Genomic DNA, 288,358 nt, shown 5'->3' with positions numbered 1-288,358 from the left:
TGTTGCTTGAGACATTGAGCCTCAGCTGTGGTAGCGTGGGCAGCGGAGGCATCCTTGGTACATGTGTGAATCCTTGTTATGTAGGTTGTGGAGGAGACTCGGGAGTTTCAGGTTGTTTTGGAACACTCTGATCACTGTGGCTGCTTGGGCTATTTCTGCTGTTGCTATGTGGAGTTAATGGTCACCATGGCAAGGATGGAGCCAGGATGTTTGGGCTCTAACAGCATGTGTTGCCCTGTGATGTGGTTAAGCCTACGGCTTCCTGGCTGCTTGTGTGGTTCCAGCTCAGGAACTGCTGTGGTTGCACAAAAGAAATAAACTTCTTATGTGCTTCTTCAACTGCCCCTCAAACCTTGGTGCAAAAAGGCTTAGGTCCTAATCGAGCTGTTAGTCATAGCAGGTTTCCCAAGCCTTGGGGCTTGCCTGTGCCGGGGGCTAATCTCTGCGGAGTGTAAGCCAGGCGTGCTGCTGGGGGCTCTGCTCTGCTCCAGGCAGCACATGTGAAGGCTTGCCTGGGAAAGCAGGCGCTTCAGGGGGCAGATCTTTCCTTTCTGGGAGGGAACGGTGGGGAGGAACTGAAGCAACCAGGCTACCTCTCCATCAGTGTGTTTGAGCAATGAAAAATCTCTTTGAATGCTCGCTAGGGAACCCACCAGGGTTTCATAAGAAAATATTTGTGCTCCGCAGGCTGATGCGGTGACAGCTTCCAGCAGAGATGAGCTGGCTGGCTAGACAGGAGGCTGCGCACCAAAAAGAGAGGGCAAAAGGTGCTGCCTGCCAAAGCAGCAGCTGGGAGAAGGCGACTGGACTGCACAGCGTCAGCGCACACATGGTCGGTGGGGAAGCGCGAGCCCAGCTTCAATCCTTGTCAATGGCACCTCGTTGACTTTTAACGCTTCCTTATCGTGTCTGCCCTCACCTCGTAGCAGCGCTGATAAAATGCCATCGCTGGTGTAATCTCCTGAGCGGCTCTGTGGAAAACCTTGCAGAGCATGGGAGGCTGGATCGCCTGCAGCCAGCAGCCAGCGTGGGACTGCGGTCCGGAGCAAGGTAACAAAGAAATGGCCCTAACCTGAGACAAGGCGAGGGCACGATAATCTCCTAGGCTTATGGAGCACCAGGTGTGCCGGTACGACTCGCGTGGCAGCACATGAATTTTGTGTTAGAATAGGGGTTTGCAGAAGTTGGGACAGCTGTTACTTTTCAGTACCTAGCGGAGTTGGAAATGTAAGCCATCTGACGTGATTGTAGCGTGTTAGTACCCAGGGCTATAAACAACGGAGTGTGATAATGGGAAGGAATGCCCGGGGGGGTGTGTTGTTGTCTTTCTTTTTTTCCCAGAAATAACTTATTTCTCTCTCTTGGGGTATTAAGCACCTAAGTAGTTCTTCTACAAATCTTAATCATCGCTAAAAGAGGATATTATTTTTCAACATGTAACTGCTACCTGTAGGCCTATGGCAATTTTTAAAGCTCTTTTTAATTTATTATTTTTTTTACAGGTGAGCAACTTAAAGTGGTACACTTGGGAGAGCCCTTTTTATGGTTTTGAATTAAGGACCCCTTACTATAAAACGATAAGCAACAACTGAGCAGGTATGTCACTTTTGGAACCTGTAACTGGTGCCAAACTGCTGTACAGTATCTTGCCACTACAGGAGATCAATGAAAACTCGCAAGGAACTGTCTGGAAAGAAGAATTTTCCTTCTGAGTGAGAAATTTGGATGTTTAAGATTGCTTTTTCCCCCCCTTTCTTTTAATTTTTTTCTTTTTTCAAATGGATCCTAGACTTAGTGTCCTTCTTCCTGAATTGGAGAGAAAAGTCATGACGCTAAAATTCCTTGCTGGAGGAAAAGCTTCTGAAGATTTTATCAAAGACCTTACGATCAAGATCCTCCACTTTTTTTGTGGCTGGAGGTTTGATTTCAGCTTCATGGGTCCAACTATTTTAAATGACAAAAGGTGAAACAATGGACTTCTTTAGAGGAAGTAATTGTCATTAACAACAGAAACTTCCAGTGAAATCAATGAAAAGTTTCAATTTGACTTGCTGTTTTCCTCTTCCACCTTATTCAGAAAATAGGCTTATGAAGCTCTCAGCATAATTTTTAGTTCTTTGGCTACAGCTGTACTCTGTGCAATGTTATCCATTGGATGTTACTATCCTGTATCCCTTATATAGCACTTGTAACCATCCCTGTAATCGCTTCCACATGCTGCGAACTTGCAGAATGGAGCAAACTCCTTCTGCATTCCTGTATTCACATGGTCTTTGCCAAGTTCTTCATCTCCAATACTTGCTTGGATACCTTGAAGTTTATTTTCAATATCATAATCCAAAGGTTGTTATCACAGGAATATCTAGTGGTGCCCCAATCACCTTTAGAAGTGTTTTATTTTTTTCCCACCAGCTTTGATCTTCCCTGCGCTTTTGAACTGTTCTTCCCCTCTGCTCTTTTTCTCTTGTTTCTGTCCAACATCTTGTACTAGCACCTCTTTGTTCCAGCATCTTCCCATTTCTCCAGTCTTCCATCATCCCCTACCAACATCTGGAACTCTGTGTGGGAAGTCTGGGCCTTTTCCCAGGACCACCTCTCTTCATCACCCCCAGCACTTCCACTGTTCTCCCTGACAGTGACATCCGTATTACTGCACATCTTGCTGTGTCCAAGCTCTGTCTTGCATATGGACCTGTCAAATCTCACCAGTCTTTCCTGTAAAACCTGACTTTTTGCCTGCACTGTGTGAAAAGCTCGGCTGTCCTCAGTTACACAGTACTGCTTGCAGTCCCCAGCCTCCTGCCTCCCAGGTGCTGCTGCTTTACTCTTGTCATCCTTCAGCTTCATATTCCTTCTGTGGCTTCTCCACCAGGTTTCAGCCTCTCCACCTGGACTCTGTCCCCATTTCATGGCTGTCTGCTATCTCCTCACACTTGCCGTTTTCCTGAGTGGTGTTTAACCACTCACTGACTCTTTCTGCAGAGCTTGCTCACCTTTATACCTCTTTGAAGCCTTCAGAAGTTCTTTTCCTGTGTTTCAACTTTTTTTTTTTTTTCTTGCTAGGAAATCTTTATGCTAGGCAGGATCAGGAGCACGCCACCTTGAAGACACTAAACACCTAATTCCCCTTGAAATGAACACTGATTATCTGCCCACCTAGGAGTTAGGCAGCTGAATATTATTAAGGTATTTGTGTACCAGTATGCCACCTGGCACCCGCTGTTAGCTCTTGAGACCAGTATCTGTGTTCCCTACACTGCTGATGCCACCTCACCTTAGAAGTCTGTGGTATCTGTCAGTAATGTCCCCCCAGTCTGCATTTGGTAATAGCCTAAGGAACTTCGTATCTAGTCCTCGCTTCAGTCCACCGGGGTCTGTAAGGAAGCTGTCCCTCTGTCTGTCTCTCTGGCAGGACCTGATCTCATACAGGTTTTCAGGGAGGGCATGCCAGATCAAGTGGGCACGACGCAGGGTGGGTGGAGAAGGTAAGTGTTGTGGCCAGTGTCAAAGACCAGAAGGTAAATAACCAGATTTAACATCTTTTCTTGGAGGATGGGAAGTAGCACCTAGCCTCCTCATGCTGAAATCCGCTGTTTGCAGGGGTGGAGGCAGCTATGACATTGAAGTTTGCTCAGTGGATCAGCAGAGCGTATGAAATGAAGTGTACGTATTGTTAGGCCAAGCTGTCAGGGTGGCAAAAAGTGGAATGGTGCTTCCTCACGTCTGACTTATATTCACACTTTATCTAGCTGTCTCGCTATCATTTTTTGAAATTTTAAGGAACTTCCTTGTCAGATTAAAGTGAATTTCATCCTAAAATGTGCTCCAGCCTGAAGGGCAGAGCCATTTGCCCAAGGCACTTGAGGTCAAATGGAGAGTGTTGAACATTACTTCTTTCTCCCCCCCTCCCCAACACTCTAGTAAAATGTCCTGACTAGTGGCCTGCTGGGCCATGTCACCACTAGTCTGGCTTATTTTCTTTTTTTTTTCTTTTTTTTTTTTTTTCCCCTGGAGCACTCTTTGACACCTGCCCCCTGCATTATGTACTTAGATCAGGAAAGACAGCAAGGTAGTGTGTCCCGGTTTGAGATGGGTACCCTGCTACAGATAGGTGTGAGATATCCATGCCTTCCTGAAGCCATGCCTTCGGTCAGTGTTTTCCCATGGACATCCTATGTGATGTCCCTTAAGGGTGCTGGTATCTGCTGGTGCCTTTCTGAGGCACCCAGCACCAGCCAGCCCCACTCTTTGTCCAGAGTGGGGCAGTGAGGGGATATGAGCTGCTAGCTGAGGTGCTCCTGCACCCAGCGCTGAGCAGCTCACGTCTGCTGTGGACCCAGTGTGACAGTTCACCGTGCCAGCAAAAAAGAAAGGAGGAGAAGAAAAAGGGAATAGAGAAAATAAAAAGCGGGACATGGAGATAATGAAAGTGGGGGAGTATTTCTGATATTATAACTCTACCAGATTTAGATTTCTTTAGCTCCTGCTGTGCTTTGCTAAAAATGAGGCTAGTTAGCAGCAGCAGATGTGAAAGTAACACCTGACAGGGGAATGAGAGAAGCTATGAGAAATCCATGAGTTTAGTAGATTCTCTTGCAACTTTTTTGCGGAGGGCTTAGAAGTAGCAATTTTCAAACTGTGGCCTCCTGGTTGTTCATGTCGAGTGATTGGGATGCTGTGGACGGTGAGAGAAGGGTGTAGTAAGCAAGATGCATGATTTATCTTCAATTGGGAAGAAGAGAACACTTGGGGAATGGGTTAGCAGAACTGCTGAGGGATGATGGTGTAGCTGAGAGGAAAGATGTAGCTTAGGAGTAGATGCTAACGTTGCAGCGATGGGGATGGGGATTCGTGTAGCTAAGAATAAATGGGTGTATGGAAAGGATACTGGTGGTTATTTGGTAACCAGAAGCTTACATGATCAAAGAGTTTAGTAAGCCCTTCCGACCTTGCCTTGCCCTTCCAAAAATATATCATGGCTGCGTGGAAGGTCACCTCCCATCCGGTCTTAGACATTAATCACCCCCTTCAATATAGGTGGCCGATCAGGTTGCATAGGCTGGGTAAACACTGAGATATGTGATAGTACATTTGCTGAGCTACAAGATCTAAAGGTAAGGTCGATATTTGGAATGGCAAGACATTTGTGAGGGGAGGCAGGATTCCTGGTCTCTTCAGCTGCTTGCCCTCAAAATGGAAGGAGAAAGTGTTTCAAATTCCAGAAGTCTTTGCAGGCTCCAGGCTATAAACAGGTTTTTCCCGTACGACGTTATAAGGATCTAACAGTAATCAGGAGATATCTGCTTTCCCATACACAGGCCTAATACTACTGGGATATGGTTTTGTGAGGGGCGTGAAGCCCGTCAGTCGGGGGGGCAGGAGTGCCCAGTGCTACTGGTGTGGATCGTCCAAGAAGATGGTATTGAAGACAGAGTCATGGGGTAAAGAAGAAATGAAAGCCCAGTCAAGCTGAAGCTGAGGGAGGCAGAAAGGGGAAGGACTCAAAACCAAAAAGGAAGATGGAAAGAGGAAGAAAATTATTAGACAAAGGTGGGAGAAGTATTGGCAGTGTTTTGTACAATTGAAAAATATACCAACCATTGAATACACTCCATAAATACTGTATTTTTTCAGCTAGTTAGGCTAAGGGCCTCTGTGGGGGCAAGTACACAAATTATGGGTCCCCACGTTCTGCTGCACTCTCTCAACTCAATGAGATCAGAATTTATCCCCTAGATAACTATCCTGAATTCATCTGGGGGGCAGGGGGCTGTGGCTCTAGCGTGGTCAGATCCTCTGTATCAGATCTCTGAGTAACTCCGTATTCCCAAATGTAATGTGAAGGAAGATATGACCAAAGGATGTGTTTGCTAATTTACTTTGTGGATCACAAGGCAAGTGCTGTATGCAGTAGTCGTGGATGTTCTGTTTATCCCCACCTTTCTTGCAAGCTTGAACTGCAATGGTACTGCAGCTTGGGTCTCTGAAGCCACTCCTGGCATGCAGGCTCTTAAAAATAAAGTTAAAAATCTTCATGGGTCTGTCACCACAGGCCGCAGCTGTACCCTGGGGTGCAGAGCATGCAGTGTGTTGATGCTTGGAAGTGCTTGTAAGACACTGCTCAGTATTTCCTGGTCCTAGTTGAGAGACTAAAGCAAAGGTTACTAGATGTTTGATACCCAGTAGCATGTTGCAAGAGCTGGTGTTTCCTGACAGCAATGTCTTCTGTTTCACCCTGTAACCACACCTCTGCTCCCAGTCAGAAACCCCAGACCTGAGCAGGCAGGAGCATGCTAGCTTCCTCCTTGGGCTGACACAGGCGAGCAAACCGTTTGGATGATGCAGGAAACCTTCTAGGAAGGTTTCTAGTGAAATTGTCTTGGAGGTAGGTTTTTCTCACGTTAGTCAGCTATGACAGTGGGGCAAAGTGCCTCTCCAGGAAGCATGCATCACTTGGACCCTTTGTTTACACTGAGCAAAGCCATTGGATTTCATACCTTCTCGTACAGTGATCCTACAATAAAACATGAAAGGTCAGATGTTCCTGGAGATGCAGACTACTGGGACTCTGTTGCAGATGGGAAATCTGCACAGTAAGACGCCAGACCCACGAGCCCTTCTCCTGCCTGGAATGGAATAACGCATCTTTTTTTTAATCACGAATCTCACGAGCCAAGGGTGTTGTCTCACATCATTCATTAGCCAGCCAGTGTTGGTGTAATTAGGGGTTAAGCAGCTAATCTTCAAAACTCCCTTGGAAGTCAAGGAATCTGTATATTTGCTTATTTGTAATTTGTGTACTGCTCCTGAGGCAACCAGCCATGGGAATGCAGTCCCATATTTGTGTATTTAAAAACCTGAAAAGAAGATGTGAGAAGAGGCTTGTATTTACAACAGTATAAAGAAAAGCTCTGACTGTCTAATCTCCTGTTTCTCCTTCCCTGTTGCATGCTATGCATCTTCCCGGTGCCCAGTCCTGCAAAAACAAAGTCTGCATTTCAGTATGCATTGAGCCTAGCTCCTCTGACACGGTGAGGTTAAGCATGTGTGTAAGCTTGCTTTCATCCCAGCCGGAGAGGAAGACTGCTGCTGCTTTATTAGGCCCCCACTTGTAATAGGTCCTACGGAAACATGTATCAAACAGTAACTTTACCTTAAAGCACTTACAATGAAATTACACGAGGTAGATTCAGCCAGGAATAAATAGTGCTGGTATAGCGCTTTTAGAGATTTTTGTTGCTGTTTCTTGCAACGCAGACATTAGAACCTTACAGGAAATGTGTTGGTCCTCCAAATGGATGGAGACGTGTAATTGTAAGGGGGAATAAGCATCGCAAAGTTGGTCATTTGTGGCTGTATGCTATTGAGCTCTCCTATCAATGATCTGAAAGACAGCAAAATAGTCATTGATCAGTAGGAATGACTCAAAAATCAGTAAGCTAGCAAAAAAACCCCATTACTGTAATAGTCGGGATTGCTCAGAAAGATGGGGCCAAGCATAACATTAGCTGCTGTAAGTCACATGTCGAAGAATAAGGAATACAGGCTATGCTTATCGGCTGGCAAGTTTGTCTTGGGAAGCAGTGACAGAGAAGAAGTGGGGGTGGTGCAGCTCACTGGCTGACGACAAAATTCCAGGATGATGCTGTATCTGGGGGAACTCACGCAGCTTTCGGTAAGTGACTTCAAGATGAATAGCTCTAGAAGTTGAGTGCATGTGTCATTTCGCGCTAGCACAGTCACTTCCCATGTACTCTGTTTGGTGCTTTTGTTGGTGGTTCCTGCACGGGAGAGGTTTCAGGGACAATGTCCAAGGGTGCTGGGAGTTGGAAGTGTGCCTTCCAGTGAAAGAGGTCAAAGAGTTGAAGGGGAAAGGGAAAGCTGAAGGCTAACTTTTTTCAGTGTCTCTCTCTATATGTTTACATGAGGAACAAACTTTTTATGGCCTAGCAGAGTGAAGGTTAGTAAGATCCAAAGACTGGAATTTGAAACTGGGGGGGGAAAAATGTCATATGAGAAAAAGCACAGTTTTTTAACACTGTCTGTAATTAACCACTAGAAAAACTCCCCGAGGGTTGTTGGGGGCTCCTCCACAGGTGGCTTTTAAATTGTGCTTGGATTCTTGTCAGAAAGTGGACCCTTGCAGAGATGGGAAGGATTTCTTCCAAGTCTTCGCCCTCCAGTTTTTGAAGGTGTGGGTCTAGATGATCACAGCCGCTCTTTCTGGCGTTGCAGTTGGAAGCTGGCTCGCTGTTAGCAGCTGTGGGGCTGAGAGCTGGGGCCTCAGGGCAAGAGCAGGAGGCATCCCCTCTCAACCCGAGGCATCACGCCTTTTCACCCTGCCCTGTGCACGCAGCCAAACTGCATCACTCTCCTTCTTTAAGTTTTGAATGCTATTGCTCCAGCAAGCAGCATTGCTCCCCCTTCATTTCTGTGTCTCATACAACCGTGTACCCTGTTCCCACTCCGTGACATCGACAGCCACCTCCGCCACTCAAAGACCACTGAGGATGGTGGAGGTGAGCACCAACATTTCAAACAGGAGTTGCCACTACCTGCACCCTGCCACCAGCCCCTCATCCCAGAGCCCTGTTCCACTGCCTGCGGTGGCACCCGTGGGCCTGGCTCTCTGCTCGTGCAGGGTGGGAGAAGTCAGAGTGCCCAGCAGGAGCAACCAGCCACCATCTTCAGTGGGAGAAGAGGGCATGGGCTGGATGCGGGCCTCTCACCTGAACTCAGGACTGTTTGGTTCACCTTTTTATTGGATTATGCTGCAGTGATATCCCAGAGTAAATGAGGCTTCATTAGTGCCCGCTGAGGTACTCGGTGATAAGAGGTATTGATTGTCACTTATCAGTGTTGCTTTAATTCTGCTCTGGCCAAGCCAAGCCATTCCTTTGCATACTATCATCTATGGCTTTGTCATATATTTCAAACCTTAAGCCTTGAACACTATAAAACAAAACCATAGAATCATTTAGGTTGGAAAAGACCTCTGAGATCATCAAGTCCAGCCATTAACGCAGGACCGCCCTGGACTAAACCATGCCTCTAGGCACCACATCTGCATGTTTTTTAAACACCTCCAGGGATGGCGATTCCACTACCTCCCTGGGCAGCCTCTTCCAATGCTTGACCACCCTTTCCATGAAGAAATTTCCCCAACATCCAGCTTGACCTCCCCTGGCATAACCTGAGGCTGTTTCCTCTTGTCCTGTCCCTTGTTACCTGGGAGAAGAGACCGACCCCCCCTGCCTACAGCCCCTGTCAGGCAGCTGCAGAGAGCGATAAGGTCCCCCCTGAGCCTGCTCCTCTCCAGGCTGAGCACCCCCAGCTCCCTCAGCCGCTCCTCATCAGCCTTGTGCTCCAGACCCCTCCCCAGCTCCGTTGCCCGTCTCTGGACACGCTCCAGCGCCTCAACGTGCCTCCTGCAGTGAGGGGCCCAAAGCTGAACACAGGATCCCAGGTGCGGCCTCACCAGTGCCCAGCACAGGGGGACGGTCCCTGCCCTGGTCCTGCTGGCCACACTGTTTCTGATACCAGCCAGGATGCTGTCGGCCGCCTGGGCCACCTGGGCACATGCTGGCTCCTGCCCAGCCGCGGCCGCCAGCCAGCACCCCCAGGCCCTTTCCCACCAGGCAGCTTCCCAGCCGCTCTGCCCCAGCCTGCAGCGCTGGTGGGGTGGTTGTGACCCAAGTGCGGGACCCGGCACTGAGCCTTGTTCAACCTCATCCAATTGGCCTTGGCCCATCGGTCCAGCCTGTCCAGATCCCCCTGCAGAGCCTCCTGCCATCAAGGAGATCAGCACTCCCCCCCAGCTTGGTGTCATCTGCAGACTGACTGAGGGTGCACTTGATCCCCTCCTTGTCCAGATCATTGATATACAGAACTGGCCCCAGCACCGAGCCCTGGGGACACCACTTGTGACCGGCTGCCAGCTGGATGTAACTCCATTCTCCACCACTCTTTGGGCTCAGCTGTCCAGCCAGCTTTTAACCCAGCGTGGAGCACAGCTGTTCAAGCTAAGGGCAGCCAGGTTCTCCAGGAGAATGCTGTGAGCAACAGTGTCAGAGGCTTTACTAAGACCCAGGTAGACAACATCCACAGCCTTTCCCTCAGCCACTAGGCAGGTCACTATTTTCCTTGTATTAGTATCCTATATTTCTTCTGTGTATATTGGCTATACTTCTGTGGGTTTCCTACATATAGTATTCTTAGATATTTCTGAGCCAAACAAGATGAGTACTTTCCTTCCTCTGCAGTAGATGTTTAAATTTTTTTGTGGAAAACCTATATTGCCATGATGCCAGAGTTTTGCTTCATTTCTTACCTTATTCCCCACAGACTTAAACTTTATTGGAAGCCAAGAGTGTGCATGTGGAAGAGTTGATGGTGCAATATACCATTAGAAACTGCCAAGAACAGTGCTGGAAAGATGAGCACTGATGCAGATGGAGGTTGGGGCGATATTAATAGGCACCAGCAGAGGCTCTAAGCCTTTGTGCACAGCTGGTATGAGCAGGTACTTGCTGTAATCAACTTCCTAGGAAACACAATGGCCACTTGAGAGCCAGCCCTACCCCAACACAGCAGAAGAAAGCCAGGCAGGGCAGTGTGATCCCTGTGGTGCTGGAGGGCTAGCTGGGTGGAGTGTGGTGAGGGGCGGTAAGCGGGCGAGGAGCTGTGGATGTGACTGCTGAGGCCACACGGGTGGGAAGCTTTTCCTCTTGTGACTTCACCTGGATTGCATGCCAACCTCAGCACACAATGTTATCACTGCAAGCCAGCACACGGTCGGGACGGCTGTGCTTGCACAGTCAGGCCCCAGGAGATTTTCTCCAGTCCTTAGAGCTTTTGGCTTTGATGGCTCTTGCCAGAAACATGCCATGACCCCACTGCCTGGGTTGGTATCCAATGGTACCAGGGCTGCCTCTGCTCACGGATGACTTGTGCCACTGCGGTGGATATCTAATTGTGGGGAGTAAAAGTGAAGGGTTTTGTCAGGAACTGAGGCAGGGACTTCTGTTCTACCCCACCCCTCTCTGGTAACTGCTCTTGGCTGTTTCCTTATCTAGGGTTTATTGCTGTGCGAAACAGCTGAGTTAATGACTCAAAAAGAACTCCCAGTCCCTGCTGCAAGAAGACTTTGCTGCCTGGGTAGAAATCCTTCCCGAGAAGCCCGTTCCCCTTACTGTATCAAACACACAGCTGCTGAAACCCCGAGTGCTCTCGGATAAACACAGTCCTCCGGGGCTCAGACCCAGTCGCTGGCAGTGGTTTCCACAGGTCGGGGATGTGTGGTCTACGTACAACCAAACCCAAGTAAACTTTTGTCACTGTTCAATGTCTTCCCTAAAACGGAGAGCTGGGCCTGGATCATCAGAAGCACTTGGCATCTTCACAGATTTCCTTCCATGGCAGTTTTATCTTCTCTCTGAGGGACGCAAGCTAGATTAAATGCTGCCTCTAGAAGTCCCAGCCTGAGCCTGCCCTCTTCCCTGCACTAACAGAAAGCCTACATTATTTATTTTGTTTTGTTGTTCCATGAAGAAGACTTTCATTGCCCCTTGCTTGCCTTTTTGCCCAAGCAAGCCCAGGCATCCTTTCTTGAAAAGAAGAAATCAATACCCTTTCCTTAATTCCTTGGCAGCCTTTGCCTTTCCCAGGACAGATGTTTTCTAGGACATTTCCATGTTTGCCATGCTTTGGCAGATTAGGCAATACATTCACGGAGTATAACATCACTGGACTAGTTTGCAGGAAATGAAGTGGTTCCAGCCTTTGACCTTTTAGTCACCAGCGATTAAAGTCTTTGGCATCAGGGAGACCTGTTAATGCAAGTGTCAATTTCCAGCTAAATTAAAATCTACTTGTAGGAGTCACATGGCTTTCGACAGGCATGACAGTGTATGCAGCAAATAGCATTCCAGAGAATTTGCTGGAGTGTCTGTATTTTCGGGTCTAGTCTGGGTACGTGGTTGGTGGCCGGTTGTTCATAAGTCTTTGTAGGTTCATTGACAGCTCGCCAGGATTGGCATTTGTAGTCCAGTAAATGGAGCTGAAACAGTACAGTAACAAGCAGGAGATGCTGTTTACAGTTACAGATGATGTTTACATGTTTGTTACAGCAAACGTGCTGGCACCCTCATGCGAGACAGATATGGGTCTGCTATAGACAGCTCAAGTGCTGATCGTGGTACCCTTTGATACAAATGCACTTAGGTGCTTTGTGGAGCATCGTCTGTATTAAGTTTGAAAGAGGCAGGATCTACGTTCAAGTCATCTGTGAGCTGTCCTTTGGCACGTGTGGATGGTGCTCTGCCAGTGTCTTTGTTGCTTTGTGTTCTGCTGAGTGGTTTTTGCTATTCTCGTTCTGCTTTGTAGTAATTCTAGTTTTCTTGCTTGACGTTTGCTTCTCACATGGTCTTGCCTGTGTCCTTCAAACTGCTTCCCTTATATGGGCAGCAAAGATAGGTGCTATCTTCCCAGGAATGAGATGAGACATTGCTCATAGATGGGACCATCTTATCAAATGTATGAGCCAGAATCCTCAGGATGATGCTGTACATCGCCACTCATGACACCACTTTCAGATCATAAATTATTTTTGGGAGCTGGACTAGAGATGAGCAGATTTCAGCCTTTAAGATTACACACTAGCAGCCCACGTGTAGATCTAAGATCTCATGTGATCAGTACGAGGGGAGAAGACAGTCCTGGCGGGTACCTTTGCCATTCTAGCTGGCAAGCTAGTCATTAAAGTAAGCTGACTTTTGAACCAGAAAACAAAAGCTCTTCCTAATTTGCTGAATTAGGGATAATGGAGAACACATAATGGGGAGATTTTGACAGCAGAGGACTTTCATGAAAACTGGAGAATAAACCAGGCAGGACTGCGGTGATACATGTACACACTTTGCCTCTACGTGTACACCCAAGGGTCACGTTAGCCCTATTGAGCACCGTGTGGCCCTGTGAGCTCATATGCAGCTCCTGAGCTACCCTGAGCTCAGAGTCCTCTGCGGAGTCACTGCTTCCCGGGACAAAGTTCCCAACAGCAGAGCTACAGCCAATCTCCTCGTGGGCGTGCAAGGCTGCCCTTCCTTGTGCTAAAGCAAACCCTTTCTGTGTTTGCCCAACTCACTGTGCCATCAGGGCTGCTCTAGATCAGCAGTCCCCTCTCCTGATTCATCCCTCTCCTGGACTTGGTGACATTTGCAAAATATTTGATGTTTTCTTCCAGGTTATTCACTAAAAATATTGCGATGCCAAGCAGCTTCCAGGATCATGCACAAACATGCTATAAACAAAACAGTCCCTTCTAGTTCTCAGTTGTGTTTTGGAACCAGCCTGATAGGTCATTTATAATCTCTTTAATGACTGCTATCTTATATGTATGTCAAGCAAGTTCTTTAATCAAATTGCTGTGTGATAGAAGGGAAACTGCCTTCCAGGATCTTCAGTATATTGTACCAGCTTTGTTACATTTAGCATGCAACTTCCTCAGAGAAAAGTATTAACACACTTTGATGAGGTGAGTTTTCTATAAACTCGTGTTGATTGCCTTTGGTTATATTTCCCTCCTTTTAGTCCGTGTTCCCTGTTAGCCACTTTATTATTTAGTTCAGGTCTGAGATCCTATCACAGGTCTGTAGTTACCTGTGAGTAATTACAGTTATGAGATAATTATAAAATAATTATGCCCTTCCACATAGTCTTTACAAAATGCCAGACTATGGGTTTTCTTCTCCTTCAGGACTTATCCATTGCACCAAGAAGTACAGAAAATCAACATGAATAGTGCAGAGACATGCTATGCAGCTTATTAAAAAAAAAACAACAAAAAACAAAACACGAAAAAAAAAAAGAAGTTTCAGTGCAAGGTATCCAGTCCTGCTGATTTAAAATGCCTGATTGTAGTAGGTGGTATTTAATTCCTCTGAGGAGAAAGAATGGAAATGTCATCAACAATGTCTTCATCATCTACTTTCTTTTTTCCCAGCAGTAGGATATAAATACTTATTGATTTCATTTTTCTTGTCTGCATTATTATTGAATAATCTAACATTTCCATCTGATAACAGATCAATACCATGATTAGGACTCATTTTGTTCTTAATTTACTTTTTAAAAAAATAGCTTTGTCAGTCTTTTTTCTTCCCTTTCACTTCCATCATAATTTTTTAATAATTCCTGTCTTCTAATTTACGTTCAGCTTCTGCCCTCTTACTGTTTGTTATATGTGTTTTACTTACTTAAAGCCACCCCCATTTCCATTTTAAATCTGGTTGTGTTTTTTCAATTACACTATTCTTTCTTTACTGGAGAGTTGTGCATTTTTGATGTCTAGTAAATTTTTTTTAAGCAGTTCTCAATGATTATTTATATTTTATTATTTAAATCCTTTCTTTTTGTTGATTTAGCCCAGAATGCTAATTGGAGCTGGGAAACAGGATTTTTAAAGCATCATGTCTTTCAAACCATTGCATCACCACTTTGGATCTTCTCCTTTCATATAACTGCAGTTAACTGGGGATCAGTCAGTGTGCTACCAGCCTCTCATTTCTGCCATCACTTTACCCATCAGGATGAAGTGAAATGTAGGTTTTGTTCTTTTTTTTTTTTTTTTTAGATTTGCAAAATGAGGAAGCTGTTTAGAACATTTTAAAAGCCTCAAGGCCATTTTTGAGTTAGCAACATCAGCGTGTGTTAAACTAAGCAATAACTTATGTTTATTTTTTTCTTTGGTTAGCGCTCAGATAACCAGTGCTCCTATATTCCAGGGTTGTCTGGTTATCTGTTGCAGCCCCAAATCATCAATCTAGTTACTAGACCACCGAGTCACAAACACTGAATATTGTTAAGCAGGAAATTACGATTCACAATCACAAACAAGCGAGCAGGTAATACTTTTTCTTTTTACCCCACTTCTGCCCGCTCAGCCTTTCTCAGGGCTCTAGCCATTGATTTTAACATTCAGTCGTACCAACCATCCCAGCATCTTTTTCAGTGTCTTAGAGCTGTAGTTCCCTGGGCAGGCAGAGCCTTGGTGAATATAAAATGGAAGGGGATGCCACAACTGCATGCAGCTAAGAAGGATGTATTAGAATGGACTTGACTTCTATATTGTGCTTCTGTAAAGGACGGCAGACGTTGGAAAGGAAGAGCCAGGGCTGCAGCTGAATACTCCCAGCACTGGTCAGCGGAGCTGGTCTGCAGCAGAGGGGTCAGACACCCACCAAAGCTGCTGCACCCTGGGCCAAAGCAGGGTGGCCGACAGCAATGTTAGGGTTCGTGCCCTCCCTTCAGAGCTTCAGGGACTGGGGAGACACAGGCCATTGAAATACATGCCTGTGTTTTGCTGAGGAACTACGTGCAGGAATAGCTGCGTTCATTATTACAGTCTTTATCAATCAACGGGGCCTGGTAGCACAGGGCCTGGGGAAGGGTGATGGACTGCTGCTGTGCCAAGGTGGGACTGGCCACAGAAAAGCTGCCGAAAGTTTTTCCAGGTCTGACACAGGACAGGCCCCCCCGCAAGAGTCTTAATGCTTCTCTTACAAGGATCCTGATAATGCTTTAAACCATATTGCTCTTACGAATAACATATTCACTGAGCAGTCACAGGACTTCAAGAGGTTGAAGTCTGCTGAAAGTGATGAAGAAAAAACCCGCCCAATAGGTGTCTCCAAATGGGAAGCCCTTCAGCCCTATCATCTATATGCTCTGGCAGGTCTGTACCTAGATAATCCCTGCCCCCCTCCACTCGGCTGTTTATTACTTTGAGGCTAGGTTGTCCCAGAGAGTGCTGAAGACCTTTTGGATGGATGATTTATCTATGGACAGGTTATCTTCTTGATCAGGAAAAGAGAACCACTTGCTCAACAGCTTCCAAGTTCAATAACCTCCTTTTCTTCTTAATAAATTGCTGAGGCATGAGAGGCTTCCGTTCCTTGCTGGCATCTTTTACACTGTGCCCAAAGAAACAATCGTATCAGGCTCAGGAAGGCAAATGACTGAAAGGGCAGGGAAACAGGAACTGTCCCCACGGATGTCCTCCCCAGAGAGGCTGGGAACATGCTCTGCTGTGGGAAATGGGAAGCTGAGGTCAGCCAAAGTACAGGGCAGGTATGCACATCTCTCAGGACTGGAGGAACAGATAACAGCCTGCTTTGCCATCCCCACCGCTCCCCTGTCCTGCTTGTGGACTCTCCCGGGCCACCTCCACACCTCGTACGCACAGCGCACCTCTGCCACATCATTCTGCAGTGTGGAAATCACGGCAGGGAGATAAAGGTGGAGAGTGGGTGGTGACAAGGTTCCTGAGAGCCCTGAGCCCACCACTCAGCACGGCAGGCCTCGGTGGCATTAGAAGAGCCCAGAAGAAGGGGGAAAGGAGTAGGGCATGAGCCCCCATCAGAGGCTGGAAGGCAACAAACCTCATGGACAGTGAGGCAACACGAGACATTTCCAGACATACCCACTTACTCCGATCTTTCAGAAGCTTTGTCCTTTCCAGCTCCTTGTGCCTGAGGATGTTAAGAGATTGTACAAGAAGTCTTGATAAAACAAACATTGAGACATCCCCTCAAGAGGCTGGGGGATATTATTAGCCCCTCTTTTACTGGCAGGCCTGGAGCAATTAATTATTACCAGAAGTATTATCAGGTGCTTGTCACTGCTTTCCCTGGATCCACTTTACATAGTCCAGATTTGCTGTAAGCAACATGTTCCCTAGCTGGTCCGATACCTTGCAACTCCTGATAGCAGTTAATCCGTTTCTCTGAGGAGGATCTCAGTAGTGGTGGAAGGGCCATAGTCTAGACTATATGCAGAGAGAAACTGGAGTCTATGGACCACCTCAGTACGCAGCGTGCCTTTATTCTCAGATCTTCTTAGTGATGTCCTCCAGCTGATATGCTCCATCTCCATGTCCGACCAGGTGGTAGGTTCTAGGCAGGGGCCAGAGAAAGTGGCAGGTAAGAGGAGGGTATATGGGGACCGAGGAAAGGCATTTTGTGTATGATGGCTCCATGATGGATGTGCTACACCTTGCCTGCAAGCTCTGGGCCCTTCCCTGGTGCACCTCTTCAGAAATAGCATCTGCACTGGCATGAGAACTTACAATTTCTAACCAAGACACTGTTGCAAAGGTCTGTATTTCTAGAAATAGTTTGGTCAAGTTTTAAGTGAAATCATGCCGATCCATGAAATCACATGTCTAAAAGACTGTTCTTGTCTTCTTAGCCCTGGCTGCGCTGCTGCTCCTGTACCATAGCACCTACCTTTGACACGTAAGAGTTCACCTCCTTTGCCTTACACATTCTTTGTAAGCTCGATGCAGTTTTTATTATTAACCATGCTGTTATTAAAGGGAGAATCATGCAGGTCAGCTGGTACACATGAGAAATATTTGCTGGACAAGGGATGCAGATTCAAGTGAAAATACAGATTATACTAGCAAAAAGAGTGCATTGTCAACAAATTTTACACTGATTCTATAGGTAAAATCATTGACATACAAGTGATCTTCACATCAGATTAACTCCATCTATTTAACCGTTGTAAAAGTACTATGAAAATCATAGTCACAATAGGTATTACTGGATCACAGCGACTTTCCTGTGTTTGCTTTGCCTTATTTTTGTGTCTGCGGGAAAAAAAAACCGTAAGAAATGAGGGGTGAGGGAAGAGAAAAGCAGGGTTCAGATACAGCGTACGGACACACTGTGCCGCCTTCTTCATCCATAGCATCCCTCGGTCTCCTCCGGCGCTGTACAGCGCATGAATGAGAACACACCGCCCGCTAGCGGCTGCGGCTGCGGGAGCCCGCGCGGCTGCGGCTGCTCCCCGGCTCTGCGGTGCTGGTCCTGCTCCCGCAATTGCACTGGGATGAGGTGGGTGGCTCCTGTTCCTCCTGCCCTCCGATAAAATTAGGGTCTCTGGAAAGGTCAGCACTGAACTGAAGGCAGAAAGAGGTTCTTGCTGGAAGTGCCATGGTTCGCTCACACCCTGTTTTTCAAGTTTAGTGTCAATGCACAGATGAAACGCTCTAAATAAGCCATGGCATTTAATCTTACAGTTACTACAGTGAGCAAATAAATGGGTTGAGATGTGGTTACAGTGAGCAAACACCTCTAAATGCGTGTTCAGAGCCATCACTGAAGTCAAAGAACAAAGCAGTGACCCTCCTGAAGCTTCCCCGAGGACAGCCCTCCTTGCAGGGCAGTGTGGAGATACTTCTGGTAGCCTGGACTGAGCTAGCACCAGCATGGGGAGCAGCAGAGCACCACTGTGCTTCACGTTGCCCCGATAATTAGCCCTACTCCAGAGGAGATAATTAACTCAAGTGGAGTGCTTTGCTGATGCAGCCAACCTGCTCACAGACCTAAGCTGGCATCTCCCCAGTTTAGCATTGCACCAGGTGGTGTAGACAACCCAGGATGTCCAGGCTGAGTTTTCAAGTTTGGTGACAAGATACTTTTTTTTTTTTTTTTTTTTTTAACTGAATATATTTCCCAGGTTCTTCTAGGTCTTTGGCCCTACATAAAACCGTAGAACCAAAGACCTCAGCAAGCCTCCCTTTCCCCCCAGTTGTTTTCCTGCTTATGAGGTAAGATCATCCTTAACAGATGTTTGTTTACCTCTTCATAAAAACCTCCTGTGATTCTACAGCCTCCCCAAGCAGTGTGTTGCAGTGCTTTGCTATTCTTACCATTGCAAAGTGTTTTTCTAATGTTTAGCTATATCATTTTTATTGCAAATTAAGCTGATTATTTCTTCTTCTACTTCTGGTGAATGTAGAGGACAACTGCTTAGTCTCTCCACCCATTATAACAAATGTTTATGTGCTGGAAGACTGTTATCATGCCTCCCCTCCTGTTGTTCTTTTCCTAGAGAAAACAAACTCAGTTATTTTATCCATTCCTTATAAGTCATGTTTTTTCGCATCTCTTATCATTTGTTGTTCTTTTTTGGAGTCTCTCCAATTTGTCTACATCTCCTGTAAAATGTAGTGCCTGGAACCGGACACACTGTTCCTGCTGAGAGCTCAGCAGTCTCGAGTAAATGCACAAAATAATTGCTTCCTTTTGCCTTATACACAAAACTCCCCTTAAAGCATCTCAGAATTAGGTTTGTCTTTTTCTGTGGGAAGCTCACTTAACAGACTCATCTTCGGTGCAATCCCAGCTCTTTCTTTGCTGCACTGCTGCTGAAATGGTTACAATCTAGTCTGCGATTGGTATCGATGCGGTTGCCTTTCCTGAACCGTATCTTGGTGCAGTCACCTCTGCAGAGGGCAGCCCAGCTCTCCAGTGCCTCACGTTCCTCTTGAATTCTGAACACCCCAGCCCCCCTGCCTTCAGGAGGACCTGCCGTCCCCCCAGCCCAGCTGCCAGCGTTTTGGTTTTGTCCTCTAGTCTGTTGTCCAAAACATGCGAGGAAATACTGGGCAGCCCTGGAGGCAGAACTTCAGGGACACCATCTTCCCAGCCGGGAAAGTGAAGACCTGATAATTACCCCTGATTATGATACTTCAGCCTGTGTACCCTCTGCATGATGCCTTTGCTTGCCGCTTTGGGAGCCTGCATATAGATATTTTCTAAATGTTCACTAAAGTCAAGGTATTTTATATCTACTGTTTCCTCCTCATCTACCAGGCCTGTTAGTCAAAGAAGGAAATTAGCCTGGTTTGACAGGGTTTGTTCTTCAAAATTCCCTGCTGGTTGTTTCTTATCACCTTATTGTCCTTTAGCTACTTATAAATCGATTGTTTCATAATTGGTTCCAGTATCTCTCTGGGTATCACTGCTAGGCTGGCTGGCCTGCAATTCCCCAGGTCCTCTTATAATAGTAATTTTCAGAGAAGAACTACATTTAAGTTAAACAGATATTGAAAGGCATTCCACTTTTGCCCTGCTTATCTTTATTCATTGTCTAGTTTTGTTCCACCCCTTAAATTAAAAACACCTTTCCCATGAGTATTTATCCCCAACTTGAGGCTCAGCACAATCCGAGCCTGCCTGCACCTCGTCTCACGTGTTCTTGCCCAAACCTTCCCGTTACTTACATACTTACCCAATTTCCCTCCTTCTTGCTGCTTTGTATCTTCCTCCCTCTCTTTTTTATATATGGTTTGTTTGCAATTCCCTAGCAAAATCTATTCCTCAGCAATTTATATCCCCCAGTGCCTGGAGGGCTCTGAGAGAGTCCTGGAAAAATCTCAGTGTTCTGCCCTTAAAATGTGGACAGTGACATTTACCAGCCTTGCAGGGACCTGGCAAGTTCTGTCCAAAGATTTGCCCAGGGCTAGCTACATTTACGTGATGTCTGAGACCAGTAGGTGGCAGAGAGAAAATGAAATCTGGGAGACTGTGGTCCTGGCGATCAGGCAGATAGATGGCTTTGGCTCTGGGGTGGACAAAGACACATGTTGCTGGAGAGCAGGGGCCTGCTGAGCTGGGTAGTGCCTAGCAAGCAAGAGTGCTGGGTAAAGCTCTCGGCTTCTTGTAGGGAGCCCAAATACATCTGGTGTTCAGCTTCAGCCATGAGCGAAAGGTCTGTGTGCTCAGCAGAAGAACAGGAAGCATGTGCCACTTTCTAGCTAAGCAGATCAGGAGAAGATAACTTTGTTTGAGGGAGAGGTATCGTTATCCAGGGTTGTGCGCTATATAATTGCACAATCTGCTATCATGCATGAACAGAGCTGTTCAATAGCATGGCCCTGCCTTGTCCTGACATCATGTCTGTGTTGGAAATCCGTTTGGAATGAAAAATCCCTCATTCCCCAAGTGACCTCGTAGTTCTCTGAGCAAAAGGCTGAGTTGCAGTGGAGACTTCACAGTCTCAGTGGTGCCAGAGATGAGAGCTCAGTCACCAGCCTCAAAGCAGCTAAAGGACGAGAAGTCAGCAATGAAGTAACCTTCTTTCCAAACAAAATAACATTTTAAAAGTGCAGGAGATGTCCATGGTTCTTTGAAAGCAAGAGAAGTCCCAAAGGCAAAAAAAGTCACTGTAACAGTGTTACTCTCATTAGCTGCTACTCTCTCTAGCACCAGTTTTTGGTGGTGGAACTACTTGGCGCTTCTACAGGTTGCCTAATGAAAGCGTAAATCCTGGGCCGGGTGCACAGTTTCTAAGTGCTGGCCGTTATCAGTCCGGCACTGTCAGTGTGGCTGTTCTTTTGCAGACTCAGCAAATCTAGCATGCTGCGTGTGAGGTCCAGTCTTCTAGACCTTTGGTGTTACGGTCTCCTTTCTTTCACAGCCATGGCTTCCATATCACAAAGGCAGCCCTGACTTCCAGCATTATCCTCATGCTTGAGGGAATCAGGTCCCCTTCCTGCTCTTCTCCTGCTCTGCCCTCTCCTCTTCATCCTCATCTAAACCAACCACTTACTTTCCTGTGTAGCCCCAGCACAAGAGGAATCCCTCACTGGCCATCTTCACCTTCATTTAGGCCATTTTCTGTGCCTATTTTCTTCAGGGGAAGGGGCCCCTAGTGAGCTGGTGCCCCAGAGCTCAGTGGTGCCTTTTGAAAAGGTTTTCCCTAAACTAGAAATGTCCAGCAAACTCAGTGTGCCCTGTGTTAAAGGCTCTGCACCCTAGTGACAGCAAAGAAAGGCACGCTGATCATTCCGATGAAGGTAACATACACCGAACGATCAGGGACTTGAACACAGTTTCTGTATCAGCTGCATCTTGCAAGCTGTTCTGCAACTTGCCAGACAGGGTTTGATATTTAGATAGTGTTTGCAAATGGCAGATAGAACGTTAATGGGAAATGTCTCTGACAGTAGCTGGATGTAATTTAGAGATGGACTACAGCCATGTAGTTACATACCAGATTTGGGTTTTGGCTCGTTATATTAGAGAGATAAGGCCCAGAAAGGGATACGCACATTCAGCCAGAGCCGAGTTTTCAAAAAAGACAGTTTCAGTCTGAAAAGGGATGGACAGTTTAACATCTGAACCATCTGGCCTCTGTGATGCACCAGCTTGCAGGCATTCTTTAAAGGTGTTAGCTGCTGGTGGCATCATTTAGTCCTCTCTCTCTTACTGCTCCTCAGAGAGAGAATGAGGGTGGCAGTGATGACCAGTTACTCCTGTATTAATCATAGTTTATCTGAGTAGCATATAGTGAAGCAAAGCAACAAAAGTATTCCTTACTCTTCCTCACTGTCCTTATTCCTCTTGTTGATCAAACTGTGCCTTTTCTTATTCACTTCAAGTTCTTTGGACTTGTGTCTTCTCCTCTGTGTGTCTTCTCTCCAGGAAGACTACTCCCATGCTTTACATAGCAGAGGCTGAAAAGTGTCATGTATAGAGCTCTACTATGTCTCTAATAAGAGCGTGATTTATTAAGGTGTTCAGAAGATGACCTTCATTCCAACTGCATGCATAGAGGTTGATTTTTCTTTGGTGTCTCCAAACTGGTCCCTCTTGCAAAATATGATTCTTTTCCATCTCTCACTTATTCTTTAGCTCTTTTGAAATCCAGTCTGAAATAACATCATCTCTGCCTCCAGTTGTGCTTTGGACTTTGGGGCTATGCAACTTAGCTTAAAAGCTGTTTGGGAAGACAACTGCTGAAATAAGGCGCTGAGTTTACATAGGCACAAATGGTCAGAAACACTGAAGAGAGGCCTGAAACCACTGGTTTGGAGATACAAAATTTTGTGGCCCTCATATTATAATATCTCATTCAGATAGCAGCTTTTCTAGAGACAGAGTGTCTCCCAATGCCATTCTGGGGAATTAAATTCAGTGTTGAGTCTGCATAAAGAGAGAGGAGAGCTACTTGCTGCTTCATCACTTTATGAGCCTGGTATCTGTACCGTTGCTTAGCAGATCTTGCTTTCAGTAATCCTCTTTTTCTTCAGAGCTGAACACCAGGAGCACATTCTGGGCAATTCGTACAGAAAGGCTACAAAAATAACACCTCAGAATAAAGTTATATCCCTTGGCTTATAATCAAAACTCAGAGGGCTGTTAGCTGTACTTGTAGATGCGGTTACTGAGCCTGTGATTTTTCTCTTCTGCAGGCTCTCCAGCATTTTTGCAGCTGGCTGGGGGTAGGCGAGTGCGCCTGGGGTAACATTCCTGTTTGCTGGGCTGCTGGAATTCAGCTGTGCTCCTTAACAAAACAATTTGGTTTAGCCATTTTTGATGCATGTCCGTGCACAAGACGCATTTGGAGGAAAAACTAAGCAGAACTAAACACACTGAAAGGCAAGGTTGTAAAAATGGTATTTCTCAGCTTTGATTAATATCAACTGATGATCTAGTTTTCCCATACAGCTTCTTTTTCTGGGTAAAAGAAGGTAAACGGCAGTCCAAAGTATCTGACGATGCCACATACAGACCGGGTACCTCAGTGCCTGCCTGTGCTGGAAGTCAGCGATGTGACTTGGCTGTCAGAGCTGGGTGCAGAGTAACAAATCAGTTCAATTAGTTCTGCCACTATCAGGGATGTTGGCACTCCCTTCTCACCTGTCACACCTCAACACCTAGAGACCAGCGAGTGGGGGCACACACAGAGCTGTGCTGAGCCACAGCAGAAGTGCAGAGATGCTTCGGTCCCTGCTTAACTGTGCAAACTCCCATTTATGCCTGTATTAGGTTTTCACTGCCTGTCGCCTGTTCCTCTCCCCCCTCTGCTTTTTCATGTTCAGTGGATTCTCCTCTCTGTGCCTCTGCCTCTCTTTCTCTATTTTTTTCTCCCTATTGTTCCCCACGTCACTAACTGTCACTCACTTCATAAAGCCGTCTGGCTCGGAGCTTAAATATTGCAGGGCAACTAAAACCCACCATCAGAGCCAATTCAGTCATATCTGCTCAGTCGTGCGACAAGATCGGGACTTTTAGGGTAGGGAAGAAGAGAGACAAAAGTTCACTCTTCCCTGCAGAGTGCCAAGAGAGGAGGGGGACACATTTCTTCGGTGGAGCCTTTCACAGCGGCAAGTTGCTTGCTCAACGTCCTTAACCTATACAGTCTTTTTCGCTGGTAGTGTGCTCAGGTTGCAACATCTGGGGGGGTTTGCCACGAGCCCATGTGAGTTAAGAACACGAGTCTGTTGACTCTGAGTGGGCTTAGGCAGTCTCCAGCTCTTTCCTCCCGACAGGCAATTTAGGGGAAAGGGTGGCCGCCTAAATTCATTGCTTGCACCTTTTTTTGAGACTTGAGGGGCTGATTGCTTACAGGTGGAATCCTAGGCATTTGAACTGGTTGTACCACTCATCTTCAGTCTGCCCAAAATCGTTCCCTGCAGTTGAACTGACTGAGCAACCTTGAACCACTTCTCTTGCAGAAAATAGAGAGGATGGTCATGGCAGAGTTTTGAGAAACGTGACTAGTTCGGAAGTGATCTCAGGAGGAGTTTAGCCAAACATAGCGAGCTGCAAGCGAGACATTTGTTGGAGCTAGGAGACATTTTTCCTTCTCTTGTACAGTGAGTTTTCCGTATGATAAGGTTTATCACATCTAGAACGGCGCTCTTGCGTGCTGCAGTGGAAATGTGCAAACGGTAACTGTGGATATCAGCGTGACTCACAAAGAAAGAAAGGGATTGAGTTAACTGCGGTGCCTGGGGGACGATGGAGTTTATATTGTGTGTAGTCATGTTTTTTACAGAGTTGCACATGATTGGTAACTGTCGGGTGTACTTTGCTCTGTGAATTTGCAGAAAGAGAATGTTTAAATCAGTTTAGATAATGTATGTAAACAGCGTAATCTTCTGCTAGACTTGTTAATGTAAGTGCTGACATTAACACACTCTTTTACACAACTTTAATGACTGAGAAAGTAGCAATTTTCTTCGGTGATTTAATTACATGTTTGCCACTTACGCATGCAAGGTGTTTGTGCAAGCTGAAGGACTGCGTTCTGTTCTTCGTTTTCTAACATGAGTGTCTGGGGTTAAAATTTTACAAGGTTGAAAGGCAGGGAAAATGAGTTTTAGAAAAATGACATCAGAAGGAATTTTTTTGGTTGAAAATTCCTGAAATTCTCCAGAGCCATAGAACTCTCAATATTTTGTGTGTTTGTCTATGTGTGAATATGCACACACAGTAGTTGAAACAGACTGGTATGCGTTGGTGTGTTGCAACATATGGCATTACAAACATATCCCAGTGGTATCCGAAGGAGGAGGGAAATTAGATACTCAGATTTCCACGCTGTTGACTGTACCTTCTTTTTCCCACCACTTGTGTATGTGTGCCTGCATTTAAGAAACTATAGATGGAGGTAGTATCTAAGAGATGAACTTCCAGGTCCCTGTGAAGAGCTATTTTATGAATAATGTTTCACTGTTTCACCTTTCGTGGTCCACAAGTCAGTCTTTCTGGATCACTGTCATATTCCTCAGAGGCTTCAGACTGCTGTAATATGTTAAATAAGCCCATCCCAAACAAGTTTCCCCTTTATTTCCCTCATTTGTATATCTTCCCTTGCCTAAAATTACATAGTGGGAAGTTTAGGATACGTGGGATGAAGTCCTGGCCTCACCATAATAACTTGTCATGCAAAAATAATGACAGATCTAATGTTTGATGTGCATTACTTGAAAATGGACTACTTTCGTAGCTTTCCAGTAGGGTATCTGCAGCTGGCATCCAGCTCTGTGTGAGCCGGAGGTAGCAGCACTGACATTTTAGAGAGAGAAAATAGTATTTCAGGTCCTGGTTATAGACCTTTGTGTTTTTCTCCAGGTTGGTTCCAATGTCAGTGTGGCAACTGACTTCAGAAGAGGATAAAAGAATAGCCCCAACACCACCTAATAATTATATTGTATATAATGCATGCTATATAGCAAAACTAGTATATATGGTAGTTATGAAGCTTATACATTATTGCTAACATCGTAATGGTGTTGTAATTGCTATTCTTGCCCAACAGAATGATTTCTAATGCAGAATTAATATATGCAACCTAGAGAGAATTCAGGTTGGTGTAGGTGTAGGATGGGCACCAATTCAAGATCTGTTTGACCCGTGTGTGGTTTTGGTGCAGCAGAGTTTGGGTGCTTGAAAGCTTCCCTCTGTTTTCTAACCGCTGCAGCCGCATGCTGATAAATCTGTTCCACTGTACTGCTGGTGAGTGTTTGTACGTGTACAAAATCTAAGCAGGCTCAAGCAACTGAGCCTACAAGGCACTACAGAAGACTCTCACCTGGAAAAGGAGATAAATATACTCCCCCGGCTGAAAAGTAATTGCCCATTTAGAGCCAGGGAAGAAAGAATTTAGCAAGCAGTTTGCTCTGGCTTCCCAGCTCTCCTCCTGCTAATAAATCATTGTGATCAGGCAAATAAGCGAGCAACCTTCTTTCTGTTCTCAAACTGTATTAGGGAAATACTGGTTGAAAGCAACAAAAGGCATCAGTGGGAAAACCTGAAGTCTTTTAAATTTAGCGTAATTTGTGGTCATTCTGTTTCTGTTTTCTTTCCTTAGACAGTAAGAAATGGGTGACTGGAGTTTCTTGGGGAACATTTTAGAGCAGGTGAACGAGCAATCCACTGTCATCGGGAGAGTCTGGCTCACAGTGCTCTTCATTTTCCGCATCCTGATCCTGGGAACAGCTGCTGAGCTAGTGTGGGGAGACGAACAGTCAGACTTTGTGTGCAACACCCAGCAACCTGGTTGCGAGAATGTCTGCTACGATGAGGCCTTCCCCATCTCCCACATCCGCCTCTGGGTCCTGCAGATCATCTTTGTGTCCACGCCTTCGCTAATGTACTTTGGGCATGCGGTGCACCATGTCCGCATGGAGGAGAAGAGGAGAGAGAGGGAGGAAGCCGAGAGGCGTCAGCAAGCTGAGGTGGATGAAGAGAAGCTGCCCCTGGCTCCAAATCAAAACAAAGGCAACAACCCTGACGGGTCCAAGAAGTTTCGCCTGGAGGGTACCCTCCTGAGAACGTACATCTTCCACATCATTTTCAAAACCCTCTTTGAGGTGGGATTCATAGTCGGTCAGTACTTCCTCTATGGCTTCCGAATTCTCCCCCTGTACCGCTGCGGGCGGTGGCCCTGTCCCAATCTTGTGGACTGTTTTGTCTCCAGGCCCACAGAGAAGACCATCTTTATCATGTTCATGCTGGTGGTGGCTTCCGTGTCCCTCTTCCTCAACCTGGTGGAGATCAGTCACTTGATCATGAAAAGGATCCGGAGGGCCCTGAGAAGACCAGCAGAGGAACAGCTGGGGGAGGTCCCAGAGAAGCCCCTCCATGCCATCGCAGTCACCTCCATCCCGAAGGCCAAAGGCTACAAGCTGCTGGAAGAAGAGAAGCCGGTGTCGCACTATTTCCCTCTCACAGAAGTAGGAGTTGAGCCCAGTCCCCTTCCATCAGCCTTCAACGAGTTTGAGGAGAAGATTGGGATGGGACCATTGGAAGATCTCTCCAGAGCATTCGATGAGAGGTTACCATCGTATGCACAAGCGAAGGAACCAGAAGAGGAGAAGGTAAGAGCAGGGGAGAAGGAGGAACGAGAAGAGCAGCCAAGACCTCAGGAAGAGCCAGGGGTGAAGAAAGAAGAGGAGGCGGTGAGCGATGAAATTGAAGGGCCTTCAGCACCTGCTGAACTTGCCACTGATATGAGACCCCTCAGCAGGCTAAGTAAAGCCAGCAGCCGGGCCAGGTCGGATGATTTGACTGTATGAAGGTGCAGGATACAGGGAGCACATGGAAAGGAAAAGGTTGAAGAGAAAAGGAGAGATAGAGAAAGAATCAAAAGATATTTTTAGGCAAAGTGCTAAAATGGCCATTTGAATAGTGTTTCCTCTTGACATTCTCAGCTGGAAAGGTCCTATCACGGTAACTGTGCCTTATTTGCCCTGTATGTTCCATTTGAAAAGGAACATTTTTCCCTGTTTCCACATGCCAGATCACTTCTTACAGTAATATCTACACTGTACACATAACTGATGTCTTTGAAAACCTAACATGGCAGTGAAACCCAAATGTCACCACTGTGAACGTATTTACTGGAAGCTTTGTGTTCCACATTTCTCTAGGAACGCGGGGAGGATCTGTCTCTTCAGCCAGCGAGGGGGAAGACTGATTAACAACTGTATCTAGTATTTCTTTTCCTGTTTCCACCTATGGCATGCTGAGCAGATCTCCCCTTAACTGTTGGCACGGAATTGCAGTTATTTAATTCACAAAATTAATTCTGTGCTTCGCATCAACGTGCTGAAATAGCAAGCACTATTCCCCCTCCCTATTCAGAAAATAAAAGCCCAAACATCCCCAGTTTCTCTGCGAATGCAAATCTGAGTTAGGTAAAACATATTTTCCCTTTGCCAAAAATATTTCTGCTCTTCAAGTGACATTGACAGTAGGCAAGGTTAACAGTAGCTCTCTACTCGGATTTAGCAGATGACCACAGATGGGTTATTTGTTCCCAAGAGGGTCATCCAGCCCTGAGCCTATTTCCGAGCACCAGAAAGAATAATTCAAGTGATATTTTTTACTTGTAGTCTTGTGACTTAAAGATCTGAAACTCAATTTAGCAAAGCAAGCGTGGGGAGACTTCTGTGAAAGGAGGAAACAGCCACAGCCCCCAGAGCATGAAACCAAGTATAAGCCTTCATGGCATGATCCTGACATGTGCTCAGTTCCTGGAGCTCCCAGACTTACAGGCACTCAGCAAATCTCAGGTAGAGAGTCCTGAAGGCACCCATGAACTTAAACCAGGGCTCTGGGGAACTATGTGACTATTTAAACCTCTAAATACAAAACGGGTTGTTCAAGTTTGAAAAGTCTGATATAATAGTCTTTTGACAACCTTTGTTTTAAATTTGACAGACGGGAGCCAGCCAGTGGTCTACTTCTCTATTAAATGCCAAAGCCTCGAGTAAAACAAGGCCTTGCAAAAGATTATTTAGACCTTTCGTGCCAACAGATCTGTACAGAACTCTCGGAGCCTCAGCAAAAATCTTTTTTACAAAAGGCAGAATGTTTAAATGTCTGTGCATTTCCAATTTTAGGACTACAGCAGCACCTTTCGGCTGGGACAGTGCAGCAATGCGTTCAAAAGCTTCAGGTTAACAGCTATGTCCCCCCAAAACTGAGCCTCATGCCAGGAAAGTGCAGGTATGCACTCTCATCTGCTCTGCTCTGCAAACCTCAGCCCCTGCCAGCTCAGCGAATTCTTTCTGCTGGGCTGCAGCCCATCCCATTGTTCCCTGAGCAGGCTCTAATCCAGGTCAGGGAAAAAAAGGTCTTTGGCATAATGCATAAAACTCATCCCGCCACCAGCTAGAAAAGACCCCTTGTGGTCTCCCATTGTAGCAGGGCTGACTCAAAGCCCACGGAGGTCAAATGGGTGTCTGAGAGCTCTGGATAGGCTTGGGCTGACACCTCCAGCCCTGCTGCCCCACGTCCCAGTCCAGGCAGCCACCAGTACAGTCAGTTCTGTCACTCGCGGGTCTGACCACAGTGCAGTGCCCCTGCCTTGTTACGCAGCTGCCCTGTAGAGTGCAGAGGTGGCTGGACTTCACTGCCGAGTGATGTAAGCTGTACATATGTAGAAAGTTTGTAGGGTGCATTGGAATTCTTCAGCGCCATAGCGATGCCACTTTTTTTTTTTTTTTTTTTTTTAACACTATTAATCCTTTTGCTCCTCTTGGGCCTGTGTATTTTCCTAAGGTTTGCAGCCTGAGGTCAAAATCTTTGCTCCTGGACAAAGGCTGTTAGATCGTCCTTCCTTGTGAAGGAAGACTGGAAGGTACCTCCTCAGTTTTGGGAAGGAATGTGGCAAAACAACACATGTGAAGGAACACGCAGAGAATTGGAGGCTACTGCTTATCTGCTCTTTTAATACAGAAACAGGAGAAGAGTTAACACAAATGGAAGGCAACTGAGGACAGAGAATATTTTTCAGCAGGAAAAGAGTCCACTGTGCCCAATTCAAGATACTAGAATTTGAGAAAGGGCAAAGATTTAGATGAACAGCAAAATCACCACACTTAGATTAGATGGGATCTGTTATTTTTTGTTTTCTTCACAGAAAGTTATAAAGCGTAAACTAGAAAGATATAATGGAGTTTTAATGGTTCTAAGCATCAGCCAGCCCAGTTGAAGGGGGCTGGAAACACAGGTTCCCTTAGGTAAAAACCAAAAACCTGTAACCCTTCAGTATAAGGTATCTTCTACCTTCTTCAGAGCATCTGACCCTTCCAGGTACCAGTGTATTGGACTAGATGTATCACCCTTACCCTTGTTGACTTCTAATTACTTGAAAAATCCTTTTATATGCAAAGTATTTTAATAACCATCCCTGTTCCTGACCTCTGACATGCATACCTTCATTAGATCACTGGACTTCTTAAAGATGAGTGCTTATTCATCGGAGGTATATGGTTTACAGTACAGCCATCAGGCAGTCCAGTCTTTAATCATCAGATGTTAAGTATGTCGTTCTTTTTCACTGGAGTGCCTCAGTAAAATGCGCTGTATGCAGTGGACTCAATGGACTCAACGGACACTGTAGTTTTTTCGCAGCTGCTGCAGGAAAGCTCGTTTCTTCCTCCAGGTCACGACAGCACAATGAAACAAGCCAGCACTTTCCTCCTGCATCCACTCAACTGCTTGTGGTTTATTATTTTTTTTCGAGCCAGTTCTCAAGTACCCTGCCAGGCTGCTGGTGAATCTGTAGACACCAAGTACGAGCCATGGCATCTAAGACAGTGCTTCTCAGCAAACTGGGCAGGGAACTAACAGTCCGGTCTTCTGGCATTCAGCCTCAACTCTGCAATGAAATCACTGTGGGACTGTCAGCAAGTCATTCTTCCTTCTTGTACAATTGGGAATCATTTTCTACCTCACGAAGGTGATGTGAGGCTCGATATATTGTGTTAGTAATAAAATGGGAGGTCCTTGGTGGAAGGCCATACAGATGAGCAAAGGATTATTGCTATTTCTGGATGTGATAGCATATAAATGTGGTTTATTCCCTCTCAATGAGACAAATAGAATCATTTATTCAAGAAATTCCTAGTGAAGTTGCATAACAGCCTCAGAGCTGTGGATTCAGTGTATGATTCTACTTGAAAAATGATTACGCAAAACATATATATATATATATATATTTATATATATGTGAAGAACAGGGAAAATTATCTTTTGGGAAGGGGGAAGTCACTGGACAATTAGAGCCATGCCTGGATCATTTAAAGGGCTGTGTTCGCCCTTGGCTCCCTGTGCAACTACATTGCTAACTGGTAGCATGGCTCTCTGCAAGGAGCATAAGGTACAAGTGTCAAAATCACCAAAGGAGGTGAAAGTAGAAGAGAAAGGTAGTGTCTTAGCTTACAATAGCATGTGGGAGTTGGTGTTCTCTAGTGTCTAGAGCAGTGGACCTAGGATAATAATCTTAGATTTATTTCCAGCTCTGCTTCTGACTTGCTGTGATAATCACTTTACTTCTCAGTGCCTGTTTTCTCCACCTGTAAAATGGGTGTAAGAATTTCCACCTACCTCACAGGGATGTTGTGAGGCTTCATTAATTCTGTTTGTAAAGTAGGAATGATCTGATGAAAAGCACTGCTGAAATGCATGGGTATCCTTGTTATTTCCTGGCAGAACTGCTAACTTGGTTCATATATGATTCCTCGACCAGAAGGGCAGTAGTTTGAAAATGTGAACACTTCACTGCACTGACAACATCAACACAGATGTGGATTTGCCATGAGTAAAAGAGACTTTATTGATCCCTCACCCCTCTCTCCCACCTTCGCCTTGGCCTTGCCATATGAAGCAGCGGTGACAGTGTGGTTCCATGGACTTCTCCTCCATCCCCAGCACCCAGCCTGGGGCAGCATTTATGCTTAAATAGGACAGTTTCTGGAGCGGGGGGTGCAGGCTGGTAAAGCTCTAATGGTTTTAAGGTCCTTGCAAGGCATGTGGGAGAGGGTTGTATCATGCATGATGTCGCTGGGCTTCTGTTTTAAACCACTCAGTGCAAACTCTGAGTGAATTTTCCAGAGTCTCCATGGAAGAATTTACAATTGCTTACGGCAAACAGAAAAAAAGCCATCCTTCATTAATGCAAACCCACAAATTATATTATACTGATTCTTTCCTCTAAGTGAGATAGATACCAACAATCTATTAGTGCCGAAACACGGGGTACAGATTCCTCCTCCTGTAGGAGGGATCTGGGGGGATCTCTGCTCTCTAGGCCTGTGTGGGCATGAAATCTACTTACTGAGGGAGGAAAGTCCAGTCTCCCCTGCCACTCAGTAACTCACTGACTGTGCAGTTCTACATTTAAAGAGCGGTTGTGTCACACAATGCTGAAAAAAAAAAAGTGGCAGTTTGCTATTTTGTATAGAAAATGGCTTTTCAGGCTGACAAGTGAAAGTAATCCTAGCCTAGGCATAGTTTTGTTTAGTAAAGACAGGAACATCCATGAGAACTAGACTAAAGCCTTCCTATAAGCCTGAGGCAGTTGTGATAAAATGGTATACGGTGCCAGATTTCCTGAGGGCCAGGGCTGGATAAGTGTACCAAAATCAGGGGACTTTTCTAAGTATTGGAATAATTTGATTCCCCCCCCCCCCCCCCCCCCAACATAATGACACTACCATTTCTTAGGCTCTGTGTGTGCTACACCTTTTCACATGGCTCAGGAAAGGCTTTTTGCCAACACCAAATGTGCTTATACAGTTGAGTAGTAACCATGGCAAATGAATGTGTCTTGACTTGCCAAGACATAGCCTGGCACACAATCCTTTCCTTGCAACTAGCTTGGCATGCACCTATTTCAGCAGAACAGGCAAGGCTTGTGTCTCTGTCAACAGTTTGAGTATTTCTCTCAGCAGGTCATTGTATAAAAAGACATTAAACATTTGTTCAGCCTAGAGAGGAGGGGTCTAAGGGTATGGGGAGCCCTTACTGCTGTCTTCAGGTACATAATGGGGAGTTACAGGGAAGATGGAGACAGACTCTTGACAGAGGTGCACAGTACAAGGTCAGAGGCAACGATCACAAGGAGCAGCAAGGAAAACTTTGGCTAAAAACATCCTGACAAGGAAAAAAAAATGTTCAAATGGAGAGTGGTTCAGCACTAAAGCGGGTACCCAGAGACACAGTGGGATCTCCATCCTTGGAGGATGAAGCCTGACTGGGAAAAGCACTGCACACCCTGGTCTGACTCTGCATTGAGCTGAAGGTTGGACCAGCTGGTCCCTTCCAGCCTGAACTACCTATCCCACGGGAGGCTGAAAGCTCAGTGCAGCCACTGCGTGGTGGAACAACAGGTGTAGGGCACTTTCTGCCTCTCCAGGGTGTTCTGGTAGAGCTCGCTTAGACTGTCCCAGCAGGCAACACCAACCGACCGGGCACCACAGCAGAGGCTGATGCACAAACACAGTCAACTGATGTTTGGTAGCCACAGAAGCTGCTTGAGGCCAGAATCGTGTTGTGTAACTGGTTTGGAAAAAGCATTACAAATAAATAAAAAAATAATAAATAAAAAAAAAAAGGACTATGCTTGTCAATAGACAAAATCATGGAAATACAGGGGGCTTAGGTCTTTCCAGTTGCCTTTAATTTTGGTGTCAAGTGTGCCTTTAAATCCATCTGAAAGTGCAGAGGACTGCATTTTAACGTTCTGTCAACAAAATCCTGTGTATTTTAAAGCTTGCTGATCTGGGATGAAGCAGAACTGAATAGAAACGGTGATTACAGAGCTACTGACAGAACGTTTTGAAAAACACAAAGACTGTTGGCCTTTGCCTTGCTAGATCCAGCCTGGCATAGTAAAAGCAAAACAAGCCATTTATTGGTTTCCAAGGAGGGAAGGCTATGTTGCTTGGAAAGTCATGGAGTAGCCTACCAAAAAAATTTTAAGTCAACACAGCAAAGAATGTATAGTGAAACAGTAAACAGAAAAGTTGGCTCCTGTGGTGCTTCCCTGAAGCTCAGGGGAGAGTTGGGTTGAAGGATGATCGGGGTGAGGAAACCCAGTTACAAATGAGCATACCAAAAAATCCTGGGGGTTGTGGGGCAGAGGCTGTGCGGGGGGGCAGCGAGGAATCCCAGGTACTGGCACAGCATGCCAGCTGACCGGCAGGCTGCAGGCAAAGGCCAAAGTAAAGAAACCAGTGAGCTCATCAGCTGAGTACCTCATGGTAAGGATAAGGCAAGCCAACGTGAGATATGAATTAAACTCAACCTGTTACCACATCTGGTATTTCTGGATTTTAACACAGCCAGCAACTTTACAATTGAACTTGTATGCGCTGGTTCCTCTATTTACCTGGTAGAATTGAGAACCAGAACTAGTGTGGACAAAGCTTTTTTCCCCCCAGTCCTTCTACCTAAGTGTATGAAGAATTACTGGGGCAAAAATTTGCAGGTAAGTTTCTCAACACATACATGTTAGTTCAAAGGAAAGTCACAGACAATCCCATAAAGAAATTCATCTATTGCCGGTGAACACCATCACCTGAACCCACCACAAATAAGTTCAAGGCATGAGAATGATGCTGGCTTACTCCCAGCTTCAGAACTCCTGTTTATGAAAACCTCTGGAAAGAAGAGAGAAGAAAATGGATGGCCGGCTGCCAGCTAAGCCTATTTGTCATGAATGTGCCCTGTAGCACCTTCTGGAAACCTGTGCTATGTCTAAATATACTCTTGGCCAACAAATGGCTTGAATTCACCACGCTCCACGTTTCCGCTTTACTTAACTGCAGTTGTCTCCACAAACTGAATGTAACATAGCCGCATTCGCACTTTAATATGTGGAAGAATAAAATACAGAATGGTGCAGAAACCTGCCAATATACTGACCAGCCCTTCTTCCTCGTACACTGCTTCCCCTCTCTGGCCACCTCCATCTATATTCCGTTTAATGAAACTACCAGCCTGTCCCAATTGAAACTCGCCTTTGTACCTGTGGAGTACCATGGACCCTTCTCCCCACACACGCCCATCAGCGGCTGTCTAAGGAGGAACAACATGGAATAAACTTCCCATTTTCTTTTTACACTTTTTTGTCTTCCCTGAAGGAGAAGTCCTGGGGCTGGGGGGTGGAGGTGGCTGAGTTTTTCCAGTAGGAACAATCTTCTTCCCTGTGTGTTGACCCCAGGGCTCAGGGATCAGTAATTTACAGCTAAGCTGAGGAATGTTTCAAGCCTATTTATAAAACATGCAAAGAAGAAAGTTTAAAGAGCGATGACCAAACTCTGTCTTGTTTTTTAACCTTGTGTTGAAGTGAGCAGAGATGCCAAGGTGTAAACAAGAGCAGAATTTGGCTTTGTGTAGGTGTTTTTTTTTAAAGGATTTCCTGTTAACGTCTGTCTTTAAAAAGCAACCGAGGACTAACCTTGCCGCACAGCCTACCCGCGCAGAACAAAACAACCACAGATCCCTCCAAACTCTGGAATCTCATCACTTTAGGAAAGATCAGTTTCTAAGCAGCAGATTTGAAAAGGAAAAACAGGGAAGTCCCGATCTCAGCTCTGTGTTAATTGGCAGCGATATCAGAAGCTGTAAAAAAAAAAAAAAAAAAAAAAAAGCGAAAAAAAAAGGCCTAGTATGATATATGATAATGTGCTCCCTCAGTGTATTTCCCTGTGGGAGCTGGGTGCTTTTTTCTCTTTGCAATGCTGTAGACAAGGAGACGAATTTCACACCAAGATGACTGCCAGCAGCCTGCCAGAGACTGCGGGACTCATCCAGCGGCTGGGCACAACCAAACCGAGCCCTGTTTTCCTAGTGCAACCACTTGTAATGAATAAAGGTGCCTGATTTTCACTCAGCGGGAGCTCCCTGTTTTGTTCAACTCTCGACTGGCCCCACTCGATCCTTCCTCTAGGATTTATTATGCCAAGCGCAGCCAGCTTTGAGCGGCAAAGGTTGGCCGTGCTGTTGAGAGGAAAAGGCGGCCCAGGCGCCGCGGCGGGGGTCAGGCGGGGACAGGCCGGTGGCGCCTCACACCCACGGGCATCACGGAGGTCCCTGTTTGAACTTGCACTTCCCTGCTGGCCTCCGGCCTCTGGCCCTTGCGCTGCGGGCGCACGCCTCGGGAGGGCGGATGGCACAGGGATGGCGCCGAGGGCGGAGGGAAGGCCGCCAGGCCCCACGCCCGCGCCACCCCTGCGCAGGGGCCCGCGGGGCGCAGCGGCAGCACGGCCTCGGCGCGGCCATCCCGCCCCTCCGCCGGGCTCCCCCCGAGCGCCGCCGGGGAACGGCATCAGGCTCAGCGGCACCCCGCCCCCGCCGCTCGCCCCGCGCCGGTAGAGACCCCCGGCCGTGCCCCTCCCGGCGCTGCAGGGCTGTGGGTGGGGCTCCCTGCCCGCCCCCGCCCCTATGCTCCGCCCCATTCCCGCCCCGACCCGCCCCCTAGCTGTGGCGCGCGCCCACACGCCTGCGCACTGCGGCCGCCGGCGCGGGGCCGGAAGCGGGGCGGGCGGCGGCCGTGGCGGGTGGGCGCCGCCATGAGCTTCCTCATCGACTCCAGCATCATGGTCACCTCGCAGGTACCCCGCTGCTGCGCCGCGCGGCGTGTCCCCCCCAACCCCCGGGCCCGGAGAGGGGAGGCGGGGGCCAGGTGGGGTCTCTCCGCCGCTTGGGCCACCCGCCGTCCCTCCGGAAGCGGCCGCTGCGAGGGCGTCGGGGCGGGGCCTGCGGGCGCGCGTGCGCAGCTGCCGGGCTGAGGGAACGGCGGGGCGCGGCGGTGGCGGGAAGGGTCCGCCGGCTCCCTGAGGCGCTCGCCCCGCCGGCCCGGCCCCCGCGCCTGAATGCGTTCGGCGGCCGCTGCTCGGCAGCGGGGGTGGAAAAAGCCCTGGCGGCTGCCAGCCTGGGGGTGCGGGGCCGGCACGTCGTGCCCGCCCTTCGTGTCGCCCGGCGGCCGCTGCGGGAGGGGTGCGCGGTGCCGGTGCGCGGCCCCGGGCCGCTGCCCGGCGTGTGGCCGTGGCTGCTGCTCACGGACGTTGGCGAGTCTGTGACGCGTACTGAAAAGATTCAGTAAATAAGGCTGTAGGGAACGGAACTTTTCTTGTAATACGGCATCGCTTTTGTAAATTAAATTTTCTTAGGCGGGACAGACAGGGAAGTTCATCTTGCTGTTTTCTATTAATTTATTTCTGATATTCCCCTGGAAGGCTAATCGTGGGCAGTTGGGCCAGCTGATCGTTCTAAGTCCCTCCCAACTGAAATAGTCCCTTATGCCCTATTTGTGTCTTCTACCCTTGCTTTGCCCCAGAGGAGTTTGCTTCTTTAACAGCTTTGGAAGATGTTTCATGATCTGCTTTAAGGAATTTAAAGACACGCCACTATTTTATTTTAAATACCTCCTTCTCTGTTGATCCGCCTGTGATTCAGAAACTTCTTCAGCTTCTGCTTTCTGCTGGCTGTCGAAGTCATCTTTCAGTTAGTCTTTGTTTTATGCCAGCAGAATTCACCTAGGAGGCCTTTAACCCTTTTCCTGGCATGCTGTCTTTATCATTATGAAGTAGGTTGTGGTTTTGACACAGTTGAAACTGTCCTCTTGTTTTATGGGAGGAAATGCTGCCTCCGTTAGCCTCCTTTGTTAATAATTTATCTATTGTGTTGTCTTTGACCTTCCTCTCCTGCTTGCTAGCCTGCTTCCTCCTCGGTAAGAATCTAAATCTTTTTTTCTTCCTGTCTGCCCCTCTGGCAACTGAGATGGTCCAACTATTTGCTTCTGCCAAAAGGGGAGGGTTCTGCTCCCTCTTCACTTTCACACTGCTGCACAGGCATGCTCTCTTATTTGTGCTCCTTCCAATATTTCCTTAAATGAGTTTGAGTAGATCACAGAGGGATCCGATAAGCTTCTGAGCTGGTGTGAACTTTTTGTTCTGCAGTGAAGGAAAATGAGCTGAGGAAAGGGAACCTTTCCCCGTTCAACAGCAGTTGCTTCTCTTACATAGACTTTAATGCACAACTGTAGTTTTCCTGAGAGTTTTCAGGACAGCTTTTGGCTGTTTCTCAGAAGTATGATCTTCTACTTGATAATGCTTTGATTTTTGTGTCTAACTTGCTTTTTCACTGTCAGCTGCTTGACTGTAGCTTTGATACTGTTAACAATTCACCCAGAACAAAAACTTTCCCATTATTTGCTTTGCATTCTAAGATCTAACTTGTCTTAATTGCTTTTCTTTGGCTGCTGGCAGCTTTTCGTCTTCTCATCATCTTCAAAAGCATTGTTAGCTATTTAAATTGCAGCATGTAATTGTCAAAGGCTCAAGAACCTTCTGACTTAACATGTCACATTCACCTGCAGTATTTTAGAGTGTCAACTGTTAAGATAATGTCTTTCTGTGCTTTTGTATAGTCCCTAACACAAGGGAAATCTAATCTTCATATATAATTTCCTCTGTTGTTATCAGGTTTGCTTATGTCCTTCTCTCTTATTTTCTTATTTTTTTTGAAACATTTGTCTTGGTACCTTTTTCATCCTTCCTGCTGTTAAATGTGGAGTTACTTTATGTAAATACCACTTGCTTATCATGCTATTTTAACTTACGACCTGTAGATAGGAGGCTTATGGAATATCTTACCTTTTTCTTTTTGCTGTCAGTTACTTTAAAGTCTGAAGTCCTTCTCAAACAAGTTTTGCCGGTTGTTACCGATCACTAGACCTCATTCTTATTTCAGTTCTTCTTTCAAGACAAGTATGTTTGATCTTCCTTGCCCAGCATTCCAGGTATTCCTCATCTGTAAATCATGTTAGTCTGTTACCTTTGCCACTGTTGGGATCCAGTTACTCCTGATGCACAGTGGAATCTTCCACAATGGTTCCTGCATTTTTGTCTTTGAAAGTTTCCTCTCTCCACAGAGGGACAGAATGCTCTGACTTTTTCCATGTGCAATGAGAAGAAATACTGTCTTTGTCCTATGCATTCTGGCATATACTGATTTTTGTCTTTGCCTTGGTCAAAGCTAACGTTATAAAATGTATTTAATATCCTCTGAGCTCTTTTTTTGCTTGGGTTCTTTTAAATCATTGTATTCATTTTCAGTCTTCTGAGGAATAGAGAGGGCTACCCGTGGAAGGCCTGATAACACAGCCTCCTTTTACTGTCTGAAGATGGGTAATTACAGTTTTGACTACATTGCTTAATTTGTATTTATTTCATTTAAGTCACCAGCAAAATAGGTGTGATACTAAGTTTGTCTCTTCAGATTTGTGTTGAAACTTAACTAAATTTTGTACAGTGCTCTTGAGAACTATTGAAATGCAAAGCATTTTTGACTCATCCTGCTTCACCTACCTTGTCCGTGTGGCTTTCTACAACTCCAGCTTGTGGCTTGAGGCATTCAACACTACCTTTTCCCTACCTTAGAGGTGTTTTTAACACCTTTCACCCACATTGTGTCTGTGTGTAACCAGATTTAGTGTAAAGACCTCTCCATAAAAATCAAATGCCCTTCTAGTCTTAAAGAAACGGCAGATGTTTTTATAAAATTTACTCATCCCTAGAAGATGTATATGTTGTGGACATTCAGGTGTTTACTTTGCCTTCGTTACTATGATTCCTGTAAAAAGGATAAGCTTTAAACCTGTAGGTTAGGAGAGTGAAACAAGAAACAACAGTGCAAAGGATTCGGGCAGGCCAGGAACTGAGGAGTTTTGAGAACTTGGGAACACAGAACTGGGCTGTCTTGACTGGATCTTCTGTAAGGTCATAGCCTTCTGTGGCTGCTACACTTGAATATTTAAAATAGTCTTCTCTCCATGGTACCATGGCAAGTTTTAACCTTCTGTGGATCTTAGGTGCTTTGGCCTAGCTCTTTTGCTTCCATTTGTTTCATCTACAGTCAGTAGTGAAGCAGCTTCATATTTTGCAAGCTGCTGGATACAAATGTTAAGTGCTTCATCTCTTTTGCAGGTGCTGTTCTTTGGATTTGGGTGGCTGTTCTTCATGCGTAAGCTCTTCAAGGATTATGAGGTGAGAAGGGACCTTTCACTACGAGTCTGTATGTTAAAAATTACTCCCAGTTATAGAAATGTTTTTAAAACTGCAGTTGGCCTTTTGCTTCTCTTTAAGCCCTCGCACCTTATTTTAAATTACCTCTACAGTTACTTTCTTTTTAATTTCCTCTTGTGCTTCTATTTGAAAGTATCCTAGATATCTGAGGAAATGGGTTCTTCTGGGACCAGTGAAAGTTTCCAAATTGGCTATTGTTATATAATAATAAAAAAATAGGGAGGAGGTGCAGTGGTAATAGTTTTCCCCTTCACTTGAGCAAGCCTGCCTTATGTAATTTTTGAGACAAAATTCAGCGGTTAACTTCAGACGCAGTGAGGTGTGTTCATTGTGGCTGAGTTGTTTGTGAGGATTGCATGGGGTAAAACTGCCGCATTCTCTTATACTTAGAGGGGTATGAGAGAACATAGTCTAAGTCAGAGGTGGCTTAAGTGCGAGCCAAATTCAGACCCCAGAAGTTTTTCTGAGTAGGTCTTAGTTTTAAAGCTAAGGTTAAGATCCAAGAGCTCTGTTAGCAAGGGTCTATCATTAGTCAAGTTGACATAGAACACTGCATGCTTGACATCCCTTCTGTGCAAGGCATCTGCATTAAATATGCCAATAGCTGCAATCGGTGTAATGCTGAGAACTTAGGAGTTTTCCCTGTGGTTTCTAACCGGCTGTTGATTTCTTCCTGTTTAGATAAAGGGCAAAGTGCCCTGAAGCAAGAGACCCAGCCATCATAGTTTATAATTTGTTTTTCTTAGTGGAGGGGTATCAGGATACCATTCTAGGAATGTAAATGCCTGATGTCTGGCTTGCTTTCTCCATTGCAGGTACGACAGTATGTGGTCCAGGTGATCTTCTCTGTGACTTTTGCCTTCTCTTGTACCATGTTTGAACTCATCATCTTTGAGATTTTGGGAGTGCTGAACAGCAGGTAAGTGTGGGAGCTCACTGGAGGACCAGCCTTGCCTTGTGTTCTGTTGCATCTTGAGTCTGACTTCTAAATTAATGGATTAGTCTCGGACTGGGGAAATCTTGTGAGAAAATAATCAAGAACTCAATGAAGATGTTTGAGCAGCAACATTTGTTTATTTGAGAGAACATGAGAGTAGAAGCCATAAGCTTCTGACTTGCCATGTAATTGCTATTAGTGTGGCCTAGGTCCTTAGGGCAAGGGCTTATCTTTGACTTTCTCCATTTGTGAAGTTAAAAGAAACCTTTTTTTATAATGGGAGTATTTTAAAGTTTCGGATCATGCTGAAGAGCGCTTTTCAGATGTTAAGAACTATGGAAAATAGAAGCACTAGGTTTTCTGTGGTGGTCAGGGCAGTGAATAAGATGTGAAGTGAAAACTATTTTTGTAACAATACGGTATTTGTGAATCAAAGGTGCGTCCTCCTTTGACATAGGATGGGGACTTCTGCATAAAGGGGATGTTAAAAACCATCTAGTTCAGAAGTCAGTAGGAAAGAGAAGACAGAACAGTAGCATGTAGAGGTTAGCTGAGTTTCATATTTAGTCTCTCTCATCATACTAGTATAAGAGACCAGCCGAAGGAGTTGAAAGGCAAGAAGTACAAAACTGATGAAAGGTAACGTTAGTTCTGAGTGTATGTTATTAATCTGTAGAGCTTGCAGCCAGAGAGATCACTGAGGGGAAAGCTTTGATAAGCTTCAGTAAAGGGCTGGATGTCCATATAGATCAAAATGTTGACCTCTGAATTAGCTAGGAAAAAGTGACAAGGATCCTCAAATTTCTCCTTCCCCAAGTCATAAAGAGGATATGAGTTAATATTGGGAACAGGACATATACTTTTCTATTCAAGCTAAGTGAAAAATCAGTTCAGCCAAGATGACTCTCATCTGCATTTGACTAATCTCCTTTGGTCAGAGGAGTATTGATCATTTTGAGATATATGTGTATTTCTAAATTCTTGCTTTGCAGTGTCTTGCAGATGAGACAACTGACTTTGAGGTAATACATGTTGAATTATGACCATTAAATGGTTTTAATCTTTTCAATTGGAATTAACTCTTTCTTGACTCAGCCACTCATTACAAAATTAATTACTGCTTATACTTAGTTTTGATTTACTGTTCAACTGGATGAGCAGTAATCAAATGAATCATGCTGCAACCGGCATTAGTCACCATAGAAAATGCAGGATTTGATAAAATAGCCCAGTGTGTTTTTCTGGGTAGTTGTTAATTTTGAAATACACATTCTTGAGCTCTGTATTAAAAAACAAAACACCCCCCCCCACCCCCCCACCCCAAACAAACCAACCCCCTCCCCAACCCAAACAACAAACAAAATCCAGAATATTCTATGTGCTAAGCCAATATTATCTAATGCTTGATGTGGTTGAAAGGATTACACTGAAGTGCGATTGTCTTTGAGAAATTTGTTGTATTGTGATAGTGTGCTAACAGTATTTTGGCTTTATTTTAGCTCTCGATATTTTCACTGGAAGCTGAACCTGTGTGTCATTTTGCTCATCCTAGTCTTCATGGTACCCTTCTACATCGGTTACTTTGTTGTGAGCAATATCAGATTATGTGAGTACTTGGTTTATGGCAGTGGGGCTGCTAACTTGAGACTATGCATACAAATGAGAAATAACTTTTCTGAGAGACAGATGTGTTGGACACTATCACTGTAGCTCCCTCCTTCCTCTGGCTTTGTCCTGGCTAGATAACTTCTGTTTGGAACTTAATGCATTAGCAGGAACTCTTTATTGAGCAGTTAGGAGATACTTTACCTGACCCCAATAAATGTAGCTTTTCTTTATGGGTTTCGACAAAGTTGAGCACTTTAGAGTAATGTTACTGAAATTAGTGCCTTTACAATTTTAAGCTTGCAGCCCAACCCTGGAACCCTTGGCAAGGCTGTGTTGTTCTGCTAGAGGGTAAACAAAGTGAGGCAGAGAAGCTCAATACATCACTCTTGAGGCATGAAAGCTCAATAAGTTACTTCTGCTTTTTTTTGCTTACCATTGGCTGGATGAGGGCTCTTCCATGCACTAATGGACACTTACCCTTGAGCTGTTGACATTCATCGCTCTTTTGTATTAGGCTTAGGCATGTAGGCTGGGAGTATTAAACATGTAGTTTTGGCACAAAGATGAAGTTTTCCAGTTTCATGTTCAGAGTCACGTGAGAGAGACCACAGCTAAGTGATCCCCTGTTCATAGTGCAGCCCTCTTCATCCATCCATGGGGAAAAGCCAAAGTGGTGCGTTGCGGCATTAGCTCTTGCCAATGGTTGTCTCAAACGGCTGGTAAGAAGTGAAGTGGTGCGTACGGCTAGCTGTAGCATCTCTTGGCCACCTGTGCTCAGAACAACCTTTGGACCAATATAGCGATCATGCAAGCTAGAAGAAGCCCTAAAGAAAGAATGTCTTTAAAATACTGGGTTTTTTTCCTCTCCACTAGTGCACAGACAGAAACTGCTTTTTGCGTGTGTTCTGTGGTTGACATTCATGTATTTCTTCTGGAAGTTGGGGGATCCATTTCCTATCCTCAGCCCAAAACATGGTGAGTTTCATATTTTTGCTGATTCCTTCCCTCCTGAAAACAGGCTTTATTATCTCACTTCTGTCTTGGAGCTATTAATATCTCAGCTATACGTTTGGGACTGTAGAAAGCAGTTCTTGCAACTGAGGGTCTGCTCAGCTTTGAAATTTGCCATCTGAGGGTTGTCAGACTAACAGAAATGGGTGGATACATCTGAATTACTTGTATTAGTTTTCTTCCAGTATCACAGGAAAATTTTACCAAAGTGAATGAGTGCTAACTGAACCTAGACTATGTAAGAACACAGTATTCTTTCTGAGAACACAAAAACTGCATCTCCACAAAAAGCTGATCACAATTTTTTGTTCATTTGTTTATGTTTTTTGTGGCAGCTAAAGCTAATTTATTTAGGAAAAGAATTGACAACCAAGCCTTAATCTGACCTTTTTCAGTCAGAATATTGTTTCTTGTCACTGAAATCAGACCAGTTTAGCATAAGTGGCTGTCCAGTTGACAAAACATGGCAGGATGCCTGAACACCAGACCTGTATAGACTGTAGCCAGCAACATGTCTGGCAGCGCATGCTAGCTTCGGTACAGCTTTGTACACAGCTGAGCCCAGAGGCAGTACAGTTGCGTGGTACCAGAGTGTGAGTTGGTAAGTCCTGCTGGATGCCAGAGCTATTTCTGTGCAGAATTAGCTTGGGTATCTCTGCGTTGCAGTCATGAAACCAAGAGTATTTATAGTGTGAAGATACTGGGTGCAGTTGGGCTAGTTTGGGTCCAAGAGAGCTGGTTAGCGTGTGCCTAACTACTGAGCCAAAGGATTCTAACACTGTAGAACCAGACTGTTTGTGACCTGGGTTTCCTGTGTAACTTGTGTTGCCCTTATCCCCTGCACTGGAAAACTGTTTGTATCTTGTTCTCAAACAGATGAAATTCAGTCAGTTTCACTCAAAGTGGTGAATATGTCTGTCTGCATAGATAATGGTCGGCTTAATCTTTCTGTTCGCCAGGGAGCTATTTTACTCTGTACTAATCTGTAAGAGAAAAATTGACAGATACCAGCTGCTGTAGGGTCTGCTTATGCTTTCATCTGAGCCTGAAACCTTCCTAAGAGAAAGTGTGTATCTGTGTTTTGTAACTGTGTCTTTTGCCACTGAAATACAGCAGCTAATATACACCGCAGATCCCTCTGCTTAGTGTTTTATTGCCAAGAAAACCAGGTATCCACTTCGGGTTGCAGAATGTGCTCGAGTTGGCAGAATATAATAACTTAATGGGAACTTGGCCATGGGGTTTAATTAATCCTCTTCAGATCACTGGAAAGGTTCTGTGAAGCTGTGTAACAACTGCAGATTTCCAGAACTGGTAATGGGGTGTTTTCTATTTTTAACTCCTGATTTTTAACAGGATGATACTCCACTTAACATTTGTACAGTGCCTTATCCTACCAGGTGTAGGTGTAAGGTTAGAGCAAAGGATTCTAGGTTTTTTTTTTCCCTGCTGTACTGCTGCGGTGCTACTGCCCTGCATATATGGACAAGGCTGCTGCAGGGCTTTATCATGTGGCGGTGGCCCAATTCAAACAGGAGGGATCATATTGTGGAGGGAGATGTGACAGGAGGCCATACTTAATGAGCCCCTCATACTGCAGTACATTACCTTTAGTGTCTTTGTCAGTGTGCCCCCACCCTGCTCACCTGCCTGCACGGTGCTGTGCTGCAGCTGGGGAATTGTGCTGACCAGTGTGGCCCTTTCCAGTACCTGCGCTGGCATCCTGTGCCAGGGAGTGCCTCGCCTGGGGATGGTGATGGCAGTGTGCTGCAGCTGGGAAATGCGCCATCCGTCAAGGGCTCCGAGTCAGGAGCCCTGCTTAGTCTGCAGCTTCTTTTATAGACCTGAATTTAGGAGCTCATAGTAGAAGGAAGCCTTACTCAGTCACACACTTGTATTCTAATAAAAGTCTTACCTTTGTCTGAGTTGATAAAACATTCGTTTTATCTGACCTGATCACAAGAGTAGGGTTGCTCTGAGTGTTACGGCGAAGCACTGCTTTAACCGGTGGAATGTCATGTCATTTTGAAGGCAGATCCGTTTTAACTGCTGCTGTCTGACAGTGTGTGGGGCAAAAGGCCAGTGTATTGTAGCACGTTCTGTAGCTCGTGTAAATCTCTGTGCAGCTGCACATGACTGGGTGTCTCAGTCTCCCTTTGTGAAGTCTTTTTGCCTTGTTTTCAACATTTATTCCCCTTCTCTGAAGCATGAAATGTGGCTTGGCGCTTGGCCATCTCAGCTTTGCAATCATGTAAGCTCCAAATGTGCTGTGTGTGGCAGCTGCTCTATAACTAGCTCCCTAAAAAGTGTTTAGTAGCACATGGCACTCTACTCTGAGAAGACAGGTTGAGATCTGTGTTTAATGGCTGAGAAGAATAAATGCAACTTCGGTGCTTGGTGTTGGTTACAGCACAGACTTGATGCTCATGCTGTATTATGTAGTATGTTTTGGAGTCCGTTTGGTGCTCAGGTGGAATGCCTTGTTGGTGGTCACCTCAGCAATGTGTTGGTGTCCACAAGGTGAATACTGAAGAGCAAGGAGCAGCGTAAGCTTCCCATAGTGTCATAACTCCACTGTCCTACCAGCACAAATTGTGTCTGATCTGGAGGGGTCCCTTCTAATGCCAGTTGACAGGACAGGGCTTCCTGTTTGTGGGTCAGCCATTTTTTGGACAGTTTGCCAGGACTAACTGGTTGGGTAACTGATCCTGGTTATTGCAGAATTGGCTTTGTGGAAGATGCCTCCGTTACAGTGTCTGGTGGATGATCTGTGTTCCCACCTCAGCAAAGTGCAATCACTAATGTTTTATGTATTTAGAACCAAAATATTGACTGTTCGTCCTCTGCAGATCTGTCTTGAGCTTTTTCACAGCTAGAGTTTCCCATCTCTGTTTCTAAGCATGGTAACGTGCTTTCTGAGGGAGACTTTTTACCCCTCTCTTCATTTTCCCTGTCTGTATTTCATATGACCTCTGGCCATTAACGGTGGGAAGGCAGTCAGATTCATTAAGCAGCTCTGTATGTGTGTTATATTTTGAAGGCACCAAGTGCAGAGCAGAGTGAAGAGACCGAGGTTACTAATGCTGTGGTTTTTCTCTCTCAGGAATCCTGTCTATAGAACAGCTCATCAGCCGTGTGGGTGTGATTGGGGTGACACTGATGGCGTTGCTGTCAGGATTTGGGGCTGTCAACTGTCCATACACTTACATGTCCTACTTTCTCAGGTAACTGCAGCCTTGTGAAATATTATGTCCACCTTTTTGAGATTATTCTTCTGCTTTTCCTGCAGCATTGATTTAAGGTTTTTTGTAACTTTTCTGAATCTAGCTATTGCCATGACTACATGGTAGAACCATTTCCATTGCTGAAGCATATTCTCCTTACACAGGCTTCTCTCTTCTTTGTTTTATGAGCATGTGCATATTTCCTCTGAAATGGTATAGTAGGCCTAACTGCGTACCTTCATTTTGTAGGAATGTGACAGATGCAGATATTCTGGCTTTGGAGCGACGACTCCTTCAGACTATGGACATGATTGTTAGCAAGAAAAAAAGGTAAGAAGGCAGCAGTGGCATGGAATGATTTATTTCAAGGATTTTTGATGATTATGGTTTAAGATGGTTCTTGAAATTACCAAAATTATTAGTCGTTTCAGGGCTATGTGATTGTGAAACAGGTGCCTGAATTGTGTTGAGCTTTGTGGTGTTTCATTCTGGCCTGATACACAACTTTGGTATTTTTCCCAGACATGCACTAAATAGTACCCTTTCTTGCTGCAGCGGCACAGGTTAGGCTTCCAAGACAAGTTGTAACTCTCTGATGGGAGCTTGACTAGTCTGTAAGATGGTCACCTTGCTCTCCTGATAAGTGATCCTTCAGCCACTGCAGCTGGCTCTCTTTCTGGCAGTTTCAGTACAGAAATTGGTTCGTACATACTGAGCGTGCTCCTGCTTTGTGGATCTGGTGTTTCCTGGTCAAAGCTGAAGCGGGCTAGTGAGTTGGTGTGGACACAGCTCTGTTCTTGCAAATGACAAGGTTGACATTAGTTTTGCAAAATTGCAAAACCTCGCTAATGTGACTTATAGTTTAGTGCACAAGCTTGCTGTCAAAACTCAGCTTTTGTTGGTTTAACTTATTCCATGTACCACAAGTGAAAAAAGCTACTTTTGGAAACAATGTAATTTCATTTACACCGAACAGATTTTTGTCTGCTCTTAGAAATTACATATTGCATGCCTTACTAATTGAGCGGAATAAATACAATTACTATAGTCACTTCAAGGTTTGACTGTCTGACACTGAATTATCACAAGAGGCCCACAGACTTTACTTTTGGTGCACTGATGTTTTAATGGAAGCTTTTAATGTATGACAAGGGAGCTTTTAGGTAGTCTAACCTTGCTGAATTAGTCACCAGTGTGTGTATCTGCTGATCAGTATTAGCATATGAAAGAGTAGTTAAAGCATAACTTTTTTCTTCTGCTTTTTAAATGTTAAGTGGTGAACAAATTTTAACTCAGTCTTTGTGTTTGTGTGAGATGGCTAGTAGTGAGAGAATTTAATTACTCAGTTTTAATTGATTTAATCGACTAGGAGCAGTCAATTAAGGAGCCAGTACTTTGGAAGCTAAAAGATACTGTGTAGTTCTGCATCTGTGTTCTTTTTGTACGTTTTTGGACCTCTGGTCCAGGGAGAGTGATGTTGAGGTAAAATTAATAATTTCTGGGACTTGCAACTGAGAAGCACTTTCTTACCTTCCTATAACCAGGAGATCTTCTGAATATGGCAACTTTCTAAGCATTATGAAGTGCCAGGTAAAGTGTGTTAATCCCTGGGGAATTATACTGAAGTTCCTGTATTGGTGTTTAAAAAACAACAACAAAAAAAAACCCCAACAAACCAAAACCACTCCAAAACTATGTAGTCTCAGAAATGTGCAAGAAATAGCAGGAGCTTGCATTCTGGAGTTTTTATTCTTTTTTTGCTTTGACAGGGAGTAGTGGCTTGCATAATTGGACTATTTGCTCGTATAAAGCAGAGCTTAAAAAGTTTGCATTTAGATGGATACAAATCAATCCAAACTATTTGGCAGAACAAGCGGGAATAGCAGTGTTTTACAGTGTATGGTAAATGTAGTCCATAAATTGTCAGTTACTTGCTGGCTACCTTTTCCGTACGTACTGCTGATATCTCAGAACTTACCAATGCATACAAGGGTTATAAGGCAATAGAACATAAAGGTTTTTTGTTTTCTTCGCTGATCTTGACATATCTTCTCATACCAACCCTTATCATACTGCCTTCCTTGTCAGTAGGAGAGAGTTGTTGCAAGTTGTTTTCCCCGATGCTTTTTGCACAGGAATTACTGAGTGTAATCAGTTGAAGCCTTGTGGCAACTTGCCTCTAAAGTTGGCAGGTTCTTTATACTCATCCTTGCAGGTATGACGTTGACTAATCCTCAGATCTGAAATGCCTAGATTCTGTTGCACCGTTGCTTCATTTTGCTTCATGTTAGAGTCAAAGTAGCTTATCTTGATGTAGATGTATCACATATCTACACAGGCAGAGTGTGTGGGTTTTGCCTGTGGATCCTTTCTGTGAGGTCTCCATTGCTCCTGACTACTCAGTGGGTACAGAGATCCCTGTCACCTCTCAAAAAAGATTTGCCTTTGCATACTTATAGCTTTGCACTTCACCTTGATATAGCTGCATTTTTGCTGCAGTGCTCTGGATCGTTTGGGATGGAACATGTGAATCAGGTACTGGGAAGAAAGCAAGGATTAGAAATGCAGTTCTTGTATTGACAGCTATCAGGATGAATTGAATCATTCCAAGATACCTGTTATTTGTAGTTTGTGACCATATGTAGTTTTATATGTTATGTGGGGTGCCCCGAGGGTATTTCATTTGCTGGATACAAAGGAGTGATTTTTTATTTTCTTCTCCCCCCCCGCCGTTACACTGCTTATCAACAACCTCGAAGAGAGCTCCGTGCCACATGTAGCAATGCTGGCTGCAGCCCCCCAAGAAAGGGCCTAAACACTGTCAAATCATGGATCACCTTGACAATCTTATGAATAGTTTTCAGCTTAGGAGTGGATAACTGGCTCGCAAATTTCAATGGGGAGAAATGTGAGGGAATGAGGCCAGAAGCCAGCACTGCTCATGGGGATTATATTGTGGTGCACGTGGGAGTGTGAGCGACAATATGCAGCTGCTGCTGTAGTGTTGGAATTAGCTTTAGGAGTCACGTTCAGATTGCCTGAAGCATCCAGTAGTTCAGTCCAATAATGGATTTATGTGTTTCAGCTTCATAACAGCTTGTCATGCAGCCCAGTAGTGAGTGACAGCATATCAGAGAGTGCTGCTGCATACCATCCAGCACTCACAGTTCTGTGGAGGAGGCGGATGTGCAGTGATAAGGAAGAAGGTGTTCAAGGGGAGAGGGGGAGCATGAGAAATCTTCCGAGTCCTGAACTTGAGATAGCACATGAACAGTCACATGTTTGAGGAAAGGAAAGCGACTAATTGTATGCCTGAAAAATCCATTTAAATTTTTATTTTTAATTGGGTTTAAATCCCTTTAAGGGTTGAAGCAGGATCCTGAATGGAAGTCTTGGGAAGTGTCTTACTGAATCTCACTTGATTAGGTCTGGGCTCTACTCCAGAGCTAATCAAGATAATGTTAGGAAGCAAGATTGGTGCTTAGAGGAAAAAAACAAGGGGGGGCATCTGTTTGCAGTTAATTTAGTTTAATGGTGTCTTCTAAGGAACTGGGCTTTGGGTTTTTTTTGAGGATTTTTGTTTGGATTTTTTATAAAAATACTTTATTCCTAAGGACTTGTGTTTTCTGTTCTTTCAGGATAGCAGTGGCTCATAGGACAATGTTCCAGAGAGGAGAAGTGCATAACAAACCCACTGGCTTCTGGGGAATGATAAAAAGTGTTACAACATCTGTTGCAGGCAGTGAAAGTATCCTTCATCTGCATGCTGGCACCTGCATCAGGAGGTGGCTCCAGCTTTCTTCTGTTTTGAAGAGAAGAGTGTTAGTTGGGCCAGTTACAAAGCATTCATGTTTCAACGTGTTTCGGCAGTCAGAACAAAAGGCTTAATGCCTCCTGGGAAGTTTGCTTTCTAGCACTGTCCTGTCTGACCTTTTTCCCAGGGGTTGGACGCATAGTTTTACTGTGACACAGTCGGGAGTTGTGTGCTCCTGCTGTCCTGCCCTGTAAACGTGCTGCTGCATCACCATGGGTGAGGTGTACAGCAGATTGCAAGACAGATGGGCACGCTTATGGTTTGGGTTGGAAGGGACCTTAAAGATCATCTAGTTCCAACTCCCCTGCCATGGGCAGGGACACCTTCCACTAGACCGGGTTGCTCAAAGCTCCATCCAACCTCACTTTGAACATTTCCAGGGATGGGGTGTCCACAGCCTTTCGGGGCAGTGTGTTCCAGTGCCTCACCGACCTCACTGTGAAGAGCTTCTTCCTTATATCTAATCTAAATCTATCCTCTTTAAATTCAAAGCTGTTATCTCTTGGCCTGTCACTACCTGCCCTTGTAAAAGATCCCTCTCCAGATTTCATGTAGGCCTCCTTTAAATACTGGAAGGCTGCTCTGATATCTCCCTGGTGCCTTCTCTTCTCCAGACTGAACAACCCAACTCTTTCAGCCTGTCTTTCTAGGGGAGGTGCTCCAGCCCTCTGATCGTCTTTGTGGTGTCACATTGCAGAGGCACTGATGTGGGAGGCAAATTTCTGATCTGATGTATCCTCTGCTCATGTGATTGACCTTCATGTCTTCTCATAACTTGACGTATGCTCTTCCAGGATGGAGAACCTGTGACGTACTTGAGCAAAACACTGGGGTTTGCTGACGTGCTGGAACAATTTACCTAGCCTGTAGTTGGCTTTCTGGCCATGTTGGACAGCTGTGAGAAAAAGAAGGGCAGGAAGCAACTTGTGGACCAAATAAATTGTTCTCATGATACAGGTTGGCCACTGGTGCTATAGCAGCAGAAACGTGAGCAGAAGTTGTTCTGCCTGTGTGAAAGCGGTAGAGGGAACCTGTTGGGAATTGCAAGGATCTGTATTTCTCTAACTACGGTTGCCTACCAATAATTTCTGCCAGACTACCTAAAGTGTGCAGTTTGCATATTTAAGACTGAGGACCCTTCTTCCTCTCCTTTCCCACTAGCTGTTAAAATCAGAATTTGGCTGTTTGAAAAGGCTTTTTGTAATAATCGCAAATCTCTTGGAGCGGTTACTCAGCAGTTTTGTGAGATGCACTTCAGTGACAAGGGCCACTGATCAAGGTAGAGCAGCAATCTTGGAGAGGAGAGCTCTGATTCTATTCTACGATGTGTTCCCCAGGCAGAGGAATAAAGAGCTTGTTGCATGACTGTTTAAACACTGTGTATACTTCCTACCTTCTTGAAAAGGAGTAGTGTGCAATATAGGTATCCTTGAGATTTCTTTGGGTGCGGTATCAACAAGGACCATCAAGACTGAATCAAAAACCTGATGTAGATCAAAAAAGTGGTTAAATCCTTAGATGTGGCCCTTGGGCTGAAGGTAGGGAGTGTTTTGGTTTTAGTTAAGAATTTGTGACGTATTCTAGCCTTGACTGTGCTGGTTTGCTAGATCTGTCCCTTATCCAGCAAGAAGTGGATGCCCTAGAAGAGCTGAGTCGGCAGCTTTTTCTGGAAACTGCTGACTTGCATGCAACAAAGGTACATACATACCCAGATGGGTGTTGGGAGGCCAGAGTAGTTTGAAAGAGAACGTATTTTACAAGAAGTTGAAAAGTGTTCAGTAGGTAAATGTTGAAATGTTGTGATGCAGTGGAGTGAGGTCCTCTTTCTTTAATTTGGGGTCTAGATGGCAGTTTCCTTCCAGTTCAGACACATACTGGAGTATGCCCCATGTCCCTAAATCCATTCTGAAACTTTCAAATTAGAAAAAGATGTTTTAGGAACATCTGAGTTAAGAGGTATAGAAGGATAAAGCTGTGTTTGCTACTATGGATGCTCCGTTAAAATTTTGTGTTGTGGGTGATTATGGAAGTGATAAATTACTATTTTTTTTGTGTTCTGTTCCCCCTCCCTCCTTTTGTATTTCCAGGAGAGAATAGAATACTCCAAAACTTTTCAGGGAAAATACTTCAATTTTTTGGGTTATTTTTTCTCCATCTATTGTGTCTGGAAAATCTTCATGGTATGTAAATATTTTGTTGTGGTTTATGTGGACATATGGAAATGTTGCACCCTGCATAGATTATGCTATACATGCAGTTCATCAAGTAATCCTCCAGTTTCCTTAAAATCTTGCCTCTGGAAATTCTGAAAGAAACTGGCCTTTGGTTGAAGTAAAGCTCTGGATCTATCATTTTGTATAGAACATGAGACAAGCAATTCTTACATGTGTGCATTTTGCACCTTCTTAGATGATCCGACTGCCCCCTGCCCCTTTCCTTGGTGACACAAAGTAAGAGTCATGCGTGCATCTCATGTGTAACAGTGAGGTATGCTTTTGTTTTCTTCTTTTAATGTAAACCAAACTCTCTCTTGCAGGCAACCATCAATATTGTATTTGACCGTGTGGGGAAGACTGATCCAGTCACAAGAGGAATTGAGATCACTGTAAATTACCTGGGAATCCAATTTGATGTGAGACTTCATTAGTTTGTATAGCCTTTTCAGCAGTTCCTATCTTATCTAAATAAAATAGGGAGAGGGTGATAGAGCCCTGACAATTTGTCTTTGTCTTCTGACTTATTGAGGAGGAAGGGAAAACGTACCATGAACTTTGTTTTCATGCTGATTTTATGCTGGGATGGTAATGTGGTCTTTTTGCCAGAGAGGCAGTGATTTGCTTGTTTGTTTGGGGCAAATGGAAACATGTTAGTCAACTTTCTTAGATTAATAATTTAACTACAAAGTAATTATGGCTGCTTTTGCACGTAGGTGTTCTGTCATTTACAGGTTTTTAAATATATCCCTGTGAATACAGGGTTTTTCTTGTGTGTTTGGAGTAAACAATTGCTCGTATATTTGTGAAAATGTCTGTTATACAAACCTGTCTACAACGGATATCTGTGCAATTAGGAAATACAAAGACCCTGAAGAACTGGCAGCTATACAATGTGGTGTAAACAGGGTTGGCATTAGAGATTTAAGTGTATTCTTCTTGTTGATACAGGTAAAATTCTGGTCTCAGCACATTTCCTTTATTCTTGTTGGAATAATCATTGTTACCTCTATCAGAGGATTGTTAATCACACTTACAAAGGTAAGAGCCATGACTCTGGACTAGGAAGGCTGTTATCAGATCCTTATTTGTAGGTGCTGTATAAATACGTATTGAAAGTTTATATTTTAAATATCTCAATATAAATACTTCCAGAGGGAAGAAGGGAGGAAAAATGCTTTCTGCAATGTATTTCCCCACTCAGTCTCTGTTACTGTTGGGAAGAGATGCAGATGTTAAAGGAGATGTTAAATGTAAGCAAGGGTTCAAAATGATGCTGTAGCACAGCTTATTAGTAAGGTTGATGAGTTGGTGATTAAAAGAATTTAGATTGTTTAATTTGAGCTGCTGGTAGGACTGGAAAGACGTGTGACTCACTGTCTTGACCTGGCTTTTGGTATCTAAGCTTAAACTTCAATACATATTGTTCCATGACTTCTACCACAGGACACCACTGGCTTGGGGATATTCATGTTTAAGACTGCAGGTTTCTGAACGTAGGGTACAGGCACCCCTCCAGAAAGTATGCTTTTAATTGTTTTTTCTTAAAATGAAAAAGTATTGAATCATATATACCTTTCATGCTGTCCTAAGGCACACTTACCTGCCTGCTTATTTTCATTACTTTTTTTTTTCGTTTGTGTCTAGTTCTTCTATGCCATTTCCAGCAGCAAGTCCTCCAATGTTATTGTTCTGCTTTTAGCACAGATAATGGTATGTGAAACCATGGGCACACCTTTATACCTTTATATACCTTTACGCATGCATACATATTTGTGTGTGTGTACATACACACGTAACACAATCCTTGTATGCTGACCCATGTTAGCCACACAGCCCATTGGGAAACAATAACTACTTTCTCTTTTTTAATTTACAGGGTATGTACTTTGTGTCATCAGTGCTCCTGATCCGGATGAGCATGCCTCTAGAGTATCGCACTATTATTACGGAAGTCCTGGGAGAGCTCCAGTTCAATTTTTATCATCGTTGGTTTGATGTGATATTCCTAGTTAGTGCACTGTCCAGTATCCTCTTTCTCTATTTAGCACACAAACAAGCCCCAGAAAAGCATATGGCCCTCTAAGTGAGAACTGCAGTCGTACACTGCTCTCTGCCCTTTCAACTGCACTGCTGCAACTCCTGTGGACTGCAAAACCTGGAGAGCCAGGACTATTCTGTGTGTTTTAGCAGTGTAACTGACTCTTTGAACTTCCACATGTCATCATCAAGCTCTGTGGCTCATTTTGTTAAGGTGCCACAGCTTGAAGGGAAGGGGATGCACATGAGATGGCTCATTGCCAAGGAATAAGGACACTCCTGGTACACCGGTATCTAGGGGCATCAGGACTTGCATACAGGGTTGTCTGAGGTGAGACCTCTTACTGTTAGAACATCATCTTCAGGGAAGGCACCAAGGAAATGTGATTTTTTTCTTCTGAAAATCAACTCATAATTGGGATTCAGAGGATGGCAATTCTGGAGCTGAATGTTTGAATCTGGAATTAAATAAGCTTTCATAATACCTCATGCAAGCATCACAGGTTTGGTTTTTTTTGTCAGCCCCAAAGATTTGGTTGGAAGTGAGCTAGGAAGTGGCAAAGATTTGCTGCCTGGCAGAAGTGAAGAGAATTTCACTCCATTTCTGTATTGGAGTGTATGCTGGTGTGTTTCACTAGTACCTAGTGTCATTAAGAGCTGGGAGATCAGCTTTCTGTTGCTGAGTCTCAGCTTTGTTTTCTCTCCCTGCATGAATGGAACCGAGGTTTTGGATTCCTCTTTGCTAGAGTTCAGTGGGAAGTCAAAGATCACAGACATGCCTTGTTTACGTTATATGTTATAAATTTGTTTACCTTATATGCTGTAAATTCGGTGTTCCCTACACCATGTGTATTCTTCTACAGTAGCCCATTTCCCCTTCTTGATGTCATTCAAGGCATAAAAGTAAATTTTATTCATATGACTTAAACTTGTAGCTTTCCATAGCCACTCTTCTAGGCTTTGTTTTCAAAATTGTTCTGGAACATAAATCATAGGTGGTAAGAGTAAGACCTGGGCAGGGGCAAAGTAGCCACTCTAAACAATTTATTTCTGCGTTGTCTTCAGTGTACAGCAAGGAGGCAAAGTATACAGCAGCAGTATTACAAGAGCCATTTATGTTGCATTCAAGACGATGTGGTGTTAACTTGCATTTAGACAAACCTGCATGACTGAATTATGTGTGCTATTCTAGCTACCATCATCCTCAACTGTATGAAGAGAAGAGAGAACAGTGCTTAAATGTCTTGAGTTATGAATTATGAAGTTAATGTTTGAAAGAAATTTCTGCAGTGTTAGCAGGAGAAAGGAGCGTAATGCGGAATACATTGGCTTGTGCCGTTTCACAGCGGTTGTACTGCTGTGTGTGTAGCATGGAAGAGTCGCCGCAGAGATTGATGGACCTGGATTAGGGGGAGAACTGACTTCTGGGGGATGGGAGAAATCAGTTGCTCTTCATTAAGAGTTTATCCTTAAAAGTCTTAAGATGCTTACAAATCTATAAAGTGTTTCCACCTTCTGCTGCACTATACTGAGTTATATACTTCTAGTTATTTAAGCCTTCAGAGAAGTGACTAACTACCCACTTTACGAGGCAGAAAGCCAGTGAAGTACAATTGCAGTGTATTAAATGGATGCAAGTTACACTGCGGTGTTATTTCATGCAGCTGCATTTCAGCAAGAGATTGCAGTCCTTTTACAGGTATGGCACTCCTAGGAATAGTCACGTTCTGGGAGGCGTAGTAGCAAAGAATGATTGAAGAAAGAGGATTTGGAAGGTTTCTTTTTCTTTTCTTGGCGCAGTTTGTCTCCTCACAACTTTGTGTCATCGTTGTTGTCACTGTCTGCCTTTGTAGAGGCAGCTGATTGTGAAGAGGAGGATGAGCTTGCCTGCAGAAGAGTAGCAAATACATCCTGGTTATTTTCAGTTCGTAAACATGCTTGGTAGTCTGCAGTGTTATGAAGGACTCCTGTTTTCATCTGCACTAATGTACTTGTTTGGATGGCAGAATGAGCCAACCAATGTGATTTTTGTTGTTGAAGCGCTTTTTGGTTAAATACATTTAGAGAGAAATTTGTTCAATAGATGTTTCCTGTTGTTTAATTCCCATACCAGCTGAATTTGCACACAAAAGTGGTGCTAACTTCAGATCTGCAAAATGCAGCTTGGTGACTAAGAAACTTTTGAAAAAACTTGCAGCAGCACATTTGCAGACAAGGCTAGTGACGAATAGGAGACAGGATTGGTCTTATTCTTCCTTGTCTGTCTCTTGCATGATCAGAACAGAAACATTTAAATATTTTAAGGCTGACTACACAGAGGATTCAAAATGACTACTGTTTCAAGAAGAAACACCTTCCCGCTTTTCTGACTTCTGTCACGCTTCGGGTTCTTTCTGGTGGCATGAAGTAAAATAATTTCAAGTCTGCACATTTCCTAGAAAATGTCATCATAACCTGTCAGTTGTTCATTGTTCTACAAAACGATCTGTTTTGAAATATTTCACCCGATTTCCCCAAAGTGGTTTACGCTTTTCGGTGTATTTAAGCACTTTGCCCTGTACTTTCAGGATTGTATTGCCTGTTTCCCGTCTGCATTAAGGATTACCATATTTGGATTCTCTTGTTCCGTAAAATCTCTTGTATGTGCATCCTTTCTGTGATTTAATCTCGCATTAAAGATACCTGTATTACATGTGGGGAAAGGAAGAGTTGTTTATGATAATCAGACTGCAACTTCCCTTTTAATAACATAGACTGACTTGTAAAAACCGGGCTCAAGTTAAAAATCCTAGCTCAGGAATATGTACTAGCTGCAAAAAGTTACGTGCCTATCGCCTAGGTGATCCCTCAACGCCTATTTAATGCAGTATTACTCACCCTTTCCCTCTGTTCAGGTGAGTTTGCCTCTGGCTCTGACAGACGGTTTTCTGTATAAGCAGTGTCGTGGATGGGATCCGCCATGGAGGCTGTGATGGGAATGTTCTGGCCCTGGAAGTAATTGTAAGCGTCTTTGCTGCACACCAGTAGTGTTAGTCTGTCACCGCTGTCTTGGATTCTTGCCACCACTTTGTCGTAGGATTCACTGATCACATTCACCCCGTTCACTTCCACCAGAAAGTCACTATTTTCTATACCTGCTGTGTCAGCTGGCCCGCGGTTCTGTACCTGCAAAGGGAAGTTTGAACTGGGATATTAGCATAAAACTTGGAAAGATGCATTAGCAGCTGATGGTTAGCCAGACTAGTGTGGGACTGCTTTCCTTACAAGGCAGCCAGATAAGCATGGGGAGGGGGAGATTTCTGGGACAGAAATGAATTGGGAGAGGCAATAGGCCTAGACGTAATAAACATGGAACCCATCAGTTTGAGATCTAAAATGCGTCTTGGCTTTGGTAGGCTTTCACTGTAGAAATGTGGCACGGCAGAATCGTGAAGACGGGTAGAAAACAGATTTCCTTATTATTTGCAGGTCCCTGCCCATAAAGTTAACTACTACATTTCCTGGATTTCTTAGTAATGAGTGGAACCCCTCCGCTTGAGAAAGCTGAAGATACAGACAGAATTTGAGACAGTCAAGGTTTGACTTCTGCCAGCTGTAGAATTCGGAGGAGGTGGGTAGAGGGGGGTGAAGGTGTCTCTTAGATTTAGGATGTTCTGCAGTAAATGGGGGGGAAAAAGAAAATTACAAATGTTAGCATGCCAGCCTTACGAATAAAATAATGATGCAAAAGCTGGATTCCCCTTCCCTCTAGGTATCTTAACAGAATAAGGAATGTTTTCTGGTGCTTATTTTTTATCTTGGTCCTACAACGTCAGTCTGACTTTATCAAGCACAGGTCTTATCTGAGAGCACTGGAGAGGAAACTTGGCTTTTGTGGCTTTTCTGGAATGTATTCGCAGGGCAGAAGGGAGGAAACTGGCCAACAGACTGCTTGAGCTTTTCCTTGTGCCTCATTCTACGTTAGTACCTCACTGATGAACAGTCCAGGTTTGTTCTTGATCATGTTTAAACTGAAGCCAAACCCACAAGGCCCTTTCACCATCTTGCAGATCCTTGGCTTGTGGTTCACACTCTGCTCTGTGCGCAGCTCCGCTCTGTCCTCCGTTTTAGCTGGCGTTGGATCTTGTACTTTGTAGTAGTATGAGAAGGGGGAAATTTGAGCCTGAAAAGAGTGACAAATAGAACTTTAACAGAAATGCTTCGGTTGTGAAATCTGTATTAGGCTTTCATGCTCAGCATAGTCTGAAATCTTTTTAATGGCTCAGACTTGAGCTGCAGTGAACAACTATTTGCTATTAATTTCTGGCCGAGTAGAAAAGCGCAGCGTTGATCTATGTGAGAAGGGAACTTTGAAATGTTCATAAATGGTTACACAGCTGTGTAGCTCTGAATTTGCTGTCTTAAACTTAGAACATTTGTTGTGGCATGTTTAAATTTAGAATTGTTCCACTAGTGCCTATAAAAATCTGGAAAAGGCCAAAAATTTGGGTGTTCAGTGACTTGTTGTACAAGTGCAAGGAGAGCTGCTGAAATGTGGCTGTATCTTGGACATTTCCTGCAAGTTGAAGCAGTGTCCATCAGAGCAGACTGGCTGTTCCATTGCTGCGTATGTCTCTTCGTAATGACAAATTACCAATTAGCAGTAGTTTGCATTTTCTTACCAGTTTATACATGGCATCAGTCTCCTTATCCACTACCAACAGTGTGGTGATTGCCTCAGGCTGCTTAATTTTTCTCACCACGCTTTCATGGTCCACACCATCCACTTGCTCGCCATTGACAGCTATCAAGATATCATTGTCTTTGAGACCCGCCTTGGCTGCTGGGCTTCCAGAATCAACATCCTTGATGACATGATCTGAGATCAGAAGGGGAAAAAGACTGATGTGAAGGCATACGCTTGCTAGTTTAAAGACATTAGAATGCACGGGAAAGGCTAATTGTCAGAACTGCACTTCAGATTGAGACCATTTCCCTGTTTGCAACACGTCTATAGAGGACGTCTCCTAGATGACCAGTAAGAAGCCAAAGAGAATGAGGTCTGCAGACCTTATACAGGAAGAAACTATTGCAAATGTCATGGTCTGTGTGTGAACTTGGTTCTTACCACCAGTATTTTGTTCCATCCGTAGATAAAAGCCATAACCGTTTTTTCCTTTCTGGATCTCAATAAGTCGTGGTTTGAGGGGAAGCAATCGTAGGCTGGCACTCTCTTTGCTCAGTACCATCTTCTGGCTTGTGTAATAGCGGTCCGTTTCTTCATTTGAAAGTAGAAACATAACATGATTTTCAGACTTCCTCACCTGTGATAGTACATTAGTCTCAGATGTCACCCCTTCAACAACATGTGGGAATTGTAGATACTTTGATAGTGGTGTGTGGGTGCTGTTGAGGAATGAGTCATAAGGTGTAGGCCATGCTACTGTAAGTTGATTTTTTTTCTTTTTTTTTTCCCCCTCTCCTGTCAGAAATTTGGACCATGACAAGATCTCAGGCATGTAAGATGCAGCATACGTATGAGGAAGTTTTCTAGATTTCATTAGCTGTAGGGTGCCATGAGGGTGGCATAGGGTTCCAGTAGAATCCAGTGAGCCTCAGTAGATAGCGCTTGGCTTATCTGGATGTGAACCTCTACAGTATAGACATACCATGCCATCAGTACCACTATTATAGATTTCAGTGACAAGAGTCAAGTTTCTGTCTCCCTTGGTGCTCTTCCATCGCTATTGCTGATTCTGAGGGTTGGGGTTTGTTTTCCTGTTCAGCCTCTCTAAGTCCACCCTTCTCTTATTCATTTCTTGTCTAATGGATGCGCTTTTTTACTCATCTTAACCAGCATCACGCTGCTGCTGCTGTTCTAGTAGCTTAACAAAACACAGGTGTTGCGTGGCTCTGTAGTTAGTGTGCACTGAATTGTGATGCTGGACTGCAGAGCATGTACTGCCTGTCTCTTGGCTCTCTAAAGTCTCTTCTGCTCCAGCTGCATTTTAGCAGTGCCAATAGTGGAAAGCTGGAAGCCTCATTAGCAACATTCTTTGCAGCTGAGGCCAGGTAAATCACTTGCACAGCAATTTTCATTAGTTTTGGGCTTCTTAACGGGAGAAAGGAACTACTGTCTAAAATCATGATTTTTCCCTCTTCTGTGCTGTGTCATCAGAGAGTTACCCCTCTTCCTACCCTGAAAACCACATTTGATCACTTGTCCTCTTACCATTAGGAGTATTTCCAGGTCTTCTAGGAACAGAGCATGATTTATTTAATAGGGTTCCTGGCAGCAGTATACTTCTGTTATTTAAAATTCTTTGGCCTGTCTTGATGGTAGTACTCATTCAGAGTCAGTTCAAGAGGCTGCTTGACAAAGCAGAGGGGTGCTCTGCCGTGGTGAGGATACACGGACAGTAGCTTCCAAGATTTACTGTGAAGCATTCAAATCAGCCAGACCTGCCTCCTCAGTAACCCTGGTGGGTTGCTGTGAAAGTGGGCCAGGACAGAAGATGAATCAGTATACAAACAAATACCTTTTCCACCGCTTCCTTATGGGTGTCATTTTCCACATTTTTTCCATTGATTTCAATCAGGCGATCGTTGTTTTGGACACCGGCCTTTGCGGCTGCTCCTTGTGGTGCAAGGTCTACTATGAACAACCCTTTCTGTCCTAAAATGAATGAAAACTTATTACACGGGGTAAGTCACTGAATTAGACCTGGATTTCATGGTTAAGGAAACTCAGCACTGACGTCCTTAAAGATTCTTGGACTCTGCTGATGTGATATTACAGTGGCATTACAAACCTTCCACACAGACACACCGCTCTCACTTAATTCTCTCCTGGAAGAATCACTTCTGTGGGGGTGGGAGGAATTTGTTCACCATGTGCAACTCAAGCAATCGTGTATTTCTTTACCAGGAGTGCCAAAGGGGCTGGTTAAGATAGCTGAAAGGGCTTTGGTTTCTGACACACGTGTACCCCCACCGCAGTTTGAAGTGAGGAGCCGCTTTTATTGTTTTATAAATTTCATAGTTTCCTGGTTTGGAAGGCTTCCATGTTTGGTCGTTCAGTTATATTGCGTTCCAAAATACCCTCTTTAGAGGTGATGCTTTCCAGAAGACTTCCCTATTCTGTTGACTGGCCTTGGAAGACAGGCATATGTGGAAAGAGGTTCAAAATCCCTTACTTTCTAAATAAAATAACTTACAAATCAGGGAAAGTGTTTATTACAGCTGTCTAGAACCTTGTGTGCTGATTCCTGAGGTGATTTGGAGGAATGGAACAGGACTTGATGTGGCATCGTGAGGGTGTATCTGGTATTTCAGCAGGGACTATGAATTTGGTTTTGGTAAGGAGGCTTAAATAACAAGCAGAAAATAGCTTATTCTTTTTAGATATTTTTTTCAGCTTTTCCCTACCCTATAGGAATTGTCCTCATAGGAATTGTCCTCAGAGAACCATGCACTGTGTACGCTGAACAGAAATGGACTAGAGATGCATCTGAATTCCTCTTTCTGCTTCTTGGTTTTCTTTCCATCAGTAAGAGCAGTTTGTGTGTCTCCACTGGCCCCCGTGTGTTAACCGTGGTTGCCTCTGTCCCTGCTGCCGTGTGTGTGTGTGCAGGCACGTGTGTGTCTACGCACCACGGCTCTTCCCCAGGCTCTCACCTCCTGTACTTTTCAGAGAGAAGCCGTAGCCTTTCTCCTCCTTCACGAGGTAGCAGAGCCGGGGCTGTGGAACTGCAGCGATTGCTCCGTTGGCCGTGGGCAGGGGGGACTGCTGCTCCTGCTGCTGTCCTGTCGACACCTTTTGACCCAGCTCTTCCAGGTTCACTCCCTCCTTTTCTGCCTTGTGATAGGATACATCATCCAGAACAAGCAGTACAACAGAATTCCCGCTATTTTTGACAATCTCCACCACCTGTAGTGGACAAAGGAAAATGGCAAGCAGAGGCTGGAGTGATTGAACTAAGAGCTCGCCCCAGCAAGGGTTGCACTGGCTGCTGTTTCTGTTGTCTCATCCCTCCGCTTATGTATGTATTGTGGGTGGAGGCACCTCAAAGACATTTTGTGCCCATGGTGGGTAATGAATGATGCAGGGAGTTACTCAGAGCGGTTGACTCAGCTCTTGGATTTCCTAGCTGAAGATGCCATAAAAACTGGAAGAGAAAACTTCACATAGTGGTGAGGGAGTGGTGTGGGCCCCAGATTAGACAGACATACCTGTGCATGTTCCTCCTTGTCTACAAACACACCGTTAACCCTGAGGACTCTGTCTCCATCCTTCAAACCAGCCTTTTCAGCTGGACTGTTCTTCTCCACGTTCCGGATGAGATGCCCTGCTGTGTCTTTCTCAATGCGCAGGTAGAATCCGTAGGTCTTTTGGGGCTTTTTGGTCACTTTACATTCTCGGGGCTGGAGAATAGAAGTCATCTCTGCCAGACCGGATGGAAAGGCTGTGTGTGAATAAACCCAGTAAGCTTACCTAGATATATTCCCTCTAAATACATAGTGAGACAGTTTGCTTCAGGATTCTTGGGGGTCTTGATTCCCAGGAAATCCAGCTGTGTGAAGCTGAAGGTAGTTGTCAAGACTAGGGAGAAGGAACCAATCCCTTTTCTCTCTCCTTCCTTGCTTTTCTTGTCTCCCTATCTCAAATGAAGTTAAGCGAGACGCAGAACTGGAAGAAAGAAGTTGTCAGCCTGTGATAATATAGTGAAAATTGAGGTGAGGGTTTAAGACCAGAGTTAAGTCTTACAGAGGAAGAATAATGGCAGCACAAAAATACTGGAACACTGTAGGAAAGTTAAGTGACAAAATGGGATTTCGCAGAATTGCGGAATGGTCGAGGTTGGAAGGGGCCTATGGAGATCAAGTAGTCCAACATCCTAGCTCAAGCAGGGCCACCTAGAGCCAGTTCCCAGGACCAAGCCCAGACAGCTTTTGAGTATCTCCAAGGAGGGAGGCTCCCTTACCTCTGCGCAATGCTCAGTCACTGTCATAGCAAAAAAGTGTCCTTATGTTCAGATGGAGCCTCCTGTGTTTGTCCGTGCCCTGTCGCTGGGCACCGCTGAGAAGAGCCTGGCTCCTCCTTTGCACCCTCCCTTTAGATATTTTTATACACTTTTAAGTTCTCCCTGAGTTTCTGTTTCTCCAGGCTGAACAGTCCCAGCTCTCTCAGCCTTCTGAATACCTCCAAGGATGGAGACTAGAGCTTCTCTGGGCAGCCTGTGCAGATGGTTGAGCAGGTGGGATCAAGGAAGGACCTCATTGTCCTAACCAGGCTTTCCTGTTCTTGATTCCTTTAGCTAAACAAAAATAAGTTTTGGGGAAAGACATTGTACCTGGTGTGTCACTGTTAACGAGCGCAGGATTTGCACTGGAGGGTGGATAGCAAGGACTGTAAAGGAACTAGGAAGACCCTTCCTTGTCTCCACTTACAAACTTTTTTTTTTCCTCTTGCTGGGGTCAGTATCTCTGTGTCTCCATTTTCATACAAAACGGTGCACTTGCTTTATTTCTGTGTCCTTTCAAAGTTACCGGTGAAGTTCTTGGACCTCTCCGTGTTTGCCTCTGACTCCTAATTAAACACTCTGGTTCTGTTATGAAGGGGAGCTAACAGAGCTATTCCAGTTCGGTATATCGTTATATGTGGGACTTGGGTAAGAGACGCTTGCATGTTATGAGGTCTAACAAAAGCATGGAATATTCAGGCATACATCTGCTGACAATGCGAATGTGCCATCAGGTAATCGCTTGCAGGAGAGCTAATTTAATACCGCCTAGTCTGTGTGGAACAAAACAGAGGAGTGGAGACAGCATGCTTGTGATTCTTACAGGAATCCTGAAATGACCATAAAGCCTCAATTTGCTGCCTGACTAAAACTTTGTCTCCCACTCTGATGGCTTTAACAATGACATGAGATGTTATCAGTATAAAAATGTGGCATTGTGTGAGAAAGGAAATAAATTAAGTTTGGTGTAGAAATGACAGGCTGTGGAAGTAACTGCAGTAGTTTGATTCAAATGATTTCTCAATGAATTTGTGACAACTGGAGCAGAATTTCCCGTCCGTGTCTCCAGGGTGCTGTGTTACTTCCCCAGAGAATTTGAGGCCAGCTGCTTAAAGAGTGTACTTGATGCTGGGGACTGGTACCAGATTGCTGACCTTTGTCCTCTGGAGGTTTTGGAGCAGATCCTCCTAGAAGCTGTGTCAAGGTACATCTGCCAAGGACAGGAAAGTGTTTGGGGTCAGGCAGTATGGATTTACCGATTTTTATGATACCTGGTGAGCCTGGTAACTTTACGCGGTGAGTGGACTGGCTCTCTGAAAAGCAGAGCAGTGGGTGCTGTTCACCTTAACTTTTGCGATGACTTTGTGCGCATAGTACGGTCAGTGTAGCCCATTTGGTGACATATATACTGGATAAGCAGACCGCTAGATGATGCAGAAAATTGGTTGATACTGTTTAATGTCTTTATGATACAGATGCTGTGACAGAGTACATCCTCAACAAGATGATACCAAATCAAGGGGGCACAGTCAACAGGCTAGTGGTTAGGGTTGCTAGTTAGAGGGACCTCAGCAGGCTGGAGAAATAGGCTGACAGGAACCTCATAAAGTTTGACAAAGAAAAGTTGGGGGAAAAAAAAAATAATATCTGTATCTAGACCATGCACAACAATACAGGCTGACGGGAAGGCAGTGTTACCAGACAGTGCTCAGTGCCCCAGTTGGACCCATCAGTGGTGTCCCTTTGCGGTGAAGAAGGTCAACAGGGTCAACTGAAAGTAGGTGATATCAGAGTGTTGCCTGCAGGTCAGTGGAAGGGATTGCTCCCCTCTCTTTGGAACTTGTGCGACCACATGTGCATACTGTCTCCAGTTTTGAGCTCCCCAAGTACTTGTCACGTTGGAGCTGTTCCACTGAGGTGGTTTAGGTTTTGCAGCACGTAACATTTGAGGAGGCTGAGAGAGCTGGGTTTGCTCAGTCTTGGGAAGAGAAAGTAGAGGGAAGATCATCTTGATGTCTTCAACTGCCTAACTGGATTGTGTGGAGAACAGAGAGCCAGACTCTTCTTGGAAGATAACAGTGATAGTTTGAGAGGCAACAGACACAGGCTGCAGCAAGTGAAATTCCAATTAGACAGGAATAAGGACGGCTTTTCATCTTGGGGGCTGTCAGATACTAGAACAGGCGCCCAGAGAGGCTGTGCAATATCTGTCCCTGAAGTTACTTACCTGGATGGAGCCCTGAGCTACCTGATCTAAGTTGGGCTGGTTTTGTATGGGGCACTGGACCAGATGACCTCCAGAAGTCCCTTCCAACCTAAACTCTTCTGTGCTTTGATGATGTAATGAAACCGGTTTGGGTGATGCATACCATTAGCAGGAATGCTACATACTAGGAGTAAGCAATAGTTGTTACCAGGGAACAACTCCAAAGATGTCTTAGGAACTCGTGCCAAAGATCCATGGTGATAGAGGAACAAGACAAATGAAGACAACTTCCTCCAGTTGGAAAGTCCAGGTAATTAGCAAATCGATTTGTATTTTACTGGAAAGATTCTCTTTCTGCCCGTCTCTACTGACAGAAGCCTGTCAAAAGGCCAAAGTTGTGTTGCAGAAATTAGCCGCTACTCACAGCCTAATAAATACTAAGAAAATTCATCTGTTTGCACGTAGATGTCTCTGCAACTCTGTGTTTTTTCTGCTTTTTATACCACCTGTGTGACTCATATATGTGGGAACTGGCCTTTTTCTCTTTTCCTTTTTTTTTAGAAGTAGCTGGCAGTTAAATCCTTCCATGATAGCAACCTACAGCAGAGCAGAACCACCTCTGTGGCCATCCATGCTACAGGCTGTTTGCTATTGAAGCTGAAAGCACGCTGCTGAGGTTAGCTGGGCAGCGTGTAGAACAGCATGGTTGTGCGGTGGGGCTTTGGCACAGATGTCGCTGGAGCTGGCGAACATGGGGAATTTCCGCATACAGGGATGGGAAGCCTGCAGATCGTGGTTCACTTGTTCCCCTCCATCAGGTGCTTTGTGCTTTTTTGGGTGTCTAGTTGCACTGGGACTAAGTCCGTATAGGACTGGACCGCCCTATTCTTGACAAACACTGGGAATCTGCTAATTCCTGACATTAACCTGCAAAGCCGGTGGTATGCAAAGCTGAAGAAACAGTAGGCTTTTATGGGAAAGGTTATTTCTTCACATTTAGAAATGGAGGGAAGATTGCCGTGCACTGCATGCTACTCCTTTCAATGCATGAAAGCTTTACACGCAAAATTATTTGGGTTGTAAAGAGGAGTTTTCTAAGGGAAGAGGGATTAGCAAAAAAGGAATTTCTTACCTGTGTGTCTGTGTGGAGCAGCCTTTACAGGAATTCTATTTTTCTGTCTCTCTTGTGGCTGTACCTATAAGTAAGGCTGGACTTTGATTGGGCAAAGGTTGATTTAAAAGATGATTTATTTAACCAAGTTTCACTGAATGTGTTCAACACCTTGTTAGGCTGCCTTGTCCTTGCCTGCAGAAGTGCTAATCATATGCATTTCTCTGCAGCTTTGAATTTTGTTCTACTAATAATTATACTTGAAAAACCAGTCAAGGAGTTCATCCACGGCAAGCCTGATCTTTGCTCTGGTCAACAGCCTTCTCCAGCTGTAAGGAATGTCTTAAAGGGAGCAGGTTTGTGTTGTGAGTTGACCTGGGCCAGCAGCATTCGACTGCAGATCAAGAGGTTACTGGTTCAAATCTGCGTCCCCATGTTGGATGCCAAAAGAGGATTGTGATGGGTAACCTCAGACAGCAGTCAGGTGCCCATCGAGCCACTTTCATTCCCTTCCTCTAAAGGAAAGGGGAAGAAAATAGGATGAAAAAAAGGTAAGGATGGTAACTGGGATGGGCTTGTCACTGAGAGGTAGCCCTGACTGTTGAGGCCATCAAACACGTGAAACATGCAGTGCAGTGGGGTGACCCATGTGAGTAAAGCCTCCCTGGAACAGAGGGGGGAGGTAGCTGGGCTATCAATATGGTGAAGCCTGGCAGATTTGCTGTACTGGACCACTGTTCTGATTCTGCCAAGGTGAGGGCTATGTGTTCACTGTGGTGGAAGTGTCTACTGGGTGACTGGACACATACCCTGTAAACCATGCCATTGCTTGAAATGCCATCCTGAGCCTTGAAAGTCAAGTTCCGTGTCATGGTACCCCAGAAAGAATCAAGTCAGACAGTGCAACTTGTTTCTGAAATAACCTCATACACTCCTGGGGCCAAGAAACGCGGCACTGAGTTGGTGCATCATGTCCCCGTCACCTGCAGGCTCTGGAAAGACGGAGAGATACAACGGATTGTTAAAGACTGTGCTGAGAGCAGTGGGCACTGGGGAATGGAAGCAGTGGGAGCAGAAGCCACTTGGCTGGTTACCATCAGATGATCTACTAACTGGCCAAACAAAGCCCCTACGTACTGTGGGAGGAGATGAGGTCCCCACAGGACATGTAGGTAAGTGGCTGGGAAAGGCAGTGTTGGTTGCTCTCCCTTGGGGAAAGGAAAGCCCATCTGTGCGATTGTCTTTGCTCGAGGACCCAGATGCACTTGACGGGTGGTGCAGAAGGAAGTGGGAATCTGGTTGTGTATCTCGAAGAGATTTATCTCTAGGGGAAAATAATCTGTGATTTGACTTATGTGATATAGGAAGCAATACAGCAGGAATTGCCTGAACCGATGGAGAACGAGCCTCGTGAGGAGCCACGTGAGTGCAGCGCTGACCCAGCCCGAGCGGTCTTGGTGCTCAGCAATCCAACATGCTGCTTCTCCTGTCCTGAGTGATCTCCTTGGCAGATAGCACCGAAGTCACCGACTGTTCTTATGGACATTTGGGGGAGGGGGAGCATGGCATGGGAGGATAATATCTGTCAAGCGACAAGGTATAATGGTTAATGAGGATGTATAAACCTATTGGATGTAAAGTATGTAATGTAAGCTGTAAGTAAGGAGGAATTTCAGGATTGAGAAATAGAGTGGAAAAGTTTGAGTAGGATATCGAAATCAAGCAGTGTATGAATGGGACAGAGGACCCTTAGATACGTCGGATCATGTGTGACCTGAGCATGATGTGAATGGTACAGAATAAGGGGTTGAGATTGTACTGAGTCTGGCTGTGATGGAGTTAACTTTCTTCATGGCAGCCTGTGTGGTGTTGTGCTTTGCATTTGTAGCTAAGACAGTGTTGATAGCACATCACTTTTTTGGGTGGTGTTGAACAGCCTGTGCTTCCTCTCCCCTGTGCCCTCCCAAGTGAGAAGGCTGGGGATGAGCAAGAGGTTGGGAGGGGACAGCTGACCCGAACTGACCAAAGGGATATTCCGTACCATTTGATGTCATGCTCAGCATTAAAACTTGGTGAAAGGAGGAGGAAGGGCAGATGTTTGTTGTCATGGCAATCTTCCCAAGCAGCTGTTGTGCATGTTGAGTTGCTGCTTTCCATGAAGTAGCTAAAGATCTGCCTGCTGATGGGAAGGAGCAAATTAATTCCTGGTATTTTTTGGTTTTGCTTGCATGTGCAGTTTACTTTTCCTATCAAGTCAATCCACGAGTCTTCTTGCCTTCCTTTTATTTTTTCCCCATCCTGCAGGAGAGGAGTGAGAGGGAGTCGGGGTGGGTGTTTGGCTGTTGGTTGGGGTCAACCCACTGCAAGGGCAAATCTTATTCACTGGCCATAGGCATGTATAGGATATGTTTATAGACACGGACTGAACCGATGGTGTTTCTAATGCAGGGGGAAGCCTCCAAATTTGAGATCTTGGTATACCAAGATACTTAACGAATTGATCATGTGAAGTTCTTGTTAAAAAAATCTCATTCAATTTTAGAAAGCTTTAAAATTACATATTTCTCTCATTAACTTGCTGTGGAATTGGATTATTAGAAATAATACCTGTGCTTTCCTTGGCTGTCTGTTCCAACTGTTTAATTCAAAGGAGAGGTAATAGAAATAAGCATTACCTAAATGCGCTGCAACAGAAAAGTCATTGGTGTCATAAAAGCCTGACTGTAATCCACTTACTCTAAGTGGATTTACAAGCCTGTTGTGACTAGGAGTTGTTCCTCTTTGTGTAAAATACAATCTAAAAAACCAAGTGAGTGAACCCTAATGTTGTAAGCACCAGAGAAGTCAGACCCTGCCCTGTCTCCCGCTTGCAATCTTTCAGACGAGGAGGACAAAGACTGGATGAGGAGGGACATAAGGGAAGGAGAATCACAGTGGCTCGTAGTTTCTCACTAAGCACAGTGTGAATGGGAACACATGCAAGAATCTCAGGTCAGCATACAAGGAAGCATTTGAAGCAATGTAGAGGAATTAGAGAGGAATGAAGGCAGGTTAATTAACATTGATAATATATGGCTATAAGCTGGCTTCAGTGGAGGTGGGCTGGCTGATGTGGATAAGGTGCAGCTGTGGCTGGTTCCTGCTAAGTAGTTAAATAGCTCTAAGGGGTATGAAGAGGGGCCCTGGATGAAGAGAGACCTGGAAGAAGCAGAGGGAGGAGAGAGAGCACCCCAGATGTAGGAGAGACAAGGACTGGCCCCAGGAGAAGCAGGGAGAAGAAGGGGACCCAGATGAGGAGAGGCTGGCTGGAAGAGGAGCCCCAGGTGAAGGAAGACTCCAGACGCAGCAGAGGCAAGAAGGAGGGTGGACTGGCCTGAAGAGGATGAAGAAACAGCACGGACAGTAGATGAACTTTAGAAACCTTGTGGGGGATCGGTGGCTGTGCCGGGGCCAGGTGTGGAAACTGCTTATTGAAGTTAACCTGGGATGGGGTGGTAAAAACCTTCTTGCAGCTGGCTAGTTTGGATAGTGCTGCGACAAAGCAAGATGTATTTTTTTATTGTAGTGCCACTGTGATAGTCACTTGAGGTCATTTTGTGTCCAGACAAGCCTTTTCAAGAATAAGGTGCTACACAAATGTAAAATTTTAGCAAAACATAGGAGCATTCTGTGTTTCTGGAAGGGAAAGTACGGTCGTGTTCCAAATGGGAAGGAGGTAGAGGGTGTGCAGCAGTGTCAAAAGGCTTTGAAACGGGAGTTGGAGGAGACAGTCCACAGACTACTCAAGTTTCTGGCATGGTGAATTATGAAATGTTAGTAAATACAAATGGCAAGGGGAAGGGTCTCTGAGTTGAGGCTGGGGGTTAGCCCTAGGGCCGTGACAGGAGGCTGCATGGGAAGCTGATGGCTAGGTGCGAGGAGGGTCTATCTCCATGTGTGCTCAAGAACAGGACCCTGCGTGTCTTAGAGCTGATCTTTGTATCTGTGGGGCTGAGGTGTAAATTGTGTGGAAGGTATGCTAATGCATCCAATGTTGACAAGCCCTTGAGGCCAGAAATTCTCCTGTTCTTCCACCAGCGGAATGAAAATTATTTAAGAGTGGGTCAGAGTAAAGGCAGCTTGCACGCAATGTTTCCTTTTCTCATTCTTGAACCTTTTGGAAGAGTGTTCTCAAGCATTTTCATACAGCTACAAAAATGAGGAACCTAACTAGAAAAAAAACCCCAACCAACCACAGGTTTTACCTTTTAAGACTTTGGGAAAAGTGATAAAACCTGGGAAAACCTCTGAATTCACAGTATTCTTATATTGCAGGAGTTGGCTGCTGTGACTTAGGTGGTGTGGTTCTGTTGGCACAGGGATTAGACTCGGGGTGGGGGGTGTGTGTCCCCGCTTTCTCCAAAGTTATGTCCCTTTTCCTCTGTAGCTTGGTTATAGTAATACAGGGCCCTTTGTTCCTATCCTCATTGCATTCTTCTGTGGGTTAACATTTACGAAAGATTTTTGATCGCTCTTTCTGACAAAGCTTTTCTGATGTTCGGTCAGAAGATATTCTGTGATACTTACCTGTGTTACCAAAAATTATTAAATATGAGCATTTTTTTAGTACTTGTAAGTGATCACATGGTTTCCTCAGCATGTTGGTAAATGGAGGGAAGCACCTGTATTTTTAACTTCCCTACTTGCTAGGATCTCTGGCTTTAGTAAATTCATGGATTTTGGTGAGTCCTAGCCTTCCCCTAAAGCAATATCTTCTCACTTTCTGGAGCTTCCAGCAGGCCACCTGGAACAACAGCACTGCCTGTAGAGATGTTTTGGTATTGTCTGTCAGAGACAACTGATTTTGACCCTTCGGGAGGCTTTCGAAGAAGCTGGCTTGAACACATAGCGGTAAATGCCTCAGCATCCTTGTCCACACGTTTTCTGTAACAACCTGAAGAGCCGCCAGACTTCAAGGAATGGTGAACGTGTCCTCTGCTGGCACATTGGCGATGGTGACAGTAAAGGCAATGGTGTTTTTCCTACTTAGCATTTGAAACAAGATGAGAGCTGTGCTGCACGCCTTCCAGTAGCCTGGAACTGGGGGTACCTGTGGCTTGCTCCAGAGTCTGACGGTGCTGGCAGAGGGCTGCAGGGTGGAGAGCCAAGCCTGGTGTGGCTGGTGGTGGGCCAAGGGCATGGTCTCGGTGCTGTTTGCTGAAGTCTCACTCTTTGCCAGGGGGTGTGTGGCACGGGTCTCTTCCTGGCCCTGTTTTGGACACAGACATGAGGAGACTGTGTGCCCCTTCGTGCCTGGATGATGGCCCTTATTTAACCTACTTATTCACATCACATCTGAAGAGTTGACGCAGATTTATGTCAGAGTAGTTAAAAAAACGAGAGAAAGTGTGTGCTACAAAAAAAAGAGAAAGAAAAAAATGTAGCTACCCTCTGGATTACTTCTGGTTTTTTGTTTTTGGGGTGTTGTTTTTTTTTTTATATAAGCAGGTGGGGGGGGGTTGCCTTTTTTTTTTTTTTTTTTTTTTTTTTTTAAATTGTGACTCACCTAGGTTGTGTTAAGAAGAGATGAAGAAACCACCTTTGTGGCTAACCACTTTCCTGGCTGTTCCACTGCGTGAGAGGAGTAGAAAACAGAGCTGTTAATGAAAGATCAGTAAAGTAGATCTTTAATGTTTATAATGCAAGTGTAAAGTTACAAAGGGCAGTCGACTAAAAGGTGCCTTTTATTGTTAACACAGTTGTATGTGAAGTCCAATCCTAAATTTGAATTAATATAGTTCATATGTTTGGTTCTGAAAATAAAGCTGTGCTCAAATGATATATATCGCTGCAAGCGTTGTTCTGTTGACAAAAGGTTTATGTGGACATTTCGCTACAAAAATATTCCCCCTCTTAAATCTTTATGATGGTGACTATACCAATCATGCTGAACTTTCTTGCCTGGGAGCATGTACATCCCTTAAAAATCAATGTAATGAGGGTTTCTAAATGGTGCCTGTTTACCTGTATTTCTTGCTGACCACAAGCGCTCTAGTCTCCTTGCAGTGCTGTCTCTTTCTTGCACACGTAACAAACTAGTTAATGAAAATCCATTTTCAAATGCAACATGTTGGGAGAATACAGGCTTATCTGTGTCCTCTGCTGACTCCAGCCGGGACAACTGCGAAGCTGTGCCCTGCTCGCTGCCGAAGACGATGCCCCCGCTGCCGAGCTGGCAGGGTGGTGCGCCTGCTCCAAGCTACTGCAACACGATGTATTAACAACGTGCAGCATCACTTTCGATTTATATTAATATGCCAGGCTGTGACCTGCGATTGCTGAGGGCTGTGGTTCGCAACCTCTGTCAGGTAGAGAGATGCCCCCTGAAGAAGTTGCTGTTCCCATCCGAGGGGGCAGTGGCCCCTTCAGCCGAGCGTTTCCTTCCACAGCTGAGCCTGACAGGGGCTGTGAGTCAGAGCCTTGGACTCTTTTAAGGTCTCCTTCAGCAGAGTGATACGAAGGCATATTTTATTTGTTCTTGTATTTAAGCTGTTCAAAACCAGTGCAGCCCTTTCCCTTTGCCCCTTGTTTTGCCAGTGATGGTTTTTCCACTGAAGTTTGGCAAGTATTGCGTAAAGCGCTGTGTGGTTTTGTTACAGGAATATTTGGTTCACTGGAGTCCTCCTTAATCATAAGGCAAAGTCCATTTGAGCTACCGAATGAATATTCATCAGTCATCCTGCACATAGCCAAGTGGTAATTAATTCTTTCTCTTCTGGTGACCACATGCTTCTGATATGGTAAAGAGAGTCGAGGGGGAGAAAAAAGGGGAAAGCAAACAGAAATGACACTGCCATCCTGCTGGTTTGCAGAGGAAAGGGAGAATACCCCTCCTTCTAACATTTTGGGCTTATGTCTTCCAAAAAAATGGGGGAGGAGAAAAAAAATAATCATTTGCTGTCCCTGTGTTTGCAGCAAAGAAAGGCACTCTGTTATCCCACAGATCTGTCGTAAGGAATTATAGTGGCAGTCCTCTTCCCCCAAGCTTTGCTTTTTGTGCTTTAAAGATTGAATTGCCTTCCCTAGTGGCCTTTTTACTGGAGAATATAAGCTATGAACAACAGTTTCTTCTTTAGCTGTTCAGCAAATATTCCATATTGATTGTGAATTTGGGCTTTTAGATGCAGAATTTTTTACTCAGGTAACTGTGAGGTGTGTCTGCAGCTTCTTTTGCTGTTGTGTCAGGTTGAAGTCAATGTTAAAACCTGGAAATTTCTGTTGAAGCAAAAATCTGAAGGTCTGAAAAATGAGGAATTATTTGAGCTAAGTGGACTTTTCGGTGGAGCTATGTGTTTGTTCACAGTAAATGGCTATATGCATGTACGTATATTCAGATGTGCGCACAGCGGTCAGGCTGTCTGCGGGACTGTTTGGATACGGCACCTGAAGTTGGTTTGATTAATGCTGCTCAAATGACAGCGCCTTTGGAATTCTTGTCTTCCCTCTGGCACTCGTGACATGCGGGAAGACTTTTCTTTCCAGCTCCTCCTGTTGGGCATTTTCTGGACATGTATTTCTTCAGTTCTGCCTTTTAATTGCTGTATCGTTCAGTAGTCTTTGGACATGCAAGATGCTGAGACATAAGAATGTTATAAATCTACTAGTCTGCCTTTTCCCATTCAGCACGTGATGCTTTCTTTCTGCCGGGGTATGTACCCTTATAAAACTGTTGGTTTTCTTCTGATCAGTGGAAGAACAGAGTATGATACTTAGATCTCAGTTGCATGTGCATGTCTTGCCCCCTGGAGATGGATTTCTGAATTTGATAGTAGGCTGTGTTCCTTTTCGTTTAAGCTTTTGAAATGTGTAAATAATGACTGTCTACTTTGCTGTTTTCGTCAAGGAGCAGGAGGAAGAGATGCTTATACCATCGCTATAGAAAACAGATACTCTTCCTCCAAAAACACAGCCCTGTGAGTCAGGAGGTATCCAAGCCCCAGGCTTTGGCAGCAGCAAGCGTGAATCCCTTTCTCTTTCCATCTTCCGTTCCTCTTCCTGCTGCCTGTGTCCCTTCTCGTCCCATGCTCCCCCAGGTCTGTAATCGTCCAGGCAATGCCCCTAATTTCTGTATTAACCTCTGTATTATTGAGTATTTCATTTCACTTCGTCAGTAAAGATCCTATTCCGACATTTCACTGCCCCGAGCTCCGGCTGACCTGACGCCTGGAGGAGTAAGGTGCATTAGCGTCAGCAAATATAAATGATGTTGCTTCATGGAATTCAGGAGAATTATTTTGACTCTTTTCCTGTATGCCAAGGGCCTAACTTTTGCTTCAGATTTCCTACTGGTTGCATTTCTTACTGGGTGTACCCACTCTTGCTAGAAGAGGCATTTAAATTGGAGTAGCATTTGTTTATCTCTTTTTCTGAGATCCGTGGTCGTAATGGAAGTCTGAACGTAGCCTTGATGGCAAAGAGAAATGCAAAAAAAGTTCCCATCTTCTCAGTCGCTGGGTAGTTGCTTTTGTGTTGGGGGAGCTGTTGCATTCTGCTCTGATGTGCCTTATACGATGCTTTCAGAACTGTTAATAGAAACGTGGGGGTGGATAATGCCTGCTCTTTATTAGTTCTTGTCACTTTGTGGCTTTGAGAGGCTCGCTGTCTGCTATTACAAAAGGGAAACGGCCGCTGCTATGCTTGGTGCTGCAGCGGTGCAGAATGCAGCCCTTTTCCTGCGTAACTATTGAAAACTGTTACTATAAGCTTTGGGAGGAATATAAATCTAGACACTATTTGAATCCAAGATCACTTTAATAAGACAAAAAAGCCAATACAAAAATAAATTATTTTAATATGGTGTAAAAGCCAGTAGAGTTGGTTATGAGCTTATATTTATTTGTTTAAAATCCCCTCCAAACAAGCAACAGATCCTACCAGAAATCCATGCCCCGATACTAAGGACAGTAAATCTCCATAAAATGCATACGTGGAAATAAGGTTGGCTTGATTATAAAACTGGTTTGGTGACAAGCAGAGCTTGTATCCTTGATTTCAGCTGGAAGATTACACTCAAACCTTCTATTAAATATCCACCTACATCTCAGCATGTTTCCTGCCTGGAAGATCATCCTGAGTGACATGGCTATATCTGCGCCTAAAAAACTACGTGATCCTGAAATACTGAACTGGGTCCGGAGCTGGAGCAAGCGGGACATACCTTCTCGAGGAGTAAAGACCAGGGAAGGAAAGAGAAAGATTCTGCTATCCACAGACAGAGCTGTGTTTCCCTGGGCAGGCTGTCCAGAGGAGAAGGAGTTTAAAGCTCTGTGTCACCGGGGAGCCCAGCACGAGCCTGAGTGACACTCGTGTGTGCAGTGCAGCTCCACGGTATCCGAGTCCCTGTCGCCAGTGACAAATCCCAAGAAGTGAAGCAGAAGTAGTTTGTGCTGCTCTCCTGTGCTTTTTGTTTCACCTTTGCAGGTGGGGAGTTGTTACCTCTTGGTTTTAATTTATCTGGGCACATGAGACGTTCCCAAGAGAATCCTTTAAAGTTTTCCTAAACTTAACCCCAACTTGCCACTGAGTCAGCATCTCTTGTTTTAATGTATTTTAAGCTGCTGCTATGTGACTTAACTGTCATACCTTCTTTAAAGCCCACTGTGTCCTTTTGAAGAGGGTGATGGAATAAAAGCCCTCTGTACCTGTGTTTAGGGACAGTAAGGTGTAAGGAAAAAGTAGCTGATGGGCACCTAAATCCGATAGGCATTTATGTTAAGTAAGGGAATTGAAACCGAGTGATGTTATTGTCTTAAATTCTCCTGGGGTCAACTTTGTGAGTGGTGGTAAATGGTTATATTACTTGGAGGGTCTGATCGCTTGACTATGTAATATTATGAAGTTACATATTTAATCATCTTAGGTAACAGCGGGGCATTGATTTCTCAAGACTTATTGCTTTTGTGTTATTTGATTGACATTATTCATTTTATTATTTTGATTTTCAAAAAAAAAACCAAAACCCAAAAAAGAAGGTGCATCTTTTTACTAATTGGTACCTGGATGGATTCTCTTTATAGTTACAGAATATGTATATCCTGAGGTACAAAATTTGTAAGCTCTTCGTGTTCTCTTTAAAATTAGCTCTAAATTGCTTCACAGCATGATTAATAAAAATAATGATCACTATGGAAAAAAGCCTCATGTTTTAATTCAGTGTAGAACTCTTGGGTTTTGACATTTTGGGGTTTTTAAATTATTTTTATTCTAGATGTATAAAAGTAAAAATGACAGCCCATTTGTCATTTACAGAAGCCAACGTATAAGATGCATAGTGATGAAGTGGCGTTCTACAAAGGAGACCCAGCAAAGTAAGTCATAAACTGAGGCAAAACAGGTGAGGGAAAGGGTGCCTTTTGGTCATCACTGAGTTGTAGGCCCATGCATCCAAAACGCGGTCCTGCTGTATGATCAGGGCAGGGACAAGTATCTGGTACAGGTTACAAGCACTGCTGGAAATCCAGGGCGCCTGGCACATAGCTGTGTGATGCCTGGTCCTGGCGCACTGGTGTCCAGCGCGGTGAAAGAGCAGTTCCAGACCACCTAGAGGACACAGCCTTCTTCACAGGTTTGATGAGGACCAGGCTTTCCCACCATCATCCCATTTACAGAATGAAAGCTGAAGCTGATGGGATTTGGCTCTAGGAAGACTTGGTAGGTCCTCTGAAAGGTGTTTTTGGAACCTCTGTTCCAAATGCAGACTGTGGTGTTAACTGGTCATGGATCAGTTGCTGTCAACAGCTTCATCTGACTTGGTTGTCTTCTGTATATGTTTTTCCTTATGACTGTACAGTTTTTCATTTGTAACAGATGATTCAGGTGAAACTAAACTTTTCTTTCTCTCTTGCTATTGGAATATGATTTGCCTACCACTAAGACAAATCCTGGAATTTGCCTTATTTGAAATTTTTCTTTCATTATCATGGGTATGTATATGTGAAAGTGATAGTCCAAAGCAGCCTCAGGACGCATTTATTTTAGGATATGTATTTCTCCCATGTTGCATTTTTTTTAATCAAACAAAGTAGGCTGAAAATGTCAGGATTTCAATAGCTAAAATCCATCTCTGGTTTTATCTTTTAATTTAATAGAAGCACACACAAGAGCTGAAAGCATTTTTTTTTTTTTCTTTCGTGAGGAAGTAGGTTCCTAAAGTAGGAAACACACAGAATACATGAGGAGAAGACATACTGGAAAATATATTGTCTGCTCTTGTGAACTATGTTTTTTCTAGCCTTGATATATCCTTGCCTTGCAATCCTGTAATGAAAATTTATTAACTGTTATATTGAATCTGGTGGATTTACTAACACTGAGACATCTGAGGAGATCTCATTTGCCTTAAAACTAACAGGCTTGCTTTTTTTTTTTTATCGTTGAAATAGGGGATTTTTTTCCTTTTTTAAGCCCAGTTTGAAGTAACACAGTGGATGCTCCATTGCACCCTCGGTATTTTCCTACGTTACTCAGCTCAGGTGGATGCCTGTTGAGAATGTACGCACAGCCCACAGCACTGACTTAAAGCCTCCCTAGGCCTTCCCCAAATAAAACAGGCTGTTCACTGCCCTGTTTCTGAGGAGAAACCCCAGAGACACGTTCAGTCTTCTTTGCTCCTGGATACGTATCCACAGGCTCCACCATGAAGGCTGAGTAACTGGGATTGTGCTCCATTGATGGGCCTGGCGCTGAACAGGCTTCAAGGAACGCATTGATTGCTCTGCAGGAGAAGTGATGGCTTTGGGATTGGTGTGAGGTGTGAGAGAAAGTGGAAGGAGAAGTGGAAACACAAAACCCAAGTATCTTTGCTGCCTGAGATGTGCGTCCTGTGTGGACGGCTGATGTTCGTGCCTGAGCTCTCAAGTCAGCACCTCTCATGGTTGTGGTATCTTCCTAAGGAAGCTTGGAAGTGACTCTGGAAACCAATGGCTTCGCCATGCAGAAAGCATACATTTTCAGTGAGCGTGTCTGGGATGCTGAACTACTTTTTGCTAAATGCAAGGATTTTGGTTGCTTTAATGAGCCGCAGAGGCTGCAAACTGGCAGCTCTGCTCCTTCCCCTGCCACGAACCGCTATGCTCCACACATCTCAAAAGCTGTGAAAAGAGCAACTGAGCTCACACGTCTTGTCTGCACTCTGAAAACGAAACCTCTTCTGCATCTTTGAAGTGTCCAAAACTTACCGGGTCATCTGCCAGAGGAAACATTAGCTAAGCTGGCCTTAGCTGGTAAAATAAAATAAAATCTCCTGGTCCTGGGCAGCTGAAAGCCTGATACCAGAAAGCGTATGGGGACCCTTTTAGAAAGCTGATAAAGAGCTGAAAGATAAGTGAAGACTAGATATGGTAGTTAATATAATACAGAAACCAACAAGACACTAACCTCTTGCAAGTACAGCCTACACAGGAATTTTGTTGCCATACAGGAAAGTGCAGATAAATGTTTGGCTGTCGTTTCCACTCCCACCGTTTTGCTGTCCTCCCCTACCAACAAGAAGATGGGAGCACGCCCAAAAGGACCCGTTTAACTCACACAAGTAGACAGATGGTAAGCACTGGACAACCAGAAGTCCTGCCACGGCTTTCTTCCAGGTCTTGGTCTAAGGTGGTAGGTGAGAGGGGTAAAAACCAACCCCCAAGCGAACAAACCCAGAGCTTTTGAATTGTGATTACTTATTTAACCTAGAATCTTTCAAGGCACTTACCTGTTTGGAAGATGGATGCCAAGTGAAGCACTTTTCCTTTTCCCCTTCCCGGCAGCGTGCCAAGCTCGGCTTCCTGATCTGGCACGTCAGACATTTCTAAAAGACAGCTTTGTTTTCCTAGGGAAAAGGAAAATCTATATTCTGAGGTAAAGAAAGAAGCTCTCCTGCCTCCTAACACTAGTTTGAAAGAGGAGGATGTTGTGGCAAGCATTATTTTGTTTTCTTCAGAATTCCTTTTTCTCCCCCTGATGCCCACATGAAAATTCTCGTACTCAGAGTACAAATACATTAGTTACAAGAACTGATTTTTTTTTTATCATTGAAGAAAAGATGCCAGTAGCCTGTTGTTCTGTACATTCATTTTAATGTCCTGAGACAGTTTGCTGCTAGCCAAATAATTTGATGCATGTACTCTCTTGAGGAGGAGAAACAATTACAAAGGGCTTTTGCTAGCTTTTAGGAATTTATTGACAGTTGTTCAATTCACTGTAGACTGCAGCAATAATTGTGTGATTTTGGTCTCAAGTCCTAACTTTCAGCTGGTTTAGCTAGTCCCCTCCGAGCCCCAAGAAGCCTGTTGCCTGCAACTTGAGTTTACAGGTAATATATGTGTGCGTTCTGGTTTGTGGCATGTATTGTCTTGTAGGTTTGATATTTGTGTAGTTGTTTTTGGTTTTTTTAGTTGTTTGGTTTGGGGGTTTTTTTGGTTGTTTTTTGTTTTTTGTGTATGTGTGTGTGGTGTGTTTTGTTTTTTTTTTTTAAAGGAGAGATGTGCTTCCATGTCCCCATCTTATTTAAATGCAGAGGGTTACTTTGTCATTTACAAGCTCATCACTTCAGGGAAAGGTCTGTGGACTTCTGACTGCTCTGTAAGTGCTAGGACAGGCTTGCAGTACCACGGTAAGTGATACTAGCTCTCCGCTGTACCGTGAGAACAGCTCACAGATAACTGCCTATGATATTTTTTTTCCTTCTCTTTCCTTTTTGTAGTGCAGAAGGTGACCCTGATGGCAGGGCTCCTGGCTAGGGCTGGAAGCACCAACCCCGTCCTGGTGTTCCAAGTGGCAGCTCTGGCAATGCTGGTGTTGGGTGAGGAGGAGCCCTGGCGAGGAAAAGCAAACTGCTGGCATTTTCTTAAATCCTGCATAGGAGTTACTTGGTGTGGCTGAGAGATGCTGCTGGGTTATGGGAAAGAAAGAATAGCTATCGCAATGAGCTTCCAGCGGGGCATGCTCTGCACGATGTGTTTCAGCCTGTTGTGTTCTCCATGCTGAATTTTGCCCAGGGAGCTGGGAGGTGAAATCTGATCCCAAAAGAGCCGTACTTTGAGCCAATCTGTATTTTTATATTATCTTTCCATGGAATAGTTCAATATTTGATAAAAGCAAAACCCTTCAGATTGAAGAGCAGAAAACCTATGACACACCCCCCCCCCCCAATACCCCTCTCCCCTGGTGCTTTTGCTTTCTTTTTTGAAGAAAGGACTCTCTTCTCGTCTTCCATTTTTATGAAAACAGCAAAGCTTATAGAGAATATTCTGTTTGCTTAATGCCTTTGCTGTGAGATCTGCAATAGGAAGCAGATTTTTCTTCCATTCACAGGAGGGAAAAGTATTGTTCCTGTAGTGGTACCTGTCGTCCTGTGCTCCCTGTGCCCATCTGGAGCGTAAGGCAGCTCCTGCTTTCCCAGTGCATGAACAAATGGAGAAGTATGGTGAGGGACGGGGAGCTGGCCTGGCCCAAAGGTCAGTTCAGTCAGCGTCTGCTCTCTCCCACCACAGAACACGGTATGCTGGAAATCACTCATGCATCTACCACGAAACCCCTGGAAGAAGGAGAGACCCTGAATCTAAATTGTGTCATCAGCCATCAACAGACTTGGTCGTATAAAAAACCAAAGAGGCAGAACGAGGCTGGGTTTGGGAGGGAGATGGAAAGCTTGTACCTCTCACAACATTCAGACCCTGAGGCGAAGGTCATCTCCTCGCTGTTTCTGAAACTTCAGAGTCAACCAGTCAGTGGCCAGAATCAATGCAAGGCCAAAATGAAGAATACTGTCCTAATTAGCGTGGGCCACGTCATGAGAGCGAATGCAACAGGTAAGCTCTGTGTGTCGTGGAGCTTTCTGCAGAGGGAGCCGGGAGCTGACACTGTCATCTCTGGCGCAGAATTTCTCCGTGATAAAAACTGTGTTCATGGAGATGTAACCTCTCCTCCTAGGGTGCGAAACTAAAAATGGTCGCTACCATGCTGAGACGTGTGGAGTAAGTTTCATACTCCTCTGTCTCTTCGTCTGTGCATGCTAAGTGTAAGACTGGCATGTGAAAAATGTTGGGGATTAGTTTTGGATTGGCTGTGGGCCCCTCTGAGCTAGTGGGAATGGTTTCCCATGGGATTTCTACTCTGAGCACCGATAACCAGAGCTGAAAGGAATTGGGTGGGAAAAGCAGTGTGGGAAAATGTGTGTTAGCCTCAGGTTAGCTGCAGGTCTGCCCCGGTCCAGCTAGCCCCTGTGCTGTGATTATAGCCATAGCTACGTTCACAGGCGGTAAAGTTATTTTCTCTAAAATGAAAAACTATGTATTTTCTGAAACAGAGACCTTTGTGTATGCAACCAGCCTAGCCTCATCGCCTCTTGAATTCACTGTAGTGTGCGCAGACCTCGGGGAGGACTGGTGCTTAGCGCGAGTGATAGCTGAGATACAGCAGCCACCACTGTGAATTATTTTGTTCTTTGAGGCGATTTTTTTTTCTCGTGCTTCATTATTTAGAAGAGAAAAAACATTGTGGAGAAAGACTGGGAGGGCTGGAGCATACAGTGGCAGTGCCCCTGTCCAATCGCTTCTGTGCAGGTCTTAACGGATCGCACGGTGCAGTGTCCTCTACTTGTGCCAAGTGACTTCAGCTCCAAGCCTCCAGCAGACAGGAACATCTATTTGGCCTAACTAGCCGAGGTTCTCAGCTGGTGGTGGTGGTGAGCTACTAGAGCTTTGCAGGTTGGTTCTGATCAGGGCCAAGTGGAGAAACCAGCTCATATTCCTTCCGGGCTGTTCTCCCAGCTTTGTTAAAATATAGGGATTGTATTAATCTGTTGCCGCCTTAAAGCTTTCTCCAACATGTTTTGACAAAAAATAAAAGGAGTCACCTTTCTGCCATTAAGTTTTAGGTAAGGAAAAATGGAGTTCTGCAGACTTTTATTTGCATGTTGGTCGTCGTTGTATGAGGTGTGAGCATTGTCAATAGCAAAGAGGTCAGAGGGTGGCCTGGAACAGAACAAAGCTCTGAAGGTGGATTCTGAGCAGGAAAAGATGTGGGCTGTAGTCACGATATCCTGGATAATTGTGTGTGTCAAAGGTAAGAAGATATATCTGTATCTATATCTTTATATTTCCATATCTATATCTATTGATATATCTATGCATCTTTTCTGAAGATGGAGTTTAGGATTGATTTTTTTTTTTTTTTTTTTTTTAATAAAATCACAAGTCTCAGAGGCGGATTTCTGGCATGACCCTTAGATTTAATGACTCCCTGTTTCCCATTGTAATAATTCCAAAGAGGTTAGCAGGCTAGAGCTCCCCAGGGAGGAAGGTGAGATGATCCCAACTAACTTGCATTGCTTTTGGTTTTGAGCGATTTTGCAGAAGGTGCAGCTGAGCTGGATTCTGGCCAACGTTCACCGAAGTCACGTGGCTTAGTGTCCAGCTCCTGGTCGTGCCAAAACAGAGTGCGCTGAATGAGCACGGGACTATTGCTTTATGGACTTCAGGTGTGTCCTCTATGGCCTTTTGGGATTATGTAGTTGTGTGCTAATGTGACATAAGGTATCTTGCAAACGGAACGCTGAGCCTGAGCTCAGGCTGTTGGCTTAGATGTGTGAAACTTTGTCATCTTAGCCAGGTGACCCCTCCACATAACCTCTGAGTTGTAGTCTTGCATTAGGCACTTTTTGAATAAACAGGTGTTTTCTTAATTTGGATTGGTATGTTTTACTTCTGAATACCAGTAATTTGTTTTATTTCTTTTTGGTCTGTGTATGTGTTCATCTTTTTTTCTACCCAAGGACCTGTACCGTGAAGACGCTGTTTGTGAAGTCCGAGATGTTTTGCTTAAGCAAGCTAATAGTCCTGAGATGGTGTAAGAACAACTTCATTTTACTGCACATGATGAATATCTGGGATTCATGTTGTGTTTCGTGGCACCCTTTGAGGTTTTGGGGAATTTATTTCTGGGATTGCTAGTACGGGTTGATTGGGATTATTCACTTTGCCTGTTAACCCCACTTACCTCCTAGGCAAAGAAGAATAATTTCTTCATGCCTTTTCTAGTCCTGGTCCTGGAATTGAAATTCTCTCACATCTAATCTTAGTTCTTCCAGGCTTTGCGTTCATCGAGGCAACAGACTTCTCAGTGTTGTGCTCTTTGAAATGGAGAGATGGTTTCCTTCCAGCTGTACTGAGACCTATCCCCCTTTCCCTTTCTGCGACAGCTCTCTGTGCAAAGAAGGATTTCCTGGGTTCTTCTCTCCTCTGAAATGTCTTCTGACATATTTCGTGTCTGTCTGTGCTCTTCAGTTTTCTCTGAGTAAAACTGAGGCTCCTACTCTACTCCCAGCAGCATGAGCTCAGGTGGGGGATGCATGGGAAGCAGAAATGAAGTTGGACTCAGCGTTCCATGAACAGAAACCAAACCCAGGCACAATGCTTCATCTTCACCATGGGATGTTTAGAAAGGCTATTTTGTCTACAGTCTTTTTAACAGTGTCGCATCCCTCTCCCCTTTTCCAAGGTTTTATGTAAATTTGCCTTTTGTGTAAGGGGTTCTCTCTTAGGACTTAACATGCGGTACCAAATGGCAAGGGGAAGGTGGTCAGATGTGTATCTGTTTCTGTGGTTACCAAAGCCTGTCTGACCCTGCCATGTTTTTCATACCTGGGCACGTGTGTAATGTTTTTGAACATCAAAGCAGACACGTATCATCTCAATAAATAAGGCAAGTGAGCATTTATCTCCTCATTGCCTTGCCAGGCATCTGATTATCAGCTCTGAAGGGCTGCGATGGCAGCTGCTTTGTGAGCCTTTCCATCTAAGGCAGACTGATTTTTGGATTTTTGTTGAAATAATTGTGTACGTCACATCTGACAGAACCAGCCGCTTAAAGGGCAGCCTTGATGCTGAGAAGCAGTAACAAGCAGTGTAGATGTCTTGCTAGCTGGGGGGAGGTGGGTGGGGGGCTCGGGAAGAGCATCGTATGATCCTGTTTTGGGCTCCACTGAGCCAATTCAGACTGCAGATATTTTTAGCGCTATTCTTCAGCAGGCAGCATGCTGTACAATTACACATCAACATGATGCTTCTCTTGTAGTTGGTGTAACCATGTTTCCACCTCCTGGCAACTATAAGAATAGCTGAAAAGAGACTAAGGAGAATTCTGTTTTTATTTTTTGCGAGACACTAGAAGATGGAGCAGTAATTTTGAAGAGGCACTTCTCTTGAGCTCGGAGAGATTTTTAACTCTTCAAAGTTCAATGTTCTATGCTACGTATAAGCACAGAAGCTGTTTACAAGTAGTTTGCTTCATAAATACTATGAAAACGAGTGCTTGAGCTCAAGGTCATAAATACAAGGTGCTTGCAGCAGGACTGTAAATAGTGAGACACCAGACTAATTTCATGTTGAGGGAGGGAACATGAGTTCATCCATGGTAACTGGGGACATGAACACACCTACTGAAACTGCAGTCTCTAAAATACCTATACGTTCTGTCTATTAAGGACTACAATTGTTATAGAGGTACATACTGTTATGGAGGACAGGTAGGCAAGACTATAGGCATTCTGCAAGGTAAGTGCCCCTCAGTAATGAGAAGGCATTAATTTTCCCAAATAAAAATCTCTTTCACAAGTCAGGATGACCTCGCCCTGTCTGTGACAGTAGACAGAGCTGGGTTTTCTTTCAGGAGCTGATCAGAAACCTATAGTGCTCATTTGTTCTTCGCCAGTTCAATGCCACCTGCCTATTTCACAGGAAAACCCCAAAGTCCTTTTGGTAGCCATCTCACAACTGCCCCGTGTGAACAGGAAAAAGACAAGTTTCAGTAGGTAGCGAAATACATATTTCTAGAACCTGTAAAGAAATATAGACTGCTAGTCCAAACTTTTCAGATCAAAATGCCTTTTTTCAGTGAAAACTGGTTTTCAAGCTTTTCAATGTAATGTGCACATATGCATTCAGCCAGGATCCCTTACGGGCATAATGAGATCACTGTTCCTTATGCCCTTATTAACTGCGTTAAAGCTAGTTTGTGGGAGTTTTGTAGCACATGTACATAAGCTTGTTTGAGTGGAGGGGTGCTTGACTCCAAAGCATTGAATCTGGACTTTGAATGAGGTGGTTTTCTTCATACAGTTGCAGGGACTCCCATGTAAACTGCAGTCAGTGTCTACAGCCTAGCTTCTTTTACATGATGCATCGCTTCACTTGGAAAAATCGGCCTGTTCAAAGGACCTTGTTGGAAGCCTGTATAATTCAAAGATGCCTTCGGTGTATCGCTATCGGATGCATGTTTTAACGCCTTTAGCCAGAGGCTCTTTATCATTACAGAAGTCATAAACCAGCTCTGACAATAAACCACGTAGAAGCAACCTGCAACCCAGGTTTCTAGTGATGGAGACTTTGCAAACAGGCCAAATAACTTTTCCTGCTGTGTAGGAGGGCTGTGAGGTACACAGCTCTCTGCTCTGCAAGCGGGGGGCTGAGGAGGAAAAGAAAGAGGGGAGGAAAGCTGGTGAGGCAGCGCTGCCAGTGCCGTTTTGCTCTCCTATCTCCATTTTCAAGATAGCTGTTGGCTCCGGGCCCTGGCACTGGAGGCATCCCCTCTTCAGGAGGGGAAAAAGGCGGGTGGGGGGGCTGAGCCTGGCCTCACTACGGGGCTGGATGTCCTGCTGTGGGGTGAGTTTTAATGTTCTCCTGCTGCTGTATGGGGAGGTCACTGCCCATGCTGGGGACTGCGGTGTCTGCCTGCACAAGCTGGGCTTTTTGGGAGCGGCAGCCCTGGCAGCTGCTTTACTGAAAGTATCCACTTTAATAAGAGTTATATGGAAAAAGATGTATAATCAGTGATGTAACTCGTTAGCTGAGCATCCCTAGGTACACTGTCACTTAATTGCAACAGCTCTACGAGTGTGTGCGTAATGTTGTATCTCTATATATTGCTTTTTTATAAACACACACATACGTAGCAACATGCACACATAGACACAATTGCAGCACAGATAGTTTTAGCCAATTCAGATGTTCTACATGTATTTTAAGTGGGTGCATAGCTGTGCGTGGTGGCAGGGGCTGTACAGGGCTAAGGGCAGGGGGTGGGAGGAAGGCTGTGGTCTGGGGCATGAAAGCATGCAAGCCAGAGCCTTGTGGTGGGGAGTGGGAGGCTTTCTGAGCCTGCTTCTGCACACTCTGTGCTAGCTTAATTTTTTTTAATTATTTTTTTATTTTTTGCATCTTATTTCCCTGTCTCTCACTTGTTTTGTAGTGCCTTGTCTCATAGACAAGACCCAGCACTTTAGGACATTGAATAAGGAGCCAAAAGTCCTGCTGTGCCTGCTCTCCCAGCCTGGAGCCGGCACTGCTCTGCCACCCTGACCTCAGGAGCCTTCCCCTCTGGCCTGATGGTGAGAAAATGAAAACGTTTTACCAGCAATGCCCACAACCCCACCACAGCGTCAATGTTCCTGACAGCCGACCTGACTTCACATCGCATTTTCCACCTGCAGACCAAAAAAGGTCTGCAAAAAAGGCAGGCAGTTGGGGCAGCACCAGCCTGAATAAGGATATGCCATAGGCCTGGGCTTCCCTTGGAGCTCTACCCTTCTGCATCACACTGCCTCACATCGAGCGTGAAATCAGCCAGAAGCGCTGCTAACCCCCTGCGATGCAGGAAAGAAACTGGGCGAGTTTGACTGGAAACCACCGTGGAGAATTTTTCTAAACCACTAAGTGACGCAGGGCTAGAGGTGTTAAGCTGGCTGATAAGAAAGAGAGTTTATGGCAGCAAAGCAGCCTGCATGGGGAGGAAGGAAACAAATAAAGCAGAAGCATCCCCTTTGATGTAGTATGCCCCACCAAAAGATTGTAGGCAGTGATAAATGCCATCCTGACACTGGTGTCATGACTTTAGTTTGCATTTGAGAGGTGAGATGTGTAGTTTTTTCCAGTACAGATACAGGTTTCTATATCAGGTATGCTTTGTTATAAATTGATTTGTTCCACTTGATACAAAACCCACAGAAATGGAAGCCACTAAAAAAAACCACTATTGAGCCTTCTCCTTTGCCATGTGATAACAGTATGGATTTCATATTTGGGAGCATTGATCTAGCTGCTCTATAAACACAGAAGAGAAGATATTTTCTCTTCCTGTTAAAAAAAAAAAAAAAATCTACTTCTATATGATGAGTCTGGGGAGGGCTGAGTATGCAGCTCCTTGGGGCTGGAGTAGCTGACTCCCAGCTGGGTCCGCTGCGGGTTCCTGGGACTTCTTGCAGGATGTTCACAGCTCTCCCTGGGGGGAGGCAGCTGTAGCTTGCAGGGAACACTAGCTTCCCTGGGGGGTGAAGGAGGAGGGGCAGTGAACAGGAGAGGGGCCCAGTAGTCCTGTGTCTCTAACCCTGCTTGGCACTGCCTAAAGCACCCTTTAGCGATGCTACACGTAAGAGTGACTGATAAATGTGGAAGGACCGCCTGGGGTTCTATTTCTGCTCTACACCATTTCTTCTGCTATTTCTTTCTTTTTAAGGTGGGAATTATTTGAGGTTTGTAGCTTCTTTACGTGCAGTTTGGGATGTGTGGTGCATCACGTTTTGCCTGTAGAGTGGGAGGCCAATACCTCTGGCTGAAAGATGGGAGGAAACTTTTATCTGGGGAGTCTGAGATACGTACCGATTCTTATTGAAGTGTTTTGGGAGTAAAGTGTCCACCTATAAACCATCTCTTTTCTGTTCATCTTTGAATACTTGTATAGGAGACTTTCTTGGATTGTCCACAGTTCTGAAGGCAGTAATTGTACTTACAGGTTGTTGGTTTGCAGGTTCCTCCTGGAAAACTGGCAGCTAGGTGCAGTAGGTCCACAAGAGGCAGGAATTAAAATAGTTCAGGTCAGGAACATCTGGAGTATTGGGATGGAGTGAGAAGGCCCTGAGGTTAATGACCTACAAGTGGTAAGGGTCCTTGTAGGACCATGAGCAGAAGTTGCTGAACACGGCCATGCTGGTCTGGTGAGTGTTAGGGACAAATTAGGCGACAATTAGGGAAAAATTAGCTACAGTTAAAAAATAAATCCTATTCTTTGGTGTTGGAATTACAATATAATTGCCTCTGCCTATTTTAACCTGGAAGTGTCAGGTTTTAAAGGCTTCATTATCAGCAGTGGTTCTTCCCATATGTTTGCTGACATTGGTGAGAGCTGCAGATGGTTTATACCTGGGGAGGTCAAGCTGTTAGGTACATGGACTAGTTTTTTTTTCCCCATACAATGGAAAACGTAAAGCAAATCTCTTCTGCCTTTCTGAAGGGAAGAGAACAGATTACTGGGGGTGGGTGGTGGGTAGCAGTGGTGGTCTTGTTCATCCTTTGCTCCTACTCTCCATTCCCAGTGCTGGGTTACGGTGCTTCCTGAGGAGGCTGGCTGCAAGGATGCTATAGGTGTGAGGTGTACAACTTCACTCGTGTTCTTGGCTCATAACTTTGTGGGACTAAGCTGTTTTCTAGATGGGCTGGCGTTAAAAAGGTAAATATTTCTGAGAAGAAAGGAAATACCCACCTGCCTTCTTGAATTACAGGTATTAAAGGTAAAAAAAGCCAGACAAAATACTCATCTGTTGTATAGCATTTTTATTCTTTTTCCCCTCTGGGAAAAAGCCAACTTTGTTGTAATGTTACATTAGTACTATCCTAAATATTAATATCTTGATGAACCCAACACACAGACACCACAAACCTTTGCCTTTCTGTGGAGGAAGCTTCAAGCCTATTTACCTTCGGGTGTATGTTACCAAAACACTGTAATTTTACAGTTGTTCAGTATAACTTGTTCATAACTGTTTTCAAAACTCCTTCCATTGGTCTAGTTCTCTCTTTCAGAAAGCCATCTACCCTCTACTTCCCCATTTGTTGAGAACACTTCGGAGTTTGTATGTATTTGGAACTGAATGAAACTAGCTCACGAACCGAATGGGTTGATTTTCGCAGCCACAAACCATCTCTGGCTTCCACTGATGCCAGCAGGTATGAAACATATAGGAAATGCACTATGGAGCTACAGCTCCTCCAGCCGCTGACAGTGCTAACAGCCTTCTGCTGTGCTAGGACAGGGCTTCATGGATGTGTTTTCAGGCCAGAGAATAAAAACACTAGGAAGCTGTAAAGTCAAACCAAAGGTCCATTAGCCCAACAGCATGTGCAGTGGCCAGTTGCAGGTGATTAAGGAAGATGGCTCAGGACAGAGCAAGAACGCAACCTCTCCTCTCCCCCAAAAAACTTTGCAGTTTCTGAGAATGAACAGCTTTGGGAGTATCTGTCTGCTGCACCTTTTGATATACAATTTGTCTTCCTCCTAGGGCATTCGAAGTCTTCCTACATTTTCTAACTTCATTTGCAGCAGAGGGACTTTAGGAATTCCCGGGAGAGGACCATTGCTCAGGAGAAACCGGGGCAGCAGTCGAGTCAGATCTGCCCCTGAGCGGGGACTGCCGGCTGCTCCCTGAGCTGGTGCAAAGCTCTCCGCGAACAGGCTGCACAAAAATATGCGGGGAGCTGGCGCCTGAGGTGCACGGGGTCTGCGGACACATGGACACATCTGCTGCTGCACTTCTTCAGGTAACGCTTACAAATCAAACGCCTGGCAGCTCGTGTTAAAACTGAGGAGTAATGGGAGAAATTGCCGTTTGAACTGCTCCAGTTATTTATTGCAAATGCCGTACCATGGGTAACCCCAGCTCCTCGAGTTCCCCATGCTCAAAAGGACAGCTGAACGTGGAGGCTGACCTGGGGATGTTGAACATGTGGCATAACCAGCACCTCTCACTTCAGAAAAGGTGTTGGCTGCCTGCAGGCTTCAGTACTGGTTGCTGTGTGGTTGGTGAGTGTTTGGTTAAGGGCTCCCGGCCCCCTGCGACGACAGCCAGCCCCACGCAGGGTGCAAGGACTCGTGCCTGCAGAAGCCCTGCCGCCCTCCCAGAGCCAAGGGATGGGGAGTATGGCTTGGAGAAGAGAAGCCTGGGTGAAGAGGTGGAAACATCAAATGCCTTGTAGTGGGTGATATGAAGGCTCTAACCCATAAAAGCGTGGGTTTGGATTTTAAATAACGTAGCCTTGCTTCGTGTATTGCTTACCTTCTCCTCGTGCCCTCCGGTGGGAGAGGTGACACAGCTGTGTGCACCTGCCTCCTCTTCTTGCCGTCCCTGCCAGCCCTCTCCTGCCCAAAGATCTGTTATACAGGACAGACTTTTGAGGCAAGGTCTTCTCTACCCTTTAAAATGCTTCAGCTGCAAAGCAGAGCCATATTTTGCAGAGTTAATCATGGCAATGGCTATTGTGACATATTGGTTACTCTTTAAAAAGTTGTGGTGACGACTGCCGCACTGACTGATTCCTCGTTCTTTATAGTCTGCACCTTTTCCTCCTCCGGATTGTGTCAACGTATATTTTCATTATGTTGGACTTTGCTTACGTTTATCTGATTTTAAGTCGGTGCTTTGCGTAGCTCAAGGCTCGTAGCTCGTGTTTGATGTGTAGCAGCAGACAGCTTTGTGTTGTGGTTTGTTCTTTGTGTCAGAAAGCGGTTTGTTTCCCTAGTTGGTGTCACATCCCTGCCGCGGGAGTGTGCGACCAGCTGGTTTGTTTTCACTCAGCCCTTTCGGAGGGGGTAGGGGCTTATGCCTGTCTGTGGGACATATCAGCTGCCTGTTAAGATCTTGGAAGAATCAACAAAATGGAATTAATGAACTGTACAGCTGAAAACGGGGATTATCTTGGATGGATGGTCCTAAACTGAGCTAGTTCTTACTTCTTTGCAACTGTACTCGTGAGGACGGAGTGGGGGGGTCCAGGTACATCTCTGGGCACAGGAGCCGCCTCGCCAGCAGCCACCGGGACAGGCATCTACGCTGGACCAGCTGCCTGCGCTAACATCTCCCTACCCATCCCCAGAACTGTGAGTATCAGAAGACCGGAGCGCGGTGGCCCTGCTGCTGTGCGCCTCGCAGGCACCCCTGGCCGGAGGGCTCCTCTCCAGCCTGGCAGCCGGGTAACGCTCCTCCAGCCTCAGCGTTCCTCAGGATGGATCTGGGGGTGACCGGTGCCGTTCCCCCGCTGGAAAGCTGAGGCTGATGTAAGAGTGATGCGCATCTTGTGCCAGCCACCGCCATCAAGGCTGAGTAAAAATTTTAATTTATTTTTATGTAGTTAGTGAGGCATTTTAATTTCATCAAAGGAAATAACACAAGACGATCTACAAATATTCATTTGCAGCTTTTAGATCAATTTGATTCAGCTCTGCTTGGTTTCTCCTTTTTGGGTTTTACTTTGAGACTGACTTCTCGCTTACACAAGCATTCAAGGATTGTGAACCTTGAAATTTGCAGTCTAAATTCTGTGCTTCATACATGAATATTTAAACATATACTCTCTTCTTTCTGTAGGGCTCCACTTTTAATCATTAATGCCTGTTCTTTTGAGCAAATAACCCCCATATATATGAGACTTATATGCATTTTTAAATAAAGATTGTTCTCTGGGACAAGTTCCAATATGACAATATTCTCTTTATGCATATTTATAGATCCATCAAAATTGGTGAATACTGAGTTTGCTGATAAACACTGTGGAAGTTTTTTTTTACTTTTCTTTTGAAAGCGTCTGAAAAATTATTTGCAAATTGGGTCAAATTAAGTACATAATTCTGGCCAAAAAGCATCTTTTATTTTTTGGTTTAAAAAAAAAAATAATTTTTCACACTTTTTGATTGAAAGCAACTTTTGCATGCATACTTTATCCAAATTGCAAAAATACCCCAAACCTTTTGACTGCATCAAGTAACATAAAAGAAAATATTTCATTTGTGGCAAAGATTTTAAGTGAACAAGAATTTGAATTTGGGAGTTTTTTAATATAAGAGTTATATTCCTTGTTGCATGTTAGTAGCAGAGTACTGATCAGCATGGTTGTACTACAACTTTTTACGGGTTACAACGAAAGCTTTTCATCTAGATGCATCAGTGTTTTGTTAGAACCGTGAAGAAAACCGTCAGGCTGTTGTCTGAATGTGCGGGCACATCGCGTTGTGTTTAAAAAAATATTATTTTCTTTTGCACTCAGCTCACAAATGTGGCAGCGTTTGTTCTTTTTGTGCCACAAATGTAGCAGTGCTCTGGTATTTCTTCTGTGCACCAGGTGTCCTCACTTGATGTATTTGACATTTAAAATGATTTTTTTAAGGCTGCGTAATTGAAGCCTGTTACTTTTACAGCAATTGATACCAGATGAGGATTTAGGTTCCTGCGTGCGCAGTGAACCCTGGCTGCCTTTCCTCCTCTTCCCAGCGCATACTGAGAAGCATTTTTGTATTTAAATATGGGTGTGAACAGTGTGTGATCTTAATAGCCCAGAAGGGTAGTCCTGTTGCAAAACATATGACATTTCTGATTCAATCATTGCACAAAGATATTTGCTTCTCTGGTGCGTATTAGGGTTTGACTTGGGAATGAAAACAATGTTTCAGTATTTCCCATGGGATGAAAACACAATTTTCCAGTCATCGCTGTGGGTGACTGATTCAGAACATAAAAGATTTAAAGAGATACAAATGATGGCACAAAGGAGAGAATGACAAAAGGTCTACCACGAGCATGATTTGAGGGAATGCGGAGGCGAGTGATGGACAATGAGATGGCTTTATGGGCAGGCTACAAGGACCCTCAAGACAAAAGTGTGGCCACTGATTTCTGAGACAGTAACATCAGAGAACTACAGTGCTGTGGAAACAAGCAGATGCTCTGAGACCTGGGCTTTTTTTCCCCAGCTGGCTGGGGCACAGCAGTGTGTTGGTTGTGAACATTTCTGCTGTGATAAACCAGCACAGGTGCCTACTGCAGCAGGGTGCTTCTCCTTGAGACCTGAGCCAAAGAGTTTGGGAGTTTGACTGCGGGAATACATGTGTATATTGTTCAGTGCAGTGCAGTGCAAGTTTGCCATGCCAAATTGGGGTCGTTTGTATATGATACCTGACCATAGGAAGGTATCAGTGATGTTTTTGGCCAAATCCATGTTCAAACAACAGCTGAACGGGTTCACATCAGGAATCTCCACTGAGAACCACATATATTTTGATTGGAAAGCTTTAGGATAGCGTAGAGTTCTGCTTTTTTGTGTGAACCAGAAAACAACGCGTTTGGATGACGGCGCTGTCTTAATCTTACCAATGAACTGCTGCTCTTTTTGCCAAAAAGGAGCTAGCCGTTTCTAAGATATGGTTTGTTAAAATGTACATCTGGTTGTGGAACAGCATAAGTTACTAGATGCCTCTGGTTCACTGTGTCTAGGAAAGCAGCAAACAAACTCACGTGGTTTTGATCTCTTGCAATAGGATGTTTGCCCCTTTTTGTTCTACTGCAGAATTGAGTTACCCTTCAAGAAATGAAAAGCACGCAAGGGTCAGGAATCATTTTTTTGTCAAACAGTTGATGAAGTTGATGAGGTTTCCTGTACATGCTGTTACCTTGATTTTTCAGAAAGAGTTGTAACGCGTGCACGTTTGCTCTTGCAAAACCTTTTTTCATCTTCTGCAGGTAAGTCTGTGAAGCAGCAGGAAGGGGTCTGTAGCTATCTTTGTGCTAGCTAGCTGGGCGTGAATAGGGAGCGGCCAGAGGTGCCTGTAAAATGGTATCAGAGAACCTGGATTTTTTAAACTTGTTTGTAAACAATAGTGGGGTTCTTATTTTCAAAACCCTTTTTGCTTTACTTTCTTCAGTACAAGAATGATACTGGACATGAGGTACTGTTTAGAACTTGGTTTTTCAAAGGAAACAGGTTTTACTATGTGTTCTTCTTAAAGGGGTTCTCACAGTTTTTGACTACGTGCCATTTTCTTTGCCTTTGCTTTCTGCAGTTGCTGATTCCTTCTGCTAAAGATGGCTCAGACATGGGCAGTTCTGGCTGCGCTCCTTTTCTTGCTAATCGATCTGGTTGAAGGACAAGGTAAGCAAGAAAGATCTAAAACTACATACAGCGCTCTTTAGTACTCTATATTCCCAGCTCACCAGTACACTGAGACTTCACAGTTCACCAGGGGAAATTTTGCTTATTGTTCAATGTGAATGCAAATAGCGATGTCACCTCAGCTGCCAAAATAATCGTGCGCCTTGCGGAGCGGTACGCGATGATATATCTGATAGAAATCCAACACAGATCGTCTGAAGAGCCATCTCCTGTTCAACTGGGACGATATCAGGAGAGCTATGATTTTCTCGTAGAAACCGGATCTATATATGCCCATTATCAAATATGCCTGAGAACTAGTGCACTGAGTGATCTGGGGTTTTAACCTTGTCACAGGTGTATGTTTCACCGCTATCCCTGGTTTTACTCACACTTTGACCAAGGTGCCTAATTCAATAACTCAATAATTTTTGTGAAAAGTAGTTTACTTTTCCTTAAGGTTGAATATTCCTCTCTTCCCGCCCCCCCCCCCGCCCCGCCCCCCATTAGTTTTTCAAAACCTATATTAAAGTGGTAGAAATCTGTTGCCTAAAAAAAGGTGGAGGACCTGCATCTCATCAGCACACATCACATAACTGCACCGTGCCCCAGCAGAAAGGCATCGTCCCCACTGCATTTCCAGATTTATTCCAGTAATGCTACTTATATGTGTCTGCACAGAGCGGTGTGTCTCCAAGGTGCCAGTACAGTAAGGAAGCAGAAATTTTTAAGTGTGATGAAGCCAGGTTCCTAGGCTTTGACGATGGCTGTAGCATCATTTTTAATGTCTTTTTTCTTCTTATGTAGCTTACAACATGGTGAATGTGGAGGTTGGTCATGAGGCTGTGTTGAGTTGCCCTTACACCTCCAAGGAGCCTTTGCTAATGGTGATATGGAAGATGAAATGCAGCACTTGCTGCTTGTTGGCCTATAGAAGTGATCACAACAAGACAAAGAAGTTAAACTGCAGTGAGAGGATGATGTGGAGATATTCACCTGACAGTGACCCTGCTCTTCGGATTCACCCTGTGAACCTTGATGATGAGGGAAACTACACCTGTGAAGTCATCAGCAGAGCAGGGAATTTTCTATTTTTCTCTTCTCTAACTGTGACAGGTAATAGACATCTTGCCTTTTTCTGGGTGTGTATGTTGTGTAGATAAAAATGATTTGCTTTGGTGGTAAGAAATGAAATTCATTTTGGATCCATACTGAAATTGAAAATAAAGAGGTAAGCTGATTTACTCTGGCTATGTGGAGAAAGGCAAAAGGCATGAGGAATTGTGCAACAGGACTTGGCTGTTCTGTGGAGAAATAATCTGGGGGTTTTGTGTTTTGGTTTATTTAACTCCTCCTGACTCGCAAATGGGATGTTTTAAAAGGCACAATTCCAACAGTCTGCATAGTTTCTGAACGAGTTCTTTGGGCATAATGTTCACACAACCAGGAGTATACACTCTTGGTTAAGTTAATGCACATAGAAGGTACCAAATAAACATTGCACCTACAAGCCGAGCAAGAGGATGCTAAAACAAAATTCACAATGAGGTCAACATGTGTTTTGCCTGGGTAAGAGCTGAATAGGAAGGAAGCAAAAGTTTCAGGACACTATCTGGAAATATTTTACTCTTCCAGAAATATTGAAAGCTGTCTATAAGACTGCATCACTAAAAAATGAAATTAGTCTCTTTTCCACATAGTCAGGAACAAAAGAATATTAGGAAACATAATGAATACATCAAATAATCCTTTTCAGATAGACAGGTAAACTATCTCTAGGTTTCCATAAATTAAAAAAACCCAAACAAACCCAAAACCAAAAACAAGCCATGAGAGAAGATTTTGTGTTCTGGCCATGTTAGTTAAGCCATCTGAATATAACTAATAATTATGGGAAATGAATTTTGGAACTCTATAATTGCTATTATTAATTTTTATCACTTGATTATTTTTTGTTGTTGTTGTTTTTCTCTGCAGGGCCTTGCCTTTCCCATAATGGCTTAGGTATTGTCTGAGCCTTTGCCTGTTTCGTCAAATGCAGAACATGAATCGTTCAGCTTTAGGCAGAACAGTTTTGTCCAATTCCTCCTTTATTTCCTTACTATCCAAGTCCTGATCCTACCTGCCCAATCTCCTAAATGTTGTAGCTGGAGCTGCAGCAAGCTGTGTTCTCTTCAGTATGCGTGCTGCCCTGCTTACAAATCTCCATTTAATCCACCCCCTCTGTCATCCCACCTTCACCTGTTACAGCTGCAGTCACCTTTCAGAAAACAGGAGGAAGCAGTACTTTTAGATGCAGCTAGCTAGTTTTAGAGATACTCACCTGGGACTACTTTTTGATGTATCTTTTTGTGTGAAGATCGTTGGTACTAATATTGCAAATTATTTTTAAAACTCTTGAATTAGTCATGCAAGCTAAATACGACCTGATTGTCAGTTTCTCAGTCGGTGATTTAGTACTGAACTAGAACTAATGCTTGTGGCCTTTTTTAATTCTCTAGTCCCTCCGACAGTGACTCTGACCTGTGACAACAGCAGGGGAGTGGTCTGTCGAGCATCTGCTGGAAAGCCAGCTGCTGACATCTCCTGGGTCTCTGCAAGTAGTCACAGCACCGAGGAAGAAGTCCATCACCCCAACGGAACAGTGACCAGAGTGAGCTACATAGCCTGGGTCAACAGCACGCATCCCACTGTCACCTGCCTGGTTACCCACCCAGCTACAAACCAGACCCTCTCCCTAGACCTGTCACGTATGTAACGTTGTTCTGCAATTGCTCTTCATCATGCTCTTGGGCTTCTTTGTGCGCTGCTGTGAAGCTGTTCCACTGAGTTCCAGGGCTCAGCAGATTGGTTTAAGTGGGGTTACAAGCCAAAGTCCTAGTGTATGTTGGTAGAGAAATTAATAACTTTGAATTAGTCAGTTGAAACCAAATGTTTCGGGGCATTGTATGGAGAAACTGTCAGTGCGTGCTTCTTTCTGTCCCTGTTCTGTTTCACAAAAGTTTCTCATTCTGCTTTTGGTAGGTTGGCCTTGGCTGGCTGCCACCCGGTGCCCACCAAGCTGCTCCATCGCTCCACTGCCTCAACGAGACAGGGGGAGAGGAATACAACAAAAAGCTCACGGGTTGAGATAAGGACAGGGAGGTTATTCACCACTTACTGTCACGGGCAAAACAGACTTGACTCAGGGAAATTAATTTAATTTAATTTTTAGCCAATCAAATCAGGGTAGGATAGTGAGAAATAAGAATGAATCTAAAAGCACTTTCCCCCCACCCCTCCCTTCTTCCTGTGCTCAGCTTCACTCCCAACTTCTCTCCCTCCTCCCCCTGAGCGGTGCAGGGAACGGGGCTGCGGTCAGTTCATAACACTTTGTCTCTGCTGCTCCTTCCTCCTCATGCTCTGCCTCTGCTCCAGCGTGGGATCTGACCCGTGGGACGCAGTCCTTCATGAACTTCTCCAAACATGGGTCCTTCCCACCAGTAGCAATCCTTCATGGGCTGCTCCAGTGTGGGTCCCCCATGGGGCCACAGGTCCTGCCAGAAATACTGCCCCAGCCCGGGGCCCTGCCAGGGCGCAGCCCCCCAGGCCCAGCCGGCCCCAGGGGGGTCCCCGCGGGGTCCCCAGCCCGGGCTCCTCTCCCCGCGGGGCCACGGGCCCTGCCAGGAGCTGCCCCAGCGCCGCTGCCCGCGGGTCACAGCCCCCTGCGGGCACCCCCTGCCCCGGGGGGGTCCTGCCCGGGCTGCGGGGGGGAGCTGCTCCCCCGGGGGCTCCATGGGCTGGGGGCACGGCCCGCCTGGCCGGGGGCTTCTCCAGGGGCTGCCGGGGGGTCTCTGCTGCGGCGCCTGGAGCCCCCCGGCCTCCTCCTGCCCCGGCCTGGGGGGCTGCGGGGCTGGGGCTCTCGCACGTTATTCCTCCCAGCTGCTGTTGTGCAGCCGTTTTTACCATTTCTTAAATACGTTATCCCAGAGATGTTACCAATGTTGCTGATGGGCTCAGCCTTGCCCAGCGGTGGGTCTGTCTTGGATCCAGCTGGCGTTGGCTCCATTGGACATGGGGGCAGCTTCTGGCATCTTCTCACAGAAGGCACCTCTGCAGCCCCCCACTACCAAAGCCTTGTCATGCAAGCCCAGTACAATGTTTCAGTAATCTTTTTAATCATCAATGACAGAAAAGTTGCTTTCAGCAGCCACTGTAATACAGCTCACTAATTTTTGGTTTGAAGCTTTGAACCCCTGAAGCTGAATTTCGTCCAGCTTCCCACAGTGGTGATGGTCTGGAGAAAAATTCCTTGGCGAATGTCTGTCTGTGACTTTCAAGTGACCTTTCCCGGGGCCAAAGGTAGTAAAAGGTAAAATTCAGCCTCTCAGCTGGCTGTGCCGGACCTGTTGGAAGTCTGTTCCAGTAGGTTTTGTAAGAATGGCTGAAGAAGTGCTCGTATCACTGAAATGAGTCAGCAGAGGCATGAAGGATACAAGTCAGCATACACCGGTCATTGATAACAGCATTTTACTGGGATGGCTGGAGAGCTCATTTGAAGGAGACCGTGTAGGCAGATGAGTTGAAAACAGAAATGTGTTTGTACACACAAGTGATGGGTGTGAGTTCCTATTGCTGGCTGGCATCCAGACATCTCATCTGTGTGTCTCAGCTCGTTTGAGCTGTGGGGTACAGGATTAGCTTTCTCCTCTGGTTAAGGTAGATAGTAGCATCGTGCAGTCAGTGGGTACTGACATCTAGCTCTAACTAGCTTTCTTTTCTCATCTCTCAGATACTTCTCCCAGGATTCCTTACCTCCTGATAGCAGGACCTGCAAGTGTTGCTGCTGTCAGTGGTGTGACTTTATGCTTGATTTTCACACGCAGAGGTAAGGCATTTGATGAGCCTGAAATGTATTACAAGTCTATTGCTGACTATGTGCAGGTACAAGGACATGTCCTTTATTGTTGAGAGTGGGGTGGGAGGCAAGGATTGAGGAAAATATCTATATGTGATACATTGTCCTTCTGAAAAAGTCCTAGTAAAATAAGGGGTGGAAACTTTCAAACAAGTCTGGAGTTTTGTAAGCGCCATAGTTATTATGATATTAATACATTATATGTATGTCAGAGAGTTATCCAGGATGAAAAGGATTCTTTCTGAGAGTCAGGTAGTTAATGAGTTTTTAGAATGTGATTGTTCTGCATTTAACGACATAAAACTATACATAAGGATGACAGTCCACAAGCTAGTCTAATGACTAGGCACAAACAAGTGTCCTGTTTCCATCAGCAGTTGTAAGTTTTCCCCTGAGCAAGCGTAAGAATAGGCCAAATGTACATACTTTCTCCTGGTACACTAACCATTTCTCAGGATGCATATATTTAATTGATACTGGGTCAGGTTTATACTGAATAATTTGATCCTGACAACTCAGATGATGGTTTGCTACTCTTGGAGTCGGGTAAGATGGCTGTGATGGAGGATGAAGGGAGTAGAAGCCCAAGCGGAGGCTTAAAATGGGAGTAAGAGAGAACAACAGGCTGAAGGAGAGAGTGTTTTCAGGAGAGCGGGAGATGAAGCACTGGGAGAAGGCAACGTAGAGGTGGGTGAACTGTAAATGGAAGGAACCTGCAGAGAATCAGAGTGCCTGGTTTAGTCCTCTCCTTTGCCTCAGTGCTGCTCTAGCCTTACTGCTTGTCTGGGTTTCTTCTGTGGGCTCAGTGTCTTCCAGGTTATTCCCCCCCCCGCACTAGGCATGTTACATTGCAGGTGTATTTCAGCCACCAGGTCTGAACAAATGGGGTGAAAGAGGGTTGGTGAGAGGGGACAAGGAGGGGAGGTGTGCACTAGAAGAGCAGGGGAGGCAGGGTGAGGAAAACAGAAAGCAGAAGGGCGGGTGTCATCAGCGGTGGCAGCACGGACCAGTGCTTGTAGCACTTTGATGGGAGCTTGTCCCTGTCACAGTGACTGGCTTCTTTGGGGCAGATGAGGAGAGGGACAATGCGCACAGATGGGCTCCTTGGCCCAACGTGTCCCTGCAGAACTGAGGAAAAATGCACTTAACTGAATCAATTCAACCAGGGTGACCAAAAGCTGCAATAAAGTGAAAAATAAAACAATAGTGCAGTCAAAAGTAGGACACACCAAAAAAAAAAAAAAAAAAAGGACTTTAACGTATGAGCGTACTATTTTGAAGAAAGTCTTTCAACAGCTGAGGACAGCTAGAGGAGAACTCTTGGTGTAACAGCTGTGCACCTTGCCCCAGCAAACCATTTTAATTTCTTACTTCCAGTTTTCCAGGTACCTAAACTGGCACGTGGGTCAGCAGCACCATTGGCAGTAAGTGTTGGGTTTGTGTGTGTGCACACGCTTTGCAGTTGTTTCTGTATTTTTCACTAAAACATGTAATTTCATTGCAATGTGCGTGCTTTGACAAAACTCCCATTTATCTCTGTGTGTGGTGGTGGGGGTGTATGAGGAACAGTGGATCTGGGAGGGTGTCTGTCCTTTGGATGGCCCTACCTTTGTGTATATTAAGAGTACCTGAGTAGTTGTTTAAGCACTAGATGGAGAGTGATGTAGTGCATTCCCTGCCTTAAGAATACAATAAATCACATTTACAATGCCAGTGGTTAAGCTGAATTTTAAACCTCCTAAAAGTTAATGTTTTCACATTTCTGCTTCAGAGAGTAATTTTAATTCTGATCTTTTGCTTAAGAATATTTATTGTCCTTGATGGCAGAAACCTGCCTGATGAAAGATGGGATGAAAACAGACATGCATTTAACAATGAGGGGGAAAGGGTGCACTTCCTTATGCTCTATTAGGGACAAACACAGCCATGAAACTTTTAAGTTGTGGTTCAAATACTTGGAAGCTCGGAAGCAGCAGCAATACATTTGCCACCACAACTTTTACTTCCTCTCTAATTTCAGTGTGTTGTGATACATATTTAACAGCGTGATAATATGCTGCCTTTTCTCCAGGGCTTCTGCCTCATTTAATGCACATTGAAAAAGTAATTCTTCATATTTTGTTTTCTACTCATGGTTAAATTAATGGCTGTGTGCCTTGTTGCAAACTAGTCAATCTGAAGTTAGAATGATTAATTTCTTGATATGCTCTTCCATGGCATTTGGGACAATTTGGCTGATGCGAATGGGAGTTACAGAGATCAAAGTGAAAAGCTTCCAGTAATTTTAGGTGCCTAAACTGGATTGCCTGTGGCCTGTCTGGGTGTTTTTTGGTTGTTTGTTTGGGATTTTTTGTGGGTTTTTTTTTTTTCCCCTAGAGAAGTTAACATTGTTCATTAGCATCTATTTTGCTGAAAATACCAACATTTCAAAATTTGCTTTCAATCATATTAAGAAAAAAAGATTTGAAGGCTGTCCTGTTCAGGCATCGTGAAGGTGGTTGTTGTATCTTTCTGTCATGTCAGGTTTCACCTTCTGTGCCCTGCCCCTCTGGTCACAGAGCTTAGAGGAATAACTTCACAGTTCTGTTGCAAAATTTATGTTACCTACCAGGTTTCTTCTGGTCTTGTTTTTTTGTTTGGACTCTATAGAGATGATGGTTCCACAAAATTTTACAACATAATATAATGGTACATGTTTTTCTTTATATTGCAGACTAAGAATTTCAGGTCCACACCATCACGTGTGAAAACAGCAGTGGTCAAGCCTCCTGTCTTATCAGAGATTATCTATCAGAATTATGATCCAACAATGATAAATATGAACTATGCAACAGTGTAGGCATAAGCAGTCTAACACCAGCTCAGCTACTGCTGATACCATACTTGGACTTCAACGAACAGTACTCAGACTTTACCACAAAGCAGGCCAGCAGAACACTCAAAATACCCCGCAAAAGTCTTTCCTAATCTGAAGGCGGTGGGGGAGAGCAACCCATTTTACTAAATTTTTTGAAATCTTTCTCTAAATATCAGTACAGCTCTTGAAACATTTGAAACTTTTAAAGATGGAGTTGGGGAAATACTGATCTGAGTTTTGTTTAAACATGGTATGAGGTATGTGCTGTCTTTCCTCAAATCAGTAATTGATATATTTCTGTGCTGGAGTCACAGATCGGTGGTGAAAATGAGGCACTTTTTTCCATTTTAGCAATGGCATTCTCTCTTCAATTTTGTGTTAGAAACCAGGAAGTGATACAGGGAACCCCAAAACGTAGAAGGTCAAAGAAACACATCCAGCAGAAATGCAGAAATAAAAGAGTTGGGTTTTTTTCTGGGTAAATAAGTTGTGTGGCGGAGGTATTTGTCATCTTTGTTTATTTTGTTTTATTTTTTTTTAATTAAACTTTCTGTTTGTATTGCTAGTGGAAGAAAAAAAAGCCAATTTGGAATTGTACTTGGTATGGAAATGAGAAACAGAAATGGGCAGTTTTCTAAGATTCATTTTCAAGTAAACATGCAAATATGCAAATATTTACCTAAATGATTCTGGTGCTATTTGGGTGAATGTTTACTGACCAGTTTCTTAGAAGCTGAGTTCACAGTGTGGTTTTATTGGGAACAGAAACTTGAAGTTGTGAAAAATGCAGGTGGTGTGCTTGTTTAGAACACTCTTAACCAAACCATTTATTTCTTCTTATCCTTGTGCTTCCAAGCTGAACCACCACCACCCTTCCTGCCCCTGACCCGTTGTTACCTGCAGTCCTCGTTTGTCAGGTTTGTCAGACCTCCCAGATGCTAATGCAGCAGTAAACGTACCGAAATGTGGGTTTCGAACGGCCTTTGCCTGCTCGTTGCTGAAGGAAATCATCTCTGCTCCACCAGTGTTCTTAGGCATGAGGATGTCCCTGAGCCTTTTAATTGCACTTCCCTTTATCACTTCTAAATAGACATGGGGGGGGCACCTACTGACATCCCTCCAGTCCAAACATTTTATTTTAGTTGGAAAGGCATGAAGAGTGATTCTCTGCCTTAATAAAAAGTGCCTACAGAAGGTAGTCCATTCATGCCTGGTACCAAGCGATGCCTTTCTCGTGCTGTTAAATGGCAATGATGGGTCACTATCTCAGAGCTGTGTACAGCTCCTCCGTGCCATCTGTGGGGAAGGAGACACATCTTTTGTTGCATAAAGCCTCTGGGAAAAAATAGTGGCAGATAGTCAGAATTATTGAAAGCAGGTTTTTTGCAGTGCTGAGTAGGGAAATGTTTTGGAGCTCTTGTGAAATCCATCATAGTGCCGTAGTGTAAGGAAGCGGTTTCCCAGTTCTGCTGGCCCACAGCTGGTGGTGCGTTGTGGGCGTGATCCAGCACCCTTTTTTGTTCTCCCTGTCAGCCGGGAGCTTTCACAATCATGACGCTGCCAAGGAGTCTGTTGTGACTGGAAGCCTCTGAAACTGGGGGGAGATCTCTTGTTGCTTAGGGGACTGCCCAGCTGGATTTAAACTTGGGTTCCTAGGCTGGTGGTGCTCCGTGTGACAATCGAACAGGGGTCGTTCCTGTGGACAACTACAGCAGTGCAGGTCTGTCTTATTCAGAAGCTGGACCGCTGCGGCCAGATCGAAGGATGACGTGGCTGTCAAAACGAAGAGTTAGGCTGTGGAGCAGTCTTCTTTTGGCAATCACGGTGCAAGTGTGTTGTGACTTTTAGGGTGCAAAGCAAGAACATTCTGTAATTCCTTTGCACAAAGAGAAATGTTGAGGAGTAAGATCTAACAGAAACAGAGGAAATAGAACTTAGGGAGATGGTGGTGTGTGTGTGTGAAAGCTGGAGAAGCATCGCTGTGTTAATTAACCCTGGCTGAAAAGTGTGGTTTCCATGCTTATGATTTTATTTTCCCCTCTAATCTGTATTTCATGGAATTGGTCCAGTCACCTGCAATGTGTCAGCATTTCCATTAACCTAGAAATTCTGAGCAGACTTTGATGTGCTGAAACAAGGTGCTCTGGCAATGAGATAAGTCCCTTTCATGCTGCAGGTACTTGGTGAAATGGGCTCTGCTGGTGGTTCCACAGCTCTTAACAGCCATGGTGGGCTAGGGTTTGCCTGATTTCTTATTTCTGGGATGGACCAAGAGCCAGTTCTGCTGCAACCTCTCAGAAAATTAGCTTACAGCACTGTAGTCAGGCTCTAATCATTACCTGTTTACTGCCAACAAAAAGCTTCAGCTACCAACACACAGCTCAGGCGAACCCGCATGTTGCAGGCATTAAAAGACCTCAGCTGCCTAATTGTTGTATCTTCCTTCTGAATAAAATTGGCCCTCAAGTTTTTCAAGCTTGTTGTATATGATTAATAAAACTTATTAGGCCAAAGAGAATAATGTGGCTACTGGCGGTGATTGCAAGAAAGGATGGGACGTGAATAGTGCTTCCAGGCAGAGCATAATAATTGAACAAGCTCACTTAATTTTCTGCTCATCTTTTGTGTTTGTTGTAAGACTGGCATAAGTGGTAGGTAGTTTCAGATATAGAATTTGCTGCTTGTTGAGCTGTCTGCAATTCACTGGAGCTTTTGACCACAGGAGTGTTACATCCAAGCTGTCAGCAGGCGATAACTATTCCAGTGGGGCTGTCGGCTCTGCTAACAGCATTGCCTTTGGAAGGAGGAGGGTAGGATTAGCCAGGCGGTGTGCCCATGTGTACCCAGAAAGGAAGTCCTTGCTGCTTGGGATAAGACATAGAGATCTGCAAGCTGAATGGTTTTGTATGGAAGCAGAGAGAGGAAAATGGGAGAGACTGGAGACGCGGGTTGACAGAGAACAGTTAAGACCAAGAAAGAGAGCATGGTGTTGCGTCTTTGCTGCTTCATACTTAATGGTGTGATTAATTACTTTTTCCATTCCCACTGCCTGTCACTGGGTACCTTAACTGCTGGTGGTGACTGGTGAAGTACAGATGTTGTCACATGGGAAGCTCTGGGCATGGGCTTTGATGTTTTCCACTCTGCCTGCCGTCGCCAAAGAGCTGCGTGTGTCATGCTGCTTGGTCTCACAAGCTGCACACCAAAGGGTTAAAAGCCATGAGGCACGCACCTCAGGGTGGCGAGGACAAGGAGGGAGAGGCCTGAGAAGCAGGACTGGTGTGCAGCGGTGCCCGGCTGCTGGGCCAGGGCAGCAGGCTGGGTGCGGGACCCCCTCCCACGCTGCCCGGGAGCATCCCATGGGCGCTGCTGGCTCCTGCCCCAGCTGTGTCCTCCTGGGATGGCTGCTGAGAAAGTGCCTGTTTCCCGCCTGGATTTAATTTTGTAGGTGATCTCGAGTATTTAGAGAATGAGAAGAAAATCACTTAAGTATTTTCTTTCGTGTTGATTTTATAGGAGGTGGGCATCTCGGCGTAATCCAAAGACTAATCCAAATTGTGTTTTGGTCTCTTTTAGGAATTTAGTATGGAAAATAACCAACTTGAAGATGTTTTAATGAGTATATTTAGCATGCTTTTTTACCTTAATTGCAAGAACGCTTGTGGTGTTCTTAATACCTTTTTTCTTTATTTGCACGGAAAGCAAATTTAAGCAAGGCAAATATTTCAGACTGCAAAATTCCACATATTCTTCTGTGTCCTTGTCAAAATGCTAGGGAAATGGTGACTCTTTATTGAATATTCATTGTGAGAGAGCTACTAAAAGGCAATGGGTGTTGCAGTGAGCTATTTGAACGTTCTGGGGGGTGGGGGGTGGGAAATTAAACAAAAGGTTGGGAGTGTCAGCCCCTGCTCCGGGGCTGTTGCAACAGCTCTGCCTTGCCACTGCTGTTTTGGACAGACTATTTAGTCAAATCCACAGTTGATTGAACGTCACTTGAGCTTTTTAGCACTAAATGTGATTATAGATGAAAGCGCTCCTGTTTGTTGTGTGGACTTTCAGTTTATAGGGCACTCTTGGTAACAGCGATGATGTCTGCTTTATGATTAATCTATGAGCAACTTATCTCCTGGAACAGCAGGTGTTGCGATGCTGCCAAACAGTTCTTTGCTCTCTTTCTGTTCACCGAATATGGGGAGAAAAAAAAAAAAAAGTTACGTTTGGAACCCCATAAATTGGAATGTATCTTCAGATTACAAACAAGATTTGTTTAGAATTCTAATTTTCAAAACCAGGATCGAAATGAAGAAAGTAAATAATTTTCCTGCAGACTTTGGAAATGGAGCAAATGTCCTAAAGGTATTTGCTATCTTAGTGAATAGCTTGGTTTCCTAAGTTGGTATTTCTTGCAGCTGTTTTTTGGTCTAGCATTTTTGGCATCAATTTGTCATTACTTTTATTCTCTGATGAGAAAATAATACTTTCCTTGGTTCTCCCCTAATAAACTGTAACGCCTGTGGAATATTGTCCGGCTGGTTTTGACCGTTTTGTGACTTGGTCTTTCTGCCTTTGTGAAGTTCTTTTGTTAGTGTTAACTTGTCCTCAGCTACTTGGCTTGGTGTCCACAATCTGTATGCATTTGTCATGTGCTGGAGGCAGTGGAGAGCTCATGATTTAACCAAGAGGGTTTTCTACTACATTTCCTACCATTTCTCTGTCCTGGAGTAGTTAGCATTTGTGCTTTTAATGGTGCTTCTTTAAGCAATTACCCACTTTTCTCTTTTTCCTTAAAGCTGTCTCCCCAGTCCTCTCATGAACCAGTTGTCTCAGTTTATTGATTTTTATCTTTTCTAATTATTTTATTATCAGATTCTCTTTCCTTTTCTTTTTGGCATCAAATACAATTGCATTCTCCATTCAATTGCTTTAGTAGGTGCCAGATCCTCTCAATGAAATTTTTCTTTATAAGATTTTATTTTTGGTGGTGGTGGTGTGGTGTGGGAAAATTACTTTGGGGGGGAATTAGAGAAAACTGGGACCTAATAGAAGCGTAGTATTACAGACAGCTTTTTAGGCTAATATACAGCTATGGCTTTCAGGATGGTTGGCATGCACAGAATCTACATCACCACAGCTCCCTAAGCAACACACCCTGCTCAGCACATGCTGATAGGAGTGACGGAGGATGGAGTGGAGTGGAGACCCTGCGGCCAGCTCTGCCGTGCTCCCTGCAGGAACGGGAACTCAATGGCACCACACAGCTGATAAGCTGCAGAGCAGTTGTCACATGAAGGTGACATGTCCATGGCTGAGCCAACCACTGTGGCAAAATGACTTTCCTCAGATGAAATAATCTCAGTGTAGTCCTAACACACACCTCCATCCCACAGCTACCTGCCTCCAAGGTACTACTACACCTCACTGGGCACGGGATGCCAATCAGTAACAAAAATAGAAATGGCTAGAGTCACTCAAGCTCCACCTAAATGTAAGGAAAATGGATCGTCCTGGACTGAAATAAGTCTGAAGGGGGGGAATCGTGTCTAAACTCCTGATTACAACTCTGATTTAGTGTTTAACTCTGACCCACCCTCTAAAGTTGTCCAAATCGATGAACAAAAGGAGTTCTAATGAAGGGAATTCTGCCTTGGGAAGGGCAGGAGACAAAGAACAGACAGTGAAAAGAACACCGCTCTCTAAGAAAGAGGCATTCAAGCGAGGAAGTTCTGGCCTCAAGAGAAGACAAGCTGATAAGGTGCTGCAACCCCCCACCCCCCCAACAAAACTTAGCTGGAAGTAGGAAAGTAGGACAAAGGTAATTGTGGCAGTGGGAGATTGCAACCTCTGACTCACATACCCCCCTCCCCCCCCAAAAGAGGAGAAAACCTTGCTTGAGGAACACGCTTAGTTATTGAAGAACTTCAGCAGTGCTATCTGAGGGTGCACACTAATTTACATTGGAAGCGAGCAACTTGGGACCAGTCCTGTATATGATGAATGAATATGCAACGTCCTATGAAGTATAAAAAGTGAACAAATGAGGGGAGAAATTAGGGAAGACCATAGTAACTTCTGGGATCAGTTGACAGGCTGAACCTGTCTTCTCCCCCATGGGGCCGCCTTTTGGGTAAGGACTTTATTCTACAGCTAACTCATGCTAGCTGTTACTGAGTGAGTTGTTTTAAGCTTGCTTTGCAGTCAGTGTATTATCACCAGCAATCTTTGAACCTTATTCTGTCACAAACCTGTATTTTGTTTAATGTGGATCATCAGCTGAAATTCATTTCGTGGAAGTTGCTGGAGATCTGAGTAGTTACTGTAAGGGACTGACTGAGTGATGCTGTGAGTGGGGGTCCCCGAGTAGGTTGGTCGAACCCCCTCCAATACAGGCTGTCACAACACAGGTAGTGGGCAGGCTTGTTGGGCACAAGGGTCTTGTCTTTCCTGGGAAACTGGCAGGCTGATCAAATACAAAGGGTTCGAGGAAACCCCCCCTTCTTAACGTGACAGGTGGGATGGGTGGGTAGGAACAATCAGTTTCAAATTGTGACTTGTTTTGGAATTTTCTAGTGTTCTTCACTGAACTTTGCCTTAGGGACACACTTACTCCAGGTCTCCTTGATTTTTTTTTGGCCAATACATAATAGAAGATTAATTGCTTGAGTATAAACCACTCCTGTGCTTCAGCTTCTGCAAATGTAAGCTCCCCTACCAAGTCTAAATGCATAACATGCATGTTACTTGTCCTTGGATGACATCTGCCTTGCATTATTAGGCAAATATCATAGCCAGTTTCTTGTTTTCCTCCATAGTTTACATGCAGCTTTGTACCATTCACAGCAGCCATAAGCATCCAGCTGAGAGAAACTATGCGGGCATTTATCAGTGAGGCTTTTCAGAAAATTTTGGTTATCAGTGATTTTACTTAGTTCAGACACAATAACAAAATATCTCTGAGATAATGTCATGCTTTCCCTGAATGGGGCTATACCTATGTCTGACTCATACATTGTTGGTAACATTGTATATAACCAAGAAATTGTGGACTGAGCTCCACTGTAGAAAGCAGATGTTACTTTATTCAATTAAGCATAATAAGCAATGATATTTTCAGAGAAAGAGGAGAACCACAGACCCCTTGTGCATTTGCAAAAATAAAACTTACCCCCAAGAAGAGTAGAAGCAAACAGCATAAGGAGGTTTTTTACTCCACTTTTACTCTCTTGTCATTATCAAGCTCTCACTGCATCTGCCGCAGTGTTTCCCATGTATTTTCTAGTGGTTTTGCCTATGTTATCAAATCAATTAGCACACAGTACCCAGAGAAGCCTCTTGGACTTCCTTGTTCAGACGGGCTAGTCTGAATTGGCCTCCATGTTGACTCCTGATTCATAGTCTTATTTTTGTGTGAAGGCTTGTATTGTTCTCTAGCACTGATCCTGGCCTCCACATTTAATCTGATGCCCGGCATGGAGAACTCTGGAACAACCAGAGATAAGGCAAATAGCTTCATGAGAAGGAATGCAACAGATCATTCCTTTCATTGGGATCTCCTTTGGGTATCTTACCTGAGTCACATTGGCTGCAGTTGGCAACCTTGGTGACAAAGGTCTTGAAAAGCCTGAGCAGCTTTTATCGGAGCCTGACTGGTAATTTGCCTCACAGTTGCAGAGGTGGTACCCAAACCTCTGCGTCTTGCTCCTTGTCTTACCCTAGGAAGCTTCTGCAAGAACTTTTAAAGTCTGTTAATTGCTGTATTCCCCGTGGCAAGACTTCCCTGCCTTCTATCTTCTCTTTGAAAAAGGAATGGTACCCAGGCTGTCCCTCAAAGCGAAAGCATCTGGCTTGCAGATAAACCTAAAAATATAGGGACTGCTTAGAAGGGGTTTATAGTGCTAGAGAACAGTCACAGGACTAGCTCGGCTTAAGGTGTATCTCCATGGCGCTTCAAAAGTGGCCTGTCACCCTGCTCCTGAGTCAGCCAGAATTACCAGTCTACACTGAATGTGGGGATTTGCACTGAATCCTAGGCTGGTAGAGTCAAGCTAGCACAGTATCTGTTGGCTTTGAATATAAGCCAGATACGTCCATATCTGTGCTCCAATATGAATTTGCATTTATTTGTTCTCAGAGGGATTTAGCCTTATCTTCCTGGGGGATTTTGAGTTTCTCCTCTTGTTCTTTGTTTGCACGGTTTATATTGATGTTCTATCAGCAGCTTATATTTGGTACATTCTTTCTTATGTTTAAATGCTACAAAACCTTCTGCCAAGTAGATCTTACTATCTGCAGCTTAGCACAACAAGGAAAACACAAATGTAAAATCTCAAGCCATCACTCTGCTTTTCCAGGTGATAATTCTGCCAATTTCCAAATGATGCTTCAAGAAACACCCAATAGTGGAGCAATTCTGGCAACTCAATTACTATAAAAAGTTCAGCGGCATGTTGTGCAGAAACAGAAATTGTGCAAGACAGAGAGGGACAGCAGATTGTCTGTAACAGAGGACAGCATGCTGTGGGCAGGGGAGGGTGCTTTTGTTCTGCCATGTTTTGTGTCATCTGATGAGACAGGCAGTAGTTTTTTGTTGCTGTTGGACCACCTGTAGCATCCTACAGGACATCGTGGAATCTCTCTCCATGGAGATATTCAAACCCAGACTGGACACAATCCTTGGCAACCTGCTCTAGCTGACCCTGGCTGAGAAAGGGCTAGATAATCTTCATCTAGCCTGAGATGCCTTCCAGTCTAGGCTATTTTGTGATTCTCTGACTAGTATCAGTTTCTAGATCCCAAACCAACAAGGGGTTCCTTCCAGCACAGCGCTGCCAGTTCTTAGGGTTGGTGCTTTGGACGTGGGAGAATAATATTGTAAGAAACTGTTCTGCCTTGCAAGCAAGTTTCAGCAGCTCGGGAGACATCATCTGAAGGAAGCCCCAGGCATCCTCTGGGAAGACAGTGGCCCTTTGCTTGAACACTGACTTCTGAATTAAGGACTCTGCTGTTTGCAAAGTGCTTTGTCTTTGCCTGGTCAGTGCTGCACACAGGTGCACACTCCTCTGGTGTGTTCCTGGGTGGGATGGGATGTACTGTAGGATAGGATTAGCAATCAGTGCCTGCAGGTTTAGGGTTGTGCAGGTACCCTCCCAGTCACAGCCTTTTTTTTTTTTCTTTCTTTTCATTTTCTTGTAACTATTTTTTTCCAAGTGTGTTGTCAGCCCACAGACACTCCTTGTCCTCGTTTTAGCTGAGTGTGTCTCAGTGACACCTCAGCTGAACAGGACTTCCACTTTGTTTTTGAGAAGAACAGTAGGATTCTTGGACTTCAAAAACATTTACCGCTTTTACTTATTACTGAAACTTTTCAAAAGAAATGAACTTTAAAAGTTTGAAAAGGTGTATTTGGTTTGCATGGCAAGGTTTTGGTAGCAGGGGGACTGCAGGGGTGGCTTCTGTGAGAAGCTGCCAGGAGCTGCCCCACATTAGAGAGAACCAATTTGGGCTGGCTCCAAGACAGACCCACGACTGGCCAATGCTGAGCCTATTAGCAACACTGGTGGTGCCTCTGTGATAGCATATTTAAGAAAGGGTAAAAACTACTGTGCAGCACCTGCAAGGAAGAAGAGTGAGAAAAAAGTGAGATAAACAGTTCTGCAAACACCAAAGTCACTGGAGAAGGAGGGGGAGGAGGTGCTCTGGGTGCTGGAGGGAGAGATTCCCCTGCAGCCCACGAAGAAGACCACGCTGAAGCAGGTCGTCCCCCTGCAGCCCAAGGAGGACCCCATGCTGGTGCAGGCTCCCAGTGGGAGCTGCGGCCCTGGAGAGGAGCCCAGGTTGGAGCCAATTTTCTGGCACAACCTGCAGCCCTGCGGGGGACCCACAACAGAGCAGTCTGTTCTGGAAGGACTGCACCCTGTGAAAAGGACCGATGCTGCAGCAGTTCTTGAAGAACTGCTGCCTGTGGGAAGGACCCCCGTTGGAGCAGCTCGTGAAGGACTGTATCCCATGGGCAGGACCTATGCTGGAGCAGGGGAAAGGAAGAAATGGCAGAGACAAAGTGTTACAAACCGGCCCCCATCCCCCTGCACTGCGGGGTGGGTGGTGGAGGAGGTAAATAAATCTGGGCAGAAGGGGTGGTGGGTGGTGGTGGGCAAAGTGTTTTTAATTTTGTTTTTATATCTCATTATCCTATTCTGTTATTAATTGGCAATAATTTAAATTAATTGCCCCAAGTTAAGTCTGCTTTGCCTATGACACTGACTGGTGAGTGATGTCCTTGTCCTTATTTTGTCCTTATTTTGACCCATGAGCTTGTTCATCATATTTCCTCCCCCATCCTGCTGAGGTGGGGGGATGGTGGTGGTGGTGGTGAGCAGGGAATGAGAGTGTGTCTGGGTGGGCAGCTGGCAGCCAGCCAAGGTCATCTCACCGCACAAGGCTTATTCACTAATAGGGCTATAATAGGAAATAGGATGCTGTAAACATAAGACTCTATTAAGGCATTTAATGCTGATGATACATGTCTGGATCTTCTGTCTTTAATCTTATCACTCTGTACTGAGCTGTGAAAATTTCATTTCCACTCATTCTATCCTCTCAGCTGGCAATAAGTACTGCTGAGAAAACAAAGGTAAGTGCTTTATGGATTGATTTTTTTCTGACTGCTGCCACAGTCCAACAGAGTTTATATTGCCACAGTGTAGTGTTCGTATCGAGCTGTGTTTATGTTTTGGATTTCATATGTACGTATGAAAGAGAAACCATGGACAAAACCCCTGAAATCCTTTCTACATCAGATTTATCATCTCTGAAGTTTACAACTCCCTCCTCTGTGCAAAACAAGCAGCCACATGCAGAACAATGTGCTTAGTACATAAACGTCTTGCTAGTGCTCACTCCATCTCTTGTGTGAGTGGAGTGTTGTGTGGAAAAAAAGATGAGTGAGCCAGCTACTGTAAAGCTCTGGCCTGGCTGCTTGCCTTTATCTTCAACTTGCTTGAAATATTCAAATCAGGAAGATTAGAATCGAACAACCCCAGTCTGTATTGTTAGGGTTGCCCTCTTAATCAGGCAAGTTAGTGCCTGCAGAGCTATGACACCCTCATGAGCACTGCATGCCTCCAGGTCTGAATCTCTACCGGCTGCACTTGCTATCACATTCTTTATCTTTGTTATTCTTGTGTAATCAACAGTGGTCGCCTATTTCATGGTGCTATATATAGCAAACATAAAAATGTACATATATATGCAAACATCTTTATGCATATGTACGTTGTGTGTGTGTGAAGCTGTGAATGTATACAGAAAAAGTTATGGTTTTTTTTTCTTGAGAAATTAATTTCTTGATAATTTCCCATCAACAGAACATCTCATTATATATAAATGTTGTGAAAGACCTTGTTAGACAGATAGACACATGAGGGATAAAATTAAAAGTTGCTGTGGAAACCATAACCTGAAATGAGTCTTTCTTTTACGCACTCAAAATCCCAGTCTTTGTCTTCTATTAAAATACTGTTTGCATATAATTTCTTTCTTTAGGAAAAAGAATCTGAATTGCTGATACACAAATGGAAATCCCATTTGACTGTGACTGTAAAGTGCATCTGAGACTAATGGAAATTTTTTTTCACTTTCCTGTCAGTATTTTAAGCCCCTCTCTTGTCCTGGTATCAGTCTGGCATAAAGCAGAAAAAAATTTAATCCCTGGTGGTCATTACTGCCTGTCTATGACCATCTGCAGCAGTTTTTTGGAACTGTTAATATTACTGTCTTCACTGGAGTTAATTTTTATGTAGGAAACAGCCTGAGGTAGGCTATAGAGGAGGGAAGAAAGAAGATGCTAAAGGACAGAGGAAATGTGTTGCTAAACACAAAACATTCTTCAGCTCTCAGCTGCAGCTGTCGCCATCCCTCTGTAGCACATTCTTAGAAAAGAATCACATTTAAAATATGGCTTGTCAAATAAGCAAAAAGTGACTTGAGCTCTGTGTGTACCAGCCACTTTGGTTACAAGAGGCTTGATCACACTAAAACTGGCATCCATGTTCTTTCCTTGAGATTCTTCTGTCGCTGTTATTTTCTGTAGTCATCTGCTGGCAGATGCATTCACATAATGTTAGCTTGGGTCAGAAATGTGCTTTTGAAAAGAAACTCCTGATGGTCCGCACTTACTGTGCTGGGTTCATATTGTCAAGCAATCTTGGAGCACACGGCAAACACTGCATCTTTTCTGATGGAGCTAAAACAGAATATGCACCCCAGGGGTGCACCTAATCTCTCCAGCTGCTAACAGGCACTCAGTTTACAAGATCAGACTAGAGCTAGCCCAAAATAAAATCCCCCCAACCCATGCTATGCTCTGTCAAATCACTCCTGCTGAGCTACGCAGCTGATCAGATAAACATAGCTTTTGTTAAACAAGCTCTTCCCGCAGTGTGATTTTTTTTAAAATCTGTTTTATATGCAAGAAATAACTTGAGCATCGGCTCCAAGAAGGCACTGAAAAAAGCTGATTTGCAGTGCTCGTGTATTGAAGATCTCTCTTGATGATTACACGAAGGATGTGCATGGAAAAGATGGGGCCAAATATGGAGTATGCTCCTGTTATGTGCCTTTCTGTCTAGGAAAAAGACATTACAGACTGATTCTTCTTTTGACCTGCTAATTCTGGATTGCTCGGCAAGAAGACATGGTTGCATGCAGGCACTGTTGCCAGCTAAGCCTCACGTTTCCTTCACAAACACTGAACCACCACAGAGAATGACGTAATATCAATCCACACAATTATTTGCAAATGCATGAGTCTCATTTGACTTATTCAGTAGTTATATAGGGGAAAAAAAAACTATCTGGCACAGCATTTCTACTGTTATCGCACAACAGCTTGCATTTAAAAAGCCATTGTACTAAAGTGCAAATTGAGAATTAGCATATCTGTTTTAAAAAAAAAAAAAAAGGCAAAAAAGTGCAATAAGCCAAATGCTTAGAATACATCTGCTAGATGCAGCATAAACCAGTCCCAGCTCTGGAGTTCACCCTCAGCAAATGTTTCATATACAGACACTGTCTGATGGGCAGGCGATTTTTGTCGCCCTTCTACTTGTAGTGCTATCAACGCAGAGCTCAGCTCTGGTGGAATTTGACTGAATTTGTTCCGAACCTGTACTTGAATGCCTCTATGCTGCCTTATTATTTGAATAAGGAGTTGGCTGTGAAACAAGCTAGCCCAGACATTGCGAAATCCCCCTCTATTTTAGGAATACAGGAGGAGTTACATCCTGGAGATGGCTTTAGACTGTTCTAACTTCATATAATATTTTACAGAGTGATTCAGAATGACAATACTAGACAAGGGCATTTTTATTTCAAGGATAAATATTAGGTGATACTTTAGAAGTTTCACCTCAACTTGTTTAAGAGGGATTATGGACCGTTTCTCTCTGCCAGCATGGTTTGCCTGTGTTGAATGTGCTGTACATTCCTAGTGGATTCGTGTCCATGTCACAGAATACAGCTTCTACATTGGCATCTTTGTGATGGGTCTTTGCAGAGGCGGATAGTGAATGGGCAGGGAGGAATCTACTGCATTTCCCTGCCACGTAGCTAGTGCTAGACTGAGGAAACGTGCCTGTCCTTGTGATCTTGGCCATACGTAGGATGGTATCTATCCACAGGGCTCTTGATTCAGCCCTATATTATGAGCCCCACAGTTTTGTTTTGGGAAAAAAATGTTAATTGTTTGTTGCATTCTAAGAGCCAATAAATGTTGAGGCAGAAAGTTTTCTGGTTTAGTTTAGTTTTTGTATATATATGTTATCTGCCACCTGAAACATTCGAGCAAACAACCCCTGTCCCAGTGTCTTGATAGAAAGTTAAGGGTCCTGCGATAACTTTGCTTGTGTTGCTTTCCTCTTTGATGGCAGCAATCTGTCTGTAGCTTAGTGGGCTTTTTGGCTGCATTTCACACCGTCTGCTTGGTTACAGTTTGCAGTTTAGAGAGAGTGCTTGGGATTGTGTGTACTAAGTAGGCTAGATACTCATAGCTGAGCATTGACAAGCAGCTACTTGCCTTTGATCGCAAAAAAATTATTACTGAGCTACTTGGGAGGCTATTGCTGCGTGGTAAGAAAAACCCAAACCCCTGTCCACATTGAGTTAGAGAAAATATAAATAAATCTAGAAAAAATTTAGGTTGGAAAGGAGTTTTGGAAGTTATTTGGGCTAACTTCAATGCTGCATCCTGTTTGGCCAGCAGCAGAGAAGATTAAAACCAGAAAACCACAGCTATCTTACCCTTTGGGCACCGTGCCCAGATTCTTACAGTCAAGGATGTAGGACTTTGTGAGATGGAAATTGCATTTGAATCCTCTCTTAATAGTCATTAATAAACCTGCCCTCCATAATGACTTCAAGCTCTTTTAACCCTTTTTTGTTGTTGTTTTTAATCTCTAAAGAAACCTGCAGCAATGAGTGGCACAAACTTAATTATGCTCTGTGAAAAAATACTTGTGCTGGTTGTTGAAACCCACTTCTTGGCAATTTACATATGTGCCTACTGAAGAAGCTAAGTGACCTGAAATGAAACCAAAGCAATCCAAAGGCAAATAGTGTGGTGTGGGGTTTCTGCTGCTGTGGCTGCTCTTGTTTTCTTAAAAGGGAGGCCCCATTACAGAGGACAGTGTATTCAGCTAAGTAAGCAATGGAGGAAATGAAGAGGCTTCCAGAGGTATTAAAGCTTTTCTCGTACAAAAATAGGAAACCGACTCAAGTTACGCCAGGGGAGGCTGCCCAGGGAGGTGGTGGAATCACCATCCCTGGAGGTGTTTAAAAAACACCTAGGTGTGGTGCTTAGGGACATGGTTTAGTGATGGACTTGGCGTTCCTGGGTTAACAGCTGGAGTTGATGAACTTAAAGGTCCTTTCCAACCTAAATGATTCTGTGATTCTAAGTGTCTCCAGCTACGAGCAGTGGGACAGAAACCCTGCGGGCCAAGCATGTAGGTAGGGGCAGTGTGGTAAAATGCCAACGGAGAAAGTGATGATATGGTGGAAAAGATGATACATGGACCTTCTTCGTCACAGCACCTGGAAGTTAGGTGCTGAGAGGAGGAGAGATTGCTGTGGTGGAGCTGAAGGCTTGTTCCCTTGCAAGAAGAAAACATTCAGCAAGTAGCAAAAGAAGCAGAAGTGGCAAAGATGAGCAATGCAGCTCACTCCAAAAGAGAAGCAAAAGTCAGAGGGGCGTTAGTAGCTCAAGGTTTCAACAGAGAAAACATTAACATAGAGCAGTATTAAATCCTAAAGAAAAAAACCAAATAGCAGGCTGGTCAGGCTAGTGGGACAGGCAGGAAACTGGGCCATGTCATGAGGTTGCCAATGCCACCAGTGTCAACAGAGCTGGTGGCAGAGGGCACCCCGGGAGCACTGTGGCTGTGTCCCAGGAGGTGTGTGGCATGCTGCTGCCCCTTCTGCCTGCCTCTCCTTGGCCAGCAAAGGCCCCTGGATGCCTTATCAGGGTCATGAGCATAGTAGTGCTTAGCCTAACAGTCAAAAATTATCCTAGATGTCTTTTATGTGTGTTAGCTGATAAATAATTGTTTTACACACCACAATTACATATATGTTACTCTTTCTGCCTGGCTAAACCTGCCCAAACGAACTGACCCAAAGGACAGGCTATGTAACAACAACGTGTTCTCAGGATGAAAGACAGTAGGGAAAAGACCCCAGAGATCCCCACCTGCCCTCACTCAAAAGGGCACATCCAGGAGCGTGAACAACCCTGGCTAAGGAAAAACTGGTTCAGTTGTCCCTAGTGAGTGGGAGGACCACAGAATGCAGCCCTAAGGAAGGACATGGGATGGGATGTTAAGGCTGAAAAAGATCCTGAAGGTCAGAGGAAGGATCAGCAGTGGATTTTTCACTGTTAAGTGTCAGTATCTGGAGCGAATCAAAAATAACTGTGCCAGGATGATACTCAAAGAAGAGTATATTCAGGTGAGCTTTGGTAAAATACTTTCAGTCTTTGAAAGGAAGTGAGAAAGCCAGAAAATACACTGCAGATTAGTACAGCTGGTACAAGGATTGTGGTTAGGAGGAAAAGCCATGCAAAGGGGACTGGTCTGAGGATGGATAATGCTGAAACCAGCTTTCTGAGATCTCACTTTACAAGACTTATGAGAAGAGCTTTAAACTAAGAAATGAGGAAAACTGCTTGGGAAAGTAGTAAAATCCTTACAGCTGTTTTTACAATAAATGGAGGGGCGGGGGGTGGAGGTGGAAAGGAGAAACACTGCTTCCACCTGTAGTCAACGCGGTATCAGTAGTCAAATTATTTACTTTTACATGGCTAGGAAGTATGTGTTCAATGGGAGACAACAGACATGCCTATGTATTCACACCAGGCAAGCATGCTGCAGGTGATGTGCAGAGCGTGAAACTGAATATGACCTCGACTGCATAGAGGTGGAAGAGCAGCAGCGATTATTACATGACAAGGAGCAATCACGTTGGAAACGCACTGTACAGAAATGATAGAATAACAGTTTAAAGGTAGTGGAGGAGTAGAATCATATTTTAAAGATGTTAAGAAATTATACAAAAAGTGATAATGTGGATAAAAGTAGGTTAGTTATGATCAAAATCATTCCAGGAAAGATGTCAGAGGAGGCCCTTCTGGGATAAACCAGGGAGTTGAAATTAGATATGAACAAAGAATTATTTAATGTTGTTAGAGAGAGAAATACTCCTGAGATTTGTATCACAGGACATTTTCATTCCTTAGTCATCGAGACTGAAAACCATTAGCAATCATACACCATAGGTGTGACAATCAAAAGACCTGTTTAACTGACCAGTTGACAAACCAACAGAAGGTGATACTACTTCAGATTTTGGTTTTGTGACATTAACAACGTAGAGGAGGTGGTTGCAGGAAAAAATCTTGAGTGAGCAAGTGAGGTTGATTTAGTTGATGTGACATGGAATGCTGGTCTGTGACTCTTATTTTTAATTTAAAAAGGGAAAACCATGAATAACTGGAGGGAACTAAACGGTGAAGAATGGACTAAGAAGCTCAAGATTTCACTTTAAACAAAGCCTGGAATTTCTTTATGTTAAAGATGTAAAGCTGTTGGGGACTTCTCTTCTAAAGCAAAGAAAACAATAGCCCCAGCCAGCTCTGGAAATACAGACAAATTCTCTTGAAATGAATATTAGGAACGGACAGAGACTCTCCAAGGCTGGGGAGAAATAGTTGCCCTGCAAAGAGACCTGTCTTAAAGATGAAGAACTTCAGGGAGAAAATGGGAATAGCTTGCAGCTGTGCTAAGGCTGGCCTTACCAAATGCCTTCAAATGCCGAGCAGCTGATGCTCTCAGGGTGTGTGGAAGGAGAAGAGCTGTGGTGGGAACAGCCCTTGGCTCTGAAGCCCTCATCACGTCCCTGTACTTTGGGAGAGCCAGGGGACCCTGTGGGGCTTATGTTGGGGGTCGTGCAGTTGGTGCTCTGTGAGTAGCAAAAGCGTGTGTGGTGAGGTAAGAACCACCACAGAGAAACATCTGGATTTTTTCCTGTAACCATGGGAATGTTTTGGACCAGATTTGCTTTCAGTATCTGGCAAGGTGGGCCAGGCCCAGGTGCCACCTTACCCTGAAGAGGCTGTCTGGGACAGAAGGAGTCAGCCTGAGCAGTGAAAAGCTTAGAGAAGTAATACCAACAAAGTCTTTGAGCACAAAGTGTTAGGAAATTTTAATTATCAGCCTCATTACTAGCTGGATGTGTAATGAATTCAGATCAGAGGATTTAGCGGGTGCTTTGGCAGAGATGGAAATGAATGAAACTGTCTTGATGCAAGGTGAATGTTTAAGATGACTCCCATTAATTTTTTGTGTCTGCTCCTTAGGGATGGGGATAAATGCACACACCAAAGATCCCCACCTGCCTAAGGAGGATGTACCCCTCTGCAAATCCTGTGGCAGCTGTATCTGGATCAGCAAACAGCTGGCTGTAATGATATGGTAAGAGTTGATTGGCATGCTGGTGGCTTTGCTTGACCCACATCTGGAAGCTCATGCCCCTTCCTCAGGATACCAATTGGTAGTCATAGGAGTTATCTTAGCCTAACACTGAAAGCACAGTAGAAATTTGATTCTGGACCTCCATGGAAACATGCCTAACCTTTTTCCCACTGGCTTCATAAAAAATTCCCTCCTGTGAGTAATTTTTCACTTCCCAATATTTCTGACAACGCAAGCTGGCTACAGCACTGCTCGTTCTCACTGATTACTCATAAAGCCTCTGATGTTTTTGTTTTGTTTTACCTTAAAATCCCATCTGAGTCCCAGGTTTTGTGTTTGATTTACTCTGTGACTGTAGAAGAAATCTGATGTTCCTGAGTCTTAAAATGATTAAAAACTCAGTGGACTGGGACACCACAGCTGTCAATAGCAAATTAAAAGAATCCCAGTTGTAGTGTTTTCTGAAGCCATAGCCATGATATTGAAAAGTAGGGGTTAAAAATAAAGATACTAGCTAAAAATAATAAATACCTATATAATCTTTCAGAAAATGTGTACCCTAGACCCTGCACTTTTATGTCAAAGGAGCTGCCTGGCTTGTTTCCTGACTTCAACATTATATAGACTTTTAAAAATGCTATAATGAAGCCTAAGAAGAGAATAAAATAATGACATAGTAAGTGAGGAAACTTGGGTTTAATTCTTTGCTGCTGTTTTGTTTTGTGATCTCAGACAAGTTATTTTTTTCTCTCTCTGTTTGATTCTTTATCTGTAACTGAGGACAATAGCAGTTTCTTGTTTCTCCTCGAGATGTGTTATTTTAATCACTATAAGAGACAATGAAGAGCTCGGCCGCTACAGCAAGGGGGATTGTGTTAAATATAACTCAACAGAGGTAGAAAAAAACACTTTGAAGCTCCTGATGTTTAAGGCTGCATTGTTTAAATATTTCTATCAGTTTGTTGTGCCTTCTGTGAACATGGGAGGTGTTCAGTAACATCAGTATCTTAGTAACATCAGTATCAGTAACATCTGCGTCTTAATGTCTTAAAGATCTGAACCCTGCTGCCAACTCAAGCCTTGGTTTTAGTACTATAAACACCTTTTCAACCATTAATCTCTAATGGTGAAAAAGGCTGTAGAAAAGTTACACATCTGTGAAATGGAAGAGCAGGATGAACTTGCTTTTCCTATTTGTTAAAATAGAAAATAAAGTACCTAATTAATTGCTTTTGTGCTACTTGAGTTTCATGACTAGATTGTTTCACCTTAGGCCTAGCAATACGTTTAACCAACTTAGAAAAAGAGAGGAGTAGATCAGCAAGAAGACTGCACAGCACGTTGATCTCCCATAGCTATTATAGCTGTCCACAAAAGGTGCTGGCTGATACCTTTGGATTTAGGCAGAAGCATCCGGGGAGGAAGGAATTCCCCTGCTGCCCCCGGACAAACCAGCCATCTGACAGACAAAACTGCTGATAGCAGTCATGCAGGTAAATGTCTGGTTTATCCCCAGTTTCTTTTTCTTTAATTCTCATTTCCTTGGGGAGCACTTTATAGTCTTTTGGGAACAGTGTAGTATCTGTATTTTGGCTGTATTTCTGTACTTCATCGGTTGAAGTACATCATTGAAAAAAACTCTAGGTTATCAACTTTGCTCTCTCCTGGCACACTTGCGAACGTACAAATGGAAAAACATGAATTTGTGGGTAGTGACTCTGCAAATAGAAGCTATGTATCAGACCCTGGCTGTCTTGTGGTCTGTGAAGCCTCTCTGGACAAAGCAGTGGGCCACCTGTGAAGAAGTGGGTGGTACCAAGGCATGGGGAGAGAAGGTCACGATGATGAGGTTGGACCAAGAAAACCACCACAATGTGGGGGACATAGTATGGAGGAAGGAAATAGAAATACAACCCTAAAAAAAGCAGGTGAGAAATGGTAGCAGAAATGACAGTCTGTTGTGAGATTAGTAAAGGATTATTTTGTATTTACTTTTCAGGTTACTTAGCAATGCTTTAAATGTATATACAGCCAGACTAGAAAATGCATTGTTGAGGGAAGTGATACTTGCCATGCCCCTTCCTGGCAACAAGGGCCAGAGTCATCTGGAGCATATTCATGCTGGCCTGCTCGGCATTGTTCCTGCAGCCTGACGCTAAGCAAATAGCAAGCTGTACTAATTGGTCGGCAGGGGATTACTTTGCATGAAAAAGGCCCTCAAAAGGCTCAACAGTGCCCATACCTTAACACAGCTGAATGACAGCAGCCTATATAGGAGGTAGTGCTCGTATTTAAGTGGGGGTACAACAGGGATACAGGCTTGGCAGCTTTCTTGGCCATGTGTGTGGGGGTTGGCCTATCCCTGCCTGCAGTGACCTCAGCACCGTGGGCCAGAGAGCCAGCACATCCCTGCGAGCCAGCATGTTCCTGCATTGTCCTTCTGTAGTTGCAGGCAGAGGGGACGCCAGCTCAGTTGAGCAGAGAGAGACCTGTTGGCAAGGTCCTCTCCTTAGGTGCTGCATTCTGGATTTCACTTTGGTTGTGTTCAAGCCACATTCAGCAGTCTGGCTCACCATCAGTCTTCGTTTTCCTCTTATGGGGCCTGGGGAAGCTGCTGTCCTTACCTGTTTTAGCTCATTAACTCACCTTATTTTACCTTAGGGCCTTTGATACCTTCTGTAACGTAGGGAGCATAGCTCATTTCATGCCTGTGAGCTCCTGCAACGCTGATGGTACTGTTTGAACTTCTTGCCTGTTTCAGCAATGAAACTCCAGGAGATGCGTTTGAGCAAGGAGACCTCCCATGCTAGAACATTTGGGTGTTTCATGTAGTGACAGAAAGAAATACACTGGGATAGGGGAACGAGGGCAGGAGCTTACTTTGTATTTGCTGATTATATGGTGAAATGTTGCAGGTAGAAAGAGCCCGTGTGTTCTCCTGCATCAAACAAATGTTAAAGATTGTGAAGAGCACTACCGGGCAAGAAGTCGTACCCATGCTTTCCTGGGCTATTGAATAGGAGGATGTGGTTTGCACCACCTTACGACCATGCTGAATGTAAAGTTACTGTTTGTACAGTTCCCTAAACTGGCTGAAAATGTGAGCTCCCCACTACTTAAAACTAGCTTGTCTTTAGAGTGTCTAAATATTCGTAATTACCTGAGTCCTACCTCCTTTACAGCAATATATCTGCAGCAGAAGGGAATGAGACAGAATCATACTGCCACTGTGTACTTCCTTGGAAATGCAGCATAGATTACTCTAACTGGCTTCACATTTCTTATGAAAGATTTGGAGTAATTTTTCATTTCTTGTTTCTTCCCCTTAGAATTCAACAGAACTTGGAAAAGGAAAGAAATTTCCAGGTCTGGTGACTTTTTGTCTGTATGACAGTGAAAGAGAGCATATGGGACAGAAAAAAAATGGAGAAGAGATGTTGACAGAAGCACAGGAGTCGGAAAATGTGTTATAATTTTCCTTTCTGCTTCGCAAAGCAGATCAAGTGGCTCCTGTGCTGCCTATATTTTTTTTTAAAATACATAATTTGAAGCTGTAAGTAAATTGCATAAACAGTTCTAGACTCATTTTCCCAGTTAACAGGAATGGAATTGGACAGCTGACAGGGACCAACCAAAGCACTTGTGTATAAATCAATGACGAGGCAATTCAAGAGAGAAAATTCCTTAGCATGAAAAATGCCAGGTGAATTAGAGTCCTCTCACCTTGAGTTCTCCTCTTGCTCAGAAAAGATCGGCCATCATGTACCCCATATATTTGGTAATTTCTAACTCTGGAAAGTACTGTTTGTGACACTTCTGCTTTGTGTTTGTGTGCACAGATTTGTGTGGCTTATACGTGTTTCTTTTTCTACTTTTTCCAGTCTCGGTTCAGACTTTAAAGCTTTTCTACTCAATATCTGCAGTTTGCATTGATATTACATACAAATCACACAGATGCTCCCAAAGATTTTTCTTTTGATTGTTATAATCCTCTTTTTTTTTTTTTTTTTTAAAAGGTGGCTAGGGGACCCTCAACGAGGACTTCCTGCAAGTACTTGGCTTTGTCACATGGGGAACTCTTCAGTCCGCTTTTCTCTCCCCTTCCCTGGTGTGGTCTTGTGACAGGAGCATAGCAAAGACACCTATTAATTTCAACACTTCTGCCTTCCCTCCTCTGCATTATTACTGTATTTAATGCATTTCTTCTCTGTATCTCCATCCTTCTCCATCTGCCTCCCTCTTTGTTGAGATCAGTCATAAAAAGCCACAATACTGTCATGCAGTTAGGCAACGTTTATCGATGGAGTACACCTCCTAGGCTGTAATCATACACCCACTGCTGCAGTCAGCTCAGAACCAGGTACTCCAGATGCAGTCCAGCAAAGCGGGGAGATGAGCGTACAAATGCCTGGGCTGCTGCTCTTGCAAATGGGCTTGTCTTAGTGTTCACTGCCCTACAAACCTGGGTGAGTTTAACTTGCTGCCCAGTATGCCACAAAATTCAGGGACCCTGCCAGTAGAATTTAACAGAAAATATATGAAGACCGTCAGGCTTAAATTATGTTGAAACATGAAAAATTTTTCTTGCCTAGAATTCTGTCACTGACCAGTCTATAGTTTCAGAGCACAATTCACTTGCCCTGTGCCTTGGTTTGTCCTTCACACCAGTACAGTTTGAGAGGGGATACAGCTTTTGGAAATGAGGAAGTTCTGGCCACTTTACACAATACTGTGCAACAGCAAAAGGTGGTAAAAAGCAACTGTGAATGAAACTTCCAGTCTGGTCCAAATCAAAAAGTTATAACATCACTACTTTAAATGGAGCAGTAAGTTGCTATTTCTGACATGCTTGGCATTGCTCGTGGCTTCTTAGAATTTAATCCTGAAATAAAGAAAATAACATCTAAATAGTATAGGCTGCAGCAGCAGGTTAAAAGTTTCTAGGATGGCTTCTAGAGAAGCAGTTTCTTTCGTGGTTTGTTATCGAGGAGCTGATCTCTGGGGATTTGTCATGTTTTTTCCACCCGTGTACATTTCCAGACTGCATAGATGTTTCTGCACGCTGTTTCAAATGACAGTCCTTCCTCGCCCTTGCTTGGGAGGTCTCACAAATGTTATTGTACTCTTAGAAGAGTTGTCAATTTTAATTGAAATATCCTGCAGTCTCATTCAGCTAACAAGATGTTACAGAGACATAAACTCCCTCAGTCTTGAAGCAGCAGAGAGAGGGAGCAAACGTCATGTCCCTGGAAACCTCCATATCTCAACTCTGCTCCCTTCTCCCACCTACCCAGTCTTCGACCTGCTGCGGGCTCCGTGGCCCCTCCTGGGTTATTGCCCCAGGACCGATAAAGGGGATCAGCTTTTGACTGAAACTCTTCCTCTTGTCGCGTGCCTGTGTGTCAGCATGTAAAGTCTCTAAATTATACAAGACACTGGTCGTTAATGATCAGGCCCTAACGAAGGGGAGGGCAGGTAGACATGCAGGGTGTGATGCCCTTGCCGGGAAGGGGAGCGATCCCACGCTGATGGCTTCCCAGCTCCTCGGGCCCTTCCTAACGCCCACCCAGGGGTGCGCCCGCAGGGTGGCTCGGCCTGCAGAGCCCTGCCAGGGGACCGCGGGCCACCCCGCCTGCCGCGCTGGGGACAGCGGGGAGCCGCCGGCGGCAGGCCGCAGCGGGTGCGGGGGGAGAGGCCAGGCTTGCGAGCGGGCACCCCCGGTGCTGCCCGTGGGGCCGGGCCGTGCGGGATGCGGGCGGCTGGGCCCGGCGGCGGCCGAGCGGGCAGCCCGCGCTCCCGGCGCCGCTAGGGGGAACCGCCCGCCCGGGAAACGGCCGCCCGGGCCGCCCGCTCTCACGGCGCTGCCCCCGGACGAGGCTTGCCCGCGGGCTCCGGTTCCTGGACGAGCCGAATCGCGGTAGGCAGCTGGTCTGCCTCGGCACGGATAGCCTGGGGCGGCTGGAGCAGCCTGCAGATCACCGCCCGTTCTTATGTCCGTTTCCACCCCCCGGCTGTGTACCCGACATGAGTCCCTGCCTTCAGCCAGGCTGGGCTGCCTTGTCACCGCCCGCCCCACAAGTGTAACCGCGCCCCAACCTCGCACGGGCTCGGCCCTCTCAGCGCCGGGGCACCCCGGCACAGCGGGCCAGCGGCCGGCCGGCTCCTCCGGGTGGGCCTGGGGCTGGTCCCCGCTGCCCCGGGCCTCGCTGCTGCTGCCCCGGGCCTGGGCCCCGCTGCCCCCGGGCCTGTCCCCACTGCCCCGGGCCTGTCCCCCGCTGCCCCCAGGCCTGCCCCCACTGCCTCGGGCCTGCCCCCCGCTGCCCCCGAGGCACTCGCACCCTTCCCCACAGCGCCAAGCCGCTGCAGCAAAGCTGCTCTGCCCCTTGAAAGCTTCCCTCCAAGCGGGCTGAATCCAGCCCTTGGTGGAAGCTCTGCACCTCTGGCTTTTCTCCTTCTGACACTTCGTGCATCTGTGCTGGGTTGCCTTGTCCTCATGCTAGTATGTAATGTATCACTACTCCTTCGGTGTTCCTTGTACAGCTAAGGATGGGAGAAGACAGAACAGGTTATCATTTCACAGCCTTCCTCATTCCCCTGAAGGATCTTTCAATGAGCTCCTTTGTCCAGTAACACAAAATAAGTCAAACCTTCTCCTGAAATAACTCTCGCCCTGCATTCATGGTGTGTGGTGTGTTGTGAGCATGGAGTGGGATGAGCAGAAGTGGTTCAGGGGAGTGTTATTTGATTTATTTTCTGTTGAATCTAGACTGCTTCATTTATTTTTTTTTCTTTTCCCTGTCTTGTTTGCAGGTTTAGAGCTTGGAGGGTGTTTTGGTTGCTTTTTATTATTCTTCTCCAGTCAGAAAGAGAAGCGCTGGAAGTAAATTGGTTACGAAGAGCTTTAACACCATGTTCAGTGAGCTGCAGACACAGGCGAAGGGCAGGCTGGCAGGGGCCAGGGAGGACTGGCATACACCAGGGTGTTTAACAAGGAGAGGCAGGAAATGTGGTAGTGGTTTGACTTTGTGTAACTTGTATTTGTGGAACATAAAGCAGGCTGAGCATATATCCCTGGCCATGTCTAAAGCAAGGGACAAAGTCTCCATTCAGCACTCTTCCTGCACTCAAGATGCCTTTTGAGAGGGAAGAGTTGACAAGTCGGGAAGATTTTTAAAAGATCTGCTTTGATACTACTCAATTTTTTTTTTCTGTGCTGTTTGTAGCCTTTAAAATCTCAGTACTTGCAATTCCGCAGTCTCACCAGCTGTGCATGGCTGGTGCTGACTGGTATCGCCACACTAGTCTTCGAGAAGGATCCTGTGTGCTCAGACACAGCGTGCTGTACTGACCCCGGCTGGGATGGAGATAGCAAAACAACCTCCACTCCCTCGTTCAGCTCCTGGGAGGTGCCAGGCAGCTGCAAAGTGAACTGGCACTTCTGTGAGTTGGATCTGAGCTGTGATGAGTTCAAGCATATTTATTTCAAGGCTGCCTGGCTCTGTAAGGAGAAAACTGCTCAATCTTTTGTCTTTTCCTGTTCTCCTCCTCCTTCTCCTTGTCTGATTTGCTTTACTCCATTCAGACTGTAGTATGTGATTCCTCACGCAGTTCAACAAAGGGGTGCTCAAAATCCTGCACCTTGGGAGGAACAGCCCCATGCGCTAGTGTATGCCGGGGGCTGACAAGATGCAAAGCGGCCTGGCAGAAAAGGACCTGGGAGAATCCTGGTGGACATGAAGCTGAACATAAGCCAACAACGTGCAGCTGAGGCAAAGGGGGGTGATGGCATCCTGGGCTGCATTGGGGAGTGTTGCCAGCAGGTCAAAGGGAGGTGATCCTTCCCCTCTGCTCAGCACTGGTGTGGCCACAGCTGGAGTGCTGTGTACAGTTCTGGGCTTTTCTGTGCAGGAGAGACATGGAAATACTGGAGAGTCCAGCAAAGGGCCACTAAGATGACAGACAGAAGCATCTCTTCCATGAGGGAAGGCTGCGAGCTGGGACTGTCCTAGCTCAGAGAAGAGAAGGCTCGGGGAAAACTTATCAATGTACATAAATACCTGAAAGGAAGGTGTAGAGCAGATGGAGCCAGGCTCTTTTCAGTGGGTCCTAGTGACAGGACAAGAGGCAATGGGCCTGAAACACGGGAGGCTCAATCTGAATGTAAGGAACACTTAACTGTGAGGGTGACTGAGCACTGGCACAGGCTGCCCAGAGAAGTGGTAGAGTCTCTATCCTTGGAGATATTAAAAAGCCATCTGGACATGGTCCTGGGCAGCCTGCTCTAGGTGGCCCTGCTTGAGCAGGTGGCTCAGAAGAGATGACCTCCAGAGGTCCCTTCCAACCTCAACCACTGTAATTCTGTGATTCTTCCACTAGCTTTGAAAACACCCTTTTTTCCCTTTCCTGTTTTGTATGCTGAGTGTCACCCCAGGACCTCACCCAGCTGGAGGTGCTTGGTGCCTACTTCCTTTGTCTTCTGGTTTTCTTCATGTAAAAGGGAGCTAAGACCTCCTACCTACCTGAGATAATTAATTAATTAATATTTCTCCCACGCTTTGAAATCAGGATGGGAGAAATACTTGTCAAAATGCAAAGGAGCGTTTTGAGGTTAGAAACAGTGTAATGGTAATATAACTCATATTTATGTGTGTGAAAAATAAGGTCATGCTTACCTGTTATAGATATATCTTGCTTGGAAAACTGTTTTGGGTTCAAAACGACCACAGTTTACTTACTGTCAAAATAGATGTGGAAGAAAAATCCACAACCTGAAAACCCTTAACTTGAATTTTTACCACCTTAAAGTCCAATATTTTTACATTTACCCAAGCTGAATGATGACTTCAACCTTCAGAGCTGAACTTTATGATGACACGGCAAGCAAGCCCTGTACTGACCGGCACAGACCTGATGAGGTAGTTCAACACTGTCTTGCTAAACATGCTGGAGGGGCTGAAAGAGCCCAGCTCGGTTAGGATGCCAGTAAGCTGCAGGAACTGATATTAAGTGACCATTAATCTCTGGTGGAACTCCCTTTGCCAGATAAGATGGGCCAGATGCTGGATTGCTCTTTGTTTTATTACTAGTATAGTACTGACTAAGCTTGCTGCTGGTGGCATTCGCCTTGAACAGGTATCTTTTTGCATCTTGCTGGGGAGCAGTGCTGGGCTGTGTTGAGGCCACCTGGTCACAGGTCAGTTCAGGCTGCCTCCCGGCTACCTCCAAAATAATAGATGGATGTGAAACTTTTTGACTATTTTTGCTGTGGATAAAGACACGGCTTTGCTCCTGCTGGTTAATGGTGTGTGTTTGTGGAGCAACTATCTCCTAGCGACTGCCAGACTAGAAATGACTGGAGTGCAAACTGGCTGATTTCTTATTTCATGGCTGTGGACTATTTTATGCAGCTTTGTACTGTGAAATATGGGAAACCAGGCTTAGCCAAAAGTGAGTTGCTTAGCAGACGCTTGCTGTCATACAAATTAGCCACAGCTTTTGCATCTTGGAGTGCTGCCAGCAGAGAGCTAGCTATTGCATTAAATGTCTACTACCAGTCATGATCTAAACTGAAAACAAGAAGATTAATCGTTCTTCTAGCATTATCTTAGCAGTTAGCGCTTTTTGTAGCGTTAAACATGTTTTTCGTCTTTAAACCCAAACTATAAAATACTGCTCTGAGTTTCACATCAATGAGTGTTGGGAAGAACAGGAAAAGGTTTAATTTAGTGAGGGACTGAAGTGTATAGGAACTATCTTGCATAAAAGTGGAAAGGGAAGTTAATTTTGTTAGTGCTTCTGACCTGCTATGTAACAATGAATACCTTCAAAACAATAGTTTAAACAAATATACGGTAGATACAATTGATTTAGCTACTAGGAGATAAAAAGTAACAGCGTTCAATAAACAACTTCTTTGACTTTACCTCAACCAATATTTTAAATACATAATTGTACTGATGTAGTTTGACTAATGAAACACAGTATTTTTTCCTTGCCTAAAAATATTTCCATCTGAAATTTTCTTGAGTTGCGAAGTTCTTACTTAAGAAGTAACTCACTTGAACATGAAGTAAACAACTGGAATTTAGGAAATTCATACTTTAGTAAGTTCCTGAGGATTTAAGGTTGCTTTCAATCATTGGTGTCTGTTCCGAGTGAGGGAATGACACCAGAAGGGCTGTTTTGAATTCAGTTGGTAAGCTTGACCGTTTACACCAATGCTGCTGACTTCTGTTTGTTCTGTTCTCTGTAATCTTACTTCTTAGTCAAACTCAGTATCATCAGGGCTTTCATTTCTTGAGTTACTAAATGGTGGCTAGGAACACTAGATCAAAGAAATTTCATGTTGCTTTTAGAGGTTTAGCCTTCCTGGTCGAGAGGGAAAATGAGAAATTTGAACCAGGCTCCCCAGAAGACAGATGAAAAATCCTGAAAAAAATAATCTGTTTAATTTGTTTCAGGATTTTGCAGGGGAGGATATCAACACCTTGCTGGTAATTTTTAGCAGCTCTGCTATTGGCAGTACTGTCCCTGTAGTAAAGCAGCACTTTATGGAGGAGGAACATGAGAGCCACCAGCAGACACCATTTACTGCTCACTTGGGTGTTGGAGTGCCCGTGAGTGCCTGCTGTGACCCATAGATGACTGCTGACCCATTAGCTCTCCGTCTGAGAACAGCTGCCCATGCACTGGTGCAGCTCTTGCGTCTAGATGAGACAGTGTTAGGTTTATGCTTAATCCTTACAGGTCTGCTACAAGGATTTCCTCTTGCTTTTCTTGCAGCATTTACTCTTTGGCGTGTGGAGTTCAAACAAGCCCTTCCTTCCAATGGCTACAGCAATAGCAATGATTTTCTGTTTCCCTTCTGCAAGGGAATCTGAAATGCAAAGACCAAATAGTAATGTGTACTTGCCTAGAAATAATGTGCTGAGTTTGTAACTACTGGAGAAAATAATTCGGCACATAGTTATTTCCATGTACCTCCCTAGCACCAAGAACAATTAGACACCAGCTGAAGACAGTGACTGCCAAAAGCGCATTTGGATGAGGTGGGTGTTTCTGGGTGGTACAGTCATGCATTAACAAGTGTGACTGCATCACTAAAATGAAAGTATGTTTGTATCTCCAAGCCCTTTGTAGGGATATGCCATCCTCAGGAGGAAAGGACACCAATAAAGCATCTGGCAGGGAGGAAAAGCAAAGAAATGAGTTTAGGATAGTGAGGTGTAGTTAACTGCTTGCTGTTAGCAAAAACCATTCACCTGAACTGGATATAGTGTTCACAGCTGCTTCAGAAATCATTCACTGTGAAAGCTGGAGCGGGAGTAGGTCAGCTGCTCCCAATCCAGTTCTCTGGGTGTTAGAAGAAATCTAAACTGATGGGCAGATGGGTGGGCAGCTGCAGAAGGGATAGGGATCCAGGGAGCTTTGTGCAACCCTCAGAGGAGATGTAAACCTTTTTCCTGCAAGACACATACACAGTCTTCTGACAGAGCTGGGAAACCAGACATAAATTTTTCTATTTGCTGAGACTGAACTCTCACAGGGCACAGAGCTACTTGCAAAAAATCTTCCCTCCACTGCATAAAATCTTTCTCCCTCTTGCTCTTTGAATCCTGTGCTGAGCTCCAGTAGTTGCCTGTGTACTTCATGGGTAGGGGAAAGCAGCATCTCATGGAAATCTTAACCCTTACGCATATTGAGAGAGGAACTCACTTTTTTTTTTTTTTTTTTTAACACGTCGCATGCATGGATAAATGCTAGAGATGAAACGGTACTGTGTGGTGTTGTGTGATAAAGTGTTCGGCACAGTGGATTCTGTTAAGAGAACGAGTGATGAGTTGCAGTCAGACACCAAGAAATGATGGTCCACAAGCCGCAAGTGCTTTTAATAGGATAACTACCCACTCGTTTGCTTTGATTTCTTGTAGTTGCATCTTCCACCACTGGGGCATTGAAGGGTGAGCAGATACAGCTCAGTGAAAATGATACAAAAGCGACCACCCTGCATCTTGAGAAATGTTTAGCAGCTTAATTAGATTCAGAGTATAATACTGTTAACAGTGCATAAATGATAGCTGTCCTCTGTTTATCTACATACTGTTCCATTCTTTCAGCTTTACCATTATTATTTAAATGTATTTTAAGTATCTTTTCTCCTCAAAAGCAACCCCTATTTTTATTTCTAATTTGATTTCACAAGATATTGTCAAACTTCGTAAGTGTAAGAGGATAAACAATATACTCTACCCTCCAGCAGTCATAAAGGGAGAAGCAGGGGGAGAGGAAGTCCTGCCCTTGGATATCCAATGTTATGACTCAGTACTCAGGAAACGTGGGAAACGGAGGTCTTCAATCTTAAATGTTTCAGTGGGGTTTCCTTTGCTGTCTTCTGCTAATCTGCTAATCCTTTTAAGAAAGCTGAATTCCATAGCTTTTTCTAGAGACAGTAGAGCACAGCTGATTTTTAAAGCAGTCTTTCTTTCAGCATAATGCAGCCATTGCCACAGCCGCGGGGGCTGCAGAGGTTGTGCTCTGACTGCAATGGTAGTAACGTGTGATAGCTTGCACTGAGCATGAGCCAAATTCCATTCTGTCGCATCCTAGTATCTTCAAAATTTAACTGTGCTACCGCTGTGCTAGAGCTACACGGCATGACAGGTGAGCTTTCCATTAGATTCCTGGCTGGGTTAAAATCAACAGTAAAGCAAATGCACCATTTCTAGTACTTCTGAATAGCATCTCATTTGGACCTTGATGTGAAAGCAGAATACAGCAAGTCGCAAGTGACAGAAACAAATTAGTTCAATATTTCAGGTTTCAAACCTTGTCACCTTGCAAGAAACATCTCTGGCAGCTGTTGTGTCAGCTGGTAGCTAGTGGGAAAAATGCAAAAATTATTGAACTCCAGAGTTTGTAATACAGTGGAGGGAGAGGGGGAGACAGAAATAACGGTGATGGCTTCTTTCTGGGTTTTCTCGTCTAACGCAAACCACTTGGAAGAATAACTGCGAAGACCAGTGATACCTTTCCCGAATGCTCAGCTTCTTTGTGATGTCCCTAAGCAGCTGCTGGCCCATGTGCCAAATCAGAGTGCTTTTGCAGGAGGCTGCTGCTGCTCACAGCAGGGTTTGTAGTTCCTGTAAGGAGCCTCAAGTCCCTGTTGCTGCTGGACAGCACTGAATGGCTGGCAATGAATTCAAAGCCAGGGTCTTAGTGATGCAGCCTGAATCTGTTTGTCCTGAAAAGTGCAAACCCTGTTGCTGGGTTTTTGTGTGGCTCGTAGCGACTCCTCTGCACGCAGGGGCAAATGCTCTGTTAGTACCCTTAGCTGTCAGCAACACTGCGCTGCTGGTTTTGAGGCAAGGGCTGCATTTGCACTCCTTAGCACTGTGGCTTGGCATCTAGAGCTTGTAAATCAAGGTTGGCCAGGGTGCTGCCTTTGAGGCCTTAGGAGGCAGCGCACAAAGAGGTCTGTTCGTTGCAGTTATCTTTGGCTGAACCAGCTGGAGTGCCTACAAGGTCTTTTTAGCTCTGCTCTGACTAGGGGCATGGAGTAGATGCTCTGTGGGAAGGAGGCGCTTAGAGGTGCCAACCAGTGAGCATCCCACAGGATCCCCTGCCCAGGTGTGCGCTGCATACAGAGGTCACTTCCCTCTGCCCTTAATGCAGAAGCTGTGGCACAGCCTTTTCCAGAGACCCATGCTGCCAGCACCGTGGCCAGTCTCTGCTTTCTCACATGCTTGGAATCTTTCCATGTGCACAGCCTTTTCCAAGGGTGCACGGGTCGAGTGCTTGAGGCAGTCAAGAAAAGACTTGGGGATATCAGGCTTCTGGGGATGGAGGGCTGAACACAGAATTAGCCAGAGCTGTCAGCCCAAGTTCTTCATTAGGCGTCCCTCAACCAAACCTCACTAAGCCACCCACGCTCAGCCATGCGCTGGGGCCCCTGGCACAATCTGTGGCTGGCTTTGGTGCTGAAAGTCACAGGGGCTGTGCCTGGCCAGGTCTGTGAGGTTGGGATGAGGACATGAACCAAGGAGTGTCTTATGTTTCTCTCCCTTCTAACATCTCCATAAGGACGACCAGCTGCTCTTCATGTGCTTACCCTGGCTAGTCCCAGCTGAAGCAGTGTCTCAGAGCACCAGGCACAAGGCTCCCTGGAGGTGCCCCAGACTGTCTGGCTGTTTCCCCTGGGGCTATGCCCGCGTCTGTTGGGGCTGGGCAACTGGCTTGCTATGAAACTGGTAACCCATGAAATCACCTTGCTGGCTGCTGGGGTGCTGCGAGGACGTAACACAGGGATGTTCTTCAGCTACAGAAGGCAGCAAGTGCTGCAGCTGCACTCAGCTAATCAACGTAGGATGATGCTAGATATGTTTCAAGCTACTACCTTTCGCTGGGAATGGCTTGGCTCTGTGCTGGAGACCTGTGCCAGACTAATAAAATCATGTCTTAATTGCAAGGTGTATTTTATATCTTCTTATTTGCGGTTTGGATTTAAAAGCTGTGTGTTGTTTTACTGAAATTTCACTGATGACTGAGGGTTACTTTATTTTATTTTTTTTAATTTTGTTTCTTTGTCTACTTCAAGTGTGTATTTCCTTCATATTTAAGGTAATACTTTAAGCTAGGCAGCTGGGCAAATCCCAAGTGGATCAGAGCCACAATATGCTACCTCTTTTTCCAGAGCAAAACTGACCCCAGATGATCCATCTCTTTAAAACTTGGGCAATTTATGCTTCCAGTGCTACGGATACAAAAGAATCATAACGTAAATGCAGAGTTCTGGTGCTTTCCCTTAAATACAACAAATGTCATTTCAGTTATATAAATTTATACAGGTTAAAAAACCAATAAGTATGTTCTCCTTATATGAACAAAAGCTCTTAAAGGTACTGCCTGCACCGCACAAGCTTCTGGAAGGCTTTCTTGAAATCGTCATTGAAGATTGTGTAGATTAGGGGGTTAATAAGGGAATTTATATATCCCAGCCATGCTAGGAAATTAGACATGTCTTCTGAGATGTGACATCTTTCACAGATATTAACAACTACTTCTTTTACAAAAAAAGGGAGCCAGCAGATCACAAATGCCCCCAAGATCAGACCCAGTGTAGTTGCTGCCTTTCGCTCTCTTGTGCTAGAGATTCTCTGTTTTTTCCAGGATTTCTCATGCTTAGATTCAGACCTGGGGCTTCGTAGGGTGATATTGATTTTATCACAGTTCACCAGGGGATCTGATGTCTTCTCTGCTGTGCTGGGCATAGAAGCTGATTTGGTGCTTCTTTCACCTGCGTCCAAAAGGACTTGTCCATTTACCTCCTCCCTTACGATCCGGCTGACGCTTCTTCTATGAAATGTCTTTGCTGCCTTGTATATCTTGTAATAAAGGATCAGAATCAAGGCCAGCGGGATATAGAAGGCGCCAAATGTAGAGTAAATGGTGAAAACAATGTGGTCGTGTTTGATGATGCATTCGTCATCCCTGCTGGTCGTCTGGTGCCGCCAAAACAAAGGCGGCATGGAGATAAAGATGGATATGATCCATACCACTGCAATCATGATGCCAGCATGCTTAGATGTCCTTTTCCGTGCATATTCCACAGCATCCGTGATTGCTCTGTACCGGTCCAAAGCAATGGCAGAGAGATGCAAGATGGAACATGTGCAGCACGTAATGTCCACGCTCAGCCAAATGTCACACACCACTTGCCCCATGATCCAGGTCTCCTTTACAATGTAAACAATGCTGAAAGGCATCACCAGGACTGCCACAAGGAAATCAGTCACTGCAAGAGAGCAGATTAGGTAGTTGGCGGGGTGGTGGAGCTTTCTTGTCACAATTATTGCAGTCATCACAAGAGAATTGATGGCTGTTGTCATCAGTGCAAGCACAGACAGGGTAATGGAAATGAGAATCTTGGATGTCACCCATCTGAATAGTTCTTCTGATGTACCATTTTGTTCGGTTGAGTTTATTAAATCCATTTTTCTTTTAAAGATGGTCTTTACCAGTGGAAGTTACCTGTTGGAAAAGTAAAAACATTCAGAAAGTACATTCTTAGCCGCCAGAAAATCTTGATTTTTGTTATCTTAAAAGAGTATGGGCCCCAAACTGATAAGAACCTCAGGCTGGCTCCAGACAGACTTTCCTGGCTAGGACCATGTGGGATGCTCTGCCTCCAGAATACGGACCACCTCTTTCTCTTGGTGATGCTGTTGGGAAGGAGATGTTTGCGTGGCAGGGGAGAGGAGCGTGCTGTGATGCCCGAGATGGCACTGCCCTGTGGGGTGCCACACATCACTGCTTGGGGGAACCAGCCTTGCTCCTTAAGCAGGGCTGCAGTGCCAGTGCAGCCCCTGGGGCGCAGGACCAGCCATCCTGCTAAACACTTTGAATGGATTGTAGTGGGGTCTTGAAACTGGTTAAATGTGGACCATCTCAGCCTAAAGTACTACTACTGCTTTTAGGCTAGCACTGTCTACTCCCCTAAGCAATGTAATGGCTGTTGAAAACTTCAGTCCACAGGAAGCAGGCATAATGCTTCTTTTCTCTACATAAACTCCTTTTTCCCCATCAGTCTGTGAGTCCTTCCTTGTGTATAGATAAGTGTGGGCTTTCTAACCCGGGACATAGTTTTCGATCAAAAACAGGAATGTGAAACATTGCAGTACAAACAGAAGAAACAATTGTGTGTTGAAAGTTTAATTTTAGGTTTTCCTCTTACACATTACATCTTAAGATGAAATGGTTGAATATATTGTTAAGCTTCAAATGGTTGACTTACTGTCTAACTGAAAAATTATACATAGCATCTTGAGAACATCATTACTTTTCCTCAAGTTTTGCTATTCTGTGGTCGTTGCCAAAGAAAACTGCAGAAAACTTGGATTCTAGTTGTTCTGCTAATGACTACAGAAACAGTATAACTCCTCTTAGGGCTCTGCAGGAAGCAAAAAGCAAAAATCACATAAATTCTCAGTTACGTTCTGGGGATGCACACCCTACTTTCTTATCCAGAAGGGTTTCTGAGCACTCTACAGACTGCAGCTGAAGTAGGAGTTTCCAGATTTTTAGACTAGAGCCTGTAACACAGTAAGAGGGTCAGATTTTTCATCCTTTTGCGAGTTTTGACCTGCAATTTCTTGTGTGCGTAAGATCTACCTGATGAACCTCTAAGTGGGGTTTTCTCTGACAAATTTTGGAGTGTAGTGAGTGGGTTGCACATGTGTTGCATTGGATGCCACGTGTAGGGAAATATGTGAAATAAGTGAATAATTTTTCTTAGGTAAAGTGGCTGTGATTAACTAAAGCTTTTTGATATTATGCTGGAGTGGCTGAAAAGAAAATCTCATATACTGTTTATAACCTTGGACCTAGTTCACTAATTTGACTTGATATTCTAACCTGGGCAATGCTTAATATGCTATTGATCTACTCAAAAAGGCTTTTAGCGTTGCTTGACCAACATTTCATTGTGTGGAAGAACAAGGAAAGGAAATGTATTTTAGGTGGTCGTATTTACAAATGCTGAGCAGAATCTTGCCTTGTACATGAGCTGATTACAGCATGCATGTGCTCCCTTTCTCTCTCTGTCCCTCCCTCTGAACTTGAATACTTCACATGCATAAAAATAGATGTTTCATCACATCAGTGTCACCCTAAAACCTTCTGAATCCACAGTAATTGCTAGTTTGTGGATATTTTTGTCTATAGTTAGCTGCCTTCCAGAGAAGGAATAGGCACATATAGTATTATCGGGTGAATGTTCAACCTCTGCTAAATACATGTCCATTTTAAGCTTGTATAAATACATGGGGGAAAAAAGTTTATGGGGAAAAACTAAGATTTCTGTTGATATCCAGCAGCTGATCATATTTTAGAACTCATTATGGTTAATTACCTTATAAATTTCTAACTCTTTGGATATTAGTCCTTAATTGCAAGCAAGCAAAAAGCAATTCAGAGATAATGAAAACTGATAAATAGCTTTTGAAAGATTATTCACTTTGAGACCCTGGAGTAAGGAAAATAGTATGGGTGCGTTCACAAGACCGGTGTGTAGGAGTAAGTAGATTTCCTCAGTGCTGCAGTGACTTGGAGGCTCTTTGTAAAGAGGTACAGTGACAGAAATGTGCTTACTTGCCATGTGCAGTGATTATGCTTCTCTGCGTCGTTTTAAGGTTATCAGCTGGTACACTCGGATTTCATTCAGGCTGCTAGCATGGAAATCGAGCAGTATTGAAGACCATCATGCCGAGGTTTTAGTGTACTACTGTTAGACGCATAATTCTTCTGGTGTTCCCTGTTTGTGGGGCATAACCTGCTTTTAATGGTACCCATCTGGCCATAGGCCCTCCTATTCCTACGTGGAGTGTTAATGACCCTCACAGCCCCGGCAGCAGGTGTCCAGGTAGGTCCCCGCGGGCTGCTGTGCAGACCAAAGAGTGTGGCTCCATCCAGGGGAGAGAGCAGTATGGTGACAAGAGCTGGCCTCCAAGGCAGTGGCTCCCTTTGAGGTTACAGAGCCATTCAGTGCTGCTTAGGACTGCCAGTCACAAAGTTTGGTGGCTTACCTGGCCATGTGGGATGGGGATCCTCTGCTAACCGTGGTGGGCATTTGTGTAAGGCTATTGGGTGATCATTAGCTGAAAAGATTGCTTTATAAATATGTGGGGTTGAAATGCTGGCAGCATTTAAGGACTGCCACCTCTCTCTTTTTTGATCACTTCCAAGATGAACTAATTCTGGATTTTCTCTTGCTAGGCCGAACTCGGTTCAAGCAGTGGCCATCACTGGCTTCTGTCCTCAGCAAGCACTTGAACTGCTTTTTGTAGTAGGAAGGATGATGCTGTAAGCAGTGCACTGGATTAGGATGCAGGAGAGCTGGCTTCTGCCCCTCTGCTGTAGGCTTCCCTTGTCAATCTTTGAGCAAATTCATTAAGGTGCTTCAGTTAATTCTCTATAAAATAGCTACAGGAGTACTTCCCTGCTACCTTACTTTGCATGTTTGTGTTGTCTTCTTGTAGTAGCATTAATTATCTCTTGTATGCATTTAGTGCATTTAGGGAAGATCTAATCTCAGGTGATAGATACCCCCAGGTGCTGTGGGAATACTGGTATAACTACTTACTGCACTTCCAGCTCGGATTTTGCTGTTACCCCCTGTCAGTCTACTGAGCTTTTGCCTCACAGAGCAGGCACAGTCCCTCTGCCCTGCGGTGTGGGCATCTCCTTATGGCCACATACCTGACAGAAGACTTCAAAATGAAGTATAGAAGACTGGGAGCTGTCTTCTCTTGAGCGGTGAATTTACTTTGATGAACGAAAACAAACTTGCAGCCATGCTGAACTGAAATCTGTATTTCAACAATTATGGAATGGGATCAGCAGTGACATGTAACTGTTTTCAAAGAAATCTCCACAGTCCAGATGTTTTTAAGGCTACTTTTGTGGAACTGGCAGCTCCGTGACCCTCTCAAAGGAATAAGCTGAATCTTTCAGCTTATCGCTGATATCTCGAATTCCATGGAAGTTGCTCTTGCTGCAGGTGGAAGTGTTGTCTTTTATTATTGCCTTTTCAATACGCAGCTGTTGTTGGAAAACTTTGGAAAGACTTGAGGCTTCAATTGCATTATATTGTCCTGAATTTAATATTGGTGAAAATGAAGTTTTGTACTTTATCTTCATTATAGATCTTAACACAGTAAATTAACCTATAACTGCTATTAAAATACAAGTATGGTATTTCAGTTGACCCATTAAAATATTAGTCTTTGACTGCTGAACAAGAGCCCTGTAAACAAAGGAAGCTGCTGTTCACCTAAGATAGCGTGTCTGTTATTTTGGATACATGAACATTATTATTTTTGAGGAATTAGCCACCTCTATCAATCTTTTTTCCTCCCCTCCCAGATATGGCATGTTAAGGTGACCAGAACATAAGTACTTCCTTGTCTGTAAAAGCACAGCTATCATCCTGCTGATCTTATTTAGAGAGCTTGGAGGAAAATGTCTGTGCAGCCTTATCGCAAAAGCAAACATCGTATTTCTCTAGTGGCCACTCACAGCAAGGGGAATGTTGGTGCTGCTCCTCAGTTTTGCAGGAACACGTGTATATGTTATTCAGCCCATAACCACCCATTTCTTTCTGAGATTTACAAAGTAGTAGTAAGATTGGTTTTGTTCTGTAGCATTAGCCTGCCCTTCCAGGTTTGGAAAACAGCACTCCTCTGCCTTTGAGTAAACCTGAAAGATAACATGAAATATGGGTTGCTGGACAAACACGGCCGGGAATGCCTTTGGGAAAGGCATCAGGAGCCTACTATTTGGGGTTCTGAATGTAGACTGAACTGCCAGAAGTTTACAGCTCTTGTATTTTGGGCCTGGTTTGCTTGATGTTGCTTTAAGCCCTGGCAGTGACAAAACTGGCTGATCAGAGTTTAAGTACTGCTTTTGCCTACAAGTTTGCTGAGCATACTAGGGGGGTGGGGAGGGTGTTTGCTTGCTTTATTCCATGTGGGTTCCTTAGCAAAATGTGTCTTTAATTTAAAAACAGTACTTAGAGAGCAAAATGAGCAAGTGATTGAATTAAGGGTATTTAAATTGCTGCAGACAGCAATAACAGTCTTTGTGCATTAAGTAAACACAGAGTTGTGCCAGTGGTACAGATAGATGCTGTTCATCCCTCACTCCAACGGGCTTCAGCTGGCTTTGAATTGATGAAGTGTTTCACTTGCTAGCAGAATCCCTTGCTCTATTGGCCGAGCTGATCTATAAGTCAGTTAGAAAGGCCCAGCCTTCTTGCTGCAGTGGAAACTGATCCTACAAACTTCTTTTCCAGGTAAAAGGGTAGACTATACTTGTTCCCACCTATCCTGTTTTTATCACCTGTTCATGTATAGGCTAACCAGATATTTACTGGAGGTAAGACTAAAACAACCATAGAAGGATAAAGTACCAGCCTTGCTTGGGAGCTAGAATTGCTTCTAAAACCAGTATTTATGAGCTTGTAAAAATCCTTCCTGATGTGGCTGTGTGTCTTTAGATGCTATGTGATGTACTGATGACAATTAGCTTTGTAACAATCAATCATATTAAATATGAGTAGAGGGAAATAATGCTCCTTTGGATTAAACATATCTTTTTAAGAAGGGTGAGCTTATACTTGAATCTGATAGGGGATATGTACTTCATTGAGCCTGAACCATAGCGTGCTAACAGAAGAGGAGAGGGGCATTTTCACTTGATTCTTAGAATTCTGTCCGTAAATTCTTCTCACCCAATAACTCTTTCTAAGGCTCCTAAAGCTACAGTGCATCCCCTGGGACAGGGCAGGGGTGACTGGCAGGCTTGTAAGAGAAGCTACTTGCCAGCTGAAGGCAGCTGATGCAAACCTGCCATTTCTGGAATGCAAGGGAGTTTGAAGTGCAAGCAAAAATCACAAGGTTGCCAGTTTTTCTCATCCAGTCTGCATTTCTGCACATTTACAATTACCTTTATTTTCTTTTCTGGTGTGGTGGTTTTTTTTTTCTCTGCATCTGCTACTCAGCTAGGAGGTAGAGTTATTTCCAGTTCTTAACCTGTCAGCAAATGTTTGTATGTGCATGCTGAAGTAATGCTTTGGATTCCCTGTTTTGGGTGCTATTGTCTCAGTCCATAAGACTGAGCACATTCTGGACCTGAAATGGTCCAGAACGTGAGCTGGAGGAATATCTCAAAAGCTGTTTAGGTTTTGCTGTTTGAGTCTCTATTAGTTTAAGTAACTTGTAGAAGGTCACAACACCCCCATTTCTAGAAAAACAGATGACAAATAAATGTAGAATCACAGATAAATCAATTGAACTAATATCAGCTAAAAATCATACAGAATTTTGCCTCCCAAGCACCCTTCAGGAGTAGATAGGTAGGCTTTGCATCATGCCCTGAATGTCAGTGTAAGATGCGAAGGAAATTGATCTGAGAGTCCTGGAGAAGAGGTGCCTCCAGCCTGGAGATGCACAAATCTATTTATTGCCTGAGCACAGGCACTCTGATTTCTTACGGAATGGCAAAGAAAAGTCCATTTCTGTGCCTTGAATGCAAGGCACAGAAGTTGTGCAGTAAACCTGCATTTGATGCTTTTCTTAGCTATGTTGTAGTCTAAGCGTCCCTGTGCTGGCAAAATGATACTGTGCAGTATGTTTTGTGTCAGCCACAACAAAGATGATGCTTGGTTTAATTTTCTGGATGGCTCTCTAAATTCTTTCAGCCATCAGAAATAATCCCAAATGGCTAAAATGACAATGTCTGACAGATGTAGCTCTGAAAGTTACCACCCCATGTGTCTGCTCTGTCAGGTTATTGCTCCAGGAGCAAAATAAGCAGGAGGGAGGTAGTGCTTCCACTGAAGCCACTGAAATTCAGAGTCCAACGGCTTGCTTAGGCTGCCAGGGAAGGTGAACTTGCCCTCTGCCACTGGATGCTGACAAGAGATGCAAGCACCAGCTTTGTCAGGACCAGAACGAAGGCAGTGATCTCTGGCAAAGGGGCGGTGTGAAGCACTGAAATAGCTTCTGTCCTTATCTCCCTGGTGTAACTAACTCACCTTCATGTTTCCTACTGAGGCTGTATAAATTGCGCTGTGCTGTGACTCCTTTGACACATCTCCCTCCAGGAGGCTTTGGTCCTTGCTTCGTTACTTCATGAGCATTACCAAGTGCTCTGTGTTTTCCAGTCTGCAAAATACCAGACTGTTCAAGCCCAAATGTGAGAACCCCAGATAACAGGGATTCCCGGGGCTCTGTCACAGGGGGGCAGCTCCTTGTCCTCTGCATTTCAAAGGTGTCAGTTCCTGGGGAGGTACCACCTGAGCTACCTTTAGACTCAGCCAGGTAACCATGAGCAGAGCACGTGGCAAAACCTGCCTGGGAAGCAGGGTCGCTATATAGGTGGGGTTACCCTGCAACGGATGCGCTCCTTGATGCCTTTGTCATGTTCTCTACTTGCATTTGTTGGGCTGCAGTGTAGTCCTGTGCTGCTTGTCAAGCCTGCTTGGAGGATAACCCCCCTGCTTATTGCCATCGTATCTGTAGCAACTGCTACAACTGGAAGAATGATGTTCAGATGTAATTATGCATTCCTTGCCGCTTCTAGTGTTGAAGTTGAGGCTTTGGGGCTTTGCCTGCTTTTGGAAAATTAGTCACTTATCTGTGTTTGCTCTTTATTTCATGTCCCTCTGCCATCTGTTTTAATTTAGCTGAGGGGAATGGGGGCGGGGAGGGGGTGGGGAAGGCAACCCAGCTTCTCAACCAGCCCTCTGGGAGGAGCAGCAAGAAGGAACGATATGGTCCACAGGATGACAGGCTTGCTTATATAAAGCAGTAAGCATGTTCTTCTTACAAATGCAGCTTCAGTTGTTGGGTGACTGGAGAGTGATATGAATTTGATATTTTGGCTGGAGAAAGGGAAAAATTCAGACCCATATTCGTAATTCTGCAGAGGAGATGGCAGTGATTTACTTGTACATTAGATGAGGGGATTCAGTTTCCTCTCTTATATGAGGCTGGTCTGAATCCCTAGCCCAGGCTTCTCGAGGTCTAGATAGTTGCCTTTTATATTGTATATGGTGTGGAAGGGTCCCAGCGGACCAGGTCCTGGACAATAGTGCCCATGGGAGGAGCTTTCTGCCATCTCAGAAATTGCTGGCATTCTGAGCTCTGTAAATAGATATCTGTGAGAAACGTAGTGTCTGGGCACCTCACCCCCCTGTGTGAGCTCTGTGCTGAAAAAAAAATGGTACCTTCATGATTGCAAATATTCAGCCAAATTCCTATGTTCTTTAGAGGCACGTGTCCCCTTGGATGGCTAGTCAGGATCTGAACTTGGACCCTCCATATCATGGGGGGGCCACTCACTTCCTACCACCACTTTTTGGTACCCATCCTTAATTTAGTTTGCATCTAACAGCCTGAAATACTCTGTTCAAGCAAAAATTTTCTGTATTGGGAAATTTTTATAGTTTAAATTTTTTACTTTAGTTCTGTTGAAGAATAAGCAAGGGTTTTGTTTGTTTTTGTTTCAAGTTTTTCTTTGGATTGGCAGTGAATCAAAGAAATGACTATTCACACATCTCTATATATAATTTGTACAACTAGTTTTATACTGTGCAGAAGTGGCCTGATTTCATGATTATCAAATAAATTTGAACAGTGAGATAAAAATGCAGAATGGCTTTGCTTGAGTTTCAAAATACTGCCTTTTAGATAAGGGTTTGAATTCTGTAGAAATCACAAAGCAGCATTGGAGCAAGGAGGTTGAAAGGCAGTTTTACTTCCTTTGAACAGTAATAAAACACAGCCTTGTTTCTCCCACTTCCCACTCATCCTTGTGCTTTGGGGCCAAGTGTTCTTTGCCAGCCCTCTGAAAACACATACGTGCACAGTTGTAAGTCACAAACCTTTTTCACTGATACCCCTGCCCCTGAGACTCCATTACAAGGAGTTCAACTTAAAAAAAAAAAAAAAAAAAAGAGTAGTATTTTCTAGTTAATAGGTATTTTGGTGGAATAGTTCCTGTATTACCTGACTTCTAAGATAATGTGGGCACCTAATGTCTTAGTTCCTTGTGAATTTTGCCAAATGTGTTTTTTATTATATAATAACTGTGAAAGATTTTATTCTACTGGAAGAAACTACCTTGCTTACTCCTGGACAGTAACGAAACAATATCTTCCAATTCAAGTCTGGAAAAGATCTCTGTTTCAATCTACACTGTAAGAAAACATCATTTTCAGACTATCACCTGGGCCACCAGTAGGTTTAGTTTTCTGCTGTGTGCTCACCAGGGCAGCTTTGAGGGAGAATTGGTCTCAGCAGAGTTTGTTGGAAGAGGGGTGAAGGTGGCGTGTCAGTTTGCTCCTCCTCTGCAGCAGGGGCTCTGCGTGACACAAGAACAGTACAAGTGTGTAGTTAAACACAATTTGGAGAAATGGCAAAATTCGCATAATCTGCAATCTCAGCTCTGCCTAGTTTTTAAGAGACTGATGCTTTTTTACAAAGACTGACTGCATACTTCCCAGTGTCTTTCTCTGTACTTTTCACCATGCCATTTATCTTTCTTCTAGTCCTCATCTGATCATCTCATAGACTGAAAGTCTTTCCCTAGGTCTTGTTATCCATATGTGATTGAATAACCCTATCAGATAGTAAACTCTGCATTGGGTTTGTCCTAAACAGCAGTTCTCTTAACGTTTTCTTTATCAGGACTAACTGAGGCAATTCAGGCTGTTTCCTCTGAATGATGTGCGTGTAGCCCCGGCCAAGAAGTGCTTTAAGGAAAACAAACAAAACAGTCCTTAAAGGTGGTGGGTTTGAAAGTGGGAGGAAAATTAAGACCATCAACTTTTTAGCAGAAGTAGAACTCAAAATGTTTTTTTCCAGTCTCCTTGGGGAAGACAGAGAGGAAAGGAACTACACGCAGCCAGGAAACCAGGCAGAATTTAGCGAAAGCTTTCTCAAAGTGATGCATCCATGGGAAAAGATTTTTGTTATGGAGGAATACTTGGTGGTTTTTTTCCTTCAGACAATGCTTTTCTGTCAGAGGGTGCCAAGCTGCCTTGCCCTGATAACTTCTACCAGCGACCAGTGGCAGCTCTAGGGAAAGACCCTGTAAAGGGTGCGAGGAGGCGAAGGGCAAGGGCAAGCTCCTGCAGTTTGCCTGGGTGGCAAAAGGACTCTTTTAATGGCACAACAGACCCTCTGTCGTGCTGGCAGACTGGGGACACCCAGGAAGCAGTGAGCTTTGGCTGTGGAGGGTGCTGCTGTTAAGGTCTGTGATGCGCAGAGTCTTCCTGGAAACTGCTACGCAAAAGCTTAGCGTGGAAAAAGTGAACTTTGAGACCACAGGTGAAGCTCTGGACAGGCAGGTGGAAGGCTGGAGAAGTCTTACTAAGTGAATCTGGGATACTTGCATGGGCAGGTCCCGTGCTGGAGCTCTGAGATAAAATCTAAAACTGGGAAGCTGCCCAGGAGTTTTCATTTTCGAAGTGGTAACGAAACAGTTCTCAGGTCTGGCTGGCTTGGCTTGCTGTGGCTGGACTGGCCCCACCGTGCGGTACTGTGTCAGCCTGTAGAGATCCCAGCTGTTAGCCTTCTTCGCAGGGAAACAGACTCACTCCTGCTGCTGGAGTTCGCATAGTGAGGAGGCAGAGAGGGACCATCATACAGTGGAGACTGGTGCTTTCTAACTGGCACTGCAGTGTTTTTCCAGTGTTTCTACGAAGACTGATTTATTCACCACTGTGTACACTTAGGTGGGGAGCTCTCTTTCCAAAATCCAGATGCTGTGCCTTCCAACTTCAGTCTGTACTAAAAAGGACACCGCTCTTGCATGGGGTGCTGCAGTGCCGGTAATCAAAACGTAGAGCTGTTCTCGTACATGCTTTCTCCTGTGTGGAGGCAGAGCACTGATGTGGGCAGGTAACTGGTCAGACTCTCCATGAGCACCACAGGAGGTCTTTGTCTGGGGATTGTATCTTTCAAAGGGAGAGGGTACCAAATGAATGGGAAGTTCTCATTTGCTGCTTCGTATGTTTTTCAGTTGTGTGTGTGTGTGTTTTTTTTATTATTTTATTTTTAAAGGATTTAAATCCTAGCATTGATACAAATGAATGCTTTAGCCAGAAGAGTTTAGTGCACTCAGTGAATTGGCATAAGTGCTAATGGCAAAAAGCATTTGTTCCAGGCCTGTGTAAGCCATCTATGTCTGAGATCTGGGATGCGGATATGCTGGCAAAACTTCTCTAGTGCAGATTGGGGTTTTGCTTTCCTCCTTTTCACAGTTCCAACATACTCTGCAGCTCTTAAGCATGTCTTTCTCTCTACTTAGTTTATTATTGCATTACAACATGATCCCCTTTAAAAGTATCAGTATTTGGAAAAATAAGCCCCAGGACAGCCTGTATGAAATCAAGTGTGTGGTGAGGAGAACTGTGGAGATGGAGAGAGTGCGTCAGATGGGAAAGTTGAGGGGAGAACTTGAGGAAGCGGAATGCCTGGGGAGGAGGGGTGCTGGCGTACCCCCTGTATCATGCTTGCATGCCTCTATATCTCACGCTGCTGCTGAATCACAGAATCACAGCATATGGTCGGGGTGGGAAGGCACCTCTGGAGATCACCCAGTCCAACCCCCTGCTAAAGCAGGGACACCCAGAGCAGGCTGCACAGTCACATTCAGGAAGGTTTTGAATGTCTCCAGAGAAGGAGACCCCACAGCCTCCCTGGGCAGCCTGTGCCAGGGTCTGTCACCCTCAGGGTAAAGGCATTTTCCTTGTATCCAGATTGCATCTTCAGAATCGCATTGAACTTATTCAAATACAGTAATTTCTTTGAAGAATGAGGATGCCAAATAGGATGTCTGTGCAATGCGGTGGAAGTCGGCATTTGGGCTTTCTGAGTTGTCTGAGCAAGCTGGCATGGTACTTGGCTCCACATGGGGCTGTGGTGGTGAGGATGAGCGGGAGGTGAGCTGGAGCAGCTGCTGCTGGGCCCAACCTGGAGCTGGGCTGGAAATGGCTTGTGCCTGGTTAGATAGGGACCTTGGCACCATGTTTTGGCAGAGAATGACTGCCTCTGTGGTCAGCTGGCACCACAGCTTGCTGAATAACCCCTGGAAACATTTCACCTTGGGTATATTTTTAGGGGTACAACACTTTCAAGAAAGCTTGTAACAGCAGGACAATGTTAAAATGTGTCCAAACACAGAAACAAGGATTTATCTTCCCTAGGCAGCCTCCCAGACCTGCCAGGTCTCCTGTTGCAGATGCTATGACTACTAAATGTCTTAAGCTCTCTCACACTTTGTGAACTCATTTTCATTTCTGATAGGAAAATAACAGACTGTCACACACAACTTTTTTTTTTCTTTGCATAATTCTGATGGAGTTGTGACACTTGACATACAGCACAGATGACTGTGAATGGCTTCTTAAAATTTAAACAGATGATTCAGAATGAATTATGAAAAACAACCTTATTGTCACAGGAATTCAGTACAGGCAGCAATTGTCTAACTAGATTATCCAGCTTCAATTGATCTCCAAAACTTCTCATTGATAAAGCAGCTAAAGAATCTTAAATGATAAGCCTAATAAACTATTTCCAAACAAAATTTCAAAGTTTTTTTTTTTTACTGTCGATGATTATTTTTTTTCCCTCTTGAGGATCTGTTGATGTTGGTTTTCTAAGATCTTTTAAAACGTAACTTTGTGATTATGAAAGCCTTCAGCACTTTAGAGAAGTTTAGATACTATTTTGTTCCAGGGATGCTTTTGGGCAGAATTTCAGCTCTTTGTTTCCTGAGTAAGAAAAAAGCATGCACCTTCAAAAGAAGGTTGAGCAACTATCTTTTAGATTTAGATTATAATGCTAACACTAAAGAAGCAATAATTCTAGCAGCTGTTTTCTCCTTTGGTTGTATGCTGAGAAAATGAATTTTTTATATGATAAGAACGTTTATTTGTAACCTCGGTGTATACTTGCAATATATTTTAAAATCTTTCACAAGGACTGTTTAAAAAAAGGTGTTTGACAGTACTTGCACATGACAACAGGTAATATTAATTTGGTGGTGGAGAAAAGCATTAAATTGATTGTGCCTAACTGCCCAAATCCGCAGAAGTCACATCAGTACTCTGAACTGCTTTAGGAGAGTTCAAAAACCTCCAGTGGATTCTCAGCAATTGTAGGCTGTCTGTGGCCCCTGTAATTTCTGAGAGATAAAGATTGTAAGATGTGCTTTCACATAATAACATGGTAAAAAGCAGGAGTAAAGGACAGAGGCAAATGGTTAATGTACTGATCTTCAGAGACTGGAAGAGGCCTAGAAAAATCAAAGGCAAGCTATTGCTTCTGTACGATTTGGCTGATGTATGTGAGCAGCATTGTGCCTAGCACTGTTGGAAAGGCTGAATTCCTTTCCCTGGATTGCTCGCAGCCCACATCTCACATTGCGAAGTTGGAGGATTTAACTGTGGACTATAGCGTGAGAAACTATTTTTCTACCAGGAGACTGGAAAAGACCAAGTTATAACTTTGAAGGTTTCTGCTAAAATGCCTTTTCAGTTTTACCCTTGGAAGCTGCTGAAATTTATGGAAAAAGGCTTTTAACATTTTAACGATAATATATTGTTGACAAGTAATGAGAAATATAGAGTCTCGGATTGTTTGCCCTCATGTAGGTACACATGTATATATTTCGTTGTATTTGTGCCCATCATTTCTAGGTTTTCTATTTTAAGAAATCATTATTGAAAACTGCATTTCCTTAGTGTTCAAAATGAGCCTTTGCTCTTTGAAGCTGAAGAATATTATAATGCTAACTCTTCTGGAAAGGAGTAATGAAAAGATTCAGGCAAGTCTTCACATCTGTATAGTCCCTTGGTTTTTTTTCTAATTGCATTTCCCCCCCATTTTTAGCCACTAAATGATGACATTACATTCTGGGATTCTTCTACCTCTTTGTTTCTTGATTCACAATCTTTAGCATGTAGCTAGGTCATATATATCAAACATTTTCCTTCATAGTCCCAAGATGTAGAGGCTTTCCTAAAAAGATACAGAACTAACTACAGGTAGTTATATACACATGCATTAAGAGGGTGCTCTCTCTAATCAGTTGACCTGAGTATCTGTGGCTTCAAGTAAAACTACCAAGCCTGAGGAGAAATAGCCAAGTCGTTAGCTGATGACACTAACTTTTATGGCCTGTCCAGCTGTACCACAGCACCTTTGTGATATAATATGCAGTATAGCAAATCCTACAAAAAAGCCCACTGGGTTCAATTCCCTGCAGAACGTAAGGACTGGCTAAGTATGCAAGTCCCATGGTTCGTGGGCACCCTCCCCAATGCTTGAACATTAAAGTCCTGAAGATTGTGCCGTGGTTTCTTTGGAGCATGCGCTTTAAACAAACAAACCAAAACCAACCACCAAATCCCACAACAAGCCAAACCAAGAGAGGGAGTTTGTGAACGGGCACAGTCATATCTCGGGTAAGGGAGCCAGCAGAGCCTCTTCCTCTCTGGTGTGGCTGGGAGCTGCTGTAACTTTATGCTCATTTGTTTATACCACCAGAGTATGCAGCCAGCATAAAAGCATACTTGGTCAATCTAAAAGGGCGCACAAATAAGCTTTTGCCTGCCTGGCACTCTAGAGGTGTGACGTGACGGTTTGGAACCGATGCTGGCCAGGGATGCTTTGGCTGTAGACACGCCACGTGTGTACCCTTGGTTAGGGGAGTCTGTAACCTCCGTAGGGTGCTCCTGCTCTCTCCCATGGGAACGCTCTCCTTCTCTGCCCTGGCTGGGGTGGTGCCTGGGGGTGGCAGGGCTGTGGCTGACCTCATCACCATCCTAGGCTTGTTTTGCCTTGCTGGGGGCTGGGACAGGGCTGGTTGGGGAGGGAAGGGCACTGCACCACCCTGGTGGCCCCCAGCCTGGCCAGGCCATGCTGCATCCAGGCACTGTGAGGAGTGGGGAAGAATCTACCCTACAGCAGTGGCATTAGTCCCTGAAGCTTCTGGATGGGTATCTGGGGGCTCCAGGAAGACTTTCAGCTCCTGTGAGGGCAGGAGCTCTGTTGCATCTGCTGTCAGAACACAGTAAGCTCCATGCACGCTGCTCCTGCTGCTGCCTGTGTCTGGTGCTGGGGTGCAAGGGGTGCACGTTCCTCTGCACCCCCAAGGTACAGCTCCTGCTTAATAGGGGGATGGCTGAGCCCGCAGGGGCTGGTTAGTGACTTGTGACATTAGGAAAAGCTGTTGGAACAGATACAGTGATGTGGTTGCCAGCATCTGAAGAAATCAAATGTATCGTCTTGGAAGCTCCATCTGTTTGTAGGTATTTAACTCCAGGGTTTGGGCTTCAAAAGTTCCAAGCCATTAGCTGTCGTTTCCAGGTTTGCTGTTGCTTGACCTCTACTGCAACTTTTATTATCCTTTCTGATAATTCACATGGATTGCTTTAGACCCAGGCAAGCAATAACAATGTTTTCCTTCTGCAAATAATTTAATCCAGTTGCTTAGTTCTCTCTGTTTCTGATAATGATTTTTTTTTTTTTTGTATTAGGAGGCATTAGGAGCTAATTTAGGCTGTGCAGCTAACTTTGTCCTAAAATCTTAGAATCTGTTGTGTTGGAAATAACATTTTATTAAGATTGGATCTCTTTTTTTTGTTTGTTTTTTGGCTGGGTTTTTTTTGTGTGTGTGTGTGTGATTACTCCAGTATAACCTGGTTTGACCACAATACCGACTGTCGATATTCTCAATTCACTAGATCATATGCAGCACTGCATGGAAGAAAACCTCATATATGTAACCTTTATTCATCAACTAATCCAAATTTTAATTTAAAAGGGAACTTTAACAAGCAGCATAGGAGCCTTCAGAAAACATGTGAGGCAGTGCTGTGAAGGGGAAAAATGCTCAAATATACTGAAGTCCTTGCTTCCCTATTATTTTCAGCTGCAGACCTTTAAATGCCATAAATGTTTCTTATTCCAACTGAGATATCTGAGAAACAACACGGAAAGTAAGTGCAGAAGAACACTGAAAAAAGAACAAAACGAAAGAAAACCAATGCTGAAAAAAAAAATCCAAAAGAAACAAACAACCCCCCCCAAAACCACAATACACTTCCCTCACCACCCTACCCACCCCCTCACCCCCCCCCCCCAAAAAAAAAAAGACTATCTCTAATAACCATCACATATAGTACAGGATCATTAGATTAACCTTTTTTTATGATGAAAAGCATTGCTGTAAGATGTTTTAGCTGTATTTAATGGCATCAGAAGCTTTATGCTCCTTATTATGTTGAAATGGATAAAGATTTTCATTTAGATAAATAGGTACCTGACATAGTCTGTTGTTTTTTTGTTTTGTTTTGGGTTTTTTTATATATAACTGCTGCTTTTATGTTGGCTTCTGACTTCTGTGATAATTAACAGCTAATTACTTTACCTAGAGTAAGCAGTGTTGAAGTTGAATGGCAAGAAGGATGTATGATTTTTGTGCAGGTGTTGCTTCTTGCAGCAACATCCAGCAAGAATGATGGAGCCGGTGTCCGTGTGGGTAATGCATGACAAACACGGCTGTCTCTGCCCAGCACAGTGAACTCTGCTGCCCTGTTTACTGGTTTGCCTCTGCCCAGTTTATAGAGAGAACTGTGGCAAAGTGTGCCTCTTCAGGCTTAAGAAAAAGATTTTCTTAAAGACAGAAAACATAAATCAGTTTGAGGGCTAGAGATTGTTATTCAGGTAGAAGTTGGTATCTGTGCCAAAACTCTTTCAGGAAGGTCCCTGTTGGATGCTGCAGCAGGGCAATATGGATCAAACAAATGTTCTGGAACCTTCATGCCTCCCTGAACTGATTTCTTTCTTTGGCACCAGGACATCTCCTTGACACCTTGGCACTCACGCTGCACGCCCAGGGTCCCGCACGCCCCGTGATGCCCAGCAGCTGGTGCCAAGGAGGGTGGTGGGTCCCTTCTGTTCCTTCATGACTGCAAAGATACTAGAAGATCTTGGGTGAATTAATGACTTAAGTAACTTTAAACGTAAAATGGATATTCCTGTACTCGTGCTTCATAAATACATTGAAAACTCTTTGCTGTGCAGATAGTCCTGGAATTGAAGGATTGAAGTAAGCAATAAAATGCACTTAGGCTAGAAGTATGTAGCTCAAATCATCTGTTAGAGCTTGCAGTTGTTCTTCCTTTGGCCTGACTGTGGGCTAGTTTAAGCAGAGCCATTTAATTTCATCAAAGGTTGCTCAGATGTCATGGTGTGGAGTGCCCCTAATGATCCTCGGAAAGTCGTGCTGCAGAGCAGCTCTGAAATAATGATGCTCGCTATTTACAGATGCAAGCATGGTCAAATGCTTGCACATTGCTCGAGGTAACCTTGTAAAGACAAGTGATTATTGCAAGTTTGGGTCTCCGAAACAAACCTGTGGTAAATAGCTGGAGCCTCAGGGAATTGCTATTAGCAGCACTGTATTCAGGGAAGCAGCAGATACTTTCTTCTTCTCTTAACCCCTCCTGGTGGCATAAAGAAATGCAAGGAAAAGGGGGTTTGTTCATCAGGCATTTTGAACACAAGGCGATTATTTCTCAGTCCTTTTTCCCCAGAAATTTCCTTCCAGCTAGAAAAACAGATGCACGCCAGCTGGGGCTCCTTGCCATGTGCCACTGACAGTATCATACACGTTTTTCTCTGCCTGTCTGAACACTTGCCAGACCAAGGCTTAAGGTCTGTTAGCCTTAATAGGCTTTAAGGAAAGAACTGTTTGATTGTTTCTTAGTAATATGATTTTTTTTCCAGCCTAATATAATTTAAAATCTTTTGCTGCCATGATGGTTGCTACAGAATATCAAGGAGGAGGATACTGACCAGTCTTCGAAGTTCAAGAAGCTGGGTCTTCTTTTGCTAATATGAAAGAGTAGAGAAGAGGTACTTGTGATCTTTTATTCAGCTTCTGTGAGTGTGCTTTCTTGCGGTTTTGTGTGGGTAAGAAGTATGCCTTAGAAGGAAGCTTGGCTGCGTCACTGACAGTATTGTGCTGACAAAAGTCTGAAGTGTAAATTGTTGGAAGAGATACCCGTTTAGGAAATAGATAGCAGGGGCTCTAAACTGGCTTCATTCCGTGGCATGACAAAGTTATTTTTTCAGTCTGAAACTGAAGCTGAAGTATTTGCTTTTTGACTGCAACTGTATGTGCCACTTTCATCTTATAAAAAAAATAGGAACAATAACAGTTATTTCTTCAGGCTTCTCCAGCTGCACGCGTTGGCTTCATTGGAGGTTGATAATAAAAATGGTGTTATAAATTGCAATGACTTACATATGGGAATAGGTCTTTTTAATATTCCGTTTGCCATAGATGATGATTGCTGCATTTGCACTTTAAAGGAGGTATGTAAAACCAGCAAAAGGTGTGTCATGGGAAAGGCAATTGCCTTTGAAAAGTTTTCATAAGCTGCGCTATTAAGTATTTATGTGTAGTCTCAGAGCAGGTAGACTAAAACGTAACTGCCTTTAAGAATGTCACAAATGTTGCTTGGGACCCCTGGGAGAAGCAATATTTGGATCATTTATCTATCAAAAAAAGAGACTGATGGGCACAGGAACTTTCTTCTGACTATAGTAAAAATGGCAGTTTGTACAATTCTTGCTGTTTCAAGGCTTTGCTTTTTATTTAAGAGTATACTGCCCTTTAAGACCATTTGATCGGGACATTAAAGGCATGTTCAAATCCTGTGTCCTGTTCAATCAAGAAACTTTTATTCCTATATGTATGCTACAGATGCTAGAGAATTAATGATTCTGTTGGTAGGGGGTGAGGAATCCAATTGCCTCCTTCTGGACCTTGTTTTGTGTGGTTAAAAATTGTGTTTTACTGGCTATAAAGAAGCTTCTAGTGCTATTGCTGTAGCCATATACAGGAGAGTTGTTTGAAAAGACAACCAAGACTGCTTGTATTTATTAACTTTAGCCAAAAGGATAGAATCAACTGCTTGCTTTTCCTACGGCTCTGTTTATGACCAGAGAAAAGCTCATAAAATTCTATTCTCCATGAAACGGTAAAGAACCTTATGTACCAGTTTCTTGAGAAAGCTTTTCAACATCTAGTTGACTTCCTGCGTATCTTTTAGAAGGCATTTAACCTTGGTTAAATATTTAAAGCAATTGAGTATCAACCTTAGGAAATAAGTTATATGTAAGTATCTAAAATTGTAGCGATTGAAAGAATTGAGTACTGTTTAATAGTATTTCCCGTATCTGCTATATTACAAACCCTGTATCAGGGACTATATTTTTCTGTTCAATTGTGTGTTCAATACCTAGGCTTAATGGTGTTCCTGTTCCTCTAGGCACTACTGCAATTTTCCTACCCGTACATATGGAGTTAATGAAATAAACCTCTATAAAAGAGATGTAGCTCTTCTTTCAGTACATAGAATTATGATAGTAATAGTAATGAATGGCAATGGAAAATTCACATACATATAGCTTTAATTATTCAGATTTTCTGTGTTTGGACATCTGGATTGCCAACAGTACATGATACTTTAATTGGTTGGGATTCTTTTATTAACCTTTGAGATGTTTGATAATATTAGCAACAGAGTGACTATGATCAGGGAGAGAGGTTGAATATTCCCCCCGCCCCCCCATTTCCTTCCTTCTGTGCTAGAAACACAGAAACTAGTGAAGTTTAAAGACAAGTTTTTGGCTTCTGCTTTAGCTGCAAAGCAATGTAAAAAAACAGATGGCTTAGTGTTTCGGGAGAGGTAGGCTAAGTACTTTCCTTTTGCTCCAGTGGCAAAAGCGTCTTGAGGACACTTCAAGCTCAGCCCTCTGTTTTGCACAGCTTTTAGGATATCTTTCTGTGCAATTTGACCAAATGCTCCCATTTGGCTGCCTTCCCCCATCCATACCAATTGGCAGCAGCGAGCTGATTACCCTTCCCCTGCCAATCTCTGTGCAGTCTGCAGGTGAGCGATGAGCACTGCCCGTTAGTCCTGCAGCAGAGAACCCAGCAGCAAATCATTCCTGATGTATCTCCCAGGTAGGAGATTTGCTTTTAAGGTCCAGTGTTTCTGATCTATAAGGTAGAAACCCAGCTTAAGTACACTGAAAGGTTACAGATGGTCTTGTTAGCTCTTGCTTGAACTTTTCAAGGACTACTTTTGATGGAGAAAGTACAATGTGGGCCTTGTGAGTGTAAGGGGAAATACTGAGTGATTTATTAAGCCTGGAGAACCATGTGGAAATGGAATGGGCATCTAGGATGCTGAAAAACCCTTTTAAACAAGGAGCTTACTGTTAAGAATGACTTAAATGTTCTTAGTAGAACTTTGCATTTGTGATGTTTTTTTATCTTAAAGCAATTATGATTTCAGCCATGTGTGAAACTGTAGATGAGTTTTTGAAGGTGTGAGCTCGGGTTAGGGTGCAAACACTTTGCTTCCCAGCCATCTGTTCAGGCAGTTAGAAAATGCCTGCTCTCCTAAAGGACGAGTGCTGAGGAGCCTTGATTTATGTGCAGGGTGAATTGAAATCAAATGCTGAACCTGTTAATTGATCCATTACAACCACCCTGCCAAAAGTTGTCTCCTCCTGGGAAAGGCCATCTAGGTTTAAGTGCCTTAAACTCCTAAGAACATGGATTCAGACATGGCAAAAAAAAAAAAAAAATAATCACGCCTTGTATAAAGCCACAGTAATTTTCTCAGTTGTTAGGGCAACAGGAGAACAGAGTTTAAGTAACTTAAAGATGATTTAGCTGGTCAGCAGCTGTAAACTTCTCTCTAAGTAAAGCCAGTGGAAAAATTCTTTGCCTAAGTACTCCTTGATGTATTCAAGGATAATAAGACAGAGGAGGTCCTTGGGCTTTCTTGTACTCAAAGCAGAGGAACAGGTTGAAGGTGTCTTGCATAGAAAGATGTAACCCAGGGATAAATCCATGAAGAATAAATGTTGTAAGATTTTTCTCCAAGTCTTATTTTTTTTCTGTGGTAAGAAAATTAATTTCCCAGAAATAAGAGTGTGGCTGAAAATAACTGTGCTTCAAAGGACCTTGTTCTCCGCCTTGTCAAGTAAACTTGGTGCTTAACTAGAAAGTCGATCCCTTTTCCATTTCAGATGGCTGAAGCTAAACTGTGACACATATCTGATTTCAGTGCTGTTGGCAAGAGGTATTGTTTGAAAGCGGTGGGACCAGAAAAGAGCTTTTTTGCCAAGGATGGCAGATGACCGAGCATCAGATGAGGCATCACCAGTGTTGTTCTGGGGCAGGTTATCCATGCCACATGCTTGCGTGTGGGCCACAAAGGGATCTGGCATTATCCTTACTGCACTTGGCACCTCAGCAAGCAAACTACACACATGGAGTTCAGGAAAGTGAGCTGGAGCGATCTGTGTAGGTGGTAGGCTGTCTTAGAGCACATTTAACACTGGCAACTTCTTCTCTTAGTTTGAGCTTTACCTCCGTGTTTTACACTGAGTAAGTCTGTCTTTCTTTGCAGAAGAAAGAAATGAGGCTGAGGAATTAAAAGTAACAGAAAGCATTTTTTCTTCTGTTGGAGAAAGCTATCCCAAGGCTTAAGCTCCTGATAGTGGAGAAAACTCCACAGTTGAGATTTATTCTAACACAGCGGTACCTTGCTTGAGTGTATGGACAAAATGAAACCTACCTGGGTCTGTCTTTGTACTAATGACACTAAATACAATGGACTTGGGGACTGGGAAAGTCAGCTATTTCCCAAAGTGGCAACTCTGTGTTCCCTCTGGGAAATTCCTGTTTAAAAGCTCAAGAGAAATGGCCCTAGCAGCCACCCACGTTAAAAATCCCAAAGGAGCACGGTTCATCTGGCGCCCTGTCTCCTTTTCTGCACTGGTCAAAAGGATTAAACCTAATCACTCGGGAAGTCGGTGGGAATGACAGCTGTCTTTTACACCCCTAGCATAGCTGGAGGTGGTATATGTCCTGTTGCTTCTTCATCCATGAACTGTGGCTTAAAATCCCCATAGGGAAGCTCAGAGAAGCTTTTCTCCCAGGAGGGCCTTTTGCTGTGTTCAGAATTAAAAAAAAAATACCGTGCTAGAGCATTAGAGAACAAGCTGGAAGTGAATTAAGACAAATCAAGTAGCTGCAAGTGCTATTCAGAGACTGTTTCGGATTGAAATAGGCACCTAAGAGCATGAAGTGTTCTGTCAAATTGCTGAACATAAGGGTGGAAAATCGAGGAAGTCCATTTTGGTACACATGTTCAGCCGCATTAGTTAGAGCAAAGTGATGACTTCCTTCTGTTGGGAAACATTGAGTCTGTACCCTCAAAACAAGAGCAGCTCCATAGAGGGAGAGCTAGCATGTTATTGTGTACGGGTTCCCCTTACGACTCGGTAAGATTTCTGTACTCATGTGTCACACTCCACGTTGGGAGTGTGGAGAGAAAATAATGCTTTAAAACACAAACGGTGGAATTTACTTGACTAAATGCAGCCATCTAATCCTGAATTGCCACCCTAGACAGAGAAGCAGGCATCTCTAGGGGACAGTTATGCTCATCCTGAAGTAGATGTTTCGGTTGAGTCAGATTAATTATGCCTGGAGGTGCTTATTTCTCCCCGCTGATTGTAAAAGGACCCTAGGAAGACTAATTCAGTTACAGAAATCTGCAATGTGAACCTCTAGAGCTAGAGGAAATGAATCCTGCCCAAGGTACCAGTAATAGAAAGTTGGCAGATAGATTTCTAAGCAGAACGTTTATCATGTCTATAGTGGTGGTCCAAGAAGGTTACAGAAGTGCTTAAAAGCTATGGGGATGTCGGGGCTGCAGTGGTTCATCAATGAAAACCACCACCAGACCAAGGGGATGAAAGAAGAATTTTTTCAGGATGATTGTACTAATGTTAATGTCGAGATCACTTCTCTTGAGGAGTTTATCCCATAGGGGTTCACCCGTAAAAGGGAACTCAGTGGAGAGGCAATAGGGAACTGAGGCTACATCTCCTTTCAGCCTGTCTGTGCAAGTCCTTGCTTATAAGGTAGGCACTTTCCTATAGTCCTTCTGACATTAAAATTTTCCTTTTCCTTCTCTCTTCTAATGGGAAAATAGTATATGGTGCCACCTGGATTTTATCCTATTTGTAATAATCTGTTTCTCCTTAATGAGAATATGGAAATCTCAGATGTGAGGTAATGGCCCAATTTATGGAACTAAAGAAACTTCAGTGAGTCTACAACAATGTAATTAAAATCTCAAAGAATTTATATGTTTTTTAAACATGCCACAGACTTTGAGATATGTTGAGGGCCTGTGTCTAACACAGCAAAGTCTGGCTATTTCACTGTATTAGACTATACAAGCATTTCTAATTTCAAGGACATGAAATTACAAGCTGCTAAATATATATGTATATTTTAACCAGTACGTGTCTCTATAAAGACAATGAATTGTGACTGCCTTCTCATCTTGTGCAAAAAACAATAAGCCTTAGAAGGCAGAAGCTTTAAAGATTGGTAGTTTAATTAGAAAGTGCCCTAAATGAAAAGTCTCAGCATTTTAATAAATTTCCTCTGGGATGAAAGAAGTTTCTCTCAAAGGAAATTGCAGCAGATGTGCAAGTATTTGGGAACACTAGGGAGACCTTGGCATTTGAAGGCAGGGAACTTTAACTGTGAAGCATTTGCTCCTCGTAATTTTGAAGTACGTGCCTATTAACAAACACTATGTACGTGTATAAAATTGAAGAAGTGCGTATAACACACATTAAAAAAAAAAAGGAAGGAATAGGTATTTTTCCTAGTAGCAATGAGGGGGGCATAGGACGGTAGCAGGAGAAGTTGTTGCAGGGGTTAGTGAGGAAACAGCATAGCTTGAAAGGGACACCTGGAGCCAAAGATGGGTCCCCCCCTGCCAGGGCTGGGCAGCCTGCACAAAAATCACCCCTTGCTACCGCCCGCGTTGCTGGTGGGGCTCCTGAGAGTTTCTGGCATGCCACGTGCCCTCAGCAAAGTGAAAACTGGCAGGGGTGGAGGGGAGGGGTGAATCTCTCCTCCCAGCAGCTGCTCTCTGGTCCTCTTGGACACCATGGCTTGGTGTTCCCAGCTGATGTCTTCCAGCCTGGGCCGGGCGAGGTGCAGGAAGGGGGCACCCACTCCTGCACTGCTGCCAGCATCCCCTCCGCCCACACTTTCCCCAGGACAGCGATTCACATCAGGGAGGCCTGAGAAGGCAAGCTCAGAGCCCATCCTCACCATCTGGATCTTGGTTACCTTGCTCTTCTCACCCTGATGCTATTGGGAGTTACTGCTAATAACTCTCACACCCTTCCTCCGAAGTGATGCATGAATCACCTGGAGAAGCTCCTTTGGGCCGTTGTTTTGAAATGGCTGTTCTGAGTGATGCTGCTACAGGCTCCGTTATGAGAATCTGGTACGTAGTGTCTTTCACTCTCTTTACAACCTAACTGATCTAATGTGCAACAGGCTTCAAGGGATTTTGCTGCTTAATCTGTATTTATTTGAAGCCACATTTGTTCTTAGTGTTTTTTTAATTAAACAATCATAGAAAGTTACTTTTGGCAATGTATGCTGCTAGATTGGCTTCCTGGTAGTTTCAGATCAGTTAGACTAATTTTCTTAAATCTGTGTAAAATGTATTAAATCAATGTTTTATATAATTTTATTCCTCAGTTCAGCCAGAAATATAACTTTCTCTGCAGGAAATGTCCAATTGACTGGTCTAAAGTTTCTTGCCAGATCCAAGATTGTATTAACCATTTTACCAGCATAAGGGGGGATTGCTGAAGAAACATCTGCTTTGGGAAGGTTTATCAGATTTTCACCCCCTCATCATCAGGTTAGTGCTGTCTTGTGCATTCAGTTGCACAACCTCAAAGCACTGTCTGACAATTTACTGCAATCTTCGGCTGATTCCTTTGACCTAGAGATTGGGATTTAAAGGTTACAAGTACTAGGCTAGCAGGAAGCAATTGTTTTAGTAGAGCGTCAGATATATTTCCTGCATCGCAGCAGTTCTGATGATGCTAGTAAGCAAAAGACTTTTCTTCATTTCCAAATAATACAACGAAGGCTTTTATCCAATTAAAGAGTCCCCAGACTGCTGCTCCATACATCTTCAAGCTCCTGCATTGCAATGATAGCATTGGATATGGGGAAGGGGGACTTGGGGAATTGCCCTGCAATTATTTTGTGTTTAGGAAGGACGACTGGCAGGGATTTCTAAGACTTGTGCACCCAGAAACATAGGAGGTTTCATATTCCACAGTATCTCTGCCCACCCCGCTGTACCCAAGCACTGTCCCCTGCTTGAGCCTTCTTCAAACAGGTTAATTCCTTTGCAGATGCTCTTAGAGTTGGCTGACCTCAGGAGGCAGCAATTAAATGGGTGATCTCAAACCACACTGGAGTTGTCATATTAATTTTCCTTGGCGTATGTGTGTGTGTGTGTATATATATATATGAATATAACCTTGTCATATTAATTTTCTATGAATTCTGTGCTGATTTTAAGAGTTACAGGACAATGAAGGTCCTCTCCAGACCTTCTTTTCCTTGGAAGACAGTCCAGGTGTTTAGAATCCCGTCTGGGATACTGCAGTGTAGATGAGCAAGGATTTCTGCAATAATCATGCCAAGTTCTATGGTAATGACATTAGTTCATCAATAGAATATCAATTCTCCATTATTGTCTCATTTGGAATCTTATAAAACTATTTATACAAGAAAGCTGATTAACATAATGATGTGGCATGAAGCAGTAACAGCACAACAATAAATATTTGTTTTAGGCATTTTTGTAACAATACATTTTTCTAATAAATATATAGCTGTTTTTAGAGCAGCAATTACATGAGTTATCACATTAATTTTTATGGAAAGTATTAAAGTATGGGCAATTTCATTAATCTAATGAATAGAAGGTTGCATACAGCTAATGCTAAATGATGGGGAAAGGGAGATTATTAGGAAGACTTTGTATATATATATATATACAGTAAGTGATCCTTAAGGACAAATCAGGAGAGAAATTTGCTAAGCAAGCATCCTTTACTGGATTGATGAGTGTTTTGTTTTTGTTTTTTAATTTGTTGGACTACTGGTTTAGGCAATCCATTAGGTATCTAATGGAAATGTTTAAAATAACTATTTATAAATTACAGTTCCATTAATAAGCCAAGTAAACCAAGTACAAGTGCAGTATGTAAAGCTGATAATGAAGTCCATGTAGCACGCAGCAAACTGACTGGGCATATTTTCTGTTTCTAGACTACATTGGCTGAAGATAGAGAGTTCAATCCTGACTGCACAGAGCTGTAGTAGCAGGACAAGATATAAATGGGCTTGCTTGTAATATAGAAGTGCTAATTCCCTGTCTCAAAAGCAATTGGCGTGCTTAGAGCTAGGAAGAAATTTTACCTATGAAGTGCTATCAGATTCTCCTAAATGCAGTTTTATTCTGGACTCCTCCCACTGTTATCATAGGGTGCTTGGGGCAGGGAAGCAAGTGTGGAAAAGCAAACTCCTTTCCAATGCATGCTTAATTTTAAAGCAGGTCAGGGCAGTATTTCTAAGTCTGAACACACCGACACTATTCAGAACACTAACAAAAGAAAAGTGAAATAAGGCAGAACGTGCTCATTCTTTGAAAGATTTGCAAAAGTTCCTTAACAGAATAAATTATATATTTTGTGTTTTGAACAAAGCATAAAGGAATGTGGGGGTGATGACTGACAAGTTTCAGTCTTGGGAATGGTAGAAGTTTGAACATGTTTCAAAAAAGACCTTGAAAGTCGGAACGGTTAAATCGTGCTGTTTGCCTGTCTTTTCCATGATATCCAGTTTGAGGTGCAGAATGAGGACATGTAGCTGTTTATAGTCCTTTTCAAAGGGGAATGAAGTGTTTTCACATAATGCTTTCAATATTTTTATCTCTCTGGGGATATAAAAGTGTCCTTTTTGGGAAGAAAAGGAAAGAGAAAAAAGGAGGGGAAACCTGAAAATGTTTGTTTTTTGTTTTTTGTTTTTTTTTTTCCCTGACTGTAGAAACTGCTTTATTACTTAAAAATAACCATTGCATTTCTTTCTCAGAAACCCTAAAACTTGAGGAGCTTGGTGTGCAAATGTGGAAGGCTGCAGCCTGAAGGCCAGTTTCTCTGTCAAAGCTACTGTTGTGCATTTTGTGCCCAAACATAAGTTCCTCAGTCCTTCGTGCTTGTCAGGCTCCAGTTCTCATACAGCAATTTATTCTATGTTATATGAGGTGTGCTAAAGAGAAGTGTTTAGAAGAGCAGAGCACACATGAACAATGCCTTTCTGTAGCCCTTTGGGGTAAAGGCATGAATCAGAAATGGGCAAGCTGCTTATGGCATCGCAGAGCTGGCTCAGATCTCCTCTAAAGTGTGGGACAAAGGGTGACTAATGCTGCCTCGAGGGTGAAGGGGAGGTGTAGGTGGGAGGGTATGAGCTGGACTGGAAAGTCAGAGGGCTGCTGGGCTGCTCCTGTCAGGGCAGGGGCGATGGCAGCAGCTGTGCTTCCTCCCTCCATGGGCTTCCTCCCTCCATGTGGTTGGTGGTAGCAGCCAGCCCAGGGCAGTGGTGGCTGTGTGTGTTTGAAAGGCTTCTGGCAGAGATAAACTGGACATCCTTGGCAGCCTGATGTCCTAGGAAACTGGGAATACTTAAAGTTATAGCTGGCTGTGCCTTGCTGTAGGAGAAGCAGGAATAATAATGCAGATCTCTTGGCAGCATCAGTTCAGAGCTTTAATGACCAAATGGCCAAGCAGCCAACAACTTCTAAAGGAGCTTAACTGAAAAGTGTCATCCTCCTGTCTTGGCCATAAAGAGTTGGGGCAATGGAAAGATGAGATACTACTGAGGAAATGGGGAACACAGAAGGTCATGAGTGCTTCTTGTTCATCCATTTTTTGAAATGTGATGAGACAGTTGCCATAGAAATTCTATTCTCTGCTTGATAAAATGTGCACCAGTTCCAGGAAACCATTGATGGTTGTCACAAATAGCTTTCCATAAATTTAAATATCTCAGAGTAATGTAAGGGGAAGATCTTTTGCAAGATCTGCTTTTACTAGAAGGGCAATATGCCCGAGTTGGGCATCAGCTGTTATATGTAGTCTTCAAAGTGAATGTAGCTGCAGTTTGTTCTAGTTGTAAACAAAGGACAGCATATGTTTTTCAGAAAAAATATTAACTTGCATCTTTTCTGATCTATCAAAACTCTCTTGTAAATAATCTTGATTTACACTACCAGACTATAAAGTTACAGGAATTAATTTGGTTCAGAAGACAATTTTGGTTGTTTGAAATGATGTACTCTGTAAGAATAAGGTGCTTAGTAAGAAACAGTTTTTGGCTGTAAATAGTCTGGGGTATTCAAACCTTCCTAAATACAGCTAGTAAGTGTATTCTGAAAGGTCAGTTAGCAAGAAAGATACTTCTGCATTCTTTTTGTGGCTAATATTTATCCTAGTTGTGTGCTCCGGTATGGCAGGAGGTAACAGCAGCTGGATGGAGAGCACTGAGCATGTAGAATGGTATGAGCTTCTGGTCTGCTTTTCTGGTTAGCACCTTGCTCTGCTCAGCCCAGCTGAAAGCAAACCCCTTTGGGCAGAAACTAATTCGTTAGAGTGAAAGTTGAGCTACAACAGGGAAGAAAGAATGACCTGTACCAAACAGCCTATTGAAATAACACTTAAGAAAATGAAGGCTCTGAAAGTATTTTGCAGATGAAAGAGTCAATTCGTGGCTGCGTTTAGTAGCTCACACTATCTACAAAATCTTGCCAGTCAAGCATTATGCTTATCATAACTTTTTTTTTATCCTGAGATTAAAAAGATATGACAATTAAATCTAGTTATCTATCTGTCTTTATAGAAGACTAGACCCTACTGCAAATGAAGATAGGACCAACTGATTTTCTCTTAGAGCTTTCTCGACTGGAACAGCATCCTTAAACAGTCCTATATTCTTTAAGAACCGAGGCTGACTTAAAAAAAGTGAAAAGACTTGCTGCTTTCCTTTTCTGATAGTTAAATTTGGATTTACATAAAGACATGCCAGTAGTAATTCGCTACAAAATATACCTGGCCAGGTGAATGTGCTATGTAACATACAGATGGAATGCTTACTCAAAAACCACAGTCAGAGGAGTGTTAGTTTGTCTCCTGTGCTGCCCTTCTAGTCTAAAAGGGCCTCTTAGGCCAATCATGCCTTAAAAGTTGAGGGTAGGGCAGCTGCAGGCTAGTATATTAATTAATGGGAAGGCGAAGTCTATGTGAGATTCTAGGTCAGAGATTTAGAGTTCCCGTTTCTTTTCCATGGAGCCTGCCAGCTGCTATAAATTGCCAAAACATCCACTGCTACTCTGATGGGGAAGAATGAGCCTAACAGCAAGGCAGCACCCTCAGGGCACAGAGAGCTGGCACTTGACTTGCTCCAGGGCCTCTCTGGATCCAGCTGGGAACACCACAGCCTTTTTCTCCGCCTCAGTCCCTCCCAGATGTCCTGCCTGGCACAGTATCCATTCAGTCCTGCTCTGCTTGTTATTAATTCTTACTGTGAGGCAAGTGTGCAAGGAAAGTCTGCTTGAGTCCTATGGGAGCAAGAAGAGTTAATGGTTCCCCTGTGCTGGGATCTACTGAGCAGAAGTGAGCATCACCCCTCGGGCAGCAGATGCTGTATTGGGAACCTGGGGGACATGGGGGTCCCAAACTGGCTGCCATCATGTGTGGGATTCAAGGGGATTAGAGGTGCAGATCTGTGGTTGAGGGCTGTGGAGGGATGCCATCGCTGAGAACTTGCTGACTGACATCTAGTTCATTAGAGGACAAACTTAATTTTGTACTATTGATTGCCAGAAGCCTAAAGCCACACTGAGGTTTAGTACTCTGTTTCTTGCAGTTAGTGCAAACAAGTGTGGTCTGGTAAGAATATAAGGTACTTGTTCAATTGTAAGACTTACAGACAGCTTTATTCCTAGGAATAGTGCATTTATTCATCATTGTGTAAGAAATTGCAAACTTGTTTTCTCAACATTAATAGTGATCCTGTTCTTACCTTTTCAACCTCTGATTCGTCAATATCGTTAACACTGACAGAAGTCAATTTCTTGAAATGGACAGATTGTCTATCCTGAAATGGCCTTCTGTGAGGCTCTCAAATTTGAGGGCTCTTAGTGCTCCAAGTTAATTTACATGATGCTGCTAGCATCTTGAAAATATTCCTATCACTTTGTAAACAGTGTGCTTTGACAAATGGCAGTCTATTGTCAATGGTCTTGTACCTGCTTTCTACTTCTGTGCTTTCATAACCAGACACACGACAAATGTTACCCATGCTGTGTGCGACAGACATCCTTCTTCTCTCTAAGAACATACGTTCTGTTCCATCTTGTTGAAATGGGTAAAAACGCTACCACTTGGTGTGTGAATCTGGCAGCAATACTGTCTGTCCATAGACAAAGTAAATGTGTATTAATAAATGATGACTAACAGACTTTCCACTTCTACAGTTTTCTATTATGTTACCTTAAAGCCCTTTACAGTCTGTGTCAGAGTTGCATATTCTACCTTTTTCTTTCATAAAAGAAGAGAAATATAGAAAGACTAAATGCCTTGTCCTGCCTCCCAGGGGAGATGATGGGAAGGAGCACAGAACAAACCTCTAGGTCTTCTTTGCCCCAGCCTGCACTTTGCTTGTCCCCTTCCCCTCCGTTCCCAGCGGTACTCCAGAACCTGCCTGTTGGGTGTGTTTTTCCAGCAGAGAGGTTTGCACCAGCAGGAGTGCCAAACACAAAATCCACCTTCAAAAAGAGATGAAGAGAGCAGAGGAGTGCTTTCTAGTGGGTAGGCTGACATGCTTAATGACTTGAATTGGGGGAACGGTCTTTTCATCTTGTCTGTTTTCCCATTTGGCCTTTCCTTTTTGGTTGGCAGCACTAGCTATGCTTGCTCCCAGTTAGAAGGGAAGGTTTTCAGTGGATTTGTGTGTGCACACCTGCAGGGTTGAGAAAGGAACAAGGCAACCTGCCTGGAAAGTGTGCTGTCCCAGGGTGAAGCTGCCCTATTTGTGTCGCTCCCTTTAGGAACCATTACAAAGAACAAGAGTCTTGCTAAAACAGGAGAGGTGCTGGAAGTATCTTCCTTCTTTCTGCAGTCTGCAGCCTGTGCCATGAGGTACAGCTCCATACGGATCCCTTCCTTCCCATACTCTCCTAAATATTGAAACTTGAACCTACTTGGAAGGATTTTCCCTGTTATGTGCTTGAACCTTTTCCTCTCATGGTGATTTCTCCTCTCCCCAGTGAGGCTCTAGATTTATTGTCTCTTTAAACACACATTTGTATTTAACTTTTGATACACTCAGACTACCATGATCTCCTACATTAAATGGCAACTTAATCTATTCAGCCCTGTGAAGCACACAGCTGTCTTTTCTTAAAGAAAAGAAACTCTTTCAGCTTTTAAAACCTTTGGTATTGAAGGATAGAGAACAGTAGAAAACTGCCCAGTCTGTGTGTTCTAAATCTGGGAGATACATGTTTTTTTAAAGGAATAAATCAATTACCTCAATTTCTCTGCCTCTAAGTCACTGGTGTTGGAAATATCCTAAACAACTCTTATAGAATGTTGCAAGATTTCTTATTCCCAGCACATTAAATATTATTTTGTTCTCTGACCATGTACGCCTCTGGTAAGAAATTTCTCTGCCAGGAATACCATGGAGTGTGCAGAGTGCAGGGCACAGTCCCTGAAGTGGATGTGTCTAGCTCTATTTAGAAAGACTGATACCGCTCTTGGAGTAGGTGGTGTCTCTTAAAAACATCAGCTGAGAAGCAGATGGAGTGTCACCATGATCACGTCTTGGTGACAGGTTTGAAAGGCTCTGTTACCAGCCTGGTTACAGCAAGAGCATCACCATTCTGAATTAAGTTGCTTGAGCCAAAACGGAAGGCATCAAAAAAATATTAGTTCTAGCTTTGGAATACCTGATGAATGACGGGGTTTGGTATTTATTTAAAAAAAAACCCACAACACCAAACCCAAACAACCGAACCAAACACCTTCCCTTCCCTCTCAGCCAGTCTCCTGGCTGCTTTTTATTTTGCTGTAGCTCAAGATCCAATACCATGTATGCTGTGGTGAAAAATATCACTGATATCACATGAAGATGAAAGTTAATTACTGTTTTCAGTGCTGCTTGGAGCATTTAATTTCATGTTCGATACAAATGAAACAAACTGCTTTCAGAAAATAGCTTACCAGTTTCTTCCCTTTGTGGTTCCACGGAGGAAATCTCCATCTTTTTTTCTGGATTACCTACTCACTTGAAAGAACACTTTTGCCCTGGCTGAAAGTCCCCACGAGGAGTGCCCCTGACTTAAGGGAATACTGAGTGGGAGACTATCAGGAATGAACTGGAGATTCTTTACTTCTAAATATCAGAAGGTAATAAAATTGCTTGATAGGAATCTATTTGTTAATCTGTTAATCCACAGAGATGTTTTTCATGATATTCATGATACTTGTGATAATGAGTACTTGTACGTTATAATTAGAGGCACAGGTTTAACAACTTACTACATGGATTTACTATCTGCCTTGCAAAGGACAAGCCCCAAAGGGGCTACATTTCAATGTGTTTGAAAAGAAGAAAGGACAGGTAGATGTGCAACTGTTCTGCACAGTTTCAGGTACAGCTCCCTGAATAATTAGCCATGTGGCCGCCCCTGCATTGACCATCTCCTTATGCTGAGTGAGTAGTGATAGCGGGTGTCTAAAGAGGAAGTATAGGGTGCAGCGTCTACCTCCAGAGTATTGCTTCAGCCTCAAAATACTCTTTTAAAACAGGGACTTTTGACTTCATATGGCAGTTATTGCAAAATTGCAGAGAGTAACAGCAAAGTTGTGACAAAGCCTGAAATGTAACAAAATTAAAGTGACAGGCAGGCATACAACTTACAAAATTGTCTCCCTTCTCCTTTGGTGTCACAACAACTCTTTCTTTAGTTCTGGTAGAAAAGAGATCATGAGAGACTGGCAGATAGGAGGCTTCCAGCTTGCAAAATGTTTCTAGCACCAGGTACAGCCTCATCTACCTGCTGTAAGATCTGGAGCCCTGATTATCTACGGCTAATCATTATTTCACAGGTAGAGAAGGCATGAGGAGGGAAAGAGACAGCTGACCTGAGCTTTGTCATGAGCAGGGTGAGGTGAAGGCTGAATTCTGCTTTGGTTTATGACTAGAATGAAACTGAACTTTTTGTAATTTTATGGCTGTTAGTTTGGGTTCTTGGGAGACAGCTGGCCTGACAGAGCAGCGGTTTATCTATCCTGCATTGGCCTCCTGCTGCCTGTGCTTTGCTAACCTTATTGCTAGGCTTCTTCTATCGTACAAAGGTCCAGATTTCTGCCAAATTAGCATCACACAACACCAATCTGCTGCTTGGGGGTACTGTGCGGTCAGTAAGTCAGTAGCTAGATTATAGAACTTCTGTTGAGACTTAGGTCTTTGCAATACCCTTGGTAGCTCATGACTGATGAGTGTTAAATACAGCCATGAAATCTCATAAAGGCCAGTTGGACCTTTCAGAAATAATACCAGTAGTTGTGATTACAGATTAAAGGCAGGATCTAGGCCTCATTTCTGGTTATAATGCATCACTGTTCATCATAAGGGACAAAATTTTAGAGCTGAAGGCATCCTGTTGTGGGGGACTTTCCCTCTGTGTTGAAGCGGGTTGGTGATAGCCAGCATTTTATTATCTGTATTGGCACATATTTCATAAGTCAGACAAATTATTTGCATATAGTACAATAATGCCCACCACCTGACATTTACAGGGGAGACTCTCAGAGGGAAGAAGAGAGAATTCTCCTAGTTTTCACCACCAGTTGTTTATGGTGATATCTTTAGCTACAAGCTTGTCTTGTTAATTGATTGAATTATTTAAGGTATTGATTTATTTGCTAATGGCAAAATGAGTATTTTTATCTCTGGCAGCCTTCAGACTTGGAAGAATAGTCAAGTTCAGTGCATTAACTAAGAATGTATTTCCTGTGTACTGGGTAAAAACAAATGGAGAAATCTGGTTTCTTTCCTTTTTCAAGTGCTCACTTCATGATCACCAGAAACTTCTCTTAGCAGCTCTTTTGGTTTTTTTTCAGTACAGTAGTTTCTCCATAAATCTTAAAGATCAAGATTTTACTACAGATGTAGTAAATGAGCCACATGAAATCACTTAGAAAGGTATATGTTGCTTTATATGTTAACATGTGTAAGCCAGAAAGCCAATATATAGATTTTTGTGGACATTCATTCAGGGTTTATAATACTTGTCTGCATTTATAGTGTGAGAAATGTTGACATTGGCTCAGCAGTAAGCCCTCTGGGGTTTGCATGCTGCTGCTTCCCATGCAGTGCAATGCCTCCGGCTGTGCAGCCCCCCTGCTTCCCTCCCCTGTCCTGCCCCAGTAACAACGTGTGAGTTGTCGAGTTGTCTTTCTCACCTCAGAGCCCTTTCCTCTCCAAAGTCTGCACAGCCACATAATTCTCGATAGCATCCTAGTCACTTGTAGTTTGTACTTCCACAAGAAAAAATGCTGCCAAGTATTTTTTTTTTTTTTTTTTTTTACTGGGGAATAATCTTGTTGTTTCTTACCCTTTGAGTTGCTGACAATCAACTACCATTTATAAACCAAGCTCTTGGGTGATGATGTCAATCTCATAAGTCACGGCTCAGTTTCTGCCCTAACTTACTGAGTCTACTGAAATAAATTCAAGCATGTATGTCTACCCATTTCTAATTTGGCCAGTAAAATTACCCCATCTTATTGCCCATACTAGAACATCAAGCAAGCAACTTCCTTTCCCCTGTACAATCACACAGATCAGAAACGCAGTGCAGGAGTTACTCTGCTTTGGTCTCCTGAGAGATGATTCAGAAATGCCATCTGCCCTGCAGTGCTTAGAAACAGGAACACTACTACTGAAATCCCCCCCAGGAGAATGTACTCTGAAATTCCAAGGGGCTCTGAATTTCAGAAATCAAGACTGATCCTTCAGAAGATACTAAAACTGAGCTTCAGCAGTGTTTGTATGGAATGGCTTTTATAACTAATTTCTGAGGCTATTGCAGTTTTTCTGGCAAAATATTCATACCACATTGCTCCCAAGAGAGGTGTAAAAGCAAGGAGAGGTGTATGTATTATTTCATCTGTGGCTTGCACCACGCTTCAGTTAATCTCTAGATATGACATGGATAGTTAGTGTTGTGTTAATCACAAAGATGTTCTGTTCAGATAAGTCTTGACAATTTGAGATGTTTACCCAATGTATATTGTGTAAGTCTCTTGAACTTGTGAAACTTTCCAAAATAACAAGCTCTCTGTGGGATATCAAGTATAGTAATTCCTGCTTCAGGCTTAGTCAAATATCTTGAAATACCTTCTCTTACTATTCTGCAATATTCCAACTTCTAATGTTATTTGAGAAATGCAAAACACAAATGCCAGAGAGGACTGTGCTAAATAAGTCTTTGAATGTGTGTTAAAAGAAATCTCTAACAAAAACCCATATTTTTTTTTTAATTCTGGGCACATGTGCAGATGGCTTTACCACTACTATTCAGTATGCAGTTTCCCCCCCCCATAGCAGACCTGCAGTGTCAGTTAAAATCCTATCTCTTTAAATAAGGTACTCTGCTATTGAAAACGATTTAAAAGAAATACTGCCAAAGACTTGTTTGAGGATTATGGTTACAAATCATATCATATGACATCTAGACCTATTCTGTTAACCATCCCCTATGCTAAGTTTGTTCCCCAGCCTGCAATAACCAACTTGAAATTTACTGCTTTATTTTACTTTCACCATTAACTTGCTTAATGTCTGCAGGTTGTTAATGTAGTTGATGAGTATCTTTATTCTGTGCCACATTAAGCTTTCTTTTTCCTGTTGCAAAGTGTGAGGCTGGTCCTACAGGTGCTTACTTTGAAACTTTGTGTTAGTAATGGCTCAGGTGAAATAGGAAAGAGAGCGGTGAGCTTTTATTTCTAACTTATACAACCCATAGAAAGGCCAGAGATCTGCAGCTTTATATTCTCCCACGGATTCAGAAAGAGTGGTTCATTCACAAGCTTTACTCCACATTGTGGAGATGCTCATCTCCCTAAATCCATTAACAGTGGGGCTCCTCCGGAGAGTCACAGAATCACGGAGGTCTTGGTTGGATGGGACAGCTGGAATTCACCTCATCTGGTCTCCTCTCTGTAGCTGGAGGCTTGCTAACATTAGAGACCAAGTTAGCCATGCCTTTGTTCAGAGGAATTTTGGAAATCCCCAGTAACAGAGACACTGCGAGTTCTCTGGGCAACAGCACTGCACTGTCTTCCCAGTGAGAAAGTCTTTCTCTAGTCTCCAGCCTGAACCTTTCTAGGTGGTTCTAGACACCAATTGCGAATGTCATCCTTTGCCTGCCACTCACAAAAACAGTTTGGCTCCTTTGAGTAGTTGTACTACATCATTCCTTCTTTAGTTTACTGGATCACCCCTTCTTGGAAGACTAAATGACCCCTGCTCCTCAACCTTTTATCATGGGTGATGTGCCCTGGGCTGTCTCCAGGTTCTCCACATCCATCTTGAACTCATCCCTCATCCCAAAGTGCATGGAGTACTGTAAGTGTGGCCTTATCAGTGCTGACTAGCGGGGTATAATAACCTTTCAGTCTGCTGGGCATGCTTCTCTTAATGTGGTCATTTCATAGAATAATAGAATCATTTATGTTGGAAAAGACCTCTGAGATCATCAGGTCCAACCATTAACCCAGGACTGCCAGGTCCATCACTAAACCATGTCCCTAAGCACAGCATCTACATGTTTTTTAAACACCTCCAGGGATGGTGATTCCATCTCCTCCCTGGGCAGCCTCTTCCAATGCTTGACCACCCTTTCCATGAAGAAATTTCCCCAACATCCAGCTTGACCTCCCCTGGCATAACCTGAGGCTGTTTCCTCTTGTTCTGTCCCTTGTTACCTGGGAGAAGAGACCGACCCCCCCCGCCTACAGCCCCTGTCAGGCAGCTGCAGAGAGCGATAAGGTCCCCCCTGAGCCTCCTTTCCTCCAGGCTGAGCACCCCCAGCTCCCTCAGCCGCTCCTCATCAGCCTTGTGCTCCAGACCCTTCCCCAGCTCCGTTGCCCGTCTCTGGACACGCTCCAGCGCCTCAACGTGCCTCCTGCAGTGAGGGGCCCAAAGCTGAACACAGGATCCCAGGTGCGGCCTCACCAGTGCCCAGCACAGGGGGACGGTCCCTGCCCTGGTCCTGCTGGCCACACTGTTTCTGATACCAGCCAGGATGCTGTCGGCCGCCTGGGCCACCTGGGCACATGCTGGCTCCTGCCCAGCCGGCCGCCAGCCAGCACCCCCAGGCCCTTTCCCACCAGGCAGCTTCCCAGCCGCTCTGCCCCAGCCTGCAGCGCTGGTGGGGTGGTTGTGACCCAAGTGTGGGACCCGGCACTGAGCCTTGTTCAACCTCATCCAATTGGCCTTGGCCCATCGGTCCAGCCTGTCCAGATCCCTCTGCAAAGCCTCAACACCCCTGCCCAGCCTGGTGTTATCTGCAGACTTACTGAGGGTGCACTTGATTCCCTTGTCCAGATTGTCAATAAAGATATTAAGCAAAACTGGCCCCAGCGCTGAGCCCTGGGGACACCACTTGTGACTGGCCACCAGCTGGATGTAACTCCATTCTCCACCACTCTTTGGGCTTGGCTGTCCAGCCAGCTTTTAACCCAGCATAGAGTACACCCATCCAAGCCACGAGCAACCAGTTTCTCCAGGAAAATGCTTTGGGAGATAGTGGCAAAGGCTTTACTAAGGTTCAGGTAGACAACATCCACAGCTTTTTCCTCATCCACTATAGGTGAGTCACCTTGTCATAGAAGGAGATCATGTTCATGAAGCAGGACCTGCCTTTCACAAACCCATGCTGTCTGGGCCTGATCCCCTGGTCGTCCTGCATGTGCTGCATGATGGCACTCAGGATCATCTGCTCCATAACCTTCCCTGGCACCGAGGTCAGGCTGACAGGCCTGTAGTTCCCCAGATTCTCCTTCCTGCCCTTCTTGTAGATGGGCATCACACTGGCTAACCTCCGGTCTGTTGGGAGCTCTCCAGTTTGCCAGGACTGCTGATAGAACTATGGACAGTGGCTTGTCAAGCTCCTCTGCTGGCTCTCTCAGTACCCTTGGGTGGATCCCATCTGGCCCCATAGACCTGTGTGTGTCTAAGTGGAGCAACAGGTCCCTAACTGTTTCCTCCTGGACTGTAGGGCCTTCATTCTTCTCCTCCTCATCCCTGTCTTTCAGCTCATGGGGCTGAACATCCAGAGGGAAGCTGGTCTTGCTAGTAAAGACCAAGGCAAAGAAAGCATTGAGCACCTCAGCCTTTTCTTCACCCTTTGTGGCAATGTTCCCTCCCACATCCAATAAAGGATGCAAGATTATCCTCGTCCCTCCTTTTGTTTCTAATGTATTTATAAAAACTTTTTTTTAAAAAAATCTTTTATGGCAGTAGCCAGCCTGAGTCCTAGCTGGGCTTTCACCTCTCTAATCTTCACACTACATAATCTTGTGACATCCTTACAGTCCTCCTGAGTTGCCTGCCCCCTATTCCAAAGGTGGAAAACTCTCCTTTTTTCCCCTGACTTCCAGCCAAAGCTCTCTGTTTAGCCAGGCTGGTCTTCTCGTGCACTGGCTTGTCTTTTGGCACATGGGTACGGCCTGCTCCTGCACCTTTAAGACTTCCTTCTTGACCTTCCTGGACCCCTTGGCTCTTCAGAACCAGCTCCTAAGGGACTCTGTTGAGCAGGCTCTTAAACAGGCCAAAGTCAGCTCTCTGGATGTCCAAGGTAGCGGTTCTGCTGACCCCACTCCTTACTTCTCCAATAATTGAAAACTCTATCATCTTGTGATTGCTATTCCCATGACATCCTCTGACCACCACAGCACCCACCAGTCCTTCCCAGTTTGTAAACAGCAGGTCCAGCAAATCCATCTCCCTGGGCTGGATCACTGACCAGCTGTGTCAGGAAGCTATCTTCCACACACTCCAGAACCTCGTAGACTGTTTCCTCCCTGCTCTGTTGTATTTCCAGCAGACATCTGGTATGTTGAAGTCCCCAATAAAAACAAGAGCTAGTGATCTTGAGACTTCTCCCAGCTGCTTGTAGCATGTTTCATCTGCCTCTTCATCCTGGTTGGGTGATCTAGAACAGACTCCCACCAGGATATCCACCTTGTTGATGCTCCCCTTGGTTCTTACCCATACACACTCCAGCCTCCTGTTACTGTCATTCAGCTCTAGGCAGCCAAAACTCCCTGGCATACAGAGCTACCCCGCCGGCTCTCCTTCCTTGCCTATCCCTTCTGGAGAGTTTGTAGCCATCCACCGCAGCACTCCAGTCACCTGAGTTATCTCACCATGTTTCCGTGATGGAGACTATGTCATAGTTTTCATGCTGCACGATGGCTTCCAGCTCCTCCTTTCTGTTGCCCATGCTTCAGGCATTGGTGTAGATGCATTTCAGCTGCATCAGTGATGTCGCCTCCAACACTGGCATGCTGCCCCCAGGCTTATCTCTAAGGAGCTTGGTTTTATTTCCTTCCCTCTTTAAAGCTCTCTTGATGAGCTCTGCTAACCCCTGACCCAAAATCCTTTTTACCCTTGGAGACAGCCGAACCCCAGCTGTTGCCACTAGGCCTGGTGCCGTGTAAACTGACCCATGATCAAAAACCCCAAAATTCAGCCACTGACACCAGACCCAGAGCCAGGTAGTGATCTGTGTGACCTTCTGATTATATGCCCCGTTGCTCCCTGCCACCAGCAGGATAGAAGAAAACACTGCCTGAGCTCAGGATCACCTTTAACCTGTTGCCCCAAGGCACTGAGGTCTCTTTTGATTGCCCTCAGTCTTCTTGTCATTTGGACTTCACCGTTGCCCACTTGGAAGAGCAGTAACGGGCAGTAATCAGAAGGTTGTATGAGACAAGAGAGTTTTCTGGTAACATCCCTCACCCAGGCCCCAGGGAGGCAGCAGGCTTCCGTGTGGGTTGGGTCCGGTCGGCATACTGGGTCCCTGTTCATCTCAAGGTGAAGTCACCGATGACAACCACCTTTCTTTTTTTCCTAGCAGAGCTGGTCACGACGTGATGGGGTGATGGACTCTCCCTAGGCAACTCCTCCAACCTCAACGGGCTTTCATCCACATTGTTATTTTCCTGGCCCTCAGGTTCCAGAGCTCACATGCCTATTGTATGAGGGTACCTGTGGAGGTGAAGAGGTTGGGGGTGATTTGCCTGCTCTCCCAAGCAGGGACCTGTTTCCACTCCTCCCTGTCACTTAGGACCCCTCCATCTGCCTCGTTTGTGACAAGAGTGCTGTGCTGGTTCATATTCACCTAGCACCTACTGTAACCTTGGGACCTTTTTCAGCAAGGCTGCTGATCAGGCCACTTGGTTTCCAGCCTTTGCAGATGCAAGAGGTTATTCTTCCCTGCGTGCACCATGCTGCACTTTGATGTGTTGAACTTCATGATGTTTGTTTGCCCAGTCCTCAAATTTATGGCCAAGTCCCTTTGGACTGAAGCTTTGCCTTTGGTCGTGTCAGACGTTTCTAATCTAGTACCCTAGAAGAATCCAGAAAAATTACAGCCAAGTTTCTGCTCTGATTTCTTCTCTTGGGGAACATTTCTCTCTCCATTAACTATAGAGGGAACAACAGAAGACTTACAAGGTTGGCTTTTGGGGGTCTTCCCTGCAAAGAGACTTTAGCTGTCAGAAGTTAGAGCAGTGGGAGATACAGAGAGACTACAATTGCCTTCTCTTTTACCCTGCTGTGCAGCGCCCATCTGAATGGAACCTGAGCTTTTTTGTTCACTGATGTTTTTCTGCTTTGTGTCTATTTCTGTCTTCCAGATACTGTGTTTCATCTTTAACAGTTATGGCACCCATTAAGCAGAGAGCAGTCTTATGACTGAACGAGCTTCGCTGGCCGTTAGCCTCTTTATGCAACCTGAAGTTAATGTTCAGACTGTTGATACATTAATAGTTGTTCGGTATAAAATGTTGGCTTGTCTTCATACCTTTTTTCCTCTACTAAGGTTCCATTATTTGTAAGCACAGTAACTTCTGGCCAGTTACCCTGTGTTGTGTTTTCCTTGTTAACCTTCCTGCTAACATCCTATTAACTACAGATACTCCCAATTTTTCTCAGATTTTTGTCAGACCTCCCACTTTAATATTTTAGACAATAAAATCCCAATGGACATGTTTCTGTGCATATTCTTTCCTTTTTCGTAGCTTCTCTCAAGAGATATCTGCCTTCTGCTACTGACCATGCAGATATTACTTGGGTGTATTTAGCTTCTGCAGTGGTTTTCAACTTCCCACCCTGCCTCCCACCCCCACCCCCCAGCCAATTTGAAAGATTCTTAGTGGTCTACAGTGGAAATGCAGGTTCCCATGTGATAACTGATGTCCTGCGCTAGTAATGTGGTGGGTTTGGTTTTTACTTCTCTAATTGTTTTGGTGGTACCTCTTAGAAGTCATACAAAGGTTTACAGACCTCAAGATGAAAACAGCTGTTTTGTTTTACATGATAGGAAAATGGAAAAGGAGTATTCTTAGGCTGTTGCTTACAGTTGAGAAAACAGTATGTGCTACGTTGCGATAAGTATATCTGATATATTTTGTCTAGTGTTGCCTACAGGACTCGCAGCAAAACATGTTTTTGACTCCCATTGTTCCCTGGGGGATAAAGGTCTATTAAGCAAAACCAATTTTTGAGAACCACAAAAATCTTTCACTTTGATACAGCTCTTCAACCAAAACGTGCAGTATGAAATCCACATACCTCGTTCTATCCTTTCTCCTACAAATCGAATACGTCCTGTCTCAGCCCAGACTTGGACTAGGTTAAAGGAAAAATATTTTAACAGGGAAAGAGATGTACTACAACTAAAAAGGATAGCAGCAAAAAGGCACTAGGCTGATCAGTGACTGGCTTGCTCTCTCTCAGCAGTACCGATTTCTCTTTTCAGCCACTAACCATCCTGGATGCAGCCATATGAAAAGCCCACTGCTGAGGGGGAGTGAGTGTGACATTCTCTTCAGTGGGACTCAGAGCTAAATTAGCGCAGTCCTCCTCCCCCATTTCTTCCTTCATGGACTGCAGTGCTGTGGCTGTATTAATGAGGCACCAGCTTCATACAGTATGTCTTTCTAGTGCCAAAGTTCAACAGAAGTTTGGTAAGGCTGTCTGCAAATGTGTAGTTTTCTACAATTACAGGTTATATTTTTTTAAAAAAAGATTGCTTCATTCATTCTACAGTGCATCATCCTTGTTCCTTTCCTTTCTTTGTGGTAAGCATTAAAGGATGACCCATTTTGTATAGAGAGATGCCTAGGCTTGTCATTTTGGTGTTGTCCATCCTGTTACAGCCATCGGTGAGTTTACCCAAGTCAGAGGACATCTCTGGTGATGTTAGTCATAACTAGCTGTCATGGATATGGTGGGTTGCTGTATTCATAGCAAGTGAACTTACAGACAATAACCCTGTTTCTTGCATTATTTCCCACTGCGACACGTGGGGGTGTGTATGAAGGATGACCCAGAACAGCGGTTCAGAATGGTCTCTGCATTGGTGGTAGCTGGATGGCTGGGCAGCACTTCTCTGCTCTTCAGCTAAAATAAGTCCTTCCTTCACACTTCTTTTCAAAGGAAACCACCTGTAGTTTTATCAGTGTTTTCTCTTTCAACTCCAAGATCCTGATTTTGTGTGGCACTATGGCTAGACAATAAGGAGAGTGCAAGGAATGCATTCATGGACAGTTATGAAAAAGCGTGTCTCCAGAAAGTGCTTGTTTCTAACTGCCATAAGCTGCAGGTTGGCTGATGGTTGAGAGATGAATAATTGCATTCCTTTTTAAATGACACACTTTAGAAGTGGTGTGGATTTCCCTTTTTTTAGTCAGTCACATGTCCTGATCCATCAATGTGTTTCAGTTCTTTTTAAGCTTGGATGAGGTTTTGAAATAAATAAAATTGGCATACGCTTCAACACTGTCCTCAAGCAGAAGTTCTTTCCAACGTCCAGACCCTAACTTTTAAAAAAGCAGTTCTTTCTAGAATAATTTCAGGCATTCAGTATTCCCACGTGCATTCAGCTGACATGCCTTGTGGTAGACACCCAAAACTTGCAGTGTGCATGATGTGGAAAATGATAGCTGCACTCTCGGATTTGTCCCCCCTGGCCCCCAGCCCTGTGCCTTAGCTTTGATCCCACCTCCAGCCCTTGAAACCCATGTGTGCGAGCCATAGGAAGGGCAAATCAATGTGGGTAACCATGCTGGTGATTTAAGCGCTGAAGCTGATAGAAGAGCAGAAGCAGAGAAGTGCACTGAGGAGAACAGTTTTTAAGTACTTAATTATAGAGTGCCTGAAGAAGGCTGGATGCTTTCTGGAGTACGGATCAAGTGTCTTCTCCTCTGATACGATTAGGCCACTTTGGCTACCTTGTGTCAAGCCCCTTCCAGACATGCTAGCACTTGGATTCCTCCCACTCCCCAGAGGACTGTAATTAAGAAGTTACTGCCTCCCAAGTGTGCAATTATGTTCTCTTAAACCCAATAAGAAGCCCTTAGTCTGAAACATCCCGTTTCCTGCATTAGCATTCTTCTGATAGGTAGGTACCCCACCACGCTTTGGTAAGCTGCCGAGGCTGTTTTATCCTCTGGACAATTTGCTGAATGTGAAGAGTGTTAAGAAAGGGATCAAGAAGAAGATATAAAGTAGGTAAAATAAAAAAAACCACCTGTGTAAGTGCACTTGATAAGTACTTTTAAAATAAAAACTTATGTAAAAGTCTCAGTATCGGTAAAGTTTGCCAGAAATGAGGAAGGATAAACTTCCCAGGACTGCAAGTTTTGGTTTTGCTGCTTGTTTTTATTTTTTTAACTCTTCTTAAAAAATGGTGGTTTTAAAATAAAATAGGTTGGAAGGAAACTATCCAAAGAGAGTCTCTGTGCTGGTGGCAAGAATAAAATTCAAAGACTTACTACCCCTTAAAAGCCTCTTGCTTAGACTAACCAAACACTCAGTTATGTCAGTCCCAATTTTAAGCTTCTATGAAGGCAAGACTCATTTTGTGAAAATTGTGTACGCAGGGCAGTAATATGATCTGCTTGAAAACTGGTTTTAGGCAGTAACCTTGACTATCCCACCATGCTAATGTTACTGTAGCATATGACAAATAATTATATTTCTCTTGTTTAAGGCATTGCAGAAATAGAAATAAAACAATTCCTAGGCATGATCTTCCAGCGCAGTCACAAAATTTTGAGCTAAGCCTTCCTTGTTGCCATGCACGCCTTCGTGCTGTGCTCTGGGTGGGCATGGAGACCGTTTTATTCCCTCCCTCACTGTGCCAGCCTTTAGGCTTTCAAACATGCTTCCTCCCGGCTTCCCTTGTTTAGACTAAAGAATTGAATTTCTTTGATATTTCTGCTTAGGCTATGTTTTCTAGCTCTTTGATTTTTTTTCCTTGTTCTTTTCTGAGCACTTTTCAATATGTCCCTGACCCTCTTAAAGTGTTCAGAAATGGACAGTGCTCTGGGTGATGCCTTGTTAGTGCCCAGCTGAGCAGAAGGATGTGTTTTTTTCTAAATGCTTTGTTATATTCTTGTTTTATGTATTACAGTATATTTTTTTTTCTTCAGTAGCATGGCATTGCTGACTCACGTCCAGCTTGTGATCCCTTGAGTCCTTCTCTGCAGAGTTCCTGGCAGCCCTGCTTTATGCAGGTGATATTCCTACCTAAATGTAGTGCTTGGGAATTCACTAAGGACAATGGCTATCTCTTTTTAAATGGGCTATATCTCCATTTTACCACAAATGCTCTTGATTTTGGGTTTACTTGTCAGAGTTGGGCCACAACCCAGAATGCATTCACCAGACAAAAGTAACTGTCTATGCTTGGCTTGTAGTTCCAGAAAAGGACTTGAAGCTCAGCAGATATTAACACCATAAGACCTTCAGGGAAGTTTTTAAAAAAATAAAGGTAGGAATATTCTAAGTAAACCAGGGAGTATATAGTTTTAAAAGTAAAGTTCATTGCCTGATGTCTTTAAGTAGTAACCTTTCTCAGTTCTACAAGTCATAGCAAGTTTCAGGTAAGTTGAATGCAAACAGTTAGGCTGGTTCCATGCCAAGGATTAATGGCAGTTAATCCTTGCAAACAAAAGGTAAACTATGGAAAAATTAAACACACACAGTAACAAAACTTTTAGTAGGTGATTCTAATAAATTGTGAATTAGCTGATGAACATAAGGTGTCAAATGCAATGCTACAAAGTATGCAATACAACCTTCACTACTTGATGTTCCAAAAAAGACTTTCATAATCACTACTGCTTTCTGCCAGCATCTTAGTCCAGGGTGGTGACATGCCTAAGCTATGCAATCACTTATAAGAACTAACCTGGAAACATGTAGAAGTACTGCAGTTATGCCAGCTGTTTTTAACAGGGAAAAGTGATACGGGCACGATATCCTAGACTACTGTTTCTTCAAAGTGTGTTAATATCCTGAGCACTGTTCATTTAGAGCACTGGGAGCAAGACATGAAAATAACAGCATTATCTGGGTTGCAGACACTGCCTTCAAAATGTAAGATTAACATTAAACTATAAACTTTTTGTGGGGTATCCCTCCAGTTCTGTTACCCATAGCATTAGTTGACAGCTGTGTTTGAGAGGAATGGATGACCTGTCATTGCAAATAGCATATTTTAGTTCTGCGTGTCTGTGAGAACAGGGAGCACTACATTATTTATACTAGTAGTTTGGCTATTAGTTAATTAAAAACATCTGGTCAAACCGGCATCTCTATTTCTATGCATGCAGCAGAATACAGTATCTATTCTGCATGGTGTTGGTTTTCATGGGGCTTTCTATTTCCTACAAAATGTTTCTGTTACTGTTGATAATAGCTTCATTTAACTTGAATGTCCCTGTATGGAGGAAAAGAATCTGGTTTTGTGTAACAGAAGGTAAAAAAATCTAATTTAGGCAAATATTGTAAAGTGTTGTTGAATATATTGAAAAAACATCCCACACCTAAAATGACAAATGTTTGTATAGGACATATCAGCACTCTGCTGTCATAATGCAATATGTTGTATGACATTATTGAATCTCCAGGTTTGCTAGTGAAGAATGAAAAGAAAAATAGAATTGCTACTTCATACCTTAGAGATGAATGTAATCATCATGAAATTCATTCAGGTGACGATGCCTAAAACTATCCACGTTTTCCACTGTAAGATGTGGTTTTTGCCTTCTTGTATCTTTGGAAAAAAAAAAACCAAACAAATGCAAAACAGAATTGTCAAGCTAATTTTATGCCCCAGGATGAATTGTAGTGGGATGAACTAAGATGGCTGGGTTGTTTTAGAGAAGGAGGCTAAGGAAAAGATGCATGATTTTGTTGCTATTAAAATCTTTACAGCAGCTTGACCATGAAAAAGTTAAAAACTTTGGGAGAGGGGAGATGGGAAATCACAGCAAGGGAGAAGACTCGTGGTCATCCCACTTTAAAGGACCTGCCCTCATGGGAAAGCTCTCTGAGCAGACTAGTGTGGGGAGAAAAGCTGGTGGAGAGGAGACAGGCTGGATATGACTGGTTGTTAGTGCTCACTTTCCAAAGCTGGGAAGCAATCCCTGTTCCCACCTGTGACACCCAATGGCAAAACATGTGCCCATCTTCTGCTAGTGGTCAGCCAAAAAACATCTGCAACATTCAAAAAGACAAAGCAAAAGAAGCAGCGCTTTCTACTGCTCTGTTAGCTTGGAGAAAGAAGCTGCCAGTAATGATCCCGTGGTAGTAACCCTGCGTGTCATGGTAATGATATATGATGGATGTTCCTGGGGCTCTCCATTGTGGTGTTTTTAAAAGGCAGAAGTTTCTGCGCAAGAACTGTATTGAGAGAAAACACCAGGTGTATGGTTGATTGTGCAACCTTAAGATGGTGCTCAGGGTAGAAGTCGGAATTCTATAGAGAAAGGAGTAGTTGTGTGTCAGCCTTCTGCTTGCTTTTGTTACCAAATCAAAGGGTATGTAATGAAAGAGAAATGAAAATAAAGACTTCAAGATTAGACATTTGCCTTTGGACCTTAAAATGAGTTTTAGCCTTCTTTTTGTCCTAATATTGCTTATGAACTCTCTGAAGTCAGGTAAGTAAAGCTCTTGTCTCTCTGTGTAGTCCTCAGTGCTTGACTTGAGAGCCTGTCTCTGATTTGCAGAAGTGAGAAGCTGCTTTGAAAAGCTGACACCTGGGAGGTGTATCCTCTAAGTAAAAACACAAGTGCTGTGCATTGCTAAAACCTCTGGCAACTCCGGCTATGCTCTTCCTAAGCTGGGATCCTGCAGTTAGTAGATACTGGTGAGTGTCTTCTTTCTGTCTTCAGAATCAGAACAATGCTGCAAGTCCACAGGGGGCTGGGGCAGAGGCTTCAGAAGAGGTCTGCAGTGATGAACCCCGCTGAAAAAGACCATGAGGGACTCTAATGTGCAGTGGGGGGAGAAGTGTAAACTGGAAAAAATAATAGGATATGTCTGTTCAGTAGGCATGGTCTCTTTGAGACCAGGAATTGTAGCAGGGGCCCACGGGAAAAATCACCAAGCAGAGTCCGAGGGAAGACTGTATGAAGAAGCCAGCGTGCAAAGGAGCTGAATGCAAGTTGTATGACAGTTTTAAACTTGTTGTTTTTCTACCTTTTGATTGTAAGAGAAAAAAAGTGAAAAAAATGATGTGTTGGTGTAGAGTTTATAGGGTGCTTTGGGGCATGCAGGGCTTGCAGGGTCTTTGTTGTACGCTCTGCATGTACGTGTGTGCATATGAACCAAGAGGCTGCTTGTCTTCCCAAATAAGCCTAAAAATGTTGCTTGTTTACCCAGTGCATTTCTCTAATGTCTTCATTTTTCTGGTACAGCAGCAAACCCCAATTATACAAAAAGCTACTGTCCTAAAATTAGAAAGACTGTAATTCACAAGAAATATTTGCAGTTTCGATGTATTTCCTTTGGTATCTGCCCTTTTGGTGTTTACAGTTGTTTATTTTACATTTCTAGGCAACAGAAGCCTACTTTATTCAATAATTTAAGTACGTATATATATATACGAATAAATGAAGTCGTCCTTCAGTGTGTCACTTTTAATCTGGAGATCAGTCTGAAGATACTATTACTTACTTTGCATCTAGAAATATGTCTGGTAATTTGTCTAAACTCCTTGAATACTATTTCTTACAGTTACACTTATTTAAGGAAATTTATGGTTTAAATTGCAACCACTGTATGTAAAATGTGTTTCTTAAAAGTCTCCTTTTTTAATAATTTACATGTATAAATATTAATATCTCATTTTATGACATTGCTGTTGGTTTATTTAGGATCCTGGAAAAAAACCCAACTAATTAGATTCAGAAAGAACAGCTATTATTGTTATTTAACTAGCACACTGCTATTTTTAAGTTATATTGAATATTATCTGAGATAATAAATTATCCTATTTAATTCTATCTTACCCACAGGCCTGACGGACTGCTGTTTGACTTTGTCCCCATCAGCTATCAGACGCAGGGGGCGGGATTTCCTCTAAACTTCGTGTTGCGGCCCTAGCTGCCTTTCCCAAATTCTGATCCCAATGTACAAGGTATAAAAGCAGCCTCTGTTACTCTTCTGGTTGTAGGAGACCTAGAAAAACCTTTGGGAGGCTGTGGACTGTTATGCCTCATGAAGCCTCTCCTGTCGCTTTCCCCTTTCCCTTTTTGTCCTAAGGATAAGTTGCCCTTGCACTGTGACTGTGTTGTCTTTTTGCCTCCTGTTTTACCCCAGAGCTCTGATCCTCTTATTATCAATACTGTGCGTGACTAAAATTGACTCCTTTACAGAACAAGCTGATTTCTAACAGCACAAACCCAAAAATCAGAGCCTGGAGGGTTTTATGCCTAAGCCTGCTGCAAACCAGCAGTAATGACACAAGGCAGCACCACCTCTGTCCCCTTCCAAGAGCAGCCTTCGTACATTCAAATTCTTGCACCCTCACACCATAGCACAGTCATGTAATACAAGTGTTGTGGTATGAAATCGTTACTCTGGTGGGCTAGGACATGGTTTTTCATTCTTAGCTTTCACCTCAAAAAATGCGGGATAAGAATAATGTATGATAACTATGTCCTGGTGCAACAAGGGCTACTAGCCGGGGGGAGAATATCAGAGGCTAAATCAAAGATTGTTTTGTCCCTGGGTCCTGGCTCCAGCATTGTCCACTATAAAAAACTGGCGAAGAAATGGACCCTGCAGGTGCTGAGCCTGCGCCGTTAGCGCTGCCTGCGGTCAGTACGCTGGGCCTCCATGGGGCACGCGCAGCAGGCCGGCCTGGGCTCAGGCTTGGGGAGCTTGTGACTTCAGCTCTTGTGCTGACCATGAAACTACGAGTAAAATGAGTTGCTGTGATGAATTGTGCCTTCCTAGAGCATCATCTCATTCCAGCTATTGTCCTGTAAGCAACTGTCGGTGTGGCTACAGTTATGTCTTTCTCAGCCCTGCCCAACACAGGGGTGGTAAGAACTACGGAGCAGAAAACTGTCCCAAGTGAACGCCTATGGAAAAGGGTACAAATGAAGTACAGGTAGCACTTCCCTCAGGAACTTTCCCGGTCCACCGTATTTTCTCCTGACCTTTCAGGAACTCCTTGGCCATGCATTGATTTACCATAGATTTTTTTCCACAAATTTAGGTAGTTATTGTCAAATTCTGTGTTTGCTCCAGAGCATGCAAGGTCTGAGCAGCATGCATACAAGACCATCTACATCAGCTGGTTTGGTGGCCAGGTCTCTTGCTGGTGTGCTACACAGAGATAATGTCAATGTAGCTTCAGGTGCCTATTCTACAATTGTAATGTTTTCTTTTTCTAGATGAAGATTAAATTCCAGATGGCTGCTCCTTCAGTGTAGAAATTATGTATGCCTCTGTAGGAATATCTTCAACTGGAGTGGAAATTCCTGCTTTCCCTTCGGTGGCTTCCATGTTAATTTGCACATTGGCCTCTGCTGGCAATTTTTAACTGATGTGCTACACTTCCTATCCCTTTTGGCTTCTTACATGCTGCTCAACATTGTCTTGCCATGCCTGCTTTTACACTCTTACTGATGCACTTGGTTTGGTAAAGGAGTAACCACAGGGCACGCAAGGTCAAAACTGTTACTGCTCCAAATGAAAAACAGAATTTCAAATCAAGGAGGAGATTAACTTTGTGATACTGTCCTGTGAAAAGCAACACTAACTGTTTTTCAGCAATAAAAATCAGCTATATAACTGTAAGAAGTAAGAAAATAATTATCACAGAGAGATATTAATAACAGCACTTCTGAAATGTGCATGCATTTGGACCGATGTTTAAAGTGTGTTTCAAATTTATCTTAATTGCAGCTCTAAACTTAAAAGATGATGAAAATAGTATTACTTTTTAGTAAGAGTGGGTGGTGTTATCTATTAACATAAGTTTGAAGTCACACAGTAACATTTAAAGTCTATTTATAAGTGAAAGACTAACAAGCAGGTGAGTGAATACAGGTCAGAGAGGGGGATTAAAGAGAATGGGAATAATAACACCTCTGGCTTCATGGGCTGGTAAGACACCACTGCCACGGGGGAAAAGGATCAGAAAAATAACCCTGTGTCTAAGTAAACTGTGGATTCTTGCAGCAGAACACAATACCAAACATTATGACTGTGCTTTGCAGAGCTGTGCGCTTCCTGAGCAGCTTTGTGTTTCCTCCCAGAGGCAGGCATAAGGTACTTATTATTCAAATAGCTACCACTTATCCTCAATAATGCTTTCAAGGCATACCTGACTGAACTGTAAAAAACCCATCTGGTCAAGTGCTGGTTTAATACGCACAGACACTGGCTTGCAAACCACTGTAGATTGTTTTCATAAACTACAATTTAACAGTCAAGATTTAATTAAGAAATACATCAGAGCCTTTGGAATAAATGGGATAGTCAGGGGTGCTGGACAAGTGGGCTGTGTGACATGGAAAGGGCTGGAAAATCTATGCACTGACAGTTGTTTTCCCAACAGTAAACAAGGGCAGGATTGCTGAAAAAAGTCACCAAACCCCAGAACATCCACCTTACACATATATGCACATGACAGTTTTAATGATAGTTTTACATAGTTCTCATCACTGTCAGCCACATTATGTAGTTGGGTTTTGATTTTATCAATCTGCATATTGCAGTCCAGAAAATCCTGGGAAAAGGACACATTTTATGGCACTATAAAATCATCACTTTCCTGTACATTTTTCTGGTATTTTACAAAGATTATTGCATTCCCTGAAAATATGTAAGAGGTTTAATTTGAAATAAGATGTGTTCTTTCCTGTAAAAGCAAGCTGTCCAGCAGGCAGCAGGAGACAAAGAGAATGTTTAATTTTAAATTGTAGTGATTTAAAGTAATATTTGTATAAAGGTGCACATACATATAAATATTATTTTAAACAACCCTGAAAACTACTAAAGCTGAAACAAATGTCAGTTTTATATAAAATTTAGAAATACTGCAGCTTGAAGGACAGCTAGACATCCTTCATGGACACAAACTTTAGGAAAAAATTCTTCACTGAAAGGGTGGTCAAGCATTGGAAGAGGCTGCCCAGAGAGGTGGTGGGATCACCATCCCTGGAGGTGTTTAAAACCCATGTAGATGCTGTGCTTAGGGGCATGGTTTAGAGGTTGGCTTGGCAGTCCTGGGTTAATGGTTGGACCTGATGATCTTAAAGGTCTCTCCCAACCTAAACAGGTCTATGATTCTATGAAACTAATGTAAATTAATCAATGTTTCTGCTGTAAACATCATGTGTTAAAACTAATCCGTATTTACTGTATTATCTCTGAATGCAATAAGGACAGTGCATTATCCTTTTCAGTAATGCAAAGCTAATGTTGGCTGTCAAAAGGCTGGAGTCAAAGACCTATAAAACAGTATCTTCTCTGAATGAAATCTAAAGGGATGTTTTAATTTGTTTCTGTTCCATTACTTCTGAATAAATTGTTTTGAAGCGGATAATGAATTCATGTAAATGCTAGTCTGATCTGATCCTAAAATTTCTAAAACCTTTCTTAAGAAAGCTCTTTTTTGTTATTTTTAGAGTATAACCATACAGGTTGGGTTTTTTAGTATTAAAATGCCTGTGTGAAGGATTTCATAGAACAAACCAAGAGTTTTCAAAATTCAAGTTACCCTAAGTAAAATTGATTTAGTTGTGAAAGACTTGTTTAGAATCTTAAATATGTATTTTATGTATAATTTTCAGGGCTGCAATTGTATTGGCTTGTCCCAGATGTTTATCACAGGGGAGGAGAATCCTAAACATGGATAAAGTTTACGCATTTTAGTTTCCACTACTAATGTGATGATTTGAAGGTAAGTCATTTAATTTAGAACTGTTCAGAGATGAAATGTGCAAGCAAAATCTTCTGTAGTTTTTACACTCGGTGTAATGCATATTCAGTTTATGAGGCCACAAGCAACTCATTTTTCCTTTAGTTATGCAAGATAAATTACAGAGAAGCTCCACTGAAAGCAGTGGAAGTACCTGCAAGCACATTTTTAATGACAAGGGGCATGCCCTATTACAGACTTCATGAAACACTGGCTATGAATTTAATAAAACTGCAGCTTTCATTGCCACAGGATGCTGAAAGAGTATACAGCAACAATGGATTGAAAACAGATGGTGGCAAATTCATGGATAAAGATCCAACATTGTTATTGAACATGATGACTGTACGTGTAACTTGCATCTCAGGAATGTCTAAGCCTTTTTAAGCAGGACTGTCCTGATGTGACCGTGTTTAGAGGCTATCACAAAGGTCTGACCCAGTACCAGCACATTTTTTGCACCTTACTGAAAAAGGCCCTGTGTATTGACGTGGAAGATCTTATTTCTGTTTGTTCGTAGCAGTGAAATGTAAAGGACTTGAACAATGTTCTCTTTAGTGTGTTGGGATTCTTGTATTCAAGCTGGAAAGCTTTTACCAGATGGTTAATTGATTGAAAGAATGCTTCTAGCCCTGGAGAACCAGGCTGAAGAGTTTTCTTTATCTCATGGATCTGTTCTGCAACAACCAAATGGTGCAGCTTGGGCGGGTGAAGGACTGAATCCTGCAGCACTGTCTTAATTATGAAAATGAAAAGCATCGTTGCAGTCGAGAACTTGGGAGTGTCACCTGCAAGTTGTAGTCACACAACTGTGACAAAAGTAGCAGCTTCTCATTGAGCGATGGTTTCTGTGTGCGTGCTGCGGTGAGCCAGAGGCCTCAGCCATTTCTGTCCATCAGCAGCATCATTTGTTTCCCTTGCTTCAGCTTTAAGCTTTGCCTTTCTCCAGTTGGCAATAAGTGAGAGCGGCGCTGTACCGGAGCTCATACCACACTGAGGTATAAAAGTTGGCACTTGGCATGAGTCATTTTGTGTGTGCATCTCATGAGTGACTAATTGAATGATACAAGAGTCAGTAAGGTAGCCCAGCACTTCGGAGTACAAAAAGCCTCTAGTCAGCTTGATTCCCTTAGGTTTTCCTCTACATGCCTTGTCTTTTCTTTTCATAGTTAGATCCTTAAGATAAGCTAAGGAACATGGATACTTCCCTATTTCCCCCAGAATTATGATTTTCCCTTCTGTAGGATAAACTGCTGAACTAGTTGCCAGCTTTTTCTAGCACTGAAGTATCTAAGATACCAAGAAATATTCTTCCAAGATTTTGCAGATCAGAAGGCTAATTTGTTTGAAACAGGCGTGGCTATACTCTGCGCGGCTGCTGGGCTGTGCACCTTTGTGTTTGCAGCACAAGTGACTGCAATCCAGCCACCCAGAACCAGCAACAGCAGCAAGGCACCAAACCCCCAAACCCAAACTCTCACGTGGCCTTGCTCTCCTCTTCTAGAGGCTGCAAACAAAACGTAGAGAGCACAGGGCTCCTTCAAATCCACGCAAGGTTGGGTTTTTTTTCTTCTCTCTGCTTTCCGATAGGGACAGAAGCTGGTCAAAGTCCAAAGCTGCCATTCTTGATGGAAAAATGTTATTCCTATCTCTTTTTTTTTTTTGTCTTTTTTTGATTGTCTTTCAAAACCTAGGCAGGATATATCATACGCAAGGACTACTATTTCATTTTCTCCAGGGACAATTTGCTAACAACTTGAAAAAAAATTCCTCTTTCCTGTGCATCCCTCCTATCTCTGGTCAGTCTGTCATTGCAACTGGAAAAATCCTTTGGAACTGCTAGTGTGGAAGGCCGAGGGAAAGCTGGAAAAGTTAGAAAACAAGTATCACCTTGGGAACTGAAGTCCAATGGTGATCGTCAGGGGGCTGAAGTCAGGCAAAAAAAGAGAAACCACTCAAACAGGGACAGGGATTTTGCACGTGGGGTTTTAATGGTGCTTATCATAGCAGCGACCACTGGTATTTTCTGGTAGTGCCGTTTGATGCAAACGCCGGCTGGAAGCACAGCTCGCTGTCAGCAAAGGGGGCTGCGCGTGCTGAAGGGAGGTGGGTCGTAGTCACGCTGTTCTCGAAGGGTTTGAAGCCACGCTACTTACCGGGCTTCAAGTCACGATGTACGACCCAAGGGCAGCTGGGTACAGGAACATATGCATGTTACGTATAGAACAAAGCAGTTGCTTGTGGAAATATTTTTAGGGAAGTTTGTAACTGAAGGTGCATTTGATGCAAGGCAGATGTAAACTCTTAAATCCCTACATACGCGGACTTCAATAGCTTGGTGGAACTTCAGTTTCTGAAGGACTTTAAACTGTTACAATTTGCCTAGCTAAGCTGGACCATAAATATTCTCAAAACTCGTTTCTCCCAAGCTTTCATTTTTCCTATTTATGCTGAAAGCTCTTCAGCAAATGAACTACTTACTATTGTATGTTTGTTCAGTACAAGACGGGTTTCTAGGCACTACTGCAATAACATAATTATGAACAAATAATCACTCCAGGGTAATTCTATACAGACCTTCATATTCATGCTTTTGTACCTTAGATACAGTCACCATATATGTTCAGCAATTAATTAAGCTACTGGTTACAGTCACTGAGATACAGGCGCATACCGAGGGTCTGATCCTGTCTGTATACAACACGTCTGTAGGCTCCAAGTCATGCAGCTGTTTTATCCTTTTGAAACAAATTCCAAGTGCCAAACGTTGGCGCTTATGTTTGTGTGTCTTAAAGGCATCTAGGGAGAACAAGAAAAAAGTCCAGAAACAGCAACATCTCTGTGTTTATGAGCAAGAGCAGCAATCTCTCGTCTTGCCCTTCCTTCTTACGGGTCAGTTCAACATCCATCTTCCTGAGCAGCATCTCAGCATCTGGCCATCAGTATTGTCGCGAAATGGTCACTTTCTTTTATTTTAATTACCTGCCTGAATCCACACCAGGTTTCTTAGCTGCTTCCTTATTTTATGTAATGAATCAGTGCAATAACTGCTAATTATTAAAGTATAGAAGTCATTTTATGAAGACAGTGATCAAGATAACTGAAGACTTGAAGTTCAAATATGGGTTTAATGCCTCCTCCTGGTCAAACATAGCAGTTTTGTACTTTAGGGTTGCCTTTTTGTAAGATGCAATAACAAAATGCAAACTGCTTAATGATTCATTTTTTCTTAATTATATTTAAACAGGTAATTTCTGATTTTGTTTTGTTCTTCCTATCCTGCTGCTAGTGGTTTAGATGCAGTTAAAGGGATAATGTGTGTGTTTGTCCAGCTTAGTAGTATATGTATTTGTAATTTTAAAACTAATCCTGTTCCAAAGTGAAGGAAATACTATACTTGTAACTGACCTTGGAGAACTGGACATTTATTTGCCTGGTCAAGTAAATAGCAAGTCCCTTTGTGATCTTAGTGAGCACAGAATTACATCTACATTTCCAGCTTGGTGCAGGGATAGGCAGAGATCTGATTAAGACTGTGCGAAAATTTCCATTCCAAAGCCCTGCTTTCAGGGCTGTTTCCTCTCCTGTTCTCTACTCTCTAGGCTAACCTTCATCAGCTGGTTGACATGTTCAGTCTGCCTTGGGTTATTTTTTTTTAAGGGCAGGAAAAGAAGGAAGAAACATTTGCAGGAAAAATGTTAGAAAATTTTCCAGGAGCAATTTTTCTAGAGGCAGACATAGAAAAGTTAAGTTGTTTGGCCAATGTAAACCATCTGTGAATATTTTTCTTCACTGAGAAATTCTAGCAGACCTTTATGACCTTGGTATTTGACAGGGGATGACCTTCCTGGTGAACCACATGACCATGATATCTTTGTGGAAGCTTAATTAAATTTGAGTTACTACAAAAAACAATAAAAAATTACAGTGTGTACAGGCTTAGTACAGACTTTATAGATTTTTTTTGACAACTAAATTCTGCAAAGAATACCAGTGCGAAGTTCCTGTTTACTCATAGGAAAAATTCAAGGCAATGTAGTTCTATCTGATTTCCAGGATATCAGCAGTCTCTCAGGTGCTCCATCATCTCCAGCATGTCAGCACTCTCACTGAAGTATCCTGCTTTCTCAAACAATTCTTTATTGGCAGATTAATCTTTACCAACTCCTCTGGGTTACAGCCATAACAAGGAATCCTGTATTTAGAATAAGTAATATTTTCAACTGGCTGCCTTGCATTTTTCCTCTACAGAGATATTGATCTTTCTTTCCAAGGACCTGAAAGATCCCAGGGGAGAAATTTCTAGTGATAAACTCAATGAAAAACCAACACACTCTTTCAGGACAATACTTAAATGCAAACTTTGATTTTTATGGGTTATAGCCCTTAGCTGTTATGAGAGACTGGGCTTACAACAACTGAGAGCTTTTTAAAAACTCTGCAGCAAGGACTCTTAAAGCATACAACAGCCATCACCCAGAAGAGCCCATGGAAATTGCTACTTATGAAAGTAAAGTTTAACATTTTTTCTTGAACAGAACATGCTGCCTGTTCCCCTGCACCTGGGAGATTGCAAAAGGTATTTGCATATGTTGATATACTCCACGAATTTAAACGTTGTCGTGTCGCGTCCGTCCCGCACACACACCCACACACCCCCCTTTACTATGTTTCTGTTAAACCAACATTCTTCCTGGAGGTATCCACTCCTATTAAATGAGAAAGTTTCATGCACCTGTTTACATAAAGGGAAATGCAACTCTCCAGTTTTCTAAATTTCCCAGTTCCTGTTCTTGGGATCCATCTCACCTGCTTTTAGGTGTCTGCCTAAGGCAAAAGCAACATGATGCTTTGATCTGTGCTAGACAGGTACCCTTTGGCACCTTAGGCACTCGTTATGGGCAAAGGAGCGAGGTAAATATTGGGGTGAGATTGCGCTGATCTGTTTAGACCAGATGACTGGCACCTTACGAGTGGCTGTTTCTTTCCTTTACTGCCGAAGGAAGCTGGAATGTTTGGTTCAGGTACAGATGTCTGTCTTTGGTCAGGTGAATCTGACCCTACATTTGCAGGTACTAAGTATTCACAATTTGACTGAGATCAATAAGGGATGTGTGATAATTTTCTGCTGGGAAATTTACGGTTTTGAGGTAGTCAGCAGGAATAGATTCTACTACAGCATCATCCTGATGTTTAGTATCCTAAGAATCCCACATTTTGGAAAGGGAAAGAGATGTCTCTTCTCTGAAGTAGACTGCAGTGCAACAGGAAAAAAACAAAACCCAACTTTATTACTGTATCTTAGATCCTGAATAAAATCCCAAATTTGAGCATTTATCTGCTGAGCCTTTGAAAAGAGAATCTACTGAGCTTTGCTGTACCAACCTTGTCTGCAATAACAGAGCTTAGTTTAATTCAACTAAACATGCTCGGGTGATGACAATGTGGTGTTCAAAACAGGACACAAACTTGGCAGACATATGGTAGTTACCACCATTTTTAGAAACACGTTTTAAAACTCTGAACAATTGGCCTCCCGATTATTATAAATGTATGTATTTTACTGAAATAGCAGTAACTTGCCTTCCCTTCGCTGTGGTGTAAATGACCCCATTCATTTGGAGCTAAAATTGTCCTCCCTGGAGTACGCTGACTTCAGTAGAATTATAACTTGCATGATTTCAGCTGATAGAGTCTACTGCAGCTATAACCTAAAGAAGTAGTGTATTTCTTGCAGTATATGATAAAAGAAGCACTTGGCAAAGGTCAGCTTTTCAGATGTCTTGTAGAAATGTCATTAAGTACGGTCTTCTGATAGGTCTTCTTCTGCCTCACTGTCTGCACCAAGTGTCTGGAATTCCTGATAGAAGTGCAACATCTCACTGACTTTGTTAACTTCAAGTTAGAATGTTCCAGTATAATTAAAATAACCTCAAAGTCAACTTTAGCAGGTAGGAGTTTTGCTAAAATTCTTTGAATGAACTCTATTGTATGAAAGTAAGACAATTTTTAAATTATTGGTCCTTCTGAATGTGGCTAAGACTGCTAAGATTTGAGGGAATGTCAGAGAAAATCCTAAATATTTGAACAAAGAGCCCTGCTAAAGCTATTATTTTATATTAACGGGAAAAAATAGTATGCCAAAATGAAACCCTTCTGCAAGCAAGGCCTATCTGCATTTCAGTTTTGCATTTTAAATCCTAGCTTTTGTCTACTGTGATAACTCCTTGTTAAGCTGTCAAAAGACTTGGGTCAGTGCGTGTGTTAACGGAGTGCAGGTACAGTGATCAGAGAAGAAACCATATGGCCAAAAGGTTGGAATGAGCTCTAGTTCAGTGCTGAGGAAAAACATATACCTACCAGCATTGTTGCTGTCTACAGACTCCAGAAATTGTTTTATCTGAGCCATCTACAACTAGGGTAATGCTAATATTTACATGGTGACTTTCTGTATGGACATCTATATGTCTTTCAGTTAACAGATTGCTGTGAAACAAAAAGATGGACAGCAGGCAAGTAACTGTGGTCAAATGCAAATATCAGGAAAAAAAAATCTGCATATTAGATATAAACTGTTACACAGTGAGATGGTAAGCTAACGTCTCTGTCTTGCTGGAGGTGCTTGTACAGGGAAGCTAAGTACTCCATGACCTTGAGGTTTCAGAGCTTACCTGCCCTCCTTACATAGGCAGCAATATGTGAGCTTGATAGGCTGGCGCTTTAAATCTGCATTGTATTCCCCTTTGGGAAGGACTAAGGTACCAGAGAGTCTTCTTGCAGATTTCCAGAAGATTTTGTTAGCCCAAATGATTTTCTGGCTTCATACACACACATTTAGGATGCATTATCCTGGACCCCAGCTTACAGAGATCACGGCAACCTCTGCGGTATTGCAAAGGTCTCTGGATCGAGGTGGCTGTCAGGAGATTGAGCAGTAAAGAACATACCAGCTCTGAAGAGCTAAGGGTTGAGTTACATGGAGCACTGCAAGGGTTAAACTCCATGGCATATTCTCAGCTGACCATATAGATGGACTGGTATGGTGAATTTGTTGATCAGCATGAGCCTGCGGGATGCTTTAACCACCATCTGGTAAACTTCAGGGTTTTCAGTACACTCCCATCAGTTGTGTTGTATTGAGCTGAGAAAATAAACCTTGAAAGATCCAAAATGAAAAGTAACCCCAAATATAATTCGGATAGCCTAGTGTCTGGTGTGTGTCCCAGTGAAGGCATTAGTTAGCATGTGTTATTACGGACTGCCCTTAGCCTAGGAGATACTGAGCACCCTGTATGGTCACAAAGAAGAAAAAGTTGGGAGTACATTCCAAAACAAATAGATGGTAAATATTTACGTGGATTACAGAAGAGGAAGTGGCACAATATAAGCTTACCAGTTGTTGGAAGACACTAGAGCTTAACGTATTGGAGAGAAGTTGCAAGAATAGCTTGTCCTCTTGGAATACTGCTGGGGCCATGTATTCCAAGTTCAGGGGCTTCACAAGCTAACTGCTGTCCACTGAACTAGCTTCAGTCTCCAATTATTGAGGTGTAAGAAATATATGAAGAGCCTACAAATATGCTGGTAATTTAAATGATAAATGCTGATAAGTACTTTTCTCCTTCCTGCCTAAGCTTTACTCAAAGCCTTCCATTAAAATATATAATTGAGTATCTAGACAGTTGCATTTTGATTTGCATCTATTGCCAAAACAATATATCTTTCAGGTAAGACTTTCATGCATTACTTTTAATAATAATGATTTAAATTAAAAGACTGCTTCCATCAGAATAATGAAGCAAGATAGCCAAGAAAATAGCTATGTGCCTGAGCACAGAAATTCATTAAAGTAAGAAAAAATCTATGAAACGGTGATGACAATGAGAAAAGTATCAAGCCTCAGTGTCGACAATACTGAAAGCAGAGGCTGCATTTAGGACTTACTGCATGGGAGGGACTGTTTCCTCTTTTCAGAGATCTTTCTCCTTTTTTAAATTCTGAGAAATCAAAGAAAATGTTGTCAGCTCCATTACTTTTACATTGCCAGAGGCACACGGGATTTTACTAGCACAAAAAAGGTGCCTGACGGTGCTATAAGGAATAATCCTTTATTTTACTTATGTGTCGGTATTAATGATTTCCCTTCTTCCAATACTAAGAAACATATGATTACTTAATAAGGAAAAACACAACCTGAATTGAAGAAGGCAATTCAATGTAATCAAGATACTCCACTTTCTAATTTCCCTCCTGGTCTCAATTTACCTATCTTTATCTTACAAATAAGTTGTCCTTATAAAGCCTTTTTTAAAAAAAGAAATATTTGAACAAGTGCTCTTCATTAAAATATTTGTGCCTTCCCCAGAATATAAGGAACTCACATAGCAAGTGCTAATGAGACACGAGCTTGCCTTTCAAGTGTGTTCCCTTTTCCTCCTGTGTTTATTTCTTTTCTTCAGCCAGGCAAGGCAATAGTTAATAAAAAGTGACACTAACATAGCAGTAGTACCTGTCTGGTACTTCTCTGCATCCCTACCTGTCTGCCGAGCTGCGCTGCTGCTCTTGACAGGCTGTGGGGAGTCGAGAACACAGAGGGTTTACAGGAGGAGCTGACACTCCGCATACATCCAACCTGAGACAAATTTTATAAACCTGATATGTGGCTCCATTGACTCCCGTGACTATGCAAAGGCAAAAAGGTTCTGCCTGGGACAAAACAAGCCTTTGCTGCTGGAGCACAGGTTATATGAAAGTGCTTTATACGACACAAGCTGTTACAAAGCATTCGGTGCACTAAAGTGTGCTGTCAAGACCTGTTTTCTTTAAACTGCCAGTCTGTCATTGCCTTTTGGAAACTAGCATACAGCCAGCAAACTCATTTCCATCAAAAAAAAAAGGAAGAAAGCCCTGTTTATACTTCCATTTCCTCCTACCAGGTAATGTCTCTCTAAGTTTCACCACAGGTGAACTAATTCTAGTACAATTAACGAACAGCCAAGACTTCTCTTGTACTAGACACAAAACCATAAATAGTGAGAAAGAAAGAAAGGAAGTAGGTTTTAAAAATGCTATGAGAAAAAGAAAGAGAAGCTTTCAAACCAAACATTGCCCACAGCTGAATCTGCTCCTCCTTTTCCATATCATGGGCAGAGGCACTAACCCCCTACCCACAGCTGGGTCAGACGCTGCTGGCTTTCATGGCTAAACCCAGTGCAGACCAGGGCATCCCTTTCGTGCAGCCTAGCACCCAATATACAGGCTAATACTCTGTTGGAGGCAGAGGGCATCATCTACCTTGCTGTTTTCCTGAAGACTTGACAGTTGTTCTGCCTTGCTGCTTGAGTCTTGTTGCAGTTACACAATGAATTTCTGATTTACGATGCATTCTGTAACTTCCTTTTAAAAAGCTAAATTAGGCAGCAATGGGGTGAGGTTGCAGATCAGAAGAGCTCCCGTTTAGTTTCTATTTCCAGAAATTGGGTCATTCATCCTCTCATTTGGTAGGTGGAGGAATTCCTGGCCAAGGTAAATTCCAACGTACAAGTTTGGGAACTTGGTCTTTCCTTATGCGTTCTTCAAGGCAACAGGGAGGGCTTGTAAAGGCTGAAATGGGTTTGTATTCCAACCTATATTTCACTAAAATCTGTATGTTTCACTAAGATCACCATGAATCAATTAGGTGACTTTATTTTTGTGATTAATTTTTTTTTTGTCAATTTTACAGTTGCCCAGTGACACTTTTTAATTGTTCTGTTACTATAAGCACAGCAACCTTGTCTTTGCCTCTCTCTCTGTAAGGGTTTTAAAGTACACTGTCGGATCTTTCAGTCACCCAGAGTTTGGACCCAATCCTGAGATGGCAGGATTGTGTTTCTAGAACTTGTGTAGATATAGATGAGGGTAAGAAGTGCTGGACATGTGTAAAGATCAGCCTTGAGGGTCTGTTTCTTCCTCTAGCACAAAAGTAATGAGATTGAATACCCCAGGAAGAGTATCTGAATGTCACCTGGTGGCACATCGCTCTGCTCCCTCTCAGTACGTGCAATTTTCAGGTCCACTTAGGAGCAATCATTCTTCATGTACATTTCTCAGGCAATTGACTGCTGAAGATTTTGTTTCTTGTTACTTTATTATCCAGACATCTCAATGTTAAATTACTATCTTGTCTCTTGATACTGTTGAGGGAAGTTTTACCCTTCTGTTTTTAAATATTTTTGTATTCAAACCAGTTGTAAGTGCTTTATGAAATGTTACAATTAAGCTGTGGTATTTGAATCACTATTGGAAAGAAGGATTTGGGGGTTTCATCTTTGGTGTTAAAAATCTACAATTATGTGCTATGGGAAAAGTAACTTTTTGCAAAACTGCACATGGCAAAACCACAAATAAAAACAAGCACACAGTGGCATGAAATGGCCACAGGCCAACAGAAATGTGAGAAAAATTTTCTCACAAAATATTTTTGTGATGAGCTAACATCAAAAGATTTTAGGTTCAGCTTGGCACTGAGAAATCTGGTTAAGCAAAGTAATGAGTGCTGCTGTGCTTTTCATCTTCAAAATGTCTTACAAAGGTTAAGTCTTTAAAATATATCTGTGAAATGAAGCGTTATATTGCCAACATTGTTTTTTTCCCCTCAGTTGAAGTGGATGTTGAGTGTTTAAGTGTCCAAGGCCACAGAGAAGGACAGACCTAGGACTGCAGACTAAGCTTCTCTTGCAGTGCCTGAGCTCAGACTGCGCTGGACATTCTTCATTTATTCAGCCATCCCGTCCATCAGCCGCTGATCTCCTTTTCTCAGAGTGATTGTCCTCTGTGACATCTTTTCTCCAGCTGGACTGCAGCTTTCCATCGCACCGTGTGTACTTGGATTGCCCGGTTAAGCCCTCAATAACCCTGCAGGTCAACCCTCCCCTGGCTACATTTGTCTGCTCTATCACTTCGGGCTCCTCACAGTGCAGATTTTTCTCTCCTCCTGCACTATAAGGAAAGGTCAGTCTTGCAGAGCTCAGGAAAACTCTCTATTCAGTGTGCTTTGCAGAACTCCTATGGAAGACCAGACTAAATTCATTTGATCATCTTTAAATTATGTCCATCCCTCACAAATGCATGTGTGTAGTCTCTCTGTATGAGGATAGAAAGCAACTCACCATCTCCTGTGTCTGGAATAGCCTTGGAAAAGCTGTGTCTGTGCCAGGAAGCCTGGGGACCGGACTGGAAGTAGGAATTAAATCACCCTTAGTAGCACTGGATACTGCCAAAAACCTGCGAGAAAGAAAAACCGTCAATACAGACTCTGTAAGTGACAATGGAATATCTCTACTTCAGGGGAAGGAAAAAAAAAATCAGGAGGCCTAAACTGTAATTTGCAGGATCTTTTCAACTAACCGGGAATGGTTCTTTAAAAGCTTAGAGGCCAGTGTCAGGAAAACTCCACAGGGTTCACGTAAGAGCGTAGCTGGTGATGCCTGAAACTCTTTGTAATGGCTAATGGCCAGCAAAGACCTTGCAGGATTTGATGCTCCAGAAACTGGCTCCACTTGAGGTACTCAAGAAATCAAAAAAAACCTGACCTGGACTTCTCTGAAGATAAATGGTCAATAAAAGGAAAAGGAGGAGGAAGCCGGTGCTCTTTGGTGCAGCCAGTAGTTCTAGCATCTCTCGTGCTGTTAGAATCCGAGCGCACCCGCGAGGTGCTAATAGTCAACTCACACTGAGCGCAGTGGGAGTCCAGGGCACGTGGTGTTTTGCAGCATTAGGAATCATGTTACTCAGCTAAGGACATAAACATGCCAGAGTATGTGCTGTCTGAACTGCAAGGCATTGTTTCTTGCTTTATCAAAATATTAAGGTTATTTCCCCAAGCTAGCAGTGTCTCACAGTAAGCAGCTGCCTAAAGAAGAAATATACTGCAAAAGGGTATGCGTTGTGAAAAGTCTGCACTGTGAAAAGCAGAAATAGAGCATTCTACCAAGAATAGGCTGATTTAATTTTAAATATAAAATCTTTAAATGGCTAATGTGCTTACAGTGTAGAAAATCAGATATCAAAAGCAGTTCTTGTTTCAAAGCAGAAGAGCAGTCAGTAAGAAAAATGAGCACAAAGAAGACAAAGTGACAAAAGAAAGAAGGAACGATTATTGATTTCCTGGAAAAAGGGATAAAAGCTAATGATTTTTCACACATTGTCAAATAACACAGTAATTTATTCAGAATATAATTCTACTAACATTTGACTGCGACTAGGTACCAAATGAGTTCCTACAGCACAAAGTCCTCTGGAGCAGGTTTCGGGGATGGTTACAGACTTATTTGTTGTGCCATCTCCTTGACATCACGGCCGATGGCCTGGGCTAAGGTAAGCAGTGGTGGGGTTCCTTGAGGTTGTCAGTGCAACTTTGGGAAGTCCAGGTTTCCTTATTGATGAAAGAAGGGCAATGGCCTCCCTGCCAAGGAGGCACCCAGCAAATCATGAGTTATAACATCAGTCCTGTACAAGTTGGAAAAACGTGGAAAAGTAAAAGCTCTTAGTACTTTTGTACCCATGCCACTGGTAGGTGTAAGACACTTCTGCAAAAATTAGTCTCTTTCTCAGTACAGAGCATTAACCTTCAAAATGTAGCTTATTGGCAGTAATGATAGAGTTTAAATAGTAAAATGAGTGTCCATACTCCCTCTTTCCCTGCCCTCCTTTGCAATGCAGATTTCTCTATCTTAAGCCAAGGCCAGGAAGGACAGAAGGTAGAGTGGCCAGCACGACCCACTACGGCAATATGTGGCACTCAAGATGTGAGTAATGATGTACTTTTCTGTATCTCATTAAGCAACCAAAGGATGATCAGCAACAACTGATCAAGGCAGAGGCAGAGCAGCCCTCTTGTTGGGTCTTGCTTGGGAGCTGCGAGCGTAACCATTGTCTGCATCCTCATCTCTCAACATGCACCATCAGACGTGTCAAAGCTACGTTTTGTACGGGAATGCAAGAGTGTGTGACAGCCGGGATAATTTTAGGGTGATCTTGAAATACTCAAAAGGATTTCCACCTTAAGGGGTGGAGGGAGGGGAAGCTGGCTTTAGTCCCTGTTGAGCTCTTGTATGCTGTCCTTCATTCCAAGGTAAGAAATTCTAGGTGTCAGAATGTCTAGGTAGCACTTACACACCTCAGAGATTTTGTTTGGCTTTTCTAGACAGATAAGAAGGCTCAGTCTCCCCACAAAATCAAGGTCCTTTTTGTACAGACCTTCCCCCTACAGTCTGTCCTTTTCCCATTCTCCTTTCCTTCCAGCTTCTGCATCTTCACGTTTTCATCCTTATCCCAGCTGTGTTTGCAAGCACCTGGCTCTTTGCACTCAGGGCCTTCGTAGTTGCACTCCCCTCTTCTCTCTTGGTCCTCTAATGCAAAAAGGAGCATTTCTGAAATGTGTGTGCTTGTGCAGTCAAGAATTTTGCTGTTGGCACACCACCCAATGACTTCACTCTTGCCTGAATGGGGAGAGAGTGTCCTCTGAAGGGGATCTGGAGGCCACCTAGGTGCTTAGATCTTTGTTTGCACCTTGTTATCTAGCCTGGAGTGCTGCCAGGCATTCCTGTGCAGGCAGATTTGCAAGCTGCCTACAAGCTCTTGTGAAGACCTTGTCTGGATGGGAAGGGAGAATGGGTGCGGGAGTCTTTGTTGATGATACATCAGTACGGATGTAGCTGGTTTACTTCCATCGTTTTCAGCTTAATTAAAATGTAAGTACCCTGGACTTAGAGGTTCAGCACAGGAACTGAACAGGCATCTCCAAGGAGACTCCTGCATAGCCAGCAGGTAAAGTTCATATGGATTTATGCTTTCTTTTAGCTTTCTAAGAACATCTGAAAAAAATATGTAATGTTATATCTTTAACTAAGGCTGGTTTTAGAATAGTGATTCCTATAAATTGAGAATGAAGAGGAAGACATGACAGAACTGCAGAAATAAGGACTTTTTGAACCATTGAAAAGTAAATCACAAGCAGGGTAATGTTTGTTATGGCAGAACATCCCCAGGTAAAGGGAAGGAGTAGGAAGTTGCCCAAACCCCTGTGAACTCACTGGTTTGTTTAATAAACAGAAGCCAAGCTTTTAACAGATGAACAGTGTTGTCTTGTACATAAGAGGACTTAATATTTCTAAACGTGAACAAACCTCTTTTTTCCCAGTATAAAATAATCTCACATCTGCTCAAAATCCCAATAATTTTAGTTTATGTGTGGCAGCAACTACCTTTAGGAAGGTAGTCCAGCAGAAGTAATTCTGGACGTGCTTTCATCTTGAAGCACGTGTATTGCTTCCATCACTTCTCAAGCCTCAGAGTTCTCCTGCTTCAAGTCTCAATATTTACTATGTCAGGTTGAAGCCTGCCAGTAACCAAAAATATCAGTTCCAGCCCTCCTTTCCTAGTAAAGATACTGATATTATGAGGGCTCTGGTCTTGTCAAAAACAATGGAAAAAAATCTTGTGAAATGTGTGGAATATGAAGGCAAGCTTTTTTTTGTGGTTAAAAATAGTATCTGCGATAATATAATTACATATAATATAAATCATAAAATAAAAATCATCTGCAATAATAAAGTCCCTAAAATTGGGACTTTCTTACTGTGTGGAGGATGCTAAATAAGACTTTTTAAATGGTATCTTGTGCTAAGATAATTATGGGAAAAACCAGCTTTCGATGAATCTGACAGCTGTTTGAAAAGCTCAATGGGCAGCACGATTTGCTGTTGTGCAGAAGACCAAGGTTCAGAAGCACACACAAAATTTTGTCATCTCAACAGCCAGCAGGAACTGGAGGTGGCATAAAGAAAATGACAGCCTTTGCTGCAAAGGCAAACAGAAATCTTACCTGTGATCTGGAGCTGAGTTTGTTTCCTGTATAAAAGGGGCAAGGGGTTAGAAGCAGATAATACTTCCCAGAATGGCTTGATGTCCATAGCTGGGTGAGAATTCTCTTCCTTTAAATTTACGGTGGCTGCATCGGATGTGCCAGAAAATGATGGATCAGTAGAGCCCTATAAATCCTGAACACGTATGTAGTATAGCTTTTCAAAAATAACTTGCAAAACAGACTTTCAGGAGAAGAAAAACTCCACAATGACAGCACACTGACAGTGCAATAGAGAGGAATTTGTTATTCTGACTGCAGGGGTGACAATGACCAGAGGGCAAATGCATAAAATAGGAAGGAAGAGCCTATGTGCAAATGTCAAGTACCCCCTGCAGCAAATGAAAGAAAGAGAGATATGCTCAAAGTGTGTTTACTCTATATAGGCATAATACTACTACTACTAATAGTAAATAATAATAATAAAGGTAATTTCTCTGATTACAATAAATATTTCTGAGCTTGAAGCTGAGGATGCGATGCAACATTATATAGTATCACCTGTGTATAAATAAGTGATTCCATTCAGATGTTCATTGCCATGAAATTAAAAGAAACCTTTGCCATCTAATGGTGAAGGTGGCAGCAAAAATGGACACGAATGGTAAGTGAAGGGTTAAATATATAGGATGGTCTTTTTTGTGAGTAATCTTTGTTGACAATTTTTAAGCTGTGGTTTGACTCTAGAAATAAATGTGATTATTATAATTATTTCTTTTATTACCTAAAGGAGAGAATATCTACTCACAAGTAAAACTACTTCAGTATGAAATTAATTTTGCAGGCATAATTTGCACCCTCAAACAAGATCTCAATCCCAAAAAGGAGCAGCAAGAAACTGAAAGCCCTGTTGTGTTTCTGAAGTTATTTAGTTCTAAACAAACGTTCCCGGGCTGTCTGTCTGCTTTGTACTTTTAGTTCTTCTTTGTTATTGAATGCTTTTGTAAGAAAGCAGGATTTTTGTTCTGAATTTTTCTTCCCCTGATATTTCCCACATGAAGTTACAATCCTCTGATAGCTTGTACGAAGAGGATTAGAACATGTCATCACTAATTGCAGATGAGGATTTAAAGCAGGGATGGACAGGAGAAGCAGAAAGATGAGATTGCCTGACCTGTCTTGCTTCAGACCATGCGGCTGCTTTGCATCTACCCCTGCTGCCCCAGGAAGGTAGCCTGGCTTCCACATCTGTCCTCATCTTACAGAAAGGGATTTTTTTTTCTTTTTTTTGAATGTGATCAAACACTAACTTTTCTGCCGAGACACTGATTTTTTTATTGTACATTTTCCCTAAAGATCCATTTCTACCATGAGAACTACACAAAGTTAGTTGGTTCATAAAAGTACAAGGGAAGGAACAGCTGCAAAGAGGAATCACTTCTAAACTCCCAAAAGTGCCAGATTGCAGGGGTGGGATCGTACCTTCCTCCACAACTTTTTTTGTTGTTTCTTCTAGAAAGTAAACTTTTGAGTACTGCCATTGTATCCCCACCTATACCATACAAGTGCTTCCCTCGAGTCTGGAAGTAGTAATGGTAAGGTACACAAGCCCTAACCATCTGCAAACATTACTGTTACTTAAAGGAAACAACGGGTAGCAATTTGAGTAATAAGCTTAAGGAATTACATAACTTAAGTAGCAATAGAACAAAATTATGTCAGCATGCATTTCCCTCTCTTTTGCTTCAGCACAAATCAATTATGAAATACAAATCAAAGTAATGGATACATGTTTATAAAAATTTAGGGTTCCAGGCACTGATTAACCATGATGGAGAGAACTTGCTCTCATGAAGATAAATGTATTATCGTAAAGAACCTAAAAGTTCCCATGTGAGGCTGTGAACTACTTGAAAGGACAATTTATAGTAGCCCTAGCATTCTTTGATGGGTTGAAGTCTAAGGAGATAAGACACAATAAGCAAGTGGCCAGAGCTGCTTTTCAACTTCTCTGTATGGATCATTTGTCAGTAAATTGCATAAGCAGAGGAAAGCAGTTAGCATAAATGCCCCTTCGTCTGATTTTAAAAAAGATTCTTTTCTTTTAAAGTCTACTTTCTTGCAACAAGGTGAAAGAGTGACTCAGCAATTTAAAAAAAAAAAAAAGGCAAAACTGAGCTAGAGGGAATTTAATTATCTTTAGGCATCTAATAAAAACCACAGAAGTTTGTCACAATTTTCAGGACTTGTCTGTCAAATCTTGACAGATCAGGAAAGTGAAAAGGACAGTTTCTTGGTTAAGACTGAAAAAGAGCTTGAACTTCATTTTCAAGGAGAAAGGATGTTTTTTAATTAATAAAGGTAAAGAAATATGTGGTAAAACTACCTCCTTGTCTGACGTATCATGAAAGCCGCAACCAGAATTCCACATGTCTGTCAGTCCCTCCTGTGCCAAGATCTGGGCTTTCATTTTGAGGGATGAAAACATTTTTTAAAGTCATTGGGAAAACAATATGTGATTCAGTTAGATAAAGAATTAAATGCCTCAGTCTTCTCAGAATCAAAGGAAAAGAACAGTTTCAGCTGTGCTAAATAGACTTGTTGACGTAACATGCTGGTTCTTGGTCACCTGAATTTACGATGTAAACCAGTATCTCTGTGAAGGCTGCATTACCGAGATGACTTCAGTGTTTTGTTATTTAATCACATAGCCTGAGCACTTCTAGTGAGGAAAAGAAGGGATTAACAGACAGAGGTCAGGGCTTGGGATTTTAAAATTTATGTGCTGTTTCTTGACTGCTATAAAAGGTAGACTAAATATATTGTCCGTCTCACAGAGCAATGTTTTACAGATCAAAAGGCCATATCTTTAAAGCAGGCAGCATTTTAGTCCTAAATAATACTCTTTTACCAAAGTGATCATATAGCTCAAATGTTCCTGAAATGGTGAGTCTGTTGTAATGTATAGCTATTGGTGATACGAGGCTTAATATAGACTAAGTTCTTGGAAAAAGAAAGGAAACCTTGCTGTAAACGTTATCAGTAGCTTGGCAAGTGGTTGGGAGACAGACAACTTTTTTGTTCGTTCGTCTTTACCATCAGAATGTAGGGTACTGGACACCGGGGGGGGGGGGCTGACAGAAACCTGCTCTGATTATTTATCTCCTTTCTTCCCCACGCAGGTGCTGCTGCCCAAAGAGCTTCTGGGGAAAGGTTCCTGTGTGGGGCATAGAAATGGTGATGGATATAGCTGGGGCCTGCTGAAGGTACTGATTAGGTGTTTCCTCCAGGGAAGGCAAATAACCAGCCTGTAGACCTAGTGTAAATGATCTTGGGCAGCATTTCTGTTTTCTTTCACTGCTTTGGATCACTTTCTTTGTAAGACAAACGGCTTCAGCCAGCCTGGTCGTGGGATATTTCCATCGCTGTTTGATCTGTTTTCCAGCAGCGCTGGCTCGGCGTTGGAGCAAATGTTGAAAGCTGCTGCCAGGGAGGTGCAGGGAAGAGCACGCGAGCAGGATGCGACTGGAGTGAAAGCTCCCCCTCAGCCAAAGCCATTTCTCACCAGTTTGCTCAAATTTGCAAGAACAGCCCAGAAAGAACCACCTCTGCAACTCGTACAGCTTAACAGAAAATGGGTATTTGTATGGGCAAGTACTGCTGTAAAAGGAAGATAAGTCATGATCCGGGCAACCTGGGAAACTCAACTTCCACTCAATATTTTCCAGACTGACTGGGGTTTGTGGCACCCTGGTGAATGCATCTCCGAAGGGTGCCACTTTCAGACCTACCTTTTGAAACAGATTTAGTTAATGGTGATGTGCAGTCAAAGAATTGCTCTCCATTCTGCTAAATTACGTTTTGTTTCAGGACTCTAATCTGAAGCCATACTCAAAAGCTGCAGCAGTTTAGAAAAATTAGCCAGCAGCCTGGCTGAGCTTACATCTCAAGCACGCTAGTTTTATTATGCAGTGATAAATCACTTTTTAACTTTCTGCACAAAGGGCATTTTCTTGTCGATGTATTTGAGAACATTGTAGAGGTGTTTGTAATTAAATAAGGAAAAAGCAGAACTTCTTTTAGGAAGAAATTAATTTGTGATGCTATTGAAATCAGAGAATTTTGAAAATACTGTCCATGGGTTATTTTTGCTTTGTGCTTCCACAAAAGTAATTGTATTTCTCTCTAAAAAACAGTGAAGTGAGAAATAGGCAGTTTTCTTTTACATGGAGGACAGAAAATTTATCAAATAGAGACAGTACAGACTTAGGTAAAGATGTCTGGATTTTGCCTGCATTAAAATATTTTCAAGGTCAAGCTTTCCAAGGTCTTTCACCTAATCATGCACTGAACCACAACTTTCTAGCCATTAAAAGTGCCTATGCTTCACAGTATGGTTTAGTTTAAAAAAATGACACCTTAGAGCTCAAAAAACAGACAGTTCAGCTTTGAGTGCCAAATATATGAAATGCCCTCCTCTTCCTTGTCCTTTTCCAATCCAGGGTGGCCAGCTTAGCGTTCTGCCCAGTTTTGATTAAAGATGAGGTACAGATCTGATCTGGCACGGCAATTGCTATATTCCAGTGTAAGCCACAGACTATTGCTGCTATTATTTATTCTCAGACAAAAACATTCACTCCCACAACCTCCAACTATAGGCTGCAAATTCTTCATGCCTAGCTTTTTGCCATGAGTAAAAACGACATCATTTCTCATTTGCTCCGGTTGCTGTGGGCTGCCTCACCTGTCACAGCCAAGAGCTGCACTATCTGTTGGCCATTCTGCGTGGAACGATTTGAAAATTTCCAGTGCTCTCTTCCACTACAGATCAGAAACCAGGTAAGTTTTTAATGTTAAGGATGGTCACTTGCACCTCATCCAGTTTCTCCCTGCTTAAATAAATGCGCACACAGGCACACACTTGTGAGATCAGCCTCTCTAAAGAAATTTTCCTTTTCCCTTCTTAGAGTAGGTGGGGGTATCTGTGCACGCTCGAGCCTATCTTGGCAAATTCCATGAAAATATGGATGGTAGACCAACGAGTTTGTTAAATGTATTTTCTGAAGATTTTCCCCACTGTGGAGAAAGCTAGGTTTACTTCATTTTATCCAAAAGCAGAGGTTAATGTGCAATGGGAGTCTACACATAAGAAAAAAAACTCACAAACCGACCCCAAACCCCAAACCAAACCAGCGCTCCAACTTTTTCTCCCAGAGCTGTTCATTGTAGGAAGAAGTTGACTGCACAAAGCTACTCCATGGTGAACTAATGAGTCACTGCCTCCAATCTGCATTTCTTAGGTTCAGGCTGACACATTTGCAGCTGAACTTTTTAGGCTTGCCGGTTCTCTAGAGCAGATGTACATTACAAAAAAGTTGGGAATTTCAAGATATCTCTCACCGATTTACCATGTATAGCACATCTGGGAAACTAAGCGTCTAACAATAAGAGAAGGGAGGAGAGGCAGGGAGATACTGATGGGACTACAAGACCTGAAGAAATGCTTTCACCTTGTTAGAAATTTTTAGGACCTAAAACTTAAGCATGTTTAAGTATCTGCCTTGAAGAAGCTACATGCTGTAGGTAGTACCAATGGGTTAAAGCCCTTTTTTAAAGAAGTGGCTAAATCTGTTGATTTGTTGATGGAAGAATCCACACAAACTGTCACAAAGTGGTAGATGTTCTTCAAAGCAGACAAAAACAACACTAATGACATGACATTTCCTGCCATATCTTACTAATGAATAAAACATTAGGTAAGCAAGGGGAGGTCAAAGAAGGACAAAAGGCTTGAATGAGGCAGGCATTTTCAGTGGAGGGGATAAAGGTAGGTGAAGCTACCATCATTAACCATAATTGAAACAGGATTTTTCACTCCTTCCCAGCACATGGAAAACAAATTTTTCATTGCCATCAGCATCCTTTTACATTACAAATGGCAGGAATGTACAGGTGGCAGGAAAATCAGTCTTCAGAATCTGAACATTTTAAAATGGAAAAAATACAATTGATTTTAAGTACATAGTGTTCATGCAGAAGATTAGCTAAATCAATTTTATACTGAAAATATGCAAGTGCCCATAGAGTATTTTGTTTGGGAGTAAGAGAGTATTTTCTTATGTATTTTTTCTCAGAATTCTATTGCACTCACTCCACCATAAATTTTCCACTATTGTTTATAGACAGTTCAAGAATGTGAAGCCAAGACTTGATGCTGCAAAATTTCAGATAAAAGCTGTGAGGTAAGAGGGCAATATGCAGAACATCTCGGAGTTTCATATCCAGATTCCCACAGAGAAAAAACATCTTTAAGAAAACTGGATGCATAATGAAAAGGCATAGATGTGTTTAATCTCATTATTTTCCTCTTTTAAATCTCCGGCTCATACCTTCCCCCTTGGCTTCTGAACACAACTGCTTGCTTGTCAATCACGAGTAATGCTTCCTGTTCTTGAACACCTTTCCTCCACCTCCTAAAATAGTTTCCAACGTTGGAGCATGGTATTACTTAAGCTAGAAGTAGTAAGGTCTAACCAAATGTCACATTGTCCTGCCTGGAGAGTTAAGGAAGGGCTGCAAGCCTGGCTAGTCTTGGAAAACAGTCTTACCACAGCAAATCCCCTAGGCAAGGGAATTTGAACAGGAATGATCCTCGGGGTTTAAGAGAAGGCCAGTTGTTTGAAACCTCTTTTAGCCAACCTGTCAGGGCTTGAGACCTGGTTGTGTGTTTTCAGAGATGTGTGACCTGATAGCTGCTGTCGCTCTACCTCGCCTCATGGGATGTGAAGGTCTGACGCTGGCCCCGGGGTGGTCCCTTGTGAAGATGGACTGCGCCGGGACTGCTCCCAGCAGCTTCTGCCATCATCTCTGACAGCATCTGATCTGCTTTTGGGGACTGTAACACGAAGTAGCCCAGCCAAAATGCACCTGTGGCAGGTCCCTAGGAAGGGGTGACGTGAGCCAAACTCCTCTCCTGCCCTGCTGGGCTTGTTCTTCTTGAGTGCTTTGCCAGGGCAAGAGGCACAGCAGAGGGCACAGCGATGCGGCAGTGGAAGAGTGCTGGGCAGGGGGGTCCTGCTAAGCCTCTGCTTAACCATACCCTGCAGGTTACAGAGGATTCTGGAGAAGAAGAGTTTGGATGAGGAATGGTGGAGGATGAGACAAATGGCTCCTGACTAGCCATGGACTGCCACGCATGTTGCTGAGGATGCGGTTAATGCTGATGCTGGGTTTATAATTTGTGCTTAAAGAGCCTGAGGAAATGGTTTTATTCCTAAATACCCCAGGACCCATGTGGCTAGATGAAGGCTCGTGCCAGGGAGAGTCTCTGCTGTGAGAAGTCTCTGCAGTGGCTAACGCCTTGGCTACCTGGGACAGAGTACCCTCAGGGTTTGTCAGTGGTGGAGACAAAGTTGAAATCCTTGATCCCAAGGATGGTCAGGTCTGGGAGGGAGAGGCAGGGGCAAGGACAGTGCGGGGGTGGGGATGGTCACACTTGCTGCTGCTCTGGCTGTTGCACGGGGCACAGAAGGGAGGACAGTGACTCCCTGCACGGTGTGACTCCGCACTGCTGGGGCAGCCAAATGGGATTTATGGGGCCCCAGCACTGGCAGACGTGGAAGCTAAGCATTTAACTTGTAATGCCAACTTGATGAGTGCCTATAGCTGATGCCGAGCTGAAGACTAAGATTTATTCCTGCTTGCTGCAGGACCTTTAGGACTTCTGCTGACAAAACCCCCAGGCATCTGGATGATTTTACAGGATGAAGATGTCAGTGCACTCTGGCTTAGGCTGCACTTCAGGCAAGGATTACAGTTAAGGAGCTTGGCAACAGCGTTTTGATAATTATGCTTATTTTTGCTTCCTAACAGACTTGCATGGCAAGTTAAGGAAAGGGTTGATGATAATACAGAGCAACTGGCTCCAGCTATGCAGGAAGGGTTGGGAGGAGGGTAGGTGCAAGCAGGGGTGGGTGCTGGATGGTGCCGGTAAGAACAGAGTTTCCAGGGAGGCAGCTGGGAGTGGGGAGAGAAAACATCGAAGGCAAGGTGAGGGAGGAAAGTGTGAGGGAAGAAATAAAAGCCAATTTCCTAGGGCTTCTCTTTTCATCCCTGTCCTTCCTGTCTTCTGGGTACACCCTGACTTAATGTGTGCCCTTTTAAAAAGTAAGCATGCTACAAGCAACAGCTTTCCCTTATGTTTACAGTAAATGTTCTGATGCCTCCTTAAGTGACCTGGCCACCTTCAGCATCTTCAGATCACTGCAGCTTCTTTTTCTCCCGTGCTTTTTAGCTGAAGACAAGACATAGCTGAATTATTTTTTTTTTTTTGAGGGGGCTTGTGTGCTGAGCATTTTAAGTAGATGCTTTTATATTGTGTATTTTCAAATCTCTGGCTATCAGTCCTCGTAATTCACAGCAACAGGTATAGTGTGTTGAAGCAGTATCCAGGTACTACAGATCACAAAGAAAATGCATAAAGGTCTATTATACGTATATAGCTGTATCTATAAAGGTCTATTATACATATATAGCTGTATCTATGCATATATGTGTATATAAGTGAAGGACTGAAGCACCAAGAGTAGCCAGCTCTCAATAAAAGCACAGTTGCTCCTGGCTTGAATAAAAGGAGAAGCGAGATACTGACTGTGAGGGTGACATGTTACTGTAACTTGAAAACTAATTAAGGAAAGAACAGAATTTAAATAGCATTTGGATGCAACAGCAGGAAACACAAGGAACAGGTGTTTAACAAGATTTCTTTTGCCTGTTTAACCTCTTCATTAATGCCAAAACCCAGACTCTGACAGACTTTGGCTTTACCTAGTTTCTGTAGTTGTACTTTTGGCTGTTTCATGCCTCAGAGCATTTCTTCTGCTCTTCATTTGTCTCTAGGGATCGGGGTCTCTGCCGCTAAGTACTTTTGATCTCGGTTGGATGTACCGCTGCCTCCTCAGGAGTCAATAGAATTACATGGCTGTGAGTAAGGCCCAGCGCTTGTTACTCTGCTCCTCAGGTTCACTAGAGCATCCGCAGGGAGATCTCCTTAAAAACCTGGGTGAAATTTTTTGCCTAAGGCCTGGAAACCAGGGAAGGCTTTCCTTTGTGATCATTGTAAAATACAAAAGCATAAATAAGTGGTTTTCAATGTGTCAGGTGTTGGCAGAGTCTGGAGGGATATCTGTTAATTCAGTAGGTCTCTCATCGCTGACTCCCTCCTGAGTGACTGGGGCTACACAATACTGAAGTGGCTTTACATCTTCAAAGGAATTTCTGGTTTAAGTGACCTTTTAGCAAAGAATTCTTTCTCTCTAACATTTTATATTCTGTTTCACACTTTCTTGAATTTAGCAAGTGAAAAGAAACTGCAGTGGCATCTGTTTTAACAGTCACCTTTTAATGATATGTTTAACCCTATCATGAGTTTTAAAAGTCCCTTCCTGAACTTCCTTGAAAGATTCAGATTTTGAAGAGAAGAACTTATTATAAGATTATCTCTGTAAAAGCATGCTTACTTTTAGGATGAGGTTTCAGCAACATTGGGCAGCAGGCAGAATCGGTATTTTGCCGGTGAGACTCTCCCCCACCATCCACCCACCTGTTTAGACCTGTGCGTGGCAGGGACTTTTGCATATGCATCTCTGTCTCTTTATGCTTGTTTTCACAGAAATTTGTCCTATGAGCTGCTGCTTCTTTTCATCATTGTTCTCCCCTCTCTGCTCTCTCATGGGTTTCCACCCAGTGTGCAGTCCAACCTGCTGGCTGATGTTCTCCTTCCAACAATTTAGTGGTTTTGACACTAGAATATTTTTAGTTCCCCTTCTTTTTTATTTTGCATAATTAGCTTTTTTTTTTTCCCCTGCACATGCTCTTCAAACCTCCTTAACCACAGAATCATTGAATCATAGAATAGTTTGGGTTGGAAGGGACCTTTGAAAGTCTTCTAGTCCAACCCCTGATAATCTCAGTCTTCTTCAAACAAACTGATTCCTTTTCTTAACCCATTCCAACACTGATATACACGAGAGCTGACTGTCTCCTGTACTTTGCTCTCCCCTCCCTGACCTGTCTTTCTATCCAGAGAAGGGTTAGACTTGCTGTCAGGATACTGAGCGCATCAGCACGCTCTGCAGCCTCTTGCTTCCAGGACTTTGGCTGGCTGGGCTCAGGGCTGTGACATTCGCTGTCAGCTCTTTTCTACTTGCTGGATGTTAGCTCCAGGGCTGCTGCTGGCTCAAATTCCCCTAACAAAAATCCTGCTTAATCTCCTTCTTTATTGTAACCATCAGTTACGATCTGTAGATATTTCATTCTCATTTTCCAAATTCTTTTTTTTTTTTTTTTTCCAGATGACAGTGCGCCAAGGACACAGTCGCAGCGTGCAGGGACCATGCTGACCTCCAGGATGGGGCTGTTAAAAGGGGACAGCACAGCTCCAAGCTGAAGGGCACATCGCTGGGTACACCTAGCTCAAAAGTTCCCTCAGAGTCTCTACCTTGAATGCCTTTTGTGATCTGAAGTGAAAAGTGAGCAGCAACATATGGTGACAGGGGATTGCATAACATGGTCCAAATCCTTGCAGCACGTTTGTTTAAAACTAGTGTTTAGGATACAAGAGACTGTGTGGATCCTGATACCATTGTACCTGGCAGGATGGCTTTGCGGTGCTTAGACGTGGCAGTGATTCAACCCATTAAGCAGACAGATGCTTTGTAGACCTGATGTTACACCACTTCTCACCCTAGAGAGTTGCTTCCTGTACGGCACTTCATCTTTAATGATCTTAATTAATACTAATTGGTATATAATCACCTCGAAAAATACTATTCTATGAGGAAAACTCATCTCTGACGTTACAGAGATAGGTAATTGTGAGAAATCTTAATGTACTACAGCCCTGCGTAAATGATTAAATAAAACAGATCTTCCTCTGTTTTGTCTGTATCTATCTATATATTGTTTTCCTTGATAGCTTATATTGTAACTCCCACACCTGAAGCTTCCACCACATGTTTTAAACTATTTCAGAAGTAATGTGAGGCTAGCAGAGATCACACTTATGAAAACTGTAATGAAAAACCATTATTAAAGAAGGGATATATTTTTTTCTTTTCTTTTCTTTTTCCTTTTTTCTCCAACTTGCTTTCAATCAGCATACTAATTCTGCTCTTACGTAAAATTCACTCCTGCATTTATATAGCAGGGTAGTTTCATTTTTGGTCTATTCCTGTTTTGAGAAGGAATCTTCCTGCACACATCCCCAAGATTCCCTTTCTCTTTCAGTAAGCATTGCGATTACATAAAAAGAAAAGCAGAGATCTTAGTAAACAAAACCAGAGGAATGATTTAATCTTTAAAGCTGGCTAGGACACCGAACTTGCAATTCACATCTCATTTTTGTCAGCAGCATGTCCAAACCACCAAGACCATTCTCGAAAATCACAGCTGTGACAGCTATGGCCACCGAGCTACAGGAAAGCTGCACTCAGGTCATTCTGCCTTGTCACCGCCAATGAAACATGAGAATAGTTAGCATTACTGCCCGCTGATTTTGCAGCCTCTTTTGTTCAGTAAAAACAATTCTAATGATTAATAGCATCATAAAATAGCATGCTGAAGGCTTTCCCTCCTGCCCTGTGTGGCTGGCCTGTGGAAGGAGCGTGATGGTGTAGATCAGCCCCAGCTGCATCCATTTGGCCCCCGTTTATGGTGGGCGAGTGCAAAGGCAGGTGATGGGCTGGGCTGGGCTGGGCGAGGAGGTTGGGGAGATGCTTTTGGAGGCCACCTGGAGAAGGGGAAGTTTCCAAAATGAAGCAGGGGAGAGGCCGAGGCCAGCAAGCAGCCTTCCAGTGGAGAGGAAGAAATGCTCTGGACTCTCTTTGTACAGTAAGTGTTTGGGTATGCTGTCCTGAGCCGGTCGAGGCTGGTCCCTGGAGCTAGCTGTTGTCAGCCGGAGCTGCTGGTCAGAGGGGAGGTCTTATAATTAGTCTCTGGGCTGGAAGAGTATTAGGAATTGATTTGGGCATTTTACTGTGTTTTAGCAATCTAATTCTCAGTCGGTTTTATAAGGCTGGCTGCCAATTATTTCAAACAGAGCTTGAAACATGCTCCTGCCAAAGGTAAATACTATCAGCTTCAGAACTCAACTGCTGTTTCAGAGCACTTACATAGACATGTGTTCCACATCTACAATTTTTCTTTTTTTTTTTTCTTTTATTTTTTACAGAGTTAAATTTCTTTTAAGTGCTATTAATGGTTTGGAGGGCTTCTACCAGCCTCCTGCATGAACAGGCAATATATTTGACCACAGGTGTCTGATTTAAAGGGTCTGCAAAACATCTGCTTTGTGTGTCTGCAAGCAGCCCAGGAACAAATTGCTTGATAATGCTGTTACAAACGCAGGCTGTGTGTGGTAAAACAACAGAAGCCACAGACAAATAGGAGTGTTGTCAACTCCTAAATGCCTTAAGGTAATTTGATAGGAGAAATGTCTAGAGGTCCCAAAAAATTGTCTCGTGGTAAAGGTAAGGGCTGGGGTTTTTTGTTGTTGTTTAGGTTTGGTTTGAGGTTTTGGGTTTGTTTGGTTGTTTTTTGGGGTTTTTTGGTTGTTTGTTTTTTTTTTGGGGGGGGGGGGAGGTGGGATTGTTCATCTTTTTGCTTTTCTCAGCTTGGGCTGAGGTAGTTTGGCTTAGCCTGTGGGAAGTGGAAAACAGTTGCTGTCCTAGCCCTGGGAAGGGAATACTGGCAGGCGAGCTGGCACGTGCTACGTGCAGCCTGTTGATGGGGCCAGCTCGGGGGTGAGAAAGCTGGATGCTGGTAGGCATGCTAGACTTAATCTCACAGGATTCAGAGGAAGCATTAAAAAAAAACTCGGAAAACAAATGACGTGTCATAGGCAAAAAAACCCCTTCCTTGCTCTTGGCAGGTACAAAAGAAATTCTGATGCAGAGGCTTAATACACTATAGGTATTGTGCAAGTAAATTTTTTGGCTGTGCTACTGCACCAGCAGTTCAAGCACCTGTAGCATAGTCTTGGTTTCTGTCTGCAGCATTTCTTTGGTATATAAATCCCTGCATAAAGTCACTGAACTCTGGTTTAAAGCAGTGCAAGTTCCTTGCACCAGCTGCCTTGTTTGGAAGGTTGTTCCAGTTTCATGCTGATAAGTGTGGAAGTGCTTATTTTTTTTTTTTTTCCTCTTTTTCTTTCCCAGCTTCTAGTTTCAGTTGATTCAATACCAGTTTGTATTTGCTTCATCTTTTACTGATATTTACTGATGTTATCTTTGAAACAGGTCTTCCCTTATCTTCCTATTTTCTCCCTCTCAGCTTTGTTTGGTAAGGCAAAACTGTCCAAGCTCTTGTAACTTCTTTGCTGAACAATCTGTTCCTTTGATCATCTTTCTATTCTTCTGCTGTACTCTTTCTAGCTTATATTTTTCAGAATGTAAATGATCAGAAAAGTATTCCAAATAGTGTCTCAGTGAAGCCTTTCAGGACAGTTTTCTCTTTCTCTTCCAAAACTATCTTGCTTATAGCATCTTAAGATGTCATTAGCTTTTTCCATACCTGCATCACTCTAACTGCTCACAGCCATATGCTGACTGACCAGTGCATTTTGATTTTCCTCCTTTTAGCCATCTCCAGCACATAATCTCCATGGAAATAGCAAGACTACTTGTTATCGATCCCTAATCATATAACTCCTTCTCCTATGCTGCAAAATGCCTTCTCATTTTTACCATGAGAATATGTTATTGCCTATTGGCATAGATACCCAAGAGCTCTGGGCATATTGGGCAGCATTCTGCAAGGTAATATCTCAGGGGGAAAAAAAAAAAAAAGCATAAGTCTCTTTGATTAATCAAATAAAACCTCGAAACTTTCTTGAGCTGCATACAAAGCCTAAAATGTGACCCGGAATATGAAATGCTAACAACATGGTTTGTGCAGGTTGGTGGTCTTGGTTACAACAGCCTGGCAAGCCCTGATGTGGTTTCAGTTGCGATGTCCACTATTTTGGATTAAAATTGTAAATACAGTAAATTAAGCAGAACTAAGATAACTGAAGTTGGACTTACAAAACTTTTAAGTGTTTTAAATGTGTAAAAGCAAAACAAAAGCAATTTTGAATATAACAGAAATGCTATAAAATAAGGTGAAAGGATTCTTATCATATAGACATCATTTGATCACTGATGTTTGCTTTGATTGTGAGCATATACTTTCAAAAACAAGACGCTTGTTAAAAAAACCACCCCAAATTGCCACACTGGCAGATGATCTCAAAGTTCTACTATAGCTCTGTAGTAAAATATTTGACTTTATTCTGATATCCTGCCTACAACTAGAATATTTATCAGGTAACTTTTTAGTTATGAGGAAGAAGGGCCTAAATGTACAAATGGCACAAGCAAACAAAACACATTTAATTGCAAAAACTTGAAATTATTCACAATGTTTAAAATAGACTATTTCTAATCAAACAAATACCACTATTCCCCAGTGGTGACAGAAACAAAAAAATTACAGTCCACACCTCCCATAAGTCTACATCTGATAAGCTTGCAGAGACCAAACACACAGCTCTGCTTTCTCAAGCAATATTGAACTGCAAGGGATGCTGAAAAAGTTGTGGGGCAGGGGAGGATGGAGAGAAGGGCACATCATGTCCTCTCCTTGACAAGGTGCGTAAAAGCAATGCAGCCCAATTCTACACCAAAAGCTATGTAATTTAAAAATACTTCAGAAAAGGAAGGTTTGTTACTACATCTGACTTACATCAGTAAAGCAGAGCTTGGCAAGGAAAGAAGAGATTTGAGCAGAGTCTGAATATGGAGATGTGAGTAACCTTTTGCTCCTTCAGAAGCTTTATGGCATCTACTTTCCTCACTATTCCTGTAGTAAAAGACACTAACGATACTCTGAAATCTTACCCATGCAGTTCCTAAAGACAGTGTTTGCAAAGTGTTCTGAGGATTAAAAATAGCACCAACTAAACAACGTCACTGCTGCCACTGGGACGTGTACGTGCATTGATAATAGGAGGTGGGCAGCTACACGTACCAGGCAAACAGAGCCTTGGGAAGAAAAGTTTAACTGAAAACCTAAGAATTTTACCAAAGCATTACAAATTCAAATTCACAAAAAGCTAGAGAATAAATTGCTGCATACAAAATTCGTATCTGAGGTGCTGAAATGAAATGTTTATACTGAAAAGAAATGCTGTGCAAGAGCTGGTTAGTGTGTCAAGAATTCCTTGTAGGATGTATTGAAGGGGAAATACAAGCAAACACTATTTGCTCAATAATAAGGAAGCTAAGCAATCAAGAGATAGGACTCCACAAATACCAAATGTCAGAAACCTCTTATTTAAAAGCTGTCACACTGCAAGAGAGATGATATTGCTGCTATGTCATATATGCATCTTGGCTGCTGATGAACAGCTAATTAATCTTGTAAGGCTAGAAGCTAAAAAATCACAGACAGCAGCATGTGTGAGCAATCTTTGCATCTGGAAGAGAATACATGGTAAAATTAAAAGTTTTTCAGATCCACAGACAGCCAGACATCCTTTATGCTCAGTGTAGTGTTGTTCTTTCATATTATGCTTCCCTGAAATGAGCTTTTAGTTTTAATCCTAAACACCTAAAAAAAATATCAATAAATCCTCCCTGAATCAGCTATAAAGATCTCTGTCCTGCTTTCAGTGTCCCATGCCAGCTCAGTCTGTGACTGAGAATATTTCAACTGCAAGAGAGTCCCTTTACTTGGGGAACTGAACACAACATTTCAAGTGACGTGACGCTGAAAGGAGCGTGATTTTTAAACAGTTTTAATCCACCCATTTAAAAGAAGAGATGCAGTTTCTACCTCTAATGCTATTAAATTTAGCAGTGTGGTCTGAAAAACTCCAGGAAAGAGCTTAATCTGGTTAAATGTAGACACATAGAATCACTTAGGTTGGAAAAGACCCTTAAGATCATCAAGTCCAACCATAAACCTTACACTGCCAAGCCTTCTACTAAACCATCTCCCTAAGCACCGCATTTACAACCTGTTTTAAGTACCTCCAGGGACGGTGACTCAAGCACTTCCCTGGGCAGCCTGTTCCAGTGCTTGATAACCCTGTCAGTGAAGGAATTCTTCCTAGTATCTGAGCTCTCCTGGCGCAACCCCAGGCTGTTTCCTATCGTCCTATTGCTTGTTACCTGGGAGAAGAGACCGACCCCCCCTGCCTACAGCCCCTGTCAGGCAGCTGCAGAGAGCAGTAAGGTCCCCCCTGAGCCTCCTCGCCAGGCTGAACACTCCCAGCTCCCTCAGCTGCTCCTCATAAAACTGGTTCTCCAGACCCTTCCCCAGCTTTGTTGCTCTTCCTTGGATACGATACAAACATCTATAAAGTATGGGGATTTTTTTTTGCATTCATTTATATTCAGCAACCCTTCTAGGGTGCAGTGCTTTACATCTGAAAAATAAAATGCCTAAAATAGCTCACAGGGCTTGCACTCTGTCGTCTTCTCTTTATTGCCTATAGAGAGAATAGAGGAGACCTGCTCAGACATAGGTTTCTCGGGTACTTACAAAAATCTCGACTCAAGCAATGACACCGATTGATATAACTTCATAAAATAAATAGATTTATAGGAAAGGTATGGTTGATGAATTTCCTATCTGTTGTATGAATGTCCTGGCTGGGCCTGAAAATAGACTGTCATCAATCCAGCATGCTTTAAAGTATCTCAGCAATACCACCTGGCAAATCATGCTTGCTAAGCTAGGGTTTTCTTCTGCTGAGAACGTGGGGATAAGGGCAGTTTCTTTATCATGCACTTAAGCACATAGTCCAGAACTCACCTGGCAGCGAGCGGAGGTGCCAGGTAGTTCATATTACTTGCACATCCTTAGCCTGAAAGCTCCTGCAGGAGTCAAACAGGTGAGGTTCTACCTTTGGGCTGGTTCAACCTTCACAGCTCTGCCCAGACCAGGGACACATGCTCAGCAGCAGGCTTGTCACAACAAATCCAAGAACCACCAGAAATGAAGTCTTTTAGGGGGCTTTTATCTGTTCCAGAAGTCTTCAGTTGCTGTAACTTGCTTTAGTGGATTCTGGAAAACATGTGTTCCCTAATAGCACATCTTTTTTGAAGTCGTATGTTGAACTAGAATATGGAATATACATTATTTAGTTAGTCTATGTCTCAAGTGAACACTTAAAAAACAGGATATAGGCATTTCCTGAGCTGTGCTCGGTACTCAGAGGGACTGTGCCAAATCTGAAACTACCATGAGTTAACAACTATGGGTTATCATCTTGCAAATGTAATTTTTAAATGAGAGCAAGCGAACTTAAACTCAGCTTTCAGGTCTCTGAGGGCTTTTTTTTCTTTCTGTTCCCTATTCGTCCTTTGTCCCTGTTCATCTACTGAAGAGGAAAAAAAGGACCAGAAGAGCAGAAGGTCATTTGGCTATTGATCCAAACCTGTTAACACTTCCACCACTGCCGTTAGAAACTACTTTACATGGAAAATAAAGCAAAAATAACATTCATCTTAAATTTCTCCAGCTGGAATACTGCATTTTCTGACTCCACATTCTTCCTGAGTAGTAGAGACTACTTTTATTAGTACAATATTAAACCAAAACAAGACAAAACGGAATGAAACAGAACCACTTTGGTTACACGTTGGAAATGTTAGCACTGCTCGTATTTCTCTTTTTCTGTATGACGATTAGGACAAGTATAAGCCCAGTTACAGCCACAGGAGCCATAGGTACATACAAGAAGTGACTGAAATAGTGGCACACCCCGCTCATGATAACCAAAGTGAAAAAGTATAAAGGTTTTGTTGGTCGGTTGTTGTTTTTTTTTCATTTTTCCTTACTAGAATCTTCCAATTTGTATTTCCATCTTGTAACAGTAGAAATAGTGCACCGGCTATATGATTTACCAGCTAATAAAATAGTATGTCCAAACTACTTGGTGAAAATAACAGGTTAGACCAAGTTGTCACTTGATTTTCTTAGACATACAGCCAAAGCACCTACACATGCAATAAGAATTTGTGTAAGGAGTCATAGTATTTAAAACACCAATGGAAATCCAAAGATTCTATTCTGCAACTCTGCTAAATTTCATGTTTGAAGCAATACCATGAAAGAAACATAGAGCTACTGGTGTGCATCAAAATAAAAACTTTAGGACTTTTATTTCTGCATGTTGATGCACTGTATTAATGTGTTGTGTCTATAAACAAAAATAGCTTTATCTTCTTTGAATACACGAGGCCAAGAGGAGCAGAGAAAGGGGGCAGGAGAGTTCCCATATGGTTTTGTGGGGTTAGATATAAAGGATGGGGCTTGCTGTGGGTATAGCCCCTGTGCTTGGGGCGGCCTAGCACCACCAGCACCAACCCCTGCATCCTTCTGCCACCCATCTGCGTGCATCCTAAACCCCACACTAGCATGATTTTCGCATTCTGAACTGCAGAACCGCACAGAAAAATCACATCCTGGGTGTGCCGTAGGGATGGGAGTCATCCTGAAGCCCTGTGCCTTATGGCCAGAAGTGTGCCTGAGCCTCCTTATATTTTGTTGTACAGCTGAAATGACCTTCATGAGCCTCCTCTGGAGCGTTAGTCACTGAGGGAGTTTGAACATGAGTCAGTTTGCACCCGCTGGCTTGCGTGGTCCACAAAGAGAGCTGTTGGCTTGTGTCCTGCAGGTGCTATAAAAGCTTCTCCTCTTTTCTTCCCCCAGTAAAAGAGGTGCTGTCTTTGCTGTTGTTTTCTTCTCTCTGCCCCTATGTGGAGAGTAAGTGTGTGCAAGTGGGGATGGGGTCAAGAGGAAGAATTGTTATATACTCAACCTCTGTAGTACCTCTTCTTTCTACTGCCTGGCAGTAGAAGACAAACTAACCCCTGTAAGCTCCTCCTCTTTTCATCAATTTTTTTTTTTGGGGGGTGTGTGTGGGGGTTTTTTGTTTTGTTTGTTTGTTTTTTTCTTCTCCTAAGCGTAGGGAACTGCAAATCAGGGGGACTAAAGCTTCCTCGTAGTCTGCCACGTCAAATCAGCCCCGACTAACAATAGTGGTTTCAGTGTATATAAGTCCCAGTTTTCCCCAGATTAGAGGGAATCAGGGGCTGCACCTCAAACATAATGATAGCACTGCTAGAAGTCTTAGTAGATAACCCAGAGACTGAAGTCTTGACGGCCCCAGAGTCTTGCTGAAGTCTGAGCTGAATCATACCCAAAAGCCAACAGAAGACAATGATGCAGTTCAGATGCTTTAGGTCCTACATACCTGTTCTGGAGGAAAAAAAATATACCCAATAGACATATTCCCAGGTATATTCACCAGGTACGTGACCTGTATACAAGCACTGGTAACAAAATTGTTAAAAAGGGTTGTAAACAATATAGCTTGCTGCTCAAGTATAAACCAGCTGTCTAGTGGTTTGCTAAACGTCTGATGAGAACATAGGAACTGTATTTTACTGATCGCTTCTGGTCTTCCTAGAAAAAACTAATGTTTCCTTAGTTTTAAGCCATGAAGTTGCATGGAGCTCTTTATGCCATGGTGTTTCTGCCTCATCAGTTCAGTAACTCTGCTAAAATCTGTTGTTAAAATGATCTTATATTTCTTAGAGATATTGCAGCAGAGTAAAAGAAAACGCAGAAACCTGAAGTGGATTTGGAGAGTCTAGAGTAAATATGAAAGATAACGCTGAAACAAAACGCCACCACCTCAATACCGCTTTCTTAAAGGTTTTGGTTTGGCCATTTACCTGAAAGCTAGAGAGACAGATGGCACTAATCCCCCCCGATGTATAGTACGTATAAATGTCATGTTCAATAATATATACAACAAATAACCACACAAGTTTCCCACAAAGTTCAGTCAGTTTGGTACTAAAACTGATATATTCATTTATTAATGTAATGTTTCTGCTGTGTTAGCTACAGTAATAGTTTTCTGTAGGCAATGTGTCCTTATTTACAGGCACATATAATTGTATTCGACAGCAGGAACATAAAAATATTTGCAGATAAAGTTTACTAAAAAAAATATAATCTCTGCTATATAAAAATATGAAGGATGTTGAAGAATATATTTTAATGATAACTAAAGAGCAGTTAAACATTTTCGAACTGCCCGGTCTGGCACAGCTGTAAGTAACAAATCTGTTTTGAAAAAGCCCTCAATTGACTATACTAGTAAATGTAGGATTATTAGTTATTAACTGACAGTTTTACCTTGGAGTACATTTAAAGTTCTGCAGCGTTGACACTAGTACGTATATAGTTTCCTGCAGATCAGTATAATGCTGAAAGAATCTGTGTGCAAACATATTTAAAGCTCTTCGTCTTTATCTCTGAAGATGTTGATATGGATGGAGTTAGAGGTATTGTTCACCATCATTACTTTGATCCCCTTTTCTGCAAAAGGCAGTTGAAAAAGTTGAAAAAGTTCATGTGTCTGGAGAAGTAAGAAGACAGTTTCATCTGCACTGAAAGTAATCGCTTAGCCATGAGGGATGGGCTGATGGTACGGCTGTGGGTGGGTACAACACAGATGTCTGGCAGAGACTCTGGTGTTTGATAGTGGTCTTGCATCAAGCAGAACTTCTGGGTGTTCCCTCGTACTAGACAATGGTGTATAATGATTCCGTTTAATTATTATGAAAAGCAGAGAGCAGTACAATAAAAGTAAATCTTGGTGTGGGTACCAGTGTGTGTTACTGTGTCTGAACAGAAAGGGGGGAGATCAGTTCATTCCTGTTGATGGGTCCTTGAATATGACATAAGACGGGCAGGGATACCCAGCCTGTGTTTCCAAATGAAAATCAGCTTTTACTTGGCCCACTGGTTTGGATATAAGGCAATATCATAGTAAAGCGTGTTTTATAAAATATGTCTAATTCTTGAAGTAGCAGTTATCAGTTGGTGCTTTTAATTTCAAAAAACTGCTATTCGTATCAGGCAGAGAACACCTCACCCATGTTCAGGGCCGTGCTATTGCCTATGCACAATGTATATCAAACTGTCCAGTTTTCTAAGGCCAAAATAAAAGTGTGGCATTTAGGCACTGAAACCGTGCACTGTTTCTTAAAGAGCAAAACTAAACTAATTATTTAATTACCTCTTCCCAAGCTCTGAAAACTTAATGGTCCTGGAAATTTCTTTCGTGGGGTTGGATAAGTGAAGGTGCTACAAATGCACAGCAAAGGGCAGAGTGAAATACATGTGAAAGACAGCAGCACTCAGTCCCAGTACTTCAAAAACTGCACTGAGAAGACTTCATCTAACATCTCCACTCCGATGTAAAATTACCGCCTACTCGTATGTTATTTATGTGTATTTGAAGTCACAGCTACTAGCTTGCCTTCAGAGCTGCTGTTTTAACTATTTTCTTTGGTATGCAAGCCCAGCAGAGGAAATGTGCTGACAGTAAACCAAGTTCAACATTTTCTTGTATATCTGCATTGTTTGTTAGGTTCTAATCTGCACTGGCTGTGCAAAGAATGCTGACAGGAGACAAAATGCTCAAGTGTCAGTGAATCAATTTGGCCAGAGGATCCTTCGTTAAAGGTAATTATGCATGAGAAGAACTTCACTTGATTGTCAGCTTGAGTTTGTAGAACTGGCAGACTGGGGGAAAACAAAACAAATTTAACTTGCAAATAATGTATACATGGAAAGAACTGACAGACAACAACTTATAAAGTTCCTGCCTGCTGCTTTTACGGCCACTTTGCAGGCAGCACTAGCATTGATGTGGAAGCAGAACGCACTGCCAACCTCACCTGAAGGTTTCACTGTGATAGAGCCCCATCTGTTTGGAATGGGATAGTCGGGTCCAGAGCCCCTTCAAAGGCAACGTGAAAAACCTGTTGATAAACAGCCTGTTCCTTCTGTGAAACCTAAGTGCAGAAAAAGCAGCTGTAATAGAAGTGTCTGTGAAGTTTGGTGTCTGTGCAGTAGCCGGATTTAAAGGTAGACTGGCCTGGTTTGGTTTATAGAAGATAAAGAAAAGACTTTTCCTCTTGAAGTTAAATATTTTTTCTTTTGATAGATCTAGTGTTGCATAAGCAGGAAGAACTTCATATGGAGATTGCAAAAACAAACAAACAAACAAAAGAATGCCCTAAACCCAGTCCCCAGGCCCTCCTCCATGTGGGATTTAAGGGTAACGATGTCCTGGCATCCCACCGGACCCCTTCCATGCTTCAGCTGGGGAAGAAGAGGAGTGAACTGTCCTGGGCTTCACACAATCCCCAGTCCTCATTTCCCTCTTTAACTCTGGCTTGTCGAGGTGCTTCAAATACCTCAAACTGATGTTTTGAGGACGAGAAGAAAGATACTAGCAAATTTCATTTCCGGCTTTGAAAAAAAAGTCTGTCATTAAATTAAATTGCATAACTATACATCAATTGTTATAAAGGCAAAATACATTAAGAAGATTCAATAGAAAAAGGAATTGGTTTTAGGAATAAATAAATACAGGTTAGCTACGAATTGTCTTTGTTCATTGATTGGGATACAGAGTACAACTGAAATGCCTATTTGCTCTACAGATTTTTTTGTGCTTTCAGGAATGAGGGAAGTTAGGGTTGACTAAAAGGAGAAATTACATGGATTGAATTTATGATAGATCTGTTTGCAATTGCTACTTAAGTTACATTCAGAAGTAGTGAAAATGTAATATGCACTGAAAATAGTAGACATGGAAGAAAATTGCATTACAAAAAATGAATTAAATTGGATTTCAAGCCATCCATTGCACAGTAAAAATGAACTTAGAAGGTAAAGATGTGACTTGGCGTGCAAATAGTTATTTTAAAATGGGTAATGCGCATTAAAATGTTGTGTCAACATGTCCAGTGACCTTGTCTGGTAGGGGACGGGGAATTTTGCCTTCAGACTTCTGCAGTCTAATTGGCACTGTGCTCCTGTTTTCCAAAAATAGAACAGTTAATGTTATTCTTTTTTTGCATAATCCTTTTTCTCTTAGACTATTGCAAGACTTTTTTAATAAGAAACCTTAGAGTATACTTGTGAAACAAGTCAGATATTTTAACTGGGTACGCTGAAGCAAATTGAAAAGGGATTTACCAAGGAGATTTGTCTGTGGCAAAAAGCTGGCTGAAGAGTTCACGAACAAAACATGTACTTGGGTTTGGTCAAACCTGTGGAGGGAGCATCCCATGTATTGGTCTGGTTAAACCCATGGAAGGAGTATCCCATGTACTCCTAACTTGAAAAGAATAAAGGTAATTACGTGAAAAGGCTTGTGCCTTCCTTTCTATTCTCACATTTCTACACTGTCAGTAGCTTGTTTTAGCTTTGACAAACCTTGTGTATACTCTGTTAAAAGTCTCAATGGATTGAGAGGAGATACTTGGTTGCTTTTCCTTAAATGTGCCTCTCACCTGGGCGGCACGGGTGAGATGAGCAGTGGGTGAGCCATCGAGGGATTTCAACCACGGTTACAGCAGACAGGGCTCAACTGTTCCATTTCCTTCCCCAGCTCAAGGAACAGTTGGCAGAACTAGAAAAGTCTGCGCCGTGTCAGCACATCCAACAAAACACTTTTGCCTTGCTAGGGAGTACAGGTACCCTGTTTGTTGCTGCAGTGAGAGGTACGCAAAGTGGGTGATAGTTAAGCTAACTGCAAGGCGTAAGAAGGCAAAGGATTATTACTGAATGCTGGAATACTCTCTAGTCAACCATGGAGGAATCACAGAGACTTGATTATAAAGAAATCTATAGAAAAAAGGACTGGGCGTGGTCAATTTTTTACCTGCCTCAGGCGAATGTATCACTAAATCAGTTTTCCAAACTGATCCACCTCCATTTCTAACTAGTTCTGTGCCAGTTACTCTTGTTGGAAGATTGTTCTCCAACCTCATTGCACTGAAGGTTAGAAATGTTTTTCTAACTTTGTGATGTGTTTATTCTCATGTCGACATTACCCTTTAGCTAAAATATTATTTTCCCCTTTCTTGTTTTTACTTCAACAATATGTTTGTAGACAGAATCCCTGTCCTCATCTTGGCTGTTATTTTGGCAAGCTCAGTCTTTCAGCAACCTTTTTGCAACAGTAGTCATTTAAGAACAGATTGACCTAGCAGAATTATTGAAAATACCTGCTATTTTGCATCTTGTTCTTTCAGAATTCTGCAGTGATGATTGTTTGGTCTCAAAAGACCAAATAAGCTCCTTAGCAATTTCCCTAACCTTTAGCCGTTCTGCCTTTTGTTCCATGCTCAACATTGTCTCCGCTGATTGAAACAAGGCCGAGTATTTACTTAGTTTTTGGCTGTACCTAGATTATCTTTAATCTCTATCCTATTTTCCTGTATAGCAACTCCATTCCCCCCACCCCCCGCGTTTTTTTTAATATCCTTGGCAAAGTCTGATTTTCACTGCAGGTTGGCACTCCTTCATCTCTGAACACTCAGCTTGCTTTGCTGCTCAGTACTTTCTGTTGGTTTGGGTTTTGTTGCCGCTGTTCATCCTACTGGGCAAGCCTATTTGCACATTTAAAATTGCAATTAAGGATTGGAACGAGGGAAACACATTTCCTACATGTGGTACTGCACTATGCTTCACAGCTCCAGGTCAGGTTTCTTTAGCAGCTTGTTTTCTTTATCCTGAAGGAAACTCTCATTAGACAGATGCAACCTTCCCTTTGCTTACTGAGCATTGCTGAGTATGTACCATTTTGCATTTATACGTTGTCTTCCAAGTTATATTCTGGGTGAAGTACTGATTTGTGTTCTATAAAGATTTATGTAGCTTCTTCAATGTCTCCTAAATTGTGATCAAATGAAACTTTTCTATTTACTCCACGGATGACATTTATGGGCCAAGTAGAAATGATGTAAAGTACTCTCTTTGGCAATTCAGAAGAAAAACACAACAGTAATATGGGTTTCCTCGTGGTAGACATAATTTTTGATATAAAATGAACGCTAAACAGAATTTTAGCAATAAATAAACTTTTACAAGGATGACAATAAATTAAGCTTTTATATATATATATTTATGCTGTTGCACAAGTTTTCAAATCTGCCTTGTATCTGTGTTTTGCTACTTTTTCCCTCATATTTTCTACCTGCTCCCATGCTTTTAGTAGCGACTCCTCATTGCACGTTGCCTTGTGTTGCCTCCCATCATGTTTCTCTCTCATTTGCTTGAATTGCCCCTTTTTCCTATTGCTGTTTATTTTTAACACCTACTTTCAAAGCAATTTCTGGCTTCACCTGCCTGCCTTCGTAACACCGAGCTGGTTTTGCCTTGAAGATTTTTTCAGGGGGACCTTGGAGCAGGGCAAGGTCCCTTGCCACTCAGGTGCTGTCCTTTGCCGCATCTGTTGCCTAGCAATCTGCTGCTCAGGTGCCTTTAGTGGTACAGCCTTGTGATCAAAGCTTAAAAGGCAAGCACAAGGGAAAGTGAAAATGGGCTCGAGAATCACTGCAATCAAAGCACAGCACCTGTTTGTGGTTTTTACACGACAATGAAGAGACCCCAGCGATACTTTATGCCCCACCTGCCATTAAGTACAAAAGGCTTAACTTGTTTTTGCTAAGTGCACTCCTTGGAAGAGGGAAAGCGGTTGGCACCATCTAGCAGCCCTCCGCTGGACAGTGTGGCATCACCCTGTCTGTTCAAGACTCAGACTAAAACTGCTGAGCCTTAAGTTTTGTTTTCTCCATCCCCTTAGACATTTTCAATAACCATCAGGCGGCATTCCTACCAGAGACCAAGGCAGTAGCATGTTTCCTATAGGATAAAGTTGGTGTGGGCGGGATGGAGTACCCTGAGAAGTTCTACTGTTTGTCATTCAGGGATAGTTCAGAGTCAAAGACTCTGAGCTTTGCATCTACCAGACCATCACTGTGATCAATTTGAGCTGTTTCATGACATAGCGACCGGTCTGCACTGGCCCTCAGTAATGATGCAGAAGTTCCCTGTACCTTGACACTGCCTATATTGTGTTCAGGCTTAAAAAAAGCATTAAAGAAATCTTGTAATAAGGCTTTGTTAACAGAGATGATGCTCAGGTTCTTGAGAAGTCAGGCTAAATTTTATTTGCGCCATGAAACTAACTAATATCATCACTGAACAAAATTAGACAGAGTGGTTAGTACCATTCATGATGTTAGAGGGAAAATGAAATTAATCATCCTTGCAAAACCAAACGTCTCTCAGAGATGTGAATATCCAAATTTAAGAGAGTATGACCCCAGCCTAACATAGCATTTTCCAAACCCGTCTTTGTAGTTTGGGTATTCGGGCTGCATTGGCTTTCAGTGTGATTGAGAGCTGAAATAATTTAGGCATTCATACAAGTGTTTTATGTACGAAGTGACCCCTGAATAGAAACATGAGTATGCACTCTAAAAAATCATATTTTATGTGCGGTACGTAAAAGTCCAGGGATAAAGTTGAGTAAATCACTGTAAACACAAAGTTTCACAGAAATTCAGAAAGGTTAGGGCACAATAGCTGAAAAAGATCTCTTGGTAATCTTTTGTCTTTCTTTACAGTTCACAAAAGTAAAGGATTTCATTGGCTCTTCTTTCGAAAGCGTAACAGGGGAACGTGGTAAGAACAGTGATGGGTTTGGATCAAAATTTCTGCACCGCTAGTGGGTTAAGCAGGTAAGGCTCTTCCCCAAGTAAGCGACGGCTGAGCAAGTCTCTTGACTGTGATTTTGGAACTCCACAGCGACGTTTTCCTATGCCATGCTTTTGGCATGTGAGCAAGAACCACACACTGCTGCTTGTCCAGTTCCCGTTACTTAGAAGATCATAATTATTTCTCCTAATTTTATTTATTATATTTCATAAAAAGAAACAAGATTTTCAGGGAATGGGGTAATTAGCAGCATACTCACCCATCCCCGTGATTTATATGTTTTCAGACTTTGGCCATTCTACAGTGCATCTGAGTTTCAAGTTTAAAGTGATTATTTGCTACTGAGATAACCTTTTAATAATAACCATGTTAGATGATAGTCAGATTTTTTGTTGACTGGAGAAATATTAAATCAAAGGGTTGATTTGGAATGATCTTGTCCTTAACTTTCTGAGCTTGAAAGGGCAGGTTTTATGTCTGTGTTTCACGTCTGGTTTCACGTTTTCTCAGAATGATGTTTCCTTACCTATGCTGCAAAAAAAAAAATAATTGTAGCTCTTCATCAGAAAGACAAGAGGATAAACCTTCAGAAGTAACAGTTTTATAGGGCTTTTAGTCTGAAGCTATTTTCCTTCGCAAGGCTGGAGGAGGGAAGGGGGATGGAAATGAGATGGTGAGGGTGGAATTATAGTTGGACTGAGAGCCCTGCTAAACATGATTCTGCTTTTGGACTTTCCCAAGCTGCCATGAAATATGCTTTATAAGTTCAACAAATGAGTGAAGACTGTCCCTCCTCTTTAAACTGTCGAAGGGAACACATTCATTTCCCTCTCTTGAAGGCTCGCCTACAAGGACAGGTGATGAGACAATACGGTTTTATTTGAAATTTTTTGCACAGCAACTAATAGCCAAAATTGGTCATTCCTTGGTAGCCTTTTTGATCTGCGCAGCAGTGCATCTCTGGCGCCACAGCACCACACCGCAAGTTACTCTCGTGTTGCTCCCTCCCATCGTGTGGCTGCAGGCAAATTGCTGTGTTTTTTTTCCCCTCCCTTCAAAGCTTGGTTATAAATTGCATAAAAAGCTGTGGGAAGGTGGGGGCTGGAGAGCAGCAAAACCTCAAAGGGATCTGCTGTATTGTTAATGTGTCTTTTGCAAATGATGCCTGTTTTCAAGTAGTGGTCAGCCAGCAGGGTAGGAAGGTGGCGCAGCGAGATCCCCAGCATCATCACTGTGGGGATGCTGCTGTCTGCGTGTACCATTGCACAGCCGGGTGGCACACCACAGCCACCTGCTATGTCATTTTGGACCAAGGAAGAGAAAATCTAAAAGGTAGTTTAGGTGAGCTCTGCCTGCACCAGATGAAGTTCCGATAGCTGGGCTTCTGGGCTCAGAAAATCAGTATTCATTTGTAGGAAAGGACGTGATGCGGGTTGAGGATACATAACAACGGCACAAGCCTGACTAGCCCCCAGCTGCGTTTGAAGCCCTTTTTGCAGCCCACGTTCCCTGCGCTGCAGCCCTGCTCCCTGGCCGGGGTGGCCAGGCAGGGCCAGGCATCCTGCCGCTCTCCTGGGGGGCACATCTTAGCCTCAGCTTATTGACCGGTTTATGGTGCCTTTTGCTAGCCAGGCAAAATAAAAGTTGGGCTGTACTTTTGGTGGCTGCAGAGGAACAGGTGTTTGGAAGACTGAAAGAGCAGAGGTGGTGCTGGCTGCTGCACCAGAGGTGGCGGAGGAAGGCTCGTTTGCTGGGTTTTGCACAATGGCTGTGATAGCAAGACACAATGTTATTAGCAGGGGAAAGATATGTTCGGAGACATTTTAGACAGCCTCTAGCACCCGTGGTTAATTGTGAAGCCTCGCAGATCAGAAAAGCCTTGTCCTTCTATTTTTTACCTACAAGCTCAACTGAATCTTTATTACCCCTTTTTAATGCTTGTCCAGTGTTTCTGCAGAAGGCCAAGGCACTATGCTTACAGCATGGGTGATTTGGCGACAGGGTATTGAACTCATGTCAACAACAACGTGCCCATAAGCAGTGCGAGCTTTAGGGCACTGGATGATAAAGCCCATCAGAAACAGCACAACCACCTAATTGCATGTAGCAACTTGGAGGTGGAAAAACGTATTTAAACTTCCCAAATTCATTCCAACTTTTGCTTTGCCCCTCACAAGAAAGTGTGATGTTGTATTTGCTTCCCAGAAGCTTTGCTTTTCCTCTCGGTGCTGAAGAAAAGGGAGGGGCTGTTGCAAACAGGAGGGAAGATGACAGCCTGGGTATTCGCTGCTGAGCGGTGTACAGCCTGTGCATCACTCTCCCTGAGGGACGCAGCTTCATTAAGGAAGGGTAGAGCATAACCATACGGTACCAAAATATTCTCCAGTTCTGTTTCTGTGCCTCTGTGCCATCTCCAAAATCTGGGTTTTCCATGTCCCTGCCTCTTATACTCTTATAACTTATTTTATTATTTTGTTTTATTTTATTTTATTTTTAAATTTTATTTTAATTCTCTCCTCTTTCTATAAGATCTTCTCTCACTTCTTCCTTCCCCTTTTCTGGTTCCTGGCCAGACTTCAGGTTCCAACATGTTCTGCCATTCCCTTTCCAGTTCCCAAGCCAGAAATCTGTCAGATGTGCCGGGATGCTCCTGGGACAGAACTGAAGTGGTGATGGAACAGGGGAATGAGTTAAAACCAGAGACTGGGAAGCTTTGAAAGAGAACATAATAGTTATTGTGCTAATTTTCATCTCCATAGCAACGCTAAAAATCCTGGAATCCCCCTCCTCCGGTGTCCTCCTGGGCTCAGCCTGGTGGCAGCACGGGCACAGGGACTTGAAGGGTACCCGTAGGGTTCTGAATTGGTCAAAGGGCTATTGGGAAACTGGTGGGAGGCAGAGAAAAAAGTAATCACCTCCCCGTGCAGCTCTGCTGGCCATTTCACGGTGAGGACCAGATCCCATCAGGAGGTTTGCCCCAAGGAACTGGCAACAGCTGCTGGCACAATAAGCAGCGATGTGTCTGTTGGAAGGATTCTTGCAGAGGTTCTGTCAGGATGAGGGGTCAATCTTGCTTTTATCAGTGACCCCTCAGAGAGACGCTCTTGCCTTTGAATGTATTATCTTTAAATCTAGTTTTAGACCATGTGAAGGCCTGCACAAATTGCATAGCAAAAATAGAATTTTGCAATAACTTTTCTGAAATCAAATCATTAATAATGCTGAGACTGTGATTAATGCAAACTGGATATCTTAAAATATGTATGCATCTTTAAATACCATACTTTGGGTAATATAAAAGGTAAAGGTAGCTGAAAGCTCAGAGCATCGTTCAAACTGTGAAGCAAACTACTATCTCAATTGCATTTTCTCCTATACATGCTATCTTGGTAACTGTGCTTGCATTATAATAAGCTTGGGTTTTTAACCCTTGTGGTACCGTCATACCGACTGGGAAAAGGTGGTTAGCTGGGAGGAAGGAGTCTTATTGATATTCCATAAATGCAATTGTCCCAAGGTGCATTTGTCACTGCTGAACACTGCTGTGCTGTTTGCAGAATACTAGAGGGCACACCTTGCATATGTATAAGAAGCACGGAGAGGGAGAAGAAAACAATGGAAAATGCCATTGTGACAGATGGTGAGATGGTAGGCTGTTCTGAGATGGAGACATGTTAGAAGAGCTTTATTTCTCCAAGTAAAGGGGGGCAAAAATGTCTGGTAAGCCTCAGAATGGCTTTCAACTGTGAACTTCAACTAATGGCAGAAGGAAGTTATCTAGCAGCTCTCTGGGTAGTTGTATTAGAGTTGGACACGTCCTGCTAACAGTGCTAGCTCTCCACGAAGGTCTGTCAGGAGCCCTGCCTGGAATTCATTGCACCTTGGCTAAGAAACATCCGTGCTGGCCACAAAACATGGGAGCGTGAAGGTGGTCTTCCTAGCAAATGACCAGTGCAATTTGGAGCCAAACCAGCACTTGCTGGGAGCTTTTTATGTGGATGGACCTTGACTTAGCCAGCAGTAGTGGGGTATTTGGATGCTCCCTTCTCAGCTAGTGGCTCTGTTGGATCTATACCATCAGGTCTGGCACTATTCTCGCAGCTAGAACTGAGCACAGAGGGGTTTCTTTTGAGTAGATCTCTACTAGGATTTGCTCAGGTTTTGACTAAGATGACTGTTGCAATCTTGAGAAAGGTACGGAGTTCTGCAGCTGGAATGCACCCAGCTATGCAGCAGCATTGAAAGTGGGAATGACACACAGGCACCTCATGGAGACAGGGAGCTTCCAGGGAAACTGGGGGTGCAGTGCAGGAAAGCTGCAGGAAAGGTAACTCAAAATACAGAGCTGCTCGCCTTATCAGTTGACTCTGAAGATAAATTGATAAGTCATTTTCAAGCTAGTGTTCCATTTCATCAACAGTATATACTAACTGTAGAGATGTTACCCTACAGACGTGAGGCATTTAAATTAAAAAAAAAAAGTTTTAAAAAAAGAATAATCCTAAGTATCTTTTCCTTTCTCCACTCTCTTCTGTCCATCCCTTCTCCCATCTTTCAATCACATAGTCTTAATACCCAAATTACTTTCCCCACAGATTCTGAGCCTATTGCGTACATGTAGTTTCCAGAGCACTGAGTGGGCTTGATGTACCATCAGGCTGGAACGTGTTAGGAGCTAATTCTGGGATGCGTGAGCACAGGAATTGTCATGGGAACACAGCCGATAATCAAGAAGGATAAAAATTCCGGCAGGAAAACAGGCTGTGGAAGGTTTCTGTCATGTTGCTTAAAACAACCCTAAAAAGATAATGATTTTGCAATTATTTCAAAGGAGACACTGTGCAGTGGAAATCCCTGACAAAGCAGATCACCAGTAATTAGTAAAAAAAGGGCACTTAAAAAAAGTAATTTCTTTTAGTTATACAAGGACATAAAACTGCCTTCAAGACCCTATTAATGGGAAAAAAAAAAATATTTGGGGAGTTGATTTCCCTGTGACTGAAACTCTGCTAATAAACATTGTTAAAAAAATATACGTTCTCACTTTTTTTTTTTTTTAACTGACAGAAAAGGAAGGTTTGAATTAGCCTACCACACAGCCAGCTGCTAGTCTTTTAATCCTGTTTCCTTGGGAAATGATGCTTACAAGATCATGCTGTCTATCAGTCCCCATGAGTTCCTTTTGAAGTCCTTGCCTGGTTTTAACTAAACTTGCAGAGAGATCAAGAGTCCCTATACGTTTGATGAAAACATGCTGCCAAATAGACACAAGGCAAACTCCTGTTAATGGAAAAGTCACAGTGTGTGTTCAACTTATTATTAGACATTAGAAAATCTGTATGAGGGAACAGAGGGACTGAAAACTTTCATAAGAACAAGAACTACAGGAAAGCATGCTTCAAAAGTTTCACTGATGACTGCCTGGGAGTCGCTGTACTAAGCTCTGTGATATAAGTACTCCTAATTTTTTAATTCCAACCCGTGTGGGTCCTCCTGATTAATTAAAGTATCAACATTTCAGTGATGAAAAGTGGTATTGAAAATCAATGATCAGTTGACATTGCTGTACGCAGGGAAGATGGAAAGGTCTTGCAAAGGTCTGCAGAACCAGCTGTGAGAGCCTTCTGTCACCTTGCTGGGAGGGAAGGGCTGCAAGACCCAGCCACCGCTTGCTAATTCCTTTAAATTTATGGCCGGCTACAGATAAAATCATAGGCAGGCACATCTCCTACATGGAGACCTCCAAAACTGCATGCCCTGCTTAAGACTTACCTGTAGGTATTTTGCATGTTCCCATTCCAAGATAACAGAACGAGTAACCCCCAACCCGGAGCTGCAGGGAACCTCATGGCAGGAAGATCTGAGCAATTTACGCGTGGCCTCTCCTTGCAGACTTCAAGTACCTCTTATTCTTCCATGCACTTTTCTTCCTAGCTCTTTGTTAAACAGGGGAATGCTCCCCACCTTGCCTTACGAGTCGGGAAAGTCAGACACAGGGAGACTAAACGGTGAGGCCAAGGTCACACGCTTAGGCAGAGGGGGGAGTTAAAGCCAAACCCTCTGAGCCACGGGCCAGCAGCAGCTCCAAGAGCCAAGGGGCTCCCTGCAGGGTGGGAAGCTCTTTCATGGGATCTCCATCCTTAGTCCTTTCTAAAGCCAGCTCTGTGATTCCTGCTTGCGCTGTTTCTGATTGTACTTTGGCAGATCAGATTATCCCAGCACTGACCATCACACACTATCACTTTTGAAGTGACTTTTATGTATATCCCACTGCAAGACTCAGTATTACAAACTTGTTTACACAAATGGCTTGCTACCTTTCATTTTTTCATATGAAAATTCACATTCATCGTACCATCGTCCAATCAATACCCTTTCAGCATTCATAAACTATGGCCAGAAATACTCCGAAGTAGTCGCTAACGGCCTAGATTATGATTCTGACTGCATAAAAGATAAGTAATTTCAAATTATGACAATTAACTACTTAGATAATTTGATCTATTCTGCTATAGTCTCCATGAGTTTTAATCACGGTATCTTATCCCCAGCTAGTGCTCTGTTAAGGCTGACCTGACGGTATGTTGGGTGGTTCAGAAAGGTCTAATAAAGTGCTAGAATGGTATGAGGGAGAAACAGGTAGATGGTATAACCAAAGTTCTATTGCAGTCTCTTGCCTGTAATTAGTCCATCTCTTCCTTATCATCTGTGTTTATTCTGTTGCATTTTGATTTAGCCGCCTCTTTCAGGTCATACTTAATATGTATATTTACATTTTGAACACTACTCTTACCCAAATGCCTAGTTCAGGCTTGCTGAACTTTTGCAACCCGTTAACGTTTGCTGCAGCTCAGCAATCATTGTCGTGTTTCCCAGCTCCAGTCCCAGAGTCCAGCCCAGCTCCTGCCTTCTTGCTCAGGAAGAGCCACCCCGCAGCCCACTCCCCGATGCCGGCACGGGGCGCGTTCTCCAGGGCAAGGCGACTGCCCACCACTTAACGGAACCAGGCAGGGGAGGAAACCCCAGGACCAGCAGATCCCTCACAGCCCGCACGAGGCCGGAGGTAGCAGCAGCTTCCCTCCCTCCCTCCGTAGCCTGGTTTCCCCAGCGTGGTGCAAGGAGGAGAGGCAGCCTGTCAGGCGGCGTGGGCCAAGCCTTGCTCTCCAAGACAAGCCTCCTGCCTTCAGAACTCGCTCGCAAGCAGTGTCGTAGTCAGCACCGAGCATAAAGGGGTGGCAGTGGCTTGTGCCTGTGCCTGGAAGGCAGCAAGTTAACAGCAGAAGAGCCTGTTTGAACAAGTTTTTGCTGTTCTGTTCACACGCACAGCCCAGTGCCACAGGCTGTGTGGTACAGCCTCCTCCTTGGCACAGTGGAGCATCTGCAAAGCAGAGATGGCACTAGGAGTATTTTTATCTTTTCAATTTATTTGTTCCTGTAGCTCCTTCCTTCTGATAGGGACCCTTCTTCTACCTCCCATGGGTGGCTCCAATCACATAGATAAAACTGGGTAAAAAACAGACAAGCACACAAAAACCATCAGGTCTGGGTACTGAGTACTTAGAAGTAACTTGGAATCTAAACAGCAAACAAACAAAAAGCATATGAGTAGCTAGCTGGGTAACCTTTCAGAAGGCAGAAACTTCTTCTGAATTACCTCTTTAGTGCCTTCCTTTAGCACATTATCATCACTTTGATCTAAATTGAATTGACTCTAAGCCAGTTTATTGCAGTGTATGAGCTGCTCCCCTGTAGATGCTGGCGATGATGCTCTTGCCTGAAAGCTGGGTGTGACACTGCTCCCCCACAAAGGCACCAAGCAAGAGGGGTAAGAACAGGTTCCTGTAGTTTACTACAGAGACAGAAGAAAAAACAGATTCTTACTTTTAGGACAGGTTTTCAAAGGAGGTGAAGATGCCAAGGAAGGAAGGAAGGTATTTTTCTCCCCTTCTTTCCCCCTCTCTGCTCTCAATCAAAACTACCTTCTCGTCCCTGGCTGGGAGGTAGCTGTGGTCTGAGAAGAACGCTTCTGCCCACAGGGTCTCTCCACCCCTACACCCCCAGGATATTTCTTATATTTATTGCAGCTCAGCTCTTTCAGAGCTGGCAAATGTTACAGGCAGAAAGAGGAGAGTCTGAATAAAGGAGACGGGGTGCCAAAGTCTTTCTTACCAAAAGCTAGAGCAATACTTCTTGATCCTTAACTCTCCTCAATTCCTACAACTCTTTAAAGGGCAGAACCTCCAGTGACAGCACTTGGTTGACAGGTGTTGGTCCAGATTTGTAACAGGGAACACGAGGGGTATGATCTGTTCTTATTACCACAGAAAAAAAGCTTACTTTTTCAGTCAAGACAAACAAGTCTTTTTATTTCCTGCCTTCTTCAATTACTTCAATTTATTAAAATCTTGATTTTTATATTAATATCCCTGCAATGCTTTGAGTTCTCAGGTCAGTGACTCATACCTACATCTGTACAAGAGCAAACCTTTTTTATATAAATGGCTTAATTTTCAGGCTGACCTTGGAATTTTATCATTCTTCAAATAAGCTATGCTCCTCTAGATTAAATGAAAGAGCTTCCAGAAGGTAAATGTGTTTGGGCTCAACACACAAAGCTTTGTGTCAGGTTACTGCCAAAGAAGCCCACACAATATTGTCTCAATAAAAAATGAGAAAGTAAAAATCATTTCATCATAGGTGTACAACACATTAGGTATGCAGGAAAGGCATCACAAAATTATGGCACTGCAAAAACATTTCTCTCAATAACAGTTAAGGGAACAACCAGGTTGGTCACACCTAGAGTAAGTACTGCTTTTATGGAAAGAATTTGCAGAAGAAAAGTTAGAATTGCGTTTGTAACCACAGTAAGCTCTGATGAATTAAAGCAGCTGCTGGTGTTTACAAGTGCTCCTTCCTGTGTAAATGGTGTTGTCCTACTTGTATTTTCAACACATCCCTCTGTCAGTCTGCCTTTAACTTAGGTTCTGTGCTTCTGCTTTAAATTTCACTCTAGATTCCTGTGCCACTTCCACCAAGGTGCCTCACAGGTTTATAAGAAAAGATGTGTGTACTGTCCCCTCTCTTTCTTGGTTACATACCTCTCTGATACATGCTGGAAGCCAGATTTCAGCAAACAGATGCATCCAGGTCAGAGAAATTTTATTTGCTTTCTCATCCTACTGCATTTAAAATCCATTTTAATTCAGTTTTTATGCCAGATAAGTTTTGGCCAAATCTGCTTTTCCAGTATTTCATACAAAGCTTTTTCTCGTGAAATTTCTGATGGAGACAGAGACGAGCAATTTCTAAACCACTAGACAAGGTTCCCTTTGACTGTTACAAGCTGATGTGTGTGTTGCAACCATCCTGGTAACTGTGCAGACAGTCACCAGTTTATCCTCACCATGCACTTGAGAAGTCAGTCAGCATCATTGCTGCGTTATGTGGAAAGATGAGAAGCAAACTCCCTGACCCAGCATATCATCCCTGGCTTTGTCCATAGGCAGGGGTCTGCCTCTTTCAATCAATCAATGAAACGAAGGGAACGGCCACCTTTCCACCATACAGACTATGGTGGGACATTCAGCAAAAAGCAGGGGATACTGCAGTAGTGGAGACCACGAGTCCTTTAAGGAAGAGAAGCATCTCTGTGTGTCTGCAGCGGAAAGCATTTCCCAAAGAGAATGAGCACCCGTTCTCCTCCTTCTCTGACCTTGCCTCAAGATATGTCCAAATCCAGCAGATACAGCCCATTCTTGCAAGCGGTTCACATGGATGCCACCCAGACACCCTGCTCCTGGTGTATCGTTTTCCACGTGTTGCATCACCTAGCCTTCACAAATAGGTCTTGAGAAAGAAGAATTTAACGGGATTTTCTGCAAACAGGTATTGAAAAGAACAGGGGAGTTTGCCAAAAATGTGTTCCTCACTCCATCTGGATGTAAATCAAATCCCTTGGGGTTTTTTTTTTGGTTTTTTTGTTTTTGTTTTTTTTTTAATACACTTTTATTCCAGCAGAGGTCAGCTCTGCCTGCGCTGGGGATGAGTAAAGCAGTTCCAAGGGTGGGTGCCCGCACACCTTGCAACACAGGGTGCTGGTTTCTTCCTAATCTCCCCTCACAGCTACTAACCAAAGCCCATTTCAGGCCCTCTTCTTCAATGGAGAAAACAAGTGCTTTGCACCAGGTCACTTATACCTGCAAGAACAGTGCTCCAAGCGGCTTGTTCCAGCAGTCTGGCTGCTGTTGTGTGGCTCCGAGCCTGTTTAAGAACAGCCTGTAGCATGCAGGAGGAGCAGGAGAGCCAGAGGGCATGGTCCTTTGTGACGTTAAAACCACTGCAAGATGAGAAACCCCCGAAGAGCAAGATGTTGCATCTAGAAAGTGCTTTCTAATTACTCAGCTATTAGGGAAACGGAAATACTGCTGTCCTGTTGCAATTATTTTTCTTTACTGCTTTATCAAAACTGTTAAAAAAAAAAAAAAAAAAGAAAAAAAAAGAAAAGAAGGTCTCTGTGCTCAATAATGTTTTGTCAAAGTTTGTTCTGGAAAAAACTATTTGGGTGTATTCACAAATAATTTTTCCACTTTCAATAGCATCGTTTCAGTGGATATACAGTTCACCACAAACGTTATTTCCCCAGCTCCATCAGTTACAGTTCATCAACGTTAGCTCTTCAGAGCACAAGACAAGAAACATTTGGATGCTGAAGGCAGAATGTGTTTTCAAAACGACGTAGTTCTACTCTTTGGTTCAGCATTCCTTGGTTAACGTTGGGGGATTTTCCCCAGTTTTTTAAATGTCAACGTGCATTTCACATTTTGCACCTAAACAAGAACCTAGTCACTGTAGTCTGGGGGCTGCCTTTGCGAGAGACAGCTCCCCCCACTCTTCTTTCCTCCCCTCCTCTTTGGCTTCACAACCTAGCATTTTCCTTATGCTTCCTCCTCTTTCCCCACCAGTACCCAAGGAGGAAACTGTGTTTAAATATTCAGAAGTACCGTTCACAGCAGAGTGCTGTATTATATAGCCCTGAAAATGTGCAAGATGCGTTTATCCTCTTTTCTTTTTTAAAGATGAAGTTATTGCTACATTCAGAATTTTTGTTAGTTGTCATTAATGATTGACATGCTTTACAGACTTTTCAAGTTCAAAATTAATGACTACTTTTCTGAAATTAAACGTCATGTTTTAGACAGAAATCTTTCCCATAACCAATGATGTGCACCACTGAGCCAGCAGCTGCTTATGAAGGATAATGTCTAAAAATCCCCAAAGAATCTCACTGTAAATCTGATGTCTGGTTTTCCTAATTAATATTTTTCACACTTTTCTGGTATCTTTTGTGAATTTAGCTTCTGAATACTGAAAAACAGGTGAAGTTTGAGTCCAACTATGCACTCCTTTTCTTTGTTCTAGTAGTTCGAAATAACTAAAATGACTAAACGTGCTCTGCTTATTTCTTATACGTAGCTATATATAACAAGAAACGAGTGCCATCGGTCTAACAAACTGCCAGGAGAGCCAATAAATAACTTCAGGACAAGATCAAGCGTGGGGCTATGGCACAGCAGACTTGACTTGTTACCTGAGAATTGAGAGAAAAAACATAAATGTGCTAGAAAGAGGTAATCAGGGCGTAGCATCATGGTGAACTTGCACTCCACGCGTGTTTGTGTTGGCCCAGCTGCAGCCTTTCGGAGTGTCAGATGAATGTTAATGAAAGCAAGTAAAGCTATTTTCCATTTTAGTGCTTGTTTTTCCTGATGGCGTTTTCTATTATAGGTCAAGTAGCTACAGATGACAGCTTAATAGGTCATCTTAAAAAGAAGATATACACCCAGAGCTGCTGCCGCTGATTAAAGATCACATATCTAACTGCAGATGACACACTTGGCTTTTAGGTGGCTACAGTGGACTGAGAATTCCGATAATGTCGCGATATCATATATACGCAGCTCAGACTCTTGCTCACCACAGGACCATGCAAGTGCTTCACCAAAGAGCAGTAGTTTTCTAGATCACTGTCAGCATTTGGAAAACCCCTGTTCTTTGCTGTTACTTGGGGATCTGGATAGCCCACCACTTTCAGGCACTGGGTGCCAGTCCAGATAGCCATGAGCAGGCTCCACACCTAAGCCCTCTTTACTTGTCTTGCCTTAGTAGCTGTATCCAAATATAGGTCTTTCCTAGGTCAAATTTGTGTTCACAGATAGTTCAAAGCACACTTGTGCCAAAAACGAATGGAGCCATCCTAGGCTGCTCATCTTGCTCTTCCATTTTGTCTGTCTGTCCAGTGGAAACTGGCTCACCCTGGCCTGAAGGGAGCCTTATCTGCTTTCCCCAAGGAGAAACCATTGTCAGAATCTGAAATGCAAACAAAAAGGCTTAAGCCTGAACCAAGTATCTCTAAAGCAAACAGAAACGATGTCTCTATGGGTGAGAGAGCCCTGCTCCCTTGCCCACAATATTCATGTTACCTCCATTTAGAGCTGCGCAAACAGCCATGCCCACACTGCGTGGCATCTAACACAGGTCCCTGTAGCTGAAAGACATTATTGCTGTTTTTTGGAGGTTTTATGGTTTAAAATACTGGAATTGACGTGAGGGTTGACCCAGTGGAATGGTAGTTTGACAGCATGATACCAAGGGGGAGATAAATTGTATGTCCTTGGACATGGCATGAGGGCTTGTGAGCCCTCAAGGGCAGAAGATCTGCTGGGAGCATGCCAGAAAATGCTATGTAGGACAGAAAGCTCCCAGGCTGGGTATGCTCTCAGCTATTGCGCTTATATGAAATGGTCTCCTCAGCAAGTTACAGCTAAATCCACACTTCTGCCTTGAAGGAAACTGGTTGGTTTGCTCCACGACAGGTTTCGATCAGAAACTAACATCGATACAGTCTGGGTGATCGGGAGGTAGGGACTTAACAGCAAATCAGGGAAGTGAATGTAGACATACCCATAGATCCTCATTATTAATAGAGAACAGTTGCTTATTCCAGGTATAAACAACCTAAAATATTCATTAAAAACAAAAAATACCAACCAAATAGCAAAAAGCAAAAAACACTCAAACCCCACAGCCACCCAAGGCTTTTGGTCTAGATGAAAAGCAGGACGCATTTCAGCTTTTCCAAAACAGCAGGGGCCCTTTTCGCCACTGGCAACTGTCAGTCTTCAGGTAATTTCATAATAAGACCTGCAGTACAGTCCTTGAGAACAGTAAGGGTTGGCTGGAAACAAAAAATTAAAAGCCTTCAGTAAAAGGCAGAGTGAGAATGAGCTTAATTTATAACCCTAATGCAAAATTTCTTTGTGCAGAAGAGATGGTAATGATGCCATTATGTTGGGCAAACCCAATATAGAAGATTGTTTATGTAGATACAAGCGTTAGACAGGACAGAATGGAAGTCATTTCCCTAGGAAAGAAATCAACAGCCTTAAATGCATCTTTTACAGATACAAAAAAGCTATTAGACTTCTAAAGTTTGACTTCCCTGTTTTCTTGAGTGCATAATTATATTATTTGCTTGTTTTGTCTGGTACATTTGGATTTTTTTTCTATGTCATTAAATAACGTCGATGTCACTTTTTGCTCCTGGCTGCTCCCTGGGGTGGCCCCAGGCCCTGGTTCATCGTTCATCCCCTCCCTGTGCTGGGGCTGTCGATGGGTGCCATGTACCAGCACTTGGCTCTGCCTGCCCGCGCTTGGCTGTGTCCCTGGGGTGAGGCAGTGCCTGCGCTGGGGTCACCTCCACTGCCAGCACGTCTGCCCTTGCAGAGCAGCCCTGCTCTCCGTTCCCCACATACCCGGGTTCAGGATGTGGATGACCATGCAGCAGTTTTTCAAAAAGGATCTGACGGTTACATCATCCGAGCATGAATCAGCCCTGTGATATCGCTGACATGGATTGGGATGTACATCTCTGCCCAGTCAGTCATTTCCGCTGTTATATTTGCACTCCTCGTTGTTCCTGCCCAAGGGTATCCTTGATACTTGTTCTATTCAGCTACGTTACGTAAAACAGCTTTAAATACTCAGTTGTTCAACCCGTTTGCATTCCTCCTCAACCTTTTCTCACCTGCATGCTTACCGAGTGTACAAGTTATTCCCTCAGCTAAACTGTTAACAAATAATGAAATGCTAATTCTTATTAAACTATTAATTAAAACATTACATGATACTCAGGAGGGTCTCCTGGACAATCACAAGTGGTGCAAGCCTCACAACTTCACAGCAGTTGTTACACTGCATTATTAAAATCTGTTTTCTGAATAAAGTTGTCCAGAGAGTGGTACACATTACTCCTAGTATTTTCACCCAAGCCACATTTATTGCTTTCTGTCTGTGGCAATGTTAGAAGTTTGTCCTGTAGTAACACCAGCTGGAGGAAAATACTGTGATAACTGGCTGGGCTGCATCTGTAAACCATACAGATGTGGCCCAACTTTGCCTACATCCTCTAGTGGTTAAGATACCAATAAACCGTGGCCTGAAATCTCTCCCAAAGATAATTTTTTGCTAACAGACCTCTCCGTTTCTGTTGTCTCTCTCTCGGTTTCAGAGCACCGCCTTCTCACCAGTGAGTCAGTGTGTCACAGCCACCACAGTCAGCTGGGGAACTCGTACTCCGTGGGCTCCATCACTGCCTACAACGGCGGTTTGTCCAAGCTACACTGATCTTTCATAATTCAGCAGAGCTAAGGATAAGAGAACAAGTACTGATAGCTACTTTTTTTCCATGATTAACTTCATAGATGATCTTATGCTTAGTACAAATAAACTGAATAGATTTAGCGCTCCAAAATCAACAGCATTTATGCTAGGTAAAAGGACAGGAATATGTTTCCTTTCTTCCAGAAGAAGGATCATTCTTCTTCAGCAAAAAACCCCAATTATGGCTCAAATCTATGCATCTAGAGACTACCAAATGTGGTTAGGATATAAAGAAATCTGCACTTACAACTGGGAAGTGCTTGTTTTTCAAATATTGCAGCAACCTCAGGGAAAAACAACAGCCACGATGATTGTTGCTGCCCACACAGAAAGTTTCTCAGTCAGGGCAGCGCCAGTGCTTTCATGTGAGCGCAATCAGCAGCAACCCAGGAAGTCAAAAGACCAGGAGACTCAGCTGAGGATGAGCATGGTCTGGAGATGAGCTGGTCCAGGAGACTCAGCTCAGGAGAGTATGGTCTGCCTGAAACCCAGCTGCTGTGAGGTGAGAAAAACGGTGGGACTGGGAAAAGGAGGGAGGAGGGAAGGTGCAATGTGATGCTGAAGTCACGCCATGCTGCTGACCTTAAGAGTGATGCACTGAGCACCGCGTCCTCTGTCAGGTAAGAAGCAATAAGCAGAGAACATCTAGCATTCCTGTCCACAAAAAGACCCAAGCCAGTTGTTCTACTCTCCTCGTTCAGCTGCTGTAGGAACCAGCTACAGACAGCTCTAGGAAGGAAGTGTTACTATAGGGAAAGGGAATGAAACTTGAGTAAAATAAACTTCTATAATTCAGCACAAAGCTGTGCCTGTTTACCCATAATTGTTATTGAAGACATAACTACACTATTACAGGTATAGTAATCAAACACTCATAAATTGTATTCTGAAGGTCAATTTTTCCTTGAATCATCATATTTTTGATTGTGACTTATAACAGCAGCGTTCAGAAGTTCTCCTCAAGTCAGGAGAAGCTGCTAAATGCAACTACGCTTCAATAGGTACGAAGTACCTATTGGAGGAATCACTGGTTTTGTGTTATCATAAAACATCCTCCACGTTCTCATCGTCTCTCGTTACGGCACAAGCAGTACCTTTTCTGGGTTAGGCAAGCCAGTTCTAGTCCCCACCAACTCTGTCCATAATGGATCAGACCTTTCTGTGGGTCTCTAGTTTTTGGTTTTGCTCTCCTTTCCTCTTTCTCCAGCAAGTCACATTCCCAGCGTTCCTTCATTTTTTGTTCATTCATGTGGGTTTTTATATTTGGCCTCCATGAAATTGGTATGTCTGTTTGTGTACATACACAAGTAAGCGCATACACATATTTACATAGACAAGTAGCTAGATCACCTTAGCCTCTCTTTGCACCTCATAGCGACAGTCCTGCTAATAAGGCATCTGTGCAATGCAGTATTCCCTGTGGCAAAGAATGACTTTTTACTGGTTAGCACCAAAGGCATAACTGCTGTGTTTGCACTTGGGCCAGCTGACTTGCTGATTCTTTTTCAGATGGTTTTGCCATCAAACTTTTCTATTTTGCACCATCAACAAAAACCCAGTTCAGTCAGAGCCTGAAAAAGTAACACTGTCATTTAACATAGTGGAGTGATGGTTTCTTACAAAGTGCTATGCATTAGGCCCAAGATTTTTCTAGTGAAAAATAATGAAAAAATGGAATTTAGGTGGCCATTTTTCACTTTGATAAGCCCTATCTTCAATTCAGGGCTGCTGACCACTCAAAACTTTCAAAACTCAGCTTGCATTTTGGCAAGAAAAAACAATGCTTAAACGTATTCAACGAGGCTGCTTGGCGGTATGCTGCTGCAGTCTTTCAAGAGACGATATCACAGCTAGTGATTTATAGAAACCCTCTCATTTTTCAATGAAGCTAGTGATGTGAGAGTCCTTAGAACAGGCTTTTTGTGGTGCTCAGCTGATGATGCTTCATGGTAGAGCAACGCCTGTTTGATATTTGAAACTAGCTGGTACAGGTACAGCTGTAAGAGTCAAACCCAGTTTCACAACTCTTGCATTTCCAAGTAAGCCTCCCAAGTGACATTGTGACACTCTTCTACTGTATGCAAGGGAAGCCCAAAAATGTTTAGTCAGTTCTTGGGATGGCCAGGTCTGCATAGTTTACTGCGCTCCCATGTGCTTTTCTTCCTCCAGGAACTGCAAGAGAACTGAGGTCATGAGCATACGAAGGAAATGACCATCAATTCCCATCTCTTACTCCATCACTAATTTGTCAGATGAACCATCGTGAAAGTAACACTTGAAATTCAATATATATAATACACATTCCCAACATTTTATGACATATGCCCCGTTTTTTAAATTAAATTGTGAAGTGTATACACTGAAGGACTTGCTCCTCTGCCAGGAGCAAGTGCCTTGTGCAACTTCCCATCATGGACATCACATGTCAATTGAAAAAATACTTCATTTTGTTCTTGCATTGAAACTTCTCCAACTTTATTACATGTGGAAACATAATGTAGTAGTAGAGGGCAACATTGTGTCTGATATATATAATTAGTTTGCAAAAAAACATAACCAGGGGACAGATTTTTGATAGAATCGCTTCTTCACACAGTAGCTGCAGAATAATGGATCACATTGACTGATCCTTCTTGCTAATGCTATGACAAAGTAAATGAGCATTTGTATGAAAATACCATAATGGTTGAAGCTTGAATTAGAGAGTCGGTAACCTTTGTTTGTAATCATAAATTACAGAGAAACCCTTCAGGCAAGAATGTAACAGTAAAAAAACTCCCCAAAACAAACCACACACCAAACAATAAAAACCCCCCAAAACATCCAAAGCCAAGAGATACAACCCATCAAATACTGAAAATGCATTTTATCGTGTACCTATATTAAGTTAAGCACTTAAGATCCTATAGTACAAATCGCCTCCAGCAGTTTCTAAAGTTATCCCACAGGTTAAATGGACACCCACAGGTACAGATTAGTCATTTAAAAGACAAAGGTATAAACCCTGATTTCAAGTTAAAGGTGTCTTACAGTCAGCTTCTCTCTCAATTTGAAGCTATCCTTTTTTTCCTTCTGTTCCTGGATGAAGGGCTAGTACTAAGGGCAAGCCACCAAATTTGGCAGTATATGAGGCTTTTCCCGATTAATAAACTTCAAGGAAACGGGGGCAAAAAGGTGTTACTCTTTCAGATCCAATAACTTCAGTTTTACCTTCTAACAGCAGTGCATCAGTAAGTTATTAATAATACCTGACTTTTAATCACCTATGCCCTCTAAAACAGTAAAATAGTGGTATGTCATCCTGAAATGTGGAATTGGCACAAAAGGCTGCGAGCACCTGAGAGATGTCACACGCAGCGTGAGCCCTTTTTGTCTGTAAGCCCAGCTCAAGAGGAATCGCAGTATTGAAATGCCAGGTTCCACAGGCAGCGAGAGCCTCCTGCCTGAGTGTATTCTGTTAGCCCTTTCTTTTGCTGCCTGGGTGGAAAACCAGGTAATTTAGAGCTCACAGTGGGGAAGGAAGGAGGAGGAAGAATTCTGCAAGGAAATATGCAAGGAAACTTGCTTATTTGCAGGTTTCACTGAAGGCAGGGAGAGCTGTAGAGCCCAAAATTTCTGGGAAAAAGACAAAACCAACAGAGGTTTGATTATACCCTTCTTAAGAAAGCAGAATTTCTGACTTACCTAGAAGACTATTTTAATTATTATATTAACATTTCATAGTGGCTTGGAGTTGATTAGCTTTTTCCCCTCTTTTGACACTCCAAGTGCTTTCAGTCTCCATAATCAAAATGAAGAAACTTTCAGATATTAACGACAGGCTTGGCAGAAACCTGGACTTGGCAGAAATCACACCAAAGAAGGCATTGTCATGCCTGTGAATAGCAATGGGGAAGAGGCAGAGGTACCAAGAGCAGCGTGCTTACAGTAACTTAAACCAACCAGGCGCAGAGGTAACTGCTGTCTGTACCTTTTCCAGTGCTCAGAAAGGAATACTCCCCGGAGTTACTAATGCTTTGAGCAGCGCTGCTGACCAGTCACTTAACCACTCACGTCCTACACGCAGGAGAAACAATACCCCCTGCTTCCACATCCCCGTTCAATGCAACGCTGCAGAAAGTTAGCTGTGTGCTGACGCTGCACACAGTTTGTATGTTCGTGAACAAAGATTCTTTTTTTAGCCCCTAAGCAAAATTTTTGTCTCTTGGGTCAACAGATCTTAATATTTAGCAGACTAGCAATAACCCACAAATGCATATCTATGCTGTTTTCAACACTAGCAAGATAAATGGTGGACGAACCTAAGTTTCTGGAAGACAAATTCAAATAGAGATGTAATCACAGCAAGCAGCAGTTTAGAGCAAAGCACACTTTGAAGGGTCACGGCATCCCATCTCTCTTTAACTACTGAGACCGGTCTCCAAGCTAAGGTCCCTAAAATACATCCCCAGAAGTAAATGTTGTAACTCTCATCTTTTTCCTTTCCCCACCACTGTTGGTAGTCCTCTGTGGCTCAGAAGCCAGAAGCACAAGTCCTGTTCTCGGACATGATCTATTGGCTCGGCGTGTGTGCCTGGGGAGGGGTACGTGCACATCGAGGCACAGGTTGGTAGGTCGATACATGACTGACTGCTCAGAAAGGAAAGGAATAAAATCTATGAAGAGCAACAGGGTCTACCCTAAAGCTAAGTTTTTCTGGAGTTAAACTTGCAAGTTTACCTCCTATTTCACAGCAAAGTTCCGATCAGTCATTTTTACCAGCTATGCAACAGATACTCCTGTTTTCTTTTTTATGAGAATAAGGCAGTCTTTTCCCCATGCATACACTGATATTTTTTTCTTAACTGACCTCTCATTTTTATTTTCCTCAGGTAAATGTCTGCTGGGTTAATACACGAAGAAGAATAGCTAATAGTAGAGAGCATAAATGTCTATGAAATGACGATATCAAATAAAGCAACTTCCCAAGCTGGTTTTCATAATATGCAGAAAGCCTGTGGTTGCCCAGTCTCTTAAAGCATCCAAATAATACAGTGACTTTATAAAATCAGTAGCCTCTCAAAAGCCTGCTGGATTAAGAAGCTATACAAATTTGCAAACTGTAAAAACCGTAGCATGTTTCTATCACTTAAACATAAACCAAATAATTACAGGGCTGAGAAATACCACTTGATTTGGTTAGGGTGACCTTGCCTCGGCAGGATCCCCAAGTTGAATTAAAGGTGAAAACAGGAGACAGTTCACTCGTTAGCATCATAAACTAAAGACATTCAAAGCCTGCTTGGATTTTCAGATGCGAATGCCAGCGTACAAAGTCAAGCCAAGTCACAATCAGCACACGGGACTGCGTGTGTGTAGCACACACATGGATGCCGTGTCAGATAGCATCAGCAAAAATTAAACTAAGGAAATTCACAGGGATGCTGCTACATGAAATCTCACCTACGTTCAGGTTAATAAAAGAAGGAAACATATTTGCAAGGGTGGTGTGAAGTAGGAAGGTTTTCATTCCTCAGCCCAACTTTAGGATGAAGCCGAAACAGAGTCCTGCACTGTTCACCCCCCGATATTTCAAGTTCTCCGGCAGCACGAGAGAAGCTAATTAACGAAAACCAAACGATGACGAAATGAAGCCAGATAAGCCACAAATACCCACATATATAAGCACACAGCAAGCAAGGTAATGAGAAGTTAGCGAGATTTACCGTTTGAATTATCCAAGTGGGTGGTTTGTTTGGGTTTGGTGGTTTGGGTTTTTTGGTTTTTTTTTTTTTGGAAACGTCGGGAGCTGCTTCCACGAGGACTCCTCCGCACGCATCCGCACCGCGGCAGGCGCTGGCCCCGCAGCGCGGGGAGCGCAGCGGTTCCCTCCGCTGCCGCCGCCGCCGCCGCTGCCCCCGCCCAGCGCGCAGGGGCGGGGCGGGGCGGGGCGGGGGCACCCGCCGGCCGGGCAAACCCCGCTGCCCGCCGCGCTGCGGGAGAGGCGGCTCCGCGCCCGTCCGCTGCCTCGCAACTTGCGCGTCGCGGGAGCCGCCGGGGCGGGGCGGGGCGGGGCGGCCGCCGGGGGGGGCGCCGGGGGAGGTGGGGGGGGGGGGCGCCGGGCTGCGGCTGGGCGCTGCTGGGAGATTCTCGGTGGTGCCCGGTGATGCTGGGCTCTGCCCGGTAGTGCTGGATGATGCCCGGCGGTGCCCGGCAATGCTCGGTGATGATGGGCGATGCCAGGCAATGCCCGGTGATGCTCGACGATGCCCGGCAATGCTGGACGATGCCCGGCGGTGCCCGGTGATGCTCGGCGATGCCCGGCGATGCTGGGCTATGCCCGGTGATGCTCAGCAATGCTGAACGATGCCCTGCGATGCCCGGTGATGCCCGGCGATGCCCGGTGATGCTCAGCGATGCCCGGCAATGCTGGACTATGCCCGGCGATGCCCGGTGATGCTCAGCAATGCTGGACCATGCCCGGCGATGCCCGGTGATGCTCAGCGATGCCCGGCAATGCGGGGCTATGCCCGGCGGTGCCCGCTGATGCTCGGCGATGCCCGGCGATACTCCCCCTACGCTGCCCGCGGCTCCCGGGCGACCGCCGCGGGGGTGCGCCTACCTGCCGGGTGGTCTGCCCCCGCTCCGGTGCAATGTGCAGTGGGGAGTGATGCCCGCACCCCCCTCCCCACCCCCCCACCCCCTCAGGGGGCAGCGGGGTCCCTTGCGGGGGCTGCCCCGAGTTTGTGCCGCCTGCCCGGCTCCCCGCGCAGGGCGCGGGCTGGGAGGAGTCGCACAAGTCCTCGGGGGGGGGGGGGGGGGGGGACGGGGGGGGGCTGGGCTGGAGTGTCCTCTACCTTGGGTGGAAAGGCTGCTGCCCAGTGATTGTCTTTTTAGTCTTTTTGGGGGGAGATGGGGAAGGTCTGTTTCAAGCACCTGTCTTCTGTGGGATCTTGGATCTTCTTAAGTGCATGCTAGTGGATGGGGCCGTTAGTGTCCTCCAAAACGTTTATGGCCAGGCTGTGAGGAGGGGGTGCCAGGGGCGTGTGGTGCACGGGTGGACAACTATTCACTCAGTTCTTCTGCAAAAGCAAAAGAGTGGCTGGAAGAGTCATATATTTGGATGAGGAGATTTTGAAGTGAGCGGTACCTGAGCGATGTGCTTACACATCCCTGAGAAGTAACTGCCCTGCTGTCCCTGGGCTCTTCAGCCCCAACCAACAGCCCATGCCTGTTTAGTGCCTTCCTTCTCCTTCTTCGTGGCACCCAGTGCTGTGTCTCCATGCTCAACACGCCTCAGTTCTTGCATCTAGCCCATCGGCTGAGGAGGCTGAGTACTGCACAGCCGGCCTTTTTGCAAGCAGTGCTTTGAGCTCCTCTTTACATGCTGCTTGCGGTTCACTTCCCTGATGCATATTTTGCCTTGGTGCTCAGTAATATTGGGTGCTAGTTAGCACCCTTTCCTTTAGCTCACGATATTTCTTGTTTGTTTGGACCTCTATCTATACAAATCTTTTCTGAAGCAGCCCAAAATGTGTTTCAGTGAAACCAGCCCCTACATACCGTTGCTAACTTCGATGCTGTGAAATTTTAAAAATCTGAAAGTACCAGAAGTTAATTTAAAAGCTTTGTTATTAAAAAAGGCAAAGGAAAAGTTTTATAGACAGAAGGTCTGTCAACTACCTCCATCACACAGCCACACTGCAGTTTCATCAGTCTAATTAAAGACTCTCCCTGGATCCTTTACTGCCTGCCAGCTTCTGAGGTGGCTGCTTAGGACTCTTCTGCAGGCTTTTAAAGTTCTAGTTTTATATGAGCTGAACACAGATTTTCTTTTGCAGGTTTTGGCACTGGTGAGTACAGCCTTCTCTTCCCTCAGCTACCTACCAGTCACATTTATCTCCTACTGTTTTTTGAATTAAAGAATGAAGTTTTAACTATATCCCAAATGACCTTAGAAATAGCAGAGGCTAAGCAAAACAGTCCTGCTCTGTCCACTGCTCCTGATGAGTAGGAGTTGACTGTTTAGGATTAACCTGTGTTCGCTCTATAGTCTGCATCTGGCTTCAGATTGATGCCATTACACTCAGTCTAATGGGAACGTGAAAGTGCCTCTCTAAAACTGACAATTTAGCATATGTTTTTTCTTTAGTGCCTATAAACATTTTAAAAAGATTTTCTCTTAGGGAAAACTGCTTGAGCAACATTGGTGGTGGCAGAAATTATCTAGTAATTCCCCAAACAGTGTGCAAGGGCACTGGATGTCACAGTGTGAGCAAGTAGTGTCTCCAGCTCCTTCTTCAGATAACTCCTTAGGACCTCTGGCTTCCTGTGGTGTTTGCTCATTGCTGCTTTATTCCTCATGTGTTTTGGTTTCAAACTGTGGGTCATCCTCAGATTGTACATCATGAGCAAAGCTACCCCCTACTTAGTGTGGTGGCATCTTGATCAGCTAGTGTGCCTCATAGCAGTAGATTTGACGGTAGCAAGAAAGGGCTTTTCCATTTTGATTATAACAGTTAGCAATTTAAAGCCTATTTTTCAGAGTTAATTTTTTTGGTGTTCTTTTACATAGAAACAGTCATACTGGGTCAGGCAGAAAACCCTTCTAAGTCCATTATCTTGTCTCTGAGGAAAGCTGGCAGTGGGTACTTAGGAAAAGAGTGGAAGACCTGGGCAAATACAGAGAGAGAACCTTGTCCTGGTATACCCTCTCATCTTGCTGAAACTTAGGTGATACAAGTTTGAAACGCTAGCTATGCCTTTGTATGTAATCACCTTGAGGGATCTTTTCTATGATAGTGTCTACAGATACCTTTTGAACACCTTCATACTTTTGTTATCCACTCTATCCCTCCAGCAAGCTGTTCTACAGCGCACCTAGCCAGTGGCCTTATAAAAAAAAAAAAAAATTATTGCTTGTTTAAAACTTCTGCTTAGAAAAAGCATATGTCAAACCGAAAGTCAAGCAACAGTGGAAAAGTTTTACTTAGCTTAAGTGAAATTTGCATGAGTTTAGATAAAGCTATTTAATCCCCTGCATTTGAAAAAAAGTAAAATAGGTCAATGAACAGGTAATATCTGCATATAGGGCCACGATGTTTACTGGAGGAGGAAAGCCCACACTTCTTATGTCCTTGGATCTCAAGTTTTTTGAGACAGACTTTCTGTCGAGTTCCCACAGCACCTGCTGCATCAAAGCCTTGATCCTGGACTCAGGCTCCGAGACACTATGATAACACAAATAATAAAAATTGATTGAGTGATAAATAAAGAGAAAATAAAAAAATGGTGTGATGGCTGGTCTGTGGACGCAGAACATTGTTGAGTTTTGTGACATGTATTTCAGTCCTTTTCTGAGAGATTCGATGCAGAGAGAAACATTTTCTTAGACAAACAATTAAATAATTGGGTTCCTTGAATTCAAGATTACATTTCCTATCTTTTGTTTCCAAACAGTGCTCGTCACCTGTGATGATGCTAGCCCCAGCTTCTTCCTTGAGCTGACAGTTAATCACCAGCATCTCAGAAAACTGTTGAGATACAAATCTCCAGGTATGTCTGTGGCCAGGAGAACCCCAGGAGGGGTTTCTGTCCATTTCACTGTAAACTTTCCACAAACTAAGCCAGAAAATCTGTATCTGTGGATGTCAACAAGGCTATGGAAGACTGACGTGAGTCACAGTCACCCTCCACTGCAAAGGTCTGCCTTTCTCAGTACCTGGCATTTATCACCTTGCTTGGGGGGTGGGCAGGGGGTGGGTGTTGGAAAAGCAGCACTGCCCTGCAGCACATTCCGAGCCTTAGGAAGAGATGTGCCTTATGGAGCTACTTATTCTCTGCACGTGCCAGCTAATGGCCTCTCCCAGGGCTGGTGGGGTAGATGGTAACGCGCTGGCATGTAAAGCTGATGTTGGAGAAGAGATGGGGCAGGGAATCCTCTTTACCACGGTGTTTGAAATTCCAGTATACGTCCATGAAGTCCAGGTTGCTTTCCTCTTGCCCTGCCTCCAAACTGCCTCACGTCAGTATGGAGTGAAAGAAGGATTTGACCTAGTTTGTAAGCCACCATCCTTTGCAAACTCTCCTCCCTCCTCGGCACAACAGACTTGATACATCAGAAAGCCTGGAGGCTTTTTCATCACATTTAAATCCCCCTTGTGCAATAAATCAGGGGGATGATATGCATGTCCTGTGTGGCATACCTTTGTCTGCAAGCTCCATTTCTTTCTGGGATATTTCTTTCCAGGGGTGTTAAGAAGCTTCAGCAGTTCGCTGCTGCTTCATCCTTTCCCATTTACTAATGTAAATCTTCTGGTGGCTGGGGTCTCTTGACAGCCGCCTTTCCTTTCTGCCTGGATCCTATCCACAAGCCTGGAGGTTAATCAGGTGGGATGCTGGCATTTTTTCCTCATAGATTTCCTTCTTTCCAGGCATGGGTTTGAGAAAATAAAGGCTTTTGTTCTGGAAAAGCGTAGTAGCATGCTGGTGATGACTGTGGTAAAGCTCCCATTCAGTGCCGCAGGTGGGTGAGGAGGTTAATGGGCAGCTGCTATTCCTGCCTCCCATCTTCCCACTGAGCAAAGTGGGATGACAGCGAGGACTTGCACAGGAACATATCATTGCCTACACTAATTTGTATCACACTGATGGGAGTGACGGTGGCCTGTGCTAACGAGCACTCTGCGATGGTGCCCAGGCATAGTTCAGAGGAGAGCACGGGCCAAGGGCTGTTCCTCTTAGGCACTGTGGTTATGGCAAGCTGGTGGTGGATATAGAGTTAGCTGTATGTAGACACAATCAGTGGCTTCTTTAGTGTATTTCAGCTTAAGGATCTCAGCAGAATATTTTGCAGCAGGGAGCAGTGTGTATGCGTGCAGATGTAATACGTGGGGATCATGAGAAGAGTGTTGCACCAAGAACGATAAGGGTTATTTATTACCAAGACAATGTTAAGAAGACAAGAGTAGTTACGTAGCAGAAAACAACGCATGTAAAAAACCTAGCCATTCATTTCTGAAGGACTTTTGTACTTTCTCCTACACACACTTTGTCATGCTCAGCCTGAGTTGCCACATTTGCATCCTCTGTGACTTTAGGGATAGGTGGTAAAATCTCCAGTGAGGGCTATGGTGCTGGTGCCTGAAAGTATGGGAGCTCTGTGAACTGTTTTGCACTGCTGACCACCCCCCACAACCCCCTCCCCCCCCAAGAAAACCCCACTGTGGGAACCAGCTGCATGTGACAGCAAATTGCTACGTGTTGTAACTTGGTATTATGCTGCTTCTGTTGTTCCCTGGTACCTCCTTGTTACCTTACCTCCTTTGTGTTACCCTGCCACCGCATGCCAGCCCTAAGGCAGAGGGGAAAGACAGTTTTTAGTGAGTTTTTTTACAGTTGTGATGGGGATGGGCCCCACAATGCCCTTGGCCAGAGCCATCCCTGGAAACAACGCATTTGCTTTCTGGGGCGTGGAGAAGCCCTGCCGTGTTTGTGTGGACATCACCAAAGACATTGAGCACAAAACAAAAGAGCTGAAATGATGCAAGAAATTAATGTGGCAGATAGTACGGCCAGAAGAGCTTTCCTCCCACTGGGTTTATGAAAGGTAAGTATAAAAGTTGCTGTCTAGTCTCTAGGGCCCCACTGTCTTGGAGAAGCAGCTCCTCCTTGGCAGAGACATTTATCAGGGCAACAACTCAGCATCGCAGGGGATACACATGCCTTTTTGATTTTTTACAGCTGTGCTCTTAGAAGAGCTCTAGCTGACCGACTTCCCTCCTTTTTAAATCCCTCTACTCTTTTGCTTCTCTTTCTGAGCATACCCATCTATTGCACATACCCTGACCAGCTTTGTGGTGTGAAGGGAGACTGCATCAATGTGACACAGAGATTCGGAGCAGGCTCAGCTCAAGGACAAATCCCCTTCAGAGCGGCACGAGGGGGCTCAGTGGGTGGCTTCATGGACAGGAGAGGTAAGAAGGAGCTTGCTGGACCTGCAGTGCAGCTGCCAGAGTTTGGCAGCAGAGCCATATTTAGGAGCTGTTCCCCAGTCCCAAGGTAACCTAGGGACTGATGCCTCACCGTTCTTGCCTTTTCTACTTCATTATAAATACCTACACATTTGGGATAAAATATGAGATGCAGATGCCAGGCTAACTTCAGTTTGATGACGGGGTTATGATGTTATTATTTACATTACGGTGCCTAGAGAGTAGGGAGTATAGCCTTGTTGGCTCTGCCTTGCACAGCCATCACAGGAATGTGGAGTGCCCTTAATGAGGGTCAGTGGAGCAGTTCAGCAGGGGCAGTGACAGACCATCTGCAGGCTGCAATACCAGGTGCTCAGCCTCTCTCCAAATCAGTCTATTTGTTTGCATCCTTCAATTAAAACACTCTTAGTTCTCTTAAAGTCTAACTATTAAGTAAGAATGCAAATTGCTGCTTAGGAAAATAGCAGATCATTTTTGCTTAATGAAATGTGTGCATCTCATTGCTACGTATCTAGACAGGGAAAAATGTGGAAATGTTTATCCTCTGTAAACAATGCTTACACTCTGTGTATTTGAACCTGTTCTCATCACAGAGGCCATTGGGTTAAGCTCAAGCATACCCCACAACAGAACTATCATGGTATTTAGGGCAGGGCATGGTGTATTTCTCTTCTGCAAAGACAAATGGACAGGCCAGGAGTGCCTCTTGGAAAAGGAGATGCCACAGCTTCTATGGACAGAGGGTGGGAAAGAAGATGCACAGCAGTGGGTAACTGAAGAACAAGGTAGAAACTGGGACTTTAAAAAGCATGAGTGTTGCCTCACGATGGACAGGAAAAGAAGAATGCAACAGGAAGTCACCCAGAACAAAACCACGAAACTTAACAGTTACCAGAAAAATTAATTACAGCGTTTTCAGAATGTGAAAACTGAATATGACACACAGCTGAGAAGAAGGACAAGGATGCTTATATCCTGATTTACAACTTGATTATATCAGCAAGAAGTCCAATACGTCTTTCTTAGATTTAGTAACTTCCATTCCAGTTGTCCACTGGGGTTTTAGTGGCTATCTTCAAGGCAACATATACCAATGTGTATATTTATGTTGGGAAAAGAACTACAGAAGCTGACAAAATCCCTATGCTTTCCTCCTTCCTTCAAAAGTGAGGACGTCCTCCACATTTCTTATTTTCCTGAAGTACAGAAACTGTGCAATATAATCCAAAGTGATAACTGCCTAAGAGATTAGGTGGCTATGTCAGTCCTTAGTAAGTATTGAATCTATTCTTAATTATAACAAAGAACAGATGGGTCTGAGGGAACCTTTAGGTGAGAGCCACTAGAGAAATCTTGATCATTTTCACTCTAAATTACTGGGTAACTATATTTAACAGATTAAATCTTTAGGCAGATTGCTGTCTCTGGGAATGCACTTTTTTGTTTTCTGGAAATCGTATTTTCTGCTTGGCTGGGTGCTGCTGTGCTGTCAGCTGCTGTGATCACGCTTGCACACATGCACACATGCACACATGCACACATGCACACATGCACACAGAGGCTGGTATCAGAGCAGTACGCAACTGGAAAAGGATGAGTTTGATTAGCAAAAAGAAGAAATGCTAATTACAGGGCAAAATGGTATACAGTATGCTGATAGCTACAGGTAGTAGTGCCCTTACTCAGCACATCATTAAAACATCTGATACCTCAAGCTAAAAGGTTGCTGTAGCATGTAAAGCAGTAATATAAACAACAACTTCAGACCTCAGCTCAGTAATGAAAAAAAATGAGTGTATCTTTTTCCCTAAAGAGAAATGCTTTGCATAAATACTGATCACGAGAACTATGGATGTCAGCAGTGCTTGTAGGGATGTGTCAATGCTGATAAAAAACTCAGTGGCACGGGGATAACTTCTGAAAATGGCAAAAAACATATATGCATAGTGTCTACTTAAATACACACCAAAGTGCCAGTAACAGAATTCAGCTCTGAAGAGGGAAAGCCAGCATTCAGTTGAGAGAAATTATATTTCGTTCCACTTCAATACAATCTGAAGCAATTTTAGTTGAAGAAAAGGGTATGAACCAGTCTCTGCTGTGTTCCACTTTATTGTGCTTTCTCCTAATTTCGGCAGGCTTTGCTTTTTATCTAATTTATTGCTCTTCTGTTTGTTTGTTGGTGGCTTTTTTCCTGCCATATTGTGTCATTTCTGTATTTCTTTGTCCCTTTTGTACATCACCTTTGTTTGTTTGTTTGCTTCTGTTTTTCTTGTCTTTTTTTTTTTTTTTTTTTTTTTTTTTAGAAATATTTCTATTAAAGTTGCATTTGGAAGCCTTGTCTAAAAAGGGAGCGTCCACTGTTGTCTAAAAAGGGAGCGTCCACTGTGTGAAGACTACAGATACTGTTGGTAGGCAATAATCTCTTCTTCCCATGTAATTAGATAAAGCAACAAAATGGCATAAAAGAGAACAAAAGCACTGGTGGGTAAGGTAACCTCTTGGTTTTCTTACCTCTTGAAGATCACTCACATTTAATTAAACATTTTTGCTAATTTTTTTATAGAAGGAAGGTTCCAAACAGCGAAATAACTAAATAACTACAGAGTTAAAAAAAAAGTTATATAATGTACCATATCAGCTGAGGACAAGAAAGCTGTGGAGAATGGAGGAAAGGAGATTGCCACCTACTTAAAATGAAGAACTTGCCTTCCGTGTTATCAGCGCTAAGAAGCTGTGCCTTCGCTCCCTCAAATTCACATGCAGACATTTCAAAATCCTTGTGAACGAGCACACGTAGGCAATGTTAACTGCAAGAGGTAAACTATGTGCCGTAACACATTCTGATCTTACAATAGCCTTTCCCTTTGGACATCTTAAAGGCGTTTTGTTCAGCCAGGCTCCTGTCTAGAAATCCCAAAGCTTCATTCCCTGCTAGTAGGCTACCAGGATTATTTGGATAACACGCAACTTTGGTCACTGCCCTAGGGTGCTGTCTCAGTAAGCAGGCTGATTTTGTTCTGATTCAGATTTGTTGTAGATTTACTGAAGTCTGTGGGGCTTCGTAGTTTTCACTGAGAAGGAGAGTCTTTGTCATCTTGGAGATATTTTCAAAACCAATGAGAACTTGCTGAAGTGAGTGACTGCCTCCTCCCTGATGTAAAAAAATGGCAGATCTAACAATCTAAAGCTTACGAGTAGTTGGATCTGTTTTCTGCAGGAAAGAAGTCATGACATCAGTCATTAGGAAGGACAGAGGTGGTATCTACATCATCTTATTGAAAATGAACTTAGGATCCATGCTGGAGAAGCAGCGCCGAACAGCAGAGGAGCAATGGCTAAAGGAGAGCACGTCTTCCAAGGTGGCCGAGTGGTGTGCGTGCTCTTGTCTCAGAGCTGTCAAGTGCAGCATCTCTTGCCCTAAGTTTTTTTTTACACTTTCCATGGACATTTGTGCTAATTTTGACTGAATGAGACCAACATGCCTTTTTCCATAGCGAGATCAGTATTTGTCACTGCTTGCTTCCACCAGGCTCTGACTTCCACTAAGACTGCAGGACTTCTCCTTGAAAAAAATCCTTCTCCCCTTCCTTTATCCTTCTTAATCCAGAAAGATACTGATAAATTTCCAGTACAGCCTGCACTAAATAGCTGCTGCTGGTTCTCTTAAAGAAATCTTTGTGTGTGGTTCTGATTGACTAAAAGATAAACAGACTGCATAAGATAATGTTTAATTTAAGTTAAAATTATTAGGGTTTGCTCAGATATCTCTGAGTCCTTTTGCTTTCTGCTGCTTTGATTCATATTTAGAAAACTCCCTTGGTAAACGAAAAGCCCAGGAACATATTTATTGCAAAGCTTTTGAATCTTCCATCATTAAACAACTTGACTGATTGCATTGTTCTTAAACAGACTGAGCTCAGGTGAGGATATGGAAGAACAGATGAGACAAATATTCTAATAGCTTCTAAATAAATGCATCTTTCCATGACAGCATTTGCTTTTAAAGATCCCACTCTCTGAAATAGCTTCTCACATCATTAATGAATAGTGTATAGCTGGCTGATTGTTCGCCTTCTTTTGTGCAAGAGCTTGGTGGATTTGCTTTGAATACAGACTATGGAATGAATGTGTTTGAGATTTTAAAGTCCCTGTTTTCTAAAAAGCAGCTTTGTCGCCAAGCTACATCTGTGGAAATATGTAACATTATCTTTCATTTTTGCTTCCCCCTCCCCCCCACTTTCTTGGCTTGTGGAAATGTAAATCATGTTTTAGGACCCCCACCAATCTATCAGGTGTTCCTGAATAAGCATGCTCTTTCAAAGCTCAGATGAATTTGAAACTAAAAAGTTCTGCTGAAAGAATATAGGAAAAGCTTCTTTTGTCTTATATCCTAAATAAATCACTAGATTATGCCTTTAGTTTTCAAGAAACATTTAAATGTAACTTTGTAAGTGATGGAGAGATTGTCGTGGGGAAGTACTAGTGGTTAGTGTGTTTTCTAAAAAAAAAAAATAAAATTAAAAAAACCATCAAACAGATTTATATTGACCAGCTGCATATCACAGGAGATCCCCAAGATCTGGGGCTGGTAAGGTTCCTGGTCGCTCACTGCAGTCAGCCTTCCAGTTATTTACAATGGAGGGAAACCTTCTAGCGACAGTCGCCTTTCTCCAAAGACAAGAAGATTGGAGAAGTTATTGGCAGTTCTGCTTTTACCCTGAAAAACTTCAGCTAGGATCCAAGCGTTTCCCAATAGATAACCACCTCTTAAGTTTTCTGCCTTGTATTACTCACCCCGGTACCATTCCTCTTTTTTGTGAGAGCTGGGTTCCCTCTGTCGCCACGGAGCTTTGAATGTTTTTCTTTCATACATTTCCCAGAAACATCCATTTTTCTACATATTTTTTCTCTCCCTCCAGTTGGGTTTTTCTGTCTCACCTATCTTGCAAACCCTTGCATGCATCCTAAGGCATTACACCTTCACCTGCTCCCTCACAGGGAAAGGTGCCTTCTGAGGCGTGTTTTTCCCTGTAATTCCTGTGCTGTGCATGTGTGGTGCTTTCTCAGGCTCCATTCCACGCCCCCACCTCCAATAAAATCTTTGGTCTTAACGTTTAGTAGGGACAATCTTTCAAAATCATTCACATACACCTAAGGGCAGCTCTTGCTTCCTACTCCTGATTGGTCTTAAAGTAGTCTAGTTAGGAAGAGTAGTAAAATATGATTAGGATATCTGTCACATCCATAATCTTAAGATTTATTTGATAGAAGAGCAACCAGTGGCTCATTAGTTTGTTCCTGGCATCATCTATGTGTGCGAAGCTCAGCTACTGCTTTCTTTGAAGTTTAACCATTGCCTGCTTGCTGGTACTTTTACAAAACTATCTTTGCAAAGAACAAAGAAGTCTTAGGTGAAAACCAGGATTCCTCCTAAGCGTATTCTGCCTTACCGGTTGCTTTCCTGAACTTTTATATGAATACAAGAACATGGGAACTTCATTCACCAGTTTGTTGGAAGGTTTTTATGAGAGAAAGGACTTGCAGTTAAAAATAAAAGACAATCAAATGTATAAATACGTTATTTTGAGTTTATAAATGTCACAATCCATCTGCTTTGAGGAGTAGGTGGAGCTTGAGGCTAGGGAGCCAGCTGGCTTTGTTTGGGGTCAGATCCAGCTGGGAAATAGCCAGGTGATTTCTATAAAGGGATGGAAACAAAGTAGGTGGGTTTGGTTGTTTGCAAGGGGTGGGGGTTTGAAATGCCTGCAGCCTGCCTGGGGCAGGTGGGTGGCTGGGCTCTGTGCTTCAGCTGTGGGACATGTCCTGAAAAACACAACCTTAGCAGCAGCTCTGGTCTTTCTGGGCAAACTGTTAGCTTGTTCTGGTGCTCTGCAATTGAAGGTTTAGCTACTGAAAGTGAAGAAGACTGGAGTTTTAGAGCTGGCACCTGAAGCGGTAGGGTTTGGGCTGTAGGCAAAAAGCTTTGGCCTGTTGGATGCTGGGGGAAAAAGTGGAGCTGAGCTCAGTGTTCTTCTTGTCTGTTGCAGCTCAGCCAAGGTAAGGTGGTTTATGGTTGATACCCTTCCATTTTGCTGGGGTTACGTGCAGATGAAGGTGGCACCTGGCTCCACCTCTGCAGGGTTTCCCGTGCAGCGTAGGGGCTCCAGCCCTACCCAGGGCTACTCGGGGGGTCTCCCCTCTGAGCCATAGGTGTGCTGGGGTCTTGGCCGTGTCAGCCACCTCCATGTCACCCCTGCATGACTCTCAGGGCTGTTGGAAGAAGCAAAGTAAAGATGGGTTTAATGCATGGTGTGGATATTATACCTAATGGTGAGGAAGCGTCTGATGTGGAGCACCTAGCTTGGTTGCTAAGAGCCTGTTGTTGGTGGGTGGTGTGGCCTTTCATGGAGATGTCTGTGACTGTAACGTAGGGGGGATGAATCCTACTGTTCTGCAAAGTTTAAGCTTCATCTAGGTATGCTTTTGGGAGTGCAAAATTGTATTTTGCAATGAACCTTAAAATGTTTGCATTAAAGATAATCAAATGCTTTGATGCTCTGATAACGTATCCCTATTTTACTTAACAAAGGGGAAGAAAAAAGCACATGCTAAGAGTTAAATCTATTGGCTTAAATCAAATACCATGGTGGCGGGGGTGGAAATATGAATAGGTTGATCTTTATCAAGATATATGCTTTTTTAATGAAATAGCAAAATATGCTGTCAAGGACTTTGAGGTGAGATAGAGGTTGGCCAAGAGTACTTGGTTCTTTTTCTGTGTAATCTCTTGTACTTGAAAGCTTACTGGAAGGCTTGGAATACTGTTGAAAATGCAAAACTCATAGTGCTAATGTATTTCTACCCTTCTTTTCCTAACCAAAGCTGTTCTTTTATGGTAACCCTTACCAAAGTAAGGTTGGAAAAACCAAAAGGTTCATCAGAATGGCGCCCGAGGTATTACCGAGAGCTTATGCCTGAGATACCTCTATACCCTGAAAAAGTCCTCTTGGTATCCATCTGACTCTTCCTGCTCTCCCACCATTTAAAACTCACTTTCTTTTACACTTTCTTGGAGAACTTGAATGTACTGACCTTTAGGGTATGCTGTTTATAACATATTGATGATGACCCAACATATATTCAAGTAAAGAAGAACACTTATTTTTTCAAAATATTAGGGCTGAAATGCTGTGAGTTCTGCAAAGACCACAAGCAATATTGTGCATTAATTATATGATGTACAACTCATCCAGTAAAAACTGTTGGACTATTTCTTTATATCCAAAGATGTATACCTGTGGAATCTGGAAAAGGGATGTTGTTATTTGCTGAGGGTATATGTACGGATATGCAAAATATCTTCAGGATTTGTTCCTTTGACTTTGCAAGTTTATATAGCAAATATTGAGTACCTATTTTATAATTACAGTTTCTCAGACTCTAATAATTTGATCCAAAAAATCCTTGCAGTGTGGATGGAAAATATCATGTCCCAAAGCACAATTAAACATAAAAATTAGTTGGGATAAAAGCCTGCAATTGCTTTAAGCAAAAGTCATAAGAGAATATCCAGAGATAAAGTTGTAAACAAGCATATTTATGGTGTCATTACCATTGCTTACTTTTTGTGGGAAGTGAAGAAGGGTGGTGAGGACACGGTGCTCTGGTTTAACTAGATTTGAGTGAGTCAGCTGGTTAATGCCTTTACAGCAATAATATAACTGCCTGATAATTGTTTGTAGTTCTTTTTTCTTGACTCATTCAGGACAAAAACTGTGCTTTGCAGGGATGAAATGTGCTAGAATGGTGGCTGACATTCTAATATTCAAGAGTAGCTTAATTTCAAGATAGCTACAGGTAAATGGGATATCTATTTCTGATGCAATAGAGAATGTGGTGTCCGTCGTGTCTCTACTCACCCCCCCTCCCCCCCAAGCTTTCTCTGATCTAGAAATAAAACAGTGACTTTTCCAGTACAACGTAGGGCTCAACATACTAACTGTACCTCTTTGAAACTTTGACAATGACTTGTTTTTATAACCCAATAAAATAGAATGCATTTTCCCCAATTTGTTCTGCTTGTATTGTTGCAAATGACTCCCACTTTTTCCCTCTCAAAAAAGTGAAAAACAATTCCTTGTAAATGCTTTTCACTGAAAAAATAGTTAGCTATAAGTTGCAGCACTTGCTTTAAGCACTTGTCCAAGAATATGCACTGCTAATAGCCTTTTTCTAACAAAAGCCTAATCAATAAACATTAACTGGGGAATTGGAGAATAAAAGTTATTTGTTTTTATTTTGTATCACTAAATAACATTTCCAAGTCTGATGAACAGCCTACCTTCTAAATTTCAAATTCTGTGTAGTCCGATTTATTTTTTTTCTTCCTCAAAATAGCTCATGTCAGCATCAGGGTGTCTTTTTTTGCTACTGTACTGATATAGCAGATGATAAATCTTATCTGGATTTACAGGACCTAGTCAATATGTCTGAATGTGTTATGTATATGTAGCAGAACTTGCACACTCACTTTTCTTTTGTAATGTAAACAATACACCGTTGGACTCTTGCTCAAGGCTGCAACACTACAAAAGAATTTTTGGAGATTAAGCAGTTTGCTAAGCTTTTCTAAATATTTAGTCACGGTCATATGCTTTTTGCTAATACCTGTCAATCTTGATGTAGCACGTCTGCATCCATTTCCCTGTGTGCAATATTCAGTGTACTGTTACAAGATGCCTTCGTGCCAACATCTCGATGTGTGTAAATTGTTCCTTTTTGTGTTACAAGTAAGAGTCAACATGCCTTTGCTCTAAATCCAGCACTATGATTTCTCCAAGTCCAGGCCAAGGTGGGAGTTAAGAACTGTACAGGGAGTGTTTTGGGGTTCATACGTTGTCAGAAACTGAAGTGAGAAGTGTCGAGGCTGTTTCATAGCGGAGCCTCTCAGGGAGGCTGTGATGCCTGACCCTGCACAGGTTCTCTCCACAACATCATTACCCCTGTTCAAGAGCTGGGCATGACCTAGAGTTGTCTTGAAGTGTTTCTTACACTAGTCTCAGAAACATTTATCATTCCTGTCAGCAATCAACTGGCTGCTTTTTTTTTTTTTTTCCCCCCCTCTCCACAAAACGCGCTCTGATCAGGACCCTGATCCTGCACAGTTAGCAGGGACCTTACTGGGCTTGGTGGCTAGTGAGACCAGTGACTGCCCACCCCATAGAAAAGCAGCCCAGCTCTTCAGAGCGTCTCCTCTCATCTTCTGGGAGGATTCCTCTAATAGCCAGAGACCATTTGTCGAATATTAATGCTTACAGGAAGATGAACTACCCCAATTTCTCTTGTCCTATGGAAATTGGATTTCTGGTGAGATGCTCCATGATGCATAAGTAGCTGTTTAGGTGGAGGAACTTGTTGTGTGATGTGACACAGAGTACATGTGAAATGATCAGCTGAACTTGCCTGATTTGATGAGGAAAGGATTTTTGCTTCAGAAAGCCTCATAGATCTGGAGATGCTGACAGTTTGGGTAAGGATGGCAGTTAGGGTTTATACAGTCCATCTTCACCCTAATCTTCTCCTGGTGTTCTTGCCCAGAGCAATAAACTTGTCTTACCCACCCTGCCCCATGGTACGTATGACCTTCAGACAGCTTTAAGGAAAGGTAAATACAGCACTAGGCATAGTGCAACTTTTGGACAACAGTTATGATAATTTTGAGGCACTGCTGAAGTCCTTTGCTGCAAATCCTGGTTTAATTACAGCAGAAACACAATCTTTATGTGCGGCTGCTGCCTTGTTAACTGTTTGAATTGCTTAGTAGTTAATCCTGTGTAAACCAAAGCTAATACCTGGCTTGAAAAAATGTATTCTTGGGGAAGTGTAACCAAAATAAAGTAACTTACACAAAACATGGGACTTATGCCCACAGACTAGAGACATCTCTTCCTTTTACACAACTTTATCTTCCATTGCCTACTATCGTTAGCTTTCCTCTCACTGACCTGCATGACACTGTATGTGCCTTAAAATGGTCCAAGCTGTCTGTAAGAAATGTGCAGCTAGGGCTTGGCCATAACTTGGTAGTAAATAGCAATAACTTTAAGGTACAGCTGTAAGGTACAGGTTTTGTTTCCCTCTTCAATAACTGAGACAATATTTTGGGAATTAATTCACGCCTTCTGATTTTTGGACTCATAAGGTTTTTGAAGAAAGAACAAAAAACCCCTTTAAACCATGTTGACGGCTGCTACATGTAATATTTCCATTTTCTAATACAGTAGTCTAAATGGAAAATGTTGGTTATTTTTCCTTTTTCAGTAAGAATGAGACATTAATAAAGGAATATTCTCCTAGTTTTACAGGTAACATATTACACAGCCATAAACCAGAGAAAGAGGGGGAACAGTCATCCTAAATCAAGAGTGTCCTTTCCATGAGTGTACAAAGGAGTGGGGGAAAAAAATTTTAGAAGATAACAGGTTAAAGAGAAATTTTCTTCAGGAAAAAAATACACAAGGTGAAATTCCTGGTTAATTGCTGAATAAACAGCAGTTTGAGATATCTGACAATAATTCTAGCCTCAAAATACTTTGCTTGGTGAAGGGGCAAACTGTACCAGGAAAACAGGTTATTTTTATTTGGGTTTTTTTGGAGACTGCAGTTTTGACACCTATCTAGGAGTCGGGACAGGAGCAGAGAAAATGGATTATCAAGCTGATGCTGCATTTTTCTGCTTAGTTAAATAAGTAATCAGACTATGAGGAATTCTTCTTGCTTTTGCCTTTTTTTTTTTTTTTCCTTCCCTCCTTCCCCCCCTCCCCCTATTAGATTGGGCAATTTGGCTTAGAGGGCAATATTTCTTGCAGGGTGTGTGTGTTGCATGGAGGAGCAGAGGGAAGCGAAGTGCATGGTTCTGTTGTATGGCACTAGGCACAAAGCCAGGGCTTGGCGCTGTGATGCGGGAGGTTACACCAGTCATTCCCAAGAGGTAGGATTACATTTTAGTGGTGGTGTGGCTTCAGAGCCTGCAGATAAAACAAAAGGCAGTCAGCAGGTAGTCTACCAATTTCCTTTGGATGATAATTGTGCTGTTTCTCTAAGGACAAAAGCCTCAGTGAATCTCAAGCTGTGATCTGACATGTCTGCTGCCATAGCACAGTCCTGAGGAGGGGGATTGAAGGATGCTTCAGACAGGGTGGAGCAAGGATGATTCCTTGGGCAAAAGCACTGGCAGGAGGTTCCTTTGCTTTAGTTTTTCTCCTGGCAACAAAAGGATGTTGTTCTTGGCTGTCTTGCAACTTTTTATTGAAGAGGTATTTTATTATTTCTTTCCTCTGTGCTTGCATACGAGACCTCATGGTATTTGAGCAATAAAATGCTGGTTTGATCTTTGCTCCTTCACTGTGTGTATCGTTCTTCAACTGTGCAGTGTCCTGTATTATTAAGGATGGTCTTGGCAGAAGTAGCACATTGCTAAAACACAGCCAGACTTCTACTGAGACCAGAATCCTCCCTTATAAATGCACATGATCCCTTTAACTTGTGAACTACCCTGCCTGCTGAATAAGCACTTCTGCTTTGTCTCCAGTCTCTCTGTGAGATACAGTTAGCCATCTGGGGAAAGGGAATGCATATTGGGATATTTTTTTCTTCTTTCGTATAATAATCACAAAATATGTCTTGCGGCACGCTACATGTCTGACTGCTTCAGAAGGAGGGAAAACTTCCTTCAGGGAGACAGATGCCATTCAGTATATAGATGCTTGTGATAAAGAAAAGAAATATTGCACTCCAGGGGAATTTGACTTCCCCCCGCTTTAGAATATGGATATTTCTAGCAAAAACAACACTGCCAGGGTATGGGGAGGGAAAAGATGGCAAGAATTTAACTGCTTTCTTCTCTTGACTTAAATTTAAGAAGTTCCTCAGGTGAAAAGAGACAGAACAGTAAGGGGGAGAAAGGTAAAATAGATGCTTGCAGAATGGAGACTTGGAGCCTTAAAAGGAAAGAACTTGGACTATAAGCTTGAGTAACAGCCTCGTTGCTGTGCAAGTATCATAGAGGTTGGTGTCAAGAAAGCAGATTTTTCTGCCATGGATGAGAACAGTTTGTAGGCTTTTGCTACCTGTATATCAGAATTTAATTAGTTACAATGAAAAGTATCTTAGCTTCCAGCTGCTATCTGCAGAATCCATTTACAACAAATAGTAGTTATTCCTGTTCTTTGTCCAGCATTATTTGTCTTTCAGTGAAAGAGCCTCTACTCAGTTTCACAGCACTGTAGGTGAGGGTATCACAGAGGTATCTCAGCATCATGCACTTTCAATCTGCCTGTTTTATTATTAAAAAGATATCTTATTTGGGCTAGCAGTGGAAGGAATATAACAATTGAAAATGTATGAAAAAGCATGAGGAGATGGGAGAAGCTCATAGTAGCTGAAGACAGATTTATTACTTTAATGATATTTTATGGTATGCTCCTGAATATGCACCAACAGGTTGTAAATAATCCAAAGGGAGGATTTGCCTGAGCTCTGAAGTGCTTTCAGTGTCCCAGCCCAATTTCAAGCTGTGACAAATAAGCATAAATACTGCAGGCAGCATTTTGCTCATCTCTGGCTTTCAATCACTTGTAAAACAGACTTAAAAGGAACAGCATGGTGAAACCTGGCTTAACTGACCACTGGGGAGAGTGACAAAAAGGCAGAAACATTGTTTTAATAGATGTTTTAAAATTATGTGGAATATTTTATGGAGAATATTCTTTTGTTACAAAACTAATTGCATATTCTTAATGCATGGAAAATATCAGTTGGCTCAGTTTTCTGCTCAATGCAAAAACTTAGTAAGCAGCAGTAATGTCACAGTGACCCCTTTTACTGAGGTCTGCTGGCTATGTGAGGGTGTTTCAAAATAATGTGGCAGTGAACTTGCAATGGAGATCTCTTAGGAAAGTGACAGTTCAGACAAGACTTGGGAAAAATAAACCTCTAGGGTCCTAGATAAAATTTCTGCTTATGCTCCGGAAGGGAGAACCACCTGCGATAGGAAATAGTTGATCCCTGTTGTGGTAAGACTTTTTGTTAGGGGTCAGTTAAGCCTGTTGCACATCCTCCTATGTGTGTTGGCAAACGTGGAAACAGTGGGGTGGTTGTGTAGAGTCCGTCCTTCAGCTCAGAGCTGCACCCGCTCCCGTCAGAATGTCAGCTATAAATATTCTAACTGCACCAGATAAGATGAGGATTTGACCCTGGGTTTTTTGTAACCTGTGGAAAAGCTCTGACGTCTCTCTGGACAAATACTTGTTTTAATGGACTTTTCCAGAGGGATTTGTCTTACTATGAGATTTCCTGAGGTGGCATTTCTACATCCCTCTGAAAGACCCAAATTCAGCAGAGGTCTTTACTGGTAGAAGAGAGCGAAGGTTCTCTGGTGGTCGGTGCTGTGACTTAGGAAGTCTTGGAAGCTGGAACCTCACAAATAGTATTTTCGATATATGACCCAAATGAAAAATGTTTATTTAATAAAGTTTGTTGATACCTCTAGATGTATAATGCAAATACATTAGACGCCTGAATACTTTAAATTGGAGTTGCAGCTTTCAACACCCTAGAACGATGCAGTAGATTGATGGTGAACATGCCTCTTGCTGATGACTATATTCAGCAGTTTGATTGGCTTTGTGTTCTTAAGAAGCTTCAAACCTCCAGTTACTATTTTGGGGTAGTTAATTACCAGTCACTCACTGAAAACTCAGTGTGCTGTTTCTGGGGACACCGGGTTTTTCCTGTGCTCTGTAGCAAAAAGGGTGCTGGGAGGGCATTCCTGACCCCTCTGGTGTACCAGCCCCCTCCGAGGTAGCACCTTGAATGGACCAGAGGAGGCTTTCACATTGTGTTTCTCATGGATTGGGCTCTGCTCACAGGGATGTGTTTTTCTGTGAACTTCCTAAATTCCTTGCACTGTGTGTGCATGTGCACCCACTTGCATGAACACATACTCAGCTATAGATTTAATAAACTGATGGTGTAGCTATGTTAAACTTGATTTGTCCAGTGTCTTGGATGCCTAGATGTGAAATCTGTCACGCAGGGATGTATCCGCTTCTAAACCAGGAATTAAATCACACTGCGCTCATAAAATCACGGTACAGAGAAGTTTGAAAGAGTGCAATCCATTTCACGAATCAAGGCATGGATGGTCACTAGGCGACAGTAACAGTGGCTGGAACAGCAGCTGCTGCTGCTGCTTCACGTATCAGCTATGAAATGGGCTGGCATCATTAATTCTGAATTCTGTAACCAATTAAATGCAGATGTTTTGCTGCAAGAGCTTTTGGGTTTTTCTTCTTAGAATATCCAAAGGTCACACAACTTCCTGAGGGTCCACTGTTAGCGATGCTTCTCATTAGTTTAAGGACAAAGAGTTTTGCTATTTGCAGGCAGTGCTTATACTGGAGATGGGGAAAAATCCTGGCATGAAATTGTTCATTGCTGTTGTGTTATAAAATGCTGATGTTTGTGCTGGGTGATTCAAGAACCCTTGGTATGTCTCATCACCCTATACCGTCCATTTCGATCATTGTGTGCTGCTTTTCCTTTGCGCTTAAGCAGGTTTTGAAGAGGAAAAATGGCGATGGATGCTTTTATAAGTTTGCCTGAACTCCACATTTTCAGTGAAATATTAATTTGTAAACTCATGGAAATATAGGTAGGAGGATAAGCAGCTGTGTAAAATGAAGGAAGATGGAACTTAACCTTGCCTGGAGGTGTTGATTAAAAATTAAAATAAGCTTCTAGAAGCCAAAGCAGTACAAGTCAACAGCTCTTTTTCTTGCTCTTTCCCCTCCCCTTCCCCCCCCCCTCCCCCCCAAGAATTGTTTCCTCCTGACCTGAAATCTTAAGTTCTCTGCTTCCTCAAAGTTCAGATTGTGACTTAAGCTGTTGAACAGTATGGTTCATATTAATATTTATTCCTTGTGCTGGTATAAAATCAGTCTATTTGTCACTTTTTGTGAGAGAGATTGAACAGCAGTTTCACAAGCTGTAGTTAATGCTAGCTTAGAGCAGTATTTTGAGACTGTCATTTACAGCAGGAGGTTGCTGTGAAATCACAGGGTAGCCCCAGTTTCGTTATGTTTGTTGTAATTCCAATTGAGTTAAAGGATTTATAGTTAGCTGAGGAAGTACATTGCTTTATACCAAGCTTTCCTGTAAAAATCACAGATGTTTTCATATTTATGGGTGGTTAGGTTAGCTCAGAATTTTGCTGTTCATCAATTTCTGTGTGTGGTATACTAGCTTTGATGGATTTTAAGCTGAATTACAATAGTTGAGGTGTTCTTGCTGGAAATTAAAGAATATGCCTCCAGAACACTAGTGCTGTTACGTGGATACAGCACATGCTGAATTATCAGTTATATGAGTAAATGAAGCCAGAACTGTAAAACTATATGGTTCCTTGCTTGATACTTCAAGTTTCTAAACATAGGAAATTTAATGCCTCAGCTTATGGAGATCACTTACTGCAACTATTTAGATTTTCAATTGCAATATAAATAGATTAATTTTTAGTTGTCTTCCACCTTCCTATTTGATAGAACCTTTTGTGAAAGTGTCTTAAAGCATTTCTCTCTCAGTTGGCCTAGAGCGCGTGTGTGTGAAATTGTAACACTGACAAGTCCTCACTGGTGAGAACCTAGTAATTATTATTTGATGTTGGTAGAGCTGGTTTTCTGATGCTTGGTGACTGCAGCCTAATTAACACGAAGAAAAATGTTGGTTTCAGCTACGCATATGAGTGCAGTGAGCTGCAGTCTTGGCCTTGAGCAAAAAACATCTTTGAGTCACTATGGAGAACTGGATGCCTGTTTTGTCGTTACTGTAACGGAATTTAGGTATCGAAATCTCTTGGGTGGTTCTGAGGCTCTTGCCTTGTAGGGTTGTGCACATGAACACACAGATTTGTTTACATTGTGGTTTTCCCTCTTCATTAGAAGTTATCTGCTTCTGGTACTCATTGGTGCAGCTTCACTGATCGAGTCAATTTTATGTAACTGAAATATTTTGGTCCTCCTCCACTGATGATAACATATGCTACCACTGAAGTCTAACGGAAATTAAAATGAACTATTCTCCCTTTTATTCTATTTATATTGTTAATATAATTACATTTTATGTAACATATTATGGGGAGGGTCTCGTTACTGCAGGTACTCTTTCACTGCAAGTGACACTTCCATTCAAATCTTATCAAGGGCATAACAAAGTCATTTCTAATACGGCTATTGGCTGTGTTAACAACCTTTTCTCATGATTTTCGATGTAACAAAGTAACTATCAACAAACCTGTTGCTGAATTCTCCATCCATGTACCTAGAAGGATAAAGTAATGGGAGACCTTGGAGGGCTTTCAGCATTAAGTTGATGGCCTTACGGAAGGCAAGGTTAGTAAAGGTAGAATTCAAGTGTGGTACATACCTTGAACTGGTTGTAGTAGCTCAGATTCAAAGCACTTCTCTACTTAGAAACAGTAGAGAAACAGTACTTAGAAACTTCAGGAGGAGAAATGAGCCAGGCACAATAATTAAGGTTTTGGTTTAGCTCTACAGTGAGCAGCAACCTGTATGCGTGTATGTTGCTTTGGGTGTTGTCTTGAACTACTATCAAAGACCAATGACTAATTAAAAGCTCTTTTTAAACTATCACATGTATTTATAGCTCTTGTGCAGTGCATGGTCAGAGTGTACTGATTGATCAGAGAAAGTAGCAAGCAGGGTGGAGAAGATGACTTAATGTCTTTTTAAAATCCCATTTGAGACCACAGATTAAACATTCCAGTAAGTGTTGCTCCTGAGTAAAGTTTGGGTGAATGGTTTCTATGTGTTTGCATACTTAGAGTTGGTTTTATGTATTACGTTTTATCGTGAGTTTCCTGGGGTACTGGCATTTGGTGAAAGACACAACTGTCTCATGTCTAGCTTTTTCCACGTAAGGAATTTTCTTGCTTTGTAAAAAATTTCTGGAATAAAGAACAAAAATACCTAACCTTGAGCACAAGATAACAGTCAAAGACGTGAAATACCGGATATTCCTGTTTAGCTTGCTTTCTCATACCAGCTCCTTTTTCCTCCTCATCTCCCCACATTCCCTTACTCATTTAAATTTCCCTTTTGATTCTTTCTTCCCTTTTACCCTCTGATGCTCAGACTAGAACCCGCAGCCCTTTGTTAAAAGACTGGTGAGAGAGAGGGAAAGAAAGAATTGCCATTACAGTAATGAAAAGACCATACAATTTATTATGAATGACGATATAATTACCGGACACTTATTTGTTTGATTTATTACTGAGAATAGGTTAGTTACCAAGCATGTTTGCATAAGCCACCTCCTCTTCATAAGAAGGACCAAAAGGTGAAATTGTAGCAATGTAGTAGTGGTTATCCCTTTCAACTTGGTATTTGCAACAAGGTGGTTTGGTTTCTATCCAGCTCTGGAACTAAGATGAACAATGTTCTTTGATGAAGGAGCATTAGCAATTGTATATAAAAAAGTGAAAGTTATGCCAGAGTTCTCATCTTGATAAATTTAAACCTTCATAAAGGGTTTTAAAAGCACTGCATTCACACTTTTTAGATTTTTCAGGTTTGGCACAGAATGCACTGAGCAATGCTGCAGTAGTATCGGTGCAAAACACTTCTGCCTCACTAAGAAACATAAGCCATTCCAATTAATTACTACAACAGTCCAGCTATAAATTATTGGAATTTTGTGCTTTGGGGGAATTTCTCCCCTTTTGTATAGAGTAGACAAATTTTTCTTTCAATTTTTCTTGCCAAGAACCTGTGCTTTTTAAGTAATCTCAAAATGTTTCAAGTCTCACCTTGGTATATTGACTACAGCTCCGAGGTGGTCAAAAGTCTTTAAAACTCTGCCTGTAAGTAATTGGCAAGGCCATTATTACCTTGCTGTTTTCCATCTGTTGATTGATCTCCAAGAGTCCCTCTCTCCTTTGTGAGCTTTCACAACATTCACTGACTCTGACATGTTTAATTTGCTTTGTGAATTATGTATGACAAGAAACATCTTGCTCACTGCACAGGGAACAGCCTGTGCTGTGAACTGTGGTGCTCATCTGATGCACGTGGTATTTCTCAGGCACAGATACTCCTAGAAATCTGTGTAGGATTAGAGGAAAAAAAAAACAAACTGAGGAAGGGGGTGGGGGGAGGAATATACCTGAGTAATGAAATGGGATTACAGTTTTCGCTAGACAGAAAGCAAGATTAAATGTTATTTTGTTTTGGCATATTAGGCTTTGCATCTGAAAACCCCTGGCCAATACCTCTGCTGTCTGCGAGACACCAATAAATTATGAGCAGAGCTCCCCATTGATTCTGGATGCAGTGAAGAAATTTGTGGAGCATTGCCATGAGATGAATGTATGGCTCAAACACCACAGATCATTAGTGTGCCGTCAAAACTCTTTTGTGTTTTGTTTTGGGTTTTTTTTGGAACCAAGGCAAGATATGTGTTTTCTGCCTCTAGGTTAGAGCCGTAGTGTCCTACCCCCGCCTGGTTAGGGGCTTTGGAGGGTGTGTGGGAAATCTTGGTTTTGGTGATGCTGATGTGAATGGATAGGTAATAAAATGGTGTTACTGCAAGTTAAAATCAGGTTGACATTTGAACCCAATGGTTATTCACCTATCTGGTATGGTGAAACGCTGCTGCTATGGATCTGAAGCTAAGAGTTTTTGGATGGAAACTATTTCTCTTCAAAATGTGTTTATTGTATACAGGTTCACTTCAGCATCATTGTCTGGTTATGTGTATTTATCCTCCCCTCATGCAAATAATGGTAAACAAAACTTTGTCATACTTAAGTGTGGGTCTGAAGGATCTAAAGCTGCACTTACACAAATCCGCTGATCTTCTTTTCCACAGAACTACATATCCTTTTTCTTGCAAAAAGATGTACAGATGTCTGTTCAGCATTTTCAGTGTAATAAGATAAATGTTGATTAAAGAAAAGTCTTTCCAAGGGGATTAAAAAGACTCAGGGTTTAGTATATCAATTTCACAATTTTATTAACAGTGCTAAGGAATAATAACATTCCAAGGATAGAAAGAGTAGCTCTTCACTTCTTGAAATATGTTATTTATGAAGGCTGAATAACAATGTGAATTATAAGACTGTAGATCAATTTATAGTTTAAGTGATACTCTTCGGTTTATAATTAGATTAGTGGAGGATCTGTAAGAATTACGGGGTAACATGGAGAAAGGGTGGAGTTTGAGTGAGGTAAACCTGTATGAAGTCTTCTGAGATGAACATTCTCTCAATTTAAAGTAGAAGCATTAACGTATTTTCTCTTAGACTAAGTCATCTGTATCATTGGAATGAAGCAAGTGCATTTACAATGTTTGCATACTAGTTGCAAAAATAATTTGGACTCTCTTTTTCTTTTCCACAAAAATAATCATTTTTTAGGGTTATATTTTAATTTTTGAGGTGGAATGATGTTTTAAAATTTGTTTAGGGAGACAATTTTGTTGGCATTTCTACATCTCAAGCTTTTAAGAAAATTGATGCTGCTGTATGGCAAGTATTATACATGCTGCTCTGCGTTGTTGAAAGGCTTGGGAAGGTGATATACAAGCTTTGGACTTAAAGCGAATGTCAAAATTTTAGCTGGTTAATTATATAAGACTAAGCAAAATGTTTGCTTCAGTGATTTTTCACTTCATGCCAACAGGGTCACCTGGTTTGGAGGACCTTGGAGAGGTTTGGTGTTTTTTCCAAGATATTACGTGTCTGGAACAAGAGATGTTTGCTTATTGTTTAATGTGCCACACTTCAACTTTTCTAACTTGTAGAACTCTTGTACTAGTGTCCACTGGTTTGCGCATATGCAAATGAATTTAGTTCCATTCAGTGAAAGAAATGTTTTTTTCCTGTCCAATCAACCATTTAGAAAATTTTCTAGTTATTAAGTTTCAAAATATGGTACATCTAATTAAACTGCCTTTTTAACATTGCATTCTGTATGCAATATTTTATTGAAACTGGTGTTTCTCTACATTTGTCAACAGCACATTACTCAATCTGTACTTTTCAGTCTCAAATTGTCAAATTCATTAGCTTGATTACACTGTATGTCATCAGATTAAATCCTTGTCTATATCTAGATGCCACTGAAGTGAGTGGGAGTTCCACTATCAATTTCAGTGGAAATAGCCTCAAACGTCAAATCAGGGAAAATATTTTACTTGCAGAACTTACACTAATGACTGGAAAAATCTGAAGGTTTAAATGATGGGTAAAGAATTAAAAAAATGAAATGTTCATTCCAAATCCTCAATTCAGAAAACTGAAAATCTCATTTGTAGGAATTCCAGTCTGGAAGCAATTAAAAGCCTTTTTACTTGCATGTTTTTGACACCATTTTGTAGATTGCTGCTCTTGTGTTTTACAAGTCATAGTTGTGAAGTCATGAAAGAAGAAAAAATAATAAATAAAAGCAACTGAGACTTGGACTGCCAAAATCAAAATTCAGTTTCTGTTCATCGAGACTCTTTTTTTAATACTAAATCTTGCTTGAATGATTTTTAGTTGAGATGTTAATACTTCAGTCTGTGCACTTGAGTTTGTTGATCTGGATTATGATCAATACTCAAGAGTAGTAAATACTGGAAGGCCTTAAATAATGGTAAAGGCTCTATTTTGCAAAGTTCAGCTATCTGTTGGAAATACAAAACGTACTTGCCTTGCAAGATACTTTGGTATTTTTTGTGTTTATTTAAAATCTAAAGGGTTCAGCTAGAGCATAGAGCAGAATTGCTCTTGCAGTATGGCACCATCCTGCGCGGAACCCGTCACCTTGTCAGTGACATGGCGCATGTCCTTGTCTGGGGAGACTGTACGTGGGGGAGTGGGCAAAGAGGACGGTTAACAACCTCGGGAAAAAGACAGTTGGAGCCTGAAGTGTGTCTAGTACTAGTGTCTGCTGAAGAAAATGGGAGGCTTTGGGGTTTCTGAGTGCCTGCTGGTTTCTAAATGCTCCTGACAAGGGTGAGAACTACTGTCTGCAGACCCTGGCTGTGAATGGAGATGCTCTTGTAAGCGACATGGGATTGCAACCCTGGGTAGAGTACGTGTTGCCCATTGTCATACTGAAACCCATATTTCTGCAGAGAAAATGGTGCCCAAAAAGGAGCAGATTCTGCTTTAGTCTTTGTCAGTAATGCCTGACTGGATGGACTTCTCCTTGATGGGGGAAGAGGTGTAGTTATCCTAACCCCATCTCTTCCCCTGAGTATGAGGGAGACATCTGCAAAGTTCTCATTTATTCTGTGTGGACCTTCTGAGGTGTCCTGGCACACCTTGTGTTAGACTGGGAAGAGGAAAGGAGGAAAAGCTCTTAAGCAAATGAAGATTGCAAGGCTATGCAATGAAATGAAAAGTAGTGAAACAAAGTGCTAGAAGACAGGTCTTGGAAGGCTGTCTGTGTCACAGCGGCTTTAAGCCTGACTAATTGATGGTGCACTTGACTGTGGGTTCGAGGTCCATTCAGGTGCCATTTTTGTTAAAGATATCTTCAGAACATTACTGAGTCTGTACAACGTTACTGCAGTTGCTGAACAAGATCCTCATGGAGAATCCCCATGGTGACTGGCCTTCTGGAAGTAAACATGGAAGTGGTGTTTTGCTTTGTCCCACCGCTGGTGTCACAGGGTGGGTGAGCACAACTGTGACCCGAGGCATCTAATGGAGCTGCCTGCTTAGTACTTCCCGTGTGTGGATGGCAGTGCTTGCTAGTACAAGTAGCTATTACTTGTTCAGTTTCATTTGTACAGCTCGTGAATGCAGGGAATATGGACCTTCTTATTACAAAACAAGCTGTTATTAAACATGGAAAATTTCCCCTGTATTTCAAATATTTGAAGTTGCCGTGACACTTGAAGATTGAGAAGAGGTAGATGTGGCTTATCCACAGCAATAATACAAAGCAAGTGTCTATTTGAATTAAAGTGAATGAGTATCCATATGTGAACAGCTGTTGTATACTTGTCAGCTATCAATTTATTGGAAGAGATATAGAATGAATAGACTGACATGCCCCTTGCTCCTCTTCCTAATGATGTGTTCTCTCATGGACTTGCCATGCTCTCAGGGAAGAAGAAAAACAAAACCTGAAAATGGTACTGGCCAGAAATTCTGTGTGATCACAGAAACGTGGTGTTAGCTGTTGCAAGCTGTTGCTCTGACGCAAATGTTGTTAGGAGATGGTATCATCTTCCCTTTTGCTCAAGCAACCACAGGAACTGTTTTGCAGAAAAATAAGGCTGCGTGTGGTTTGGTTTTTTTTTGTGTGAAATCACTTTCAAATTATTAATCTTCAAAGCATGGGCAATTAGAATGGATTTTCATGATAATTATCTTGCCTTTAATTTGCTATCTAAGAAACTATTTCACCATTTAGGGACCTACGTTTGCTGATTAAAGCGGTGATGTAGCAGGCTTCTGATAGTAACACAGCTTGAACTGGAGAGGTACTTTGGTCCTGCTCGTTTGCTATGCCAGATGCAGCTAACTCCTTGGGGGGTGGGGGGCAGAGGAGCTGGTGTGTGGCTTTTCTCCCTACACCCATCAAAAACCCCTGAAGTATTAGTATTTCTTGTTACAGATCTGGGGCACTTTTGCTTTAAAAGACCAAAAAAAGTGAGCTGCAGTGTGTGTCCATGTTCTCATAGAGTGCTGTGGGAATCCCATTGGACTTACTGGTACCCTTCTGGTGCAGGTCTCTCTCCCACACATATGCAATGACTGAAGCTGGTGTTTCACCACTCCTGGAGACGTGCTTTCTGCCCGTGTGACACTGAATGCAGAAGTGTGGTGGCTTGTGCACCTTAACAGTTGAAGTTGTGAAAGCTTTTGGTGGTGGAGGGGTAAACTACTGCAACTTTGCAGCTGTTGTCCTGGGCTGCTTAATATCAGCCCCTAAAGATGCACTGTGGGGCAATGAGTGATCTTTTTAATGGGCCAACGTACGTGTCATATGCGTTACATCTGCGAGGCACGTCTAGATGCAGTGTAACTGGGGTCTGGTAGCTGAAGCCACATCTTTGGTGGCTGGCTCAGCCACGCCTGTGGAGGAGAATGTTGTTTCCTGGGGCAGGGTCCACCCCATGTGCAATCCTCTGACATGGGACAGCATATTTCTGGGTGTAATATGCATTATATCATGTCCTGCTGCTCCTCCTAGGCATGTCTACCAGCATGGACAGCATAGTCTAGCAGGGGTATTTCTACCAGTATGGACAGTACTGATAACGGCTTATGCTCTGGTCACCCACCAGCTGCTGGAAAGGTTGGTTGGAGACCTTGGTGTGAAGCATCCCTGAGAGCAGTGCCGAGTCAGCAGCTGTTTCTTTTTTCTGCTCCCTTATCGCTACCAGTGTGGTTAAAAGTAGAGCAGGGCTCTGTCCCCAGCAGTTTCTTCCCAAGAGTGCCAAGCGGGCTCTTGCTGAAGACAAATGGTTCTCGTTTTCTAGTGCAGCCAGCCTGGTGTGTGGAGAAAGTCTGTGTGTGTTAGTCCTTTTTCTCTCCCCTCGGAGAGGGAAGAAGCTGTCCCAGAGATCTCCATGCCCTGTCTGCAAGCCTGTCCTCTGGCACGGCGCCCAGGGCTGGTTGGCTCTGGGCTGTTCATCCTGGGATTTACTACTGCTACGGTTTACCCGGCTTCTGAAAAACATTGGGTTTGCCTCTGTATTGGTCTAAATATTTCTAAGTAACGCTGAATGAGCAGGAGACTGGTCATCTTCTAAATGATAATTTGTTGTGTCCCGAGAGAAGTGAGATGGGCGAAAGCTGTCTTCCCCTAGTGAAGCGTGGGGGACCTTCAGGCCAGCTCCTGCCCTACAGAAGTGGCTCGGGGATTGTCCTGGGACTCTGCCCAGCTCCTGCCTTGCCTTGCTGGTGGTTGGTTTACGTGTGACTTCTGTGTTGATTTAATGGTACTTAGTTTGTGTTTGCATCTCTTGAGCCAGAGACTTATGCGACTCAGCTCAGGCTGCTCTTCTCTTCTTTGGCACAGAGCATGCTGGCTATTGTGCATAAAATATCCTGTACATCACAGGGGCTTTATTATCAAATTAGCAGATTTTAAAATATTAAAAAAATAAGTCTCTTTACCTAGTAGTATTTAGAAGATTTATGGGAGAAAAGTGAGTTAACAGTATTTTAGCTCAGCAAGGAGGAGATGCCAGTTAACCTGGCATACCTTAACACCACCCTCCCTGCCCCCCATCCCCCAAAGATACAACTCGGGGATTTACTAATCCTGTAAATAAATCTGATTAATATATTTAAGCTGTAAAGCATGCTTTCAGTCTTGCCCGAGAGTCAAAACCAGCCCTTTGCTGCAGGGACTACCTTGCAGCAAGCCAGTGTACTCCGGCAAATAACTCACTGAGGGGAGGCAAAACTTCAGCGTGGCTTGTGGAGAATCTCTGCTCAGAAAGCAAGGGCAGAAACAGAGTTAATTGATCCAAAGCACAGGCTGATAAGTATGCGGCCTTAGGAAGAAAGACCTAAAATTGCCAGCAGGGGTCCATGCTGTATACCATCAAAAAGTTGTTTACGCAGTAGGAGGAGTTTAGCAGATTATCTACATGGCTGTTGGAAGTATTTTTTTTTTCTCCTCACATGCAGTGAGTCTACATCCCTAGACTGTATAAATCTTGCCTGCAACCAAAGGTGACCTCGTGTGTTGCTATGCTAAGAACTGTTTTGTTTGGTGTTTGGTTTTTTTTTTTTGGCTGAATATTGTGATATAATTAGCTCTCTGCTGGAAAACCAAGTTCCAAACACTTCCACTTAAAAACAGCATGCAGGAGTTTGATGAAAAACCAATGCCATGATACCTCAGGAGAGCTGTATACATTCTGTATTCTCATTCTTTAAAGCCTGGATTGTGGTGTAAATATACCTTCTGTAACACACCTTGAGAGCAACTGTGGGGCTCTGGTAACCTCAAAGCTACAAGGTGACAGAGAGGATGGGTTGTCCGAGGAGCCCGTGCGAGGAGAATGAAAGAACCTGACCTCAACTATATAGTTCAGAGGGCCCCGTGAACAGTCACCTATATGGAAGGAAATGTTTTTGACTTGGGTTTTTTCTTCTGATTTTTTTTTCCTGTTGGTGGACTGTGCTTTTTTTCCAGACACTTTTTCATTTTTATTTTAGTTTGCCCTCCCCATCCCAAAATTCTTGACATTGGAGTTCTTGAGGAAATAGTGCAATTGGGAAGCTTTGATAATGTAAGATAACTGCTGAAACGCCTATTTATGATAGGTTTATGAATGCCAGCTATTGCACTTTGTAAGAAAATAAAGCTGTGTTCTTTGAAGATGAAACAAAACTTCTGCGTTCTAGCCTATCTGCATAAGGAAGATCTTATCCATGAGTTCATTTTCTGTTTTTAGCATTCATCAGTTTTAGTAACTGTTGTCCTTGTATAAGTTGCCATGGACGGATACTGTACTGTCACTTCTGTGATCTTTTTTGAGTTGCTTGGTGTAGCAATCTATTGCTAGGTCTATGTATAATCTTATGCTATAACTGTTGTTATAGAAAGACACAACTAGAAATAAGGCTTTCTGACTTTTTTCCACCTGTGTAACTGGTGACAAGGCCATTATATAAACATTTCTCCTGAAATGAACCTCTGTAGTCATCAGAGGTACTGCAAACTGCTTGGAAGGCGTGCTTTTAAACTGTGAATTTTAAAAGATGGTAAAGATTAATATAGCTGACGTTGAAAATAATAATATATCAATGATGTTGGGATAAGATATTTTAAAAGTTAATTTGGCATTGTAAGGTCTACAGGTTCCTTTAATTTTTCATTAGCACAACAGACTAAATATCAATCTTTCCATTACCACTGTGTTTTGTAGTGCGTTGTCAGACAGTTAAAGACAGTCTTTTCTCAATCCCTATTTGATGGATGTACAAGGGACTGGAGAACTGCAAGTGGTTTGATCTGATCTGTGCTTTTGCAACCCTTCCAGAAGATTGAAATGTTACTGTTTCTTGAATTTCCTTAAGGCCTATGTTTGTGAAATTTAGATAAATTTTGGCTCATGATATAGAGCAAGTCTCTTATAAAAGTACTTAATCCTAACAATGCTCTCTGCATCTTCGTTTTACCATGATATCATTTTTAGCATCTTTGTATCAACAAATTATTTTGCTCAGAAGTTTGGTCAGATTGCCCCCTCCTAAAAGTAAGGGTAAGAGCTTCCTCTGCCTTCTTCCCTCTCTTTCCACCCACCCTTATTAAAGTAAAATAAATAAATAAAAAAGATAAAAGGGAGCTTGGCTGTAATAGCTAATACACTGTATGAAGAAAGGAAATACATGCGAAGCCTGAATTCCTGACTACCACTTTGTTGGGAGGAAAACAGGCCAGCTAAAAAAGACTTTTTGGGACATTAGCATAAAGCAATTAAATGTAGGTGGGGAAATGAAATAATCCTGCCTTTTACCAACTTGTGACTGTCTGATTTTTCTACCAACTCCAAATTAAAAACAGTGTTGGCATCTAAATATCAAATGAAGCTTTTTACCAAAGTGTTTCCCAAGCTGTTCTGGCAAACCCCTAAAAAGCCATGGAGAATGAGCTGCAAGGTTGGGATCTCTCAAGATCCTGCAGTGTCGTCATTGTAGAGATAAGCAAGTAATAATGACCTGGGATTTAAAACACTGCTGTTTTCTGTATTATTATTTCAGAAAGCGTTACTTACTGTAACTGCAGAGCCTAATACAGTGTCAGCTAAAAGACCAGAGCAGACTAGTGTTTCTGTAGGCAGATACTAGCAGCGCTGATGTAGAAATCCATTTGAGATGCAAGTTCCCAATATTTTACCAGCTAGTGTGTGCTGGGTGCTCCCAAGATGAGGAAGTCTTTTCTGACATCTTCGAGCATGTTTAATTTTGTTTGTTTGCTTCCCAGAAGCTTGGTTTGCTGTCCTCCTTTCACTTTCTGCTGGAGTTTGGGGGTGTGTGTGTGTGGGGGGTTTTGTTGGGTTTTTTTTTTTTTTTGTGTGACCAGGATGCTCAGGCTGAAGGTCACTCCAGAACCTGGGCCTGCGTGTGCTGGTGAGGATGTTTCTTCTACTCCAGCAATATTGAGTGTTGCTTACCTCTCTGTACATGGTGTTTGTCATGGCATCATTTCTAATGTTTCCTTGCAGCTGTGTAATATTTCAGCTAATGTGTGGCTTTATGGTTTTTTCTTTGTACTCTAGGAACTGCTTTCCAAACCGGAGCTTTTTGAAGAGAGTGGCTAGTGTTTTAGGTGTCCCTGGTGCATTGCCAGTAATGCTCTTCGAAGGCTTCTGTCAGGTGGAAAGAAGAATGAATGGTTTTGCAGTGAAGCAGCTGCCTTGTAAACGTGCAGACCTCAGATTTCCCTCCTCATGGACAAGTTCCTAAACTACTTGTTGTTGTCTTTGAAAAAAGAAAATAGCACAGGCAAACACTGAAAATTAATAGCCGCTGTGTCGGTGTACCATGCTGCCAGGTGTTGTGCGGCAGGCATCTCTGTCTCTGTTCTTTCTGTGATACTTCATATAAATAAACATTTCCTGGGCCAATTCCCTTACAGATATTTTTTTTCTGGAGTGCTCATGGATTGTTCTCTGCTGGTTTGAATCCTAAATCTTTAAGAGCAAGTGTATATACTGGCTAAAGTGTCCGAGGCTCCAGTTTTATCATCATCTGGGACTCTCTTTCCCCCCTCCCCTCCCTCAGCTTCTCCTCTGGAATAAGAGTAGCTGTAGGGAAAACAACTGAATATATCACGTCTCCTTGTTTTATCAAGCAACTGAATTTCAGTGAAGCCCCAGGGAGAGATTCCACAGCTGTAGAATAGATGCTCTTTGTTTCATAATCTGAGATTTTATTTCTTCCTTGGACATTTGATCTGGCTGCTTATCCAGAGGTGTCTGCTCGTTGCTTCTGCTTTAGGGGAAAAGAGGGCTTGATCCTTCCTTGAACGGAGAGAACGCATCCTTCAGCACTGGCACAGACAGTGATTTGAGATATTGTGGATGCCGAGAGCTGGGAGGAAGTGTCAGTACAGATGCTAAACTGGATTAAGTGACAGGTGAAAATAATATGAAATTCTGATCCTCTAGTGATAGTTGTTGCCATGGGGAAACATTACTTTACAAAAACACTTCTTTTGATGTGGTCCAAAGAAATGAAGTAACCACAAACTGTGTTTTTAGAATTTGTTTGTTTTTCTTGCTATATTTTTACCAATAAGGTGAAGGGGTAGGGGGTGCGCAGGGAGGGGAAACCTCTTTGCTGGCAGCAGCTATCTACAACACTGATGTACCCTCTACTTAGAGGATTGTATACTCTCTAAAATACAGACACCAGTGATGCTTTTATCGGAAGGCTAGACAGCTGTTGGGAAAGAGAATCAATTATGTATTTGACTGCACTTACCAGAAGTTCTCATGCTAGTAGTACCCTGGTGGTGTTTGCAGTGGTGTGAAGTGAAATACACTGCTGCCACTATATATTCTTTCTCATAATGCTGTCTAACGATTTGTTGAATTTAGTTAGAATAGGCAGATTGATGGCAATCTTCTTGCAAGGTAACTAGCTTTAGTTCCTTGGATCCTTAGTGCTTCTAATAGCCCAGCTGCAGAAGCCAACTGCCTCTGCTGCGCGTGGTGTTCAAGTAAGCCTTGGCTTTGGTAGGGTCTTACCGTTGCTCAGAGCTTTTACCATTCATCAAAGCTTTCCTGTACTTCCTGTAACTTCTGGTTCTAAATTACTTGTACATATATGAATCCTAGAGCTCCCCATCATGACAGTTACGTTCAGAGGATATCTTGTTATCTTTTTAATGTTAAGGTGTTGAAAAAGCTTTTCAAACATTTTATGGACCTTTCTATTACTGACGCATTTAAAACTCCAACCATTTTAAGCTACGGTCCTGGATGTTTTCCATTGTCTTTGGAGGCTTTTTTTTCCTTTCAGAAGAAGCTTCTTCCCCCCTGCTGACCCTGTTCTCCTCCCCCCTACCACATGGGAATAAAACTCACTCTCTGTTTTCTACTGGCTGTTGCTTCTGCTTGTTTCTTTTTTGGTAACCGTGATAGTTTACAGCTCCCCCACCTTTTCCTCTTTGTGTTCCTTTTCAAGTTTTTTTCATGCAAATGTTTAAATTCCTGAGCCATCTTGTGGAAATGTATTTTTTGCCATAGTTCCCATTTTCCTTCTTGCAACACCCTCTCTGTGCTGTTCTCTTACGTAAATTATTGCAGTGTGTGCTCTCACACTGTTATTGCTAGATTGATGGAACATACTAGTCTGAGAAGTTAATTTTCTTGAAGAGATCCACCTTGGATTTGGCCAGGTAGACTTCTTACTGCTGTTTCTGGTTATACTGCCAAGTGGTAAAACACTGAGATTACTATGAGGAGCAGCCAGCGTCCAATTGTGGACCACCTTGACTCACATTGAATAGTAACCTATTTTATAGAGAACTTTGGTTTCAGTGGTATCATCATCTACTGGCTACCTGTTTCTGCAACTGGATGCCATTTGGAGATGAACTAATGGATGTATTGAAAGTTATTGATCAAGAACTACTCCTCAAAGGGAACTATATCCACAGATTGAGTTTGCAGTAGTGAGTATCAGGAGAGGGACTTTGAGCTTGGTGAAAGAGGCATAGGTAACCTCGGATCTGCGTAAGTGACACCTGCCTTCAAACTGAGCTGAGGAACTTTGAAATGCTCTAAGCTGAAGGGTGCCTCTGTGTGTTCCTGGAGGGGCTGCACCCACAAGTGTGGTGGTACTAACAGAATTGAGTCCTGCTGTTCCATTTTACTCCATGTCTGCCTTTTGCTCACCATCCTCTGAAAAGCGCCAAAGAAATATGCCAGTGGAACTGATAGAGGACAGGTCCTGAAGGAGTGTAGTGAGAGAGCAGGATGACTTTCAGGCATGTCAAAGAAACTGCTGGGTCCAATTTCAGACGGTGCATGTCCAGGTTAGTTTTCTTGAACCCTGGTGCATCCTACTGGCTTCTTAATAATGCAGATATGTTCTATGCTGAGCAGCTTTGCAGGAACCTGGCAAAATAAGGTAACTGTGCAACATGTGGTAGGTCAGATTGGTTATTGATGTATGCAAGTTAATGTACAACGGAAAGTATAACATGGGCTGTTTCCATTTCGCTTTGCTAGCTTCAGGATTAACTGCAGTCCACACATAAAATATGGTTTGGTATCATTAGGAAATGAAATGACAAGCAGTTGTGGAAAGAACATGGGAAATAATGTCAGTCACCCTTATGTGGTGTGCAGCCACCTGGAAAGCAGTGTGCGCTCTTAGCCTGCTTCTGACAAGAGAGTGGAGATGGAGGTGGAAGAAGTGAAAATAATTAGTGGTATGGAAAAATCCTGCTAAGAGGAGGCGTGCAAAGACCGGGAGCATTCTCCCGGAGACAAAATGAATTGAAAGGACCAAACGGATTAAGTTGTGTAAGAGTTGAATTGCTGGGCAGAGGTATTAATGCTCTCTTCTCCCCTGCTTTCTCATGACTGCAGAATAACCCCTTTGGTTACGTGGACAGTCATGTGTGTATTCAAGAAGTGCTACAGGCAGGCATGAGAGTTATGGGCAACAGATGAGGATGGTTGGAGGGCGTACATACTCGGAGTACAATGTGAATTCGAACCAGTGGTGTAAGCATATACCTGGTTATGTTAATGCGGGCAAGAGCTGCAGCAGAGAAGCAGCAGTGTTGTGTGTTTGGGGACTGTGGGTTGGCACAATTCTAGTGGCTAATAGACATCTGACAAGTGTACCTGGTGTCTATATTTTTGTTGTTTAAACTTTATAACAGCTATGCTCTGCAAGTGCCTCCAGGTGCCAACTGGCTGGATGTTGTCTCCTGCTGCTTGGGTCTCCTGACCTGGTGGGGGCTCCAGGAGCTGCTTAAAGCAGGTTGAAAGCTGTAGGTGTTTTGTAACTTTCTTTTTCTCTGTTCAACATGTGAATCAAAGTTTCTTATTTGGCCGATAAAGCTATATA

At 43.3% G+C, this 288,358-nt stretch overlaps 5 protein-coding genes across 9 annotated transcripts; 3 read left to right on the top strand and 2 right to left on the bottom strand.

Moving 5' to 3' along the window:
- The first annotated feature begins 23,923 nt into the window (after positions 1-23,923).
- On the top strand, positions 23,924-28,297 carry GJA8 (gap junction protein alpha 8). Its single transcript, XM_037377317.1, has 2 exons — positions 23,924-23,959; positions 26,452-28,297. The coding sequence occupies exon 2, from the start codon at positions 26,462-26,464 to the stop codon at positions 27,656-27,658; it is 1,197 nt and encodes a 398-aa protein (XP_037233214.1). The 5' UTR covers positions 23,924-23,959; positions 26,452-26,461; the 3' UTR covers positions 27,659-28,297.
- An 8,080-nt stretch (positions 28,298-36,377) lies between these two features.
- On the top strand, positions 36,378-57,503 carry GPR89B (G protein-coupled receptor 89B). Of its 3 annotated transcripts, none has more exons than XM_037377985.1 (15): positions 36,378-36,490; positions 39,866-39,925; positions 40,780-40,883; positions 41,894-41,923; positions 42,401-42,507; positions 43,383-43,484; positions 46,624-46,744; positions 46,994-47,074; positions 50,383-50,492; positions 52,166-52,254; positions 52,646-52,738; positions 53,095-53,190; positions 53,723-53,812; positions 54,419-54,484; positions 54,651-57,503. In XM_037377985.1, the coding sequence occupies exons 1-15, from the start codon at positions 36,449-36,451 to the stop codon at positions 54,855-54,857; spliced, it is 1,398 nt and encodes a 465-aa protein (XP_037233882.1). In that variant the 5' UTR covers positions 36,378-36,448; the 3' UTR covers positions 54,858-57,503. The 3 variants fall into 3 exon arrangements, with proteins under 3 accessions (XP_037233882.1, XP_037233883.1, XP_037233884.1); XM_037377987.1 differs by lacking the exon at positions 36,378-36,490 and adding an exon at positions 38,490-39,067; XM_037377986.1 differs by lacking the exon at positions 41,894-41,923.
- Positions 54,917-63,258, bottom strand: PDZK1 (PDZ domain containing 1). The gene is made up of 8 exons (XM_037377984.1): positions 63,023-63,258; positions 62,468-62,720; positions 61,330-61,466; positions 59,919-60,114; positions 59,473-59,669; positions 58,779-58,973; positions 57,689-57,976; positions 54,917-56,698 (listed from the first exon to the last, which is right to left on the bottom strand). Exons 1-8 carry the CDS (start codon positions 63,230-63,232, stop codon positions 56,621-56,623), a joined length of 1,554 nt encoding a protein of 517 aa, XP_037233881.1. The 5' UTR covers positions 63,233-63,258; the 3' UTR covers positions 54,917-56,620.
- A 28,338-nt stretch (positions 63,259-91,596) lies between these two features.
- LOC119143560 (cell surface glycoprotein CD200 receptor 1-A-like) lies at positions 91,597-104,721 on the top strand. Its single transcript, XM_037377936.1, is given in 9 exon segments — positions 91,597-92,078; positions 95,031-95,119; positions 95,927-96,235; positions 97,621-97,869; positions 99,891-99,986; positions 101,394-101,440; positions 102,730-102,843; positions 102,845-102,916; positions 104,530-104,721. Coding segments are annotated over 8 exon segments (1,146 nt in total). The 5' UTR covers positions 91,597-92,078; positions 95,031-95,052.
- A 28,084-nt stretch (positions 104,722-132,805) lies between these two features.
- On the bottom strand, positions 132,806-251,151 carry HTR1F (5-hydroxytryptamine receptor 1F). Of its 3 annotated transcripts, XM_037378500.1 has the most exons (4): positions 250,963-251,151; positions 200,196-200,310; positions 145,717-145,811; positions 132,806-136,919 (listed from the first exon to the last, which is right to left on the bottom strand). In XM_037378500.1, exon 4 carries the CDS (start codon positions 136,880-136,882, stop codon positions 135,782-135,784), a length of 1,101 nt encoding a protein of 366 aa, XP_037234397.1. In that variant the 5' UTR covers positions 136,883-136,919; positions 145,717-145,811; positions 200,196-200,310; positions 250,963-251,151; the 3' UTR covers positions 132,806-135,781. The 3 variants fall into 3 exon arrangements, 2 of the variants coding, with proteins under 2 accessions (XP_037234397.1, XP_037234398.1); XM_037378501.1 differs by lacking the exon at positions 145,717-145,811; XR_005102849.1 differs by lacking the exons at positions 132,806-136,919; positions 145,717-145,811 and adding an exon at positions 193,194-193,240.
- Between the last annotated feature and the right edge of the window lie 37,207 nt (positions 251,152-288,358).

Source organism: Falco rusticolus, chromosome 2, assembly GCF_015220075.1.
Source record: "Falco rusticolus isolate bFalRus1 chromosome 2, bFalRus1.pri, whole genome shotgun sequence".
NCBI lineage: Eukaryota > Metazoa > Chordata > Aves > Falconiformes > Falconidae > Falco > Falco rusticolus.
Note: the sequence above shows the minus strand (reverse complement) of the source record. Positions and strands in the feature narration are given on the sequence as shown.

Coding starts and splice junctions, on each gene's coding strand:
- GJA8 (XM_037377317.1), top strand. CDS start 26,462: ATGGGTGACTGGAGTTTCTTGGGGAACATTTTAGAGCAGGTGAACGAG.
- GPR89B (XM_037377985.1), top strand. CDS start 36,449: ATGAGCTTCCTCATCGACTCCAGCATCATGGTCACCTCGCAG. Junction 53,191..53,722: donor ACCTGGGAATCCAATTTGAT/GTGAGACTTCAT, acceptor TTGTTGATACAG/GTAAAATTCTGGTCTCAGCA. Junction 53,813..54,418: donor TGTTAATCACACTTACAAAG/GTAAGAGCCATG, acceptor GTTTGTGTCTAG/TTCTTCTATGCCATTTCCAG.
- PDZK1 (XM_037377984.1), bottom strand. CDS start 63,232: ATGACTTCTATTCTCCAGCCCCGAGAATGTAAAGTGACCAAAAAGCCC. Junction 62,721..63,022: donor ACAAGGAGGAACATGCACAG/GTATGTCTGTCT, acceptor TGTCCACTACAG/GTGGTGGAGATTGTCAAAAA. Junction 61,467..62,467: donor CTCTCTGAAAAGTACAGGAG/GTGAGAGCCTGG, acceptor CATTCATTTTAG/GACAGAAAGGGTTGTTCATA.
- HTR1F (XM_037378500.1), bottom strand. CDS start 136,882: ATGGATTTAATAAACTCAACCGAACAAAATGGTACATCAGAAGAACTA.